General features: G+C 38.3%; 1 protein-coding gene across 1 annotated transcript; it reads left to right on the top strand.

Annotated features, from left to right (window-relative positions):
• Positions 1-105,441: 105,441 nt before the first annotated feature.
• On the top strand, positions 105,442-277,563 carry zgc:110045 (uncharacterized protein LOC664755 homolog). The gene is given in 15 exon segments (XM_039736269.1): positions 105,442-105,600; positions 157,504-157,639; positions 203,443-203,600; positions 206,925-206,948; positions 207,761-207,793; positions 214,982-215,098; positions 217,524-217,655; positions 229,560-229,688; positions 235,553-235,696; positions 248,265-248,306; positions 248,815-248,890; positions 259,910-259,962; positions 271,379-271,548; positions 277,072-277,204; positions 277,207-277,563. Coding segments are annotated over 13 exon segments (1,371 nt in total). The 5' UTR covers positions 105,442-105,600; positions 157,504-157,639; positions 203,443-203,495; the 3' UTR covers positions 277,420-277,563.
• The last annotated feature ends 10,795 nt before the right edge of the window (positions 277,564-288,358 follow it).

The raw sequence follows: 288,358 nt of genomic DNA, 5'->3' as shown, positions 1-288,358 counted from the left end.
TGGAGAGAAACACAAAATCTGCAGGGGCACTAAGGCTAAAAGGTGGTCCATCCTGCACTGGACATTTTACCAAACATAACTCTCCTTAAGTCATTCCGCTGAATGAAACTTGTCAAGAAAAGATTGTTCAAGTAATCATTTAACTGCTTAAAATCATCTTTCTTTAGAATTTCACTTAAGAAAGGCAGGTTAGAAATTGGTCAAAAGTTGTCAAGGAAGATCATTCTAGATTATTCTTTGTGAGCAGGGGTTTAACAGCTGCACTCTGTTAACAATCTGGGAAGACCCCAGTATCTCATGGCGAGTTAACCATGTCAAGTACACTATCAATAAGAACATTGGACACTTTTTTTGAAAAAGCCTGTTGTGACTGGGTCAAGGACACAAGTGGAAGGTTTTAATTCAGATATTATGCTACAAAGTTCCAGTAGATCTATTTGAGTGAAGGAATTTAATTTGTTAAAAAGAGCGTGGTGAGGTTCAACAGCATTACCTTTGGAATTATGAAGTATATTACATCTAATATTGTGTAGTTTGTGTATAAAAATTCTGCAAAAGCCTCGCAAGCTTCACTAGAAGTTTTCAGAAGGGATTCTGTTGAATGAGTTGATAAGAAGCTTGTTTAGAATAAAACTAAAAAAAATTTCTGGCATTTGTATTTAGAATTTTAGAGAGACAGCACTGCCTCTCAAGTCAAACTGAACTGTCATATTTTGTTATTTACAGTACGCCTTCAATTGTTTATAGTGGACTGTTTTCTCCATTAACGCTCAGCACACTAACATTTTATCGTTAGATCAGACACTCTATTGAGTCTTCAATGGTATTTTAGTCCTGCAGGATTTCTTAATTTTTTAAGGGCCACTATGTCAGCTGCAGTTCTCACCTTTCACCATTTAAATTTTCCACCTTACTGGTTATACATTACTGGCTGTATATAGGCAAGCACTACATTCGGACTGATTGTTTAGAATATTAGCAAACCTTGAGGAAGTAGATGAATCAAAATAATATTTTTTAACAACACACTTCTCTTTAGTTGTAGTTGCTAGTATTTCTACATCAAATAACATTCAAAAATGATCAGATATACTTATATCCACAACATGCATCTAATTTAATTTTAGTCCTTGTGAAATGACTAAATACAGTGTGTGTCCTCCCTTATGGATAGGCTGGCTGACATGTTGACTAAGATCAAATGGAGTATAGTAAGTTCATAAATACTTTTGCTTTAGAGTCACCCTGGTTATCCATATACAAATAGAAACCTGTCATAGTTTGTTATTATTATAAGATACTAAGTTTCATTATATTTTGAGGTCCATCAAAGATCAATATGAGATACTTGAATAACACGTAAGTTTCAAAACTGGCGCCTTTAAAGTTCAATCATCTCAGTGATAAATCCCTGCTAATACTCTATATTTTTTATCCTACTGAACCAAATGAACAAAATTGTAATTTGGATGCACTGCTTCAGTTAACACTACCACACCATCAGAACAGAGCCACATTTCACTTGTGGAACGAGTCCAGGGCACAGACAGACAGATGTATTTAAATGCACCACCACATGTTTATTTACACTACTATTTACAATTATGAGTGCAACACAAACCCCCAAAACTCCCCCAAAGTCCAGGCCTCACACTCAATGCCTTTAGTCTTCAGGCCGCCTCCACTCCTCTCCACCAAGCTCAGTCCTCCTCCTCACCCGACTCCAGGCTTGAGTGAAGGGAGGCGGCCCCTTATATAGTCATCTGGATGTGCTCCAGGTGCTTCCCGGCAATCTTCCACTGGCACTCCCCAGTGTGGCGGAAGTGCTGGCTGCGTACCTGGAAGCACTCCAGGTGTCCCCAATCCTCTCCCCCCCAGCAATTCCAGGTGTGGCGGAAGTGCTGAGGTCCAGGGCTCTCCAGGCATTGGGGCGCCCCCTGGCGGTGACCACGGCCCCTACAGGGTTGAGCTTCAAAGCCCTGCACCCCCAACACAACTAGGGCGGTCGCCTCCTTGTGGTAGTCCTCTTAGGCGTCCTGGCTGGGTACCACCCCCAGCCGCGTGCCACACCCTTAATGTAAAAAAGTCTGTTTCCTATCACTTACAAGATTATTAATGTAAAATCTCTTACTGGTTAATACTTTAATATTTAGTAAAGCCACATTGGAAGTCTCAGAATTGCAGAACTGAACCAGAGTTTTATGGCATCTTGAAATGGTAATTAAATTATTTATGTTTATGTCACTTTGTCCTGGTGATTTACTTAAACTATGGTCTGTTATTATAGTGCTAATACATTGCACCTTTATAGGTGAATCCACTACAGGATTATCATATCCTAACATGGAGTTATAGTGAGCATTAGGACTAAAGCTACATGGTCAAAGACAGATTACCTTTGAGATGTTGTTTGAGAGGACCCAAGTACTGAACCTTATTGGATGCAGTCCATCATGTCTGTAGAAAAGTGATTTCTTTGAGAAGAGGCCTTGGCTGTCAATGAAGCAGACGTTTTGTCTTACACATAATGTTCTGAATCCATGTATTTAGGGTCAGGAGTCGACTGTAGGTTTCATCTGATTTATGCAGCATAGAAAGTGGAGTTGACACAACAAAACTAGCAGATACATGAGCATATTGTATAATTTAAGAAAGTACAAAGGACACAAACAGAAAACATGTTGCCTGATGGCGCCAGTGCTGCACATTCAGACACAATCTGGGACCTTTTTCTCCACTCAGTCGTGTTAAAAATATGAGACATCAGTAAGACAAGCCTGTCTTCTGTTTACAGGGTCCAAAACACCCAGGTACCCTATTCCTCGTACCTAAATCAGATGCATTGCATTTTCAGTTCTCGCATACACAGAACCTGTCCCTGTAACTTAAGCCTAAAGTTTTCAGGCAAATCACAGACCAGTGTGACTGAGTCTGCGGAATTGCAAATCCACGTAACATGCTAAGATTAGGTAAATGAGTGAACCTGTTCAGGATACAGCGGGTTTAGAAGACGGACAGATGGATCTTTTTCTTTCTTTATGGCACAAATCATTCACAGAGTGCTACACCACTACAATCAAAAATGATCATTTCATAAGAATCTGTCTTTAGGTGGCCTCGCTGAACCAAATGTATAATATATACAGTACACTGCCTTCATGAGGCATTGGATTGGTTTAGAAATGTGACACTCAGTGAGCCTTCTAATTGTCCTCTCTCACTGTTAAGCAAAACTCACTCATGGTGTTCTCCAGGCGTAAGAAGGGTGAACCAAAAATCCCTGGTATCAGTCAACTGTAGGTTCCATCTGATTTATGTAGCATAGGAAGTGGACTTGACACAACAATTCTCACATGGGGTCCTCTCCTTCTAGCCTGAATGAGAGATACAAAGTCTATTTCCAGGAGTTTTAACTATTGATGTCAAATGCCATTGACGCTTATCAAGGGCTGCACCAGGAAAACAAGATGCAAACGTTTTATGGTCAAGTAACTGAAAGTTCAGGTGGTGCATGACTCAGTCTCCTATAACAACCACATCACTGCTGTTTATATGTAAGATTATTTAATGTGTTTCAAAATATCATGTCAAGTAAAGTCTCCTTACCCCATTGACAGATTTTTTTCAGCTAAATAAAAGGGTTGTTTTGCTTTTATTTAGCCAAAAAAAAAAAGAAATCTGATAAAAGCAATCTGGTTTTGTTTGAAACATGGCATGTCTTGATCCATCTTTCCCATAGAAGCTGCAATGCAGTACCTGTCAGTTTCAAACTCTCCAAAGGAAAATTATCCAGGAGTTGCAAGCAAGATAATTACCTGCCTCTCAATCACAAAGTCACTGTACTTCTTATGATGGCCTTTAATTTAAAAAAAAAATTTGAACCCAACCATCTGTGTATTTTTCCAAACACATTTTTCATTAAATTGTTTTATAGAGACAGACCCTATTCTAGAAGCAATGGGCATAAGAAGAGATGGTTCTGTGCAGGACACACTCACACAAACACCTATGGTTTCTCTTCGTTAGCCAATGTTGAGTAACGTAATGTGCATTCTTCTAGACACTGCAGGATTTCCACCACTTTTCCACTCAAGTAGTTTTCCAGCATGGTTTATTAGGTGAAGCCTTATATAGGGGTGACCGAGCACTTGATCCCAAAGCCCTTAAGTTTCCATTTCTAAAATATCAAGCAGGTGGAATGTTTCCAGCTGTCTTTCTTGGACATTAAACTTTAAGAGGTGATGGTTAGACCAAGGTCTGAGGCATTTGAAGGAATAAACCAGTACTCTTAAGTTTTTCTCATTTCTCTCTCTTGCAGCAGGGAGCAAGCGCAAAGTGATGGAAGTAATAGGCTGAATGGCATGCAGGAATTAGACAAAGTAAATGCAACCATAATCTTCTTAATGTACTGGCACAGGAATGCTATATGAATCTATCAGAATGAGGTGTTCTAGTGCCCTCAGCTATTATGTGTTTGACTGGCCGCATGCTACTTTGTCCTATGGCTCTCTCCCTTATGAATTGAGAACATTGTCTGACAAAGAAGTGATAAAGAGTAATAAAAATGATAGCGGCTATTATGTCTAGAAGCTCAGAAGTATGTAAGCCTTCATTACAGACTGAAACCTACCAAGAAAAATTGCTCCCTGCTATTTATCCTGAAAATCACTGTTTGCTATGAGTGGGTTATCTCCAGATAGCAAAACATAAACGTTTTTTTTTTCCTTTTTCCAAAATGGAGATAAAGATGCTAAAAAGAACTCACTTTATCAGTGATTGTGATAAGCAAATGATAGGGTAGGACAGCTTTGCTTCAACACAGAGTGAATGCCGTTTAAAGCAGTATCATGCTTGGGTGGCCTAATATTTATTCAGGCGTGCCAGCTATTCTCATTTTTCAACAAAAGCCATCTGTCACAATATTGCATGGATGGCTGATAGAATTGCCTGAATATAAGTCATCTGCTTGTTTGGAATTTATATAGTTGAGAGACACATGAATGCTGAACTGGGCCAGTGCATGTACATTGGCCGTGGTATAAATGTGCTTTTTGGGTATCCATATAACACCCCCCTCCCACGACAACTTACATGTGATGGGTAAATGGAGTCTTCATCTTCTTCTTTTCTCATTTTACATTTATAAAAACAACTACAAATTTTATTTTCAGATTTGTTCTGCACCAACTATTTGCTAGCAAAACAGGAATGGTTTTGTGCAGAGCTGATGATGGAAACTCATGTTGACCCTTCCCTTTCAATTCATGGTAAAATGGCCATAATCTTGGTTTATGATTCATTAACCTGATGCAGGTTACTGATGCTTCTGAGCCAAGTTGCAGTTGAAACCAGTAGTGCCTGCCATAACGTGGAAGAAATGAGAGAGAGTGAATCAGGATGGAGATATCTGGATGATGAAGGAGAATCAAACAGCAAAACTAGCAGATACAATGGCATATATAATTTAAGAAAGTACAAAGGACACAAATAGAAAACATGTTGCCTGATGGCACCAGTGCTGCACATTCAGATACAATCTGGGGCCTTTTTTCCCACTCAGTCGTGGTAAAAACATGAGGCATCAGAAAGACAAGTTTGTCTTCTGTTTATGGGATCCAAAACACCCAGGTGAATCACAGGTGAATCACAGACCAGTCTGACTGAGTCTACGGAATTGCAAATCCATGTAACTGGTAGTAACAGGTGTACACAGCGACTGCCCTGACCTGCTAACATTATGTAAATGTGTGAACCTGTTCAGGATACAGCGGGTTTAGAAGACGGATGGATGGATGGATCCTTTCCTTTCTTTATGGCATGAATCATTCACAGAGCATTACACCAGTACAATAAAAAAGGATCATTTCATAAGAATCAGTCCTTAGGTGGTCTCGCTGTGCAGACATATAATATATAAAGCACGTTGCCTTCACGAGGCATTGGATTGGTTTAGAAATGTGACACTCAGTGAGCCTTCTAATTGTCCTCTCTCACTTTTAAGCCAAACTCATGGTTGTCTCCAGGCATACGAGGGGTGAACCAAAAATCCCCAGGATCACCAAAAAAACAAATTATTAAACAGCTTACACCATCATAATTGCAAAATTAAGTTTTATGTGCACTGCTGCTCCAGATGTTTTTTTTTCTGATTCTTTCCCCCAGACGCTTCAGCAGTTTAGTGTAATGTTGCTGATTAAGAGTTTGTTCACTCTGAAACTTTTTATTCACAAGTCCATTCATTAAGTGTTCATCTGACATGACCTGAAATGCTTTTTGTTGGCTACTTGAAAAAAAAATCATTGACGCCACATGCATGAATGTAGAGTAAATGTCAAAAACACGCATCTCAATCGATTTACCACTATGCCACTTAGCAGACTGTTTAACATGACTTTAGGCATATGATACCAAGCAGCATAGTTGATAACTTCACCTGACTGTCATGCTATAGACAGATTCTGGGAATTTCTGGATTCCCCCTTAGTATACATGATACGTCAGGCTCAGCGAGACTTGTCTTTGGGGAATCCTGTGGCATTCAGATACTCCCCTGTTTGTCTCAAGTCTCACAATGTATGCTTTGGCCATCCTATCAGTGTGAATCAGCAACAGCCCCATTCATCAGATAAGGGAGGTGTTTTTGCAGTTCTTTACTGTCCTGAATTTTGGATTGGTTCTTGTCTTTCACTGACTGGTCTGTTATTATAGTTCTAATACATTGCACATCTATAAGTGAAGTGATAATTAAGTTATTCACATTTCTACCGCCTTGTGTAGGTTGTTTAGTTGGACTATGGTCCATTTTTATAGTGCTAATACAGCATTCACCTGTAGGTGAATCCAGTAAAGAATTACCATATATACTCGCGGATAAGTTCTCCCTCAAATACAAAGTAAGTTGGGACTTGATTTTACCGTATAATTTCTGATATTTTAAAATGTCGGTCATATAAGTCAAAAGTCAAAAACTCACGCTATTGGTTCAAGTGGTTATGATATGCTACCGCCCACCTGAGAGAGTAACCACGGAGCATACTGCCTTTTTTATCTATTTGAATGCGCAATGCACTGCATCAGTGCATGCTCCTAACCCCTCTCTCTCTCTCTCTATTATGCCTACGTGACCACACGGTGATCGGTAATACTCAAACTATTCCGAAGCAATGATTGCACAGATTTGTGTTTGTTGTATCTCACACCCTCATACACCTTTGTCATAAGAGCATCCCTTATCTATGATGGAGCATTCAATCAGAAGAAAATATAAAGCTAGTTTTAAATTAAACGTCATTGAAGTAGGGAAAGAAATTGGTAACTGCGCTGCTGCAACAAAATTCGATGCGTATGAGAAACTGATGCGAGATTGGAGGAGGCAAGAAGATGTAAAAAATGTAATTGTCGCATTTTTAACAGGTGTATAAGTCGGGGTCTGATTTTATGATTGATTTTTTGGGTTTCAAGACCCAACTTATACGTGAGTATATATGGTATCACATCTTAACACGGAATTGTAGTGAGCAATAAGACTAAAGCTACATAGTCAAAGACAGATTACCTTTCAGATATTGTCGAAGAGGACCCAAGTGCTGAACCTGGTTAAGCTGCCACTAGCACTAACTGAAACAAGGTACAATGAGTTACACATTGTGATTTGCATCTTTCAGTACCACTTTTGTACTGAGGTACACTGACTGTATCTCATCTGCTACTCTGCGCAAGTCACTTTAGCCTCCTTCAGGGCCTTTCATCAGTGGTCTGTAGATTTGAAATTTTTTGGATGGTGACCCGTTTCTGATACAACGTTGCCAATAAATCTGAGGACTACTATCAAACCAGATTTAAATTTTAAGTCTAGACCATCTCTCCTCTGAATGGAACGTCCATGTGATCCATTGATAATTGTGTATCTAAAATGTCTGCATGTGATGTTGTCACTAACTATAAACAATTAAAACAGAGGCATAGACTTATTTAGTAAAGTAGCTAAAACTAGAGAAGTATAGATATAACTATTCAGTCTTTTCTAATGATAAAATGATATTGGATTTTTTAGGACTGCACAAAATAACTTGTTTATGATTTTTTTCTCATCCAGTTAGTTTTATGTTCTTATGGTATATTCTGGTTAAAAAAGATAAAAAAGTTATAAAAATGTTATGTAGTACAGTTGACAAAGCAGAGCAGGGGAATGTGTAGATAAATGTGACATGTCTGCATTTCACCGATAGATTATAATTATTTCTTACAGATTATAATATATATTTTTACATTTTAATGATATGTTACTGTGGGGTATATTTTTGCTATTGGCGTGCTGTTATTACTGTGCTTAACGTTGGCTTGGTCTTTGCCTCATTTGTGGAGACAGGTGACTAAGGTAAGAAACAACAGTATTTTACGATTTACATTTTTGGTTGATCCCTTCATCTGGATGGGAGCATCTATATTGCTATTCTGAAAGAGCTCTTTTAATATTTTACCCCTATTACTTGATCAAGTATAATATCTAAAATACAGGAAAGAACCACCTTGTCTTTGATTAAATTCCATTGCCTAATTGTCAAAAGATTAAATCACAAGACGAAACACAGTGTTAATTTATGTCAATATTTTCAAGACAGATGCCGACTTTTTAATGGAAACCCATCTGTTCTTGACAAGCCACACCAGACCGAGGAAAAGATGGGGAGGACAGATGTTGTGTTTTAATTTCAAAGCCAAAAATCAGGGCTGCCTGAGTAATGCAATATGAGAGTCCCGTGTGGTTGTTTATCCCATACGTTGCAACAGGAGATGGAAAACTGCATGAAAACTCAATTCATCCTTACCAAACTATGAGCGCCTGATTAGGAAGGCAATGTCAGTCATCAGTCATTATCCAACCCGCTATATCCTAATACAGGGTCACGGGGGTCAGCTGGAGCCAGTCCCAGCCAGCACAGGGCACAAGGCAAGAACAAATCCTGGGCAGGACGCAGGGCCATTCTTAGGATGTTGGGGTTCCTGGGCATAATTAGACAGTGGGGGCCCTAATGCATGTAGTATTAGTTACAGTTAAGCCAGATTTGACCTGTTTCCATTGGGCACCGTGTGGAGGTAAGTTGCTAAGCCTAGCGTGTGCAAAATGTGCAGTGCAGTATTGCATATTTTTACAAATTTTAGAGCATTTTATTTATTTTTTTGTCACAATTATAATGTGTGTTTTTTATACCGTTTTCCATTTTTTTCTACCAAATTAAAATTTGGGCTAAAGAATATTCCAGAATAAAGCTCAAGAAACAAAATCAACTTTTCGTGCTTTAACACTTGCGAAATCTTTAATTAATGTCGAGTAATAAATCGATTGGACAATGTCTCACTCAATGGACATTAATGCTAAAGCATTCAATTGTTCTTGTAACATGGTTGTCTTGATTATCTTTAGCTTAGAAAATCTACGTTCCCCAGCAGCAACAGTAACTGGTATGTTGCTCATTGCTTACTGCTGGTCAGTTTTGAAAGGAATCAGTAGTAGCATTTCGTATTAATATGGTAAACTGCTAACGTGAATAAGATGCAGTTACAAGTGGAGTACGATAAGGCCAATGCCAAGGTGAAAAAAGGAAGAAAGCGTTATACGCGACAGAAAAACACGGGAAGAAGTCCGCGCCCACGCTGACAATGCAACCGTGGTCTGAAACGGAATGGTCTCATCCGACGAGAGCACTCTATTTATTGACTTTTTGTGGGGGCGTGTCATAACAGGGCTGCACCTGCACCTGCGCAGGGCCCTGGGCATAGCAAACACGCCAAGCCCCAGTTCTCTGTTTCAGCGTCCCTGCCCCAGGAAAGGGCAGTAAGCTTAGCATTAAACGTCGTAGTACAGATACATAGCTTGCGTCGATCTTAAAAAAAAACAAAAAAAAAACTCGAATGATGGGGCCCCGGGCGACTGCCCTGCTTGCCCATGACTAAGAACGGCCCTGCAGGGCATCAGCCCACCGCAGGGAAGGCAATGTGTTCATTTTTATTTTCTTATTGTATGGTATGCTAAGGGCGGCACAGTGGTGCAGTGGGTAGCGATGCTGCCTCGCAGTTAGGAGACCCAGGTTCGCTTCCCGGGTCCTCCCTGCGTGGAGTTTGCATGTTCTCCCTGTGTCTGCGTTGGTTTCCTCTGGGTGATCCGGTTTCCTCCCACAGTCCAAAGACATGCAGGTTAGGTGCATTGGCAATTCTAAATTGTCCCTAGTGTGTGTTGGTAATGGTTTGTTTCTTGCCTTGTGCCCTGTGTTGGCTGGGATTAGCTCCAGCAGACTCTCGTGACTCTGTAGTTAGGATATAGAAGGATGGATGGTATGCTAAATTCTTATTGGCAGGTCATTTTAATTGTATCTTCTTTTCACCCAAATACTTCTTCTTAGCATCAACCTCCCTTTCTTCTTCTTTTGTTCGGTGCACCACTGTTACTCAAAACTATTATTTCTTCCTTGATAATATGAATTGGAGCCCAAAATTCCCATAATTGGTTAAAAAATTATGTTTTCTATTAAACTTAAATCGATTCCCCTTTAGTCACCTTCAATATGTTCTCATTGAGATCCAATACATTTGTCCCAGCTCTTCTCCCAATCTTAGAAACATTTCCTATACTCATCGGTTGTTACCATGTCTAGAGCCTCCTTTGTTTTTACCTTGGTTTCTCTCATGGTAGAAAATCTTCTTCCCTATTGTCTCAATTTTAATTTCGGGAACAAAGAAAAGTCACAGGGAGTGAGATACAGTGAATACAAGTGGTGCAAAACAACCACCATATTGTCTCTGGCCAAAAACTCTCTGGCTGACAATGCGGTGTGTGCAGGTGCACTTTCATGGTGCAAAATCCAGTTCTGAGTGTCAACGTGTTTTCCTGATGCTTTTTCAGAGGTGCTTTAACAGTGCAATTTAATGTTGCTGATTTAACAATCTGTCCACAAGGAACAAAATCTTGTCAATGTTGAAAAATACAATCATCATTGTCTCTTGACAATCTATTGTGGCTTGAGGAAATAAATCACCCAAGTCATGTGTACAATTGTAGAATAAATGCCAGGATCATCCCAGCACAATGCCATTCAGTGGACTGATTAACCAGACTGCAGGCATACAATACTTAGCAGCATATTTGAAGACAATACTCCTGTGATATTGACCAATTTCAGGAATTTGTGGGTTCATTTCACATTTACTTTTCTTTGATCAATCATCTATATAAATATATAAAATCCAACGTCTGTCTGCTTTTCACGATGGAACTACTTAACGGATTTAGATCGGGTTTTTTCCTATAATTTTCTTGAACATTCTGGTTGATTTTGCAACTTCTCTCATCGTGCTAAGTATCATAGTTTTCATGCGGTAGCAAATTTATGTAAATCTGAGGGAGAGGCTATGGGCTGGCGGGGGGACCCTCCTAACTCACTCACGTTCCAGCCTCCATTCAAGTTGGTCTACCTCTCGCCACATGTTGGAGTCTACCTTGCCTCTGTTTAGCTAGCGATACCTGTTTGTTCAACAGACATTATCATCTACAGATTGTTAAGGAGTAACATTTGACGTTTTTGAGAGAGAACTCACAGCTATATGTGTTTTAGAGGGTAGCTTCTGATTGCCAGAGATATCACGGCCACGTGCTTTCTTTTCACACGTGGGACACTCTCCCGTCAGAGCTGAACATGATCAGGTACAGTGCCAGTGTTTGACGTTGGAGCGTACCTACCTTCCTCTTGGTCAGAATTATATTTCTTTTTATTTTTTTTATTTATTTTTAAAGTTTGTCCTGTTTCACTACTGTGTGGGTGGAGCCATGGAGGACAGTTAGTTTAATTATAAAGTCATTGTGATCTCCCCCATGATCCACCTGTTGTGTATATGGAAGTAGTAGTGCTCAAGTTTTTATTTTTATTTTAAACTAATGAAGACATCAATAAATGGGTGTGATCATAGACAGATATTTTCATTGATAACTCTGCTCTGCAGATTCCACCTGCATATCTGTGGGGAGACATACCTGGCAACATATACAATGAATACAGTAAACAATAGATGATGTCTGCCAACCATCTCCTTAATGTTTATAAGAATTTTTTAAAGATCCAAATAGATTTTGAGTGTTTGCTCACAAGAAAATCTTAACACTTTCTATTTATATTAAGTGTTCACATTCTATGAGCATAAACAAGAAGCCTGTAATCTATTTAAAAAAAAAATGGCACATCTGGCTCAACAACTGTTAATCAAAAAGAAAATGCAATGAAGTACATTTCTAAATGTAATGGCAGTGAAGTTAAATTGATAATTTCCATAGCAGATTTAACATTTTATTGTGCAATGCTCAACTTTTATAACTTTTTCATGTAGAAAACTAGGGGGTTTTGCCACCTCACTTCGCTCACCAACCCCTGGGGCTGCGCTATGCGCTAGCCTTCTTGCGGTTCTGCCGCTCGCATATGGGGTGTGGATGTACAATTTAAACCGATTGTCTTTGCAAAAGCTATTCTAATGGGATACTGTTAACATTTTAATAAGAATGACATATCAAGATCTCCTTTGTTGTCTAATGTTATCCGTGGAAGATGTACAACATTACCTTTCTTGGATACATCCTTCTTTCAACAGTAATTCAGGTGGTGGAAGACCCAACGGTGTTAATAGTTGTAGTTATTCTTTGGGATATTGTAAGTTGATGTTTTCATCTTCCATATAATCACCACCAACTGTTTCAGCATAGTCTATTAACACACATATTAACCAATTTACTGTGTAACCAATCAACAATTTTGACATTAATTTGAATTCATCGTTTCTCGGCACTAGGATTACTCATTTTTTCTGTTGATAACCCTTCATGATAAAATTCTTCAATAAAATTTTGACATAATACATCTTCTTTAATTGGGAACTTAAAGTGAGGAAATGTTAAAATTTATAAGACCTGAGAAAGCAAGAACAGTGTCTGTCAAAAGTATTTATACGAATGAGAGATGAGAGTACCGTGTGTGTGGTTGAATATGGTTAAGAGGAGGGCATGACTCGAAAAAATCTCATGGCCAAAGTCTCAACTCACGGGACTTTGAAAAAATCTCTTGAAAAAAGTCTTGTCTCGTCTCAGGATTTCTTTTATATAATAGAGAGATCTCTTGTCCAGATGGTTACTCAATGCAACTTTAGTAGTTATTTTGAGAAAGATTTCAAATATCTTAAACTGCAAGTCATACAGTCCCTTTCCCCTTTAAATACATGTGCCAAAGGAATTGCTAATTATTAAGACTTTAATCCCTCTCTCATTTCACAGGATGAGCTTAACAATTTCTGGCATTTTTTAAATTTAATTTCAGCCATCTGTTTAATGTGATATATACCTTGACAGCATCTGAGAAACTTCTCTGCTTTGGATATATCAAAAATGTTGAACAGAACAATTATTTGTCAAATTCAGCAAATTTGCTTGTCGTTCTCAGTTTTATTGTGTCTTTGTTGGTTTTCCTCAAGGGTCTTCAGGTTTTACAACCAAATTCCAAAGAACAACATGTGAGTGAGTAGGGATGTGAACATTAGTTTGCCCAATAAAAGGGGTGTTCTTACATTGTACCTAATACTGATATGCATAAGTCATAGAGTATGTAGTTAGAACTGGCATGTTTTATTTATGTACTTTGGCAAAGAGTATGTGTATATTGCCTTTTTTGGAGAATGATATTCAATAGAAGTTGGCAATTAAAAATTGGCATCTTTACTGCTATAAATGGAACTCAGAATGTGTCAGGTTTGAATTACACCTTGGATTGCTGTGTGACTTGTTGTGTCACTTTGCCTAAAAAGCTTGCAATTATGCATTTAAATTCCACACTTCTGTGCTTCAAAATCTTTTATCACATATTAGCTAACAATAAAGTGGCATTTCTTGTTTCTATCATTGTTAGATTATGAATTTGGCAGAGTCACACAGTAAAAGTTGAGGCCAGTAAATGGTGCACGCTTCCTGGTGGGTGCATTCAGTTGTGAATTATACCCCTTATCAAATGTCCTGATGCAAAGCATGTAACTTCCAACTGTCTGCCCACCATGATCCCTGTCTCTGCAGTATCTACCTGAATACACGCAGAGGTGTAAGAAGTACTAAACAAATCTATTCAAGCAGATTATGTATAGAAAAAAATAAGTTAAAATATCCCATATGAAAAGTACCCAGTAAAATGTAAAAAGGTAGGCTGGGAAAAATTACTCTTGGAAAAGTACAATTTAGTTTAGAAAAATAATAACCTAAATTTGTAAATATTCTCAGATATCCATGTTGTGCATCAAAATGCATAAGCAGAATGTACATAGCAATAAAATGTTTAATTTATCCAAAGGTTTATTAACAACATAACATTGTCACACATGTGCGTCAGAGGGTCACCCACTGAGTTCCTCCCAGGTATGTATTCCACCCCAGGCCAAGAGGGGACACTGCTTCTAACTATGTATTCTTACTTTTCCCCCACAGTACTGAGAAACCTCAGGTCTCCCGTTGAAGGCATTTGACTCCATCTCTCTCGGTCCCTCAGCCATAAATGCATGACTGCCCAGAAGGGAGTGTCATATTTTGCCCCAGTCTTTAAGGAGTCTATCATTTGTTGTTGTGTTCACACCACTGGGCATTTGTTTTCTTTGTATTATTTGAAGTAAATGGGGGAAACCAGGTTGGTGCACCAACATTTATTTTGTCATAAGATATATATATATATATATACTGTATATATATATTATACACACAAACTATGCACTTTGATGCATCTTGTCGTTAAATTTCATCATGATTATTGAAAATGACTATTTTTGAGCTGGGTTCAAGGAAATGACATAGGGCAGAGATGGTTAGTGATCACATTTGCTCGTGCGCTGTGGTTGATTGTCCTACCTTGACTGAGCCGCTTAGATACCTCCAGGCATTCATGTAACAATATACTGTACATAATCTACTCAAGTACATTAATAGCGCTGTCTACCACTTGATACACGATAACAGTTATGACTGTCATAATGGCGCTTCATCCAGAGTTTGGTCATGTCTTTCATCAAAAACTGTTGTGAATTGGTTCTGGTTGCCAACAACCCATAATTAGGTAAAGATGATTTGAATGAATTGAATACTTTGCCATTGCTACTGTCTCCCATGTTAGCTCATGATAGACCAGAACCTCTATCATTTACAAAGGTTGATGGAAGTCAAAGAAGATGTGTTCATAGGTAAAACAATTGCATGTTTTGTAATTGTCCAGGATGTAGAGATGCAGATGTGATAAGTTAGAGTGCTTATGTGGATCTGTGTGCATCTATGTCTTTGGATTGTGGAGAATCACACATTTCCTACAAAAATAAACCAATTTATTGCAAAACATTATTATCTTCCTTCTTTATAATTTATTATATACAGAGATCCTCCTTGACTGCTTTGAGCTTCAGCACATGGCTCAATAGCATTCATACATTTAGAGCTGCAAAGCATGGCAGATCACTTGATGTGTAATAGAAGCCAGGCAGCATTTTGACAGCTCTGATTAGTCATTTCCTTGTTTACTGTATGTCTAGAATGAATACAGTAAGCAGTTTCTTCAAAATATAATATGGATGTGTTTTTTGAGAACTAAAGCTGCACATTAATCTTAGTTATAATTTTATTAACTCAGGAGCAGAAACAGGATGTGAAATATTTTCCAGTGACCACAGTGGAAGATTAAAGGCAATCTATGCTCAGCATATACAGTAGCTTATGAGTCTATAAAGAATGTCATCACCTTTACCATTAAGCAGGCAGTGTGGTGTAGCAGTTAAGATTTCAACTTTAGACCCCTAATATTGGGGGTTCACATCCCACTACTGACACTGTGTGCTTCAAGCAAGTCACTTCACCTGCCACTGCTAGAATTGGAGGAACAAAAAGAAAGTTACCAATTGAATCTCAAATGTTGAAAGCTGCCTTGGATAAGGGCGTCAGGTAAATGATAATAATAACATTGTGCCCCAGCCATTCTCAGTAAAGTTAAGCCAGTGGTGCAGAATCTCTTTCAGTGTATTTTGTCACTTGCTTTTGTTTTTGTTTAAAAAAATGTGCTTTTAATAACCTTCTTACTATGGAGATGTGTAGAATTTGTCTTCTGGGAAAATATATGCATTGATGTCTTCTGCAAGTGGTTGTTTTCTGCTGTATGACAAGAGCTGTGCTTCTTCAGTTGTCATGTTGACTGAAGTTGTGACTTAGTGATTGCATTTGGTGTTTCTTATCTGAAATAATGTACTTATATAAAGTGTTGGTGTTTGATATATGGTATAGATTGTTTTCTTTGTAGTGCTTGAAGTAGAATATGTATATAAAAAATGTATATATATATATATATATATTGTCACACACATGCGAGTAGGAGGCAGCTAAAGGGTCTGAGTAATTGTAATAAAACATTCCACCAGGGGGCAGCGGAGTTCTCTGACAGTCTTTCTCAGTTCCCTACAGACCTTTCCCGAGAAATCCTGCAAGGTTCTGGCGCCTTAGAAGACATCACTTCCGGAGCCAGCCCCTTTGCTGACGTCACTTCTGCTCCAAACGACATCACTTCTGGTTCCAGCCCTTTTGATGACGGCACTTCCTCTACGGGCTTTTAAAGCCTCCATCTTTGTCTGTTGTAATCAGTTCTGTTGTGGACTCTGTTCTATGCACATCGTGCTTAAAAAAACAATATACAGGTGGCTGCTCCAAATGTTTATGATGTCTGTATTGTATTATTATCACTATATATACAGTATATATATATATATATATATATATATATATATATATATGTGTCAGAAACTTCACACAGAGCCATAGCAAGGTTTGGGGCAGCCACCCGTATAATTGGTATCCTGGCTGCAAAGTCGTGATTATGTTACACCGCACTGATGTGCACAAAACCGAGTCCAAAACAGAACTGAGGGAATAGGGAAAAGGTGGAGGCTTTTAAAGGGGAAGGCAGGAAGTGAGGTTAAAGGAGTTGGGCTCATAAGGGTCTTCAACCATAGGCTCGAGCCTGGACATGACATCACAGGGGCTGGAGCCAGCAAGGTCTTCTTTCACAGGCTCATATATATATATATATATATATATATATATATATATATATATATATATATATATATATATAGTGAGCTGTTCGTTTAAAAAAATAATATATATTTTTGATTTAATATACTTTATTAATCTCCAAGAGGAAATTGTCTTTACACATGACCTTTGTCAGCCTGCGTCCCTGGAGTGATTTTTTTTCAGGTTAAGGGCCTTGCTCAAGGGCCTAATGGAGTAGGATTGCAATCAATTGTGCGATTTTTATTTGAAATGAAATGCATCCATCCATCCATCATCCAACCCGCTATATTGTAACTACAGGGTCACGGGGGTCTGCTGGAGCCAATCCCAGCCAACACAGAGCGCAAGGCAGGGAACAAACCCCGGGCAGGGTGCCAGCCCACCACAGGGCACGCACACACACACACACTTTGGACTGTGGGAGGAAACCAGAGTACCTGAAGGAAACCCATGCAGACATGGGGAGAACATGCAAACTCCACGCAGGGAGGACCCGGGAAGCTAACCTGGGTCTCCTAACTGCGAGGCGGCAACACTACCCACTGCACCACCGTGCCACCCAAATTAAACGCATATCAATGAAAATTTGACATATTTCCTTCATACGTTATATAATACTTCTCTATAAAGATGAAATAACTCAGTGGTTACTTTCTAATGCAAAACAGTTTTGATAACCACTTGCCTAGTCATATTAAAATTTTCCAGTGAGTTAAATGCAATGTTTTGTGAAACAGAAACAATTGAATAAGTGAAACACTAATAAGTCAATAGCTTGTAGTACGTGTTCTTTATTTTGATCCACATCAAAATGCAAATTAGTCTAGCATTTTGATTGGTTCTGTCAAAAATGTTATCTTTAAAATGATACATAAAGTTGAAAAATAAAACATTATCAATATTTTGACCATAAGATTCAGCCAGTTGCTTAAGTAAACCAGTTTTTTTTTTTTTTACACAGGGATGAGGTGCTGCCTCAAGTTGTGGAGTTTATGTATTTTGTGGTCTTGTTCACAAAAGAGGGAAGAAGGGAGCAGAAAAATGACAGGTGGATCAGAGCGACACCAGCAGCTATGCAATTGTTGTACCAGTCAGTCGTTGTGAAGAGAGATAGCTGAGCCGAAAGGCAAAACTATTGATTCACCAGTTGATGTAAGTCTCTGTCCTCACCTATAGGTGACAGAAAGAGTTAGATTGCAGATGCAAGTGTCAGAAATGAGTTTTTTGCTGGGTGTGTGAGCTCAGACTTTGAGACAGGATAAGGAGTGTACCCATTAAGGAGGAACTCAAAGTAGAGACGCTGCTCCTCAGCATTGAAGGGAGCCATTTGAGGTGGTTTGGGCTTTGATTTCAATCCTTCCTGGATGCATCCATGGGGAGGTCTTTCGGGCATGTCCAACCAGGGGCAGACCCAAGTCCCATGAGAGATTATATGTGTCAGCCGGTCTGTGAAATGTGATAATATATAATGAAAAAAAGTGTGAAATATGAGCACAAATAAATAAATGTGTTGGCCCAGCAGGAGCTGAAAGAAGTGACAGAGAAAAGGGATGTCTGGTCATCTTTTCTTAGACTGCCACCCATGTGACCCGGACCCAGATAAGCAGCAGAAAATGGTGGGATGGTTCAAGGAATGCTTTTTTTGAGTCACTCCTTTTGTTTTTTCCATTCAAAAGGATGCCATCTTGCCACATGAGTTGAACAGCTCACAATGCGTTTTTAGCTTCTCTTTTATTATTTTGCGGCCTGATCTCCAATTGGCTACCAATTGGAACAGTTCCTGACAGCAACCTGGAAACCCCACTGCGAAAAGGGCAATTTTGTCAGTCACCATCTTCACACTCTTAATCCTAGAATTAAGAAACTCCCAAACATTAAATGTGTGGAAGCCCAGGCAGTGACGAGCAGCACACATAAAACAGAAGCTTGTACAGTATATTTATGTAGAAGTGTTACAGTGCTACTACTAGTAATTGACTTGGATTCACTTGGCACTGCTTCATTAACAACATGCGAAGTGTGGTCAGATTAACCAGATTTAATTAATATATTTCGTTGTAGCATTAAATCACAATAGCAATTAATCATCAACTGTACCATATACACTATTACACTACTATATATATATAGTATATGTATATCCAGTGGTGCTTGAAAGTTTGTGAACCCTTTAGAGTTTTCTGTATTTCTGCATAAATATGACCTAAAACATCATCAGATTTTCACTCAAGTCCTGAAAGTAGATAAAGAGAAACCAGTTAAACAAATGAGACAAAAATATTATACTTGGTCATTTATTTATTGAGGGAAATGATTGAATATTACATATTTGTGAGTGGCAAAAGTATGTGAACCTCTAGGATTAGTTAGTCTGACGGTGAAATTCGAGTCCGGTGTTTTCAATCAATGGGATGCCAATCAGGTGTGAGTGGGCACCCTGTGTTATTTAAAGAACATGATCTATCAAAGTCTGCTCTTCACAACACGTTTGTGGAAGTGTATCATGGCATGAACAAAGGAGATTTCTGAGGACCTCAGAAAAAGAGTTGTTGATGCTCATCAGGCTGGAAAAGGTTACAAAACCATCTCTAAAGAGTTTGGACTCCACCAATCCACAGTCAGACAGATTGTGTACAAATGGAGGAAATTCAAGACCATTGTTACCCTCCCCAGGAGTGGTCGACCAACAAAGATCACTCCAAGAGCAAGGTGTGTAATAGTCAGCGAGGTCACAAAGGACCCCAGGGTAACTTCTAAGCAACTGAAGGCCTCTCTCACATTGGCTAATGTTCATGTTCATGAGTCCACCATCAGGAGAACACTGAACAACAATGGTGTGCATGGCAGGGTTGCAAGAAGAAAGCCACTGCTCTCCAAAAAAAAATTGCTGCTTGTATGTAGTTTGCTAAAGATCATGTGGACAAACCAGAAGGCTGTTGGAAGAATGTTTTGTGGAACTTTTTGGTTTAAATGAAAAGCATTATGTTTGGCAAAAGGAGAACACTGCATTCCAGCATAAGAACCTTATCCCATCTGTGTAACATGGGGGTGGTAGCATCATGGTTTGGGCCTGTTTTGCTGCATCTGGGCCAAGATGGCTTGTCTTCATTGATGGAACAATGAATTCTGAATTATATCAGAGAATTCTAAAGGAAAATGTCAGGACATCTGTCCATGAACTGAATCTCAGGAGAAGGTGGGTCATGCAGCAAGACAACGACCCTAAGCACACAAGTTGTTCTATCAAAGAATGGTTAAAGAAGAATAAAGTTAATGTTTTGGAATGGCCAAGTCAAAGTCCTGACCTTAATCCAATCAAAATGTTTTGGAAGGACCTGAAGCGAGCAGTTAATGTGAGGAAACCCACCAACATCCCAGAGTTGAAGCTGTACGGAGGAAGGGGCTAAAATTCCTCCAATCCGGTGTGCAGGAATGATCAAAAGTTACCGAAAACATTTAGTTGCAGTTATTGCTGCAAAGGGGGGTCACACCAGATACTGAAAGTAAAGGTTCACATACTTTTGCCACTCACAAATATGTAATATTCGATCATTTTCCTTAATAAATAAATGACCAAGTATAATATTTTTGTCTCATTTGTTTAACTGGTTTCTCTTTATCTACTTTTAGGGCTTGAGTGAAAATCTGATGATGTTTTAGGTCATATTTATGCAGAAATATAGAAAATTCTAAAGGGTTCACAAACTTTAATTATGTATATTATGTATATATATATATATATATATATATATATATATATATATATATATATATATATATATATATATATATACTAGTATTGGGCAGCCGGGACACCTCCGTAACAGAAGAACCAGGGGAAGGAGCTTGAACGGGGCAATACCTCCCCCGGGACGACAGAAGAAGTCAGCGCCCCTGGCTTGCTACAGTGCCATGGAGTAGGGAATGTCAACCCTGCTGAGGCCTGTGGCCACCTCCAGAGGGTGTATGGAGAATGGCTGAGCTCTCATCTGTAGGGCTGCCGTCACACCCAGAAGTGCAGCCGGAAGGAGATCATGAAACACCTGGAGCACTTCCGGGTGGTCTTTAAAAATGGCCAGCTACCACAACTCTGGGGGCCAGAGTCGGGAGTTGGAGGACAAAGTTTGAAAGGGGAGTGGAGACAGAAGAGAGTTTATTGACTGAGCTGGAAACTTCAAATAAAGCCTATGTAGTGCTGGGACTTATGCCTTTGTGTTTGGTATGTGGAGGTTTGAATTCACAATGTATATATCTGATATATAAACGTCTACGTGTGGAAGTGTGTGCGTCTGTCTGTCTGGCCCGAAAGTGAGAGGTGCATCGGGGTAAGGACTCCACCTCCGAGGATACACAAGCGAGGCCAGCACATTGGCAAAATGAAACCTCCCGAAGAAAGAGTCACTCGCTTAGCCGCTAATACAGAGGCAAGGCGAGCACATCGGCAAAATGGTATCCCCTTTACTTTTCCACCCGCCACTAATACACAGGCTAGGTGAGTACGTCGACAACAAGAAACCTCCTAGGAGAGAGATACTCTGAGTAGTTCCTTTCAGTTACCTGACATCTCAATATTTCACTTTTCTTTCTGACAATTTCAATAGTTTCTACGACACCGGACTTTTTACAGCACAGGCTCACACAGTTAGTGTATATATATATATATATATATATATATATATATATATATATATATAAAGTTAATAAATTGGATGACATTGTTTTATTGTTGAGGCATTGCTTTCTTCCATCTCTTGGGACCAGGGTTCAGTTGTCAACCTACAGTAGTCTCTCTGTTATAGTTTGCCAGACATATTTGTCTAAAATTACTCTTGTCTCAAACACTTCTTTAACAATTTCAGATTTAGTATTAAAAGTATGGAAACCTTATTCTGGATATTGTGAAGTTAGCCCATGTCATATTCATTACATCTTTGGGAAAATATCTCAAAATCTGAAGTACTGTTTGTGCAGCAGGTTGTTTTGCACTGTTCATGTTCCAGGATCTGCAGGGGTCCGGGGTTTGTTTCCTGCCGTGCGCCCTGTGTTGGCTGGGATTGGCTCCAGCAGACCCCGGTGACCCTGTAGTATATAACGGGTTGGATAATGGATGGCTGTTCCAGGATTTCACAAATACACAATTCACAACTGATATTTTGTTTTTGCAGACTAAGAAAGTTTTTAGTTTGATTAACAATCATTGTTTAATTTTTCATTCACTTCCTTTTTAGCCTTTTACTGTGTACCGGTGGCACACATTATTGCTTCTACATTAAAAGTTTTATGCATGGTGCTTGAGTGCAGATCCTGACCACAGGCTGTCAAGACATACTATATATCCCATTCTCAAACAAGCCAAAAATTCACTCCCATTCAGGCAAATATAATTTATTTGAATATTGGCAGAAGATGTGTCATAATCAGAATGTTTAAATTAGGCATTAGGTCACTCAAGAACTATAGTAATCCTGTGATGTTTTGTTTGTTACATTAAAGCAATCTAGCTTCATATTGTTTGAACTTAAAAAGAATTCCTTCTGCATTAATAGCCATTTAAACTTACATGTGCCCTCTAGTGTTTCCTAATAGATCTGCAACATTATTAAAAGACAAAGACAAGAATAATTATAATACTTTGTATTAAATTGTGCCTTTAAGGATGCCCTTTGGATACATTACAACATAAAAAGAAAAATATATAAATCATGCTTCATTCAATAAATAATAATTAGTTCAAAAAGAAAAAGTAATTCAAACAAAATACTGTAGATAGGGGAATGAAGAGATTAAGGTGTATGAATTATCTTTTTAAAAAATGAAATAAAATTGAAATACCTACAGTACTTTAAACAGAGTAAATTTCAAAGATGAGGTGCAATGGAATTGAAGGCCTCATTTATGTTTTATAGGTAAATAAATGAATAACATGATGGGGTATAATTTATAAAGAATAATGGGTGGGTAGCTTCAGGAAGTGATTATACTCATTTTACCAAATGATATTTAATGCTGAGATTGTCTACACCTTTTCTGATTTTTTTTCCAATGAGGTAAAACATTTTTAAACCTTGGAGATATTCTTTGATCTTATACTATTATCTTATAACCTGCTTAAACCAGACCAGGGACACGGGAGTCTATCCCAGCTAGCATAAGGTGTATGAACAAACACTGGAAAGGATGCCAGTCCATCACAGAACAAACACACACACACTCCAAACACACAGTAGGGCCAATTTATTGTCTCCAATTCAGTTAATCTTCATGTCTTTGTACAGCGGGAGGAAACGAGAGTACCCCTGAGCAAACTTATGGTGACACAGGGAGAACATGCAAACTCCATACAAGGAAGACTCGGGATGTGTATCCTGGTCTCCTTACTACGAGGCAGCGGTGCTACCATTGAGCCACCATGCTATCCATATTATATTATATTATATCTACTCTCTATATATAAAATCCTAAGCCTAAAAGTGCAACGATTTTATGTCACGCTTTAAATCAGACTTATTTTAAAACCTACATATATATGTTTGGTATCATTCATTACTGAATTTAATGAATTTTAATGTGATGTTGTTAGATTTTCAGATTCTTAATCTGTTTTTAAAGTCCATCCATCCATCCATCCATTCTCTTCCGCTTATCTGAGGTCGGGTCGCGGGGGCAGCAGCTTAAGCAGAGAGGCCCAGAATTCCCTCTCCCCGGCCATTTCTTCCAGCTCTTCCGGGAGAATCCCAAGGCGTTCCCAGGCCAGCCGGGAGACATACTCCCTCCAGCGTGTTCTGGGTCTTCCCCGGGGCCTCCTCCCGGTTGGACGTGCCCAGAACACCTCACCAGGGAGGCGTCCAGGAGGCATCCTGATCAGATGCCCGAGCCACCTCATCTGACTCCTCTCGATGCGGAGGAGTAGCGGCTCTACTCCTCCTGGTCTCGGATTTGGAGGTGCTGATTCTCATCCCAGCCGCTTCACACTCAGCTGCGAACCGATCCAGAGAGAGCTGAAGATCACGGCCTGATGAAGCAAACAGGACAACATCATCTGCAAAAAGCAGTGACCCAATCCTGAGTCCACCAAACCGGACCCCTTCAACACCCTGGCTGCGCCTAGAAATTCTGTCCATAAAAGTTATGAACAGAATCGGTGACAAAGGGCAGCCCTGGCGGAGTCCAACTCTCACTGGAAACGGGCTCGACTTACTGCCGGCAATGCGGACCAAGCTCTGACACCGGTTGTACATAGACCGAACAGCTCTTATCAGGGGGTCCGGTACCCCATACTCCCGGAGCACCCCCAACAGAATTCCCTGAGGGACACAGTCGAATGCCTTTTCCAAGTCCACAAAACACATGTAGACCGGTCGGGCAAACTCCCATGCACCCTCCAGGACGCTGCTAAGGGTGTAGAGCTGGTCCACTGTTCCACGACCAGGACAGAAACCACACTGTTCCTCCTGAATCTGAGGTTCGACTATCCGACGGACCCTCCTCTCCAGAACCCCTGAATAGACTTTTCCAGGGAGGCTGATTAGTGTGATCCCTCTATAGTTGGAACACACCCTCCGGTCCCCCTTTTTAAAGAGGGGGACCACCACCCCGGTCTGCCAATCCAGAGGCACTGTCCCCGATGTCCATGCGATGTTGCAGAGACGTGTCAACCAAGACAGTCCTACAACATCCAGAGCCTTAAGGACCTCCGGGCGTATCTCATCCACCCCCGGGGCCCTGCCACCAAGGAGTTTTTTGACCACCTCGGTGACTTCAGTCCCAGAGATGAGAGAGCCCACCTCAGAGTCCCCAGGCTCTGCTTCCTCATTGGAAGGCATGTTAGTGGGATTGAGGAGGTCTTCGAAGTACTCCTCCCACCAACCCACAACGTCCCGAGTCGAGGTCAGCAGCGCACCATCCCCACCATATACGGTGTTGACACTGCACTGCTTCCCCCTCCTGAGACGCCAGATGGTGGCCGTCCGAAAGTCGTTCTCCATGGCCTCTCCAAACTCCTCCCATGCCCGAGTTTTTGCCTCAGCAACAACCGAAGCCGCGTTCCGCTTGGCCTGCCGGTACCTATCAGCTGCCTCCAGAGACCCACAGGACAGCTTGACGGCATCCCTCACCGCCGGTGTCCACCAACGGGTTCGGGGATTGCCGCCACGACAGGCACCGACCACCTTGCGGCCACAGCTCCGGTCAGCCGCCTCAACAATAGAGGCACGGAACATGGCCCATTCGGACTCAATGTCCCCACCTCCCTCGGGACGTGGTTGAAGTTCTGCCGGAGGTGGGAGTTGAAGCTACTTCTGACAGGGGACTCTGCCAGCCATTCCCAGCAGACCCTCACAACACGTTTGGGCCTACCAGGTCTGACCGGCATCTTCCCCCACCATCGAAGCCAACTCACCACCAGGTGGTGATCAGTTGACAGCTCCGCCCCTCTCTTCACCCGAGTGTCCAAGACATATGGCCGCAAGTCCGACGACACGACCACAAATCTACATATCTAGCCGGAACCTCTCGACCTCGCGCACTAGCTCAGGCTCCTTCCCCTTCAGAGAGGTGACATTCCACGTCCCAAGAGCCAGTTTCTGTAGCCGAGGATCAGACCGCCAAGGTCCCCGCCTTCGGCCACCACCCAACTCACACTGCACCCAACCTCCTTGGCCCCTCCCATAGGTGGTGAGCCCATGGGGAGGGTTTTTAAAGTCTAAACTAAAAAAATATCAAGAACTCAGGTCCCGCGACACAAGAATTTGTGCGAAAAGATTTAACCACGCCCTGGGTCGAAAACAAAAGACAAAGAGTAGATGACAAAAACAGCTGCTGTACAGGCTTTTAAATTAAAAGAGGAGGTAAAAAAGGAAAACTGTATTTGTTTCCCATTGTATCACCGTTTAAGAGGGGGTTAAAGAGGAGTGACCGCATCTCCTTGGGTTGCGTTCAGCCCCCCTCTTCACACTCACGAGTGGCAGAGATTCAAAGTGGCTGATGCGTAGTGCAGAGAAGGGGTTGGCAAGCGAAGTGAGCAGGGGGTAACCCCCCTAATTATATTATATTATATTATATTATATTATATTATATTATATTATATTATAGGATGCAAATACAATAGCATTCTAATATATAGTAACTTTTTTTTTTTTATGCACAGATTAAATATCCACTGAACCATGCAAGCTTTGTCTTTTTTTGCTGGGACATGTACATTTATTTAAGTCATGTCTGATTTCCTTCTTTATATCAAAGTGCATTTGTGTAACTCGATTACAGACAAAGGCTAATTGAATTCTCATACAATGAAGACAAATGTGTGCAGCATAAGGGAATGCAATGTGTAGCATTTTGCGATGCCTACATTTTGAAAAACCTTTGGAACTGCAGAATGTCATTCAGAACATTTTGTTTATGATATGATATTAAACTTTCTAAACAGTCTCTGAAAATGCTGCAGATAGCCAAGTCAAAAAGATCAAATGTAAATGCAGTGAGTTAATGGACACCGAGACGCAATGAGAGCCAAAACTGCAACAGACATGACGTTCGTAAATATTTTTAGCTAAACATCTCTGCACTTTGTGGAGATGCTAAATTGCTCTAATGTACTGGCAGTGCAGCCTGATCAGTTCAAAGACAGGACAGTCAGTCTTGAACAATGATGAAATTTAACTGATCTGGCATATGGCAAATTCATTTCTAAACATAGTGCAGGCTATGTGCAACTTTACCATCAACAGATATAATTTTCTCTTTACCTGATGCATATAAAATGTTTAAATTCACTGTTAAACCAACAATTTAAGCTATGCTACTGCTCTTTTAGTTTATAGAATATACAATGTCCTAGGAGACAGCCATGCCTGTGGTGGTCCGAACACATAAACTGAAGTCGAGGGTCTCACTTTAACCTTGACCTCATATAACTTGTATGGCGTTAGATTTTGAAGGTCTGTTTGTTACATTGAATCATAACAGAATGTAATTTATCCAACCATACACCAGTCCGTTTTTCTACATGGAAACAGAGTCACAGGGAACCTTATTTCATGTTATTCTTTTTTGTTTTATTTCCTCAACATAATAAAGAATATACTAGTATTCCTAAATCCACCAGTTATCGGACCCTTTAAGTGAGCATAGTCCACTCATGTCTGTTACAAAACAGAAGTCCAATATCTAAGTACACTGATACAATTCCCACAACCACATTCATGTGAGGGATAATTAGGAGTTACCACTGAAACTCATCTGCAAGTTCCCAAGATGGGAGTTGAAATTCAGGGTACCTGTAGAAGAATCTACGCAGACGTGGTGAGAGCTTACAAACTTCACATTATCAACATGCAGTTTGGAATGTTTAAACCAGATCTCTGAAGTTTTAACATAGCAGTGCTAATCACTAGGATTTCGTGCTGCTCTGTTTAGGTTGGCTGTATATTTATAGCATCATGTGAAAAACTTGAGTTGGAATGCCAAACATGTTTTGAATGAAGTAAGTTTGAGAAAACTGAAGTATTCAAAGAAGAAGCAACAGTGGGAGAAAATACAAACTCCATGTGAACATCAACCAGGTACAGGGAAAAATAGATTCACTGACAGCAGACTTTTATATTATACTGATTGATTTTTCACACCAATGTGCTGTTTCTGTGTGCAATAAAATTAATTTAGTGTTATAGAGTAATTTTCATTATGAAGAATGTTTTATATATAAATGAATGGTTTCTTGATGACTGAAGCAAAGGTAATCTTTAAAGTTTCATCTTGCTGTGAACAAATCATTTTTCCTCAGTTAATTTTCTTACGACTATGGGAGGTTCAGCTCCATTCAAGCTATTTAAAACTAGAGACGGAGCAGTGAAATGGCAGAGATAAAGCCTTGCTATAGCTTATATAATAGGTCCAGGTTCATTGTAAGGATGTAAAAAGTGTTTCAATTGTAAGCTGCATTGACACACTTAGAATCCCAATGCAGAACCATCTCCTAACCTTCCAGTCCTCACTTTAAATAGATCTGAAGACAGTTATTCATTGCAAGTGGCTGTGTCAGGTTACTAAGGCTAATTTGTATCTGTGCTTTACATATCCTGAACTTGCAAATAATGCATTGAAGAGTACCGAAGATTCATTTTCATTATTCTGATTTATTTGTTCAGTTCTCCTGTGATGGCAGGCAGGAGCTGTTGTATTATTTCTGACAACACAACATACCCCAAATAAAAGCTGAGTGATTCCAAACATGTTGGCTGGGACCCTGGAATGATGGATGGGTACAGGTGGTCATTAGCAACAAAGCAAACATTCATTTCTGGGTAATTTGTTTTTTTATTTTCTCATTAACAATATATTGATAAGTCTGACAGCAGTTTGGACCAAGAAGGGCTTTGACTGTAGTGGCACAACTCGGATGGGAGAAATTAGCCTAGAAATAATTTTATTAGTACTGCATACATATATTTATGAAAATAGTCCAGAAGTTGAAACTTTGGTTTATGTGTGTTTAGAATCTTTGGGTAAAGGGAAGTGCTGCTGACATTTCTTTAAAAGTAATGGTGAAACATCTGTTTTCCTGTTTGAAAAGCACCTGCTGTCTAATAATTAGGCTCTTTATTCCTTATTTCCTTTCTAACCCACTTATTTAGTTTCAGGTTCATCATTTAGAATGTTTTTAAATATATTTGCTTCTTTATTTTTAGTTATTACTTTTCAGACATTGCCAATACTTGAACATTTTTTCTGTTTTTGAATTTATTTTGCATGATGATTAATCAAGGATATGTAGTAACATGAGAATCTTCATATAAAATGTATTTCAAAAATGAATATTTTTAAAAATATGTATTGTATATTTTTATATTGTATATAAAATACATTTTAAATGTAATCAACCTGCATAAAGCAGAAGCAGTAAAAATATATAGAGAGTTGATTTTGATGACCACCGTGAGATTTGCTACAATGTACGGTGGCTCTTAGCAATGGATTCCATCAGGCAGACACCAGTCTTGACCCAAAAGTGTAACAGAACTGAGTGTGAAGCCGATTGCAAGTGACCTAGTGACACCACATCCTCAGAGTTACAAGTGCTTGGATCCTTTATGCGCCCTGGGAATGTCCTATTAATTTAGTGGGATCAGTCTTACATTTCATGCAGGGCAGAGACAGTGATGAGTCAATAGTTCAAACCCCAGTTGGGAGTAAACCACAGCAGAACACTGGGCTAAGTCTGTTACATTTATTGCTGTAACTAAAACCAGAAGATCAAAACCAGGCACAACTAAAAGATCCCTAGCATCACCTGAAATGTAAAAGCTGTTCATATCCATATTGGGTTTTTCCTGTTCCTGGTATTAAAACCACGACATCTTCACTTTTTCATCCATCCTACTAAATCAAGGGTTCCCAGCTCCGTTCCTGGTGTCCCAGTGGCTGCAGGTTTTCATCCTAGCCCTTTTCTTAATTAGTGCACTGTTTTTGCTGCTAATGCGAATTAGCTGCAATTGACTTGTTTTTTAAGCTTTAATTCCCTGAATTTCTTTACTGTTCCTCTGACTTGCTTAATTTCTTTCCTTAAACGGCACCCAAACAGAAATGAAATGTGAAGTGAGTGAGCCAACAGAAGGCCAACTAAGTCAGGGCCTCAAACTCCAACCAATTTCACTCCAAGCAGTTGCTTAATTAGGCACTGAGTCTTGTTGTTAATTAAACCTGTTCTTAAATTCTATGGCTTGTTGCTGCTTCTCACTGTGCAATGGCATACATTTCTGAAATTTTCTCTTTTCTAAGAGCACCATTCAAATGTTTTGTGTTCCAGAGCAGATCCACATTCCTAAGACCTTCACCTTTCTTTATTTTCAGATATTGTATGATGGTCACAGTTTGCTGGTCATGTTTTGGCTCATTTTGTATCTCATTATTGTTTGGCTGCTAATTAAGGAAAAAGAAACAAGGTTCTGAGTCTTAAAGAGCAAGTCAATTAAAATTAATTTAAAAGAAGTTAATTAGGAGCAAAAACAGGTTACTAATTTAGAAAAGTGTTAGAATGAAAACTAGCAGCCACTGCGGCCCTCCAGGACTGGAATTGGGGACCCCTGCACTAAATGGTAACACAAGTGACATTCCAGGAACCCGAAGCAATATTTTCATAGCTTAAAATGCAGGTAATGATCCTCAATGCAGACCTCACTTCTTTACAAACATCTAAACAAGCAAACCAAAGGGCTGTGAGTTAGTTTCATCACAAGAAAATGTAGTTTTCAACAAATCTAACAAAATATAATTATATGCTTTATATTCTGCTGTATGTCTAAACCTACATGTCCTAGGGCACCTGGTTTGACTCTTGGCTATGCTGTACTCTTTTTGAAATTTGCATCTTTTACTTCTAATTATTGTAATTTATATAGATCTAACTATAGGGGACTTTCTAAAATCAATGTTTAGTATATTTTGAGCACTGTTATGATCTGGGTACTTCTAATAATTTTTCCTGGATGTGATAAATTTTTCTTTATGATTATTTGTAGGTAAATTCCTTTTTTGTCATTCTAGAGAATCTCGTGGTAGTCATACATTTCTACTGGAAGCTTTATTCTAAATGTAGTAATTTCTGTCATCTTTATTTTTAACAGAACACCATTTTGTTTTGCATGGACGTCATTTAGTTGCTAGCACACAACAACAGGTTGCTAGGGGCGTATCCAAGGAAGTCACTCCAGATTGTGTTGTTCCACTGGCTCCTCCACTGTCCAGGCTGCTGAATATCAAAAGCTCCCTTGCAGTAAACTTAGTAGCTTTTATTTTTTTGGTTATGATTTTCTGTTTCTTTCTTTCCTTTTTTTTTGCTTTGAGCTGGCCTTCTTCTTTGTTTTGACAAAAGTTTTATTTTTCCTACTTTCAAACTTAGCCTGTATGCCTGACATTCATTTCCCAGTCCTTCTACATTTCAGTCTTCTTGCTTTTTCACTGGGAGAACATAGTGTGTAATAAAGTACAAGTCATAAGTTAATAACTAAAAAAAAAAAAAAACATAAGTTCTGTTCAGACCAAATTAGCTTTACTCCAGGAAGTGTTTGTGACGATGCAGGTTCTGCTCCATGCTCCCATCCGCTGTTCAGGAGCCCTTGAACCCAACACCGTCGATAGATATAACCGAGGTGAGCTAGACAGTGAGACAACAATAGCAAGGGGATGGTACAAAGGTGCAAAAGTGCTTTTATTTCAACAACACAAAAACAAAGTGTTCAATTAAATAGTGCAGTGATTCCCAAAGTCTTCTTCAAATAAGTAATCCATAAAAGACAAACATGGAGGTTTAAAAATACAAAAACAAACAATCCTTTAAAAACCAGAGGTTAAAACATTGCTGGAAGCAGTCCTTAAAATCACTAAGCCCGGTGCTTCTACACTAGCGTCTAACCTGCTTCTCCCAGTTGGGCTTTTCAGCAGGCGAGATGCTCTTTCTCAGCAGCTCTCCTTTTGTTCATCTCACACAGGTCTGGAGTCCTCCCGATCCCGGCTTCGGTCTGGCACTCATCCCAGGCCCGATACTCACCCAACAGCCAGGACGCACACGCTGGGGAATCCACTACCAAATCTCCCAACCCCCGCTGCCTTCCCGGTCTTACGCAGCCAGTCGCCCTTCATTGGTCACTCCCACTACATGCTCACTCAGCGGGAGCGACCACTACTACTACACCCGGGTATCGGCCTAACACCCAGGCTTCCTAACGGCTGCCTACGAGCGTTCGTTCACTCACTCGCCCACTTGCACCATCTCTCTCTCGCTCTCTTTCCTGCTCTCTCCAGCCACCTCCGTCTTTCTCTCTCTTCCTTGTTCTTTTCTTTTCTTTTTTCCTTTAACTGACTCGCGCTTCTATATATTGAGGGGGGCCATAGCAGCTGCAGCACATTGGCAATCCCAGGAACAATAACCGATGTGGGCAGTCCCTCACCTGTGCACTAGGTGAGAATCGCCCACATCGCAGATCGCCCTGAGATCCTCTACAGCTACCACGCCCCCCCACTAGCCACAAGCGTGGTGATTATTTAATTAAACTAAAACGGTCTTTGCTAAGAGAGCTGTGGACCCATAACACCACAGTGGGGTAAACTAAATATTACTAGAGAACCTCTGTAATTTTAGTCCAGTCCAGTCCAAATTGCTCTAGTCAAATTGCTTTTTACAGATTGCACGTTCATGTCTCAGTTAAGATTATGGAACCTTTTACCTTCTATAAAAAGTTAAATTAGTTTTATGGAAACTGGTATGTTAGTAAAATCCCATCATTTGAGCGATTTGGATTGAACTAAAACTGTAGAGGTCCTCCATTAATAATTACTTTACCCAAGTGCCTGAAGTCCTCCTTGTTGTACGTACTGAATAATGGGAGTGGGGATATCCCCTCGGAGGTCTGATGACATATTTGATATACACAATTGAAAAGTGGGTGGGGTCTTTGGTGGTGCAAATGAACATTTTGTTGTTATAAGTAGGAACTGCTAATGTGGTCCAAACTGACGACTGACAGTACATACCGCTATGCATACATTAACTACTATTACTCATAATTCAGATACAAGGAAATGCTGATATGAAGTGCTGATTCAGTCATGCTCCTTATAGTGTAAAACTAATCCCATTTGAATAAGGCTTACAAATTACAGAGGTCCTCCAAATAAGAATTACTGTACGCTACCTCCTGGTATAAAACTAAATCTATCTAAATAGGGCTATACTGTGTCCAGAATGTTAAATGTATCTTTGGAGTTCTTGAGGGGACATTTTTCAAACACATCGATGTGTAGTTTTGTTTCATAAATTACACACTTATGAGGCCTCGTCAAGAGAAGGGATTTTCAACCTGTTGGGCGTGCCCCCTGAGAGGGGTCTGGACACATGTGAACGGGGCAAAAAATTTGATAAGAAAATTCAGTGTGAAATCTTATTTATCTTTCAAAGTCACTAATTCATTATTCAGCCTCTAGGGGGTAATCTCACAAGAATAACTGTATCTGTTTTGCGATTACTGGTGACCATTTGTTTGTGTGTAATATTTCTAGCAAAAGACAAATCTGTAGCAGGCTAAAAAGGTCATGGTTAAAAATTAAACAGTGGCTGGCCACAATAAAAAAAAAAGTAGGCAATGGAAATACTATTAATGTAACTAATAACAGCAAAGATCTCGGGGTAGTGGCAACCGAATCCACCACTGAACCCGACGATGATGAGCCATCAACATCACATGCAGCACTAGCATCAGAACAGAGAAACTACAGTGTCAAAAGTGCAAGCAAATAAACTATGATAAGTGGTACATAAAATATGGGTTTACTTGTGTTTTATCTTGGTAGAGTAATATATGTATTGCTCTACTTTCCCCTATTGTATTATTAATATGCAGCCTTAGAATGCCTAATCTCACAGACTTACCACTGTTTATAAGGTATTGTTGTATATAACTCATCCCCACCTTCCCTTCTATATCTATAACCTCAGGCAATTAGATGTAGTAAAAAGACAAGCAGGAGTTAAGTTACACATAAAATAATGTATTACTGATAATATTCATAAATAATAACAAAATGCAAAGTACATTTGAATATTGGCAACCATACAACCTGATAAAATGGTGATGTGTAATTCAGGTGGCACACAGACTTGCAGTTACTTAAAATGTCTCTTGTTAAGGCATCGTTGGTGCTCAGCTTTCAGCCACATGTCTGTTCAATATGGCTGCTGAGCTGTGCTCTTCATTGTGTTGTCTTCATCATCACAGGTTAGCAAGAGTGATGCTTCTTTCATCATATGTTGGTTAGTAAGAGAAATGCTTCTTCATAATATGTGGGTCAGAGAGAGAGAATGTGGTTGAGCAAGCAAATTTATAGGTTTTCTGTCCAACTCCCTACAGCGAATAGGATATCATGGTACTTGAAGGCCTCTGAGACAAGCCAATTCCAAACAGCCATACCTCAGACCAATGGGTGAAATAGAACATCTTATCTCCTGCCCCCCCAAGACCATCCCCCTCCCAACCGAGGCCATATATTACACTAACCTGGCTTTGTGTGGGGAAAGGGGGAAAAGACTTTAGCAAAGAAATGCTCATCAAACTGGTTTAAGACACATCCCCCAAATCCTGTCGTAAAATTACAAAGAAAAGTCGTAAACATGGGGGGGATAAACAAGAATGCCTCTCCCCAAGGTACCACTAAAATACATTGCTTTGCCTAAATTATAAATAAAGACATACAAAACATTTATCAAGTTATATGTAAAATCTCACATCACAACAACTTGTATCATAGTAAATGGCAAACGACGTCCACGATGTCTTATATGTTCTGAGGTACTTGCAAATGTCAGTCTGAAACCTATTAAATTAATAGGACACTTAATCACGAAGCACCGAAACCTCAAAAATAAACCTGCTGACTTTTTTCACCGTAAAGAGTCAGGGTTGGCAAGCCAAAAACAAACTATGCTCAGCCAAACCACCTCACAAGTTAAAGCACTGACAGCTTCATTTGAAGTGGTATATTTGATCGCTAAAGTGAAAAAGCCATATACGATTGCAGAGACTCTAATTCGTCCAGCCGCAATGGACATTTCTAGAATTTTGCATGGAGATCAGTTTGCCAGTGATACTGAGAAAATTCCACTATCCGATAACCCAGTTAGACATTTTCCATCCTATCGTACATCAAAAGCAAGTACTGATCACATTTACTAACAGTGGAGGACAATTTTAGACTAGCTGTGTCCAGCATTGAACCCCGAATTCATAAGATGGTGTGTCAGAAACAAGCTCAACCATCCGACTGAAGTTCTTGGCTTAAATCATAAGATTAATGTAAAAAACCTGCATTATGACATGTATGTATCATGGGTAGCGTATATTATTATGATGTGTGTATCCTGATGTATTTTTTGTGTGGTTGAGGAGAAGGGAGGCTCGAGTCCAAAGTACACACGAAGGGGGGTGCATTTTCAAAAACGTTGAAAACCCATGGTCCAGAGTATTGTGTGCAGTTTTGGTCTCAATACTATAAAATTAGTATAGTATAAAAGGAGTAGAGAAAGTCTAGAGGAGAACTGCTACATTTATTCTAGCAGTGTAGGGTGTGAATTATGATGTAAAATTAAAGAGTTTAATGTTCTCATTTTGAGCAATCTAATTATACTGTTTGACACAGCAGTCAAAGTGAATTAGGAGAGGAGCTGCTGGGTATTACTTTAAAATTACTTATTCATATGGAAAATGGAGGACAGTAGATTAAGCACAGTTTTCTAATTTACTAGGATTGGATTAGCTAAAGGTAAAATTACCAAATATGTTACCCCCAAAACCTACCCCAAGTTTTTATATCTAGCAGACAGAATACAGCTTTGTTATATCCCAGATTTGGGCCAATATTACAACAATCTAAACTAGTATAGGCAGTTCAATCTAACAAAGCTTGCCAGGCTGTATATTATAAATCTGCAAGAAGTGTTCACCACAGCAAACACAAGTGATTTACATTTACAATATATCCTCAAAAGAATAACACAATCAGTGATATGATATTTGTAATCAAAAGCTTATATTTCAGCCATTTACCTTCAAAAATTTCCAAGAAATTCCCTAAATGCATCCAGATAATGAATTTGGCTTGAGATCTGATAAATTGTGACCACAACAGTAAAACAACTGGACTTCTTTCTACTGCTGATGTCAAAATAATTATTGGAGGGGCCTAAATGCAGGAAAAGCATTCAGCTTAGTTAAAGCAAGGTAGCTATACATAATTTTAATTCCAAACTCAAGAATTTCAACAGAAACGTAATAAGAGATCGAGAGCGAGCGACAAAAACAGCCTAAATGTGTAGCCCAAACATGATGGCATCACAATATTCTGTATGGCTTCCTGTGAATGCATAATTAGATTAAATAAATGTGAAACTGTAAGGAAAAAGAAATAGATTCTTAGTTTAATTGCTTTATTATAGGCCACTTGCTCTTAATAAAGTAGACAAACATGCAATGCATAAAATAATTTCCACAATATACACTTTACATTAAAACAGAAAATGTATGTTCTCCAGCATTCCATTAACAGTAAATACATTTTTTCTGTAAAGCAGGGTCCTTGCGCACAGTACAAGCTCATTTATGGCAGTTTGGTTCTCCAGGATTGTCTAACCACACAGTCCAAAAGTAACCAACTACCCCCACCAATGATGGTCATAAGGATCCAAGAGAGATTTTGCTTTAAAAGTCAATAACTCAAAATGTTTACTCTCAAGAAGGATGTGACCTCATGGCTAAGATTTTCAGCTGTAAAACCAAAGGACTGCCAGGTTAGCCCCCACTTCCAATACTCCAAATGCCAAAATATGGATGTGCTTTGAGGTGAGACTGTCAACATAATATAAATATGACATTTTCTAACCTGCCTCATCCAATTCAGTGTTGCAGAGGGCAACAAAAAAGCAGAAGGCAGCCCAGAAAAGGGTACCAGTCCAATGATGGACACCGTCATGCATAGCCCCACATCTGCACTTACACTAACTTAGTCTAATTTGGAATTGTCGATTAACCTGCACATAGGGATGTGAGATAAATAGTGCAATTGTTAGGTGTTCTTTAGCTGGCGTCTGGGGGAGCGGGATGTCCTCTCAACCAATACTCTGCAGGATTCCACACTTCACTCGTGATACTCTTCCATTTTTGACGATCAGTGGTGATGTTTCGGGCCACGTCAACGGTCAGTCGTAGGTCCTTTAGGTCTTCTTCGATATGTATGAACCACATTTTCTTTGGTGCAGTTCATTGAATTTTCCAGGAGGCAGGTCGCACTCACCATAAAAGGTTGTACGGCAGCCTAATGATGTTCATCCTGCAGACATGGCCAAACTATTGCAGTCTGTGCTTTATGATCAGTTTTTCAATTGGAGGTTGGTTATCGTCTTTTGAAAAAGTGGAATACACAGCAGAAAACCTGAATGCCGGGGAAAAAATTCAAACTCCATATGGACAGTCTGCACTAACTATTGCACCACCATGCCTTACATTTGGAAATAGCCATGATGAAACAGATGCATAGCAGAGACATGCATAGTGCACTGCAAATTCTAATGCTGAGGTCTGGTGATTACTTAAATTTCAACCCATCTTAGATGGGTAGTACAACTGGTTATAGCTGTAACCTATTTGGTTCCAAGCAGTTCTAAGCATACTATTTTACTACTTTCATAATAACAAATTATTAAAATAAATGATTAATAGTTAGTCAGGGCACACACACACACACCAAGCACACACCAGGGACAATTTAGAATCGCCAATGCACCTAACCTGCATGTCTTTGGACTATGGGAGGAAACCGCAGTGAAGACCCGGAAAGCGAACCCAGGTCTCCTTACTTTGAGGCAGCAGCGCTACCATTGCGCCACCCTATAATTAGTCAATAATAATAAAATAATGATAATAATCTTTTACTATTTTTATCACATTTTCCTATGTATACCTAACTTTTTCTTCCTCAATGGAAAAAGATGGCATTTATTTATATTAAATGTCCCATTAATGGCATCTGCTGAATGTCCTCTCTACCTCCCACAATGTCTGATGCCTTTCCTCCTTGAATTTTGCTGTCTTCTTTGAAAATTGTCATTCTTTTCCTGAAGGACATAAAGTGTGCCATGGCTTCTGAGGATCAGCAACAAAGACTGATGTATGCGGTGTTTGCTGCCGATGAGTAATACATAAAGTCATGAATACAATATTCACCGATAATTCAGCAGAGACAGGCCCTTCTTAAAAAGAAATTGCAGCAAAGAGTTAAAAATTTGAATAAGCTACTGCACATTGCCTTTGTCATATCATTCCTAATATGTGAAATTCAGAAATAAAACAAATAATCTGCCATCTGAGTATCTTAAAAAATCAGTAGTTTTTTTTTTTTAAATATGGTAAATCTTTTACTTTTTTTGAAGGTTGCAGTCCTAATGTGGCAGAAATCGCTAATATTGGCACGTACTTGTAACTACACAGTAAATATGAGAATGTATCACCATATCACGAACAGCCATTTTATTCTGTCCATCAAGCGATTCCTAAATAAATAGATTTTTTGTAATGTTATACTAAGCATAATGAGAAATGCTGGCAGGTGAGCTTTACTCTGGTCTTTTATTGCTAAGCTAGTTCAGACTTAGAGCTTTTTTTGCTGAACATCCATACATACATATTACAGTTAACAGTATACAGTTATGTACCCAACATAAAATAGATCCATTAACTCAATATAAAATAAAAGCTTTCTTATAAACTAGAGGATTTTCTCAGCCACATCATAATACAAGGTGATGCAATAACAGGGTCCACGTTGGGTGCTAAGCAGTTGCGGAGAGTCTCACTCACTAGTCCTTTACTCTAGCCTGGCAATGTCCAATAAAGTTCACTGCATCTTTACTTCCAGTTATGTTTTTTTTAATGGACTAACCTGAAGTGTTGCATTATTGAAACTGTAAATTTGAAAACTATTGAATAAAAAGGTTTTATGTTATTTGGGAGCTTGTGCTTTCAGTTACCTAACTGGATTTCTAGAAGCTTGCACAGTCCAGGCAAAAGCAACCTAGTGGTTAAGGTGATGGCACAAACCCACACATCTGTGTGTGTATCCCTGCGATACATTAACCTGACTCTGTGGCACACTGAAAAGTTCGTATCTCTACAGATATGTTGCATTGTGTGTACTGTCCTGCATATAAAATAAAAGTGAATCCAAAGGATGAGATTAGCAGACCTGAACATTTCTCCACACAGAGAAAGGACACACAGCATATTTATTTAAAAAAAAAAACAACATTTTTCCTTGGTTCAGCCACCCCATCTTGTGGTGTAATATGAAAGTCTATATTTTATTTATTTATTTCTTTTTACAAAGCTGGGTCTGTTGCAACACTGATGTTTAAAATATCTTGTTTTATTTTGCATCTATTCTAGGACTCTGTCAAGATATTGTTATCATTAGTACAAATCTGAAGAGAGGAAATCGAAGTTCTTGGATCCTGCAGAGCATTTTAAACGTGGTAAGCAGATACTGTTTTCTAACTTAACTCCAAATCCCTGCTAAATCCTAGAGGTGAAAATTAAAGCAATTCCCTTCATTTTGTGAGAAGGGTTACACATTGTGCTCACAATTTTTAAAATTCAGAAAGTGTCATCAAAAGAGAGGTTGGGAGCATGCGCTGATAGCGCACTGCCACACCAGTACATGATGAACTACATGGTTTGGAACCTGAGTACAGGGAGAGACACATCAGCACCACACTGGAACAGTGTGAGCTTTTTACGAAGGCTGGAGTGCCAATCCTGCCATCAACCCCCAAATGTCACTGTAAGTTAGAGGATCTGCTTTCAAGGCTGGATGCAGATTAAGGTCATACCTAGGATGAAGCAACTGCAGGTTAAGGGCCTTGCTCAAGGACTCAACGAAGCAGAGTCTCTTCTGACGTTTACAGGATTCAAACCAAGAACCTTCCGATGGCCGGCATGGTTCCCTTGTCTCAGAGCCACAACTCTGCCTGCAAAAGCTAAAGAATAAAAGTGTGACTCAGTTTTATTATTTTTGTGTGTTTCATATTGACACATTGCACCACCTGTGCTCAAAAATAGTTTAGTCATACCTCAATATTAGTTTCTGTTTTTTCATTTTTTTTTCAGTTATCAATGGTAATATTGCTGGCCAATCAAAAATCAGTTCTGCATAAAGCACTCACCAGATATTGTCTGCTGAGCCTGGAGATCTAGTTGTGAGGTGTAATAGATTCCAAACCACACAGAAGGAGGTTTGGGGGTATCTGCCCATATACTTGAATTTGGCTGCCAAAAATAGAGAAGGTTGTGGTTCAATGTTACAGATTTCAGTCCAGAACAAGAACAAACAAAAAAAGGGCAAACATGGTGGTTTTATAGGAGGAACAGGAAATTATGTCTTCAGACAGAGACCGGAAGTGATGTGGCCGGAACCGAAAAGTGACGTTCTCGGGGCCAAGTGGAATTTCCTATGATCAGTCTGTCAATGGAAAAGAGCAAGGATTAGTGCACTCTACCATCCCCTGGTTTGGTGAGGAATTACCATGAGTTGAGTCTCTTAGCTGCCCCCCATGCGCACGTGTGTGACAGAGGCTTGACTTTTGCTTCCAGGCGGATCTTTTTTTGTTTTTACTTACCTTTTGTTACATTCCTCTTTGTCACTATGTTGTGCTGCTTCTGTCACTTTTTGGGACTCGTGCACCAGAAACTTTGATGTTCTTCATTCTGTCACTGTAGAAGTTGTCATTTACCTTAACATAGATACAGATTGGAAAGTAGGGTGTCACCTTCTCTGTTCCTGTTTCTAAATTTACCTGACTTTGTCTTCGTTTTTTTTCTTAGTGCTTATTGAGTTGCTGTTGATGGATTCTGTTGTATCAATCTGCTTTTTTAAACTTTGCCTGTTAAGTTGTCATTACTTTACTTAACTTTTCTAGTTTTATTCAAGCATTTTCTTCACATCAGTTTGTTGGCTGATGTTATTAGCATCTGCGATAGCTTAAGAGTACTAGAAGGGAGAAGACAGTTTTTCAGGGTTTATTATATGGCACCCTTTAATTTTTACCTTTCAGACACGCTATAAGGGAACACTACCCAGGGTGTTGTCCTCCTTGCTACTTTATAATTGAAAAGGTTCAGCTGATTCATTATTCACTGAACCATTTGTCTCTAAACAGGCTCAAAACACATGTGGAAAGTTGTGATTGGCAATTGTGACATAAAAACTGGGGATCTAACTGAGCAGGAAAAGCCTGTGTCTCATTTAGCAATTTGCCCATACTAATACACAAAGGAAAGCAAAGTTCAGACTATCAAATCATGTAGCATGCAAAGTTCAGAAAGATAGATAGATAGATACTTTATTAATCCCAAGGGGAAATTCACATACTCCAGCAGCATCATTCTGATAAAAAACAATATTAAAGAGTGATAAAAATGCAGGTATAACAGACAGTAACTTGTATAATGTTAATGTTTACCCCCGGGTGGAATTGAAGAGTCACATAGTGTGGTGGAGGAACGATCTCCTCAGTCTATCAGTGGAGCAGGATAGTGACAGCAGTCTGTCGCTGAAACTGCTCCTCTGTCTGGAGATGATACTGTTTAGTGGATGCAGTGGATTCTCTATGACTGACAGGAGCCTGCTCAGCGCCCGTCGCTCTACCACAGATGTCAAACTGTCCAGCTCCGTGCCTACAATAGAGCCTGCCTTCCTCACCAGTTTGTCCAGGCGTGAGGCGTCCCTCTTCTTTATGTTGCCTCCCCAGTGCTCCACCGCGTAGAAGAGGGCGCTCGCCACAACTGTCTGATAGAACATCTGCAGCATCTTATTGCAGATGTTGAAGGACACCAACCTTCTAAAGAATTATATTCGGCTCTGTCCTTTCTTGCACAGAGTATCAGTATTGGCAGTCCAGTCCAATTTGTCATCCAGCTGCACTCCCAGGTATTTATAGATCTGCACCCTCTGCACACAGTCACCTCTGATGATCACGGTGTTCATGAAGGGCCTGGTCCTCCTAAAATCCACCACCATCTCCTTGGTTTTGCTGGTGTTCAGGTGTAAGTGGTTTAATTTGCACCATTTAACAAAGTCCTTGATTAGGTTCCTATACAACAACAACAACAACAACAACATTTATTTATATAGCACATTTTCATACAAAAGTAGCTCAAAGTGCTTTACATAATGAAGAATAGAAAAATAAAAGACACAGTAAAAAAATAAAATAAGTCAACATTAATTAACATAGAATAAGAGTAAGGTCCAATGGCCAGGGTGGACAGAAAAAACAAAAAAAACTCCAGACGGCTGGAGAAAAAAAATAAAATCTGTAGGGATTCCAGACCATTAGACTGCCCAGTCCCCTCTATACTCCTCCTCCTGCCCACTCCTGATGTAGCCCACGATAACAGTGTCATCAGAGAACTTCTGCACATGGCAGAACTCTGAGTTGTATTGGAAGTCCGATGTATATAGGCTGAAAAGGACCGGAGAAAGCACAGTCCCCTGTGGTGCTCCTGTGCTGCTGACCACAATGTCAGACCTGCAGTTCCCGAGACGCACATACTGAGGTCTGTCTGTAAGATAGTCCACGATCAACGCCACCAGGTATGAATCTACTCCCATCTCTGTCAGCTTGTCCCTAAGGAGCAGAGGTTGGATGGTGTTGAGCGCGCTAGAGAAGTCCAGAAACATAATTCTTCCAGCACCACTGCCTCTGTCCAAGTGGGAGAGGGAGCATATAGATGATGGCATCCTCCGCTCCCACCTTCTCCTGGTATGCGAACTGCAGAGGGTCGAGGGTGTGGCGGACCTGTGGCCTCAGGTGGTGAAGCAGCAGCTGCTCCATGGTCTTCATCACATGTGGCGTCAGAGCGACAGGCCGGAAGTCACTAGGACGTGATACCTTTGGGACTGGGGTGATGCAAGATGTTTTCCAAAGCCTCGGGACTCTCCCCTGTTCCAGGCTCAGGTTGAAGATGCGTTGTAGAGGACTCCCCAGCTCCAGCGCACAGACCTTCAGCAGTCGTGGCGATACTCAATCTGGACACTCTGCTTTAATGGCACAAAGTCTCCTCAGCTCTCTGCTTACCTGGGCTGCTGTAATTTTGGGTGGGGGGAAACTTTCTCCTATGCTGGTATCAGAAGAAGGATAGGTGGAGGGTGCAGTACTCTGAGGTGAGAGATATATATGAGAAAACAGAAGAGAGACCATTGATGCCAAAAATCTGTTTCAAATAAAGCCATAATAAGTGAACAGGAACTGGTTGGGGAATTGTTTCCATAGGAAATGAAAAAGGCTTTTGGTAAACATGCAAAGAAATGGCACTTCAGATTATTACAAAAAAAAAAGAAAAAAAAGATGCCTACCTAAACTGAATAGTTTCTAACTACTAAGCGGAGCTCCTAGTCTGCTTACCTAACCAACCTCACAAATGATCTTCTGTAGACTGGACGTAAATCTTCAGCCATCAAGGGCCACATTTACAGCAGATATTTCATACACAGACTCCTGATGATGATGCAGAGCTTCTTGAACTAAAGTAACCAATTAACACAGTAATTCTGGAGTTGTGCGCACAGCACAACTTTGAGCATCGACAATTGACCCATCATAAAACAGTAGTAGTTAGAGTCCATCCTCTTAACTGGTGGTTTAAAATGACTTTTTTCATTTCATTACATATTTCGTGTTGTGGGTGGTGTCACTGAAATAAATAAATAATTATATAAATACATAAAGAAATAAGCCACAAAAAGCATACTTCATGAAACAATTATTAACTTCACATATCATTGCGTTTATATGTTTGTTGTCATATTTTACATTTATTTATTTATTACATTTTGTCTGAATTATATTCCTCCATATGCAGTTGCACTCTGTTGAAATCACTTTAATTAGGTGATCTTTTAAGTTACATTTTAAGCGCTAGATCAATAGTCCAATTTATCATGGACTGGGCCAGCTGTATACAGTATATGCTAGCTGTGCTACTTGGCAAATTAAGGTATATGCTGTAAATCGCAAGTATAAGAAGTACTATGTAACTATATAACTAACTGAATACTTTTTTGTATACATTGTTATTTTATTTTCCCCAGGGGTTAATATGATTCATTTCCTGAAGCTCCTTTCTCTTAAAAATGTTGGATGCAGTTGCCAATTGAGTAAAACATTCCTGACGTAGGTCAATTCTTGCTTTTCCTAGTAGCTGACCTAGGCTGCTGTAGACAGTCATTAGAAGTGTAAAACTGTATTCTTTTGAATTCAAACAGGTGATTAGTAGAAATAATGGGATTTTTTGGTATAAATATAATTTCAATCTGTAACACATCCTATTAAAATGGTAGGTTCAATCAGATTTGAATGTAACGCTTTGATCTGTAATATTGTACCATTGCAAAGTTTTTGGAGGGTTTAGATCAAAAGTAATATACAGTAATTCCTCGCTATATCGCGCTTCGACTTTTGCGGCGTCACTCTATTGCGGATTTTAAATGTAAGCACATCTAAATATATATCACAGAGTTTTCGCTGGTTCGCTGATTTCTGCGGACAATGGGTCTTTTAATTTATGCTACACGCTTCCTCAGTTTGTTTGCCCTGTTGATTTCATACAAGGGACGCTATTGGCGGATGGCTTAGAAGCTACCCAATCAGAGCATGTATTACATATTAACTAAAACTCCTCAATGCTATAAAATATGCATCCCGCGAGGAGCTTGATTGTTTGCTTGTCTCTGCCTCTATCTCATTCTCTCTGACATTCTCTGCGCCTGACGGAGGGGCTGTGAGCAGAGGTGCTGTTTGCACAGAAGCTGTTTGCCTAGTGGATACGAACGCACCTCTAAGAAATGCTGCTTTATCGTGGTGCTTCAAGAAGCACACTTACTGATTTTTTGATGGTTTGCTTTAATCTCGCTCTCTCTCTCTGACGTTCTCTGCGCCTGATGGAGGAGATGTGAGCAGAGGGGCTGTTTTCACAGAGGCTGTTTGCTTAGAAAATACTGACGCTCCTCTAAAAAATGCCGCGGCAAACTTAAAAGCACACATATTGATTTTTTGTTTTTCTTTGCGAGCGCTCTCTCTCTCTCTCTCTCTGAAATTCTCTGCTCCTGAAGAGAAGAAGATCAATTTGCATTCTTTTAATTGTGAGAAAGAACTGTCATCTCTGTCTTGTCATGGAGCACAGTTTAAACTTTTGACTAAAGGGTGTTATTTCATGTCTAGAGGGCTCTAATAATGTTAACAGTGTGGGAGAGTTTATAAGGGCTTAAAATATATAAAAATAACTACACAAACATATGGTTTCTACTTCGCAGATTTTCATCTATCGCGGGGGGTTCTGGAACGCAACCCCCGCGATCGAGGAGGGATTACTGTACACCAAATCATGGTTTACTTTGACCTATTATATGCAATACATCATTTACATTTACATGGCCCATGCAGTGAACTGAATGTTTTAAGCATTGTACAGAAAAGAACAGATTAAAAGAAATAAGTTTGTGAACTATGTACAATGTCGACCTTCTCAATATTGTGTCCATGGGGGGCCCCTTTTGCTGAGCTGTGCAAGCACTTAAATTTACTAAGTCATGGCATCACTCCTGGCCTTTCTTGTACCTAAGTGTTGAAGTAGGCCGGTAAGCCGTTTCTGCTTTGTGAATCAGAGTGTAGCTGCTCATCACCATCTGACTTCCAAGGGGATACCTCAGTTCACCAAGGGGCCACATCCTCCACCCCGTTAATAGATGTACATGTATGGAAGTGTGCTCAACCTGTCCAGTGGGGACAACCTCCTCTCCTGTTGAATTTGTTTGTATCTTATACTGCATCACAGGCAGTATGAAACAGCAAATAGAAAAGGGAGCATTGTAGGTACCCTGGACGCAACTTGCTAAGCACATCTTTTTAGAGCTTCACTGAACTTTCATCCTTCCCCCTTCACTCATGCTATTGGCCTTCATTTACATAAACTGGTAGAAGAGCAGTTCATTTGTATGAAGTGCAAGCCCTATTTCTTTGTGCGAACACATTTCAGACTGAGCCAAAAAAAAAAAAGTACACAGTGGCTAAGAATGTCATACTTGCCAAAGCAATATTAGTAAAAAAAATATTGACAAAAAAACAAATTTTCTTTTTTCTATAACATCAGCAAATTTCAGTCAAATCAATCAAAACGTTGTTGAGATTTTGGGGAATTGTGTTTTTCTATTGTGGATGGGGGTTACCCCTAAATATTGATCTATCTATCTCACAGTAAAAATCATGTAATAAATGTAGGCAAGGGGTTGGTGGTTCCAGCTTGCCATTGTGGTGAAAAGATCAAAGTGATTTGCAAACCACAGTGCTCTATCAAACATCAATGTCTCCTGTACAGTCTTCTTCGCTTTGCCTAATATGATGTTAGGTTTCATTACCCAATGTGTGGAGAACAAGTCAAGGGAGGTTATGCTTAAGCTACGGTGGTGCATCCGATAAGTATTCACAGCGCATCACTTTTTCCACATTTTATTATGTTACAGCCTTATTCCAAAATGGATTAAATTCATTTTTTTTCCTCTGGATTCTACACACAACACCCCCTAATGACAACATGAAAAAGTTTACTTGAGGTTTTTGCAAATTTATTAAAAATAAAAAAACTGAGAAATCACATGTACATAAGTATTCACAGCCTTTGCTCAATACTTTGTCGATGCACCTTTGGCAGCAATTACAGCCTCAAGTCTTTTTAATATGATGCCACAAGCTTGGCACACCTATCCTTGGCCAGTTTCGCCCATTCCTCTTTGCAGCACCTCTCAAGCCCCATCAGGTTGGATGGGAAGCGTCAGTGCACAGCCATTTTAAGATCTCTCCAGAGATGTTCAATCGGATTCAAGTCTGGGCTCTGGCTGGGCCACTCAAGGACATTCACAGAGTTGTCCTGAAGCCACTCCTTTGATATCTTGGCTGTGTGCTTAGGGTCGTTGTCCTGCTGAAAGATGAACCGTCGCTCCAGTCTGAGGTCAAGAGCGCTCTGGAGCAGGTTTTCATCCAGGACGTCTCTGTACATTGCTGTAGTCATCTTTTCCTTTATCCTGACTAGTCTCCCAGTTCCTGCTGCTAAAAAACATCCCCACAGCATGATGCTGCCACCACCATGCTTCACTATAGGGATGGTATTGGCCTGGTGATGAGCGGTGCCTGGTTTCCTCCAAACGTGACGACTGGCATTCACACCAAAGAGTTCAATCTTTGTCTCATCAGATCAGAGAATTTTATTTCTCATGGTCTGAGAGTCCTTCAGGTGCCTTTTGGCAAACTCCAGGCAGGCTGCCATGTGCCTTTTACTAAGGAGTGGCTTCCGTCTGGCCACTCTACCATACAGGCCTGATTGGTGGATTGCTGCAGAGATGGTTGTCCTTCTGGAAGGTTCTCCTCTCTCCACAGAGGACCTCTGGAGCTCTGACAGAGTGACCATCGGGTTCTTGGTCACCTCCCTGACTAAGGCCCTTCTTCCCCGATCGCTCAGTTTAGATGGCCGGCCACCTCTAGGAAGAGTCCTGGTGGTTTCGAACTTCTTCCACTTACGGATGATGGAGGCCACTGTGCTCATTGGGACCTTCAAAGCAGCAGAAATTTTTCTGTAACCTTCCCCAGATTTGTGCCTCGAGACAATCCTGTCTCGGAGGTCTACAGACAATTCCTTTGACTTCATGCTTGGTTTGTGCTCTGACATGAATGGTCAGCTGTGGGACCTTATATAGACAGGTGTGTGCCTTTCCAAATCATGTCCAATCAACTAGAATTTACCACAGGTGGACTCCAATTAAGCTGCAGAAACATCTCAAGGATGATCAGGGGAAACAGGATGCACCTGAGCTCAATTTTGAGCTTCATGGCAAAGGCCGTGAATACTTCTGTACATGTGCTTTCTCAATTTTTTTATTTTTAATAAATTTGCAAAAATCTCAAGCAAACTTTTTTTACGTTGTCATTATGGGGTGTTGTGTGTAGAATTCTGAGGAAAAAAATGAATTTAATCCATTTTGGAGTAAGGCTGTAACATAACAAATTGTGGAAAAAGTGATGCGCTGTGAATGCTTTCCAGATGCACTGTATATAGCACGCTACTGAAGTTTTATTTATTGCATTGTTTGCGGTTTTGGCTCCACAAAATAGCTGATTCAAGCTAGTATATTGAGCTCTGATGGAAAATTGAAAGAGCTGAACTTTTTCAGTTTGTACAAAGAGATTAGGAGATGACCTGATTGATCACAATCTTTATTTAAGTGCATTTCTTATAGTAGAAGGGAGGTCATTACAGAACTGATATAGCTTAAGGCTATACCCTCTGTGGTATATTGAAACTTTGTTTTATTGCAAATGAATATAATTTATATTGTAATATTCTGCAGTTGCTGGCTGGCTCCTGAATTTTTACTGTATGTTGGCAATGAAGATTAAAAGATATCAAAGTTCTGGGTTATTCTTTATTGTTCAGGAATGCAATAAAGTACTTTATATAGTCCATTTAGGCTCTCTGGTAGATTGCAGAATGAGGGTAAATGTGGAAATCTAGGCAGCAATCAGAAAACAATACTACTACAGAAGAGACAATGTTCAGCTGGTCAAATTAAGTTAATAAGATCAGCAGATTTTTGCATTTTATAGAAGAGGAGGATATTGTAAAGGGAATATGTGATCACTCAGCCTGCTTTGAGACTCTGCCCTCCATTTTAGTTTGTGCAGGAAAAAAATCTTACTATTTACTCAATTATTAAAGTCCAAGCAGAAAAACTTAAATTGAGTACTTCTTGGCAATGGGATTTCCTTCAAAGTCAGCACTGGTTGATGATGATGCTTTAAGAAATCAGTACAGAGTATCACAAGTCACTATCACTGTGGAAATATGATCCACAACTGAGCTTAGCCTGCTGAACTCACAGCAATAAGAGAAGCCCAGTGCTACTGCAAAGGGCCAAATTTATAGTGTTGATGGTGACATGGGAGCCTTTTCAAAAGATGCTACCAGATTAAATGATAACCCTGAAAAGTAACAGGAGAAATAAAAGGTGTTTAAATTCATAAAGGCTTGACTGTTGTTCTTATTTATCATTTGTTCTTAATGTATCTCATATCTAGGGGTTCTGGATGAAAAGTTTTGAATACTTATACAGAGTAGACGAAGAAATGTTAAAAAAAGAATGACTCTTTTATGAAATAAAATTAGCTACGAGACAAATGAACCAGCTTGCTAAATGGTACAGCTGAAACAGTGCATGTGTCCTGTCACCAAACAGCAGCAAAGTGACAAGAATCTCAGAGAAGGAGTAAGCAGCTGAGGCAAAGTAAGTAAGCCCTGGGCATAGTCAATGGCATACAGGCGCTGGTAAAGATGAGACCAGCACAGTAATGCGTAAAAGGCAGTTTGCAGTGGTTAGAAATACAAGGTATTGATCACAGTTTCAGTACACTTTGCATTTTTGATAAAGGAAACAGCATCAAAAGTCTAAACTGAACAAACAGACAGACTTTTAAATGAACATCATTCTCATTTAAGCAGTGTAAGGTACAGAGACTCACTTTAAAACTTCAGATAGTTGTTTTGATAAGCCTACACATCATAGAATAAGATAGCATGTCAATTGGAGCTTCAAACACTGCAGGGCATGCATTACATGAATTGTTCTTAAGGGGTAATTGCTTCTTTTGATTAGAGTATTCATTCTGGGTCATATCATTAATATACTATATAAGATAAAGAGGTCAAAGCCACTCGATTTTCTGTCTGAAAAGAAGGACTTTAAATTATAATGTTAAGTTACACCAAAATGTCTCATAGACATTTTCAGATAAAAGTTGTGAATATTGTCTTACTATTCGAAAAATTCCCAATTACTGAAAAAGCATTTATTCTTCTGAGTTTAAGGGCAAGTGATTTTCACTCATCCATTGTTTCATGGTTAATTAATGTCATTAGAAGGGAAGTAAAATTTAGTTTTATAGATAAATGCAAATGAGTACCATCTGCTAATCCTGAACTGACAGCACACTGCAACTGACCTGTCATGTCAGTTTGAAAGAGACGCTGTGCCCTACACATATTAAGGATGGATTCAGTGAAAAGGTCTGCACTGCTCTGGCTTCCCTAAAGGTACTGATCCAATCGCTTAGTGATGAAGACCTAGCCTTTTGTTTGAAAGGTTCTGTAGTTCAAATGAAAATATGTAAAAGGAACCACAGACTTGTTAGTTGATGCTTGCAGTTTCACATTCTAACCCTAACATTTTATACCTTACCTCTAATGAACTGAATATTCTAGTGCATATGTGTATCTCAGACCTATGCTCTTTTATGAGCATAATTTATTAAAATGGCACTTGCTGGATAGCTTTAAATCAGTACTAAATGAACAAAATGTAAGTTTAAAAGTCCTTCACAAGAGTTAAATAATGGGCAAAATTTAATCAGATTTTTTACAATTCATGTCTTGCTTGTTTTCCATCATAAAGCTTCGGGTTTATTCCATTTTTCCCTCTCTGTTTCTAAGCCAGCCGGCTAGTCTGTGACGTATTTGACCACTTACAGGTCACTTATTATTTTAGGCAGCAGCTTCCCTCATACATGGGGCTGGCATTCGCAATATTTCAAATGCACATGGCAGATTCCTCAGACAAAAGAAAATGTCAAAGCCACTGATAACACAGCAGCTGGGCTTGGATTGCGCACTATTTATATCCTGTGAAACTGTTGTGCTAACAATTGATTTGATAATCTTGTTCTGAATAGTAGCTTGTTTTTGTATTTAGCAAATGCTTTATTCTTCCATTGCTTCCTTTCAGGGAGCCATCTAATTTAACTCACTTTCATGACCCTTTCTTGAGTGCAGACAATAGTTTGAGTGAGCTATATTGTACTTCCTCTTTGGTGATTTTTTTTTTTAATCAGTTATTCATTTTTTTATTGATTTTACTAGCTTTGACACCTAAATATACCAGTCAATAGTTCTGCCTAATGTAACCTTTCCTATATTAATGGGCACACACACACATATATATATATATATATATGGCAGCACAGTGGCGCAGTGGGTAGCGCTGCTGCCCTCGCAGTTAGGTGACCCGGATTCGCTTCGTGGGTCCACCCTGCGTGGAGTTTGCATGTTCTCCCCGTGTCTGCGTGGGTTTCCTCCCACAGTTCAAAGACATGCAGGTTAGGTGCATTGGCGATCCTAAATTGTCCCTAGTGTGTGCTTGGTGTGTGTGTGTTTGTGCCCTGCTCTGGGCTGGCGCCCTGCCCGGGGTTTGTTTCCTGCCTTGCGCCCTGTATTGGCTGGGTTTGTCTCCAGCAAACCCCTGTGACCCTGTAGTTAGGATATAGCGGGTTGGATAATAGATGGATGGATGGATTATATATATATATATATATATTCCCTAGTGTGTGCTTGGTGTGTGGGCGAGGGTGTGCGTGTGGCCCTGCGGTGGGCTGGCGCCCTGCCCAGGGTTTGTTTCCTGCCTTGCGCCCTGTGTTGGCTGGGATTGGCTCCAGCAGACCCCCGTGAACATGTAGTTAGGATATAGCGGGTTGGATAATGGATGGATGGATGGATAGATATATATTTTTATTTATATATATATACATATATATACACACACACTACTGTTTTTCCCGCTTTTCTTCAGATTGCCAGAAGTTTAAATTTATACTTTAGGTTAGCAGAGACTGAAAAAAAAAGGAATTTCAAAATATTACAAAGGGGCCTTTGCCGTGGAACAACTACCGTATATACTCACGTATAAGTCGGGTCTTGAAACACGAAAAATCGATCATAAAATCAGACCCCGATTTATGCGCTCGTTCAAAAATGCGACACTTAATTATTTTTTTTATTTTAACATCTTGCCTCCTCCAATCTCTCATCAGTTTCTCAGGCGCATCAAATTTTGTTGATGCAGCGCAGTTACCAATTTCTTTCACCACTTCAATGACATTTAATTTAAAACCAGCTTCATATTTTCTTCTGATCAAATGCTCCATCGTAGATAAGGGACACTCTTACGATAAAGGTGTATGAGGGTGTGAGATACAAAAAACATAAAACAGTGCAAATGTCGCTTCAGAATAGTTTGGGTATTACAGTGTGGTCACGTAGGCACAAGAGAGAGAGAGGTTAGGAGCATGCACTGATATAGTGCATTGCTGAACCCACATAGATAAAAAAGGCAGTGTGCTCTGTGGTTACTCTCTCAGGTGGGTGTTAGCATATTATGGTCTTTTGGACCAATAGTGTGAGTTTTCCTCATTCGACTTATACAACCGACATTATAAAATACCAGAAATTATACGTTAAAATCAACTCCTGACTTATCCATGAGAGAACTTATCCGTGAGTATATACGATAATAGGTTACATCCTACAGATTTTCTGCAGCAATTAAAGTAAATTAAGCCTTGAAAGTTGAATCAAACAATTTGCACAGGTGTCTCTACTTCTGTTGATTACTTAAAAGCCCTCTGTCTGTCTTAAAGCAGAGTTGGAACAGACTGTGTTATTACACCCTCTGAAGTGCTACCTGGCCGATATTCCAGTGATAATAACAAGAAAATGGCAATTAACAAATGAAATGAGACAGAGCATTTTTACCTTAGAAGTCGTGGGTCTGTCATTTAGAGAAATTGCAAAATAAATAAATAAATCAAAGAGTTAGTGAGTACAGTCTCCTACACAATCCAAAGACAATTGGAAAATGGAAGAAACTCTGACAAGAAGAGATCTAGCAGATCCAAAGTCACCATCCAATCAGAAAACAAGTTTGTGAGGGTCACCAGCTTTCATAATAGGCGCCTCACAGCACAAGAGCTTCAAGAAGAGCTTAAATGTGGTGACAAAAAGCAAGTCTCGGTTTCTACTGTGAAGAGGAGACTATGTGTGGTAGATTTGACTGGGCAAGTGGCAGTTAGGAAGCCATTCCTTAACGGACAAAATAAGGTCTTTAAATACCATCTGTGGATTACTGCAGACTGATCAAAGTCACAACAGAAGCTGAGACTTGCTTTTTTTGACCACTGTTAAGCTGTTATTGACCTGGAAGATGAAAGCAGTGCCGGACCTTCTTCTGAGAAAAAGAAAAAGAAAGAAACATGGAGAAAAATCATAAGACCTTGATGTAATGCTACAACCATTGTTTAACCCTTGCCTCGAGTTTCTTATCTTGTTATTTAGGCTGTGATAAATGTGCTTGTCTATTTATTATTTAGTCAACATTATTGATTATGTTTTTGCTTTCTCTTTTTATGATGTTTTAACATGAGAAAGTGTTAACAAAACGTTCTTTAACCCCTAAGGTTCTTTTTATCTTGGTCATCAAGTTAACACAGGATTGGCCTAAATTTTTAGCTTTGATTCACATGTACATCCTGCAACACTTACCTATTTATTACAAAGCCAGAATAGCATAACAATGGCTGAGGCTAGCTACCTCAACTTCATATACTTTATTTGGGATTAAAAACTGTTCCTGTCATGAAGTGTGCTCCTGTTAAGATTCACAAACGTTTCGATCTGTCTTTGGATTGCTTCCCCTGAAAAGGCTACATCTTAGAATACTTTAAGCAAAGGCCAGAAGCTGCCTCAAGGGCTGTGCTTCTTCTGGAACTCAGGATGTGATGCTCCATACCCACATACTGTAGCTTCATTTGAAAGGGTTGTACAATTCTAACAAAAGTAGACGGCTTGCTTGGAAAGCCTTTCTCTGCCGAGTTTCATGTATGGCCCCATACTGAAGTCACTACCCCTGAAAGAATGTAACCTAAATTAACACTGTTTGTTATATTAACACTCATCAGACATTGATAAACAGTGCCAGCTATGCCATACTGGAGCCCTAAGTGAAATATTCTAGTCCCTTCCTGAATCCACTATATCAGATGTCATTTGAACAATAAATATATAAAGAAATAATAAATAAATAAATAAAAAAGCACACCTCACAAACTTAATTATATCAAATATAAGTACTGTTTTTTTTTTAAAATAATCAAAACATGAAATTGAATGTTTAGGGGTTTCCTAAGTCTCTTTGTTGCATATCACAACAGCACACGTCTACATTTTCTGAAGGCAAAGTCATCGATTCGGAAATCACACGACAGCTTCTGTGGAAGGCCTAAATTGATGCTCATGATAGCCAAACTGCTTAAACATTCTTGTGCCACAATGACCTCCAGTATATCTTGATCAGCTTAAGGTTTGAAAAACTGGTAACTGGAAGGGTTGCCGTAATGTGGAATGGATAGCAACCCATAGATTTGGATTTCAGTGGTCTTTAAAGGCAGTGATATACCAAATGATTTATTTCCTTTATTGGTGAAGGCCTAATTAGACCTTTCTGTGTATTTTATTGAGTTTTAATAATATATTATAAACACTATAAACAACTTGGCAAAAGATGGTGATGATGTCTGGGCCACAGTGTGATCTCTCCATGAGTTGTCTCAGAGGTTGTTAGTTTTTACATGAACAGCCATAGAATGTTGCTGTCAAATGATACACTTTAAGTTTTTGCTGAGAGGAAAACTATGTGGTGATCCAATAGAGCACAAGCTGATGGTAAAACATATTATGTCCACCTATTCGAAAATGAGCCTTCAGAGTCATTAGATTAGCTTATAGTTCATCATCTTTGATGACCTTTCACTCTGAGGGCATTACATTTGCTACATCAAGAAAAATGTGGGTACTGATGAATGAGTACTTCATGGATATCCTGATTTTTTCAGTGACCACACTCTACAAAAATTCAAGAATTATCCATAGTAGTAATTGATTACCACATGATAGTGCTTTATGAAGAGCCATATGCTGTAGGGAGGTTTCACTGTGTTCTGCTGCCAATCTGAGGTTCTATAACCATTTCATTTCTGGAGATGTGTAGTGCGTCTTTCATTAGGTAGGAGACTTACACCATATATTCATTAATAGGCAAAAGACTTATAGTTGATGATGCCTGTATCTATTTGACTTTTAAAAAGCCACCAGATTGTGACCTTTAGTTGGATATCATCTGCTTTCATTTTCATAGGCAGACTTTTAGTACCAAGTCTCAACTCATTCAGCCCCGCTTTCTGCTGGCTCTGTTTTATGTCACTGGCCAACTGTACACTTCTAAAGGAACACATGAGGAGCTTGGATGCAGTCCACATGCCCTGCCAATGACAGCTGTTCAACATCAAGTGATTCAAATTTGTGACAAAGCATAAATTCCCATCAAGGTCAAATCTCAGATTGCTAATACTATTGTCACATACTTGTCATTGTACTTGGACACTGTACAATGTCACACACTTGGACATTCAAACATACAAATGCTAAGTTGCATTATGCCAATATGTAATGGACATGGAAAAGAAAGCCTGGCCTACCACGGTTGATCTAACTAAAACAGATGTGCGATGTCATGACCAACACATCTGTAAAGAATGGAATCTGGCACAATGTGGTATTCGGAGAGGCTGATCTCAAAAGACCTTTACTGTGTATATGGACTGACTGACCGCTTTTTTGGCAGCACTTGTTGGTACTTTATCTCCTTGAAAGAAACAATTTTGTCTGGTTTTTAACATCAAACCAAACAGTTGATTGTATCCTGCTTACATTCTTCTATAATCTATATATATACTGTATATATATATATATATATATATATATATATATAATAGTCAATGTATGTGTGTGTGTGTGTGTATGTTCCAGTATCATGTCCAAACGGCTGGAGAGAATGAAACTTGGTACACATTTCTCATTGTTTGACTAAAAATACTGTAGGGTGAAATCAACTCTAACCCATCCCCTTCTGGGTAGGGTGGGGGTGATCTTGCAGTCTTGTATGCATGTTATCATCCAGTTGATACTCACAACGACCACCAGAGGGCGAACTGGAGGTGACTGCCAGCATTCTTTGTGTTTGAGCACCACCGCGCCCCTGTTGCTTTTGAAATTAAATAGAGTTGGCTGGTTACAAGCGTCAACTGGATGATGACATACATACAAGACCGCAAGAGAAGCACATTAGTGAGTCTTCATTGTTTGTTAATTTATTTTTATTTTTGAAGTTGTGTTTTTTTAATTCTGCGGTGGGCTATCGCCCTGACCGGGGTTTGTTCTGGCCTTTCACCCTGTGCTGGCTTGGATTGGCTCTGGCAGACCCCCGTGACCCTGTAGTTAGGATATAGCAGGTTGGATAATGGATGGATGTTTTTTAATGATGTTTTTCTTAAACAATTTAAAAAAAAAACACTTTATTTTCTTCCCTAGCAATGCTGGGTATATCATTTCAGCTAGTATAATATAAAATACACTATTTGTTAAGTTTTTAAGTGAAGATGTGATTTTCAACACATATTGTCTCAACATTTCATCCATAAAATTTTTAAATGCCGTCAGAGTACTTCAGTACTCCAGTTTCCCATGAAGAACTGCTTGCAGGTTTCTGCTATGGAGGAATATTTTGGACAAAATTAAATAAATAAATAAATAAATGTGTAAATAAAAGTTCTGTGAAATGTGAGCATAAATATGTAAATGTGTCACGAAATATGTTTTTTGTTGCTTATTTATTTATTTAATTTTGTCCGTAAAATTACTCCAAACCATCCTGAAATACGGCTTGAAATAAAACTGTCACTTTCACTTGTCAAAGTTGCGAGGGTGGGCTCTAACACACCCTCTAGTTATTGATTGGTGAATCGATAGCACAAGAATTAATTAGAAAAATGCTTACTACTGCCGATGAAATGGATTCTGCCAAAGATATTACGTACTTCAGAGAGAGAATTGAAGATTTATCGGAAGAAATTACAATGTTGGTGGCCCTTTTAGACTCCAATATAGATGAAACTATTATTGAAAATATCAAATTAATTTTGTCCGAAATATCCCCCCATACTCTGTTTGCAGGTTTCTGCTTTAAATGTGCAGCTCTATAATTTCTGCAATTTACACTAGAGTGAAGGTTGCCCTTTTAAACTGGGAAATAAACTTCATAATAAAGCTCATTCTAAGCAGAAAGTAGTTGTTTCAATATTCGAACATTGTAAAGGTGGCAGGTGAAGTGACTTGCTTAGTGCTATATAGTAAATTAATAGAGCAGATTGAGCCTAAGGGTTTACAGTTCATACCGTATTTGGTCTTCTCTGCTTTCCTCTTACATCCCAGCTATGCCGGTAGAGACCTTTCAGGGACTGAAGTCGTTTTGGCTGTCTTCTGAAGTTGTCCTGCCATTCATATTCATGCTGTATACCTTCTGCCTGATAGAACCTGCAGAGGTTGAATCTTACTATAAATGCACAAACTACTTGACCTGACAAAATGGCATTTGTGGTGCATCCATCCCTTAGGTTCCCCCATCAGGTCTGTCACTTCCTATAAGGGCACAACTCAACATCCAAGAAGCCATTCCAGGAGGGAGGTCATGGCTTAAAACATCTTGAAAGAGAATGACATTGTGGTCTGCAAAAGAAACAGGAGATCATGACATGTTTGCTCTGTTTTACAATCTTGAAGCTGAGGAAAAGGCCAATTTGTGAATGCAGTGACGTACTGGACAAACATAAGGTGTAGATCACCAAGTCAGGCACGCCACATTTCTTGCAGCATTCAGGAAGTTGCATCATGGTTTACAGATATATTATAGCTGCCTCCACTATCACCCGAAAAAAACTGTTGTCCATGTGTCTGTAAGCTGGAACAACCAAGTCTGGAAAAACTAATAAATGTTCATGCTTTTCTGATAAGCATGCACATTAATATACAGTTCCATGCCCTGTCATTAATCTGACAATTTTTAAGATTTGAAATGGACCACCACATAATCGCTATCAACTCTGTTCAAGTATTTTTTCTGGTTTAATTCTTGAACAGATGATTCATACCCTTAACCAGTGCATTCACTCTGATTTCTAAGGTCTTATTGAAATAAATGATGATCACAATGTGTCCAAGAATGTGAAAAAATGAATTTAAAATAAAGAATATACTTTCAGTTTAGTGATCACAGAATAAAATAAAAGACAAAACTGCATTCATGTTTTAAAAGTCCTCTCTGCTAAGGTTTAGTGATTTTCTTGAAATTGCTTGGAAATCAATAGCATTTTTCTTTTCAAGAAACTCTCTTATACAGAGAGCTCTTCAGTGAATCATTTTAAAAAATGGCATTGATTATTATTAAATGGATAACAAGGCTGTTAACTTGATAAGAAAAACACATGAATGAAGCCCAGTGCAGAACCTTTTAATAGTCTGTGAGCTCGATCTTTGTGTCTGTGCTACAATTCACTTTGACAAGACAGTTAATGAAAAGGCAGGCCTGGTACTGTGTTATTTTCATGTTCCCATTCATGAAGTATTATTCCCCTGCAATGTTTTTTAGCATGTCTGTCATTTTTAAAAATACAAGTATATCTGAACACAATGACAGGATGTCCAGATTGTTTGCTGCTGGTACAGTATCTCCTAGTGCAGGTGCCATATTGGGCAGTGATTAGCACCATTATAGGCATCGTTGAATGATCCAAGGCAAAGCTTTAAGATCTCTTCTGTATTTTGTGGTCACATTCTTTTGCACCCTCATTATATTTACTTTCTTTCTGCAGTGGTTTGAAATGCAATAAACAGTAAACATAGACTAAGAATTAGTGTCTATGATATACAGATGTAATATGAAAAATTAAATAATTACAATTTGAAAACTGTAGAAACATAATAAGCAGTGGTGTATAACATAATAAGCTGTAGTGTATACTGTGTGGTTTTTAAAGCTAGACCGTTTCCAAATTAAAACTAGAATCTTAGTGCTAGACTATGCGCCACTATCAATTACTTAACAGTGACTGGTCCTACCGTTACTCCCACAATCCTTCATTTAAAATATTGTTGTAAGTTCAGAGTAAAGAGTTGGGGGCACTGAATAGTGATCCCTGTACATTGTGAAGCTAAGTGTCATGATTTTGGGTTCTCAAAGGCCGCCAGCGTTTATTTTTATCATTATGTCCTCCTCCTCCATTGCTAGGGACATAGCTTCTGAGGTCAGGACCCATGCATAATCAAAGCATATAATTTTTGGTTTAGACCCCCTTGTTCTCTTGACCATGATTATTGTTTCTTGCTGGGCTTCGGTTTCATTTTTTACACATATCTCCCAGTTTTTGTTCAAGCATTTATTTATCAGTTCACTGACAGAACAGTTGACAAAGTAAACTTTAGTTAAAAGGACATCATCACAGATGGAAGTCTCGAACCAGACTGGGGTGAGACGGAGGTAGTACCAGTTATGAAGTCGATGAGGTGGAAGGGGAGGATTCAGGTGCCCCAAACCCAGAAGTGACATCAAGTGTTGTCTGCCTGTGATTCTCTGGATCTCCAGAGGGAAGGAGAGGAGAGGCGTTAGGAAGCAGCATCAAATCACAATTCAAGCGGGAATTTTAAGTTGACAAGCCCTGAAATTGTCTCCCAGTCTTGCATGTGCACCAATATATATCTTTGACAAGTTATGTTTAATATTTTTAAATATAAGAAATTATAAACTCTGTTCCTTATGAAGTAACAAATCTTACAATGTAATGGAGGCAGCTGCATATAGCTAGGGCCTAAAAACAAATTGGTTCCTGTCATGGTGAGATCCCTAAGGCCATTTTAGCAAACACCAATAGTAAGAAAAGCTGGCAATGTGAAAAACAAGACCATCAATGCAGAGTTAACAGCAAGGTCTCTGAACTTAACTGGATGGCCAAGAAAGTGGGATGTTCACCAAGAAAAAGGAAGGCAAAGTGTTATAATAATAGAGAAGAAACGTGAAAGATCCAGAAAAAACAGCGACACCAAAAATCAGTCCTATCTTTCATCAAATCTAATCTCTAAACTATAAATCAAAGTCAAAGGCAGATAAAGAGATTATACTACTAATATACACAGAGATTTCCTTTGATTTATCTGCAAACTTAATTATAATCTAATCTAATTAACTTGAATGACCAGGAAGTGCACGATGTTGACCTTTTTATCTCATCACAGTGATAATGTCAACAGTTTTAAGTTCAATACATTAATAATTAATACTCAAAATGAATCCATCAGGAAAAACAGAGATGACACTGGAAAAAGACACAAAAAATATTATACAATTAGAAAATGATGTCAGATCCAAAATATAATGGCAAAATGTAGCTCGCGACTCAATAAACATGTATCTATAGTATAATATAAAGTACAAACCAGGGCTCCAGGAGATGAGTAATTTATTTAAAAGAAACTTAAATCATAATGGAAGGCAACTATAACAGCTGCAGCAATTGTGAAAGCCCATGACTATCAGGAGTTTGGTCAGGCCATGGAGAATGACTTTCAGAGAGGTTGTGGTTAACCTTTACGTTACTCAGTAAATGTAAATGAGAGATTGCCCAACTTTGCCAATGAATCGTGGAAAAAAAAAAGTTGTCTTTGACTGAGAAATCATTAAGACGCAAAAGCTGAACTTTAAGGAACTGTGAAACCTGGTTAATATCCCTTCCGCTGATCAGGCATTGCCAAAAAGAATTGGCTAGGTTTGGAATCATTTTAGTCGGTGAGGCCACTGCTATGGTTAAATATGTCCATGATGAAAAGGCCACACTGTAGATGAGATACAGTCAGAAGCAGTAAAAGCACTGGACATTTTATGAGTGCCTTATTTAACAGAAATTACCTGTATTCTGTACAAATCGGGTACAGTGCCTCAGGACTGGCAAACTGAACTAGTGGTTTGCAGCTTTAGAAGGTCTGTTCAAATTACTAGGAGGTTACACACTTCTCAGCCTCCCCCGGAAAGTCCATGTAGAGTTATCAGAAAAAAATAGGGATTATGATGTTGGAAATTGTGATTCAATAATGCACCCTCTGTTCTGGTAGTGGCACAGTGAACTACTCATTGAACAAAGCTTACCAGTCCTGTTTACCTCCAAATACAACTACAGTCATATGAAAAGGTTTGGGAACCCCTCTTAATTCTTTGATTTTTTTTGTTTATCATTAGCTGAGCTTTTAAAGTAGCAACTTCCTTTTAAAATATAACATGACTTATGGAAACAGTAGTATTTCAGCAGTGACATTAAGTTTATTTATTTAACAGAAAATATGCAATATGCATCATAACAAAATTAGACAGGTGCATAAATTTGGGCACCCCAACAGAGATATTACATCAATACTTAGTTGAGCCTCCTTTTGCAAATATACCAGCCTCTAGACGCCTCCTATAGCCTTTGATGAGTGTCTGGATTCTTCCATACAAAATCTCTCCATTTCAGTTAAATTTGATGTCTGCTAAGCATGGACAGCCTGCTTCAAGCCATCCCATAGATTTTTGATGATATTCAAGTCAGGGGAGTGTGACGGCCATTCCAGAACATTGTACTTCTCCATCTGCATGAATGCCTTTGAAGATTTCGAACAGTGTTTTGGGTTATTGTCTTATTGGAATATCCAACCCCTGCGTAACTTCAACTTTGTGACTGATGCTTGAACATTATCGTGAAGAATTTGTTGATATTGGGTTGAATTCATCTGACCCTCGATTTTAACAAGGGCCCCAGTCTCTGAACTAGCCACACAGCCCCACAGCATGATGGAACCTCAACCAAATTCAACAGTAGGTAGCAGGTGTTTTTCTTGGAATGCGGTGTTCTTCTTCTGTCATGCAACGCGCTTTTTGTTATGGCCAGATAACTCAATTTTTGTCTCATCAGTCCAAAGCACTTTGTTCCAAAATGAATCTGGCTTGTCTAAATGAGCATTTGCATACAACAAGCGACTCTGTTTGTGGCGTGAGTGCAGAAAGGACTTCTTTCTCATCACCCTGCCATACAGATGTTCTTTGTGCAAATTGTGCTGAATTGTAGAACGATGTATGGATACACCATCTGCAGAAAGATGTTCTTTCAGGGCTTTGGAGGTGATCTGTGGGTTGTCTGTAACCATTCTCACAATCCTGCGCATATGCCGCTCCTGTATTTTTCTTGGCCTGCCAGATATGGGTTTAACAGAAACTGTGCCTGTGGTCTTCCATTTCCTGATTACATTCCTTACTGTTAAAACTGACAGTTTAAACCTCTGAGACAGCTTTTTGTAGCCTTTTCCTAACCCATGATACTGAACAATCTTTGTTTTCAGATCTTTTTAGAGTTGCTTTGAGGATCCTGATCCCATGCGGTCACTCTTCAGAGGAGAGTCAAAGGGAAGCACAACTTGCAGTTGATCACCTTAAATATCTTTTCTCATGATTGCACACATCTGTCTATGAAGTTCAAGACTTAACACACTATTCCAACCAATTTGGTGTTTCAAGTAATTAGTATTAAGCAATTACATGCATTCAAATCATCACATTTAATTTAATTTCATACAACTAAATACTGTTTCACTAAAAATCTTTGTTCGGAAAACACCCCAGTACTCAGATGTTTCTAGGAAATGAAAGACATACCAGTTATCTTTTTTGTTGAAAGTAGAGTAAATTATTATGCAGACTGAGAGGGGTTCCCAAAATTTTTCATATGACTGTACCTCTTCTCAAATACAAGGACTTGTATACTTGGAAAAAAGATGATCACCATTAAAGTGGTAAAATGTACTGAAAGGGTTTTAGGTTCTGGGGTCACTAGTACTTATTCTGTCCCAATTTCAGTTGCAAGTCCATGTAAAGTGGACGTTTCACTCTACTAATGGTGCATCCCATGTCCTCTGCTGTTCGTCTATTTCATGGTCATCAAATTAGGATGCATTTGATCACTGAACAGTGCAGAGCCTGGGTGAATATTACACTAATTGTGACTTTTATTATCTTTAATAAGAAATTCAGTAATGTGTGAAAGATGAATTAGATAAATATCAAATAAAAACAGAGAATATACAGTAAGAAGGAAACTCACTTAAATACAATATGCTTTCTTCACAGTACTGGTTATACTTCACTGCATCATTAAACTAGTGAAGGTCAAATAATCTTGTCTGTCCCGTTTTTTTTTATTTATTATTTTGCCACTAGGCATTCTATCACTTGTCACACTGCTAAAACAGGATTTATAGTATAGAGGATGAGCAGGATCTTTAAGAATTTGATTAAAATGTTTAAGACATATAACTTTTACATAGCCATTTGACAAACACTGATGCTCCTTCTTCAATCAGGCATTTCAGTTTGACTTTATCGTGAACATACCGTACATTTCTTTACCATGTCAACCGCAGTAGAATACATCACTTGACATGAAAGTTCTGCTCATTTCACTGTTGGCCAATAGGGCTAGGTAATAGTGAAGAAAATACTAAAATCAATGTCGTAAACTTGCTCCAGAGGCTCAATGATTTTATTTAGCATTAATAATGGCATCCTCAACAACCTTTTAATGCTTGTTTGAGACAAAAGGATTCTACCTACAGACATTATGTTTGGATACAATACGCTCAAAAAAGGCTTTCGATATTAATGTTAAGGATGGATGTGCTGTATATCGTTCGTTTTCTCTGGTCTATCGATAATTATTTATCATTTATATACTCTAGATTAGGGACTACCTTAATTTTCTATTGAACAGTTTCTGAAAAGGTTATGCTAACTGGTCTGCACATTTTCATAACATTTTATACTTTATACCAAGTGGGCCACGACCTATTCTTGTAAGCTGTTATTATGAATGTACACACGTCCACTCGTTAATCTGATTAATCCAGTTCAAGGAACCAGTGCATTGTGATTTAAGCACATATAGACAAGTGGATGGATGGCTGGATGGATAAATGGATGTCTAACATAACAGTTATGATACTCTCTGCAGTGTATAGAAAACCCCTTGTTCTTTTGATAGCCTTTGCCTATTCAAAATAAAGTCACTGGTATCAAACCAGCAGTGGATATTATTCAGATCTTTTTCAAAGGTCACACAGTTTTATTTTATCATCTATCAAGTAATTGTATGTAATTCCTGCCAGGTCTTGCACCATTATTAGACCATCTTTTTAGTTTGTCTTTATATTGTAAAACAAGCTGTGTAAGCCCGTGCTGTAAAAAGCCCGGGGTCCTAGACACTATTGAAATCGTCAGAAAAAAAACTAAAACGTAGAGATGTCAGGTAATTGAAAGGAACTACTCTGGGCATCTCTCTCATAGAAGGATTCATTTTTGCCGAACCACTTGTGCATTAGCGGCGGGAGGAAAAGTAAAAGGGACTCCATTTTGCTGATGTTAGCGGCTAAGCAAATCTGTCTTTCTTCTGATGTTTCGTTTTGCTGATGCGCTGGCCTCGCTTGTGTTCTTAGCGGCTAAGCGAGTTTTCTGTTTCCTCAGAGGCGGAGCCCTTACCAAGACTCCACCTCTCACTTCCGGGCCGGACAGACACACACACTTCCACACATAGAAGTTTATATATATATATTGTGGACGCTGGCCCGGACACACACAAACGGACATCTTCAGTTCACCACACACTGTTTATTTACACTATTTACACAGTTCTTTACGTGCACCACAAACTCCAGTGCCTCTTGTACTGATTCCCCAAAGTCCAGGCCTCACAGTTCCAATGCCTTTCTCCTGGCCGCTTCCAGTCCTCTCTCCAGCGCTGTCCACTTCCACCCGACATCCACCATCGACTGAAGAGAGGTGGCCCCTTAAATAGGAACCCAGATGGGCTGGGCTGCTTCCCGGCACTCCTCCGCAGACACGCCCCAGTGTGGCGGAAGTGCCGGCTGTGCACCCGGAAGCCGTCCAGGTGTTCCCAGAGAGGGTCCTACTATGTCCCCAGGGTCCAACATGGCACCCTGGGACATCTTATTTCGGCACCCCCTCCGACGCCAATGCGCCCCTTTGGTCTGCACCATTCTCGCCCCTGCCGTCCCCGCCAGCCGGGACACCATCGGCCTCCCAGCGGGGAGCCCTCCCGCAGAGCGGCCCGCTCCAGGAGGGCAGGTTCCACACGGCGTCGGTCCCAGCGCTCGTCGGGGCTTCGGTCCTGTGGAAAGACAAAAGGGAGGGCCAGAAGCACTGCCGGGACACTTGCTCTTCCCCCCCCACCGACAGCCCACGTCCTCTTGGTGTTAGTGGAACCGCTCTCACAGGTGGCTCGTCCAGCTGCCCAGGGGTTTCCCTCTGCCTCTGCAGAGGACGGCCCTTCACCGGACGTGCGCACCCAGCATCGCGTCCTCTCCAGTCGGAGGAACCGGCATTCACCCCTCGGTTCCTCCTTCTCCTCTTGGACGCCCTGACGGTCTGGGTCTGAGCATGATGACAGCTCAAATCCAGCCCCGTCTGCGTCTCTGCAGAGCGACAGGAGACTGCCGCCGCCTTGGAGCGCAGGGCGCTAGGACCCAGGGCACTCAACAGCCCCTGTCCTGCCAGCCCCTGCGTACTCGCTCTCCTCGCTCCGCCGGCCGTCTGCACCGCCGCGTCCGCTGTCGGGGGATCGCCTACTCGATGCCGGTCCTCCTTAACAAAGTCACGGCCGTGTTCGGCAAATCCCCCCTTATACTTTACGGGGATGGGATAACCTACCTTCCCCGCGGTGTCCTGTCAGCCAAAGGCTCCAGTGTCGCGCCGATCCTCCGTCTCACACGGCGTCTCTCCCGTCGCGACCGCCTTCCCTTTCAGCTGCTCCAACCGGACGACAAGAGCACCCAGCAACTGCAATAAAGGCGACTCTGTGGGCCGAAGAAACTCCTCCGGCTCACGCCGAGCCGCTGGCGAAAACAGAGACACAGAAGTCAGTGGGCTTACCTGTCGATCAGCCTCACTCGTCGTCTGCCTCCTGTGGGCCACTCCCTCTGGCCCAATCGGGTCTCTCCTCGGCCCGAGACTGGCGTTCCTTGGTCCCACCTCTGTACCGTCATTGGCGGGGACCCCAGACACACCAGCCAATCCCGTGCCTGTCAGCGGGCGGGACATCCGGCTCGCGGCCATCTTGTCTCCCTTGCTCTGGGTGTGGTGACGTGCCTCCTGGCAGCTTCGCAGCTGCGGCAATTCCCCGAGCCGCAGCGGCTCCGACTCCGCAGCCTCCTCCGCTGCCGCCCTCACGCTGTCGACAGCCCTTGGCTCGGCATGCTCCTGCCACGGACGTGGATCTGGATCGTCCCTCTCTGTGGAAAATGAGGTAAGTATGACCACGAAGGGCCGATTACGGTAGGGCAGGGCACTCACCTCCCGAATTCCGTGACTCCGAGGCCCCTGCCTCGGTGTGGCCTTCTGTGTCGCCGTGACGGCGCGTCTCTCGGAGCCCGCTGCACTCGGGCGACGCCTGTTCTCCTTTCTCCGCACCCGGGGATGGCCATTCTGCGGTCTGGCGGCGGTCTCTGGGGTAAACCGCTCCCGCGGCGAGTGTGTGGGGTCTGCTGCTGCGCCGGGTCGTCCACAGAAATATTTTTTAATGCAGGTCCCCACCTTAACCCAGGTGGAGCATCCTGCTGGCTACGCCACTGTGGATGCTGGCCTGGACAAACACAGACGGACATCTTCAGTTCACCACACACTGTTTATTTACACTATTTAAACCGTTCTATACGTGCACCACAAACCCCAGTGCCTCTTGCACCGATTCCCCAAAGTCCAGGCCTCACAGTTCCAATGCCTTTCTCCTAGCCGCCTCCAGTCCTCTCTCCAGCTCTGTCCACTTCCACCCGACATCCACCATCGACTGAAGGGAGGCGGCCCCTTAAATAGGAACCCGGATGGGCTCCAGCTGCTTCCCGGCACTCCTCCGCAGACACGCCCCAGTGTGGCGGAAGTGCCGACTGCGCACCCGGAAGCCGTCCGGGTGTCCCCTGTCGTCTTCCTCCAGCACTTCCTGGTGTGGCGGAAGTGCTGGGCTCCAGGGATATTCAGGCACCGGGGGCGCCGCTTGGTGGTGGCCACGGGTCCCTACAGGGCTGGGCTTCCAAGCCCTTTACCCGAGGCCCCCAACATAACCAGGGCGGACGCCCCCTCGGTCTGGAGGAAGCACAAGCCCTCCTCCGGTCCTCCTGGGCGTCCCGGCCGGGCTCCAGACCCGGCCAGATGCCACAATATATATATATATATATATATATATATATATATATATATATATTTATGTATAATATATTTATGCATATAATATAATAATATATATAAATAAAAATATTTATTTTATTATATTTATAATATATTTATAAATATATAATAATAAATATATAATATATATTCTATATTTATATATATATAATATATATATATATAAAATGTTATCAAAAAATACGGTGAATGTTTTAAAAAAGAAAAGTTTATTGCAGTAAAAGATTTACAACTACTACTCGCCTTCAAAACACTCTCCTCCACTTTGAATGCACTTATCCCAATGCTCGTGCCACTTTGCAAAGCAGTTCTGGAAGTTTTCTTTCGAGAGTGTCTTTAGTTGGGCTGTCGTGGCTGCCTCGATGTCCTCAATGGATTGAAATCATTTGCCTTTCATGGTCATTTTATAGGGAACAGCCAGAAGTCACACGGTGCCAGATCCGGCGAATAAGGAGGATGTAGACACAGTGTAATGTTTTTACTTGACAGAAATTATCGTACTAGAAGGGGTGTGTGACAAGGAGCATTGTCATGATGAAGAATGAATCCATTTCAACATTTTTCTCGGTTGTTGATGTTAAAGGACATTCTGATCTTTTCTCGCTTTCAATCGAGTCAGATCCATTACGAAATCGATCAAACCACTTGTAAACAGTCTTAATTGTCGGTGCAGTGTTACCATAAACCGATTTTAACATCTGATGGGCTTCCTGAGCTTTTTGCAATTTGAAACAAAATTTCATGTTAATGGGTTGCTTGATCTCCATTATTAACAACAAACTTGAAAAACACACTTGAACTCACTAGTGGCTCACCAACGACTGATGGTATCAGACAAGTTGAAACTTGTCACAAACTCGGCTCAAGGATGGATAAGTCAGAACCTGCGTTGAATTGTTTAGCATTGCTCTTGGATGGTGCTCTGCATCAATTCACTGTACTTTTTGATCACACCTTATAAGATAAGGGATAAGAAAACACTTCAAAAAAGTTTGGGGTACAAGGATTTTTCCCTGTATAATTTGCCATTGGTAAAGATGAAATAAAAAGAGTTTAATCTTCCTAAATAGTCATTGGATGCCATCCTGAGGGGCCAGTGAACATTTTCTAGTGGGGATCAGGAGAGACTGGGTCAGAGGTGTAGACCAAAGCAAGGTCTTTGGCCTTTTTTCTTGTCCTGGTCTTCCTGGCTAAGGATGTACAAGGTAAGTGACAGAGGTACATTACATTCAAACCTTTCTCCAGTATTGGTTATGATGCCTTGTATTCCTTAGTTTTATTCTTATTCATTTTTGGAATAACTGTTTCCTTCTATGTGTTTTCTTCAATAGGTTTGTAGTTTCTGATTTTAAGGTTTCTTTTTCTTCAGGGGATACCCATGATAAAATGCTGATTTTCTTTCCTGAAATGACAACATTAATCATTAGAATTGTATACCTGGGTTTAACTCTCTAAATGTTCTTTATATTAATGTTAAATTTTCCTAGCACATAGAATATGCACCTTAAATTTCCTGTACCAACACTCTCCCCACTTTTTGCCCCATGGCCGTGCACCAGTTACCTTTTGTTTGCAGCATTTTAATTATAATGGAAAAATGAATGGCAGACATGCAGACCAATGGATTTGATACCAAGCAATTCTTCCTGCGCGTGTATCAACCATGAATGCACTTCTCTGTCAATTAAATTAATTAGCCTGGCCGTATATTAGGTGCACTTAATTCCAAGAAGAGTACAAATTAAAAAAGGGAAAAATGGTGAAGACCTTATTTACCTTCAGATTATGTGAATGAATAGTTTAATAAACTAGTCAGTAAATAACAACTATGGATCAACATCTGAGACCAGCATGTGTGCTGTTTTAAGAAGATGTTGTCCTTTTGATCTCTGTTTCAAAATTGAGAAGTTCATTGCTGAATATGATGGAGTAGCACCCAAACCTCTGATTTCCTTATCTCCTACTGGAAAAAAGTGGCTTGCTTTTTGCAGATTTGGTGGAGAATGTCACCCCAAAGTGGAAGACTTTAGATGCCCCAGAGTCACATTTATGAGTAAAGGCAAAGCTGATTGTGAAGTTGTACTGGTTAAACAGGGGCAGTTATAACATTGCACATGCTGTACTGATCTGTCTAAGGAAAGCATGAGTTAAGTGCATGGAAGAAACTTTGGATTTAATATCAGCCTTCATCTGTATGATCTCAAGCTTTTGGTAGTGACTGAAAAAATTAGATTGTGAAAACAAGCATCAAAATTGAGGTTCTTGTACAGTTTTTCTCAACTCATTCTCCCTGATAAGCATTTGAAGAGGTCTGGGTATTGATTTGAGGATAACCTTTTGGAATTAGCCCAATGAATAATTTGGTCGACTGTCCCAGGATGGGATAGGAACTCCGAGGGTGGGGTTTTGAAACAATTGTCTCGCCCATTCATCTTGATGTATTTCCATCTAGACGTTCATCAGTAGAATCAGATTAAAGTGATGTAATGTAATATGAACTCTTTGATTGAGGAGACATCATTACGGTATCATTTTTATAGCCTTCTATTTTCTCAACTAGTCTTATCTGGTACAGAAGCATTTTGGCAATACAGAATAGATGTTGAATATTTTGCATTGCTGTAGCTCCCTGGATTGAGATTAACTTTAATGAAATTAACTCCATTGAAACAAAAACATTATCGAATTCATAAAACTGTTCTGATTGTATGGGAGAGCAGCCAAATTTAGTTAGAAAGGGAAATGGGAGATGAATTATAACCAAAGCAACAAGTGGTGTTTTATGAATGGGAAATCAAAAAACAAATAATAATGGCTCAATATGAGTAAGCAAAATTGTAGTCAAATAGAGAAGACAAGAATTCAAAAACAACTAAACAAACACAAAGCCAGAGCCAAAACATGAATTTTAAATTGTTGTCAAAAAGTGCAGTTGAAATTCATTAACCAGAAACATTTCAGAATAACAAAAAAGTTTTAATGTTTGAATTGAATCCAATCAAATACAAAAAACAAATTGCTACACTGACTTTATATGTAGCCAGTTGTACATTCATTAGTACCCCACATCTTAGTACAACTTGGATTGTCAAATATATAAAAAGAATAATATTACATGAAAGGTTTCTCTGTATCCATATTAATAAAAGCCTAGATAATTAATTAAACGCACCTATGATAGCATTAATGAAGCTAATGAATGTCAACAAATGGAGTCGCCACCAATCATAAGAAAAAGAAACACTTGGGACCCTCCTTTTTTTCTTATAATTGGTGATGACACATTTTTTGACAGCTTGATTAATGCTATCATTGGGTGTTTAATTTATTATTTACTCTTTTATTATTATGGAATACGGAGAAATCTTTTATGTAATATACTTTTTTGATTGACTACTTTGTACTGAGACATGGGAAGGGTTATCACAGGAGAATGCTATTAAATTTCAACACAATTAAAAACATCACACACTAATTTAGATGCAACTAGGCGATCCCTTGACCTCTAAAACCATCCATCCATCCATTGTCCACCGTTTATCCAAGGTCAGGTCGCGGGGGCAGCAGCCTAAGCAGGGAAGCCCAGACCTCCCTCTGCCCCGGCACCTCCTCCAGCTCCTTTGGGGGGACTCCCGAGGCATTCCCAGGCCAGCCGGGAGATATAATCCCTCCAGCATGTCCTGGGTCTGCCCTGTGGCCTTCTCCAAGTAGGACATGCTCAGAACACCCCCCCCAGGGAGGCATCCTGACCAGATGCCTGAACCATCTCAACTGACTCCTCTCAATGCAGAGGAGCAGCGACTCTGCTCCGAGTCTCTCCTGGATAACTGAACTCCTCACTCTATCTCTAAGGGAAAGTCCAGCCACCCTGTGGTGGAAACTCATTTCGGCTGCTTGTATCTGCAATTTTGCTCTTTTGGTCACTACCCAAAGTGCGTGGCCATAGGTGAGGGTAGGAACGTAGATCGACTGGTAAATCAACAGCCTCGCCTTTTGGTTCAGCTCTCTCTTCACCACGACGGACCGTTGAAGAGCCTGCATTACTGCGGAAGCCACACTGATCTGTCTGTCAACCTCCTGCTCCATTCTTCCCTCACTTGTGAACAAGACCCCGAGATACTTGAACTCCTCCACCTGAGGCAGTAATGTGTTCCCAACCTGGAGAGAGCATTCCACCCTTTCCTGGCAGAGAACCATGGCCTTGGATTTAGAGGTGCTGACTCTCATCTCTGCCGCTTCACTCTCGGCTGCGAACCGCTCCAGTGAGAGCTGAAGGTCATTGTCCGTTGAAGCCAACAGAACCACATCATCCATGAATAGCAGAAACGAGATTCTGAGGTCACCGAACCAGGTCCCCTCCGCTCCTTGGCTGCACCTAGAAATTCTGTCCATAAAACTTATGAACAGAATCAGTGACAAAGGGCAGCCCTGGCGGAGTCCAACCTCAACAGGAAACGAGTTTGACTTATTACTGGCAATGCGGACCAAGCTCCTGCTCCTCCTGTACAGGGACTGAATGGCTCGTAACAATGAGCCTTGTACCACATACTCTTGGAGCACACCCCACAGGATGCTTCGAGGGGCATGGTTGAATGCCTTCTCCAAATCTACAAAACACATGTGGACTGTTTGGGAAAACTCCCATGTCACTCCAGGATCCTGGCCAGAGTGTAGAGCTGGTCCAGTGGTCCACGGCCGGGACGGAATCTGCATTGTTCCTCTTGAATCCAAGATTCAACCATCGACTGAACTCTCTTCTCCAGCACCTCTGAATAGACCTTACCGGGGAAGCTGAGGAGTGTGATCCCCCTATAGTTGGAGCACGTCCTCCGGTCACCCTTCTTAAAAAGAGGAACCACCACCCCAGTCTGCCAATCCAGAGGCACTGCCCCCAATGTCCATGCGATGTTGCAGAGATGTGTCAACCAGGACAGCCCCACAACATCCAGAGCCTTGAGGAACCCAGGGTGAACCTCGTCCACCCCAGGGGCCCCGCCACCTCTGAGCTTTTTAACTACCTTGGTGACCTCGGCCCCTGATATGCACGGGCCCAGGGAGTCCTCTAGCTCTGCTTCTTCTAAGGAAGACATGCTGGTGGGATTGAGAAGATCCTCGAAGTATTCCTTCTACCGGTAAATAATGTCTGCAGTTGAAGTCAGCAGGGCGCTATTTCCACTGTACACAGTGTTGGTGGAGCACTGCTCTTCCCTCCTGAGGCACTTGACGGGTTGCCAGAACCTTCTCGGTGCCGACTGAAAGTCGTTTTTCATGGCTTCCCCAAACTCCTCCCATGCCCAAGTTTTTGCCTCTGCAACAGTCAATGCTGCCACACGCTTGGCCCGCCAGTACCCCTCAGCTGCCTCTGGAGTCCCACTGGTCAACCAGACCCGATAGGACTCTTTCTTCAACTTGACGCCCTCTCGAACCTTAGGTGTCCACCACCAGGTTCGTGGATTGCCACCACGAGAGGCACCGACAACCTTGCGGCCACAGTTCCATTCTGCTGCTTCGACAATGGAGGCTTGGAACATGGCCCATTCAGACTCAATGTCCTTTGCCTCCCTCGGAATGAGGTTAAAGTTCTGCCGGAGGTGGCAGTTAAAGATTTTTCTGACCAGTTCTTCCATCAGACGTTCCCAGCAGACCCTCATTATATGTTTGGGTCTGCCTGGTCTGTCCAGCAGCCTCTCCCGCCATCTGATCCAACTTACCACCAGGTGGTAATCAGTTGACAGCTCAGCCCCTCTCTTCACCTGAGTGTCCAAGACATGAGGTCGCAGATCCGATGACACGATTACAAAGTCGATCATCGAGCTGCGACCTCGTTCATCCTGGCACCAAGTACACTTATGGACTACCTTATGCTTGAACATGGTGTTCATTATGGACAATCTATAGCCAGCACAGAAGTCCAACAACTGAACACCACTCGAGTTTAGATCGGGTAGGCCATTCCTCCCAATCACGCCTCTTCAGAATTCACTGTTGTTGCCAATATGAGCGTTTAAGTCTCCCAGCAGGACGATAGAGTCCCCAGAAGCTGCGCCTCACAGCGCTTCTTCCAGGGACTCCAAGAAGGCTGGGTACTCTGAACTGCCGTTCGGCGCATAAGTGCAAATAACAGTCAAAGTCCTTCCCCCAACTTGAAGGTGCAGGGAAGAAACTCTCTCTTCCAATGGGGAAAACCCCAACATGCAGGCCTCGAGCCGGTGGGCAATAAGCAAGCCCACCCCTGCCCAATGCCTTTCACCCACAGCAACTCCAGAGTGGAACAAAGTCCAGCCTCTCTCAAGAGGAATGGTTTCCAGAATGGTTCCTCTAAAACCAGGCCTAAATAATTTTTAGAGGGCAAGGAGAATTTATAAAAAAAGTTAAAAGTTAAATCAGCAGGTTATTCATGCACTTTATAAAAGAGAATATGTAAATATATTTAGATGGTTTCCTCTTCTGTTCATGTTACACTTTTTTTCCTTTTTACTAGTCGAATAAGAATTTTCTAGGGTTAAAAAGTTTCAGTTAATCAATAGATTGATGGGAATTCCAATGGAGTTGCATATCCCGTTAAGTTTTCAGTAATCTAAGTCTGATCAGCATCTTTTGTAAATGAAAGAATGCCATACGAGGCAGCATTTTTCCCCTTGTTTAACAGGTGGAATGAGTTTCTTGTGCCAGAATGACCCTCATCCCTTCTGAAGAATTCCAAATGCTGCAAGAGTTAATGCCACAGCAAAAACAAATCTCCTTGGATGGCATCTTGCAGCCTGATGGTGTTAAGTGACCTCACATTAAGGGCTCCACATTTATTACCACAACCAGTAAATATACAATGTTTTCAGACCTGGTAATGTTTTATCCATAAAGACGTTATACTGTATATACAAATAAACAAATAGAAATATACCTAAAAAATAGTATTCCCTGTGAATATCACCATACTTTATTCTATCTAAGAAAAAAAATATTGATCAACAGCATTACATGTTGCTGAAGCTGTTGGAGACCCTGTAGGATTGCTATTAGTCACACTTGTTATAAATCTGACTGTGAACATCTTTTAACAACATTTTATCTCTAGTGTGCTAAAATTATTCTGTGATTCTGGAAAACTATGGCAATATTACATTACAAAAAAATCTGACTGCCGAATGTGTATTTTAAAAGTGTAAAACTGTAGTAAGCGTGATCACATGACTATGTTCTGTTACTTGATATTAGTTCTGTGTACAATTCACCTTAATTTCTATAAAATAACACAGAATGTTTTGCACATGTCCAGCTATCAGATATATTTTTATTATCTAAAACATTTATACCTAGTCAGAGTGAATTACAGGATAGAGACTAGAGGCATTTTTTCTGAACTGCTAGCTGTTCTTTATTTCTTCAGAGGAAATGATAACTAAGCAGACAAAAATTTAAAAAGTAAATAAAATGGGGAACAGAAGAAAAGTGAATTCTGTCATATTACTTTCCTCACATTCTTCTTTCAAAAACTTACAGGACATCTCTTACCCTCAATTTTCACCTCAAGGGACAGGGTCATTGAGAAATGTTTTAGCACACTGGGTCTTTAAAGAGGCTGAGTGGACAGGTGGTGTCATTGCTCCAGGACCAACTGAAGAACTTTATTTGTGATGAAGAGCACTCTTTGCCATTATCATGTGGTTCTTTGTTTATGGTATTGTGTTGTCTTTCATAGCTAACTTGTGGTGTTTGGCTTCTTACATTGTCCTCACCAAGTTATTTAAGTTGGAGTTTGACTCCGTCTGAACATCCCACTGTGATAAACTGTTTCCCCCAAGAGGTGCTGGGACCCTCTTCTTGGACTAATGCTTCTTTTTTCAAAATGGCTCAATCACTGGCACAGTATCAAAGATAAAGAGATGACCTTAGAAATAGTGGTTCCCCCAGCATGAATCATGGAGTGTCCGGCTTCAACAGCTCATGGAGAATATGCTTTCAGACTCCAATGGAGTGTGTTAGCATCCTCGCCGCAAGGAAAGCATTTTCAAGCCCCAAAAAAGGAGTGGCTGTCAGTCCTTGAAGATGGTGAAGAAATCCATTTGCCTACATTTTAGAAAATGGTGTCACTTTTGCTTATTAAATCAGTCTGCATCTAGGCAAATAGCTACTTATAGGTACATGAGTACGTCCATTAGGTTAAGCACACATTTAAATTGTGTGTCTACAAGGCAAATTCTGCAGAGGTGTCAGTTCATCTTTGATTCATGTTACACCTAAAAGGGATAAAACACAAAACACAGAGACATTGATGTGAGCTGAGACAAAGTGAAAAGAGAGGACTGTTAAAAGAAGTGTCAAAGCCCAAAATATCACCTTAAAAAGAGAACTTAATCTTTTAGCCAAGGTGACATTCCTTTGAATAGAGAAGCCCCAGAGGCTGTCCTTTATACCCTATAACCCACGACATCAGGCAACACACAACGCCATTTGTCATTCCTTAAATCTGTAAATAATGGTGATGCCTGTAGCAATACAAAATGAAGAAAAACACAAAATGATTTCTACTAAATTAAAGCAAGATTATCTGGAAAATTTTAAAAAATCTTAAAAAAAAGTGAACTTGCATTCAGCAACCCAAAAAATACAATGAAAGGTGTACCATGAGAAATAAAAATATAGTTCTCACAGTGCAATAAATACCAACTATAGCAGTAACACTGGGAATGAGAGTAAATGTTGGCTAATGGCAGAGTCGCACAACAATTCAGTGCCATTGTCTGTCTGGAGTATCTCTGTGAAGTCTTCAGTGTATTATTATAAATCAGCTTGTGATGGTGACTTCTGTGAAATGTCCTGAATTCTATAAATATGAAGTAAACTTTTCAATGTGCTTGTAAGTGAACCTCTCTGTCTCTCTTTATATGCAGAGTGTGTGTGTGTATATACATATACAGTATGTATATATACAGTAAATCTTATATATATGTACTGTATATATATGTATATGTGTATATATATATATATATATATATATATATATATATATATATAAATATATGAACACCAGTGCTTTGCTAAACCACAGAATATGTAATGTTAAACCTTTAACTGAAAACTTTATTTTATGAAATTTTTAAAGATTATTTTTGAACATTTTGAAACAATAATACTAAAAAGTGTACCTAAACAATTACATACACATCCAGTACCACATTTATGTAATGGTACTGGATGTGTATGTAATTGTTTAGGTACACTTTTTAGTATTATTGTTTCAAAATGTTCAAAAAAAAAATTACATGAAAATGCCACTCTTTACCTGACGAGATCGCCTTGTTGGCAGCCCGGGATGCAACAATAATTTTTAATGCATTAAACTGGTTGCATTAATCGCAAAAATTAACACATTCATTTTCCCATATAATATAATATAGTATAACATAATAAGTATAATAGAAATATATTACAGTAGATAGATAAACACTTCTATCTATGTATTGTGGACTTGAACCCGGACACAGACAGACGAACATCGTTGTTTCACCCAACACACACGTTTATTTATAATATTTAAAGTTAGTGCACTTCCCAGTGCCTCCAGCACCGTTCCCCCAATGTCCAGGGCACACAGTCTTTTAGCCTTTCTGGCCGCCTCCAGTCCTCTCTCCAGCTCCGTCTTCTTCCACCCGACTTCCGCTCGACTGGAGGGAGGCGGCCCCTTAAATAGGAACCCGGATGGGCTCCAGCTGTTCCCCAAACCTCCTCCGCAGACACGCCCCAGTGTGGCAGAAGTGCCAGCTGCGCACCCGGAAGCCGTCCGGGTGTCCCCTTGTCCCCTGCCGTCTTCCCCCCAGCACTTCCTGGTGTGGCGGAAGTGCTGGGCTCCAGGGTTGTTCAGGCACCGGGGCGCCGCCTGGCGGTGGCCACGGGTCCCTACAGGGCTGGGCTTCCAAGTCCTTTACCCATGGCCCCCAACATAACCAGGGCAGACGCCCCCTCACGGTCTGGAGGAGGTACAAGCCCTCCTCCGGTCCTCCTGGGCGTCACGCCCGGGCTCCAGCCCTGGCCGGATGCCACAGTATGTAGGTAGTGAAGGAGAGAGAGAAAGAAAGATATAAACATTTACACTACATTTTAGTTTTCACATTTAATAGTTAAAGAATTGCACAACCTCTTCAGTGTGCAATGTTTTAGAAATAAAAATAGATAATAGATTTATCACTTTTTCATTTTCTCATCTGCATAAACTCTAAGTAAAAAGTCTTAAATATGTTAGTGATGATGGAATATACAGTTTATTATTTGTTCAGAATTAATGAAAATCATACTCAAGTGTAGTATCATGCATTGAATTGACTATAACAGACATTTCAGCTATTCTCTTGATCACACTGCAATTTCCATCTAGTAATAGAACACTAAAGCCTAGACAGATATAGATAGGTAGCTATTGTCTATTATATCATTAGAACATTAGAACAATCTAGACGAGAACAGGCCATTCAGTCCAGCATAGCTCACCAACCCTATCCACTTATTTGTTCCAAACAAACATCAAGTCGAGTTTTAAAAGTCCCTAAAGTCCTACTGTCTGCCACACTACTTGGTATCTTATTCATATATCGTGGCTAACAATTTATTCATTACTGTACAAATTAGATTTTATTTTTAGCTTTACATCCTTTCATATTCTACCTCCCTTATTGGGTTTATTAAATGATCCCTAGAGTAATGAAAGTAAGTGGAAACCAGTGCTGGTAATGGGACGCCAGTCCATTGCAGGGCACACATATGCACACCCCCATCCTCACTGAGAGGAGCCTAGAAAAGAATTTCAAACACTTGCTGCAAAAGATGTTATCTCAACAAAACACACAGTGAATTAGCTGAAGAAGACAATGATATTTCAGATTATTTTAAATTAGATCATCATTGAATATTTTATTTATTAAAAACAATAAACAATATTCCAGGAGGGGACAGTATTTTCAAGGAAGAAAATACATAAAATGTATATAGCATATTCTTAACATTTTGCTGTCAGTTTCCACTGTTAATATATTAGTATTTAACACACTGGCATCCAACAATTTAATGCCTAAATCCAGTGTGCTTGATGAGATTCTGAGTACACAGTTTCTTTTCATTCAACACAGGGAATAAAACTCTTCTTCACCACTAGAGGGCACCCACACTCTCCCTCACTGTCTAGCAGACTCTCATTGATTCTTTTTCTTTATCTCTTTTTCTCAAGAGAACAAACTCATTACACTAAATGCAGGGCAAATATAAGCACACAAACAAAACCCGAAGGCCACAGAGTTCACTTCCCACTACTGACCGCAGTGTGACACTGAGTTATTTGACCTGTTTTAGCTCACATTCTTTAAAAATATGGCGATTGCCATAAAGGACCTTGAAGTGATTTTCTGTCTGGAATGGCACAATATACAGTAAAGTGTTTTTGTTCAGGGTCTCTGCATGACCCTGAATAAGCCACTTAACCACTCTGTCTCCTATTGTAAAAATGTACATTGTCATTTATTTTAAGTTAGTAGCACGTGCACTTTTAACAAATGTTTTTATTTTTTTCAGCAATTTATCATAAGTTCTCACTTAACACACTACATATGGTTTATTCTTTGTGCACCGCCTTAAAATGTTTTATATCATTTGTGATGTGTACGTTGCTTTAAGTACAACAAGATGTGAAAAAGATAAAAACAATGTATAACATTCTTTAAAAAGCCTTCAGCTAGTAAATACTGTAAAAAGGTAATATATGAAAGGGCATGTCTTTGATATTTCAAATTGTTCTCAGTCCTGACTAATAGCATTAAACAAACGTCCACATTTTTAGCTTTAGGATTTATTGCTTCTTTGATTTTTAAAGATTTACTGTATTAACTTCAATAATGCCACAGCACGGCACATCCTTACAATTTTTTTTTTATAGTTGAAAAGCTTAAAGCACTTACCGCACATGCAATTTCCACAGAGGAAGACAAAGTAACAAGTTGAACTAAAACACAACAACATCCATTCATCGATTATCTAAACCAAGCACCCAGTTTAAACTTGGAACAGACCAACTGTAGACTGTGTGGCAATATTTCGAGGTTCTTTCTGAAAGCCAACAGTCCAAGGTCACTTGGGTTTCGGTATATAACATACAATAACTCCTCACCCTTTGTTGACTTCTATAGATTACCAATTAATGACTTGATGCTTCATATCATTATGCCGTCTTCTCCACTTCCATCCATTGGTTTCTTGAACTTCTCTGTCTCTCCACACACCTAAAACTTGCACTTTCATGGAAGTGCTTCATCTTTCTTCCCTGGACATCATCAAGCCATCTCAGACACACTTCCCCTGGAATCTCTTCAATTAACTGTACTGTGCTTTGATTCTGCTTCTTACTTCCTTAAACTCTGTCATATCTTAACACGTAATCCCACATATCCAGCACAGCATGCACATCCAGTGGACATTCTCCTTCTTTATGGCAAAACATTCTACTTTGTACATCAGAGCGAGCCAAAATACAACCTGTAAACAACAGACTTCACTTTAGCTGCTATGCTCACTCCACTCATTCCCTTTCATTTTCTCCATGCTTTAGTTTGCTCACTTTATTGCTTATTTCTCAGTTTTGTTGCATGCTGTATTCCAAATAAGTGAATATCGATCAAAGGTTGTAGGTTGATGTTCACCTCTCTTACCTAGAGACTCTTCCCTCCACCTTCCAGCTGAAATTGAAGCACAAAGGCACCGTCTTTATTGTGCTCACTTTAATGCCTTTCTTGTTGAAGGTCTTATTCCAAGAGTTCACACACTCTTCAGTCTTCTCGTTACTTTCTTTCTTAACCGCAACATCATCGTCCTATTTCAGGAAGTACAGTACCTCCTCTTTAACCTTTTCTGTGATTGTGTCACATCTGTTCCCCCATGTGCGTTTCTCACTGTCTTTTCATATATCATGGGTACTTTTTTTACTTTTTAAGATATTACCAAATCAGCTCACTTGCCACTCTATTGTATGCTCTTTCCAAATCGATGAATATCATCTATAGGTTTCTTTTTTTCTCTTTATACTTTTCTGGCAGTTGTCTTACTAATAAAAAAAAAAATCCATTGTGTATTTTTATGGAATAAATTCTGTATCTGTGATTATAGCTTCTAAACTTCACTTTAACCCCTTCATGGTATGACAAAGGAGTTTTTTTCCAGTGATGTTTCCACAGTCCTGAAAGCCCCATTTTTCTTGTATATTGAAATGAATCCAGTTCCTCTTTTTCTGTTATTGGTATTATTCAGAATTTACCATGTAATTTTCATGTCTTCAGGTTATAATAGGAATTTCCAAACTGTAGACATTAATTGCATTGCAGTTCGGTTACCTCTAGAGGTCAAGACAGGGGTAATTACCACTGGATTTTTTGAGATCCCCCAAAAGAGTGATAAGAATATAGTTGAGAACTCAAGGGTTGATATACAAATTCACAGCAGTGTTATGGCACGCAAGGAGGTAAAGGAGAATTGTAAGCATTAGGATTGGGAGATGATGAGAAAGTCAAGTACCATAGTCAAAAATACCATGAAGCAAAATGAAACTGAGCAACCAAACCCAGAGGAGCAAGACAAAGAGAACAGAAACCTAACACTATGACCTACATGTTAGTATCATAACTACCCTTATAACAAGAAGGTTTTGTATCAACTGAGGGATAACCTGAAAGTAAAAACATTGGCATATTTATACGGGCTGTTGTGTGACTTCACACACGATGAAACAATTATGTAATCCATACTAAGATGTTGTATAAATAATGAATATCAAGGCATTAAAAATAATTACTTTGTTTTACATTTTGAATAGAAATTAATAAATGTAAGAGATTCTAGTTATTTAAATAATGAATATCAAGCAATTAAAAATAATCACTTTGTTTTACATTTCTGAATGGAAATTAAGAAACGTAAGAAAATCTATGCAAAAACACTTGTATAAAATTGTGTGCATATAACAGACAGCAACAGGGAGTATGCCAGGTTAGCATTATCTACTTGGTGCACAGGTAGCAGACCTCACAGTATAAATGGACTAGCTCCCGAACAGAGCTGTGTTAGAGGATGCTCTCCTTGTTTCAGTCCGAGAAGTGATATGGCAAAAGTCAAGCAAACATTTCTGCAAGACAAATTTAAACAACAGTATCTATAAAGCTTTAGAACAGAATCGACAAAAGAACTTCTCAGACATTCTGTCTGAATGGTGTACTAGTCCAGTTAAAATGATGAGAAAAGAATGATAAACGTGTCATTCAGACCTTTCAACTAGACAGAGGAGCGCATGTTTATTGGGTGATGGAACACTTTTTGGATGCAATGTTTTAGAAAGTCTGATTCCCTGCTAACGTCATAGGCTCCAGCCATCGTGACCTTAACAAGATGATCTGGTAAGAAAATGGATAGGTGGCTGGATACATGCAGGTTAAACTCAAGACTGGGAGACACAGAGTTAATAAAATGAAACTTGATCAGGTGAATAATACACACATGCTGTATGTACAAAACTTGCAGCTTGATAAAGAAGTAACTTATTTTTAGTGTCAGAAGTGTTAGTTACATAATATATATAATTATAACTGTTCATAAATATGACATTGTAACAGTAACAGAAAAATGAATACATTGAAAAGGTGGAGGTAAGAATAATGGAAACAGATGCACCTTACTTTGTAAAGACTGGCAAGAATGGAAGTTGGAGTTGAATTTTAAAAATGATGCCCATTTGAATGGCAAATGAGCAACGTCTTAGTGAGGATATCTGGATCAGAATAAAGAGCTGCAACAATAAAGATGTGACATTGGGTGACTTTCATTAACATTCCCTTCACAAATTTTATATAGTGCTTAACAAATTATTAGTTTATGTACATTCAAAATGTTATAAATGCCTTTACATACAGTAATTCATATTCTGGTAATGCTCAAAATAATAAGTTATTAAAAACATTATATAATGCTTTACATTTTAACAAATCATTTATTTATTAAGTGTATATCTTTCTGAAGTATCTATGCTAAATCCATTTTATTCAATAGTAAGGGTTTATATAAAGGTCTAATGATGAAATTAATTATAAAATTATTATAAAAGAGAGTTTAAAACAGATGGGCTTAACTAAATATACCCTAGGGAACCCTAACAAAGAGGAATTCATAGAAATAATTAAAAGTCTAACAGAAAGAGAGGAAAATTACCTTAACTTGACCTGAAATTTGTAATAATGAAAAATGAATTCAGGATAGATAGATAGATAGATACTTTATTAATCCCAAGGGGAAATTCACATAATCCAGCAGCAGTATACTGATACAAAAAAAAAATTAAACTAAATAGTAATAAAAATGCATGTAAAAGCAGACAATAACTTTAAATAAAGTTAGCATTTAAAACGAATAGACTCAACATTATGGAATTGAACACAAAATTGTAACAAGTTTCAAAAACTGTTTGCAGAGGAAATCAGTTAACTGTAACTGTGAACATCTAATAAGCTGTAATTGCTGATATGTAAAAGAAAAACAAAGACAATATTATAAAGAGGAGAGAAACAACGTCAAAGTGTTGGGCCATCACCCTGAAGATGTTTGAAGCCCCACACATCCAAATAAACCCATGGGCCTTAATGTGTGATTCCAGCTGTAAAGAAGTTTAATAGTTTCTTAATATCCTGTAATGCATCTATTCTGATAGCAACCACTCTGTTATAAGACTCGGTCAAAAGGTGTTACTACTGGATTATGTGATGTTAAGTGATGTTTACCCTGTGCCACATCATTTCTGCCTGTCTGCTGGTATGGGTGACTTCCAGAATTACTTTCGACCGCCTGTATGGAAGAACATGGCTGTGAATGTATGCACACCATAATTTTCTTTTAATCACTAATACATCTAATTCCAGGGAAACATTTCACAGAAGTTCTTGTACAGTGTTTTTCACCTCCATCAGTAATACATCTTAGCAAACAACAGATTCAATATGGTGATACCAAATTCAAGAATTCCTAGTGCTGCATTGTGATGAAAAGCCTTAAGTGGTTTCACATTAGTGTTTCTGTCTAAATCTAATGGCATAATTACACTGCTTTCAAGATTCTCAGCAAATTAAATTTATTATGCATCATTCTCAATATTTTTTGCTAATTTTGTTCCCTAGTAATATATTTTTGTTTTTTTATTTGCATTCATTGTTTTAGCTCTGACAATGGTCTATGGATTGTCATGATTTGTTTAGTGAACATTCTGAAATGTTTTATGCATTTTTTGGAAGTTTTACTGTGGTTATATTTGTTATAAATACTTACTGTTATTTTTCATTGCTCCCACCATGCGGATGACAGCAACTGCACCCATTATTAGCTACAAGACACAGCAGCTGTGTAAGTCATGGTGTCAATGCACTGCTGCTATCAATAATGTCTGTGAGCATAAATTCATGTTCATAGTTTGGATCAGTCACAAGAAAAAGACTCACAGCACTTTATAGCTAAAATGAAACAACAAGTTTGCAAGAAACAAACATCACCTTAAGAACAATCTTTTGTTTTTGGATAAAGAAGTAGTATGAGATAATAGAAAGTTTTTTGGTAACAAGTGTTCTAGCCTTTACTATGACTTTCGACTGACGTTTTTATTGTGGTGCACAGTTTCTAAAGACTTAACATGCTTCTGATGTCTCCCTGTCTGAAAACTGTTCTTTTGGAGACCCTGGTTACAAAAATGTCTCCATTCTGATGCTGCACAAGGTGTCAGCAGAAAAATATAATATTCAAATTGGAAGATAGAGCCAAAATCAGAAATCCGCTAGGGTCGATACTGAGGAGTCTTTCAAACTAGCCACAAATGTTAAACCAAAGTTGTGGAAAATAAACAAAGTGAGAAAGGTCAGAAGCCAGTAAAATTTATGAGTACACTATATCTGAAGTTGAGACAAAATTGTAGTTAAAAGTGCAAGAGAATTTGTACCTATTATAGTTTATAGTGAAAAGTGACATAGAGTAAAAGAAGCAGTGACATCAAAATGCCAAGAAGTGCTAGGCCTCCAAACCCATTACCACAAGGAGTGGATGTCAACAGAGAGAGTGAAGGAAACAGAAGAGAGGAAAATAAAGAAGGCAGCAGTAAATAAGAACAGAACGAGAGCTACAAGAGCCAAAGTGCAAGAGGAATACACAGAGACAAACAGAAAGGTCAAATACAGCATCAGGTTGGACAAATGAAACTACTTAGAGTTGCTGGCAACAGAGGCTGAAGAAGCAGCTCACCATGGCAATACATGGGACCTGTACAACTCTATCAAGAATCTCTCAGGAAAATACGCAGACCGGCATCTTGAGATCTTAATGTGCGCTCAGGTTTGTAAGTCATGATAAGTTCAGACAAGTAAGCCAGACCTTGGCCATTTAATGCTTTATATGTTAAAAGGAGGATTTTGAAATCTGCCCTAAACTTAACTGGGAGCCAGTGTAAGATTTAAGAACTAGAGTTATGTGTTCATATTTTCTTGTTCTTGTAATAATTCTTGCAGCCGCATTTTGGATTAACTGGAGGCTGTATAAAGAACAGTTTGAGCAGCCAGTGAACACCGCATTGCAGTTGTCAATCCTACTAGAGATAAATGCATGAATTAATTTCTCACAATCCTGTTTATTTAGAAAGCGCCTTAATTTCCTAACATTTTTAAGATGGAAAAACATGTTTTGGACAACTTTGTAATATGCGCTTTAAATGACATGCTAGAGTCAAAGATAACTCCTAGATTGCGGGCTGATTCAGTAAAATTAATTGGGATTCCAACTGAGTTAAATGATGACAAAATATTGCTGTGATCAGCATCATTCCCTCCAACAATTAACATCTCTGTTTTTTTTGTATTTAAAGACAAGTAGTTCTCATTCATCCACTCCTTTAATTCACTAACACAACTAATTAAAGACAACATCAGAGAAACTTCATTTGATTTAAATGAAAGGTATAACTGGGTGTCATCTGCATACGAGTGAAAATTAACATTATGTTTCCTAATGAGAGATCCCAGTGGAAGCATGTAAAGTGAAAACAGTAAAGGTCCCAGTACTGAGCCCTGCGGACACCATATTGAACTTCTGTGTATAATGATGGAGTACTGTCAGCACATTTCTGTACATATTGGAATCGATTTGATAAATAAGAACTAAACCAAGCGAGCACGGGCCTGTAAGCCCAACATCGTTTTCTAGCCTGTGCAGTAAACTAGAATGGTCAATGGTGTCAAATGCTGCACTTAAGTCCAACAACATAATTACAGTGGAGTTTCCTTCATCAGAGGATATCAGAATGTCATTTACAACCCGTGTTAGTGCCGTTTCTGTACTATGACCAGTGCAAAAACCAGACTGGAATTTCTCAAATAAATTGTAATGCGTAAGGTGTGACTGAAGCTGACTGGCGACTACTTTTTCTAGTATTTTAGAGAGAAATGGTAAATTTGAAATAGGCCTATAATTATTTAGTATGTGTGGGTCTAGGTCTGACTTTTTAAGTAAAGGTTTAATGACTGACACTTTTAGTGCATCAGGTATGTGCCATGCAGTAATGAACTATTGATAATGGTTAGAATAGGCTGCAAGAACATCCATTGCACTTTTTACTAGTTTTGTTGGCACTGGATCTAGGGAACAAGTAGTGGGCTTCATTTTAGTAATTAAAGTTAAGACTTCCTGCTCAGTTACAGGATTAAAATTACTAAAGTGCTGAATGCAATGTGCGACAGGGTCTGCTAAGCTAGTATTTGGTTTGTACTGTGATGCTGAGATCTGGGATCTTATATTTTTAATTTTCTCATTGAAGAAGTTCATAAAGTCTGTACTGCTAATATCTGTTGGTATTTTGCACTGTTGATCTGAATTCCCATTTGTTAATTTAGCCACTGTTCTAAAAGTACCCTAGGATTTTTATTATTGCTATCTATTAATGTAGAATAGTATTCTGAGCGAGCTTTAAAGAGGGCTTTTTATATTTATTAACACTCTCTGTCCATGCAATTTGAAAGACATGTAGCTTTGTTGTTCTCCAGTTTTCGACACTCTAATTTAAGAGCTGAGTGTTTTCATTAAACCAGGGAGAGTTTCTATGTGCTTTGATCACTTTTGTTTTTAGGGGAGCCACTGTGTCCAGAGCATCTCTCAAGGTCACATTATAATGTGATGTTAGCTGATCTAAATTGTTTTCCACGTTTACATTTGATGTTAACTGATCTAAATGGTTTTCCACAATTACACTCGACTTACTCAAGGTATCTATAAATTTTGAAGCAGAATTACAATCTAGATGTCGCACTGTCTTTGTTTTAATCTGTGAGTGCGTTGGCATGGGCAGAACTAAATCAAATGTAATTAAGAAGTGATCGGAAATAACTACATTTAATGGAGTAATATTTAAATTTTGAATTTCAACTTTGTAAGTTATAATTAAATCTAATGTGTGGTTATGATTATGAGTTGGACCTTTGACAATCTGACAAAATCCTACTGAATTTAACAAATAAGTAAAACATTTGCTAAAAGTGTCAGTTTCCACATCAATGTGTACATTAAAATCCCCCATCAGAACTATGTGATCATAATTTATAGCCAAATCAGACAGAAGGTTGCTAAATTCAGTCATGAACAATGAATATGGCCCTGGTGGTCTGTAGACTAGCACTATAATTGTGTTGGAATCTGTTTTAATATTTAAAATGAATACCTCAAAGGATGTAAAGTTGCCTAAATTTTTAGAAGTGATTTGCATTTTGTTACAATGAATTATTCCAAGGCCTCCTTTTCGACCAGAATCTCTAGACTGATGAAGGAACGAGTATCCATCTGGTGACGCCTCAGCTAGGGGCACAGTGTCACATTTACTAAGCCAGGTTTCAGTAAGAAGACACAGATCAGATTTTGTACTTAATATGATATCATTTACCAAAACAGCTTTAGTGCCAAGAGAGTGAATGTTCAATAAACAGCATTTAAAACTGCATGGTTCTTTCTGAACTGCTGATATATTTTTTGTTTTAATTTGAAGTAAATTTCTATTACAGATGCCCCTGGTGGAGGATCTGGTTTTATCCCTTGGTCTAATTATACACCTTATTTTTTGGTTATCAATTAATTTAAGGTTTGTATTAAGACTAAATTTACTGGATGCCCCACAACAGGGATTATAGGTAATCTTGGTAAGGGACCAGATACAATTAAATTCCGACATTTTCTTTTAGCTTTGGTGCATAGAGAGATGAAGATCTGCTTTAATACCTCAGATTGCTGTAAATAAATATCATTAGTGCCGACATGCAGCAATAAGGTAGATACTTCATCGTCGGCAACACGGTCCAATGCGGCCTCTATGCCAGAAATCTTGACACCTGCGATGCACTTAACATTAACTGCTGGTTTAACATAGTTTGGAATTCTAACATTCCGCACTATGGAATCGCCATTTATGAGCACTTTATTATTCTCAGTTTCCACAGGCGCACTGCGGAGAGCTGAGAATCTGTTCTGGGTCCGAATTGGTGACCTGGGTGCCGGGGGACTATATTTTGGATTCTTAGACCCCCATCTTACTGTTACCCACTCGCCCTGTGGCTGAATTGGTGCTGCTGATTTTGGCCGCGCACTGACTACAGTGTGACCTGGAGAGACTGAAGCCGAATCAGAAGTAGCCGAATTGTCTAAACAAACTGAGTCGATCCAATTTCCGGTTTGCCTAATCACTATCAGATTCCTAACGCGGTCCTCCAATTCGCGTATTTTCCCGGCCAACTCTAAATTAACTAAACACTTTTGGCAGGTGAAGCTATCTACACTGTCGGCCGGAAATCCTGAACTATACATACTGCAGGACACACAACATATAAACGCGCCCTCGACGAGCAGAGAGCAGATAGAACTTACGTTAAGTGTTGAAGTCATCTTTGCCGTTTTTATAGGTGCTTCGGCGCTTTCGTGTTCAGCTGAATCGCTACAAGACCGTCGGCTTTAAGTTTCCACCACCCGCTGAGCGATCGACTTTAATTTCTCACTGCCGGTTATTTCTACTGGTCAGCTGCTGGCTTTACCTCTGGTGAACTTGCTCGGGTGCTTGCGAAGGGCTGAGTGCCTGAGGGAGACGCCACCGCTCTCTGCCATGACGTGGAAGCAGACATGAGGTGGTTTGGCTACACAAGGGAACAGCTAGAGAGACAGGCCCAGGACCGAAAAGTCTGGAGAGAGCTGAATGGCAGCCTATACTGCAGACAGGACCACAGCTGGAGTTAAGATGTGTGGAATAGCGGGTCCGCGACTTCAAAAAAAAGGGCCAGGTTTTAAATCCATAAAGCCGTGTCACTCTCCGTGGGTGCGATTACACAACGACGGGCAGTTAATGAGGTAGTTGGGGCGAGTCGCACCTGCATGTGCGGGTGTGATCGTTCTCAATTGCTTCATTGGCTTCCTGCAGCATGTGATTAAGGCACTGTGCCCATGGAGACGTGGGTGTATATATAAGGGTCGGCACAAGAAAAGGGGAAGAATCAAACACGGAAGGAATCAAAGAGAAGAAAAGAAAAGGAGAAAAGAAGGAAAGAAAGGTTAAAAGACATGAAAGGCAGTCTTAGAAGGGCAATCTGGCCACCTGAAAGGAGGAAGCAGTAAGAGCTGGGGCCCCGCGAAGGAGCGTTGACTGTGGCACCCTAGGGGCTAATTTGCCCCACTGAATATTTGGGTGGAGTGTGGCGAGCAAGGCAGGTGACCTCCCTAGGCTTCTGAGGTGTGACCAAGTGAGCGGAAGAAAGGAGGGAGGAGAGCCGTAATGCCTGGAGACAGCCAAGATAGAGGTCGGCCGAAAGGAGCTTGTGGCTGCTGAGTCTCCGTCGGCTATGCGAAAAATGGGGAGAATGAGAAGGAGGTGGTCTGAGATCAGGAGGAGTTAGTCTGCTTTTTAACCTCGGATTTTTAATGGATTTATTTATTGATTTTTTTTATCCCCACTTTTCACAATGATTTTTATGGATTTATTTATGTACTATTTTTAGAACACTGCACTATGGACACTTTATTGGTTTTACTTTTGTGTTGACTGTTTTTTTAATAAAAGCACTTTTTCCACCATCCTCTGACATCATCAGAGAATTGTCCTCATTTGCCAGCTCATCTCGGTCATAACTATCGACGGTGTTGGTTCAGCAGACTCCCATGTAGGAAGAGGGAGTCTGCAGGGGACAGGCATCATCACAAGATGATAAGATAGTTTCCAGATTTTATTCCATTCTGGTGGCTATCTTATGTGTTTCCTGTTGCCTCTGAGTAATTTAAAAAGTCACCCATTTCTGTGTGTCTTTACCTGAGCTGTGTAAAACAAACTTTGATTAACATTCCTTAAGAGAGAATTACTTGATTTTGATTTGACCTTGTAGGTTCCTGACTTTCACTTCGTTCTTCTGCCCTCAATTTATGTCCAGTGCTTTGGCTTCGTTGTTATGGTTCTTTTGAATCTCCCGGTTTCAATCTTTTTCTATTTCATGTCTCTCTCCCAGTTTAACCTTTACATCTTTTGTTGGTTCGCTGGCATTACAGTAGTTGGATATCAGGACAGACAAATCAGTGAACATTGCAGTAACCAGAAATGTGGACAATAAGAAAGTTTATGACGGTCACTTTTGTACCTTTGATCTGGTGCAACTCTACCAGTAACAGTTTGGCAACGAGACCAAACAAAAGCACAAAATGGTGGCCAATTTTTAAATTTTTAGCATTGTTAAAAGTGTCACAAAATAAAATGTAAGTGTAACTACTGAATTCCTCGGCCTGTCAAACCCTCAAGTGGTGCCTTGGTGATTTTTAAAGGACATGAAATGACCATCCATCCATCCATTATCCAACCCGCTATATCCCAACTACAGGGTCACGGGGGTCTGCCGGAGCCAATTCCAGCCAACACAGAGCGCAAGGCAGGAAACAAATCCCGGGCAGGCGCCAGCCCACCGCAGGGCACACACACACACCAAGCACACACTAGGGACAATTTAGGATCGCCAATGCACCTAACCTGCAATGACCATTAAAAAAAAAAAAAAAATTAAATAAATGTCAAATCATGACCAATGCTCAAACAATACCAGAAAGGATTGTTGACCTCAAAACACCATTGACAAATATTGTTATGCGAGTTATACCTTACATCTTAAGAGGTTTCTTGAGTTCCATGGTGCCTTTGCAAATTTGTCAGTTGTTCACATGTTGACGCCAACTTTTTTAACAATGATTGATGGTGGTAATACTATCAAAATCAAAAAGTATTAAAATTAATTATTGCATTAGCTCTTCTGGTAGTAAATTAAGGCTTCTTCTACTTTGAATTCTGGTTTTGCCTATTATAAACTTTATTCAGTTAATTATTGTATGTCTCCAAGTATCAAATTAATTATTACCCCTACCACCCATAAAATTAAATTGTTTCATATTTGTCATGTACAGTAAGGTGTTCTCATTGGCCACAACTCCAGTCAAGTATATCCACAGTCAAGAATTGACATTGGGGTCAGAAGGAATAGACAGCTAGAAAAAGCGCTACTGCTTGTTTGCTGAAATCATCATCACACCTAGCTTGGTGGATCCAGATAAAGTGCTGCTACCAATGCTTCATATCAAACTTGGTTCAGTGAAGCAATTTGTCAAAGCCCTATCAGAATATGCAACTTGTTTTATGTATTTGTGCTGAATGTTTCCAGATTTGTCTGAGGCTAAATTGAAAGAGAGCATTTTTGCCCAGCCGGATATTAGAAAACTGGTTTGATGGTGCGATGAACAACCTGCAGTGAGAGGCTTGGGTATCATTCAGAAAAGTCATTTAAGTTTTTAGTTAACAATAACGATCCAAATAATAATAATAAAGAAATCAGGCAAAAAAAAACTATTAGTTAAGTTTAAGGCAGTTTTAAGTTTAAGGATTTTTTTCCTGAAAAAATAAAAATCTTGGGTGTGAAGAGCAGGGTAAAAAGATTCCATCAGAATATCAAGGACATGGAAAGAAAGTACCTAGGAAGTCGCGATGTCGGCATGATGGTGGACTACAGCTGGATGATTTATAGGAGTACACCAGAAAAAATTGGGAGTGTGCTCCCCTCAACTTTACTGAGATTGAGGAAAAGGTCATCAGAACCACTTCCAGTTGTGCAATATTTCTCAAATATTATATTTCTTTGTTTCTCATCATAACTGATTGATAATATTAATACACAATCATTTATCTCTATTTATAATCAAATTTTATATTAAAATGATATTTTCGCACTTAGGGAGGTTGAAAACGATGGTGGAATTTTTTTTTCATGATTACATATGCATTACCTAGATTACATGCAAAATAAAAAAAGGTATAGTCAACATAGAAAAAGTTTTAGTATAATATAATGTTTGCTGCAATAAATTCATATAGGTAAAACAGCATTTAGCTACATTTAATTATGATAATCATGGCGGAAATAAAAAAAAAATTATAAAATTAAATGTATTACCTGGAACACGACGGGGACGTAAGCAGCTTATTGTTCCCATTATATCTTTATATTTAAATAGCATATTCAATGTTTACATGTCATTGTTAAACTGATTATGTATAAATTAAAATAAGATTAATAATAGTTATTGAAGGAATATGTGTTATATTGAATACAGTTTTTAATATCCTGTACACATTTATATTTCCATGATACAAAAAATTTGAATGGTTGTTTAAATAAAATATTAATTCTGACTGAGTAATTTTTCTCAAATTTCATATCTGTTTGCTTATGATTATTAATATCTATACAAAACTTGAATCATCTATCTGTAATTATAACCATTCGCGAAAGTATTCAGTTGAAGTGCCACTTCCGCTTGCTGGCCCAAAAGTTGATGGGATTCCTTATTTTTGATATAAAGTTGGTGTACAAAATCTCATTAACCAAGGTCAAAGTGCTTTTGAGTTATCGTGTTTACACACAGACAGCAATAATTTCAAAAATGGTATTTTTGGACTCAGGAAGGTTTAAAACATCAAGATTAATCAAAATCTTCAGGTCGAAGTTTTTCTCAAATTTTTTATCTATTCACAATTAAATAACTTTTATGAGTTTAATTCTGAAGATCTGTGATATGGATATGTATGTACTGTATATGGATATATATATATATATATATATATATATATATATATATATATATATATATATATATATATATATATATATATATATATATATATATATAATATATGTAGATTTAGAGTGCTGTGGTTTATTCCCACAGAGTAAAGACATGCAGGTTAGGTGGATCAGTGATGCTCAATTTACCCTGTGTGTGTGTTTTTACCCTTCATGGGCCCAACTGTTCTTGTCTGTCTTGTACCCGATGCTTACTGGGATAGACCCTACTGTGCATAAGTGGGTTTGAATGAAATGTAGATGGACGAGTGTATATACAAATACACTACAATAAAGAGCACAAGATGCAAATGCAAGCTCATTTGGCTTCCTTTTTCATTTTCTACTATAGAGAGGGTACAAACAGAAGATTTTTTTCCCCCACCTGGTTAGTTCTTGTCCAAAGAATTGTTCAGGGAAACATTCGTTCAGGATTGGCTTTTTCAGGATATCCAACCTGTCAGTTGTTTAAATAGGTAAATCTTTGTCTGGTTTACAAGTCTGTTGATGCGTGTATGCTTGGATGCAGCTGATGATAGTTTTTATTTTTTTTTCCCCCAGAAGTCAATCTCTAACTGTGTACATGCTTACGCTCTTAGGACTTTATCTTTTCCATTATCTTTAGGCAGAGAAACCTAAAAACTAAAGCTTTACCCAACACACAAAGTATTACTTTAATCTTAATAACTTCTGTACATTGCTTAGACAATGAGAACATTGTGTCAACGTAACTCTCTAGATCCTTTTCAGAGGTTACTTCCTGTAGGACAGTGTGTCTCATCTTGTATTTGTAACTGATGCTCCTGTATTTCAGTTGTAGCATTTTCCACATTAAACTGCATTTTCCAGATGTTTGCCCAGTCCTGAAGCTTGTCTATTGCTACCTTAATAGTGTTTGCCATCTCTCCAATTTTAGTGTCATCTGTGAATTTCACAAGTTTACTAACTATACCAGAATCAATGCCATTAATATAAATCAGAAAAATTAACGGACCATGTACAGACCCCCGAAGGGCTCTACCGATGAGCTCACTCTGTGTGGAAGATTCTCCTCTTATCTGTACACTTTGTCTGCTGCCTGTTAACCAAGTTGAGATCCAGTTTTATAAGCTACTTCTGATTTCTACACTGCGGTGGGCTGGCACCCTGCCCAGGGTTTGTTTCCTGCCTTGCGCCCTGTGTTGGCTGGATTGGCTCCAGCAGACCCCCTTGACCCTGTACTTAGGATATAATGGGTTTATAATGGATGGATGATTTCTACAATTTCTGGTTTTAGAATTAATCTTTAGTGTGAGGCTTCATCAAAGGCTTTGAATGCCTAAGCGTCAGACATTTTGTTTTTGTCAACTCTTTTAATAACCTGCTCAAAAAAAATCCAACAGATTGGTTTGGCAGGGATGTTCTCTCATAAATCCATGCTGGCTGTTAGTTAGTATATTATTTGCAAAGTATATATGTACATACTTTTCTAATTTATTTCTTATTGTAATTTCCATAATTTTGTATTAAAAAGAAGTAAAAGTTATTGGTCTGTCATTTTCAGGATCCATTTTGCCTCCCTTCTTGAAGATCGGTGTCACATTATCAACTTTCCATTGTCTAGATGCGAGCCAGGAGGGATACCCACATTATTCTGCTCTTTTTCCCAGACTAAAGGGTGAGAGATACGAAGCATATATGGCAACTTTAGGGACCTTTAATGTTCACCCAGCAGTTCCAGATCTCTGTTCCTAAAACTTAGTGTTGACACTTGAACAAGTTTGGTTACCTGTTGCAGGCCATCATCTCAATGCCCTTCATTGAAACCCCTAAGGTGACACAGAGTCGGTTCTTCCTGTCTGTCTTCAAGGTGATTCTGCTTTATCACAAATCATATTCTTTTTATATAAGAAATGTTTTGTGCTCAGATCCTTCCATATATTTTTGTCTCACCCTAGACTCTCCCTTCTGTGATGGCATACCACTACTCTTCAGTTAGTCACTCCAAAAATGACTAATGGTAATGGTTCTAAAGATCAGCTTCCTATTATACCTTTGCCAGAGTCCTAAAGATAAAAACGAATGTTCCAAAGGTCAGTTCCCCCGTACCTCAGTTCACAAGGAGTTCTGCTCTTTATCAGACATTGAAACCCACATGTTTAGGGAATGACTCAATTTTTAAAGTTCCCAAATTGTCAGTTATATTATCACAAGCCAATTTTTGGATTCTGTTATCCGAGTCTCTTCAGTCCATCACTGGCCCCATCTGGTTTTTAGGCTGAGCTTTCGCTAGGGGACCAGTTTCATGACACCAGTCCTCTGGTACATCTCCCATCTCAGGTGACTGTTTAAATATGCATAATAAGGGTTTATAGACAACGTCTTTTATTTCTTTCCATACAATTTGTAAAATGTCATCAGGTCTGGGTTATTTTTTTAGTATTCTTTAACACATCAAGGGCTTGAAGCACATCTGACTCTTCTGTTTTAACATTTAGAACCTCAGAGTGTGTTTTTATTCTTCATGGGGCTTAATATTTACATTTACTTCTTTGACTGACACTTTTATCCAAGGAAATAGAACATTTGTAATACAATTGGTTATTTTTCTTTTATTTTTACCATTTAGAACACAGACAGGTGAAATGACTTGCTCATGGTCACACAATGGCATCAGCGTGATTTAAACCTACAACCCCAGGGTTTTCAATCTAAAACCTTAAGGTCTAATCCATGCGGAATGGATTTTGATTTATCCTTGCACAAAAAGAAGACTCAAGCCTTTTCCTTTACCACACTTGGTATTTTCAAACGTACATTTAAATGATCACATTTTATTAACTTGTCTAATTAGTGAATCTGATGTTGGGTGACGTTGTTCATTCACAGGTCTGTTATGTGTGAATATCTATGAACATTGCTAACTGAGCACCTAAGTGAATTGATAAACCAGATGTAACTACTTCACACTACCATTGGATATCTCACAGACGTATTTATTGATTTTAACATCTTTATAAATTTTTTGGCACCATCTTTAAGCCCTGAATGCATCTGTATATTCCCAAAATAAAGTGGGGGTGGTTAGGTAAGGCGCCCTGTAGCCTCTGTTAAGGCTGCTGGCGCAGTTGCTAACAGTGGCACTGTGGGCATTATTTGGAGTACAATAAAACACAGAAAGCGTACATGCAAATTAAAGGTTAAATAATGTCTTCCTTTAAATGCACCCAGGGTGTTAACTTGTAACCTTGTAAAAATCCATTTAAGGGCCAAATGCCCCCACCTCCCCGTTCTTTTTTAATGCTATTTTCAATTGAGGAGCTCTTTATCTGGCTTTGCTCATTTGCTTGTTTCAACCTCCCCCCAACCAAATCCCCAATCCAGACACTCACAATAAGTGCAGATCGAGAAGAATCAAAGCACATGCTTTTGGGTAGAATGACATGTGGTTCATAGACCCCATAATTAGTTCCCCTTCCTAGCTCTGAGCAGTAATTAAATCTGCCACTTCTGCTCTGCTGATTCATTTATTTAGTCATTTAATTGCTCGACTGAATGCGTCGTTATCTCCGGGACGGTAACATTTTATTCATACAAATAAAGCATAATATGGAGGGCTTTGTGTGTGCCATGAGCAGGGGTGTGTGAAAAGAGAGGATATAGCTGTTTGATTTAGGATTGGTATTTTCTTGGCTGCAAACAGACAAATATGTTTTCTTACACTGCCCAGAACTTTGCCATCCCCTCCAGAACAAGCCTTAGGTAATGTTCAGGTCAGGTTTAATTTTGATATAGTGTGATTATTCCAAATTGCCATAAGCTCTTAACCACAATAAATAAGGAAACCCTTTCACAACATTCATTTTAATGCCTATAGCTCTTGGCTGGTAGTTTGTTTGTTTATTTTTGGTATACTGTATTAATCCTCAAAGAGAAATTCTCTTTTTTTGCATACCCCAACTTATTTAGAGTTTTAGGTGCAGAGTGCAGCACCCCTGGAGTAATTTCAGGTTAAGGGCTCAATGGAGTAGCAATCCTTCTGTCACTGCCAGGATTTGAACCTGCAACCTTTGAGTTACCAGCCCCGATCCTTTAGCCGCAGAGCCATCACTCCATTTTGCAGTTTTTAATATTTTTTGTGCTTTAGCAATAAGTTGAATCTATTTTGTGATAAATCTATTGCTCAATATCTAAACTAATGTGAACAAAATAAATGTAACTTTCCCACAGATGATCATGGCTAGCAGAACAAGGGTTTCAAATTAGATTTTAGGTTTCAGGCTCATGGCATGGTGGCACAGGGGTTAGGGGTTGCCATGTCAAAGCTCCACACACTTCACATGTTCTACTTGGGTAGTAATCTGCCTTCTTTCCATTTCCTAAAAAAGTTCATATTGTATCAGATAAACTGGTGACTCTAAATTGGCGCTGTGTGTTTACATGTGTTTGAATGTGCCATGTGATAGACTGGCACTGCCTTGCCGCAGTTCTGCAGGGATAGATGCTGAGCCGTGCAATCCTAAAATGAGTTATACATTTTAAAATGGAAAGATGGAAGAGTGAAAGATCATGATGCCACCCTTACTCTGTAGGTATGCAGTACTGTAATGGTGGATATACACCATGTTCTGGATTAGAATGCTTGCCCATTTACTTATTTTTTTGGAAGCTACTATGACCTTTTTTGTTTCCAATACTAAAAGGAAGAATTTAAGAATCATAGTTTACATGCACCATTGTATACTGTATGTTCATATTCTGCCTCATAACATCAAAGATGGACATTGGTGGATGTTAAAAGAAGATGAAAAATAATGAAGAATATAGTAAGGCTTTTAAATGCCAATGGCTATGAAGCATTAAATCATTGTCCAGGGCCTTTTCCTGACTTGCACCAAGTGCTTCCATGATATTAGGCAGGTTTGAAAATGTCATGTTAAGTAAAATTATAATCTGATTAAACCACCACTACTTATTGTATGTAGTGTCCTACAGTGAAATTTATGACAAAATTCTTTCCTTCTACATCTGCGAGCTACAATAAGTGACCTAAACAGGTTCATTCTATGAGTCAGTGCTGAAAACCGGTATAAAATAGATTGTTCTTTAGATTAATTGGCTACTGCATGCAGGATCAGTAGTAGAATTTCAATTCCTGGTATCTTTTAAACCAAATAACTTTGCTGTTTATTGCAGTGGCAGGTTATATCATCCATCCTTCTGTTTTCTGACCAAAAAGAATCATGTAGGACTACAGCCTATCCTAGCAACACAAGGCAGGAATGACCTTTTCATGACAGCCTAGCCTACTGCAGGGCACATTCACTGGCTGACTAACTCATACTAGTCAAGTTCAGAGTTACCAGTCAACCTCATTAGGATGTAGTTGCAGGAAGGCCTCATAGGACCAGGAATAATGCGTAAAATCTGTACAGCCTTTGATAAGCATGAGTTAAGTATCTGTGTGTGACCATTTTTTCAATAGAACCACTGTTTGCATTGGACCTCTTCCTTATAAATATTGGGGCAGCTGCCTGCTAAGTGTTCCTCATTGCTCAGGTTTTTAAACTGCATGTGCCAAATTATACTGTATGAACTGTGAATGTGTATCAGCAGATTTACTGTTTTGAATAAGAACATCTAAACCAACATACAGACATAAAGAACAAGAATAACAAGAAGGAAAAATTCCATAGTAATCACATTTCACACAGCAAAGTCAGTTCTTACTTCTTGAAAATAAAAGAAGACTCTGGTGTATGTGGCAATCAGCAACCTGCAGTTTGGCAGGGAAAAACTTGTGTGTGGAAGATAGAAGAGTTATCAAAGTTGTGCATACAAAGAAAACACTAAAACAACTGCTGAGCAAAAGCTCTAATGACCTCCACAGTTCTTGTGTGAAGGTACTGCAAATTATAATACAAAAAAAAATGTTGATTGAACAAATAAAATGGCCATTCCTCGAGAATAAATTCAAAAATTGTGGTTCAAAGTAGGGACCTTCCTCTATGAAAAAATGGAGGAGGTACCATTATTTGTAATATAATGCCCTACAAAGGGGATTCTGTTGAGAGCATGAGCAGCTGTAAACTTCTTAGAGTGGCCCTAACTAATTAGTTGAAGTGGGCACAACATATTTCGACTGTTGACAAGAAAGTCCACTAACTCCATTAGATTTTGAGATGTCTAAGGCAAAGCTCAGATTTCTACACTTATTCTCACTAACTTCTACAGGTGTATGGCTGAGTCCACTTTCACTGGCTACATGCTATCCTGGTATGGCACCTACTCAGCTTAAGGAGGTTAAAAAAAACAAACAAAAAAAAACTTGCATATGGTGGTGAAGGTGCCACAGAATATTACTGGAGCACAGGACAGCTCATTGAATTAGAAAGGTAGCATTTGCAGTAATCCTGCCAAACAGTACAAGGCGATTGGCACTCACATCAGTAGATTCAGAGATATGTTCTCAGGTTACTAAACAGCCACTCATACAAATCTTATATGTCTTCTTGCATGAATTTTCATTTCACCTCCTGCTTATGCAGATTAGTGTCGCGGCGGGGTGGGGTCAGGGGCTGGAGCATATCCCAGTTAACACAGGGCACAAGTCAGAATTACGGACAGGGTGCTATTGTATTTCAGGGCGAACACACCCATATACAACAAACACAAACTAAACCCAATTTAGCATCACCAGCTCACCTAGCATGTCTTTGGACAGTGGGAGGAAACTAGAGTAGATATCAAGAGAACAATCAAACTCATCATAGGGAGGACTAACATATACACTCACCTAAAGGATTATTAGGAACACCATACTAATATGGTGTTTGACCCCCTTTCGCCTTCAGAACTGCCTTAATTCTACGTGGCATTGATTCAACAAGGCACTGAAAGCATTCTTTAGAAATGTTGGCCCATATTGATAGGATATCATCTTGCAGTTGATGGAGATTTGTGGGATGCACATCCAAGGCTCGAAGCTCCCGTTCCACCACATCCCAAAGATGCTCTATTGGGTTGAGATCTGGTGACTGTGGGGGCCATTTTAGTACAGTGAACTCATTGTCATGTTCAAGAAACCAATTTGAAATGATTCGAGCTTTGTGACATGGTGCATTATCCTGCTGGAAGTAGCTATCAGAGGATGGGTACATGGTGGTCATAAAGGGATGGACATGGTCAGAAACAATGCTTAGGTAGCCCGTGGCATTTAAACGATGCCCAATTGGCACTAAGGGGCCTAAAGTGTGCCAAGAAAACATCCCCCACACCATTACACCACCACCACCAGCCTGCACAGTGGTAACAAGGCATGATGGATCCATGTTCTCATTCTGTTTATGCCAAATTCTGACTCTACCATTTGAATGTCTCAACAGAAATCGAGATTCATCAGACCAGGCAACATTTTTCCAGTCTTCAACTGTCCAATTTTGGTGAGCTCGTGCAAATTGTAGCCTCTTTTTCCTATTTGTAGTGGAAATGAGTGGTACCCGGTGGGGTCTTCTGCTGTTGTAGCCCATCCGCCTCAAGGTTGTGCGTGTTGTGGCTTCACAAATGCTTTGCTGCATACCTCGGTTGTAACGAGTGGTTATTTCAGTCAAAGTTGCTCTTCTATCAGCTTGAATCAGTCGGCCCATTCTCCTCTGACCTCTAGCATCAACAAGGCATTTTCACCCACAGGACTGCCGCATACTGGATGTTTTTCCCTTTTCACACCATTCTTTGTAAACCCTAGAAATGGTTGTGCGTGAAAATCCCAGTAACTGAGCAGATTGTGAAATACTCAGACCGCCCGTCTGGCACCAACAACCATGCCACGCTCAAAATTGCTTAAATCACCTTTCTTTCCCATTCTGACATTCAGTTTGGAGTTCAGGAGATTGTCTTGACCAGGACCACACCCTAAATGCATTGAAGCAACTGCCATGTGATTGGTTGATTAGATAATTGCATTAATGAGAAATTGAACAGGTGTTCCTAATAATCCTTTAGGTAAGTGTGTGTATGTATATATATATATATATATATATATATATATATATATATATATATATATATATATATATATATATATATATATATATATATATTGTGAACGATGGCCCGGACACACACAGACGGACATCGTTGTTACACCCAACACACTGTTTATTTTCAATATATTTACAATAATTACGTGCAGTCTCAAACCCCAGTTCCTCCAGCACCGATTCCCCCAATGTCCAGGCCTCACTCTTCAATTGCCTTTCTCCTGGCCGCCTCTAGTCCTCCCTCCAGCTCCATCCTCTTCCACCCGACTTCTGCCGATGACTGGAGGGAGGCGGCCCCTTAAATGGGAACTCGGATGGGTTCCAGCTACTTCCCGGCATTCCTCCGAAGCCACGCCCCAGTGTGGCGGAAGTGCCGGCTGCGCACCCGGAAGCCGTCCGGGTGTCCCCCGTCGTCTTCCCCCCAGCACTTCCTGGTGTGGCGGAAGTGCTGGGCTCCTGGGACATTCAGGCACTGGGGCGCCGCCTGGCGGTGGCCACGGGTACCTACAGGGCTGGGCTTTCAAGCCCTTCACCCGAGGCCCCCAACATAACCAGGGCGGACGCCCCCTCGCCCCCCTGTGTGATCTGCATCTCGCCCGGTGCTTCGAACATTTAAAAGTCTGTAGAGCAGCTGTCCTATTCTGTCTTTTATTTCCAGCCCTGGGTGAGGTTAAATCTTTTGGCACAAAGTCTTGTCTTGCAGGACGCGAGTTCTTGATATTCTTTAGTTAAGAATTTAAAAATGGATTAAGAATGTGAAAATCTAACAAACACACATTAAAGTTCAATAAATTCTAAAAAGAATGATACCAAACTTATATATGTAGGTTTGAAAATAAGCCGATTTAAAGCGTGACAAAAAACGTGACATAAAATCGCCACATAAAATCGTTGCACTTTTAGGCTTAGGATTATATATAGAGAGAGTAGATATAAAATAAAAAATCAAAAAATAAGTCAAAACAAAGTGTTGGGGTACCAGATAATTAAAAATCAGTTCAGTCACTTCGGACTCAGAGCTCTGTCATCCTCAATTGTGTGTTCTTAATGAATGCCCACTTCCAGTTGCAATCAGGTCTTTATAACCCACATTTGGAAGGGACAAGGCTTCTATGTCAAGGTGGAAGTGATTTTAGTCATCCTCCAGTCAATGTCCCTCTGAACTGTGGGCAGCGATGGTGACCCCTCTTGATTCAGGGTGGTTTTGTTTTACCTCGCTAGAGCCCAGAAGATGCGGCCTGAGTGCTCATGTCGTATAATATATATACTGTACATTGCACTAAGCATGCATGACAATAACTTAAACATATCTGTCAGATCAGTTACCACCAGTACATTTAAATTTCCTTTTTATTTGGTCTATCTGGTAAAAATTCAGTACATTTCAGATTCAAAAGAGCATTACTAGCTGACTAATTCAATGTAGTAGATTTTTGTAATGGCTCTTTGTGAAAGTGGTTTAATTGACAAAAACCTCCCCTTTATTGCATATAGCTCACATGCCCAGTGTTGCTCACAGTGGAATAAAATGCTGGTGCAGTCACTAAATAAATTCACAAGTGAGGAAAAGTCTGCCCACAAGCCAACATTTCACTCCCTAACCCCACAGTGTGGAGCAACTTTGTATACCTGTACCAAGTTCCAAACATTTTTTCTAGGAACATTTCCCTAATAAAGAACACATATAGCCACTAAAGAAAATTCGTAAGTGGAAGAAATTTGTCGGGAAATATGACCTATTTTCTTTCCCTGTACAAATGGAAAATCAATGCAGAGAAAACTTCAACGATATGGATTTACACACCAAACAAAAACACACAAGCACATATTTGGCCTTATATATTGAATAGTACCTGCATCTATTTTTCTCTGGCTATGTAAGAAATCTCAGAGGCTCTGACAGTTTCAGTACCTGTAAGTTGCCGCTTGTTCTCAAAATCTGCATATGACAATGAGTATACAGTATATAAGCAAATCAATCAAATGTATAAAGACTCATTGGTTTATTGTAGTAGCTTAAATATTGTAAAAATTAGATGCCAACGGCAATGGAAGAGTCTGTTTTTCAAAAGAAGAATCAGAACACGGTTTCAGAGTTCATTGCTACAAAATCTGAGTTAACTAGGAAGTCTCCAGACTAGAGATGGAGAAGAGCCAAGCTCTGGATTGCCCCAAATAGTTTAAGGCCCTGTGATTTTTATTTACTTTATCTTCGGTAGAAATTCAGACACTGGATGGTGATTTCTTGCTTTGTTTCATGAAGTCAATAACAGCTCTCATTATGACTAAAAGTGTTATTTGTGGATTAAAACAACTGAATATATTTTAAATTTTAGGTTTTATATTGTATGACATTTGTAATGTATTATACGTGCCAATCAGAAATGCTTTGTGTGCATAACATACTGCATTCTATTAGACTGCTGTACAAACATATACAGTATGTGTACTGGCAGGCTAATATGCGTATCAAATAAAAATCCAAAAAAAAGAAGGACCTCCTTTGCATCCCATGTTGTCAGCTGTTGTATTAAACATACTGTAGATTTTGTGACAGTAGCAATTTTTTCTTGAAGTTACAGTACACAGGGCATACATCAATTTACTTATTTCTCTCTACTTGGTCACAACCCAAGATATGTTTTTGAGTTACTGCTGTTGGGTCGCAAATTACTGTTGTATTTAATAGTAATGGGTCACAGATGCTTTGTGAGGTGGGTTACAGTGAGTCACAGAGGTGATTAAGCAATCAACATTGCTCCTCAATTCTTCTGCAGTGATCGTCCACAATTCCACAGTATGATCAGCCACAACTCTCCATTGGGGATCGCACACCCACACCCCTCATTTGGCATCTCTCAACACATTCAACAAGGAATGGGTATCAATGACACTAAAAAGGCCAAAACCGAGTCGCGACCAAGCAAAGTTTAAGAAACCCTGCGCTATGCACTTGTTGCTGAAGAGTATAGTTATTATAGCTTTCTAAAGGACAGCAATATTTAGGAAAGATACTCTAAAAACTGACATCACTATACTGGGTCTCGTTTTATGAATGCTGAAGTATTTAAAAGCTCAGCAGAAAATTGCTGCTATCTGTCTGTATTGATCATTCCTTCTTATGCAACATGTAATTAATTAAATAGTGCATTTGTAAAGTTAGCTTGTTCTTACAAGGCAGGAAACAAATCCCAGGCAGGACACCAACCCACCACACACACACACACACACACACACACACACACACACACACACACACACACACACCAACCTGCATGTCTTTGGACTGTGGGAGGAAACCGGAGCACCTGGAGGAAACCCATGCAGACATGAGGGAGAACATGCAAACTCCATGCAGGGAGGACCCAAAAAGTGAACCCAGGTCTCCTTACTGAAAGGCAGAAGCACTACCACTGCGCCACCGTGCCAAATTCTAGAAAAAAACCTGATCTAAATCCATTAAGTAGTTCGTTTGTTAGCTAAGCAGATGTAAGATACGCCCCAAGGCTTGTGCATAAGTGAGAAGGCCCCGCCCCCACCCCTTGGCCTGCTGCGTCTCTCTCGGATTTGCATTAATAAATCGGTACCGCAAGCGAACTATGTTACTTGGTGCAATGAATAGGTCGCAAAATCAACCAGAATGTTCAAGCAAATTATAGAAAAAAAATCCAATCTAAATCCATGAAGTAGTTCTCTCGTGAAAAGCAGATAGACATACAGACAGACGTTGGATTTTATCTCTCTCTCTCTCTCTCTAGATATATCTATATCTATATCTATCTCTATATATATCTATATCTATCTCTATATATATCTATATCTATCTCTATATATATCTATATCTATCTCTATATATATCTATATCTATCTATATATAAATATATATATTTATATATATATATATATATATATATATATATATATATATATATATATATATATATAGTGGCTGCAGGTTTTTGTACCAATTCAGTTGCTTAATTAGAAGCCAATCCTCATCAATAGCAGATCTTATTTAATTTCACTACTTGTTTGTGTTTTAACTCTACCATGTCTTTTCATTCTTAAATCATAGATCTTTCTCCCTTTCTAATGATTCATGTATCATCCAAGTGATTTGAAGCCTAAAACGGATGAGTAATTTTCAGTTCTTCACTTTCTCTTCAGTTTCCGTCTGAGTACTTAATTAAACCAAATAGCAAATGAATAAACACGGGTGGAAATGAAGACAAGCTAGATGTAGAACTGCTGGTTCCATTGTCATCTGGATCTTATTGCTAATAATGAGCAGATAAAACAATAAATACAGCCGTTTAAGACCAAAATAAGAAATTAAGGATTCAAGATCTTAACAAGTGAGACAACTAAAATGAAGAAGAAAAATGTCACTTGAGCAATAAGTGCTTCAGTTAGCAAAGAATGATTTCTCATTAAGCAATTGGTTTGGAACAAAAACCTGCAGCCACTGCAGCCCTCCAGGACCGATGTTGTTCAGCCCTGATTTAAAGTATCAGAGGGTTAAATAACAGATAAATTAAATGTAGTTAATTAGTAGCAAAAGCTAGTCACTAGTTAAGAAAATAGAATGAAAACCTATAGCCACTGTGGCTCTCCAGGATCGGAGCTGGACACCCCTGACATATATATCGTGTGTGCACTGGGGTGTATTCTTTGTAGCTTTAACCTAATAGCTCAACTTTGTCTGAAACTGAGTCTGGTCACTGTCCATATGTTTTTTGCATGTTCTCCCCACGTCTCTGTGATTTTTTTCCCCCCATTCCTGTGGGTACTCAGATTTTCCTTCCACATTCCAATGATGTGCGTGTTAGGCTAATTGGTAACTAGTTAGGAAGTCGCAGTGGAGGTCTATTCTTTGTGCTGCAGCAGTCTGTCTCTTGCATCGGTGTAGGCGTAACTTGCTTTACATTAGTAAGAAATATTACAAAGAGACGTGTTTGACTAAATTAACCTTTCAAAACAAAGGAAATCCTGTCATCCCGCTTCCAAAAATGTCTGCAATGTTAAAACTCTTTTATTAAATTAATCTGTACTCTGTTTTCTTTAACTTTCTTGTCGTTCTTTTCTTTATTTTTATTTCTTTTTCTTTTTTTAAATACCATTGAAAGGAATATTTTTGGGCAGGCTCTGATTTTTATTGTGTGGCTTCTGATGGTCAGTATCTGGCCCAGGAAGCTGACTCTGCTTCATCCTCTGGCCTTTTTCTCAATCTGATTTTTTTTTTCTTCTTTTTTGGGTGGGGGGAGAAGCTCCTCTCATGTGTCACTAATTGAAGTGATTGGTGGAGGGGGCTGTGAGCTCACTTTGCCTGATTCAGGCTGATCTGCCAGGGGCTAAGCTAGGAACAAGGAGAGAGAGAGAGAGAGAGAGAGAGAGAGAGAGAGAGAGAGAGAGAGAAAGCTTTGCTCATTCCAGCAGGGCTTAGGGCTTCTGGCCATCTGTCCACACTTTGGAATCAACTGACAAATAGGGGGACCACACTAAAGCTGGCAGGAACAGGAGAAGGACTATTTACTGGGGAAAGTAAAGTATCCAAAGAGCTCAGCAGGTCAGTATTGTTACACTTGTCTGCTGCCACTTATCATGGTTGAATATATACAAGAAAGAAAGGGAGGTAGAAAATGGGCCACAAGTTTGGGTGTGTGGCATTGGGGTATCGCTGCTGTACTGCCTGTCACAGGCATTAGTCTCTGAGGATGCAAAGAGTCCTTAGACGAGCTTGGGTGGAAGAAGAAACCAAACTTGAAATAATTCCTGTAAGCGGTGGCTCTTCAATGTAGGGAGCAGGACTCAAATAATGATCTGTGTTTGCTTTCAATATTCTCTCTCTCTATCATATAGTGCCTTTCCTGTGTCTATCTATCATTGATTACAGCCTATTCATCTCCTTGTTATTTCTATTAGTTTACTTTTTTAATACTTCCTTAATTGTAATTTCTTTAACCGTTTGTTTCATAGCCTGTTTCTTTTCTATATACTGCCAATCTTGTTAGAGACACGAAAGCAGGAATCTGTGTATAAATATATTGCTAATTAATTTCAACATAAATTTTGAATAATAATTTCAAACTTCAACAAGTTTTAGGTTTATTGGTTGATATAGTTGGATATGTATTTACATATATATAGAATTTTGTATCTGCTGCTTGATTTTATGTGTTCATTGCACTTATGCAATGCTGTATTTAATTGCTTTATTGATTCCTTTTTTGTCTGGTTTCTAATAACATTTTATTTACTTAATCCCATTATATGGCTCTGTCAATATATGTCAAGTCAGGTGTATTGTCATGGGGGTATTTATCTTGTCTGAGGGAGGGTGCCTGTGCCCTTCAGGCCGTGGAGCACCTCTCATTGACCTAAAGTTATGACAGCAGTACGGAGCAAGATGCTGACAGGGTTTATTTTCTGTACGTGTATTTTGTGTTGGCTAATTATTTGACATATGTAGAGTATATATTTCTGTCTAACTTTACCTATTTTGCATCTGTTCATTACGTGGGAGCTGAGTTTGGCCTTTCTTACCTGGCAACTACCACCTTCAACTTGTTATCCCATTGATTTATTTCAAATAAAATGTTAGGGAAGAGAGTTAGGTACTTTTTTTTTTTTTAAACACAGCCAGTTTCCCTAATTTAGTTTCGTATGATTTAAAGAATGGAGTTACAGCATGAAATGTTAATGGCTTCTTTAATTTTTTTTGGTCGAAAATTACAGGGCTTACTGTTACTTTCTTCTATGATATTTTCCGTTAATTTCCAGCTGCAGAGTGAGACCAGCATTTCATTGCATTGTTGAGTTTACACTGAACAGTGAGTGGTGTGTGAATGCAACAGCAAACACGAACATATAATTAAGTCATTTATAGCAAACAATCCTGAAAGAATAGTTGCTTTGTATAACAAGTTCTGGATTATATGAGAGTAACCCTGTTGCATTGTATTTAACAAGTCAGTAGTCAGTCGTCTCCTTCAAATGTTGTTATGCTGGGACTGTGCACTTCTTTGAAACTTCAGCGTACATAATCTATTAGCAGCCGACTAGCTCAGTTTGACTTTAATTAATTATGATTACTGTTAAAGGCGAGACCCCGGCCTAATGTAACCTTGAGTGACCTTTCTATTCGCAAAGACAAAAAAATTCAAGATTTTACATAAAACCATTGTGACTTGCTTCGAGTTTCAGCAGATGCCTTTTCTGCTGCAAACATGGTGCCTGTTAATCAAGCAAATGGAGAAGTTTCTAATTTGACTATATTTGCATCCTTCCAAATATTTTTTAAATCAGTTTTGCATTTACACCAATTTTGTTTGGCATTAATCTTTACATTAACTATCTACATTTACATTTTTATTTTGCTACATCCCCATATATCTATCTATCTATCTATCTATCTATCTATCTATCTATCTATCTATCTATCATATAGTGCCTTTCATATCTATCTATCTATCTATCTATCTATCTATCTATCTATCTATCTATCTATCTATCTATCTATCTATCTATCAGCACCTTCCTTATCTATCTATCTATCTATGGTGACTGCCCATGTACTTCCACTAATGTTTCTGTTACATTTTTAATAATTTATTATAAAAGTATGGGCTTCTTTATTGTTTTAATTTATTGTTTATTATCCACCTTTGTTTTTTGTATAGTAGAATATTTTCTATACTCAAAGTTTTTAATTAAATAAAAAAAGTGTGTTATGATCTACCGCTACATTTGCTTTCGACTGTTTTTTTCATTGCTGTTGCATAGGCCGTGGTGTCTTAATTCACTTGGTGCAGATTGTAGAACACACAGACAAGACTAATTATGTTTACATATTGTACTTAAAGCAACTTCCTTCAGTATTGATTTGAGCACTTGATAAAATAAAAGCTCATTAAGTTCAAGTAGGGAAAACTGTAAACTCTTTAGAACATATTTCAGTTTTAGGCAGTAGGTGCCGTATAAACGATGTCAACATCATTCAAAAAGAAATGGAAATTAAAAAACAGAATTTTTAATTTGTAATCTGTGGTGTATATTAATTATACAAATGATTAATATAAACTAATATACAAATTCACAGACACACAACTGTATAAATATTCATGTATCTATAATTTTTGCCACCTTGTAGTTCTTGGATCGTGGTTCGTTTTTAGGCTGGTATGCTTTCTGTGAATAATTTGCATGTCTTCTTTTATCTACAAGGATTTTCTTTCATGGTGCATAAACAAATCGTGACATCCCTAACTTTATTCCCTACGATGTGCCGTTGCTCTGCATCTGTCGTTAGGACAGGCTTTGGCTCTTCATAACCCGGGAAATACTTAGATAGACAAATAGATAATAGGATATTGTATTCTTGTGCATACAACATAACTCATAGAGATTTTTTATATTTTAAATATTAAATGTTAGAATTGTCTATAGAGTTAGAAAAGTTAGCCTACATAGATGTATTTGGTGGTAAAGTACATTCATTTACTTTAATACACGTCTAACAAAATGTCCTCTGTCATTTGTCCTAACTCAATTATTTTAGATTCATGTGGCATTACATAAAATTCAGACTTAGTTTTAGAAAATTATCATTTATAAATAATAAAATGTACCAGGATGTCAGCATGACGATTTATTTTTAGTAAAATGACTTGTTGGCCATCAAATGCTATTACTGCATTTTTTGTTAAAAAATTTGAAAGAGGTTTTGGTGTCTATTTATTTGTTGCCCATGGCATGAAAAGCATTGGTCTCACCCCAAAGGTTACCCAGGACTGCAGAGAGTGAAAGAAAAAGATTTGGGGGCAACTGGCTAACCTGGGTGAACCAAAAATATTGTTAAACTGATGATGCATCTGTCAATCTGCTGTGTTTTCTGTGGTGATATTCATAACATCTGTCTGTTTGTCTGTCTATCTAATGCAGTGTAATAAGAGATTAAAAAAAGTTAGTGTTATTATTTTTTTCTTAACAATTTTCAGCAAATCCCTGCCTACAAGTTTTGAAGAAATGTTGAGGTTTACTTATTTCATTTACTTAATGAGCCAAACCAGGAAGAATGGCTCTGTTCCACAACAAATGCCCCAATATAATTCTTCTTGATTGATTTTTTTTTTTACTGTTCTGAACCAAATTAGCTGAGCCCTGAAGATTTCATTTAAATATGCCTACAGAAAAGGAAAAGCACAGAACTGGCAACCACTTATTCTTTACATTTATTTCATGCAAAACAAGCTTTGCCAAGAATTATTAAATGTATACTTAAGAGGATGTTTTGACAAAAACAAACCATTAAGCCCGAAATAGCATGTCAGTTCCTATTAAACTAATGTTTCCAGGTCGAAATCGTATACAGCTTGATTGTGTGGCCCTGTGTCCACAATGAAGATATTTTACATCCACCATATTTATTCTTTTATCCATTTCTAACCTATTTATAAAGTTCATTGTCATAGGCCCTCAGCCTACCCTGGGAACTTTCAGCACAAGATGTCAACCAGCCTTAAACCTTATTTCATCCATTCATAATTTTAAATACTTCTTTTGACAGAAGTATGCTTTTTCACTGTGGTCCCAGAAACAGATTTTTTTGGTCATTATTGCACAAACCAGATCTTTTCAGATTCCCCTGCTAAATCACAGCCTGGGTTTCACTCCAATGATTTCTGTCCTCCTGTTATACAAATATTTTCCTCATTCCCCTTGTGAACTCCTAAAGTCTAGCGGCGGATGCAAGATGACCCCTTAACGTCTAGCTTATAGGTCTCTGTGGGGATGAACCCATATGGCTTGTCTTTGTCATTGTGCGTGTGTAGCCACGTTTCATGACTCAAACAGATGTAGTCCAGGCCTATCACATGCATTTGCCAGCTCTTCAGGAGCCATGGGTGTTGTGGGCTATCAGCCCTCTGTCATTAGTTTTAGATGTTTCTAGTGTCAACTTATATCTTTTCAGTTATAAGATGATTAAAAATGTCTTAAGGTAAGGGACTAAAGAGGAGAAACTGAAGATTTCTATCAAAGATAAGAGCTGAGCAGGAGGAACAGTCATGTTTAGATGAAAATACAGTGCTTAGAGTTTCCATTTATTTCACAAAGACTTGTACTGAAAAATATTATTGAATTATACTCAATTATATCACTCCCCAGCAAAAGAGAATAGTTCAGTTCATGGACCCCTTGGTCAGACAAGACATTGGGTGCCCCCATCCAAAAATCCCCTGCAGCCAACCAAAAAAAAAAAACATCACAGACATGTATAATTTTTCAACCAAAACGCCAATGATTATTTGTATTTATAGGATATTAAACAGCTTAATGTAATAGCTTCATTATACTAACTGGGAAGACACATCTCTATATATAAAAAAAATCCAATATCTGTCTGTCTGCCTGTCTGTCCCCTTTTCACGAGAGAACTACTTAACGTATTTAGATTTTTTATTTTTTTTTTTCTATACTTTGCTTGAACATTCTGGTTGATTTTGCAACTTCTCTCATCACGCTAACAATCATAGTTCACTTGCAGGGGCGATATATTTGCACTAATCTGATACTGAGGCTGCGGGCCGAGGGAAGGGAGAAACGTGACATCTGGAGTAGTTAGCCAGGCAGGGCCGTACTCACTCACCCGCCAGCCTCCATTCAAGTCGCTCTACCTCTGGCAACGTTTTGGAGTGGACCTTGCCTCCAGTTAGCTAGCAATACCTGTTTGTTTATGGATTTTTAAATTTTGTCCTGTTTCACTACTATGCAGGCAGAGTCGCGGGGGGCAGCTAGTACTCAATAATTTACACAGCGGTTGTTATGTTTTTGAATATATTTTATTTTTTTCCTCATTATTCTGAACTTTTATCAGTCTTTTTATTTTTCACTAGATGTTTTTCAGGATGCCCATTCCACTAAAGACGTGTGTGTGTGTGTTTCTTTGCTTAACATTTCAGATACTTCTGTTGCTTCCTTTACTACATTGTGGGCTTAGCTGTTTTGCTAGAGGTGGAGAGCTAGCAGTTTAGGAAGGTGTTGGATCACAAGATTAAATGTAGTCATAAAACTAAGCAAAGACTTTACCAGAACGATAAAGATCATGTTGTCATAACTAAAATAACAGTCACATTCTAACAAACAGACTCCCAAAATGGCCATGTCCTGGATTAAACAAAATGGCTTCAATAATGGTGCAAAATAATTTTTAGCTTTTTGAATATTTGATGAATTCAAAGTTCTCCACTGAAGTAAAATTCCTTCTGCTAAAAAATACAAAAGAGCCATGTAAAACATGACAAAATCCCTTTATGACATTAGCATTTTGGTTTCATTATTTGATTTAATTAACTTCCTGGTTTCAGCTTTGGCTTGTTTTTGACTACATTATCTTCTTGTCTAAAATCAAATTCAAACTGCCTACTGATATAACTAATAGGGAAAAACAATAATTTGCAGTGGAATTAATGTTCTTTAAATAAAAAGTTGGAAATATAGAGAAAAAAAAAACATATACAAGTTGCAATCAAAAGTAGAACATAAATGCAATGTAACCCAGTTATAATACACCACACATTAACACAATTTGGGAAATATGGTGATAATCGTTTATACAATACAATACAGTTTATTTTTGTATAACCCAAAATCACACAAGAAGTGCCACAATGGGCTTTAACAGGCCCTGCCTCTTGACAGCCCCCCAGCCTTGACTCTCTGAGAAGACAAGGAAAAACTCCCAAAAAAACCTTGTAGGGAAAAATGGAAGAAACCTTGGGAAAGGCAGTTCAAAGAGAGACCCCTTTCCAGGTAGATTGGGCGTGCAGTGGGTGTCAAAATTAGGGGGTCAATACAACACAATACACAGAACAGAACAATTCCTTAATACAGCATAATAATAAAAATTTTAGAAGTACGGAGCAGAATTTAACAGTAGATGATATCACATAATAAGATTTGGATATTTTTAGAGTTCTGGAGACCTCATCCATCAAGCTGCCTCCCCATTTGGCCATTCCACGGCTGAAATGTTGCTCCGATGAAAGGACCCCTCTTCCCATGATTCCTGTGATCCTCCATCAGGGATGACTTTACCATAGGCAGGCAAACAACTTGGCAGGTGGGCCGTGGCACCAATTGCCACATTTGGGTACCGAGAACAGAAACAGAATAGGTGAGGGTTAGTATTCAATTCTAACTATCATGTTACTTGTGTTTTAGTGCTAATAACTAACAACAGAGATGCAGTCTGTACAGTTAATCAACAGCTCTAGTCAGGATATGCTAAACTGAAGTAGTGAGTCTTCAGCCGGGATTTAAAGGCTGAGACTGAAGGGGCATCTCTTATAGAAGCAGGAAGACCATTCCACAGTTTAGGGCCCTGTAACTAAAAGCTCGACTTCCCACTGTTATTTTATTAATCCTTGGAATCCTAAGTAGACCGGCATCTTGAGATCTTAATGTGCGCTCAGGTTTGTAAGTCATGATAAGTTCAGACAAGTAAGCCGGACCTTGGCCATTTAATGCTTTATATGTTAAAAGGAGGATTTTGAAATCTGCCCTAAACTTAACCGGGAGCCAGTGTAAGGATTTAAGAACTGGAGTTATGTGTTCATATTTTCTTGTTCTTGTAATAATTCTTGCAGCCGCATTCTGGATTAACTGGAGGCTGTATAGAGAACAGTTTGAACAGCCAGTGAACACCGCATTGCAGTAGTCAATCCTACTAGAGATAAATGCATGAATTAATTTCTCACAATCCTGTTTATTTAGAAAGCGCCTTAATTTCCTAACATTTTTAAGATGGAAGAAACATGTTTTGGACAACTTTGTAATATGTGCTTTAAATGACATGCTACAGTCAAAGATAACTCCTAGATTGCGGGCTGATTCAGTAAAATTAATTGGGATTCCAACTGAGTTAAATGACAACAAAATATTGCTGTGATCAGCGTCATTCCCTCCAACAATTAACATCTCTGTTTTATCTGTATTTAAAGACAAGTAGTTCTCATTCATCCATTCCTTTAATTCACTAACACAACTAATTAAAGACAACATCGGAGAAACTTCATTTGATTTAAAAGAAAGGTATAACTGGGTGTCATCTGCATACGAGTGAAAATTAACATTATGTTTCCTAATGAGAGATCCCAGTGGAAGCATGTAAAGTGAAAACAGTAAAGGTCCCAGTACTGAGCCCTGCGGGACACCATATTGAACTTTTGTGTATAATGATGGAGTACTGTCAGCACATTTCTGTACATATTGGAATCGATTTGATAAATAAGAACTGAACCAAGCGAGCACGGGGCCTGTAAGCCCAACATCGTTTTCTAGCCTGTGCAGTAAAATAAAATGGTCAATGGTGTCAAATGCTGCATTTAAGTCCAACAACATAATTACAGTTGACTGCCATCATTTCCCACAAGCAATGACAAAAATCCCAGTCAATAGTTCTCTGAAACTGAGCCTGTCATTGCTAAGGCCAAGTGAATGGTGCAGCTCTGGATACTGTAGATGCACAATGTACATCAATGCAGTCGCTGACACTCACAATCTGCTCTCTAAACATCTAGCGTTGTAGACCAGTAGTGAAGTGCCTGACTAAATAGGGTTGAGCAGCAAACAATAACGATATAGCCATCAACATTTTATCTGTTTAATATTCTACCAACAAATACAGGCCAGCATCTGACATCAGGACTAGATACAGTAGAATAAACAAGTAGAGAATATTGAATAATTATTAGTAAATCAGTTGTCCTAACTTAGAGAAGCTTCTGTCTTACTTTTCTCCTGGCAAATTAATTTAAGATATCATCAAAGTCCAAGTTATTAGTCAGTTTACTCTTTCTGGAAAATAGAAAGAGTGACTTCAAATGTCTAGTTGGTTTTTCATGAGGACTAAACCGTCTTTTGAGGACCTGCGACTGGGTCCTGACGGGTATGTCTGATGAACCATGTATGCTCCCCAAACCGAAAGGTTAGATTTTAAAAAGACTACGTTTATTTTTTAGTCATTCACTACTCTTTTCCTATTGTGTTCACTTGCGTATTTATTTTGATATGGTGGCCTTAACTTTAAAGTGTTATGCTTAAAATCACTAGAATGTAAATTCATATCTGATAACCAACTCAGATTTAAATGTAGAGACATCACGTCTTTCAGCTTGCCTTTTATTTTATTAATCAGGATGTTTTATGAAAAAGGCATCAGAGAATGCTCATGTAACATTTACATTAATTGCAGTTGCTGCTCGTGTTCCTGGACCATGTCAGTTTATATGTAAGAAAATTGCTGGGCATGTCCACTTTACCAGCTGAGTGCCGATCTTCTAGCAAAGTCTATCTCACCCATTTTTGTGACAGTCATTATCGTGCTGCATGATGGAGCCAGTGCTATATAAAGGGTTTACACATACAGCAAGTTTAGCTGCAATCTCCTGGGTTTTTTTTCCCCACTCCTAATCAGTACATAAAACAAACACAAGACATCAGCCAGATGAGTGTCTTTTCTGTTTGTGAGGTCCTGTGTTTCTTATTCCTTGTCACTTCATTATATACATTGTACTTCTGGACAAGCTTTCTTTGGTTGTCATGCAAACAGAGCCCTGCCCTACAACTAAAGAAAAAATTAAACTTGTTTGACTTGATCGGAACAAATCACAGACTAGTTGGAGTGAGTCGCTGGCTATGTCACATTACACAACTAGCTTCATGGGAGTATGCAGATGACTGTCTCTGACTCGCTGAAATTATGTAAATAAATTCTGCGACTGAAATTCACTGAAAAAGTCGCATAATGTGACCTTTAAGAGTTCAGGAGGATCCGACTTTGAAACTCACTACAATACAAATCAAACTGTGATCAGAAAACCTTCCTTGCTTGCAGCAGAAGGGATCCTGGGAATACTAACATGGCCTTCCCAAGATGGATTCTATTAAGTATGGTACAATAATGGCACCAGATGGAGGAATCTCTGAAAGAAATTCTTAGACTATACAGGTGACCTTCACCCGTGATGTGTACCATTCACATACTACTAGAATTTTCAGGGATACCTTTTATGATATCCCACATTCTCATTTTGTTGTGTCCAAGAGAACATCCTGTCTGTGCTTGGAGAGATATTCAAAGTGGTTCATGATCTACTGCTCATTCTGCACAAAAGCAGTTAAGGAAAAAATGGTCTTGGATAAGCTACAGCTATAAACTTAACGAAAAGTTATGAAACCTGTTTGACTGGAACAGACCAAGGGGATGTCCATGTAACACCTGGCTGTGGTAGATAGATGGTCATTTCCGGAGGGTGGGACTGGACCGTGTGTCTGCCTGGGGGGTTGCCAACCAGGATCCCAAGCTGATTAGTCATGTGGTGGGTGCAGTAAAGTGCTGTACCAGTGTATGTTCCCCAACCTAACCAGAAGTCTGTCTTGGTAATATCAGTCTCAAGGCTTCAGTCTATCATAAAGTCTACTCATGCAAATATCCACAATTACAAATTACCAATTTAAAATTGCCAGTTAACCTAACTTGCATATTTTTGGTGTTGTGGTAGGAAATTGGAGTTCTCAGAAGGAAACTTCCGTAGACAAAGGAGGAACTCAATAACAAATAGATAAAATATCAGGCATGGGGTTTGAACCCAGAATTCTTGATCCTTGAGGCAGCGGTTCTAATCATTGCACCACCAACTATAAATTATACCTTTAAATAATAAAATGCTGAATGCCTACTCTCAGGAGTCAAAGACTCCCTCTTTAAGGATATTTTACATTTCTCTGCTCTTCCTCATTATGTCTGCAATGAATAATGTTGTCAGGGACAGGCTGTACTGTAGGTTTGCAACAAAAGGAAGTTGGAAAAATAATAAAAAATCCATAAATATAGCGCACAACTCCAACATGTAGGTAAAAATCACAGACGTTTACTTTAAGTTAAGATCATAAGAAATTTTACAATAGGTGACTACTTAGTCCACTCTTTTTTTGTCTGTAGTTTGTTAAAAGCTTAGCTAATGGTATCTGCATGTTTGCCTTTTTTGTTAAATAAATAAAAAATAACAGTCATGAGTGTCTGAGCCTACTGCAGTTTCTTCAAGTGCAGGGCAGGAATTTGGAGGTACGAGTTGTGATCAGTAGGAGGTGCCACTGGGCCAAGGAACAGTACTGATTTAAACACACAATGCTTTTATTTTACAGTACCTTCACAGACCACCAAGTCCTCTTCCACAATAGTATAATACAAAATATGTTTTCTTCTCTCCTTCCACACCTCTCATATAGTCTCATCCACTTTCCTCCCAACTCAGACGTTTGAGGCAGGAAAACCAACATTTTTTTGTGCTGGACTTGGGAGTACTTCCAGTGCCACCGCATTGCACGTTGGACGCACTTCCAGGTCAGACAGAAGCCCTTCAAAGAAGGCTTAGTGCTCCCCTGCAGTCCCCCATGGTGGCACCCAAGAATCCCTTAGGGGCTATCTCAATGGACTATAATTCTCACTCTGCCCTGCAGGTATCCATATGTGATATCCACCAGTAGGATACTACCATTGTGTGTCCTGGGGGGACTATGAGCCCAGGAAGTATCCACCATCTTCCGATCAGGCCTCCCATCCTGGTAAAGAACCAGCTTTCACTCCAGTTGGGATGTCTGTCCATCTCTGTCCATTCATTTCAGGCTCCCTTCCTCATAAGGAACCAGAGTCTATCCCGGTCAGGATGCTGGAGCATTGAACATGGCACTCACATAGTCTATCTCAGGGTCATATACACAGTTCCGACTTTGGACATGTTTGAGATATGGGGAAAAAAATGGAGCACCAGGAGAAAAGTCCACACAAACATGGAGGAAATGTATAACCTACCCACAGCATTCAAACTCAGAATACTAGATTTGTAAGGCAGCAGTGTCCATCAGTGCCACCAAGATGACAAAGCAAAATCTGTAATGTGCTGTTTGTCATTCTAGCTTGTATTTATTTAGTTTTCAGATATGGTGAGGATTAGATGATTGTTCAGTATGTCCATGTATTTAAAAATGGTAAAACTGACAGGCTCTGTACTTTCTTTTTCTCGACACTGTTGATGTCCCTCAGTATATGCACTCTACTTTGTGAATTTACTGCAGGTCCTCTATAAACAACTTCTTCATTACGTCCTGCCTGCCATTCATTATTAGATGGAAAGCACACTAGAAATAACTCATGAATGTCGTGAGGCAGCCTGCAGAAGGATTTGGCTCAGCTCTGATTCTCTATTACCTGATTTGATTGTGACTTAAATGAACTCATCTTAATTTCTATTTAAAAACCCATATTGTGGTACAGATCCTCTGTGGATTAAAATTTTGAGAGAGAGAGATGAGTTAGAGCCATGGATTAGCCACTACAATCCAGGAGCTGCGCTTGTGGATAATAGTCTGGTACAGATATGGGCCTTCTCATCCCTTTGACCTCATCTCTATGACCTTATGGTGCTAGCACAACAAAACAAGTGCTGCATCCCCTCTCTCCCACAGTAGAAATATTGTATGGAAAATTGAAATGCCCCTTTAGTAAAGCAAGCACTTTATTTAGGGTACAGATGGAGGAGCTCATAATCGGCTTAAACCTCAGCAGCGTACTGTATTTAAAGCTGAAAAGCTGCCATATGTGATCCAAAGACAGAAACCCTCTGCCAATGCACATTCAGCTCTCTTTTTCCCCTTTTTTATTATGTTTTGTACCACATGTTTAGTTGGAGAGTCTTCATTCTGTTGAAGTTGCTACCATTAAAATGTCTTCTCAGAGTGGCACTGGGCTGTATTGGTCTAAAAATAAGCATTTTTAAATAGTATCAGTGACAAATGCACAATATCTCTGTAATTTGTTTCATGTGAGATGACATGCCGGGTGTACGGCTGAATTTAACCTGTGATTGCTGGGTTAGACGGCAGCTTTGAAGGGCACGCTAGTTGTTTATAATGGATAACTCATATCAGAAACAAACTTTTCCCATTAACCAAATGAGGCAAATGAAATACAAAAGACATTGCATTTCACTAAGACTGCAGGGAACAATCCTTTTGTAACGTACACAACTGATATTTTTCTAATTTAAGAATCTTTAGTTTTTGTAGAAGTGGCATGTCCCCTCGCATTATGGGAATTTTAATCCGACTAGGTGAATATGATTAAATAAATTAATTTTCTTATTTGAATTTTCATTTTATTTATATTGTGTCACCTGTTGTGATTTCTTTGCACAGACTGTCCTTTTGATCTCATTTGGGGTTCATTTGTATGGTTCAAAGATTGTTCATGAATTTTTGGAATCACTATACATAAGTGTTTCGATGCACTCAAAGGTTCAAAACCTTTTGACTTCTTCCTAAAATTTCCATACGTGTCTGTTATGAAGAGTTGGCTTATCAGTCCAACTTTATTTTACACTAGCTGTCCCCCTGACTCTGCCTGTGTAATAGTGAAACAGGGCGAACTTTAAAAATCAATTAAAAAAAATTCAATAATGTGTATTGAAAACAATTACAGTGGAACCTTGGATTGCAAGCATAATTCGTTCCAGTAACGTGCTTGTAATCCAAAGCACTCATATATCAAAGTAAATTTCCCCATATGAAATATTAGAAACTCAAATGATTCATTCCACAACTCAAAATTATTCATATAAAAATGATTAATACAAAATATAAAGTAAAAATACATAAAACAAATTAACCTTCACTTTACATTTGAAAAGAATCATGGCTGTTGTGAGGGAGACGAGAGAGAGGAGGGTTATTGTGTAGGACGACTTTCACTCTAACTAACTGAATCCCTGCTATCTGTTGGCTCACTGGAATCATCTTCTTTTTTTGCGACTTTAACAAGGAACCTATCCAATGACAGTTGCTTTTGCCCGAAGAGTCACTACACTTGGACACAAAATAAAAAAATGCTTTACATACTGTCAGGTTTCTAAAGTCTTTTGGAATAAAATTAAAAAAAAAAAAATCTTTATGCACTGTGAGGTTTCTAAACTCTTTTGGACTTCCACCCAATGGGACAACACGTGGAAGAGTGTCGCAAATCCGAAAAGTTCACAGACGTGCTATAAGCACCTGCCTTTGATGGGTGATACAAGGAACATTATAAATGTGCAGGGCACAGTATTACTTGGCCACTAACTTGGCCATGACCCTGCCTGACTGCTGTGTCTGTGTATAGGAGAGTGGTAGATCCCGCTACAATAAATGACCACAGTGTTCCTGTTTCAAGCTGAATAAAGCTGGTGTCACTAAAGTACTGAGACTCAGCTTTGTGTTTTGGGGTGCAAGACAGGGACTCACACATTTTAACACACACATGGTCACAATGCTATAGTAAACAGTATACGCTTGTACGGATGTTGACTATATGAGTGAGGCACGCCGACTGAGACCAAGAATGGGAGACGATTACCCACAATCCCACTGCGAGAGAGAGGGAGAACCACCATCAGCTCAGTTGTGATCACGTGATGCTCAGCAGACAAAGCAAGACCTTACTCATTTATCAAGTTAAAATTTATAAAAAATTTTAGCTTGTGTTGCAAAACACTCACAGACCAAGTTACTCACAATCCAAGGTTTTACTGTATATTGATAGCTTTCGTTTCCGAGGGCCTCTTGATATACAATATTTTGGTTTTGCTATCAGGGGCGAGAATGTAGCTGTGATCTGTTTGTCAAAAATGTAAAAAGTTGGCACGGTAGCTCTGACCAAGCGGAAAGTAGGTGTGCTCCAACGTCAAACATTGCCACTGTATCTAATCGTGTTCAGCTCTGATGGGAGAGCGTCCCTCTGCCAATGAGCAGGTACCCTGTAAAACACATGTAGCTGTGATCTCCCTCTCAAAAACGTCAAACGTTACTCTTTAACAATCTCTAGATGATAATGTCTGCTGAACAAACAGGTATTGCTAGCTAAGCGGAGGCAAGGTATGCTCCAACACGTGGCGAGAGGTAGAGCAACTCAAATGGGGGCTGGCCGTGAGTGAGGAGAGCCATGCCCGGCTCTCCACTCCTGAGGTCCCACTTACCTCTCCCTTCAGGCAGTAGCCTGTCTCTTGGATTTTTGCGAATAAATCTGTGCTGCAACCGAAGTATAATACTTGTGATGAGAGAAGTCGCAAAATCAACAGGAATGTTCAAGCAAAAATATAGAAACAAAAGATCTAAATCCGTTAAGTAGTTCTCTCGTGAAAAGCGGACAGACAGACAGACTTTGTGTTTTATATATATATATATATATATATATATATATATATATTGTGAATGCTGGCCCGGACACAGACAGACGGACATCATAATTTCACCACACACCGTTTATTTATACTAATATTTACAAGTTTACCGTGCAATCACACCCCAGTGCCTCCAGCACCGATCCCCCAAAGTCCAGGCCACATAGTCCCTTTGCCTTTCTTTCCTGGCCGCCTCAAGTCCTCACTCCAGCTCTGTCTTGTTGTCTCGCCCATGACTGGAGGGAGGCGGCCCCTTTTATGGGAACCCGGATGGGCAGACACGCAGACACGCCCTTGTGTGACGGAAGTGCCGGCTGCGCACCCGGAAGCCGTCCGGGTGTCCCCTGTCGTCTTCCCCCCAGCACTTCCTGAGAGACTGACTAGGCAAGATGCCCACTGTTGTCTTAGTATATTTGTATAATTGGTTACATAATGAAAGCAAATATTGTATTTAAAGTATGTGTTTTTTAAATGTTGACCCTTTTGTTATTGCTGACTGAAATATACGTGTCCCATCCATCACCTACAGTGCTTGTCTGTTCTCATGAGTCAAAAATTTGGTATAACTAGATTACATAATTTTCATGCTGAGTTGAAACCATGAACACCACTTCTTATATTTCCGCAGTGTATTGTGGTCTTACAAATAAAGTGAATCCCACTTTAATATACTGGATGGCTTGTTAAATAATTAAATCATTGATATCACATGTAAGATGGGCAAAACTAGTGTTTTTCATGTTATTCCCACTATTAACCCCATATTCATAATTAAACTTTTGAAACTCCAAAAGCTCTCAATGTTAGGTTGGGTTAACTGTAATATACACGTAAAATTTCATGAACATCCACTCAGCTGTTTTGAAGTCACGTTTGCTTTTTGTGGTGCTGGAGCTCTCACTACAAATCCCATTGAAATTCTTTAATTACACTCCATGAGGCTATATTTTAAATAGTTTTAAAAATAATGTAGATACAAAACTTTCATGAAAGAAGAAATGACCATTTTTGAGTGATGCATGAGTTTGGTTTCGGTTCCACATCCCACCTTTGAATCACTGATTCAGAATGCAGCAGTCACTGAAAGTAGGGTCAAACCAAAATGATATGCCAGGTTCATTACCATCAGCTAAACCTTTTTAGCATGATAAAAAAAAAAATTGTGTTTTAGCCATTACAATCCCATTTCTTGAAATATTTTTAAAGGCCTTAAGGTAAAGATTTAAGTTTTATCAACAGTTACATACATTCAGAATTTCATAAACGTCTACTTTTTTGCCCCCCACCACATACATACTTCCATATTGCCTGCATTTTAAGTTGAATGAGATTTATTATACACCAGTAACGGTGCACTACATGATAACGTGCGCTGAATACACTTATAGTTTTTATTCTCTTTCACTGTACGTTTAGTATTCGTTTGCTGAGAGGTTCATGCGCTTGCTGCTTCGTGAGCAGCTCTTGTTTTCTCCACTCTAATGGCCCGCTTCTTCTCTTCTTTTGTTGGCATCTTTTTGCATTAAAAGTGATTAAATCAGTTTTTGTATCGCAATTACTTAGTATGTTTTTCTTAATTCTTCACTTATGCTGGCACTTAAGTGTTCAATCTGCCTCAAGAAAGATTTAAGATATGAAGAGGTAGGGGAAGTGACGGTAAAGGTGGTAGGGATGAGAATGGTGGCTGCCTTGCTGCCTGCTGCCGAGAGTTGATTCTACAATAAAACAAAAATTAAAAAAAGTAATAAAAATTATCACCCCGAAAGCGGACAGTAGAGGTCATGTAGTATATGTGTTCCAAAATTGAGGCCAATAGTTCAAACGGTTTCGAGCTACAGGTGATTTAAAATCCTGTACAGACAAATGGACAGCCATGGTAGAGTATTACAGTTTTTGGGTTACAACCCCTGTAAATTCTGTAAAAAGAAAAGCAACATTTAAACAATTATCTTGCAATGAAGCAATATATAAACTCCTCTTGAAGTCACATTGTATGAACTTGAAGTTACTTCAACTACTGGAAGAGATGTGCAGTTAATTAAAAATGGCTTGTTCCTTTAGTGAACTCCCATCATTTAGAGCAAATTTTGTACTTTTTCTCGTACAGCATTCCATCATTTTTTATGGTATTGCTTCTTAAAGATGGACACACACCATGTCCATCTTTAAGAAGCAATACCATAAAAATAATATAATGTTCTACCAGAAAAAGTATTTTTTTTCTTGGTAGCCCACTTTATGTGAAAAGCTGGACAGCCTTCACTGTGGATCTTCTGACTTTTCTCCTCTCATAACTTATGTTACACATTCAGAGTTGACTTCCAGTTGTCTTCCATTGATATAATGTGTGTGGCACCAGGATTTTGACCTGAAATTTGTATTTATTTGGAAAATGGTATTTATATTGGTAAGTCATTGCCTACCATAACCTAAAAAGATACATTAATTTACTTTTGTATTAGGGATAATTTCCACAGGAATTAAATTTAATAAATCAAATGTTCATTTTTCTTATAAAATGTACCAATGACAAAATGGAAGTAGGGATCCCTCATTATTATTTCTTATTGAATAAAGGTATTGCAAGTGTAGAGAAGGAATCATTTAAAACGCACTAATTACCTGACAGAGGATTCCATTTTAATTTTGGCATGTGAAGTATAAACTACCACTTGATTGTCAATTGAAGTAAAATTCTGACTTACCCAAAATGTGTCTAGGAGCGTGGATTTCTAGGCCCTCACTCCTTGCCTCACCTTTTTTCCCCTGTGTTAAACTCCTCCAGCAAATTTTTACCATTTTTTGAAATGCATCAGAGATTTTCATCCAGTTTTTAGTAGACATGGTCTTTGTACTGAAGAAATGGCGCTTCATTACTCCAGTGGGTAGTGCGCTGCTCCTCACCACGAATGAAGTGGCCATTAGGTTTCTTGCTTGTACTAATGGGTGAGTTGTGAAAGAAGAATGATTTTGATCTTAAGGGCAGATTGCATTCACCTGAGGGGCATCCATTCCAGAAGGTAGAATAGCCCTCTTCATGCTTTCTGAAAGACCCTACATTCATAAACTTTGGCCCTGGTGAAACAGCAGTAGGCTTGTTTTTATAATTTTGGAACAATGATTCAGGTCTGGGGTTGGAGCTGCCTGTGATATATTTGAGGTCCAAAGGAGTCTTCTGGCTTGCGAATAACACAGAAAATGTTTTTGCTGTAATTTTCATTTTTAGGTGGAATACCTTAATATGTGTAGTTGCTCAACTTGGATAATTTAAGCAGATGTTTGTCCCAGCCACCTAAATTGGGCTGCTTGGACACTCAGGGGTCAGTCTGTTAGATGTAGCTGCCACTTAGGCAACAGCCGCTTTGGCCACCATGCCCTAAACAGAGGTCATGCTCCAGTCATCAAGCCCCTTATAGACTTTTGTGATGGTGCAGGATTACAAAAGCAGAAGAACACAACTGGACAGTGACATCATGTAAAGGGATATTAAGAGTACAGTTGACATCCCTTGTTCATTGTGGCAAGGAGGAAATCCAAGATCTGCACAGTCTCACAGGTGCAAGTGGGCTCTGGCACTCCACTTTCTTGGAGGATGACCTAACTTGGGCTGCATTCTCCTGTAGTGTATACGTATCTTCCCTTTTCTAGACAGTGGTTGGCTGATCCTAGGATGTGGGCATCCTATTAGGACCAACTACCTATCAGCCTAAGAGTGTGACTTGTTCGTTGCCATGAGGAAGACCATCAGTAAAGTTTGTGATAAGATGGTCATATCTTTGCCTAGATTTACATTTTATTTTGCCCTTAAATCTATATTTTTGTTTGTGCATGCCTTGACTCAATGGCTGAAAGACCAATCCCCACTGGTGCTTACTTTTTTTGCTAATAAAATTTTGCTGTGCAACAGCAGAAAAGAAGTAGAGAGGAAGTTGGAAGAATGAAGAAGGGCTTTGGCAAATAGAGGAGTAAAGATTATTAGGAAGAAGAAAGAATATGTACGGTTTAAATCAGCATTTCTCAACCTTTAAGTATTTGCGACCTGAGTTTTAATGACAGTTTTAATCCTGAACCCCTAACGTTTTTTTGAAACCCTAATAAAATGTATTCCTATATTTTTTGCTACCGATAAACCACTACAAGTTTTATTATACCTACTTAACTTTAATCGATATTTATCTAACTCTATATTTATTTTTCTAGCATCAGAATGTAGTTTAAGTTAATTTGTTTTGGTTTCTATAGATGTATTTTTCATATTTTCGATTCTTGTTTTCTTTTTTTCACATCTTCGCGCCCCATTTTTTGTTACAGGTTGAGAAGCTGGAGCTATTGAAAAGAGTGGATAAGTTAAAATATCAAGGATTAGTGGTAGCCCATGATGGACAATTAGATGCAGAGATAAACCACAATGTGCAGTGTGCATGGAACAATTGGAAGAAGGTGTAAGGAGTATTGTGTGATTGAAGAATTAAGGTAAAGGTTAAAGGCAGGGTTTTTTAAGACAGTGGTACGACCAGCAATGATGAGTGAGATATGGACAGTAAAGGTAGTGAAGGAGAAGAAGATGGATGTGGCAGAAAGGAGAATGTTGAGGTGGATGTGTGGAGTTACAAAAAATGGATACAATAAGAAATGAGAGAATCAGAGTTATAACAAAAATATGAGAGATATCAATGGTATCAAGGGGTATTGATATGCAAGAGACAATTAATATTTGGACAAAAGAGTGATGAAAATGGAAGTACAGGGAACGTGAAGGCAAGGGAGGCCAAAGCAGAGGTGGATGGATAAAGTAAAAGAAGATTTGAAGGAAAAGGTGCAGTACCGGGCTGCATGGAAAAGGTTAATCAGGCACATCAACACCCCACATAGAAGTGGGAAAAGAGGAGAAGGAAGCAGAAGAAGAAGGTCATCATATCTTGGCATAGGGAAACTTCTGCACAAGGTTACATCACTGTTCTCCAGTAGCATGAGGCTGACTACTGTACTAGATCCCCCAAGCATATAGAAAGTAAGTGGAATCAGGCCCGTTAGGGTGTAGGTTGTAGCACTTCAATTGTGTTAGGACTCTACCACTACAATTTTTTATAACGTTTAAACTCTTATTTTGGAAACATGAGTTTAAAAATCCATACTCTAGGTTTATGTGGTTAATCTCATCCAAGTTATAGACCACTATAGTAAATAAATAATAATTTTGCTCAGCCCACTGAAGATGGAAGTAAGTACCATTCTTCTGTAAATTAAAGGGATTGATTTTCCTACAGCGAAATCTATTCCTTCTGAGTTTTGAATGTTGTATCAAAGTAATTTCCACTATTTTAGTAGTTTACACTGGTAAACATGCAGTGGTCCAGGGCTATGTTTCATTTTAATTTTTATAATACTTTTAAATGGCTTTAGAATGGGAGTGATTCACCCGGACAACCTAGAAGCTGAGTAAAGTAAGCCAGTAATCAGCAAACACATTGTTACACCAAGAGTAAGTGTTGTCTACAGGAGTATACCAGGCATCACCTACTGGGAGAACACTTGGGGCAGGCCAGGACTCATTGGTGGGATTATTTCTTTTGACCTTACCTGGGAGCTTTTCTTGTGGGCCCAAGAAAAGCTGCAGACTGCTGCTTGGAATGCATTGGCCTGGTCTGATCAACTTGGCATGACCAGGATGAGTAAATCTACCATGAGACAGTGAGAAAGTTGTAACCTTAAAAATGGCTTTTGGATTAACTGTTTTGATTAAACTGTTTTAATATTATGGTCCTGCTGATTGCATTGTCCACTCTTGTCTTTTGGATCTCAATTCAGTTCTTATTTGAGCCACTTTCTGGGCAAATTCTCCATGGTGTCCTTATGCGTGCATGGGTTTTCAAGAAGTCAGGCCTTTTCCTTCACTCCCAAGGTGTTTAGTGTCAGAGTGGTGACTCTGTGTGAATGAGCATTGTGACAAACAGCTGCTTTTTATTTATTTTTTGGATTGGTTGCCAAGTTCTTCCCATAACTGCTGGGGTCGACTCTAGCTTCCTTACAGTAAAGTATACCATGTAGGTGGAGTTTGAGGGTAAGTATAATGAAAATTAAACATTAATTTAGCATCCCTGCAAAATATAATATATGAAATAAGTTAATAAATTGAATTGTCATTTGGAAAATAGTTAAGATTGCCAATGAAGAATGGAAGAGAATATTTCATGTAGGTTACTCAACTCAGAGAAATGAATACTGTTCCTTAATCTAAATAAACCATTTCCTAGAGCTGACTCACATTCTCCTCTTAAACTGGCTCATATATCCATCTCATCATGAACAACTGATCACTTACCATTGCATCCTTGGTCAAGAAGAGGTCTGAATCTCCTATGCAGCAAGTTGGGACTAAATCAGTGTTCTCTGAAAAAGAAACACATCCTTAGCTCCAGCATATTTTATCTGGACCCCATGCCGGGTCTGTTCTCTTGTAGCACCACAACAGAGGCTCATTTCAGCCCAGTGTCAGTATGGAATTGCTCTGTGTCAGCCCTACAAGTTCACCAAACATATGAGCTGTTTAGATTCACTTATAAGGAAAGAGATGCAGTGGTTAATTGTTTTATTATTTTGGATTTTTAAACTACCCATCACTAAAGTTTGGCTGTCGTGTTAAATCCAAAAATCGAGTAAGTTCCTGATTTTGGTGTCTAACCGCCTGGTTTAACCCATGCTGGTGGATATCATTTTTTTCTGCATTCTGTTCCTCATCCCATCTTCTTTTATCACTCATTCTACTAATAAAAAGCAAAATCCCCTCATATCGATGCCTTGCATAATAATTTTTCTGTTTTTTGTTTGTTTATTGTTCAGAGATGGTTTTCAGTTTTTTACTTTTTTTCTATTACATAATCATGAGTCTGCAAATGGCTAATGCTATGCCATTTTTATAAAGTCAGTATCATGCAAACCTGGAGTAAGCATCCACATGCTTTTACCAAGTTAACTTCTGTCTCTTACCATTGTGAAACACGTAAACCAATTCAGAGTTATGGGGTGCTAGAGTCAATGCTTATCAACAAAGAAGAAAACACTTGCTGGTCGGGCAGCAACCCATTACAGGGCACACTCCCTGACTAGTCGCCAATAAATCCAATGTACTGCATGTCTTCAGAATATGGGAAGAAAACAGGAGACAATTTAAAAAAAAAAGAAGTATAGAATGTTTAGGCCACTTACTAACAGTAACTGGGTCTGAAGAGACTGTGAGGTGGAAGCTCTAACCATTACTAAAACTAGTTTAATGAATTAAATAGTTGAAACTAAATGTTTGTTGATACAGTGGTTACAGCTGCTGCCTCATAGATCCAAAGCTTTGTGCCCAGATTTGAGTGTGTACACATTGTGGCAGTAGGGGGCAGTAGTGCACCCTTGAACCCTCAGGTACTACTCCAGACACCAGGTAAAAGTCCACAACCTTTTTATTTTGTTCTTCAGTGCACCAAGCACCCTCCACACTACTCATACACCAACACAATAATAACAATAATCAAACCCTCCTCCTCCTCGCCCAGACACTTGCTCCTCTACCTCCCAGCTCAGCTCAGTGTCTGGGCTGAGGCACCGTCCTTTTATAGCCCCTGACCCGGAGGTGTTCCTGACCCAACAGTCCACAGTTCCTTATTCCTTCCGGGTCAGGGCAAACAGTCCTTTTCTTCAACCCGGGAGCACGTCGGTCCTTCCTATCACTTGACCATGACGTACTCCCGGTCATAGGGTACAAAAGAGCCCATAAGCCCCCCCACAGCGACTCTTGGTGGCCCCCAAGGTATCCAGCAGGGCTGGGTATAAACACTACAAGGTCCATAAGGCCCTGCTGGACCTCGGGGCACGATCCTGCTGTCGGGAGAGCTCCTCCTGGCGGCCTGGGGGTGCGGACCGGCATGGAAAGCCGTCAATCCTCCACAACATAAAATGCAAAAATCACTTGCTGCCATTATCATATGTCCATTTATGTGTCTGCATGGAGCAACTTGGCTCCCAGTGGATCAGTTTTGTTTTCATTTGGACCACTTATTCTTCAAGAAGATTGAAATATCTTGAATGGAGTGCATCATACACATTGTTTGACATTTGAAAAATCAAATTGGAGGATGACCCATCCATCCATTTTGAAAACCTGCTCAATCCTGTGCAGGATCACAGGGAAGATGGAGCATTATATAAAACTTCAATTACTGTTTAATTTTCACTTGGCAGAGTTCATTTTGCTCATAAACTTGTATAAAAAATGCCCCACCATCCAAAATAATTATGTTAATTCCTGAAAACAGCTGAATGTTACTCAATGTGTGTTTGTCACGCATGTGAAATGTGCACACTTTCCTTGTGTCAAGAGGGTTTACGTCTCACGTCTACAAAGACATACGTGTTTGGTCAATTGACTGTTCCACATTGGTCCGGTGTGAGTGCAGGCGATTGGACCCTGCGGTAGATTGGTGACTGTCTTGTGGTTAGTGGTACCAGAATAGGCTCCAACCCTTGAAACGATAAAAATGGTTTAGGGGCGTCTGACAGTATTATGTTATGCTATGTAAATTAAGCAAGTGCGAAAATGTAATCAAGTAAATAATTCTTTTCTGATCTTTTGAAAAGTTTCTGAATAAGTATTTCACTATTTAAAATTAAGTTAAACTGAAGAAGTAAATTTTACGCAAATGAGGCATTTGTAGTTCAAGATCAGTACTAATATATATGCCAATTTCTGTCTGTCTGGCATTACAGTCTTTAGGGAGTATTCAATGTTAACATTTGTAATACATCATCTTCTGGAATGTATTTTGTAATGTGTTTAGTATTAAAATGCTTTGCATTTTTTGTTCAAACAGATGGTGCATCACAAACATTGACACTGCTCTTGAAAATCCTATACGAAATGCTGTATAACTGAGGCAACAGATAAACTGACACTATCCTTTAATAAAGGAAAATTTAAATCAAAAAAACAACTTTGTAGTATAAGTTGATTTCTGTCTGTCGAGTTAAAATTAAAGAAAACTTTCTTCCAGGTAAAACCAGTTTGCTGAAATTCATAGTACTAGGGTGTTGTACTGTGTTAGCCATTATGGACGTAGTGAGAAGTTAAGCAAAATGACACCTTTAATTGGCTAACTAGAAAGATTACAATATGCAAGCTTTCGAGGCAACTGAGTGTCCTAAAGAAGAGAAGAGAAGAGGAATGAAGGTCAGTAGGAACAAGACAGAATACATGTGTGTGGATGACAGGAAGGTCGAGGAATGGTGAGGATGCAAGGAGTAGAGCTGGCGAAGGTGGATGAGTTTAAATACTTGGGATCAACAGTACAGAGTAATGGGGATTGTGGAAGAGAGGTGAAAAAGAGAGTGCAGGCAGGGTGGAATGGATGGAGAAGAGTGTCAAGAGTGATTTGTGACAGACGGATATCAGCAAGAGTGAAAGGAATGGTCTACAGGATGGTAGCGAGACCAGCTATGTTATATGGATTGGAGACGGTGGCATTGATCAGAAAGAAGGAGACAGATCTGGAGGTGGCAGAGTTAAAGATGTTAAGATTTTCATTGGGTTTGACGAGGATAGATAGGATTAGAAATGAGTACATTAGAGGGTCATCTCAAGTTGAGAGACAAAGTCAGAGAGTCGAGATTGCGTTGGCTTGGACATGTGTAGAGGAGAGATGCTAAGTATATTGGGAGAAGGATGTTAAGGATAGAGGTGGCAAGCAAGAAGAAAAGAGGAAGGCCTAAGAGAAGGTTTATGAATATGGTGAGAGAGGACATGCAGGTGATGAGTGTGACAGAGCAAGATATACAGGACAGGAAGAGATGAAACAAGATGATCCGCTGTGGTAACCCCTAATGGGAGCAGCCAAAAGAAGAAGATGAAGAGGTCAATCAATCACTCTTTGTTTGTATACCACCCTTCACACTATCACAAGATGCCAAGCATGATTTAAAGTTCAGCACTGAATCATTCAAGACGTATTGCAAAAGTTAGAAGAGTGGGTGGGTGGAGATAGACAGGAGTCACCTAGTGAGTCTGAGCTAACATTTGAGCCAGCTGCTTTCTGAGGTTCATATCAGTTCCTACATGACTATTCAAAACTGTGCTTCAAAAATAATAAATAATCAAATTAATTTTTAGAAGAGTTCCTTCTTATTGTTCATTTCTCTCAACCAGTATTAAAAAAAGTCTGCCTATGACCTTTTCCAGTGGCTGTCTCATGCAAAAGTTTGTCAAGCTGGCTCTGGTGTCTTTTTTATTTTTAGTATTCATGTAGATAGACAGTCTCAAAAAACCGTAAAGACAATACGTCTGCTTCCCACTGCTCACCAGGACAGACCTGTTTGCTCTCTTAGGAGTATCTGCCCAGATTAAGCTCCGTTACCTCAGGCACAGTGACAAGGTGCATCGAGAAAGCTCAGCCACTGCTGCCGCACATACTAGAAAAGGTCAGCCAGGTTCTACAGGAGACCTTTTGTCAGTACATTTTACTTTTCTTAACATCTAAAGAAGTTGCAGACTTTGAAAGAAAAATAAAGTAGCAAATAAACTGAAAGATGTTTAAATCCTAAACGAGCAAATCTAACCGCAGCTCTCAGATCTTTAAACGTTATGATGAAAAGAAGCTTTCGTGCTCAGGGTGTCTATTTGACTATCTGATAAAAAAAAAAGCTCATTTTCATTTTTAAAGGTCTGGATGACGTTAGTAGGAGATTAATTAAAGCTTTTGAAAATATGGCAAGCAGAGGCAAAGATACATTTACTACCATATTTCTATATGAATATCTTGAATGTAGATATGCAAGTAACCTTTATATAGTAGGTATTTCTTCAAAAGTAGCCTGCTTGGTGGATTGACTGGTATGGTAAAAGTGTTTCTTTGTCTGAGATGGATAAAGTCCTTCCATATCCATAAGAGATATAGAAGTCAGCAGTGTAGTGAGTATTGATTAAGGCACCAGATTTTGCACCAAAAGATTTTAACTTCAGTTGCCACCTTTGGCTCACCGTGTGAACAAGAGCATGTCACATAACTTGCTTTGCTCCACCTGTAGGAAATGTTTCTGTTATGAACTACGTGCCCCAAAGCACATAAGTCATAAAAAACACTTCCAAAATGGCCACTACACAGAATTACTGTCAAACCCTATTAGATATAAGGCAAACACCAAATCTTCATAAAATACAAAGTTTAATTTTCACAAAATGCTCTGTTACACTATGAATCTGCAAAGAACACAAAGACATTTAGAAGTTGCCAGTCCCAGGTGAACAAAGTCCCAACAAAGTTTCCAAAGTGAAGTCAAAACACCAAAGCACAGGTCTCAAATATTCAAATAATAATAATAATAAAACAAAATCACAGTAAGTCACCAAAATGTTCCATCAGGAACTGTGGGAGACCCTGTAGATTTATAGGTGGTGATTGGTAGGTGACCCTACCTCTTGGGATCCACCCACAAAGCACATGAAATATAACACAGGCACAGGCGCTGCCAGGATCCTGATGAGGGTTAGAAAGCATGACCATATCACCCCAATCCTGAAAACCCTTCACCGGCTCCCTGTTCCACTCAGAATTGAGTTCAAGGTCGTTCTCCTCACCCATCAGTGCATCTATGGACATGCCCCCCTTTACTTACAGGATCTCCTTACCCCTCATACCTCCTCACGCACTCGCCACTCTGTACACACTAACATTCTCCAAGTCCCTAGAACCAAGCTTCACAGTATGGGTGATAGGGCTTTTTCATCTGCGGTGCCAAGACTGTGGAACACCCTCCCTGACTACCTGAGAGCCCCACAGTCGACTGATGTTTTTAAACGGAATCTAAAAACTCATCTTTTTAGAAAGATATTTTGTTAATAAAACAAGAAAATCTATGTTTACTTTATTTTTGTTTTTACTCTGTAGCACTTTGAGATTTCTAAAATATGAAGTGCAATATAAATAAAATTTATTATTATTATTAAATATAGCAGATATTTAATACAAGTAACATTAACATAAATAAATAGCACAACAGAGAACAAGAAGGACATGAAACAAGGATTTGAACCCTAGCCAGGAGGACAACCATTGCTAAGATCTTAAAGGTTATGTTGGTTAATTTCATCAGCTAAATAAATAAGAAGAAGAAGAAGAAGGCTGATGAAGACAGAACCTTAAAAAGGATAACTACAGCAATGTGCTGATCTTGATGTTTAAAGACACCTAGCTAAAGGAAGATCATTAAATTGTGTCACGAGACTGATTTTTATATGCTTTATTAATCTCCAAGGGGAAATTGTCTTTTCGCATAACCTTTGGGGGTCAGAGCCTATGGTCAGCCTTTGTACAGCGCCCCAGAGCAATTTTAAGGTTATATATTTAAGGGCCTTGCTGAAGGCCTTGAACCGGCAACCTTCCATATACCAGAGCAGATCCTTAGCCTCAGAGCCACCACTCTGCCCTGGTGCTATTTATTATCTGTCCAGAACTGAAACTTACCTGCAGTATCCACCAAGAAGGCCATTCTATGCCTCCTCAAGTATAAAGCTGTTTACTAATAGTATTCTTTTGGTAGATGTCTACTACAAGGCAGAATGCAGGTAGTCCTTTAATTAGAACTCGATGGGTGAAGAGGCAACAGAGGCAGCTGATCTCTCTATGACATGTTCATCCTGTTGTTTAGGAGTGCCTCACCTAACCTCCAATGTTTTTGTATGATGGATGTCCAAATAATTGTTGTACTCTACTAAAGCTAAAACTGTTTAGTCCAGAGGACAACAACTCACAGCTGGCAACGAGAAGACATGTAGAGGTATTGAAAGAAAGAGAGAAATTAATATTACAATGTGATCATCAGGTGAGAGTGAGATGAGTAGTGATAAGCAAAACAATTTGTAAAAAATTTAATTTGCAGTTAAACTCCATTTCATATAGCAAACAAAAACCAAAAAAACAAAATACATGAGTTTTACTTCTTTTAAAACCAATGCCATTTATTATTTAATTAAAGATCTCTAGTGGAAGAAAAAAAGTCACCGGAGCCTTTTCCTGTCATGTGTATACATTTTGTTGAGTCACCACAGGGGCTCTGGTAATATGATCCTCACTTTTTATGATGACAATCTTGGCGATCACAATCCTATAGATCTTTTGGGAACAGAAAAGAAGCATGAATCCCCATGATGCTTGGAGAGTCGTATCCTCAACTTCTTCAGCATGAATCAAGAAATAGATAAAGGCAGTTGCTAGGTAACCGGAGGGATGGTTGTGTGTGGGAGTAGGGGGAGTGGCTTTCCATATAAAGAGTTTCCCTGTAGGGAAAATACAGTAAAATGTGTACAATGGGCATCTGGTGTGGCATCATGTAGAAAATATGCAGCATGTCACTTTTTTTTTTTTTTGTAAAAAATAAATAAATAAAACACTGTGCTCCTCTAATGTGAACAGTGTGAAAAAGAGCCATACGTAGAATTGATTCTACTGATATCCAACAGATTACGTGCACTGTGCATCGGCAGAACAGGACACAAGTAAACATGAATATTTGAATGAAGATTTGGCGAGCTTCCCTGTTTTCCACCCCAAAAAACTTTAAAACCACCCAAAAACACATTTTAGTGAGTTTCATGTGTCACACACACGTGCGCATGGGAACCAGCTGAAGGGCCTAAACACTAGTAATTCTACGCCAGGCCAGGGGGTGGCGGAGTGTACTGACTTTCTCTCTCAGTCCCTTGCAGATCTTTCCCGGGAAATCCCGCCTGTTGCCGGCCCCAAGGATGATGTCACTTCCGGGCACAAGGACACCACTCTCAGTTCCGGCATAAATGACGTCACTTCCCTGCCATCTTGCCTCAGTACAGGCAGCTCTGTTCTGGACTCTGAACTAAGCACATCGTGCCATTTACAACTACTTTCGCAGCCGATTCAATTATACGGGTGGCTGCCCGAAATCTTTATGATGTCTCCTAATTCATTCTTATCACACATGTTACGCAGTCGTATATCACCTGCAAAACAAATTTTACAGTGAGATTCTCAAAAGTGTATGATGCCAATCGAAACTTGCCTATTTTAGTCACTACAGGTGAGACAGAGGCCACTCGCACCCTTATTCAGATAGGATACCTAACATTTGTATAAAAGAGTCCTGTGTAAGACTTTCATGTGCTGCATTTATTTATTACTCTCTACAAGTCTTTGTTTAAATACTTTTCCTATTATTACTTAAGTTAATTATAAATACCTCCATCCTTTTTGTGTATGGCTTTTTCTCTTGGTACACATGTGCTCTCCTACATCCCAATGATGCCCAAGTTAGGTGAACTAACAGTTCCAAAATGTCCCCGGTATGTGTGAGTGACTCTGTGATGAGTTACATTCCCTTCCAAGTTTGGTTACTTTTTTGCTGCAGATACATTTAACCTTTAACTGCATCACTATAATTCCTGTTTGCTTTTAATTTCTCTCAGGCTATCCTGAAGGTATAAAAATAATTCATATATGTTTTCCAAGTTTCTTTTTACCCAGCAGTTTATTTTCTTATTCTTTATTTTGTGGTTTACAATTTTTTTCCATCTTTTACAATGACATTTTGTTTTTCTTCTTGGTGTCACTATATTGAGGTTCACATATCTCCCATTGTGATGGGAACTCTTCCCCAAAATGTGCTACTGTTGCATGATGATGATGTAGTCATAAACTGTGTAAAGGCCACCTCACATTGTCTATGACTGGATTCATTATTTGCAAACTATGTGCTTTATTTTGACCATTTTTTGGGATTTGCTTTGCTCAGAATTTAGAATTTGATGGCTGGGTTAGCTTTATTGGTATTGTTGTTTCAATTGTTGATCTCCTGTTTTGACCATTTGCTTCATTTTCTGACCCTGTTGTTCCTCGTTAAAGTTTTCTGGCTGCTCTCTGAAATCAGTACATGTATTAAGAGGGTTTATGAATGTCATGGTGGGCTATGTTTCCTCTAGTAATGAACAATACATGCATAAAGGTCACACTCTCAGGGAGCTAAAGCCTATCGATCAATCAATATCTTCAATTAATCAACTTATCCTATTAGTCTATCAAGCTTTGATTTATAACTTGCCTTTTACAGCATATTCATCATAAGGGTTTTAAGAGAGTATATTAAAATTTAATACAGTTATTAAACTTGTAACTAAAGTAACTTAAAACTGAGGCACAACCAGAAGCAAAAAAGAATGGAACATTGTGACAGAATTAGAAAAACACCTCAAAGCTCTGACATCAAGATTAGAGATTGATGTAGTGTTAAAATAGAAATTACTTAAACAATCATGGAAACCTTGACATAATCATACCACTGAATTATCAAAGGAGCTATAGTAAGGACATTAACAAACAAAATTCACATAGTGTTCCAAAACTCTAATTGATTGTACTGGCCAAATTAAGGAGAGTTGCTAAATCAGATACTTTAAGACGGAGTCCACAAGCCTGTGCCCCACTCACCTAGTTTATATTGCCAGCTTTGAGTGTTTTCTATCTGTCTAACTCCTAACTTTGGTGCTGTAAACAAATTCCAAACAGAAAAATAACCAAAGCACAAAAATAAGGCACATTTTTTCAAACCTTGTAAAAAAAAGTGCACAATAAAATAAAAAAGTGTACAAGTGCACAATAAACATTAATAATGATGGCTGAGAACCAAGAAATACATTTCACTTGGATGACATGTAGCTTGCTGGATGATCATAAAAACTAGAAGTATCTTGTTATGATTTGGTTTAAAGGAAAGCAGTGCAATGTAACTGAAAATAGAGAGAAATGATAAGGAGATGAACTCTGAAAGAAATGGAGAGATCAAAATGGTAGTCTTTCAGTAATTTAGCAGTAAATGAATGGTCAAGGTGCAGGTATATAAGGAACATCCATCCATCCATTTTCTAACCCGCTGAATCCGAATACAGGGTCACGGGGGTCTGCTGGAGCCAATCCCAGCCAACACAGGGCACAAGGCAGGAACCAATCCTGGGCAGGGTGCCAACCCACCGCAGGACACACACAAACACACCCACACACCAAGCACACACTAGGGCCAATTTAGAATCGCCAATCCACCTAACCTGCATGTCTTTGGATTGTGGGAGGAAACCAGAGCGCCCGGAGGAAACCCACGCAGACACGGGGAGAACATGCAAACTCCACGCAGGGAGGACCCGGGAAGCGAACCCGGGTCTCCTAACTGCGAGGCAGCAGCGCTACCACTGCGCCACCGTGCCACCCTATAAGGAACACTAAGGACAAATTAAAATACAATGTAAAGACACTGAGCTAGTCAATGTTCTAAACTTGAATTTTTCTTAAGTTTTCTCCAGCAAAAAAGTTCATAGCCTCCCACCAGTAAAAGAGACTACTAAGGAGGTATAAGCGATTTAGAAATTGTAGTGGAAGAAGTGCTGTTGGGATTAAAAAGGTTAAAATCAAGCAAATTGCTGGGACCGGATGACATTCATACTTGAGTATAGGAGGTTAGTTGAACATTAGAACAATTTTGATGATGACAGGACATTAAAGCCCAACAAAACTTATCAGTCCTATCCACCTAATTTCATCAAAGTAATATCAAGTCAAGGTTTGAAGGTTCCTGAGGTCCAGAGTACAAATGTACTCCCTTAAGGCACTAAGGATCTCCTAGGGACTGTAAACCTATCAAACACTGTGTCATTGTATATAAAGGGGGGATTGGCCGAATCCAAGTAACTCCTGGACATTAAGTTTAACAAGTGTCACAGAAAAATTAATGAAACGAATTATTAAGAAAAAGATTTACAATTACATGGAAAGAACATGAATTTAAGGAACAGTCAGCATGGGTTTGGACAAGGGAGGCTGAGTTTTACTAATATGCTGTAAGGAAGCAACAAGGATATGTTCAGAGAGAGGCATAGGAGATTAGATTAGATTAGATCTAGTATTTGATAAGGGCCTACATGAGAGGCTAGGCGCTAAATTTAAAGAAGAGGGAATTGAGGGCATAGAGAGTAGATGGGTAAAGAATTAGCTACAACATGGCAAACAAAATGTAATGGTGCAAGGAACTATATTAGAATTAAATATAAATGATCTGGACAGAAATATAAATGCCTAGCATGTTAAGTCTGTAGATGGCTTAGTTTGCTGGAACGGAAGATAATCTTGAAATTGTTAAATTATTACAGAGGTACTTGGACAGATTTATGGCAGATGTTTATGTAAGATATTACATGGAGAAATACAAATGTTAAATTTGAATACACCGTGGAAGGTCTGAAATATGAAAGTACACCTAATAAGAAGAACAGAACAGTGACTAGGCAAATTCCAGCACTACAAGGTATGAGTTATGAGGAAGGAATTAATGCTTTCAGTTAAAGCAATGAAGACTTAGCAGTGATAAGACTGATTCCTGGGTTTTGCTTGATTATATATTATGAGTCGTATATTGCATACTGCAAAAGAACAATTTTCCAACAGCATTACAGTAATTGTAATATTTCTACCTGAAAGCAGTATGTAAAGGTGATTTCCCATAAACTCCATCATTGTTATGCCTGAGAAGTCCATTAAAATTTGACATTTTACAATGCTAAACTTAGAATCATTCCAGTAGTCTTGCCTTACTCTGCCATTTCTTTATTCTGTGTGGTATCCATCGCAGATTTCTTTGTGTGTGATGCTGCCCATAGTCAGTGCCCACTTCCATTGGTCCCCTAGTGATATGAATCCATAAACATCTATGAAGCCTAATCCATTAACAGTGTTCTGCTGCTATTATTGGTGGTTAAGACAGGAACTCTAATTCTTAAGTCTGGACTCATGGTGAATCAAATGTATCTATTTTTACATTAAGTGATGTTTATTTAGCATAAAGTGGCAATGCTATTTCAATACTCATCCTGTCTGGGGGGGAGTTTTCTGTTTTTCATTGCTCCATTTCTACGATAGCTTTTTTAAATTTATAGATCCATTGTCTGATTTGCTTGTTCATCTACTGTACAAAGCAGAAGGCTGATTCACCAATGATGGGCCAATAGTGTTAAAATAATCTAAAAGTATTTGTTTGGACTGTGAGAGGGGACAGAAGTCCATTAAGGAGACTGACACTAATGCGGTAGAACATACAGAATTCACAGAGAACTCATTGGTAACTGGGAAGGAAATAAGACTTAATGCCTTATGCCGGTCAACTGGCTACCATCATAAAGTCAAACTCAAAATGACTAAAATGCCAGTAGCAAACTTGGTGTTGGACAATAAATGAATGACTAATGCAATTAGTATTTGCTTTGGAAAAAAGCCATGTTAGATGCATAGGGAGTGAGGCTTACTTGGGATGGTCTGAAGATGCAGTGTCTACTTTCGAGTTATTTACAGGTTTTTCTTTACACCATTATCAAAGGACTGAAAAGGTGCCTGTGACACTTTTAGGCACATTATCAAAAACAGGGATATGTTTCTGAACCTCTTATCTGAACGGCTCAAAGAGATTAATGTCAGCTGGTCAGTGCAGACAATCCGTCCACATGCCTTAGCTGCTTGTAGGATTTAGGACTTTCAGAATCAACAAACATGCAATTTGCAAACAGTTGCTGGCTCAACCATCCCTGGGCTGGCTCTTCTCCTGGCCTGATGCCGCTCAGATGGAATGCATGTGAAGCGAAGGCAGGCATGGCAGGGGGTGGGGATGCTGACACGGTTAAAGAGGTGTTTTTGAAATTCTCCAGGGCGAAGCACTTGATGTCACTTTGCTCTTCTCCATCAGCAGCCCAGCACCACTCCTTTCAGCCTGTGATGACCTATGTGCCTCATTTGGCCATGCTGCAATATGCTTATTTTAAAATAACCTGTCAAGCAGCTGTCACGGCCCTGTGACACTGACAAGAATACTCATCAACAACCGATGATGGCAAAATAATAAAGAGTTTTTCCATTCTGTTGGTCCCTGTTTTAAAGCCAAGTTAGCTTCAGCACAAAAGGTGGATCAATCACCTTTTTAAAGCCTTGATGTTGTTTTACCTTAAAATGAGGAACAGTAAGAAGGACATGTCATACCAATATCAGGAAACATCTGTCAAGTAGATTCTGGTTGCTTGTCTGGCCATCACACATGAATTTTAGATCCAAGCATGGCTGTGATCCAGTGACCAAGTGATACGGATAGGCATTTGAGGCATAGCTCCATAGGTGGCATTGAAGTTTTCCATTACATCAGTGTCGCCAAGAACCAACAAGTGAAGCCATGAACACCTGTAGGTGAAACACCATGCCATACCTTGGCACACTCACATATACAAAGCTCACTTAGAGTCTTGAGTCCTCTTTAATAACATGATTTTCTAAATGTTGACTGAACTGTAGACCTTGAGATAGCTCAGCAGGGTGGACAAACCTCAGTTCAATAAGCTTATTTACCCTGATTTGACATTGTGGCACAAATGAAGATTATCTCAGCTGATGTAAGACAGATTCATATCCTCCTAGGGATACACACACTCAAACACCAGGATTAGTTGGGAGTCTTTAAAGTGCTGGAAGAAAACAGAATCCACAGACTGTCCCAGTTATTTAATAAGTGAGTTTGGAAATGAAGATACCAGTGTGTGAGAAAGCTTCAAAAGCCTCCAAAATTTTTTTTCTGGTAAATAAATTTGTTCACTGAGACTTTGAATTGTAATCACTAGTATCATGGCACCAATGGTGGCAAGTAATTTCCACCACAGAAACAGGTGTAGCATATCGGGATTTGTTAATTTGCTAAAGAATGTGCTGAAGCCGACAATTTGGACATTAAAAATGGAGAGGAAAGCTTTTAAAGGATATTCTTTTGTAGCACAACAAAAGAATTAAACAATCAATGAATGAATGGTTGTAGTTATAGTAACAGGGCTGCTGTTTGATTAAAAAGTGTAATTGTGATTAATCGAACAATTAAACGTTTTTATTAGTTGCAGTTACAGAAAAGAACATTAAACCAGAGATATAAAATCTTTGTTCAGCTTTTGTGCACAATCAGCACTGCTATAGCTCAGGTTGTGCTTAAGTGCGTGATCCTCACGTGTGAACTCCACAGCTGCTACTTGGAGAGGAGAAGCCATTTATTAGAATGAAAATGTGTATTGATTTTTAAATAGCAAAGAATAAACTGAAAAAATCTTTTAAATATTTCTTTGATATGGTTATTTATTTAGATGTTTTAAATCGCACATTGTCATAGAATGTATCAGTCTAACTATCTTAACCTTCAGCCCATGGATGTAAATATTAGCATGATCAATTTGTGCTGATTATCGCCTAGCTTTATGTGCTAAGGTAGGCTATAATGCTGACTACAGTAAGTAACATACAATTAATTAAACAACAACATACCGCACCTGCTTTGGGGGAAGCATTAGTAAGGCATAAGGAATTGAGTGATTCCTCTTTTTGACATGGGTAGCACAGTGCTATTTCAGGTCCTCCACAAGTGACCATAAAAGTTCCAAGGCAAATGTACATGTCGTCAGGGACAGGGCTGACCCACTGACATTTTGCATGCACTTATACTCGACAGTCTCTTACATTTCAAGAGTGAACTGGCATTGGCAGACTTCACTATGTGTAATTTTGTTCTGGACATTCCGCTACTCTGTGTAATGTATAAATGGTTTGATTTTAATTCTCATGTTATTCTCTGAACTTTGAAGAGGTATTGTGTATATAAAACCATGTGTATAAAAATACGGGCAAAATCATGTCCCTTATTAATTCAATATGGTACGATGTATTTTATGCTCCAATACGGGATGATCCCATATTACAAGGGATAAGTGGTGACTCTTCTCCTGTTTGTGGATGGAAACCATTATCAAGAAACAACGCAGAAAATGATCAAGCACTCTTAATGGACTTGGATTCATATAGTGCTGTTTTATTACGTGTGTGAAGCACAGTTCAATTGACCAGATTAAATTAGAGTATTTAGGGATTACATTACAAATTTAATAGCAGAAATTAATGCATTGATTGTACACGTTAATAGCAGTTACTCAGCAGCTGTAAATGGTAATGATAATGATAGGTAGATAGATACTCATAACAGTAAATACTAGAAACAATAAAGGCTACTTTCCCTATTAGTCTCTTTTAACTGAAAATATTGATGCATAAAGTAATTACATCTGCAGCCCTATAAATTAATACATACAGTATTTTCATGTCAGCTTTCCCTCAAAATACCTTTGACATGTTACAAAGAAGAATACACAAAGTAACGTTTACATTTGATTTTATGTAGTGCCTTGCACAATAATGGCAGGAATTCAATATAAACCTATAATAAACACAGCCTACAGGCTGGAGATCATCAGGACGATGGTGATGATGATTATTATTATTATTATTATTATGTGATTTTAGAATCATCTTGAAACTCTGCTTTATCTTTCAAAGATTATTATTACCAACACAATAAAGATTTGTGAGCAATGTTTGATTCATCCAAAATCTGTCCTGAAACCTCACTTAATATTTTCTAGTGAATGTTTAGCTTCAAATTTCCTTCCTAACTGCTCTTATTAATTTTACCATTTAAATTTTTAATTTATTTGCAATAATCAACTATTCTGCTTAATGAGAATATACATTTTGCATTAATTTGGTTTTATTATGGAACTCATTAAAGGATTTAAAATCACCAAAATTAAATCAAATTTATTGTGAGTGTTCTGAATGTATTGGCTGTGTTTGTGCCTTGTGTCCCTCTGTATTAAAACTCAGTGGTTTAAATTTCCATGCTGACAGTAACATTCAGTCTAATAATATTCCTACAGAATCCATAAACACACGTTATTAATTTATGGATTTTAGCAGAATTTATTTAACTGACCAGACATTCATGACTATTTGGTGAATTGCTTCAATTTACTAAATCCTTGGGGAATCAGAACCTATGCTTTCTGGAGAAAATTTACAAGGAATTATTAAAAGCAATTCGATTTTTTTTAAAAGTTAGCTCTCATGAGTATAGGAATGTGATCAGAAACAGTTCTTTAAATGTATTATTTGTTTCATGTGAAATTTTAAAGATCATTTTAATCTGTACATTCTGCAAATAAGTCAAGTTATTTGTAAGCTTCTACATCCCTTGCTACTTTTAAATATGTCTGTTATATTGAATGTCAATTTTCTTAGCCTTTCTTATAGCCCTACAGTCTTGGAAATACCAAATATGCCTACCTTGTGTGTACTCTAAACAGCATGCTATTTAACTCCAAATCCTAATAGCCTTTTTAATTGCTACTTCATACTGTAGACTTACCCTTGTGGACAAGAATAAGTCCTCTAAGGCTTCCTGATTCTCTTCTTAGTAAATAGTTTATAGTTCCAAACTCCGCATTTTTATTTCCTGTATCTTAAAATTTACTTGCATTATACTCCATTCCCCCATACCCTCCCAAAAAAGTCAAAATTTTAATTTTGTCCTCTCGGTCACTTTTCTAGTCATCCACCTAAATTAGTCACAGCCACAGCTATAATCTTTGGAGGAACAAATCTCACAATACACAGTAACCTGTTGTTCTCTTTGTTTAAGCCTACTCTGCACTGCACTCTGAATCCTTCTTGGTTTTACTTGAATATTTAGTCTTTTCAGGGTCAACACAGAAAACATGTTCTAATGTATAATGATGAATTATGTTTATATTTTCATATCCTGTCATTAGCTCAGCATTAAATCCCACCATATCAGTAAAAACCCTCTATGGAAATCTGTTAACACCCCAGTTATGGACAGCACTTTCCTCTAGCTCGTCTTTTATTGTTGCTTTATATCTTAATGTACTCATTATACAAATTAAGTTGCAATTGGACCCTGTTAACAGTTCTTCAGCTCTTTTTGAATTTCTCATTTGAGAATTACTTTCTAAAATAATTGTTAAAGGCTTGTACAAGATGCATACATGAATAATTAGACATGGATTATTGTAGCAAATTTGGCATCTGTGAGTATGTACTGTAAATGGCTGTGGGTTGTTGGCATACCTGAAGAAAAACAAACTTGGAGCTTGGTAATAATTATCTAGCACCAACAGTCCTTTTCTTAATAGCTAGAGACTGTAATGGCGTTATTAGATTTTCACTATAGAACAATTCTGGGTAGGGTGCAAGTCCAGGAAACTCTTACCTTTCAGAGTTTTACTTAGAATTTCCAAACTAACCCTTACAAAATTGGGTTTAGTGTTACCACCTTGTGACTCCACAGTCCTGGGTTCAGATTCCAGGCCAGAAACGACACTCTTAAAAAAAATAACAGTTCTTTAATGGCACTATATGGCTCTTTATACACTCTTAATAATAAAGGTGCCAGAGTGGTTCTTCAGGTTCCCTAAAGAACTATCCACATGAAGATTCCAGAAAGACCTTTTATTTATTTAGATCTGTAACAGACTCCATACAGTAAATAACAATGAACAGATTTGGGAAATACTATTGGGCTCCTGATTTTAAAAGGACTCTTGCTGCATACGATCACAAAGGCCGAGTTCAGATTTTCTTAATCTGTTGGTGTCCTGCTATGTAGTCTGCTGCACATTAAATATTTTCAGGTTTTTCTTCTACATTGTATGAGGTTTTTCAAGGCACAACTTCACCCTTCTGAGAATGAAATGGTGCTTCATCAAGCAATAGTTTTATATGGAACCACACAACCCAATTAAGTAGCCATAAAGTGCCATTAAAGAACCAGCATTTGTATTGTAGGTTGCAGGACACTAACAGATTAAGAAAGCCTGGACTTAGCCTGTATTACTGTACCTTTGCTGCAAGAGCAATTTTAAAATCATGAGCTATTGGTATTTCACAAATCTGTTGCCATGTTTATTCACAGTAGAGAGCCTGTTACAAATCTAAATAAATAAATGGTTCTTTCTGGAACCTTCATGTGGCTGAGTCTTTTGGGAACCAAACATGGTTGCACTATCGAATCCCTCTGAAGAACCACTCTGGTGCCTTCATTTTTAGGGTGCAGTTGTGCAGAATTTATACATTCTCCCAGTTTTGTTTTTTTTTTTTCCCTGGATGTTCTGGTCTTAAGGCAGCACGGTGATGCAGTGGTAACGCTACTGCCTCGCAGTAAGTAGACCCGGGTTCACTTCCCGGGTCCTCCCTACATGAAGTTTGCATGTTTTCCCAATGTCTGCATGGGTTTCCGCCCACAGTCCAAAGACATGCAGGTTAGGTGCATTGGCGATTCTAAATTGGCCCTAGTGTGTGCTTGGTGTGTGTGTGTGCGCCCTGCGGTGGGCTGGCACCCTGCCTGGGGTTTGTTTCCTGCCTTGCGCTCTGTGTTGGCTGGGATTGGCTCCAGCAGACCCCTGTGACCCTGTGTTAGGATATAGCAGGGTGGATAATGGATGGATGTTCTGGTCTTCTTTAGTTAAATGGGTGCATTCATTTTATTTTGAATGTCTGAGTGTGATTGTGCGCTTATTCCTGCGTTTCACCTGAGGCTACTGGAGTTGACTTTAGACCTTTCCAGTCCGGAGTTGTTTTAGAAATGCTTTATGCTCAATGGAAATTTGCAGTAACCTAAGAGGATTGTGGTGGAGAACAGTGCTACACAGTGAACTGCTAAGCAGCCAGAGATTAAATATCTAATTCTTACTTGTTCTAAACCAGGTAATTTTCAGTCTATTAAAAACAGACTGCCTACAACTCAAAATGTATTAAAACCAGAATTGCCACATTGCATTTTGGTAGATATTATTTTAATGCTGGTGTAATTACCGTAGAGCACAGTTTGCCAAGACAAGCAGAAATTCTAAATGAGATACATTACTGTTCATGAAAATGGTTAGAATGCAAAGAAGGGGATTAAAAAAATAAACCCCTGGATGATATGAATTTGTAGAAAATAAATTTCTTCAGAGTAAATAACCTCTTGGAGTCAAAGGGGCCGCCTGGTTTTCCAGACAGTCATTAGATATTCAAATGTTAAATAATGAAATAAAGGTTTAGGATAATGAACTGTAGTATAAAGATATCTGGATGGAATGTAGACTTTAGTTTAGTGAAATGTTAGGGAGAGGTCACTTTAATGAAAATGGGTGTGCTGTGGACCTTTCTGGCATAAATAGGGGGGTGGTCTGAAAGATGGACAATACCATAGCCACCACCTCCATTTGGCCCTCCCTCACCTGGACAAGAAGTACACACACGCAGATTTCATAGAGTTTAGTTCAGCATTCAACACACTCATTCATCAGCACCTGATTGGAAAGCTAAGCCTACTGGGCCTGAACACCACCCTCTGTAAACTAATCAGACTTCTGGACAGAAAGACCTCAGTCAGCCAGGATTAGAAACAGCCTCTTCAGCACCACAACACTAAACACTATTGCTCCACAGGCCTGCGTGCTTAGTCCACTGCTGTTCACTTTACTGACTCACAACTGCGCGGTAATAAATAGCTTGAACCACATCATCAAGTTTGCTGACGACACGACTATGATGGGCATCTTCAGCAAGAATGAAGAGTCAGCATACCGAGAGCAGGTGCACAGGTTAACAGACCGGTGCAAAGCCAACAACCTGTCTCTAAATGTAGATAAAATGAAAAGGGATTTTTGTTGAATTCAGAAGATCTAGAGGTGACCACTCTCTGCTGAACATCGATGTCTCAAGCATGGAGTCTGTCAAGAGCATTAAATTCCTTGGTATTTACCTGGCAGAGAACCTCACCTGGTCCTTCAACAGCAGCTCCATAGCCAAGAAAGCCCATCAGCATCTTTACTTCCAGTGAAGGCCGAGAAAAGCCCATCCCCTACCATCCATGCTCACAACCTTCTACAGAGGGACTTTTGAGAACATCCATACATCCTGTGCAGCTGCATCACTGTCTGGTTTGGGAATATCACTGTCATGGATTGCAAGAGCCTGCAGAGGATAGTGATGACAGCTGAGAAGATCATTGAATCTCTCTTCCCTGTATCACAGACATGTACACAATATGCTACATCTGCGAAGCCACCAATATTATGGAGGATCCAACGCACCCTTCACATAAACTAATCACTCTTCTGCATCTGGAAAAAAGTTATTGAAGCATTCAGGCCTGCATTTCCAGAATGTGTAATAGTTTAATTCCTAAAGTCATAATTCTCCTAAACACAGGGACTAGACTGATAAGACATAGTACACACCTTCCCAATCAACTAAGTCATTTCTTTATATTTATTATCATACTATTACTTTCTTCCTACTTCCAGTGTCATGTTTATATCTGTTCCTTTTGTTAAGATATTGTCACAGTTTGGCACAACCTGCTAATCTTTTGTATCTGTGGATATCATAAATATGTACTGGTCAGCACTTCACTGTCTTTGTTTGTTACCACTGTTTGTCTTTGCACTGCCCTACAATGTCTGCACATGCCTGCACACATACACTTTGTGTTAAAATGTGTAGCTTTTTTTCTGTAGTACTGTGTTTTATATAGCACTGTGTTCCCTGGGGAATATTGTTTCATTTCACTGAGTATCATACTAACTGTATATGTTTGAAATGACAATAAAAAGCTGCTACTACTACTGCTACAAGGAGAATGGTGAAGGTTGAAACTGACATGAATAGATTTCAGACATATTTTCAAACTGGGAGAACCCTTGCTTGTATAATGTAGTGGTATTCCTAGTGGTTTGGACCAAGGACTATTTTACTAAAGTCAAATCTAACAGCAGGCCACTTCAGCCAGACAGTCATCTGTGGGCACAATTCTGTGTTGCCTTTCATAAAAAAAATGGTAAATGCATTTATTTGTTTGTGTTTCACAGTTCCAAGTTTGAGCCATTGATCCATACTGTTGCCTTACCCATGAAGATTGATTAACAGCAGGCAGCCTTTAAGCACTGATGTGCACGTCACATGTGATATGGAGTTGAAGGACTGCCTTGTCCAGATTTGGACTGTCTAGGCTGACATCAAAGTGAGTTTAGAAGAAAGTCCTGTGCACTTGCTGAGATCAACTAAGCTGGAGATGAACTGAGGTTGAAGTGTTGAATGTAAGAAAGAGTAAGAGAGATAGAGCGGCTACCACGACAAGCAAGCTGGAGTGGATCAGGAAGGTGTGGAATTGAAGAAAAAGTTGTTGATGTCTGAAAGAAAGTTAGACTGTGTGGTTTTAGGTCCGTTTCTCATGTATCTATTTAGTTATAACGGTTTTGGCTAGTAGCCTGAATTGTATTAAATAATGGCTTAGTTAATCACATAACAGATTAACGTATCTGATCGACTTGAAAGTACCTTTTTCCTGGTGACTACCAGCTTGTGGGACATTGCACTTACACCTGGGGATCACTGGTGGTCTGTGGACCACACTTTGAGAACCACTGCTTGACTAATGAAGCATGTTAGCTCACATAGAGTGAGTACCATCCACAACAGGAGAAAAACTCAGAAAGTCTCAAGTAGCATTGTCATGATTATTTACTAACAGCAAATATCATATGAAAGAATAGGGGGCTGTGCCCCCTACTTGCTTCATTCGCCAACCCCCAGGCTTGCGCTAGCGGTTTACGCTTGCGGTTCTGCTGCTCGCATATGGGGATGTGGATGTACAATTTAAACAGATTTTTATTTTCATGGGAATTGTTACATATGCATCCACATGACATACTGTATAACTGACTGTGGTTGAAGTTTGTTTCTTTCTCTCTATTAAATAAAACGACTTTTTTGAATGTTTGGCTCTGAGATTTGTTAATTGTCTTTGCCACAGCTATTCTAATGGCAAACTGTTAATGTTTAATATGAATGGCATATCAAGATCTCCTTTGTTGTCTAATGTTATCCGTGGAAGATGTACTACATTACCTTTCTTGGATACATCCTTTCTACAGTAATTCGTGCGGTGGAAGACCAAACGGTGTTAACGGTTGTAGATATTCTTCGTAATCATAAGTTGTTGTTTTCACCTTCCGCACAATCACCACCAACTGTTTCAGCATAGTCTTTTGATGCGCATTTAGCCAATTTGCTGTGTAACCTATCAACATTTTTGACATTAATTCGTTTGACTTCCTCGTTTCTCGGTGCTAGGATTGCCTGTGTGCTCATTTCTTCTGCTAATAACCCTTCGTCATGAAATTCTTCAATAAGATTTGGACATAATACGTCTTCTTTAATTGGGAACTTAAACTGAGGAAAACGTTAAAATTTGTAAGAGCTGAGAGCGCAGGAAGTGTGTCTGAAAAAGCATTCCCACGAATGAGAGGTGAGAGGACCATGGTCTTGTCTGAAAATGTTTGAGAGGAGGGTGTGATTTGAAAAAATCTGAAGGCAAAAGTCTCGTCTCACAGGACTTGAAAAAAATCTCTCTTCTTCTTCTTTTCTCTAAGGATTTTTTATATAATGAAGAGATATCAAATACCATGATTTCCATAAGTATGAGAAAATAAGAAGCTTGACAAAACAGGAGACTTTACAGTTTGCTAAGATCGCTTGGTTTGGTAGCAGCTCAGTTGTCCCAATATCCCATTTAGACAATTGTTAAAATCTCTGATGTTTAAAACGTCCAATTTTTTAAAGTAATATTTACAGCCAAATTACATTTTGAAGCTTTACTAATACTGTGACACTTACTTGCCATATAAGATTTGAATGAAATGTACTGTATATTGAATAAGGTCCCTTTATCTAATAACAGTTTTCAAAATTAGATAACATTCAGTCTAAGAAATATGCAAATAGTAGCAAACTCCAAAATAATTATTAAGAAAAAATGATGCCGCTCCTTTACATTTATTTTATAATTCCTAATATGTTGGTGTCAAGAGTTTTCTTAAAGAATAAAACAAATATTATTAAAGACTACTAAAGTCAGTGATATTAATAACAGAGTTTATCTAAGTTCGATCTTAAGACTGCTGCAGTTCCCAGATGTCATAATTTAAGTTTTTTTTTTTTTCAACTAATCCTTGGCCTGTGTAGTTTTGTGGGTTTCTGAGTTCCATGACTCATTGGTTGTATTCATTTTTTTCACTGTGTTTTTATCATTAACAATTCACGTTCTCCTGTGGCACCATCTAGTTTTCCTTATGAGTGCCACAATGTTGCAAACTTTTTACTAGGACACGACACTCTGTTAGCCTGCTACACTAGAATCCAGCTAACTGTTAACATGGCGTAAAGTACATGAAACCTGCAAAAAAGGTTTCCTTTTTGGAAAGAAAACCAGTGGTTAGGGTGACACTGATGTGTTTTTCTTCCTCAACTGTTTTTTTTTTTTTTTTTTGGGTTTTGTGTGTGGTTATACTGGAAGAAGCAGTTGAGGAGATGAGGCTTGAGGAGACTTTATGTGTTTTCTGGGTACTCGAGGTCTTCCTGGCTGAGAGTGGAAGAGGACACGGTGTAATCTGCTCTGCGACCTCACAATTCTTCTCCTCTGTACTATTCAAATTGGTCCCTGTAGAGACATACAATTCCCACTTATGTGACAACAGTTAAAATTAAAATTACGTGCCATATTAAATCTGAATAAATACATTTTCCTGGAAAAAAAAATCCCATAAGCCAAAAAATAAAGCTTCTAATTTAAGATGTAATTATGGAAAAATATTTTCCTTTTCACTGTGCTTACTTTCAATTTATAGAACACAAACTTTGATCCATTGTATCTTACATCCTTTTTTAATCACTAAGCAGTGCAGATTAATGGCATAGATTTGCAAAAGCATGTCATGACCTAGATTTATATTAAACAGTTATTACTTGTGTGCTCAGTTCTAAAGAAAACTGAAATTCCAGACATAAAAAAATGTAAACATTTGTCATATGTATTACTGAATTTATTACCTAATGTATCATAAAAAATAATTCAGTCAATATTCATGGCAAATTCTAAAGCCCTTTACAAAACAGTTGCACTTACATATGAAGATAATGGACACAGTGTTTTCTCTTTCTATCCATGTTTCAAATGTCTGTCTATTTGTATTAGGTTAACATGCAGGGAACCAGATTTTCCTGGGGCGTCCACTGAAATGGACAGTAATTACCATCCAGGCCTGGTTCCTGCATTGCATCCAATGCACAAAACATAAGCCTAAACCACAGTGACAATTAAGCACTGTAATGACTTTTAGATGAAAACAGAGTTATTATAATTATTATATGGTACATGTATGAAGTAACTGACTATTAATATGTTGAAGATTTGACAGTAAAGAATGTCACGTGTACAGTGCCAAATATGCATAAATGTTTTTTTTTTCCCTTTAGGTATTCTACTTAAGTAGCCACTAGGCACTCGTGCTGTCCTGCTTCATTGTTCTGAATCCAATACCGATCGAGTGGCAGCAGTTGTCATCTTTTCTATGAGAATGTCGCTTTTGAATTACAAATCTGGGTCAAATTCTCTGACCCCTTTCTGTCATTAATAATCAGTATGCATTAGGATGCAATGCAATCAAACCGTTTGAAAATACAATGTCTGGATTACATTATAACAATAAACTGCAACTATTGCATGCCGTGTGAGCTACTTAAAAGATGCCAAGCTTTAAAAGAAAAATTCATAGAATATATATATATATATATATATATATATATATATATATATATATATATATATATATATATATATATATATATATATATATATATATAAAGATGTCCTCGGTTCAAGTAAGAAAGCAAGCTAAACAAAGAGCAGAATGAGAAAGGAAGAATGTGATTCTCTCTGTCAAATCACATTACAAAGACTGGCCATGACTCACTGCTTTGTAAGGGAGTACAGATTTAAGGCATTCTCTTATGTTATAAATTAATATGGAGCCTTTCATTTGAACATCTAAAGCTCTTGTTGTATTTATTTATTTTTTACATAAAACTTCTTCTTCTTCTTTTGGCTGCTCCTGTTAGGGGTTGCCACAGCGGATCATCTTTTTCTGTATCTTTCTGTCCTCTGTTATCTTGTTCCGTTACACCCATCACCTGCATGTCCTCTCTAACCAAATCCATAAACCTCCGCTTAGGCCTTCCTCTTTTTCTCTTGCCTGGCAGCTCTATTCTTAGCATCCTTCTCCCAATATACTCAGCATCTCTCCTCTGCACATGTCCAAACCAGCACAATCTCGCCTTTCTGACTTTGTCTCCCAACCTTACAACTTGAGCTGACCCTCTAATGTCCTCATTTCTAATCCTATCCATCCTTGTAACACCCAGTTCAAATCTTAGAATCTTCAGCTCTGCTACCCGCAGCTCTGTCTCCTGCTTTCTGGTCAGTGCCACCATCTCCAACCAATATAACATAGCTGGCCTCACTACCGTCCTGTAGACCTTCATTTTCACTCTTGCTGATACCTGTCTGTCACAGATTACTCCTGGCACTCTTCTCCACCCATTCCACCCTACCTGCACTCTCTTTTTCACCTCTCTTCCACAATCCCCATTACTCAGTACTGTTGATCCCAAGCATTTAAACTCATCCACCTTCACCAACTCTACTCCTTGCATCCTCACCATTCCACTGACCTCCCTCTCATTTACACACATGTATTCTGTCTTGTTCCTACTGACCTTCATTCCTCTCCTCTCTAGAGCATATCTCCACCTCTCCAGGGTCTCCTCAACCTGCTCCCTACTATCACTACAGATCACAATTTTATCAGCAAACATCATAGTTCAAGGGGACTCCTGTATAATCTCGTCTGTCAACCTGTCCATCACCATTGCAAATAAGAAAGGGCTCAGAGCCGATCCCTGATATAATCCCACCTCCAACATGAATGCATCCGTCACTCCTACCGCAGACCTCACCACTATCACACTTCCCTCGTACATATACTGTACAACTCTTACATACTTCTCTGCCACTCCTGACTTCCTCATACAATACCATAACTCCTCCCGAGGCACCCTGTCATATGCTTTCTCCAGGTCCACAAAGACACAATGCAACTCATTCTGGCCTTCTCTATACTTCTCCATCAAAATCCTCAGAGCAAACATCGCATCTGTGGTGCTCTTTCTTGGCATGAAACCATACTGCTGTTCACTAATCATCACATAATCATCATCTCAGTGATCAATAAGACAACATAAAATGTACAATATATGCACCTGCAGGTGTGTAATGTATATGTTTGTGTGTGTTGTGTGCAATGTATAAAACTGATCTTTAAATAATCTTTAACAAGTTGGTATCCCAGTTTACTACTGCCCTCATATCCATTTACTGCACAATACTCTAGCAGGAACATAAAAGACGATTTGTCCAACTTTGATCCTGGAGGGCTCCAGTGGCTGCAGGTTTTCCTTCCTGCGACAGCAGACCCCCGTGGCCCTGTAGTTAGGATATAGCGGGTTGGATAATGAATGGATGGATGGACTTTGTTAATCAGTGACCAGTTTCCTCTGTTAATGTCTTTTCCCTTCATTTTAACTGCCTTGTTATTCAAGACGCAATCCTTTGAATGTGTTTCTTATTTTTCCTTAAATGGCATCCAAAAAAATGAAATGTGAAGTGAGCCAACAGATGACTAGATAAGTCGGGGTGTCAAATTTTGACCAATTCCACTTCAACTTAGGTTTCTTAATAAGAAATCTATTTTTGTGTTATTTAAACCTGTTAATTAATCCCATGGCTTTTTGGTGCTCGCATTCCGCCTCAGCAGACATTACCAAAACTGTTGATTTTCTTTTTTTTCTTAAGAGCACCGTCAAAATGTACTGTGGCCTTGAGCAGGTCATCATTACTAAGACCTTCACCTTTCTTTACTTTCAAATATTGTATAATGGACACTGCTTAGCTTTTAATTTTTTGGCTCATTTTGCATCCCATTGTTGTTTGACTGCTAATCAGGGGAACAAAATAATTAAGGGGTCTCATTATGAAAAAAAACAAGAAAAATTAAAATGAATGCAACAGAAGTTAATTTGCAGCAACAAAAACTGATCTTTAATTAAGAACAGAGTTAAAATGAAAACCTGCAGCAATTGTAGCCCTCCAGTAGTTGGACACCTCTAAAACTATGTCAAAGTTCACTTGTAAACTCATGCAATCAATTTTCAATGATATGACTTACTATTTTTCATTAAATCACATCAACTATCAACCTTTTCTATTCCAAGTCAATGGTTTTCAAACTGAACGTTATGGCTTAGCTGACACTATTAAAGTCAATTCCACTTTTAAAGAGGGTCTTAAAATTGTTTTTAAATAAACAGGTAACTGAAAAGGTTGTTCAGTTGTTAGATAAAAGTAGTCAAATATCAATGTAGCTATTCATGAGAGCAACATGGTGTGCAAACAGCAGGTAGTTTGCAAGGAAACAAAAAATAGGTTAAAACTGGGACTCAAAAGGACACGCATCAGCTGAAAAATTAATCTCCACGCTCAGCTGTGCTTTGATTCCACAACTCCGTCTTTGATATTCCACTCCTGTTTTTTCAAATCAAAGTCTTCCAAAACTGGCTCTGGGAGAGTAGCACCCTGTCGCTTCCACAACTTACACCAAAGAAATGTGAGTGTAGTAGATGAGTGCTGTCTTTGTTTTGATTAATCAGTCTGCTATTATACAAAATCATTCAATGTTACTATTGTTAGCAGTACTCAAGATGCAAGATAATGCTCCACTTCCATACTCAGTAGAGCTGTGGCACCTATTACCACATCCAGATACTGAGAAGTGAAGCAGAATAGAGGAGGATTTGTAGTGGTTTATAAATATTCTATTACTTATATTTCTGTACAAATGACTAACGGAGATGCAGTATGTACTGATGATCAGCAGCTCTAGTCAGGGCATGCTAGATGAAAGTAGTGAGGTTTCAGCCTGGATTTAAAAGATACGACTAAATGGTCATCTCAGGCAGATCATTGCACAGCTTCGGAGCCCTGTAACAAAAATCTCAAGCTCCCACTGTTACTCATTTAATCCTTGGAATCATAACTAGGGTGCCATCATGAGATCTCAATGTGTGCTCTGGTTTGTAAGTAATGATAAGTTCAGATAAGTAGGCAGGGTCTTGCCCATTTAAGGTTTTATATGTTAAAATGAGGATTATGAAATCTGCTGTAAACTTAACTGGGAGCCATTGTAAGGACTTATGAACACAACTCCAGTTCTCATTTTCAAGTTTGTATAATAATTAATTCAGCATCATTTTGAATTAACAAAATGATGCATAAAGAACAATTTGAACAGCCAGTGCATTACACATTGTAGTAGTCAAATCTTCTGAAAGTGCAAAAATGTATACTGTATATTGTTTGTGTTTATTCTACAGTTATGTAGTATTTTCACGAGCAAATAAAAACTTATTTCCAAATTAACAATATATATGTACTTACTTACACTTATAGTTGTGCAAGCCCGTGCTGTAAAAAGCCTGTGGTCCTAGAAACTATTGAAATCAACAGAAAAAAAATTGAAATAGAGATGTAGAGATAGAGTAGAAATGTCAGGTAATTGAAAGGAATTACTCTGGGGGTCACTCGCCTAGGTTTTGTTGTGCTGATGTGCTCACATCTCTTGTGTATTAGTGGTGGGAGGAAAAGTAAAACGGATACCGTTTTGCCAATGTGCTCGTCTCGCTTGCATAAGAGTTTCTCTCTTTTCTCAGCGGTTTTACTTTGGCAACAGAGTCGCTTTCTTCTTCCGACTCGTTAACTTAGGGCCACTTTTCTGGTTCTCTGATCTTCATGCTGTAATAGCCTCACAGTTCTGGTCCGAACAAACAGACACACACACTTCTACGTGTAGACGTTTAGTTTTCTATTTCCTCGGTGGTGGAGCTCTACCCCGACTCCACCTCTCACTTCCAGGCCAGACAGACAAACATACTTCCACGTGTATATATAAAGTGTACCATGAGATGCATTGGTCCTGGCCTTGAGCCAGATATTACACAAATAGGCTATATATATATATATATATATGCCACCGTGTTTTTATGTATTCACTATCTTTCTTAAATATGTGAAAATAAATGTTATCTGATCCTAGGTATTTATTAGATTTCAGCCTGTTTAATCTAAGCAGTACTTCTCCCTCTACAATTTCCAAACGCTAAGTACCTCCTTAGTAGTCCCTGCTACTGCTTAGAGCTTGTTTACTTCTTTTCTTGCACAAAAACTTTAACAAAATTCAAAGCATTTGCTATTTCACTTTCAGCATCTTCTCTCACATATTCACCATTTCTAATACTTTTTACTTGCTCCCTGAGTTTTCTTTTACTTGTAAAATATTGAAAGAATTTCTTTGAGGGGTGGAGGTCCATTTGCCTATTCTGTTATATTTTTCAACATGATAGATATATATTAAAGGATAGAGGCAGTAGATAGATATTCCAACATAAGAAACAAAGGTAAGTTATTATTCCTTTGAGCAACTTACATAATACATTTATAATACATTAAAACAATACTGTGAGTTTTTCAATAACATGTTTAATTAGTCGATTGTGTTTCCTTTTGACCAGCTAAGTGCAGTTTTACATATTTCCATAAATACACCTTTAATAATGCTCAGTGCGCTAGGTTATTATTTACAATTGAGAGCAGATAAGCTCATTTACAGGCAGATTTCAGTCCTGTGCTCTGGAGAGATAAGTGCTCAGCAGACTTATCCATTAGTGCCACTTTATCTGATTAGCACTTCCAGAATGACTCGCTCAGCCTTTTCCCCCATGTACCAGATCTACTTTAGGTCATTAGTTCTTGTCAGTGCAGCCATTGCGCCAATCACATTGCAAATAGACGAACCATTAACCTAGCAGGCAGAGCTGAGCAGTAAAATGTGCTGACTAATTAATGATATTGAGCTCAGCTTCATTTATTTTCCCGTGGATGCTGACAGTGTCAGCAACTGAATTCCTTATTCACTTTAGTTACAGAACTTCCTGTTGCAATAAAGACCTATAGGCACATTGGAAACATCAGATCTATGGAATCCCATGGTGTTTTTGAAAATGTTATGACAGTATTGAGAAGGATTAGATAGACAGATAGATAATTTGGCATACATTAAATGGCTTGTTAGATTTTAGCTGCCTTTCTTGCTTCTAACAGGCTACACCTACTTTATACTGCAGACAGTAAACATTGTTGGTGCATTGAATGTTAGTAAGAAAGCAGAATGGTCAAAGGTATAATTGAAATTATGAAAACAGAACTTGATTTTTTTTAAAACTAATGGTATCTGTCTATCACCATTAATCAAGAGGAATGCTAGAGTCCAAAGGAAATGTTGGAGTGCCAACCAGGCCACCAAGTTTACTTGAAATAATAAAGCAAATAAAATAATGGGAGCACAATGGAACAGAAAATGCAACTGGCTATTGGCTGCAGTAAATGTACTATGGGGAACAGTCAGGCTTCATGGTTCAAGCTCTGTCTAACGGGTTGCTAATCTCCTAAGTGAGCACCCTGCTCTTATAGTTAGTGAACCAAAAGAAGAGGGGTCATTTACCCTAATTGGGCGTCTTCTCAGAGCTTTGAGTGGAAAAAGAGACAAAACAATCAGTAATCATGCCTCCTATTGTCCTGGAGTGATGGTGCTTACCTCTGACACACATGTGTGACAATATCTCTCTGTCATGTCTTGTGTAGTGCGGTGAACTGGTGCCCTGCCCAGGGTTTGTTTCCTGCCGTGCACCCTGTGCTGGCTGGGATTGGCTCCAGCAGACCCCCGTGACCCTGTATTTAGGATACTGTATAGCGGGTTGGATAATGGATGGATGTTTCATGTATACAGCTGTATTCACACCAGTGTATATTTGTCTGCCAGTGCATGCCCCTAGTTCCCAGTTCTGCCTCATTTGTCAGAACATCTTATGAATGTCACCTTCTGAAACAGTATTCATCTTCAAAGTTTAAACAAAGTTTCAATATTAAATGGATTTCTCATTATTTGGGAAAATGTTGTCATTTTGCTTTTTATATTATTCATTTGAAAGTTTTATTTTGCCACCTGTTGGTAACCCAAAGTTTCACAATTAATCCTCTTTCTTTGCCAGACCCAGCTGAAGTATGGGCTCAAAAATAACAGGTTACCAACTTCAAGGAACAGAAAGCTTAATCAGTTGGAATGAGGGCTTGTATAAATAAGAATAAAAAATAATTTGAAATAAGAACGACATTTTAAATTATATTTCAAACACAGGGTAAGGATTTTACAACTATACTTTTTTTTTTTTTTTTCCCTGAAGGTTTCCTTATACAATTTGTGTTGGAGCTTAGAAGAGAAATTTTAGAAAAGCTTCTTCCTCCCTTGGCTGAGAAGTGGGATTACGCCATTGGTGTCCAAGGATTTTTCCTTCTCAGAAGTACAGTAGGGCTGGATCTGTAAGTACTACAATATTATTCCACTGTAATGTACTGTTGACCTAGGTCATGAGAGCTATAAAAGAACCCTCCTTTGACCCAAACTGCTCCCAGGTGCCATGTTAGAAGCAGTTCATCCTGATAATCTCCACATGACAGCACCAATGAGAGATGATTTAGCTAGTTTCTAATTTGAATTGGTCCACTGCTGCTGCTGTCCCACTAATTAGCAAAGGAATTCAAGAGACTGTTAATTGATTTGCAACAAAGAGACAGCTGTGCTCCGCAGATGTGTGCGCTTCACACGTGCGTCTGCCGGCTGCAGTGGGGAGTCCCCTCCAGTCCTCGTCAGCACTGATGCCACTGCACACAGTATTGAAGCCCCAGAGGGGGCCACATGCAGTCTGTCACTGCCGATGAGTTACTCTCTGCAAAGCCTTTTCTACTCTCCACGTGCTTCAGCTGTAGCATCAAATTAAAAAAATGCCTACATCCAAACCTTTCATTTTTATGTTTTGTCAATTGTAGTTCAGTCAAATATCCATACATCCAACCTTTCATCTTTTATGCTTTGTCAAGTTTAGTTTAACCCAGAACACCAAAAGTGGAAATCCAATTGTTGTCCTTCCATGACTGTTGTAAAAACAATACCGTACTGTGCAAAATTTTTAGGTCAACCAAGAAATTTTTTAAAGATATGTATTTGTTTATTCATTTGTAAAAGCATTATAGGATAGTAGAATTAATAAAAAATAGATGCTTATACAATATAAGAATTTCTTCCATTTTTCTAATTTCTATTAATGTTTTGTTAGAGTGCTGGAACAACACAGATTTGGTTTTCATACGTCTCCTTGAGACATCCCACCCATTTCCATGAGTTTGTTCTATTTTATAATAGCACACATAATTCAAATTAATGAGGTAGTAAAGAGATAATCAGGAGTAATAGTAGTAGTAGTAATAGTGCAGTTTAACAAATCAATGGTGCCACAGGATGGTTACCAGAAATACAGGGGTACCTGGAGGAGAAAAATTGAGGTTTCTAAGCTAATAAACTTTGACAGACAGAAAATCATAATTGGTATCAACAAGGTTGAAGGTAGTGGACAGTAAAACCCCAGTCTGGACATTGAAGATGTGGTGTTCAAGCAGTGCAGCAAAACACAGTGCACAAAGATCACCAATGCTTGTACAGTATGTGACAGAGTCATCTGGGACCAAAATACATGCTGTGGGCACGTGTTATAATAATAACTGCTTACAATTTTTTAGCACTTTTCTCACTATTTCTGGAGTGACCGGCACAGTCCAGATCAACAATCCAACTGAGACTTTTTGTCTGGACTTAACAAAGGCTATTCAGTCATGATCCTCATGCAACCTTGCAGAGCCCTAGCAGTTTTGCAAAGAATGAAGAAAAGCTGCAGTGTCCAGATGTGCAAAGCTGATAGGGACAGACTTGTGCAAACAGACTCAAGGCTGTTATGGCTGCCAAAGGTGCATCTACTTAATATTGAATTGAGCGGGTTGAATACTTATGTGATCGATTATTTTGTGTTTTATATTTGTGATTAATTTTAGACCACTTTGCAGAGACCTGTTTTCACTTTGACATTAAGAATTTGTTTTCTGCTGATCAGTATAAATAAATAAATATATAAAACAATAAAATGTAAAACATTCAAATAGTTGAATACTTTTTATAGGTTGTGTGGAATCGCAAGGATAGGGAAAGAACACAAAACGGCCAGTCAATGGAAGAGCTATGAAAAATGGGACCTTACCACAGAATGTAACCCCTTCAGAAGTATATATAGATGGGCAGTAGTTTCATTTTTGTGTTTAACAAGGCAGAAACTCTATAAGAATAAAAGATAAAAAAGTGTGCATTTCTTCTACATGTGCACAATGGACATCTATAAGCTTTAAAGAAAGCCAGGAATTAAGGGTGCTGTGAACCCGGAATTTAGCTCCATAATTCAGTATGAATGTTAAGAGTAGACAAATTTAGTAAGGAAGTGTTCAGTGGATAAATTGTTCAAGGTAAGAGTGCACGTTTTTCTTGCTTATATCTAAACGGAGTGCTGGCTATACTCATCTGGCATGCAGGTAGTGTTTTATTATATATTGTACATATTGATTTGGCCTGTTTTTAATGTTTCATACCTTGAGTGTTGCAGTGTCTATCACACATGATATTAAAACAAAAATGTACAGTTCATACTTATCACTGCCTTTAGGTGGTGCTATGACATGATTTATGCATGCAGTCTCAAACCTGTTTAATTCAGGGTGGCATTTTCTGTTGAAAATTCTGAAACTTTCATTGTAAAATATATTTATCACATCCTCTGCATTGTATATTCTGGCTGGAAAAGAATTTGGCGAGTTATAGATAGTCCAGACCAGATTTCCATGGCAACTACTGACGCAAAACAATGCACTCCAAATGTGAAACGTACTATTAAAGTCTTTAGAATCACGGAAGTGTGTTGTTACCAGTGTATGTTATTAACTTTCTGGCTGGTGATTGAAAATCCATCCTTCCAACATCCTTATCCATGTACTTTCTTAATATTCCTCATCTATCAGTGGTGTCTTACATCACTTTTGGCAAAAAAAAAAAAAAAATCTGAAATGAAAAATTAGAGGACATTATGCTAAAAAGAAAAAAAGCCTCAGATTTCCCAGAATTCCACTCACTGCCAGAGTCCATCCTATCATTAGCATCAGCTATTTCTATTGTAGCTTTTTTAGGTGATTTAATATTAAAAATGTCCTGTTTGGGCCATGACCTGTAGCATGCAATATGTTGTTAAAAGAATTTTAAAATTATGTAATTTTCTATCAATTAAAAACTGCTTTAAGGTATCAATCAATCTTTATTCAATGTACCATCAAAAAGATGCAAGAATGCAATACATACTGTACATACAATACAAAATAACACAAACATGCATAATTACATACCTTTTAAAATCCAATTAAAACCAGTCTGTGTTCTATGGGGCTTGTATCTTGAGAAGTCAAGCTACTCTTACCTCCAAATGTTAGAATGATTTTATGGCCATTACTTTAATGCTTATTGAGAAATAAGAGGCTTAAGAGAAAAACAGTACTTTTCCTTAAGCTAAATTAACTGTTCTGTTTCAATTTCTGTTTGTCAAGTTTATGATTCGTCCCCCAGTGCTCTGCATTGTCTTTGTACCAGACAATTGGTGACTTAAGGAACAGAGTATCTTCTTTAATCCTGGCAAATAGTATGACAAACTAGCCAAACTGTGTGCCATTGCCCTTGTAGCATGAGTTAATGTAAGAAAGAAAATATTTGTGTTTTTTAAATGTTGACGCTTTTATCAATGCTTGTTTCTCAACGCAATCTTTGTGGGTCCAGGTGGTTTACCACAAGAGGTTCCAGGACCAACCTCTCAAAGATCTTCATGATGTCAAACATAAGTGCCACTGGTTGATAGTCATTTGTCGAAGCGGTGTCTGCCTTCTTTAGACCAAGAACAATGTAGGATGCTTTTCAAAACAGTGGCACTTCCTGGAGCCTTAGGGACAGACTGAACAGGTGACAGAGGTCACCACAAAGTTGGTCAGCACAAGCCTTAAGAACTCAAGGACTGCCTCCATCTGGTCCTGCAGCTTATCCTGTGTGTGTAGCTTCCTCAGTTGTCCCCTTACTTGGTCTTCAGTTATGAACAGTTCACACTGATGGTTAGAGGTGGACTAGTCACTGGCCATTCCAGATGATGTGGTAGGAATGGTGTGGGGAGACTGGCCAGTGGAAGAAGGGGGCAGTGGGAGAGAAAATCTATTAAAAAACTGGCTCAGGGTGTTGGCTTTGTCCACATCCCCTTCCAGCACCTGAGCCCTGAATTGCACGAGTCCCATAGTTATATTCAGTCCATTCCAGGCATCCTTCATGTTATTCTGAGTGACTTTGTTTTCCATTTTAGCTTTGTAAGCATACAATACACAAAACAGAACACAAGTAACCCTCTTCACAGAACTAGATGGACAACTAAAAGAACAAACTACTTGAAGTCCATGGCAACTCTCGAGGAATACATTATACCATCAGCTAATTATAGGACTACCACATATAAGGATACAAATTTGTTAAAATACATCAAAAACAAAGTAGAAACTGCTTAGAGTACCAGAGGAGAAAGCTCTGTCCTCTGCCTCTGGCTCCCAAAATACTGGCTGCTGGCTCCTCTTATGTGTTACCTGGAAGTACTCCAGGTGCCTGATGACCTACTTCAAGGCTGCACTTCTGGGTGTGGTGAAAAGATCACCCTTACGGATTCAAGAGCAGTTGCAGCAGCCCCTGGTAGCGCCCCCAGATCCCAACTGGGCTGTAAATAACTCCATCTCCCATGAAGCCCTGCGGAAGTCTGAGGCACCGCTGCGACCCATGGAGGCTGCCATCTAGTGTCCCCAGCTAATCCATCAGCTAATTATAGAATCACAGCGAGATTTTAGAAAAGGTGTCAGACAACCTAGACTTGGTCAGAGTCCTTGAGCCTCGGCCAACAAGTTGCCTTTTTTCCATTGGCCATTCTACAGCTGAATCAGTGCTGAGCCAGCCAATCTGATGGAAGAACCCTTATACCCAGTGATTCCTCCAGTGCTCCTTTATCTGAGATGACTTTTCCAACATGTTAGAAATATCCTTTATCCTGATTTTAAGATGATCCAGCTTTATTATACATGCAAGATTTCATTCAGATTGACTCAGTTGTTTAGGAATAATACAATATATTTGGGTTTCCTCCAAATAAAAAGCTTGAAACACCATATAGCCTACATTTTAAGCTGAACTAACAGTAAATTATAAGCAAAATTTAATTGAACATAAGTTTGCCAGTTTTTGCGTGATTGGCAAAAAGACAAACAAATGCAAGATGCGATCTGAGGCTTGAAATGAGGTTCTTAGTATGCAAAGTGGATAAATAATATCAAATAAAGCTAAAAATTTCAAAAGAGAAACAAATGGTATTATAATTTTATTTACATTTAGATTTCAATAACAAAAATGACCTCTCAGGGTGCTTAAAACCATTAATTGGCGTGTCCATCCTGTGGAACAACGGACATAAACCTTTGTGTTTTTTGTGTTCTATCCATTAAATTGGGGGTCTACATGCCTGAATACTAATCAACCACTCAGTCAAACTATCAATCATTCGTTTACCTTATGTAATGCCGGAAACTGTTAATTCATTACAAGACCTTCCGTACACTCGCAGACCTTCATTATACTTCAAAATCTGGGCTTATTATCTGAGAGGAAGTGACAAAAACTCACAGATACTGTGTGAAAAGCAGAACAGATTTTGTAATTATATGGGTATTAAGTAGACAATATCAGATTCTGACAGAGTAAGACAAAGCCCACCTATATTGTGATTTATGTTGCTTGTAGCTGCTTATTTTTTCTCTTCCTTCAGCTGGGATCTATTGTACTGTGTCTAAGGTGACTAGAATACACTCTGTTTATTAAGCTAGCTGGCATGCTGACATGTAGCTGTGTGTTTTTAAAACACTGCCAGCCAAGAGCATCTGGAAGCTGCAGGGAGCATAAGAAGACCCTTAATTCAGATGAGCCTACATGAGCAATGTTGTAATATGAGGTTTCACCAAATGCATCATAAGGACATCAAGTTGTTGTTTAGTGATTAGGCTGCTAGCCTTTCCTAGTGACTGACAGTCCTCATGTCTTCAAAATAATACAAAAGAAGTGTTGCTAGCACAGGAGAATGACAAATCTAGAAATATTAAAAATAGAAGTTAAGGAGTAAAATAGTGACATGAGTGTGTTAGATTATAAAAAGGTTAGGCTTTGTTTATAGGGCTCATGAACATCATTAAAAAATTCCACACGGCGTGGAGTTCACATATCCTCCCCGTAATAATCTGATTATTCCATGTTTCCACATTTCAAAGTGAAGCGGCTCGATTGATTGATTGATAGCTTTAATATGTGTCAGTGTGCATGTTATGCCACGGTTTGACTTTATCTACGAACTAGCTGAGCTACCCATCCAAGATAGGTAGAGCTAAAAGATACTCTAACACTAAGCTATAAATAACATTATCTATTAAAATAATATTCTTCTTCTAAATAACGTTGTGCACTAAACTTTGTTTTTGTTATAGTAGATTTTACACCACTTCACTTTTGTTTAAACATTAAATATGATACAAATCAATTAATCTTATTCCATATTTTATGACAGCATCCTTTGCTCCACGTCGACATTTCTGTCGTGTGGCCCTTTCCTCTTCCTTTTGCATTCATGCACCTCTGTTATTGCTCTGGTATTACTTCTACGTCATATAGTCGTTTGCTCAGCTGTTTCATTATCCCGTGCCACAAATGTATCTCTGATATTCATTTTTTATCTTGTGATCCATTTCTTGGCTGTTTCATTATCCCATGCCACAACTGCAGCTCTGGTATTTTTTTCTCAGCTGTCTGGCTATTTTCTCAATTAGCTTTTTTTTTTTTTTTAAAATAGCCTCCATGGTGCATATTCTTCTTTATACTCATTACTCCTCACTCAACAAATGGATTGAGCATTCATGCACGCCAAGTATTCAGACGTTTCATGCTGTCGATAGTCATCTCCACTCCTGGTCGCTTGTTCTATTTGTCTCCCTTTCCAGTTCAGCCAGCTCGGGCTTACTTCACCTCATCCTCATCGCCCTCCAACGTACATCTGTTGACTAACCCTGAATTATGGTTTATGAGCACACGCAGAAAGACAGGAAAACAGACACTTTAATATATATTTACATGGTTCCTTCAGCCATGCTTATCTGGATGTTTGCATAGCAGTCCAAAATGACTAAATTAGTAACTCAAGTGGCAGAACATTTTGAAATGGTTCTGCCTTCAAAAACATGAATATGTATAGTGTTGTGTCACTTCTGTACCTTTTTTGAACAGTTTTGCTTTTACTTTTAAAATTAGTAATGCTATTTGAGTTACATCATCACAGTGCCATTTTGATTTGTTATTACGTACCTTATTTTCTGCAGTTGATTAATGCCATCTAGTTTATGGTTGCTGACGCATGAATATTATCTTTGTTGTATGTGTCATCTTGACACTAAAAGTATAATTCTAAAGGGCAGATTACAGCATGAAAGAGTACTATGGATCAAAAGATGAAAAATACAGCATAAAAACAAAGAGGGAGCTATTATCAGAACTATCAAACTAACATGCATCTAAGCCAAATTAATAAAATTTAAAAAAAAAAATGTTAAAAGTTTATAAATTTGCAGTCCTTGACCATGTTTCAAAGTGTTATCCCAGTATAAATACTCCAGCTGCATCACACAGTAAGACCTCTGAGAGTGTGCCCCTTAACAGGTTGTCATGCTGTAGCAAGGGCCCTAGAAAGTGATATTTACCATACATAAAAATGACCATCTCAGTATTTTGAAAACATGACCTGATATTACAATTAGTAGTCTAAATGCAATGCATGTTATTAATAAAAAAAAAATAAACTAAAACTGTTTTTCTTACAATTCAAAACCAAACGAAATTAGTATAGACTAAAGAAAAATGTATCCTAGAATAAATTAAGAAATCATGATTTAACTTAGCAGATGGTATTTAAAGTTGGTGACATATGTCATACAGCATATTAGTTTTTCATTAAAATAAAAACAATTCTTCATTAGTTAAGGAAAAAGGCATGTCTCAGTTCTGGTCAGCACTTTTGCTTTCAGCTTGTTTTTGACTACATTGTTAGCCTCGTATGTCGATTTGGTTATTATAGAATGCTAGCCTTATGTATATCAATCCTCCGTCTGTTTAACCGTTTCTTTTGCCCTTTGAGCCCTCTTATCCCCTGGTCTTGTTTTTTCAAATTGTTCTGCAGAGAAGCTACGTACTCCCAGTTTGACAAAAAAAATGAGAGATCAAGTTTTTTGCGTTTGCCTGTGTTGCCATCTTAAATGACACTTGGTCACATGTCTAGCAACCATGTAGCATTATAACTGTCACCATGCAAAAAAGCAGTACACATGAAAACTAGAAACAAATTGTAGCACTCATAGATGGATAAACACAAAATACTCACAGCATGACAGATAAGAGCAAAAACTGAAGATTTTCACAGCCTCCAGTCTTAAGCTGACCTCAAGGTCATGTGGCCAGATGGGGTTGTTCCCTCATCAGTAACGATTAATAATGGTTAGAGCAATCTCCTTCAGCTTTCTTCTGTGGTGTGACTGTTTAATTATGCTTCTTCTCTTCTGGAAAGAGAGTAGAGCATTACAATATTTCTTCCGTGTTTGTGTCTCGTTTGGGGCCTTTTTAGAGATTTCATTTCTTACCTTAGGTTTCACTTTAGTTTATGTTAAAGGTGTTGATTTTAGTTACGATCTTTAATTTTATTATTTAGATGATACTAGTTTGGTTGAATGTCATTACATTCCTGGTGTCGTTAGATTATTTGACACCACATGCATTTCTGTTATAAATATGGTGTCACACAGCATGACCAGTGTCTCTTCTTTCATCAACTCTCTTGGTATTAATTGGCTTATTTACCAAGTAGCCCCTAACGTAAGATTTCCTTAGATTTGACTTCTACACGGTTCTCTTATACTGTGTTTTTGTTCCTTTTGTTTTGTTCGCTTTTACCCACTAACTTCCCAGGTTTGTCCTTGGCTTATTCACTCAGTTTATTGACCTTCTCCTGGTGATACTTTCTTGTTCATAATAATCCTAAGGCACATTTAAGTAGCATCTTTAACAAGCATGATTTGAGAAATCAGGTTATTCCAGCCTTATCCCCAGACTTGTTTCAGTACAATATGTCAAAGTTGTTGCGAGGACCGAGTGTTTCAGAAAATGAAGGGGAAGTTTTATTAGCAAATGACAAAGGAAGAATAACTACAGTGAGAATCACAAAAGATTACATAAACAAACACAAAATAAACTTTCCTTTGCAAAGCAACATTTGGATTAGTGGGCTTAGAAAATTAATTGGTGACACATTGGTTTTCACTGCTGCCTCACTATGATAAGTCATTTTAACATTTAATTAATATTAATACTTAGATATCATCAAAATGATGACGTTTGGCTTAATTGTAATCTCTGTCAGTTTTACATTCAAAAAGGTCAAGATATTAACGGTGGCTCTACAGAGATCTAAACCTGAAGGTGGCATGGCACTATCTAGTTTTCAATAACTATTCCACATATATAGTAGATACGATGACTAGTCAAAATTATATTTCAGATATCTAAAGCATAATTCATCACATTTTTAAAAAGCTATTGTAATTTCACAGTTTAGTAGTGCATTACTAGTGTGACGTGTTCATATTCTACTCTTAAGTAGCTTTTGATTTTACTAGTCAGTCCATATCCTCATCCTCCCCTTTGGTGACTGAAAACTGAGGTTCCTGCCAAGATTTGTTGAGTTTACCCCATGTGGCAGATTGATGAGTAGAACCTTTGTGTTTCCTGAATGAGAGTAGCTGGTTGTGGTGAATTTGGCAATGTATTTGGGGTAATCCTTAGGGATTTCCCACAGGAAAGTCATAAACAATTAATAGACTATTTGAGATACTCTGGAATTCAACTGGCTGAAGCAGCTGGGAACTCTCTAGATGAAGTCATAGGAAGTTTCTAGGCCTGGTCAGCCCACCCTTGCATTTCATCTGAGAAAAATTACATTAATTATCTAATGGTTACATTTAAAATTTGAGTGTTGTCTACGGACATCTTGCCTGAAGAAGAGGACTGAGTTGCATCAAAAGCTTGCATATTGTAATCTTTCTAGTTAGCCAATAAAAGATGTCATTTGCTTAACTTCTCACTACATCTATAATGGCTAACATGGTACAACACCCTAGTACTTTGTTTGATACTGATAAGTTTTTCTTAGCAATATGGCTTGAGTTCACCTTTTTTGTCAAGCCAGAGTCATGATTCAAGACTTAATACTGGAGAGGGTATTTCAAGCTCACCTCAAAGATCACACATGGCACAATGAGGGTATAGGGAGATGGAGCCTGGATTCTTTTGAGACCACATAACACATAACTTTGATTCCTTGACTATAAAAAGATTAAATGAGATTTTGTTCATATCCAATCACTTTAGCGATGATTTTACTTGCATGTACATTATTATATGTACATTCATTATATTCATTAGAAGAAGCATGAACCCGCCATTCCTTCGTCATCACAAGACTCATACTTAAGTTGATACTTAGATGTTTTGTTATTCAGTCTTAAGGCACAGATCTCAATATAGTCCTCCAGGGCGCCGGGTCCCTAGCAGAGGTCATACAGTGTGGATGGTTCAACATATTGCAATGCTAGCAGTGGGCATTGGGTGGAGAGGTTTTGAGGTTTTCCCAGAAGTTGCCCAAGGACTCAAAGAGCATTAAACCCCAATGTGTCTGGTCTCTTGATGTCACTGTAGCACATATCAAGGCCATCTCATCAGTGTTTGGAATTCTATACATAAACAATAGGATTTCTAACAGAGATCATCACTGGTAAGATCTTCTGTGTGCTGCCTTCTGATGGTGTATCCCATCAGATGGTGTTCAAGTACATGGTGTATGGTGCAGAGCCTCTTATAGTGTGCCTTGGTTCCTGCTCAGGTGTTACTCATGTAGCACAGTGTGAGTAGTGCATCAGGGTAAAAGATGTTTGTCAGTAATGCGAGTTCTTCATCTTCTTCACAGCATCCCTAAAATTTGGCGAAGGATGCCCAAATAACCTGTGCATTTCTGCTGATTTCTTTGTCAAAATTGTTGAGCATCATGAGGAGCTGTCCGAGATACAGTAGATATCTTTGGTGCCCACAATGTTGTCATTGTCCAGTGTCACTGAATTGGTATCACTAAAGCAGTTCCTTGTCAGTTATTTGTGGAGCGATTGATGTGCAGTCAAAGGGATTTTGCCAGGCTGGCAAAACATACAGGGGGTACCAACTTAATATGGGATGGCAGTACATTACAGAGCACACTCATACAAACAGTCACATTCACTGACACCAAGCTAATGTGGGGCCTCACAAAACCACTCAGTTGTCACTGGTACAAGAGTACCATTGGCATAAAAACTTGCAGAACATGCAAAACCCATAAAGCTATTACCCATCACCTCACTGTACCATCCCATGTATGACATGCTAACAACAAAGCAAAAAACAAAGGATTGATGAGTTTCCTTTGCTGTTGTCCAATCAGTTCATTGTGGCTCACTACACATGAGTTACCCCAATCAGAGACTCAGCAGAATTCATTTCTGATAATTGATTTTTCTTTCTAATTCTGTTTCCATAGCCTGTATGTGCAGGGATTAATTAATTGGCCAACTATACGAACTGCAAACAGTCACATTTTTTGCTGCCTCATCTCTCAAACCTTATCATGCTTGTGTAGTCCTTCTCCTTCTCTTTCTCTCCTTTCTGTCTTTTACACCAGTTCTTTGCATTTAAACAAGGTCTGGAGCTATGACAAGTCCATGTTTTATAAAAAATGTCCCTAGACATTTACAATATGTGTAAGCTGCTTTTTATATATTTTGCCAAACTGTCAGTCTTTCCAATGCAGGAGCCAAACGTTGGGCATACATGCATAAAGTACAGGACTCCTGTTGGCATCGTAACAGATTTTCCTTTTTATCTTGTTTTCTTTTGCTATCTGAAGCATTACCTCTGCCAATATAGTTTAAGTCATTGCTCTTAAATTCAAATTAAATTGGTCAGCATATGTGGTTTCTATTTAGACTGTAAAGCATATATATTATTTCCAGTATTCCTTTTTGTTTCCTATAGCCATTAAAGAGTTACTGCTTCTTGATTTATCCTTGCCCATTAGTAAACGCTCATCATTTCCAGCGTACTTTACAGTACAGTGTTGTAGATGGCAGTGTGTAGAACCCTGATGCACAGATATGGTTTTGTTTGTGTAAAATCATTCTTGTCTGCATGGGGAATACTTATGATAGATGTCTTTTATTAATTTCTTAAAGGGTTTTCCAAATTATTTGCTAGAAACCTTTTTTCTAAGATTTTGATTTTTTACATTATTTCACAAAGCCATTTTGTTTGTACTATTTTAGAGCTACAGTGTGCTGACTGGTATAGCAATATTTCCCCTGAAACATTGGGAGTGCTTTAAGGCTGATGACATCAGTGTGACCATGTGACTCATGCAACCCTGGATCATCTAAGATACAGACTCTGAAGAGTCTTTTTGCACAATCCTTTTGTTGCAATTTTGTTATTAGAAAAGATTACCTTTTCTTTAAGATCTTGATTTACAATTTGGTTAAAGATAATTTGACTTGCTGATTACAAACTTGCCACAAAATTTCCTGTCTCTTCTCCCAGTCCTTTCTCATTTTAAAGACACTTTGTTTCATTGCAAGGCAGAACAGAAAAGCACACACACAAAGAATGGTGGAATGTATATTTGCAAGGAACTGATGGAAGACAAGATCCTCAAAAAAACACCTCCTGTGAAATTTGGATCAAACTGATTGTGATTTAGCATGTGGCACCAAAGACTGCAACTGCTTGGTAATTAAAAAGCCTCCTCAATGTATAAAGTCAGGATAAAACAAAAAAGAAAAATCCTGAAAAGAAACTGCTAAAGAAATTAACTTTATTTTTCTAGTCTTCCTTTTATTTGAAAACAAACTACTCAACCTTCCTAGGGACATTGCTCCACCTTTGAAAGATGGCTGACATGGCGTCACATGCATGCACAAATTATGTCACAGAAGTGCCTTACAAAATGATGTAGCAGGATGATTCCACTTCTAGAAAATGAACATAAAGTAAAGCTCATCTTCTCTTTGTGGGACTGTTTATTAGTTGAAAGATTACATGCAACCCTGGGGGTTTGTAAAGGAACAATGCGTTTTTCAGAAGTAGCAGCTTCATTATCCAAAACCTGTTAATTATCTCAAAAATAGACATTACTGTACCTTTTGAAGAGGTAAAAAAAATCATTTGTTATAGTTCTGTGTACTTTAAAATTTCCAGAGCACCTATTTCAGCTTCTATTACTGTTTTTATCTATACTAATAGGTTGTTGTACCGTGTTAGCCATTATGAATGTAGAGAAAAGCCAAGCAAAATGACACCTTTTATTGGCTAACTAAGAAGATTACAATATGCAAGCTTTCGAGGCAACTCAGGCCCCTTCTTCAGGCAAGATGTAATACAGAAACTGAAGTTCCCTGAGTTTATATCCACACACTAGGACAAGAAACAACAATGGTAAATTTTTGAATGAAAACTCTTAAATGTAAAAAATTAATAGGTTCATTCAGGCTAAGATTAATTTAACAGGAGATAGAAGAACAATGTATGGTCAAGATCTTTAGATAAGATAACTGTCCAATAAAGTCCTTTGAAGTTTGTGAAGTTGTTCAAAACAATGCAGATCTGTAGTCAGGTTGTCTGTGTCAGTCTGAGAGATGCAAACAGTCTTCATATCTGGCTATAAAACTCTTGTCTCTGTTCAAGCCATGCTGTAATGTATTAAATTTTAACATGAGCTTAACTTCCCATTCTTTTCTCTCTTGCTGCGTTTTGAAGTTGCCCATAAGCACTGTGACTTTAAAGTCCCTCTCACAGTGTCCATGGCTGTTAAAGTGGGCCGCTACAGGAACATCTGTGTTGCCATGTTTAATGTGGAATCTGTGTAAATTCATTCTCTGGCGGAGTGTTTGTCCAGTTTCAACTTCAAAACGCAGCAAGAGAGAAAAGAATGGGAAGTTAAGCTCATGTTAAAATTTAATACATTACAGCATGGCTTGAACAGAGACAAGAGTTTTATAGCCAGATATGAAGACTGTTTGCATCTCTCAGACTGACACAGACAACCTGACTACAGATCTGCATTGTTTTGAAAAACTTCACAAACTTCAAAGGACTTTATTGGACAGTTATCTTATCTAAAGATCTTGACCATACATTGTTCTTCTATCTCCTGTTAAATTAATCTTAGCCTGAATGAACCTATTAATTTTTTACATTTAAGAGTTTTCATTCAAAAATTTACCATTGTTGTTTCTTGTCCTAGTGTGTGGATATAAACTCAGGGAACTTCAGTTTCTGTATTACATCTTGCCTGAAGAAGGGGCCTGAGTTGCCTCGAAAGCTTGCATATTGTAATCTTCTTAGTTAGCCAATAAAAGGTGTCATTTTGCTTGGCTTTTCTCTATATCTATACTAATAAAAGGCAAAGCCCTCACTGACTGACTGACTGACTCATCACTAATTCTCCAACTTCCCATGTAGGTGGAAGGCTGAAATATGCAGGTTTCATTAAGAAATTCTACGCGTAATGGTCATAACAGGAACCTACTTTTGTCCATATATACGGCTATAGCCTGCAGCTCGGTCACCGTGTGAGGCGGAGTTGCGTCCCGCATCATCACGCCTCCCACGTAATTGAGTGCCTGCCCATATAAGGTAAATATTCACGGGTGAAGGACTGTGCTTAGCATATTCATAAGTGCAGCCACTGCGGAAACCCTCTGACGCTGAACAACCCTTTGTACACATATCAATAGGAAAGCAAGGTGTAAAGCTTAAGTTTAAATTACGTTCATAGACACGCTGCCGCTAAATATTCGCAGGCAAATCCACAACTTAATACCGGTACCTTAATACCTTAATCACGAGTACCGATTTGGGTAGTGATCACTTCGATGAATGAAACCTGTTCAAAAAACGCATTACACAATTGAGAAGGCAGCAAAAGAATATGAAGCGAGTGACGCATACAAGCATATTTATAAGTGCAGCTACTGCGGAAACAAAGCACGGTGTAAACCTTAAGTTTAAATTAAGTTTATAGACAGGCTGCCACTGGCATTTGTCATGCCTACGATGAATACGATATTCGTGAGATACAAGTTTAATGAGAAGACGCAGGGTGTAAACGAGACTTTTGATCACTTTGTAAGGAAGTTAAAATTGCTGGTGAATGACTGTGCTTATACAAACAAATAGGACAGCAAGGTGTAAAGCTTACGTTTAAATTAAGTTCATAGACACGCTGCCGCTGGCGTTTGTCATGCCTAAGACAAATAGGATATTTGCGAGATACAAGTTTACTGAGAGGATGCAGGGTAACTACGTTACAGATCTGAGAGTGTTAGCAGGCACGTGCAATTTTGGGGAGATTAAAAGTTCCCTTATATGTGACCGAATTGTGTGCGGAACCAGTGATGTAAGTTTGCAAGAAAGAGTACTGACAGAAGACAAACTGACTTTAGAGAGGTGCATACAAATATGCAGAGCCACAGAACTGTCGAAGGAGAACAGCAGAATAGTCACACGGGCTTCCCCATTCTATACTTCTCCCAGTGCGTCTCTCTAAACCCTCCGTGCAGGAACATTATCATAAGGCTTAATCTTATTGTTACACCTTCTACGTGCACCCAACTGTCCTTATTATGGAGTCTTCCTTGCTTTACTGCTGGCTGCTTCTTTCCATTCACTTTCCTAGCTCTTTATTTAAAGTTTTTCTTCTCACTTTTCCGCTTCTTCGCTGTCTTCTCCCTTTTCGTTAAAAATACGTGCCTCCTTGCCTTTTTACAGTCAGTTCTCCTTATGTCACACCATAGTACGTTTAGCACAAGTTAATACCGGGAATGCCTGTTAAACATCTTACATTCATGAGTAGCGATTTGGGTAGTGAACACTTCAATGAATGAAACCTGTTATCTTTACAATAGTTGACAAACATGGAATGTAACTTCAAAACAACACGTCCTCCAAATACAAACCTGATTGAAAGAAATAATGATAATCAAATCCTTGATGACAGCAACACTCATAACAGTGACAAAACAATTACATTGACAATCAGGTTATGTTATTTTTAAAATGTTTTCTTTTCTTTTTCATAACTTCTTTAACACACTACTTCTCCACTGCGAAGCACGGGTATTTTGCTAGTTTATTAATAAAAGTAATTTTGCTGTTTCCGTCAAGAGTGTTTTTATTTTTTATGGGCGCTGTCATGATTTGGAATTTAAAGTTTTTGAAGTTTAATGTCTATTTATATATGTATGTTCCTTTGCAATGCCATTTTTTTCTGACATGTGTTGCCTTGCTACAGCTTTGTTTGATGGTTGCCATGCTGTTGCTATGGACAATGTCAGAAGTCATAATTGGAGCGGCTTCTGGGGTCATGGGGTTTACAGATCAGTCCTCAGGATCACTTCCTTATCCAAATTTGCAGTTACCTACTGAGAGGCTTTTGATTTTTCTGACTTTGACTTCACATTAGATTTCATTTTGGGCTTAGACACTAGGTACTACATTGATTTTCTGGATAAATACTATTGCTTTGTTTATTACTAACATTATTTTCTCTGACCTTCTCAGTCATATGTGGCTGATCAGAGCATGCGCCACTGTGTTGAGTTGTCATTGATTCAACGCGATATGGGTGGCTATAGAGGACTTTTCTGGAAATACCAAAACTTAATTTAAATGATGCGACAATATAAAAAGCACTTAATCAAACATGTGATTATCCAATTTTGTGGATAACATCAGAAACATTCTTATGTGCATGCGTGCTTAGTTTTAATGATTCCCTGTTTTCTGATTCTTCTTTAATTTCTCCCCTTACTACAATTCTAACATTAGTGTTTTTGGTAGAATTGGACGATAAGACAGAGCTCTGGTTTCAACTTTAGCTTCTGTTTACATTTCTGCCAAGTCTTCTCCATTTCTCAATCTGCTTTTCTTAGGGCAAGGCCTATCATTATTCAGACTACTATTCTTGGTTATACTTTTGATTTATTTTAACTAATTCGGAAACAAAAAAAAACTATACATATCAGGACTGTGAATCAATTTAAACAATCACACAAATGTATGTAATTACGTAATTAAATGTAATGTAATGAAAGCATGTAATTGTAAAATTAATGCATAAATCATGAAGTAAATACATACTGAATCACAAATATGATGTAGAATCAATACAAAAGAATTAAAAAAATGAATGGCATAGATTAAACTTAAATGACCTTAAAACTGAACTTCTAACAAAATACTACATGAGCAAGTACTAACCTGAATTTGAATGCCATCCTAAAATGAAAAGAAGGCAATAAGAAAACGAGGCCAACGTATTTAATTGGCATAGAATAAGAGACATAGACATGTCAAAAGTAAAAATTAAATGATCAAAATGACTGTTGACTTTGAACACACTGCTAAAGACTGATTTCATTTCAAGAATATGCATCTTTGAAATAGGCATACATTAAAACTTGTGTTAAAACTCAGCATATAATATCCTCAATTGTTCACTATCTTCAACGATTGAAAATTATACATATATATATATATATATATTATAATTATACTGTGAATGGCAGACTCCAAGCTGCTTTTTTGCCACCCTGATCTGCCCCTCAGACAATTTAACATGTCTAAGAGATTTAAGCTTTTGTGGTTGGTAGAATCGCAGTGTGCCTTGGGATTTTTTGGGTTACAAAAACGTGTCACCACAGAATAACGGTTGGAAAACACTGCTGTACCTACACCTTTGCTTCTGTCATGCTAAAACAAATCCTGGTAGCAGCTATCTCGCTTAAAAACTAAAACCCTGCATTACTTGGATGGTTATGTTGTGTTATTTACATAAATTGACAATGATACTACAAACCAGAATAATGGGTAGTGATAATTTTTACACTTCTATTTCATATACTTTTGTCACTCTATTAGGGCAGTCAGCACTGTAAGCTGGCTGGCAGACCGGTGGGCTAAATACAGAGGTACTAAAGATTTATTTTGGTTTTAGTGCCACTCAAGGATATCTTATTTAGCAATTATGTGATACGACACTGAACCGATCTTCTTACAGAAACTTGAAATGAAAAAAAAGCATCATTTTTACCTTCACAACATTTCTCTAGCATTGAACCAGGACTAAATTACATTCTCTTTGTGACACTCAAGTTCAGATTATTAGGTCTTTTTAGCCAGATAATAACTGCTTACAGTATACAACATATACAATATTTGTCCAAAATGAGTCATTATCCCACACCATTACAAGTAAATAAGAACATGTTATGCATTTGTTTTTTTTTTGCTTAACTATATTTGACAGATAATGGCAAGCATTCAAACAGCCGGATTTCAATTTTCATTAAAGGCCCATGATATGAAGAATGTATCTGATTATGGTATAAGGCAAGACCTAATTTACCATAATAGATAACATTTATCCATTTCATTTTACTAATCAACTTCATAGTCCTCTTCATCTATCAGATTAGTTATGAGCCAGAAGCCAAGCATGGATTTTCTGTTAACATTGTTTATAATGAAATGAATCAATTAAAAATGCACGTTTAATGCCATCCACGTAATTTTAGGACTTTTGAATTGATCTTTATAAGGTGAAGCAAAGGATGGATGAGGGGAAAAAAAGATCTGCAGTGTGAATAATCAAGAATGGAATATGCATATTGGGCTTTTTTTTGGCAAGTCATATATTACAGAGAACATGTCAATGGTTAGTAGCAGGGAGATGGGAATCACTGATTAGATTTATAAGCAGTATGTAGGGGCAAGAGAGGGGAAAAAAAAAAACCCAGGTAGGATTTACTTCTAAGTCGTGGCTGTAGGTGCTCAACATCACAGTATTTGACAACTCTACTATAGGATTGAATCATTTGATAAAATTTTGAAATAGACATTTAAAATGTTTGTTAAATTGAACAGCAAATTCTTAATACACAAGGGGTGACTCAGTGGTGCAGTGGGTAAGTTCAGGTTCATGGGTCCTTGGACCTGAGAAGATATTGAGTTAAAGTTTGTTATTTAACCAAATCCCAATTTTATTTGTATTTATTGGACATCAAACACTTCATTTTTATTAGAAGGCAGTGTGGCCTTGTGGTTATGGCTTGCAGTTCAAACCCTGAGGTTGTGAGTTTGTATCCCATTACTGACACTATGCGACAATGAGCAAGTCACTTTACTGCCTGTGCTCCAATTGGAAGAACAAAAAGAAATGTTACCAATTGTATCTTAAATCTTTTAAGTCACCTTAGATAAAGGTGTCATCCAACAAAGAAGAAATAGTAGTTATTGCAATCAAACCGGTCATAGAAAGCATTTAGTTCATCAGGGAGACAAAATGTGCAGGCATTAGGATGAGATGTTAGTCTGTAAACCACAAGTAACTATTTCTTCTTGATTGCTGCTATTTCCAGTTTGTCCTGGTACTGACATTTAATAAAATTAATAAATTATTTTCTTCAGCTTCTACCTGCATTTCTTTTATGTTTCCTAGCCTAAGATACAATAGTGCAGGCCTGTAGTGTAAGGTTGTTTTATGTGTAAGAAAGCCTCATAAGTACATACTTTGATTTGAATTTTCTTGTAGTGAACCTTGTTACTTTGTTTACATTATAAATCACCTTGTGATTATTTTTAATGCAAAAGAAGACATCAAGAATAAATATTAATGGATAGATTGTGGGGTGCCATGGAAGTGCAGTGGTTAGTACTTCTGTTTCATGTTATCATATATGCTGCAGGTCCTCACATATAGCGGTCTTCAGTAATGATAAGAGGATCCCATTATGGTTTTCAAATATTTTAAATTGCTAGAAATCAATATGCTGTAGTAACATCAAACAAATGAGACCTGCCTCATCATAAAATGAGTTGGAATGAATTTCTACCAACAACAAATGATAAAAATGAACAATTACTTTTACTCACTCAAATAGTGTCCTTAGTTGTTTTCCTTCTACCATCTTCTGAACAAAAGCGACTTGGTTTTGTATTATGGAAAAAAAAAATGTACTTCATTGCGTTTCAGCGTGGTTTGGCTATATTTCAATACAACACCCCCACCCCCAAATTTCCTCATTAATTTTCTTATAACCCGTGCAAACAACAAGCTCCAAAAAACACAAAATGCAGAGTGTTGATTGGTATTGCTAACTTGCAATACAGGTGTATAATAACTTCCAGCTTTTTTAAAATGTATGGCATGGATTTGATAAAAAAAAATAACGGCACAATAACATTCATATTTTCCTGCAAGACCAACAAATAAGCCACTGTCCTTGCAAACGATCAAATCTCACTCGATTATGTACACAAAATATAATATGGAGTGATGAACAAAAGATCGAAGTTTCCCTTCAAATAAAGTTTTGCTAAGTGTATACTAAATTTGTCTTACATTTAATTTGGCAATTGCAAAACTCACTAGAAAGAAAGAAAGAAAGAAAGAAAGAAAGAAAGAAAGAAAGAAAGAAAGAAAGAAAGAAAGAAAGAAAGAAAGAAAGAAAGAAAGAAAGAAAGAAAGAAAATTATAGGATTAGCAGTGCCGTACACCTCTATTAGATTCAGTGTGACACTTCAGCCTGGCTGCTGAGGTGAGTTTCCAACAGCTACAATGCAGTCAGCTTCCTAAACGGAAGTCTAGCATGTATACTGTATACACATACATAGATAGATAAACATATACACACACACACACATACATAAATTTTATATACATACACACACTCATCTACATATATACTCATCAAAAAAAGAAACATCCTCTGACTTTCAACTGTTTTTACTTTCAGTAAACTTAATGTGTAAATATTTGTATGAACAGTAAAAGAGTCAACACCATAAGACATAAACTAAAAATGTTTCACAATGTGTCCCTGAATGAAGGGAGGCTCAAAATCAAAAGTACCAGTCAGTATCTGGTGTGGCCACTAGCTGCTTGAAGTACTGCAGTGCATCTCCTCCTCATGGACTGGACCAGAAGTGTGAGATGTTACCCCACTCTTCCACCAAGGCACCTGCAAGTTCCTGGACATTTCTGGGGGGAATGGCCCTAGCCCTCACCCTGCAATCCAACAGGTCCCAGACGTGCTCAATGGGATTGAGATCCGGGCTCTTCCACTGCGAGGATGATCAGCTGTCCTTCCTGTCTCCCTGTAGCGCTGTCTTAGGCGTCTCACAGTGCGGACATGGCAATTTATTGCCCTAGCCACATCAGTAGTCCTCATGCCTCCCTGCAGCATGCCTAATGCACGTTCACGCAGATGAGCAGGGACCCTGGGCATCTTTCTTTGGGTGTTTTTCACAGTCGGTAGACAAGTCTCTTTAGTGTCCTGCGTTTTTAGAACTGTGACCTTAAATGCCTACTTTCTGTAAGCTGTTAAGGTCTTAACGACCATTCCACAGGTGCATGTTAATTAATTGATTAAGGTTAATTGAACATGCAAGGAAAACATTGTTTAAACCCTTTACAATGAAGATCTATAAAGTTATTTGGATTTTTAATACATTATTGTTGAAATACACAGTCCTGAAAAAGGGACGTTTCTTTTTTTGCTGAGTATAGGTGTAGACACCATCCTTCCTGGCTTGGCACAGATTTAACAGGCTGCTTAGCAGCATAGTTTTGTAATTCTTTTTGCAAAGTGAAAAAATTTCAGTTTCATTTGAATTGCTGGTGCATCACTAAAATTAGGGTTAAAGCAGCCCGGGCCTGGGCAGCCCCTACACTTCAGCAATCTGTGAGTATGGACATGGACATGAGTTGTTCTAGTGATGAGGTAGTGTCCTGTCCAGAGTTGGTTCATGCTTTGCACCAAATGTTGCTGAGATAATCATTAATCTTCCATGACCTTGAAGTAGATTAACATAGCATTCTCAATCTAACTTAATTTATTGAAGAGAAAAAAAAAAAAAAAACTTCCACATTCTAGATCTCACATGCACCTACAGTAATCCCCCATTTGTATTCACTATGCAGACTCCCTATCAGTACTAGATTTCCTTTCAGGACCCTGCTACTAAAGCAGGGGAGGGCCGCAGTGGCTGCGGGTTTTTGTTCCAACCCAGTTGCTTAATTAGAAAACAATCCTTGCCAATAATTACATTTCATGGCCTGTTAGTGCTTTAACTCTGCTATGTCAAGTCATTCTCATATCCTAGATTTTTTTTCCATTCTAAGGATATCATCCAAATACTTTGAAGTGTAAAACGGATGGGTAATTCTCAACCCTTCACTTTTTTCTATTCTCTTTCCATCCAATTATTTAATTAAACCAAATAGAGCACGATAAATACACACAGGTGTAAAGGGGAACAAGCAAAATGGATAACTGCTGGTTTCTTTTGTCATTTGCATCTTATTGCTAATAAGGAGCAATTAAAAACCAAGAATGCAGCTGTTTAAGACTTAAATAAGCAATAAGGGTTCAAAATCTTAATGAGGTAGATAACTAAAATGAAGCAGAAGTGTTTCTAGAGCAATAAGTGATTCTTATTAAACAATTGGGTTGGAAGAAAAACCTGCAGCCACTGTGGCCCTCCAGGAATGACTTTGCCCACCCCTGTACTAAAGTCTGCATTGAACTACTCAGATTTCCTCAATTTCTATAGCCGCAAATACTGCATACCCAATATCCTGTAAACAAGTGCAATAAATAAGATCTACTGCTTTACAATGTTCTCCTTGCATTTTTGCCTCCTCCTTTTTGTCAGGAAAGCTTCTCCTCCTCACTTGATAAAAGACTCTTTATGGCACAGATTTTTTTAGCTTCAGGCTGATCAGCTGCCTCAAGTCTGGTACATTCTGCAGATAACAAGTCACTACTTTATAAGGGACACTGTTTCTTTTTCTTGTTTGTCTGCTTGATATGCAATATTGTGGCCGCTAAATGGCCAGTGTTTGTAAATGTAAAACACAAATTGGTTGAATCACTTTACACTATTAACTCTTAATGTGATCCTCAGAGTAAAATTATCAATGTTAAATTAACACTTATAAGCGTAATTTATATATAAAAAATCATCGTTTTACTTTAAAACTGCAGGTGTTTGCTGTGCTGAGCAAGTCACTTATCCTACGATGCTATCCTCCACTCATTGTAATACAGAAATCTTACCAGTGTGATCTGTCCATTGCTTACGCTAGTTTGGTTATACTGGATATTTGTGAAGATGTTGAATGTGTAAGATGTTGGAATTGGACGACCAGTTTTGTCCGAACCACTAAATACCCGTGCTATCCTAAACATTTCTGTCAGGTCTCCAGTGCAAAAACCGAGGAACACCACTGTGGAAAAGTAACAATTGTTAAATATTCTGACTGCTAACATATGTTATATAAATCAGTTTATCGTATTACTTTATATGCAGTTAAACAAATTACTCTGTGACAGAACATTGATTCTTCACCAAATATTGACTGCTTGTAATGTGCATTTCTACAAAAATCACCACAAATTAATTTTGTAACAAATTGAAGCATAGCTTAAAGTGTTTTGTTTACTGCTTGCCTTGTAACTTATTATATAAAATACTCAATTGAATGCACATCTCTACTATGGAGACATTCTCCATATCCAATTCTGCACATGACAATGACTCTGCTGCCCTTCATATTCATTTCTGTATATGTAGAACTCTCAAAATAAGACATCCTGATATTTTTAGTATCTTTATCTGACTGACTTTATGCTACAGTAAATACTGTATGCTTGGAACATCCATGTTCATAAAGAGCAATTTTATTACAGCATGGAGGAACCTGCTATTTTCAACAGTTTTCCAGTGTATGACACTGCTGGGTCAAAATAGAGTTGCTTGTGTGGAACAAAGGGTGAAAAGAAAACCTGAATAATCGTCTCTCTTCTGCACAAAGGGCCTTTGTTAAGACTTGTCTTAACCATTATTTATGCATATCCATGAAGGAATATTTGAGTAATATAGGAACAGCTCTGCTTTGTCCTCGTCCTGTTTGATATTAATGGGATCTTGTTAGCAATGGTCACACAGACATCACTTGATCTGCAGCCGTGCAGAACACAAATACTTTCTCTTTGTGTCTTATTTAATTATCTTCTGTTATATACGAGCTCCATTTAGCCAAAATTAGGGGCACAGAAAGACAGCAACAGTGAGGGCAGTGTGCTCTCCAGTAAACACCATGAATGTGGAGTCTTCTTTTTTTTTTTTTTAAAGGATGATAATGTGCCCATGAAAAATAAGAACATTTCCAAAGTCCCCAATAAGGATGAATTAAAAGTTAGCTTTCTTGCTCCTCCCAGACAGCTGTATATTACAGAGAGGCAGACATCCATTAAACTACTTTCCATGTATTGGATATATACTCAGCAAAAAAAGAAACGTCCCTTTTTCAGGACTGTGTATGTCAACAATAATGTTTTAAAAATCCAAATAACTTTATAGATCTTCATTGTAAAGGGTTTAAACAATGTTTTCCATGCATGTTCAATTAACCATAATCAATTAATTAACATGCATCTGTGGAATGGTCGTTAAGACCTTAACAGCTTACAGAAAGTAGGCATTTAAGGTCACAGTTCTAAAAACGCAGGACACTAAAGAGACTTGTCTACCAACTGTGAAAAACACCCAAAGAAAGATGCCCAGGGTCCCTGCTCATCTGCGTGAACGTGCATTAGGCATGCTGCAGGGAGGCGTGAGGACTGCTGATGTGGCTAGGGCAATAAATTGCCATGTCCGCACTGTGAGATGCCTAAGACAGCGCTACAGGGAGACAGGAAGGACAGCTGATCATCCTCACAGTGGAAGACCATGTGTAACAACACCTGCACAGGATCGGTACATCCGAATATCACACCTGCGTGACAGGTACAGGATGGCCACAACAACTGCCCGAGTCACACCAGGAACACACAATCCCTCCATCAGTGCTCAGACTGTCCGCAATAGGCTGAGAGAGGCTGGACTGAGGGCTTGTAGGCCTGTTGTAAGGCAGGTCCTTACCAGACATCACCAGCAACAACGCCGCCTATGGGCACAAACCCACCTTCGCTGGACCAGACAGGAGTGGCAAAAAGTGCTCTTCTCTGATGAGTCACGGTTTTGTCTCACCAGGGGTGATGGACGGATTTGTGTTTATCGTCGAAGGAATTGAGCACGTCTGGGACCTGTTGGATCGCAGGGTGAGGGCTAGGGCCATTCCCCCCAGAAATGTCCAGGAACTTGCAGGTGCCTTGGTGGAAGAGTGGGGTAACATCTCACAGCAAGAACTGACAAATCTGGTCCAGTCCTTGAGGAGGATATGCACTGCAGTACTTCAAGCAGCTGGTGGCCACACCAGATACTGACTGGTACTTTTGATTTTGAGCCTCCCTTCATTCAGGGACACATTGTGAAACATTTTTAGTTTATGTCTTATGGTGTTGACTCTTTTACTGTTCATACAAATATTTACACATTAAGTTTACTGAAAGTAAAAACAGTTGAAAGTCAGAGGACGTTTCTTTTTTTGCTGAGTATATATTGCAAATTGTTAGAAATCCCGTTTTGAATGCAAATTCACTTTGCAAAGGCAACAGTTATGAAATCAATTCATAAAAACATTGAGTTGTGCATAAATTTTTGAAAATTTCATAACTAACGAAAGTTCAATTCAATGCCATAATGCCTTATGGTACAATACATCGTAATTTATTGGCAATCCTGCTGCTGCACACAATCACAAACACCAATTGTCACAAACATCATCAAGCCATGAAATGGAGGGACCACGTAGAAAAAGAGCTCTCGTTTCTGCATGATGTGACCAAATTGTATACTAAAAGCCCTAAATGAAAGTCTGGAACGTGCACTTTAATCACAATGTCCGAATTGTTTGATTTGTAATTTTAAACTGTACTGCAGAGGAGTAAATCAGGGAAAAACATGTCTTTGTCCCAAACATTATGGAGGGCACTTTAAATTGTTGTAATAGGAATGAATATCAATAAAGAGCAAAAATATCTATACTAATAAAAGGCAAAGCCCTCACTGACTGACTGACTGACTCATCACTAATTCTCCAACTTCCCATGAAGGTGGAAGGCTGAAATTTGGCAGGCTCATTCCTTACGGCTTACTTCCAAAGGTTAGGCAGGTTTCATTTCAAAATTCTATGTGTAATGGTCATAACTGGAACCTACTTTCATCCATATATACGGGCATGGCCATAGCCTGCAGCTCGGTCGCCGTGTGAGGCGGACTTGCGTCCCGCATCATCACACCTCCCACGTAATTGAGTGCCTGCCCATATAAGGTAAATATTCGCGGGTGAAGGACTGTGCTTAGAATATTCATAAGTGCAGCTACTGCGGAAACCCTCTGAAGCTGAACAAGCCTTTGTACAGATATCAATAGGAAAGCAAGGTGTAAAGCTTAAGTTTAAATTATATTCATAGACACGCTGCCACTAAATATTTGCAGGCATATCCACAACTTAATACCGGGAATGCCTGTTAAACATCTTAGATTCAAGAGTACCGATTTGGGTAGTGATCACTTCGATAAATGAAACCTGTTCAAAAAACACATTACACAATTGAGAAGGCAGCAAAAGAATATGAAGCGAGTGACGCATACAAGCATATTCATAAATGCAGCTACTTCGGAAACAAAGCACAGTGTAAACCTAAAGTTTAAATTAAGTTCATAGACAGGCTGCCGCTGGTGCTTGTCATGCCCACGACGAATATGATATTCGCAAGATACAAGTTTAATGAGAAGACGCAGGGTTTAAATGAGACTTTTGATCACTTTGTAGCAGAGTTAAAATTGCTGTAATGGAGTTTAAATTGCTGGTATGCCAGGTCTGAGCTAACATTAAATAAACCCATGTACAACGTGAGATCGCATGAGATAGCACAAGCACAGCTGAGAAGCTTCGATGCATGTACTCCGAGCGGCTCACGTGAACTGACTTTGCAGGACTGGGAAAGGTTAAATTAAGTTCATAGACACGCTACCACTAAATATTCGCAGGCAAATCCACAACTTAATACCGGGAATGCCTGTTAAACATCTTAGATTCACGAGTACCGATTTGGGTAGTGAACACTTCGATGAATGAAACCTGTTATCTTTACAACGGTTGACAAACACGGAATATAACTTGAACACAACACATCCTCCAAATATGAACCTGATTGAAAGAAATAATGATCATCAAATCCTTGATGACAGCAACACTCATAACAGTGACAAAACTATTACAGTGACAATCATGTTACGTTATTTTTAAAATGTTTCCTTTTCTTTTTCATAACTTCTTTAACACACTACTTCTCCGCTGCGAAGCGCGGGTATTTTGCTAGTCACAAATAAAATATCAAATTGAATTTTAAATATTTGGGGGTTTGTGAGGTTTTGTGACCCTGTGAAGGACCAGCATTCTGTCAAGGACTGGGTTAGAAAATGCATCAGGGCTCCCTGACCTTCACACCCTGAAACTATCCATTGTTATATGCAGTATGTTTTAACAGTTAAATGGCAGCTTGGTTAGCTAGGAGAAAAAAACAACTGAAGATAGCTTTAAAGGCAAGAACGTAAAGGAAACAAATCTGAATAAACAATCTGGAAAACTGTACCTTTAAACATGAGAAGGGGACAAAAGCTGGAAGATTCAATCCACATACATAAATCAAAAAATAGATATCTAAATAAAATGACAATCCTACACCTCTCTCAGTCTTGACTGATACACTACTGGGGCTAGTAACTCAGCTGCCCTTTTAGGTGGCTCCACATACATGAAGCAGGGCAGACAACAATGAACGATAAGAAATTAAAACTTTCCAGTGAATTCTCAAGCACACAATATTAGATTGGGCATCTTCCCTTTTATTGTCTCAGATCAGTTTAAATACATAGGGGTAAACATCACAAGTAAGCATAAATCTCTTTAACAAAATTTTGCCGTCTGTATGAAAAAAAATGAAGCAAGACGTGTATAGATGGTCGACCCTTCATCTCACTTTACCTGGAAGAATTAACACTGTTAAGATGAATATACTTCCCAAGCTTCCTTTATATTTCAAAACATTCCAATATACATCAATAAATCATTTTTTAAGAAATTAGATTCAACCGTAACCTCATTTATTTGGAATTGAAAACATCCACATATCCAAAGAGCAACCCTGCAAAGATCTAAGGCAGAAGGTGGCATGGTTCTACCTAACTTTCAATTTTGTTACTGGGCAGCAAATATACAAGCTGAAAAACATGGACATGGACACAAAAGAGATGAACATACACAGGCTTCGTCCACAATAGAAATAAAATTCTGTGGTACTTTATATTCCTTGCTTTGCACCCCAATAAATACAAGTTATCGCCAATATACTAACAACCCAATTGTGCTTTACTTACTCAGAATATGAAACCAATGTAGGAAGTATTATAAGATAGAAAAGCTTTTATCTGTGGCACCTCTGCACGAGAACCACCTTTTTCCACCCTCTGAAATGTACACAGTTTTTAACACTAGAATTACCAGAGCCTACGAAAAAACTTGTAATTCCGTCCCACCTTAAATTGCTTCTTAAATTCACACCTCTCCGCCAGCGTCCTTTGTCTTCTAAATGTGCTGATAAAGAGAAGCTAGGAGCAGCCGGCTATTCCATCCCCCCACCAATTTAGAACGTGCACGAACTTCTCTCAGCTCATGCCTAGATTGAGTATCTGGTAGTGAAGTGGAGTTTTACAGTGGAAATAATAGATCGTTATTTGGAACACACGCATTTCATGTCTGTTCCTTTTCTACAGTAATCTGTGCCAACACATTGTTAAAACAGAAACGTTTTTTATATTCTAGTAGTAGATGACAAAATGTAGGCATAAACTATATAATGTATGAAGCCTGAAGTCCAAATAGCAAAGAAACATTTTCACAAGAATAACACAATTGCGCTTTTATTCAAAAATATAACTGCAGAAAAAAAAGCCGCCTTAACATGCGACATTGACAGTAGTTTATTGTAACTGCCTCCGTGGTTCAATGAAATCAGCCCCTGCTTGGGAATCAAGAGGTCACGAGTTCGATCCTGTGCCCCTCCGCTTTGAGAAGTACACTGCTGTTAGTCTTACTGTTTTAGAATAAAAGCATACATTTGATTTCAGTCTGTAACAGCCGGTGCAATTTATGATCCTTGTAAAGGTTAGCTTTTTTTTTTTATTCACTTTTCATTCTCTCAGTCGCGTTCAGAATCAATCCATACAACCCCATCTGACACGGCTGTTTTCACTAAAGACGCGCTATAGCTCTGCAGTTTACCACGATGCATACTAACAGAAGCTTGTGATTAATTAAAGCAAAAAGATATGGATTGACATTTTGTATATTTTGATTTAACTCCCACATTGCAAAAAGGTGCCTGTTAGGTTAATTGGTGAATTTAACCTTTGATGGGCTGCCAGCCTGTCCAGGATTAGTTACCCCCTTGTGCTCAGTGCTGCTGGTATAGACACTAGCTCTACGAGGTTATGAATTGTAAAACCAATAAATGGTGATTTCTGAATTAATTTTTGAATTGACCACATGTTCTATATGTTCACCACAACAGAGAAACACAACCTGAAAGTCGTTGATTTGCCCGGTTATTATACTAAAAACATGGGCTCAGAAATGTAAGCGGACCCAGGGATGCCACTGGGTACCCTAATTGGATGGCTCCAAAACATTTACTCAGAAAGAAGTTCTGTGTGCTCTTTTGTGCTCCCTGTCAGTGACCCACTGAGCTTGAATTTGGGAGGTGAGGTTAAGCAAATGGCATGTAGGTATCAAGATCAGTAGTATAAAAGCAGCTGAAAGAGAGAGAAAGAAATCACGAGGTGAGAAGGAGAACGTTTTGGTGCTTTATACTATTTTGAATACTTGTATAGACCTAGCACAATTAGGTTTGATTTCATTTTGGTTGCTATTTTTTGTTTTCCCTTTAATCATTCCTGCCTTCTCACTGTTTTTCACATTTTAATAAATTACAGTTTGTGATTCCTTTAAGGTTTGTTGCATTTCTTATTCAGATGTGCAATCTTTCACATCTTGGAAAGTGTCTTAGAATGGTGTTTTCTAAAGAAATGGATGAGATAAATGGTGTTTGCTTGTTTTATTATTTTCAGTGATTCTGCTATATGACCCTTTATTGCTTGTGAGAAAACGTGCATGATTTTTTTTTTTTTACACTTTTACATTATTCTCCACTGAATTTCATTTTGGTCATAAAAAGGAAAACAAACATTTCTGTTTTACCGACAAATCAGATATAGTTACTTTATGGGTGAAATAAATAGTTTACTTCCGCCTCTTTTCATTGGGATCCTGATTGTTTTTGTTTGAGATGACCTTTGAATAATAAATAAGTGAGATAAGCAAAGAAATAAAATTATTATGTATTGTGAAAGCAGAGACGTAACCTTGTGAAATGTCAGTACACCTTCAGACTTAATATGGAGATTTACACTGTGTGTGTACCCCTAGCAGTAAACATATGTTTAAAAAAAAAATAAGGATCCCATATGGGAAGAGAGTGTACTGGAAACTTCATTTTTCTGAATTGAAATAATATATTTGTATCAATAAGTAAGGATGAAAGGTTAGCATAATATTGACCTTGAGGGATAGAAGACATGGAGCACCTGGGGCCATGACACTAGACTTCTTGCCATCTATGGCTTTATAAATACTCCATTATCACTTGCAGTTACTGCTGTGGCTGGATTAAACAGTTTGTTCTCTCCGTCGCCTGAATAAAAGCCTCAGATAAGCTTCTGTGTCACAGAGGTCCACTGTAATAATCCCTCATTAACTGTGAGGCTCATGAGCCAAGAATAGCTTCCAGAGCAATGAAGCAAAACTGAATCTGTCACTGTAAAATCTGTTAGACCCCAGTTTAAAATGTGTGACCTCACTTATACATTACAGCCACCAGTGACAACTGACATCAAGCGCTTTAAGGCACATGATATACTAAACATACTTTACTACACCTTCCTGTAGGTGACTCCAATTAGATAAGGTGACATTCACAAATGTAATGTCGAGTAGTAATGGTGGCAAATGAATGAACAGCCTTTTGCTCATAAATCAAGTCTGAGGTACTACATAACACTATCCACAGACTCTTTACCATTTCAGATGCATTATTTCAGTGTGGGATTGAACCCAGAAACTGGATGTACCATATACTTATGATGTATAAATTAAAAAACTGCAATATACTAAATATTCTATACATAGAGCGCTTACATGACTGCCATTAAATTGCCAGTCTCTGCATTTTATTGTCAATGTATCTTGCATGAAGCTGTAGCATTCCAATATTTATTTCTTTACAATGTCATAATTGGTTATCAATGATACAATAGGCACACTGTTTCTGTTCTGTCAGAAACAGCCTAAGGAATCCATCCATTCAGCTTGCCCCAACTATATCAGACAGCCATTCTCTCAAAAAAATCTGCCAATATCTCATTTGTTTTCCAAAGGGGCATAAGTACCAGCAATGGTCCAAGAGTGCACTCTCTTTAAATGTTTACTACAGCATTCCTCCACGATGCCACTCCACAATGTCAGTCTATTGATTAGCGACCTATATATGGAGTTGGATGACCTATTCTCCAGGAAGTGAATGACGGCAGCCCAGTCCAGACAATTTCAATCATGCAACCCCAAGGAACAAGCCTGCTCAGTTCTTGGTTGGTGTGAAAGTCTAGATTAGGATGCATCCCCTCTCCAAAGCTTCAGACAAATTTATGGCTAAACTGGCTACTAAATGGTTAAGCCCCTCCACTCTGTTATAGCAAACAAAAAGTCCTGCAACCTATTCGGTAGATTGCCAGGAACTAAGAAAGTGGACACTGTTAATATCTCCAGCCTGAAGCCTTGGTTCAGCTATACACAGAGGCCCTGGGGGCGGGAATGTAGTGGCACTACTTAAATTGCCTACAACTCCCAGCAGCCCCAGCAGTATTATGCCATTGGGCACATTCAGAGAGCACAGGGGTTGCTGAAAAGAAGGATAATTAAGTGGTCCCTTTAAAAGGGATTCACGGTCATCTGTGTAAATTTGTTTCTGAGTTTCACTCACTATTAGATTACAACTACAATCACCATTGGATTACACCTTCGTTCTGTTTTTATATGTGTGTACTTTGCCTGCTTGTTTGTGCGATTTTGTCCGAGTTGGAAAGCATCTTTGTCCGGAGAGCGCTCCCTACTTCTACAGATCATTACACAACAACAGGAACACGGTAGAACAAAAACTTTCATAACATTCAGAAAACTGTTCTCTTGACATCTCAATTTATTCTTTCTATCACCCGCTGCTGTTTTAAGTTAGAAGCGTTTATCTAGTGCTTAGTGTTTGACAATTATCACCGTCAGAGCTTTTGAGGGCTTTTGCGTATGTGTTGTTTAATATTTTCTTTCCTTCATTATTTGCTTTATACACTTTATTATCCTTATCTTTATTATTGATCGATTCATTGAGCCTCTATCAGTGTCTGTGTGTGTTTTTGCATGCCAGGTCAAGGCTGTGTGTGTTCCTGTGGAGCTTGTAGTAAAATAAATGAATCACCATCTTCGATCAGTGTGAATCTTAGCATCCTTGCAACCACTACAGTAATCTGCTGACACCTACTGTAAAAAACAACATTACGCTGCAAAAAATTATCAGTACTTCTATGTCTTTTGCAACAGTTTGGTAACTTAGATATTTATGAGTGGGTTAACCAAAATGGTGTGTAAACAAGAAAATGTAAAGCCAGTTTTAGAACAAACTGAAACTGAACTGTTTTGTTAAATCAAGGGATAGTGATGACAATGTGAACTGGTGATTAGATACTGACAAAGATAGTGAAACTGATGCATAAGGTGCAGGCTATGTGATATGTCTGGTGGATTCGGCTACATGAAACTGGCATTGTTAGTGTCAGTGAAAATGTGGAATCATTAAGCCTTGCACTGTGTCCGCCTACAATAACCCAATGGCCAATTTCAAGTCTGAAAGTTAGGCACTGACATTCTACCCTCTCATGCGTAAGCAACAGGAAAAAATTTGCAAGTGTTCAAAGAAGCACACTTCTAATATCCCAATTGCAACATTGGACTGTGCATTGGTGACTGTCTCCAAACATGTCTCACACAGGACGTGTACTAAATCTGCATCAGTACAGCAGTGGACATTAGACATACCATTTACTTTATTAAAGTTACCATTTTGATATTCACATCATTTCTGTTGCACATAACATTTTGTCTTGTTGAAAAAAATTCAATACTTTTGACTTGTTTTTCTGGTGGTAAACATAATGCTAAGGAGGTTAATACACTTTAATGATGCTGTGGTCACAACAATTGTAGAGTGCCCTTATTAGATCTAGGTATTCATTCCTCTCTCAGTTTTGCCTTCCACATGCTGGCTATGGGGGACGTGGGTGAAATCTAATGTTTTATCCCTCCATCCTCATACTTACCTTGATATGTTGTCCCAAGGGAAACATACTTCCCCTTAATGCCACCTTATCAACCAACATTGGACACATTGGGTGGGATCTTATTCTATGAGCGTTGATCTCCTTTATATACTGCACTTCTCAGTCTTCATCCCCCCACCCTGATGCCTACTGTCACCACATTCAGCTTGTAAATCAGCAATGCTTTTCTTTGATTTGCTTACTTCAGCCTGCTTGAAGTGATCTTGACTGTTCAGCTTTATTACCATGGCTCACTATCATACAAAAATCCCCTGCTTATCACATGTCAAGTGCATTTGTAATTTAAAAAAACAAAGGTTACCGACAATAGTAATTAGTCTTTGAGGGGCACAACAGCCTTAACTGTGCTGTAGGCGGGCTTAAATCTGCTTAGAAAGTGGGCCCAGCATGCAAATTGAAGAGTTTGTTGGCAAAAACTGTCTATTGCAGCCGTGGAAGAATTGTTTAAAACCTTTAATCACTTTGGCAAGGAGTAAACCTCCTCAACATTTCTTGTAAGGTTCTATTCACATCAGCTCCACACGACTATGACCTTTACACAAAAGAGAAGGGTTGAAGCTGTATAAAATTGAAAAGGACCTGCATGTTATCTTATTATTTCAATGCCCTGACTTACTATGTTAAGGATCTGCATTTTATAAAATAAGTTTACAAATGTAAAATTAAGAGAAGGTTCATCGACTATTGTTGAGGACTAATGGTGCGATATGCGCTCAAGGCAGACAGACCGAAACAAAGAAATGCATAAACTAAACATAGCCAGGAATCAATCTGAACATAAATTGTTTTTTCCACTCCTAATTTATTTGGCAAGCATGTTTTATTTTTCAAGTATAGTACATTTGCTCTTAACAGTAATTAATAAAAGCAAGAGCAGTAAAGCAATATACAAAAAAAAATTATTTCAACATTCAATCTATTAAATAGTATACAGTTAAACATAATAATGTGTGGCTGCATGCTGTTATCTGTTCTGTGGCTTTGGGGTTAACTTGTAATGTTCTAATGTAAACTTTGGTTTCAAAATTAGGAGACTGAGCCGTGATGCTCCCAGGACACAATATGTCAAAATAAAAGATCAAACAGGTGAAGAAAATATTCACACCACCACTTGAGTTTTTAGAATAATACTTTTTAGGACATACAGAATTTTCATATTTTTAATATTTAGTGTTATAATCATTAGTGATTCCTGAAAGATAGTTCCAAGGATTTTAGAGAGAGCATGAAATAAGATTTCCATTCATTTTCTAAAATTGTAACGTTTTTAGATCTTTATAGACTGAGGCACTTTAGGAAACCTTTATTTAAGCTGCTTTTAGAAAATGCACAGGATGGGCTGCTTAATTCATGTCATTCATTTACTCTCTAATATCAGTCATTAGTTGTAGCAGCTGGCATAGAGGAATGGCAGGAAGAGGCAGAGAGAAAAGAGACAGAAAGAGCAAAACTACTGCTGCAGACTGAGTAGACGAGGACAAGCATTATCAGACATTACCATAATTGCCTAAGAGAAGGATGTACAGTATTTCTATAATTTTTAGTTTTTATTCTTTCTTGTAAGATGCTTAATTTTTAAAATGAATAATTACAGATTTATCAACAGCTGTTTTGTGAATTTATAAAAAAACAATAAATAAATAAGGAGAAGGAAATTATTATATTCTTGGTGAACATTCTAAGGTTGCATTCAATCACCTCTGGTTTTTGCTCTGCAGTTTGATTAATTTTAGTAGCAACAACAACCTCATTTATTTATATGCCTTCCCATAAAAACTATAATTCAAGGCTCTTTACAAATGGTAGTAAATGAAAACAAAGAAAAGCAACAATCAAATAAACTTATTATATGAAGGTGAGATGATTGGTGGGGAGAGACAATAAACTCTAATAGTAACAAATATGGAAGTTGCTTCAAAGTTTAGTTCATCAGTGCCAAAATATTCTCCCCCGTTGTTTCAACTAAGAACGAAAGGAAATGGCATACATTTTGGTAAATATCATTTTCCAAGGGGATGATGTATGTTCTTAGTAAACTTGTTTTATCTTTCTCTATCACTTTAAGATACTCCTGCACAAGTCACATATGGTGCAGTGACTTTAGCACCCCACATGAAGAGCACTAGGGTTCCTTTGGACTAAATGGAGATTCCTTCAGGTTAACAATCTGATCTGCTTGATTTTTCCACTCTTTAGAAAGGCAAGGTCATAAATTTGGCCTCCAACGGAGGATGACCTGTAACAGAAACACAGCTTGAACCCATTACAGTGCTAATACTGTATCTAGGGACCGTATTTCATTACCAGCTTAAATTTGTTGGCAACTTCCAGCATTTGTTAGAGATGTCCAGCAGAGATAATGCAATTCGGATGTACTATTATTTCCTATACTGTACAAACACATTTTTTCATTTCTAATATTCAATTAAATGTACATATTTATTGTACATTATTGTACAGTTATTTCTTTTTCTTTTGTATAGAAAGCACATGAATAAATTCACGTCTAGAAAGCATTAACAAGACAGTGCTGAACCATAAGACATTTACACACAAACCTCATCTCATCCCTGGATTTTTACCTTTTTTTTTCCTGTCCTCTTTGACCATAAGACTTAGAGACTTGGAAAAAAGTAGAGTCCTTATTTATAGATTTGTTTTTATTACTTGTATATCTGTGTTAAGTAAGTGTGGGGACTGGGCGGTCTCATGGTCTGGAATCCCTACAGATTTTATTTTTTTCTCCAGCCGTCTGGAGTTTTTTTGTTTTTTCTGTCCCCCCTGGCCATTGGACCTTACTTATTCTATGTTAATTAATGTTGACTTATTTTGTTTTCTTATTGTGTATTTTATTTTTCTATTCTTTATTATGTAAAGCACTTTGAGCTACTGTGCGTATGAAAATGTGCTATATAAATAAATGTTGTTGTTGTGTATTGATTTATTTTGTTTACTATTTTTGGAATCTCATTTATTTATTCTTATTCTTATCTATTGCTAATATGTTTACCTTTTCTTCCAACTTTTTCTTTGACATCTTGTAAAGCACTTGGAGTTACATTTTTTTTGTATTTAATGTGCTATAGAAATAAATGCTATTTTCATAGTTGTACCATAGAGAGCATGGCAGGACAACGACCAATGATTTTATAATTGAGATTCTGTATCACTAGTTGACAGGAGAGGACAGCAAAAATTCCAGCCAGCATCTTCAATGAAGAAAAATAAATCTTGAGGGATCAGTCAGTTATAACACAAAAAAAAAAATTAACACTGTATTTTTAAGGCAGATTTTAAAAATCATCATCCTTCAGGAGCGTATTATCAGCAACAAGATAAAAGACTGTTAAAGAGAATCAACCTTTAATTCTCATCCCTCTTTCATCTTGCCTGCAATGGAAAGGAGAATGAGATATAATCTTGGTAGTAGGAAAAATTCAAATCCTCAGTATTCATTTTCATTGTCCCCCCTCCTAAGTTTGATTTTAACACTTTCCCATTCTATTATCTTCTCCTTTTTTGTTAATTTTAGGACTTGAATATTGCCTTCACATATAACTATTTTAGTTGTACCTGCGGTGGGTGATGGCTGCTGCCTTGAAGTCCTAGCAGGCTGGGGTTCAATTCTTGACTCACTCACGGTCAGTCATGAGTCTGTATGTTCTCCACGCGTCTGTCTGGGCTAATTGGGGACCCACATATAGGCGGGTGTGTATGGGCTGTATGGTCATCCACTTTGAACTGGATAAATTGTGCGCATAAAAAGTTTGAATGCATCTTTGTTTCTTGCTTTTCAGTAGCATTGAGGAATCATTTATTCATTTTAAATAATCCAAATAAATATGCTAAACAACGTGTCAATGAGTAATAATGAGCATAAATATGTACATTTGTCATCAAAAATACAGTTAGTTATATTGACATATATTTGTTTGATCATTTCAATGACTGCACATGCAACATGAAAAAAGCCTTAAAATTCAACTGTCCCTTTCCCCCATCAAGATATGAGGACTCAGTGATTGGTTGAGTAAATCTGAGAGACCCGCCTCTAGTGTCTGCAGTAGACCAATGGAGTGATCAGCCATAGGAATTGGAGAGCAAAGAGCATCTGTTTGTGTCTACTGTTACGATTTCCTTTACTAACTTCTGCTCCAGAAAGATGACAGACCAACCGAAAAACTGCAGTCAGCAGAGCCAAACATTTCAAACCTGATTGATGAAAGTGACAGATTAAATTTCAAGGCTTATTTCATGCTCCATGTACCGTCTTTGGTTAATAGTAATGTAACCACAGGAGTGTAAGGTGAGTTCAAGCACAGGTAAAACGCATGCCGAAATAAATCTCTCAGTCCAAAGGTTCATTTTAAAATATTTAGTGAAAATTTAAAGCAAACAGTCCACACAGGAATAAAGAAAAAAGTTGTTACACACGTAGAATGAAAGGCAAAAAAAAAGAAAAAATGTATCTTGTCTAAACTTAGCTTTTCTTGTAAAACTTTAGTTGTTTCTATACTTAAAGATTAACTTCTTCTGTACGCTTTAAACATATGGCGCAGCACTTTCAATTATGTGCTTTGTCTTACATTTTACTTAGCACACAAAACACGCACACAAGATACGAAAGGCACGGTTTAAAACCATGTGCCCTCTACACCTTACACATGGCAAGGCTGATCACTAACTGAGAATAATGTTTAGTCAGAGCTGCTAGAAATAGCTAGAATATACCAATTCAACTCAACTTATGGGGGAACCTCCCATAGATTATGCACTAACATTTAGTAAAACATTTATGCATCTTATGTAACTAGGGAATGGCTCTTACAAGTAATATCCATATGCATTTTGGGTTAATTATATATACTCAATAGTTCTCTAAAATGGATATTAAGTGAGCAGTTCTGATCACCATGCTGTACTAAAGATAACAGCTCTGAATGTTATACAGATAAGCATTATATCTTGTATTACAGCTACTGCATAATAAAGACATAATTGGTGGGGACAAATAGTACAAACTGTTATACATATTATTGTTTAAATTGGGTTATGAATTAAAAATTCAGGTAAGGAGGACAGTAATTTCAAGTTAAGGTTGATAAACCCATCGATCAAGGTGTCAAAGAAGAGGAGACATGTTTTGTAAGAATTTCAGTTGTTTGTAATTGTGACAGCAATGACCCAATAAATCTGAAGACCCAAAAAATGTTTAGTTAAATCAGATTTAAAGATTTTGTGACACATGTAGTTATTTATGCACTCAGGTAATTTATTGATATTTTTACATTGCACTGTAAATTGTATAGATATTTAAAGTAGTTTAAAATCTTTCTCCATATCAGTTTACCATCCTATTTGTAATTACTCTTTGAAGATAAAGTTTTTCTTTTTTTTTAATCTCAGTCTATCGTAGGTGTATCTCTGGGAAAATCTAGTATAACAAAAATGGCAAATAACTGCATTCCATCCAGGTTCATAGGCAGAGTACCAGGAGCAGGACTATTTATAATTGCGTGTTGTACCAGAAAAAAAGAATTACTAATTACATAAGACAATATATTGTAATGGCTACAGTTAAAGTTTATGGGTAAGTGAGATACGAGGTGTGTGATGAAGTTAATGAGAACAATTGCAGTGAATGAGACCGACTGATAACATCCAAAGACCAGTAACCGATGTACTGCACTAACAGGCTTTAGAAGAGATCATTTGTAAAAGTGCTTCCAGGGATAGAGAGATCAACATGTAACACTGTTTTCAATAAAGGTTTTGTTAATATTAGTCTTCTTGGACATTCTTCATGTTAGGGTCACCCTGTGGAGGGTGTTGGTTTGCTATGGTGCTTTCAGCTAGATAAAGGATTGTGATTGTTTGGAATTATAAGGGTACACAAATACTTGCACCATTTCTGCTTCTGGTTTAAATTGAAATAATAAATATATTAAGTAAAACATTTGCATTCAACATATTAAATGTCAGCCAGTTTAATTGACTCTGAATGTATGGGAATCGAGATCCATTAAATCCAACCATGTCTAATTCCAAAACTTTTAGATCCTTTTGCTCAGTCAATTCATCTCATGTATGTGACTATTAAACAATTTCACAGTTGTAATTATGTGCTATTGCATAGGTTTGTGCAACGGATCCCACTTTTGTCTTTTGGGTCTTGTGAGCTGGGTTTGAGCCTGCATGTTCTTCTCCTTGTCTACATGAGTTTGCTCCATGGACTCCATTTGTCCTTCCACACTCCAGAAGAATGAGAGTTTGGTTAATTAACAATTTAGAGCTGACCCCACATGTGAGGGGGGCCTATGATGGACTAGAGTTCTGTCCGGGTTTAATTTCTGCCTTGTGCTTAGTGCTACTGAGATAGGCTTCATGATCTGGATTTGGATTAAGCAGATTTTAGAATGTTACAAATTTTGTGTTGTATCAAAAATATGCAAGAATGAACATGCAAAGAAAGAAGGGTGTACTGGACTGCAGATTTACTTTAGTAAAATTTACAAAATTAAATTTCTGAAGCACAGCTTTGTCAAAAACAATTCTGAAGCAATAAAACTAGATGCTTATTTTGAAAGTGTAAAAACAGTGGCAGACTGAAGTTTTACATAAATAAAGCTGCATGTCATGTAACCACTGCAAGACGCAAATATGTACATACAAACAAAATTGTATATAAATAAGTATTCTAATTTGAAAGTCTGAGGAACACAACATAAAATACCTACAAGTAAAACTGTTCTTTAGATAAGATTTACCAAATTAAAGTTTACAGGAGTAAAAATGTTCAACAGGCAATTTATTTTTTTGCACAAATCATATACCATACTGAAACGTTCCAGAGATTTAAACTGTACAGAAAGAAAATTCCAGAAAAATTAGAAAAGTATATTATACTGAAGTTTCACCAGGAAAAAAATCATAGGAATAAAGTTGTAAAGGAAAAATCTGCAAATACATTTTCAGCCCATCATTACTTTATATTCTGGGTTTGTTGCACTAAATAAGATGCAAAATATTGTGAGAAACATGAGACAGAATGATCTCTGTGCAAATAAATCACATGAGTGAGGCTGGATGCCAAGGCAAAGTGCATAGCTCTTTAGTAAACTAACTTTTTACAAAATTTAAATAAATGTGTGTATATTTATGGTAGTAAATGACAAAAATAATTAATATTATGGATACAAAAGAATGCAATATACTGTGTATAAAAGAAATCCAACACATACAAAGTACAAAATGATAAACATTCATGACAGAGTCCAGTTTTGTAGATGCAGATGGTGGTGTAGTTATGAAATGAAATTCCCTCTGAAAATTATATAAAGTTCTGTCCTATATGATGCCGTTGTAAGATTTAAGTTGGGCGCGCTGAGCAGATGAAGATATTTTCTAACCCAGATGAAATCATACAGGTAAAGGACAAGAACATAAATCCAAGGAAAGCTGTGTAATTGTAATCCAGTTGTGCGTTGAAATAGACACCATAGAATGTGATCCTGCCAGCTACTGCTAACTCACTTTTATATCCAACTCAATTTTAAATCTATTAAGGGTAAAATTTCACACAAATGTTCGAACGTTTTCTTCTTCCAGAGAACCAACTAATGTGGTAGAATGGTATCTGAGGAACTTTCAAGACACAATTTGTTATTTTTGAAAAATTAAGCCAAATATTTTGTTGGGCTAAATGTCCTGTTCTCATTAAATTTGTTGTAATATTCATCCACTTCTGTAATGGTGTGCCTCCAGGACCCATGTGTGCACAGTTAACTATTTTTGCATAACAGTCAGCTATTCCAATATTACTCCAGATATCTCTTTGTATTTGATTTTTTCTACAGTAGTTGAATTTAAGTGACGACTTAATAGAAATACACAAGCTAAACCCATGGACCTTGTCTTCTTCTTTCAGCTGCTCCCGTTAGGGGTTGCCACAGTGGATCATCTTCTTCCATATCTTTCTGTCCTCTGCATCTTGTTCTGTTACACCCATCACCTGCATGTCCTCTCTCATCACATCCATAAACCTTCTCTTAGACCTTCCTTTTGTCCTCTTCCCTGGCAGCTCTATCCTTGGCATCCTTTTCTCAATATACCCAGCACCTCTCCTCTGCACATGTCCAAACCAATGTAATCTCGCCCCTCTGACTTTGTTTCCCAACCGTCCAACTTGACCTGGCCCTCTAATGTCCTCATTTCTAATCCTGTCCATCCTTGTCACGCCCAATGCAAATCTTAGCATTTAACACTCTGCCACCTCCAGCTCTGTCTCCTGCTTTCTGGTCAGTGCCACCGTCTCCAACCCATATAACATAGCTGGTCTCACTACTGTCCTGTAGACCTTCCCTTTCACTCTTGCTGATATCCATCTGTCACAAATTACCCCTGTCACTCTTCTCCACCCATTCCACCCTGCCTGCACTCTCTTTTTCACCTCTCTTCCACAATCCCCATTACTCAGTACTGTTGATCCCAAGCATTTAAACTCATCCACCTTCGCCAACTCTGCTCCTTGCATCCTCACCATTCCGCTGACCTCCCTGTGATTCATACACATGTATTCTGTTTTGTTCGTACTGACTTTCATTCCTCTCCTCTCTAGAGCATATCTCCACTTCTCCTCAACCTGCTCCCTACTATCGCTACAGATCACAATATCATCAGCAAACATTGTAATGTTTCATAATGACATACTCTATGTCTGTGCCATTTCATTTTTGAAACCAGAGCAATGTTCAAAATTCTAATTACTAAACTGAAATTAGAGTAAGAAAACAAATTTGGGTCTGAGCCACTTAAATCCTTTTTTCCCCGGTTGTATTTCTCCATTTTGATTAGGTTAAAAGCCATCTGATCAATGCAATAAGAATTGGAGAATACAGCAAATGTTAAAAAAAACACACACACAGAGACGCAATTAACTATTGTAAATATAAAAGGCAGCTGATGGCTATAAATTAAACATCTGATTAATTTGTTTAATTCATATTCAACACAGCCTTGACATAGTGAAGAATGAGTACTTGAATGGCTAAAGAAATTAATAGAAGGATGAATAATTTGCAACTCAGTTAAGGAATTGCACTGAATTTATAAAGTCACAGGTTAATATGTCAAGACCCCCACCCCCACTATCTCATTATATGTGTTTTTTCATATGTGATGTCCCTGAAAGCTTTTACACTGTGTTCACTATGAAACACACAATATAAATTGGTTGAATGACTATGTATAGTGAATTACATGTGCTAATAACTTCTTTTCTTGAAGAGAAAAGTGGAATGAGCTTATAATATTAACATTCTAAACATCTACAAATCTGCAAATCATATGAAAATGTAAGTACACCCCATGAAATGACATTCCCTTTAATATACAGTATGTGGACATATCAAGATGTGATCTTCATTAAAATAGTATATTTAGATAAAGGTGACAAAAATGAAAATTTGACTTTGGAATAATTTTTTCAATGAAAAATGAACAGATATGCCATTTCCGCCTGTTAAAAAAGTAAACACACCCTTGGTTCTAAGAGCTGGTTTTGTACCTTTTGGCAGAAGCAACCTCAATTAGAAGTTTCCTAAAACTATCTAGCAGTCTCTAACATTGACTGGGAGAAAGTGTTTCCCCATTCCTCCGTGTGCTGTTTGGCGTGTGTCTTGTTTGTGTAGCCTGCTTTAAATTCCCTTCATAACATCTCAATGGGATTCAGATTTGGATTTTGGCTTGGCCATTCCAGAAGCCCCCATTCCTTTTTCAGCCATTGTTTGGTGGGTTTAATAGTATGTTTATGGTCATTATCATGTTGCAACATCCATTTTCATTTGAGCTTCAATCTTCTGACAGTTGGTCACACATTATCCTCTGGTTCAATGAAGTATTCAGAATGGATTCTATGATGGTGCTTTACAGTTGGTACCAGGTTCTCCTTAATTTTCAGCAAATAGGTCTTCTGTTACTGTGGCCAAACAGCTCTATCTTTGTCTCTTCTATCCAGAAGTCCTAGTCTTTGCCCAGGTATTTATGGGCAGACTTTATTTTACCCTGATGTTCTTTCTGGACAGCAAATGTTTCCTTCTGGCATGCTTCCCATATACATCTAAATTATATAGCCTCTTCCTAATGGTGGACTCATGCCTTTTGACTTTAACGGTGTTAACAGCTGTAGGTCCCATGATGAAATTCTGGGGTTCTTAGAGACTTTTTTTTGCATCTTAGACTCAACTTCCTCAGGGGAGAAAACTGGTCTGCACCTTGTTTGAAATTGAAGTTGTTTGAAATTGTCTCCACTTGTAGATTGTCTTCCAGACAGAGGAATGGCTGAATTCCAGTTATTTATTTATTTATTTATTTCCCCCAGACTCATTGGTATCTATAACCCTTCTTTCTGGAGGTCTCAGAGAGCTTGTTCAGTTTAGGTAAGGTGAAAACTCACACTTTAGCAAGAATGAGCAAACCAAAGTAAATGTATGAGGTTTAAATAAGACCGATTTAGATAAGATCTTCTCTAATGATGTTCTTATCGGTTGTATTGGATTCTGATTTTAGGCATTTCAGGTGCATTTACTTTCTCCATATGTCAATTTTTTATTTATGTTTATTTAAATCATACAATAGACTACAAAGTGTAAGTGTGTCTCGGTGTTCCGTTATGTCACTTTTATCTGAAGTCACTGTTTAAATGAAGGTCAAATCTTGATAAATCCACATAAAAAAGAAAAACACATTTTGTTGGTTGTACTCAGAGATGGGTAGAGTAGCCAAAAATTGTACTCAAGTACGAGTAGCGTTACTTCAAAATAATATTACTCAAGTAGAAGTAAAAAGTAGTCCACCAAAAGCATGTGTTGAAAAGACTACTCAAGAACTGTTTGAACATAACAAATGATTTATTTTTTAGAAATGTTGTAATAAGACAGATAAAAATATAAAATAATGTGCAAATTCTGCTATTTCCAAATAATAAAATAATAAAATTAAAAAAAATGAGTAAAAATAAATCACATCTTTACAAAATAAAGATGGACGAATAACAGTTTTTCAGAACAAAGCTTTTGAAGCAGATACCTACAGTAGGTAACATGTATGTCTGAACAGTGCAGACTATTTACTGTGACGAGATATCCTGTAGACTGACAGCATAACACTGCATATGCACTTTGTGGTGTAGCGGGTTGGCGGCTTAAAAAAAAAAAAAAAAAAAAAGGCCAGTTTCAAATCCATAAAGCCATGTCACTCTCCGAGGAGTTAATGAGGCAGTTGGAACAAGTCGCACCTGTGAGTCCGATCATTCTCAATTGATTTATTGGCTTCCTGCGGCGTGTGATTAAGGCCCACAGAGATGGGAGTGTATATATATGGATCAGTACAAAAAAGAAGGGGGAATCAAAGAAAAGGAGAAAAGACATGAGGTTAAAAGACATGAAAGACAGGCTTGGGAACGATGATCTGGTTCTTGCAGTGAAGCTGTGACCGTTTAGCAGTGAACAGGAGCCTCACATGACTAAAAAGTCTCACAGGCTGCAAGACGCAGGAAGATTGTGTGTGGTCATGTGACTGCATGGCTACGTCTGATTGGTGAAAGAGTCATGCAGTAGATCCACTGGTAACTACTCTCTTGCAAAAATATACTTTAATGTATAAATGGAAAAAAGTAACGAGTCGAGTGTTGCCCAATGTAGCGGAGTAAAAGTAGCGTTTCTTCTTCACAAATGAACTCAAGTAAATGTAAAAAGTATGGTGCAGTAAAATTACTCTTAGAACTACTTTTTTTTAAAAAAAGTTACTCTCGTAAATATAACGGAGTAAATGTAACTTGTTACTACCCACCTCTGGTTGTACTTACTTTTTCACATGGTTCTGGCAGCCTTGGTTAGAGTGCCAGTACATCACAAGACATACTCATGCACACATCCACACACACACCATTTAACTTGAAACGTTAAGTTTACCTAATCTGCACCTATTTCACATATAGAATTTAAGCAGAGTGACGGGCACTAAGCAAACTCCTGTCAATCATGAATAATCCACTGCATCCACTGAACAGTGTCATCTCCAGGCAGAGGAGTAGCTTCAGTGACAGACTGAGGAGATCGTTCCTCCCCCACACTATGCGACTTTTCAATTCCACCCGGGGGAGTAAATGCGAACATTAATTTTATTTTAATTCTTTTCATTTTTATTACTATTTAATTTAATATTGTTTCTTTGTATCAGTATACTGCTGTTGGATTATGTGAATTTCCCCTTGGGATTAATAAAGTATCTATCTATCTATCTATCTAAACCATTGACGTACAGAGTTTCTGGAGCAGCTTAGAAAATTAATGGATGGTCTGTTTTGCACATTATATATATCATTGTTTATTAGAGTGTAAGACAGATATTTCTGAAATTTAAAATGAAAATTTTCATTTCCTCTTTTTATTAGGTCATTTTTATCAAAATAACAGAGCCTACCAACCCTGAACCAACACTTTCAAAATGAATATAAATATGATCACAATGAATATAACTGGGAAGGATGGGAAAGTCTCAGAAGGAGGCCTCAACGTCACATTGACAATACGGCTCTTAATGCACGGAAAGGTACGTCTTTGTGTTTCTTTTATAACCTGTTGTATTCAAGTAGACTATTCCAACAAACAATGCACCACTTTATTTAAAAAAAATAATTGATAGTCCATTGCTTTTTGGATGAATCAGTCAGTCAGTCAACCAATCAATCAGACCATATTCATTATTGTGACAGCTTTCATAAGAAGCACCATCACAGTGTACTTTACAAAGTACCTTGAGGTCCCCTCGGTCTCCCATATTTTGAATTTTATACAGCATATGATCATCGGAAAAGAAGTGACACAGCAGCAGTGAGTGAAAGGCAGGGACCAGCCCTAGATGGAGGCCAGTCCGTAAGTTGCACCCATACATATTGACATATCCAGTTACACTATTAATATTGCTATTAACAATAATAATAATAACAATAATAATAATTTATTTATATACTAGCTGTTGTAAGCCTGTACTATAAAAAGCCAGGGGTCCTAAAAACTATTGAAATCGTCAGAAAAAAAATTGAAATGTAGAGATGTCAGGTAATTGAAAGGAATTACACTGGGCATCTCTCTCCTAGGAGGATTTGTTTTGCCAATGTGCTCACATCGTTTCTGTATTAGTGGCTAAGCGACTTTGTCTTTCTTCAGAGGTTTCATTTTGCTGACATGCTCCTCTTGGTTCTGTATTAGCGGTGGGAGGAAAAGTAAAAGTGATACCGTTTTGCCGATGTGCACGCCTCGCTTCTGTATTAGCGGCTAAGCGAGCGACTTTCTTAGGAGGTTTTGTTTTGCTGACGTGATGGCCTCGCTTGTGTATCCCCTTACCCCAACTTCACCTCTCACTTCCGGGCCGGACAGACACACATACTTCCATGTGTAGACATTTATGTACAAGATATAGCCCCTTTTCCATGCTCAAGGCACTTAAGAATAATCAGAGAACACCCATTAGAACAGGAGTAGGGCATGCAAACCAAAACTAGGCAGGAAATCAGCAGTGCAAAACAGTAGATCGCTGACTGTTTCTTGCACTGAAGTCCCATGTAAACTGTATTTAAGTGTAAACAGTAGTAAGGCTGCTCCCACGTGTGAGCCAATAAAAAGCTTCCAGAGCAGTTTGGCAATGAAAATGTTTTATTAGTGAGACTAGTAAGTCATATATAGAAGAAGAAGAAGAAGAAGAACCTATAATGAATTAGACCTTCAATCAAACTCTGTATTTTACAATGATGACTATTACCCTGGACACTGTTACAAAGCTCCCTAACAGCAGTGCAGCTTCTGCCTCAGTGACACTGATGTTTATATCTGTGTATGTTTGCATAATTATCCAAAGTGACTTCGGGCTTTTCACTGTTCAAGTCACCACCAGGCAGGTTCACTCAGGAGTCCCAGCTGAGTTAGAAAAACAAAATTCTATTCTTATTATGGCAGTTTTTTGGTTGTCTTATAAAGCTTCTCCCCAGAGTGCTAAAAGAAACTACTCATTTGTGACAGTATATGCTATATATTGCATATCTTGTATCATTTTGGCGCTTTAGCATCTGCCGTCTGTCTGAAAATGTCAGCTTAAATCTGTCTATGAAGCTTGTTAAGACATTAAAATTAAGCTTGAACACCTGCCATATCCCTGTTTTCTGCTTTCCTACATTTAATACAAAGCTCTGTATATTTACTGTTCACCATTTACTTTTTGAAGTACTTTGCTGCCAAGTCTCTGTGGTTTTCTTTGTCTTATTCTACTGTATTGTAGCTGCCATAAAGGAATTTTTTAACTGCATTATACAGTGACTAGCTGTGCTATCTATTTAAGATGAGTTGAAATCTAAGTAATCAAAGTAACTCTCAGCATTAATGTTTGCAGTGCACCATCGCTTGGAATGTATTTTGTAATTTGAGTGGTAATAAAATGCATTGCATTCAACATTCCAACAGATGGTGTATCCAATAGTTGTAGTAATAAAATGCATTAGTATAAATGTTTGTGATGCGACGTCTTTTGAAATGATAAATGAATTTCATATGTCTCTATTATATGCCATTTGATATGAGATTTGTGAAAGCAGTTTTGATGTTGGAATGACAAATGCAAATCATTTTATGTGTACAAATGTTTGATGCTAGCGCTGCTGCCTCGCAGTTAGGAGACCCGGGTTCGCTTCCCGGGTCCTCCCTGCGTGGAGTTTGCATGTTCTCCCCATGTCTGCGTGGGTTTCCTCCGGGCGCTCCGGTTTCCTCCCACAATCCAAAGACATGCAGGTTAGGTGGATTTGTGATTCTAAATTGGCCCTAGTGTGTGCTTGGTGTGTGGGTGTGTTTGTGTGTGTCCTGCGGTGGGTTGGCACCCTGCCCAGGATTGGTTCCTGCCTTGTGCCCTGTGTTGGCTGGGATTGGCTCCAGCAGACCCCCGTGACCCTATTCGGATTCAGCGGGTTAGACTATGGATGGATGGATGGATGTTTGATGCACCATCTGTTGGAATGGCAGACATATAGCAACTGGACAGACACTAATCTTTTATTAAGGTGGATAATGCTGTTCCCTATATAAAAAGTGCTGTCCAAAACTAAGCTTGACTGATTGACTGATTTACTGAGAAAGGGAAGTTAAAAAGCTATCAGTGTATGGTGAAGATCTGATTATTTTTCTGCTGCTATAAATGTCAAAGCCATCAGAAACAGAGCAACCCTAAAGAAATGACAGTTCATCACATACACTTAAATATCATTTTTAAAGTTGCTTTCATATTGGTTAAATATTTTCTGTTGTGTGCTCTCCTGGGACTTTCATTAAAGTCAACCTGCCATTTAGTTTGGTCGGTTTAGCACAAGTGATCATAACAGTTTATCTGCTGCTTTTCGGTCTCATAATTTGTGCAGCATCCCTCTCAGTAGACCAAAAATCAGCACCACATTAACATCTTTTCCACACTGCTAATGGTTGACATTAATCCTTAACCACATATGCATTTTTGATGAAGAGCAATCTGCTATTATGTATTTATTTGTATGTAGTGGCAATATCAATAGGGCTACAAGTGACAAAAGAATATGTGCCTTTATGATTAATAACCATTGAAACCTGTGCAGCTTTTGGTTCCTGTCAGAATGCACAACAAGATTAATTAAATACCACACAACTTATCAATACGAGTATCTACTGTTACCAGCTCCACAACTAGTCAGTATTTAAAAACATTTCATTTCTATCCATTTTTATTGGTTCTGTACAGTCTGATTCGTAAACATGTAAAATTAATATATAAACGTTCAGACATTTTTTATATTTACAAGTCAGTGTTAAAATACAATTCCTTTTTCATTGTTAAAAACAAAAATTCTCTCTTTTTTTTTAGGAAGTTGGAAGCATTATTGGAAAGGTGGGTAACTGAGAAGAAAGCATGGCTGTCACTGAATAGAAGTTCAAGAGGGTGGACATCTTCTGGCATCATGCTGTCCAGAGTGATGACCGCTGTGCTGGAGCTTTGGAATTACAGCCCCTTAGGTTAACTAGTAACTTGAAACTGGCTGTGTTTTGGGGTCCTGTATGTGCATATGACTGCCCTACAATGGATCAGTGAACTGCCCAGGGTTGGTTACTGCTTTGAACACATTGCTGAGTTAATAGGCACAGATGTTTTAATGAACCTGAACTTGACAAGAGAAATGGATTAGGGTAACATATTGACAGCCATAACTGTCGGTCTTTATAATATATGATCTTTAATAACAGAAAATATCACTATCTGCTTTATAAGGAAATAGATTTCAGAGCAAGAGATATAGTATGTTTTTTATTCAAGAGGCAGTATAGTTAAAACACTACTTTACGGAGCTCTCCAGTACTCTTCCCTCCCTTTAATTTATGTAAGAATTCAGATTAGTGCACTGACCGTTTTAAGATTATTAAGGATTAGGTTTAGGGTTTTAAAGGGTTTACCTTACTGAACAATATAAAAATGTTTTTTTTATTGTTTTTCAAGAGGCAGTATAGTTAAAACGCTACTTTACGGAGCTCTCCAGTGCTCTTACCTCCCTTTAATTTAAGTAAGAATTCAGATTAGTGCACTGCCCGTCTTAAGATCATTAAGGGTTAGGTTTAGGGTTTTAAAGGGTTTACCTTACTAAACAATGTAAAAATGTTTTTTTATTGTTTTTCTATTTCTAATAATGTCTTATTTTTAACTTATAGAAAGGTGAAACAGTTAAAAAGATGAGAGAAGAGGTAAGTATCTTCAATTAAAAAAAAATACCAGAAAATATTGGTTGTCATTTGATGCACAGTGTTGTGCTCTTGACATATTTCCAAATTCTCTTCATCTTTCCATACTGTAGCCGATTTCTATTTCTGTTCTCGCTGGCCGTGTTCCTTCCTTGCATTCACAGACAGTTTAATATGCACTTACTTGTGTCAGCTGCACCAAGTTGACCAAGGCTGCCCTGTTAGATTGTGTTTGTTTTTTTAAATTTCAGAGTATTAATAAACACAAGTGCTGGATTTCAGAACTACTGACCCACTGAATGACCCTGAGCAGAGTGCGATCCTCTCCCACAGACCTCAATTTTAATCTATGGTTGGCGGAAAACAACCAACTCCTCATGTAAAAATCAGTGAAAATACTCCGAGCCGTTTCCACATTTGTTCTTCTCCGACTGTATAGGTTTCATTTTAAAAAGTATAGAAAACCATCTCAAGCCTTTGTTAATACTATGGATGATGACACCCTGTCATTTACACCGAAAAAGGTTACATTTTGATCACTTCATATTAAGAACTTAAATGCCTTAAATAAGCTGTTCCTGTTACAGTATCTTACATCACCAAATGAAACTATGGTAAATCCTAGTCAGAAGAGCTCAATAAAAGAATAATAAATAAGATGTATTTTACTAAAAAAAATACAGTAAGTAAACCAAAAGCATCTCACTATGAAAACAATCATTTTTAAAGACCTTGTTTATTACCTGCATTCAGCCAAATTTTAAAATAGTTTCTCAACAAGTAAATGTTGACACAGTATATTTCTGCACATACAGACACACACAAATACAGTGCACAAAAAAACAGAGGAAAGACGACATTATTAAAAAAATACAAGCAAGCAGATGGAACCATTGTTGGCACTGCTACTTCACACAACTTGGATCTTAGGTTAGTTTTTGGCTGCTTTAGCTTCTGTGTAGTATGCTGGGTTTGGCTCGGGTTCATTCAGGGAATACCCATTTCTGTCACAGCCCAGTGATATGCTGCCATGTTGACTGGTGTCTCAGTACAACTGGGTGTGAAGATGAGCCATTTATGCAGAATGCATTATTTGTTTGAATGTTCTTATATTTCAAGGAGGTGTTAGGTTAATTAAAAGGGAAACTGGCTTGAATGTGACCAAAAGTGCTTTGAGATTGACTGCTCTTGCACCCTTTGTTATCTGATGAGCTCCAGAGCTATGATAGGCCGTATAAAATTGTTTGTTTTGAAAATAACTAACTATAGTTTTTTCCATTGTAATTACTTCTAAGATAGCATGGTAGGGTCACAGGAAACTCCAGGAGAGAGAAGCAGCTGTGGCAGCAGCATGGTGAATTGCTGTGAAAGGAACAATCATTGGTGGTTTGGTTTGGGTGTGAAGAGGCCTGTTATGCCTGTTTGGACCTTCAAAAAGTGCATGTACACCAGTTGTGCTGTAAGAGAGTTACTGTCTTGGAAAAAGTTTAGGAAGCTGCCTGAAATTTGGAGTCAGGTATCTTAACAGCCCGAAGCCCCCACCCTGAATCTCCAAGTTGGTGGAGCTAACCTAGTTGACAGTACTTGCCATTACTGGAATCACATAACCCTCCCACAACCCTAATCATAACCATAATGTAACCAAACAGAGCTCTGCAGGTCTGCAGCCAGACATTTAGCATCCATTACAGTCAACTCCACTTTCTTGGAGCTCCAGGGTGGTTGCTCCAGGCTGGCTGCAGAGCTGCATATATACCAGCAGAACTATTCTTTTGACCATGTGGTAGATCAACAAATTGAGTAGTGACCCTTAAAAAGCTTTCTTGTAAACACTTATAGTGGGGAAAGAAAACCCCTTTGAAAATATTCACATTTTGTTGCTTTACTGCCCGAAATGAACACAAACAACAATACTTTCTTTTCAGCTTTATTTACTCAATGCAACCTATAACATCCAAGTCAAATATATAATAGCAAAAGTTTGGAAAAATAATAAAAAAACCTGATAAAGTTTGAATTGATAAAGGATCACCCCTCCTATGTCAGTACTTTGTGGAACACCCTTTTGCTTTGATTATTGGGATACTTCTTTACCAACTTTGCATAACTAGACTGTGCAACGTTTACCCACTCTTCTTTATAGAACTGTTCAAGCTCACTCAGATTGGATGGTGACTGTTGGTGGGCTGCAATCTTCAAGTTATTCCACAAATTTTCAGTAGAATTTAAGTCTAGGCTCTGACTAGGATATGCAAGGACATTCATTTTTGTCTCCTTCATCCACTATGTGGTCATTTTTGCTGTGTCCTTTGGGTCATTGTCATGTTGAAAGGTGAACCTTCTTCCCATCTTCAACTTTCTGACCGAGAAAATTTGATGGTATTTTGCCCCATCCATCTTTCCTTGTACCCTGACAAGTGCCCCAGTCCCTGCTACAGATAATCACTTCCTCAACAGGATGCTACCACCTTCATGCTTTAGTGAAGGGATGGTGTGTTTTGAATGGTCACTTGTATTGCATTTCCTCCAGGTGTACCGTTTGGTGTTGAGGTCAAATAACCTGGCCATATCACCTTTTTCCACTTTGCCTCAGAATATTTAAGGTGCGTTTTGGCAAAGCTCAAACAAGACTTCATGTGACTTTTCTTGAGAAGTGGCATTTTTCTTGAAACCCACCTGTACAGGCCATGTTTGTGGAGTGCTTGTGATATTGTTGTTACATGCACACAATGACCACTCTTTGCCATAAAGTCCTCCAACTCTTTTAAAGTTGTCCTTGGCCTCTTGGTAGTTCTCTCTGAGATAGTTTCCTCATTGCTCTTTGATCCAATCTGGAGGGATGTCCTGATCCATGGAGGGCCCTAGTAGTACCAAACACTATCAACTTCTTGATTATGAACTTTACTGAGCTCCTAGGGATTAATAACACTTTTGAAATCTTTTTGTATCCATCTCCTGACTTGTACCTGTCCAGCTTTGTCCCTGAGATCTTACCACTGTTGGAGATGGCTGGGGTGACGACCCGGCCGGGACACCCAGGACGACCGGAGGAGGGCTAACGCCTTCCCCAGACCATGTGGGGGCGACCGCCCTGGTTCCTTTGGGGGTCAAGGGTACAGAGCTTTGAAGCTCTACCCTGTAGGGGCCCATGGTCACCGCCAGGGGGCACCCCTGTGCCTTTGGAGCCCTGGACCTCAGCACTTCTGCCACACCCGGAAGTGCTGGGGGGGAAGAGGAGCAAGGACACCCGGAGTGCTTCCGGGACTGCAGCCAGCACTTCCACCACACTGGGGCGTGTTGGTAGGAGATTGCCGGAACACACCTGGAGCACATCCAGGTGCATATAAAAGGGGCCACCTCCCTTCACGTGATGGCTCGAGTCTTAGGAAGAGGCAAAGAAGTGGCCTGAAGAAAGAAAGGCAGTGTGTTGTGGCCAGGACTTTGGGGGACTTTTGCTGCACTGTAAATAATGGACTTAAATAAACGTGTGTTGGGTGACACTAGCGAGTCCGCCTGTCTGTGTCCGGGTCGAGCGCCACACCACCCATAGTCAACAGCTTGTCTTCAGTTGCACTACCAAGCATTGCAGTGCACCAGGAATAGCCATTTTTATGCTAAACTAATCACAATGATTATGATTGATCACAAGAGGAAGCCAATTACCTTGGTGTGCGATGAAGATGATGATTTACCTGATTGAGTATTCCTTTGGGGACTGGGTGATCTATTATCAATCTCAGTGATTCTCATTTTTTATTTATTATTACTTTTCCAAACTGTTGCTATTATATCTTTCACTTGGATGCTATATGTTCCATTGAGCAAATTTGAAAGCTGAATTTTTGTGTATGTTTGCATTTTAGGCTGTAAATCAACAAGATGTGAATATTTTCAAAGGAGGTGATTCTTTTCTATACCCACTGTATATATCTAGAGATTTCCACTGGGTTTTTCCCTATATTTTTGTACCTATGCCATTTTTACTTTTTCTTTGGATGAGTTTTTTTTTTCATTTTGATTATCATCTTGTGGAAGGATAAGGAAGAATTGTTTATTGTCACTTTCTTCATCGCCTTTATTTTTAGATACACTATACTGCACAGTTTCATCAACACTTACTTTTCTTGACTATTGTGTATTTTATGGACTGCACTCTCACAGAGACATGCAATATACTCAATTGCTTTTGTTGGCACTATAAATAAAGAGTATTTATTTTTGGAATGTATGCTTTGTTCTGTGCATCCATTTTTTACTACCACTGGTCCTAACGGGTAGAGTATGGATGCCCAGATTTTAAACATGTGCAGAGGTGCCAGTACAGAGGACTCACAAGCCCCCGAATGTCTGAACGGGATCGAATGGGTTTGATCACAGTGTGCATGTTGATAATAAAACATGTGTCAAGTGCATGATCTACAATACAATTTACAGTCCTTTTAAAAGTATACTTACTTTTTGATCAAACGACCTTAACTCAAGATTTTTTTACACATTGTAACTTCCGATTGTCTAAGGAAATTGAGTGTTTCTCAGCAAAATTGAGTGCAATGCAGGCGCCAGTGCCTCACTCACACTGGACCGTCCGTCTTCAAGTTGACAATTACAAAGTACTCTAAGGCAGACTATGACTTACAAAGATGTAAGCTAGCGATCAAGCCATGATTTGAACCAAGCTGCAACACACCGGTTTTGATGCTGATCAAAACAGCAATATTTGTCATAATGATAATGTCAAAATGGAAACAGATCTTTGCAAAGTGTTCCAAGTTACTTACAAATATAAAATAACCGATTGCATAAGTACTGCAATTACTGATTCATAAGTATTGTATACGCTACACAGCCATCGCTGGTGTGGCCAGTTGAAGTCACAGTTTAATGGAGATCACCTGTCTGTAGTTAGAGAGTAGCATAAATGCTCTTTTACTTGGAAGATCCAACTTGTGGTGAGCCAGCATGGCAGACGGTGCTAGTGGAAGGATTTGCAAGCTACAGTGTATAAGATTAGAGAGAATATGAAGAAAGCGACTGTTGCTCGTGTGCTTCAGCAGTCCCAACTTTATAGGAGAGTGATAAAAAACACATGTGACACCTGAAGTAGAGGGATGTTGAAGTTGGCTGGAACATTTTATGGTCTAATGAGATTCAGCTTCAGACTAAATACCATGTTTTGCATAAACCAAACACTGCACATTGTCAAAAACACACCATCCCCACCATGAGGCTTAGTGGTGGCATCATACGGTTTCTCTGTAGCAGGCCCTTGAGGGCTTGGGAGGGTAAAATGAATACAGAAAAATACTGAAAACTCCTGAAGGAAACCCTGAGGCAGTCTGACAGTCACCTCAAGCATAAAGTCAATGCTACACAAGAATAACTTAAAAAACAACAATGTCAATGCCCTGGAGCAGCCAAGTCAGAGTCCAGATCTCAAACCAGTTGAGAATGTGTGGCTGCTTACTTATGATCCCCATGCAACCTAACAGAGCGTGAGCAGTTTTGCAAAGAAGAATGGAAGAATATTGCCAGGTCCAGATGCACAAAGCTGATAGAGATCCATCTCATTGACTCAAGGCTGGAATTGCTGCCAAAAGATTCATCTACTAAATAGTGACTTGAATGGTGTGAATACTGCTTTTTTGATCGGTATATATAAAAAGTCAAATTCAATCCATTGTGATTAAATGCTGTACTGTATAGCAATAAAATGTTGTAAGACGCTAAGGGTCACTATCACCCCTTTAGCCCCAACAGATACACTGGACACAGGTTAAAATCACCAAGATTATTTTGAATGCCTTTCTTCTTAATAAACAGTGCCCTCCAAGCACCACAAACACAAGAACAGGCAATAAATTCAATAATATTCACAATACACAATTCTCTCCTCCACACCTCCCAGCAAGCTCTGTCACACTCCACCCAACTCCAGCTTGCTTGCTGGGTCTCCAGCAGTCCTTTAAATAGACCTTGACCCAGAAGTGCTTCTGTTCAACCGCCCACGTGACCTACCGGCACTTCTGGGTCAAATAGAGAATCCCAATTCATTTATCAGCCCAGAAGTACTTCGGGGCTTCCACCTCCCCATCATGACTTTCTAGTACTTCTGGGCTGCAAGGCAAGAATGACTCCCCAGGTCCTTTCACAGCTCCCCCTGGTGGCACCCAAGGTACCCAACAAGGCTGAGAAACCAAACTCCAAGTCTCTGGATGCCCTGTGGAATTTGGGGCACCGCTACACTCCAGGGGAGCTGCCATCTAGCGTTTTGGGGGAGGCAGTGTCCACAAATAGCTGTCTTCCCCCAACCTTCCATCTCAGGGGCGTCCCAGCTGGGTTGAACTGCTGGTCTTCTACCACAATGTGTAAACTTCCAAGTTACTTGGAGTGTTCTTTTGTCTTCATTGAAGGTTAGACCATTCTACTACCTCGCCACCAGTTGGAAATTCAGGATAAGGTGCATTTATATTGCAGTCAATTAAAACTCAGACAGATAAACTAGATGGCGGCACCGGTAATAACTTCGGTGTTTCTGTATGTGATCGATTATTTTACAGTTGTAATTAATGTAGATCACTTTACAGAGATCCATTTTCACTGGAACAATAAAGAGTCTTCTGTTGATCAGTGTCAAAAAAGCCAAATTAAATCAACTGTGATTCAATGCTGTTTAACAATAAAGTGTGAAATCTTCCAAGGCTGTGTACTCTTAGAGGCACAGTACATTCTACCCTGCTCAGGTCATGGTCGTTCACCTTTAGCCTTTTCCAAATGACTTTATTTCTAAGCCCAACTGCCCTTGGAAGCCTCCCACCATAGCAGATTATAATTTTTTTGCATGTAAAGTTCTACAATGCTCTCAATATAATATTCCACATGCACACAGTGACACTGTTGTAGCCTTAGATCTGTATTAGCCATTTCCTGAAATATTTTCTTTAGTAATAACTGGAGATTATCTTAATTTGGGTGTCTGCTTGACTCCAGACTAGCTGGGTAATGGATTGGTGGAGGGATACATCCTCCCTTGTTATGACACTCCCTGATTGTTGAGCACTAAGCTATATTTGCAGTAATTTTATAACTTATTTAAAGAAAGGCTCTTTTATAGTTGCTTGTTGAAAGCAATGATTTTATTCCAATTCAAATGTAAATTGCAACCCAACTTGACTGATCCTCTCAATTTACCAGAGTGGTGCTCGAATCAACATTTCCGAGGGATCATGCCCTGAGAGGATTGTCACAATTACAGGCCCCACAGATGCCATATTCAAAGCTTTTTCCATGATTGCACTTAAATTTGAAGAGGTAAGTAAATCAACTGTTTTGAGTGGAATTTGCCTGACAGTTCTCTTGTAGTGGAATGCTGCGCTGCAAGCAGTGATCATGTTGTTCAGACCCCCAACTGTTCTACCACGGGGTCTACCACCGCTACATTTAGTCTTGTTTGTTCTTAAATAATACACCTAATGCTGTGTCAGGAACACCAGATGAGGAGATGTTAGAAAACAGAGAGAGTGGTTTGGAGCAGAAAACTCACACCCACAGTAATTAGAGTCACATATCAAAACCACATGAGGCAGCCGTGTGTCACACTGCCCAGTCTCCATTCAAGCATAACAAAATAAAGAACACATTTATTAAGCCACTTCAGCAGCACAAAAGTACTCTTAAAATTCAACATAGGGTTTTATAAAATCATTAAAATCAAAATAGTCCATATATGACAATCATGTTGAATTTTTAAAGCAAAACATTCAGAGATTTTTTTTTTTGTCATGTAATTAAGTTTAGAGTTATGCCTGCATCCATTATCAAACCTGAGTTAGAGATATAATTACAAATAATTATAATTATTTCTTCAACCTTTTACATCAACGTATTTAATTGCCTAACATTTTGCAAAAATCACAAAATGATAAACATGGATTTAAATTTTTTTCAAGTGTTCTGTGATACCTATAATCGTGTAAAAAATTGCAGCTGCCAATTTCTGTTTATGGCTAATGTGTGAATAAGTGATATTAATCCTTTTATAAAGTTTCATTTCTTTGTCAAAGTCAGTTTTTTCAAATGAAATGTATAATTAAATAATGAAACATTGTTCAAATCCTTATTTTTACTTCAATATTTAATTCTATTTAAATGTATAAAGTGGGTGTAATTGGCAACTCTAAATTGACTCCGTGTCAGCGTGTGCCCTTTGGTGGTCTGGCCACCCGTCCAGGGTTTGTCATGACTTGTGACATTGGCATTGGCATTGGCATTGAAGTCGATTGAAGATGGTGGCAAAAGAAAGTCTGGATAGATTCCTCTCTTGAGGATCACCACCACATCTGAAGTGGTAATGATTAGTATGGAACATATTTTAAACTTCAGCTTTCTTGTCCTTCTTAAATATTTTAAACTGTATTCATTTAATGAGTTTAAATGCCATTTTTGGTTGAATTTTCAGTTAAAAGACAGTTATAGTTGTTAATAAAGGTGCTGCAGACAGAACAATCCAATGTTAATTCAAGTACCATAATTGCATTTTTGCAACACTATTGTATTATGCTGTAGTTTAGGATAGAAATTGATAATCAGTAATAAAAATCTGAAAACATTTTTACTCCAAACCCTGTAATTGTTAACAGATTGCTGCTGTTTTGTCTTGCCTGTACTTCCCATATTTGGTTAACAAAATTTTACTTTTACTTCATCAATGCTGCCATTAATGTTAATCACATACTTAGTGCAATACAAAATGATTGTAATTGTAATGATTGTAATTTTGAATTTCAAATATGATTAAATTTGATTTAACAGTAACAGTAGTACATAAGAATAACTGTGATGAGAACAGGCCATTCAGCCCAACCAGCTTGTCCATCCTTTTCACTTAGATTTTCCAAAATAACATCAAGTCGAGGTCCGACGGTCCCTAAAGTCCTGCTCTCTGCCACACTTCTTGCTAATTAATTCCATGTATTTAGAGTTGTTTACATGAAGGTATCTGCCAAAAGCTCTGACTTCTCTCTGTTGCCCCTCTATTTCTTTCTGCTAGTGCATACGGTTCAAGAAATGGAGCAGACTTATTAATAAGACCTACTGCCATAGTAGTAGACCAAGTTGGTCTCTCTCTCTCTCTCTCTCTCCCTCCCTTGCCTTGAGTGGTACATGCCAGCCAGTTAGTTTTATTAAGTGAAAATCGGCTCCCCTCAGCTGAAGGTGGATTGAGAGTGACAAATTTGTGGTGACACTTTTCAGTTAGACCTTTACTCCATGGTCTGGGAGGTCTTATTCAGTTTCATTAGGATCAAATGGGCAGCTGATATATATGATGCACCATGTTAGGATGGTAATGGCAAGAAAAAATCAGAAACATCTTACAGCTTCAATCTTATACAGCTTCTATTACATAGACCACAGATCGGGTTCCTTAAATATTCAAGCTAGAAATGTCTAAAATAAATTAAGAAACTACTCCAGCATTTCCTAAGTTTGGAATATTTGTTGAATTATCTGGTTGGCAATATAAAAGCTTTATTGGTTCTGCAGTAATCTTTCAGGTTTGCACTAATCAGGAGTTCAAGTGTCCACAGTAAGAGCACTGTGATTGGTCCAACTGAGCTACTGGGGGCTTAGTCTCAGCTCAGATATTTTCTTTGATCCTTTGCTGCTGTGCTGAGGATTAGGGTGTTAAATGGAGTGTCAAATCCCATGTTAACTCTTATTGACTTTGTTATTACAGGACATAAATGCTTCAATGACAAACAGCACAGTGACAAGCAAACCACCTGTGACGCTCAGGCTTGTGGTTCCAGCCAGCCAGTGTGGGTCATTGATAGGAAAAGGGGGATCCAAGATAAAAGAGATCCGAGAGGTAAGCCTTGTGCATGTGGCCTTTCCCTTACAACTCAGCTGGCTAACTCTTTCATCAAGGGCATTCAGGAACTTCTGACGTGGCCCTCTTGTCAAAATTCAGTTGCTTAAAACAAACATTTTGACTACTCAAATGTGCCCTACACTATATACACATGAATCATCTGTAAACAGATAAACAGGTAGTATTCTTTAAATGGCACCCATTTCAGGGTTGGTTTCCGACTTGCATGCAGTGCTGCTGGGATAGACTTCGGCTCCTGTGACCTGAACCAAACTAAGCAGGTTGATAATAGGTGGGTACATTTGGTTTGTCTAAACAGACACAGCAGTCTGTGCTTGGTAGGAGTCTGAAGTCATTTCCGATAGTATTGGTAAGCATGCAATGCTTATTTTATTTAGTGCTCTGTCTAGGAAATACTTTAATGGAGTTCTATGCCAAAATCATTAATGCCTTTATATAGTGTCTTTCATAAAGAACACTATCCTAGCTTATTTTACATCAGCACAATTTATTTAATTTTGTAAAGTGCCTTTCAGAGTTGAAGTCTCACGATTTGCTTTGTAAAACAAGTGGTTCTTTAATAATATAGTTCATCTCATGGATACCATACACATACTTGTTTGGGTCTTAAATACATTTCTACCATATCTGGTTTGAATAATAATTTAATATGACATTTGTGCCATGCCAGTTTACTGTCCACATGATTTGTGCTGAGCCTAAGCAGAGGTCAGCATATAAATCAAATTGTATTTAACTGAAGAAATAATTTGTAGGGGGAAAAATTCTGCCACATGGCCTCGAATCTTAATAAAGTATTGCTTAGTTGACAAGTAATTGAAGGCATGTGCTGCACTCGAGTTCAAGTTTATTGTCACATGTATAGAGCACAATAAAAACCTCGAACTAAGGAGGTGAGAACAAGCAAAAGATGACATTTTTGCACTCATTTCAACAGACATTCTATCTTTCCCAAGGGCTGAAGCTTCATAGGGAATATAAGATTTTGGATGCAAAATCCTGTTAACATTTCTTTTTAGGTCATTATATAGAAAAACACCTCACATGTATAACTAAAATCTGCACATTGCACAAAACTACAAAAAAAAATATATAAGTATATTCGATAAAAAGAGAGATTTGCCACAAGAAGGAAATTTAGCCTTTTACAAAAGCTCAAATATACAGTATGAGGGGTTACCCAAAATATATACAGTATATATAAAAAATACTTTTTAAAAACCATGATTATATTAAGTTAAAAAGTGTACTAAAAAGTAAAAAATAAGTCTCTCGTACATCACTCTCCAAATAAAAGGTGGGCGCTTTTGCTTAAATTTTAAGAAGTGTTTTTTGAATGTTAATTGATGAAAAGCTCCTACACTTTTATTTGGAGAGTGATGTACGAGAGACTTATTTTTTACTTTTTAGTACACTTTTTAACTTAATATAAGCGTGGTTTTTAAAAAGTATTTTATTTATATATTATTTTCAACTTTTTAGTCTTGGGTTTGTTTTAGTTCTATCCGTTACTAGCACCATCTATTGGTGAAATCTTGAACTATTCTTCATATGAAAATTTCATTTCTTAAGAAACATGGATTCATTGATCAATTAGTGAAACTGATTATTGATTCATATATTGTCATCGGAAGTGAGAAAGTGTGCAAAAGTCATTTGGACAATAGGAAGTGGGTTAAATATCGATTACAAGATTTGTACAAGACAACAAGCAGTTAATATCAAGTGTGGTAAGTAATAATAAAAATAACCGGAATCTGTACCTGGTGTGCAATCTAGACTTAGTTGCCAATTTTGCCGCTAGATGTAGCATACTTGCAGTACTCTGTGCCAGTCAGCCAAGTGCTGTTGCTCTGTATTGTTCGTACAGCATTCCGTGTCATTTTTTCTTGGTGCTTATTAAACGTGTTCTGCGATTTTTGTGATGGGTGATCATAAAGAACAGCGAGTCTGTGTTAAATTTTGCTTTCTCTTAGGGAAAACAGCTGTTGAAACTGTAGTGAAGCTTGAAACTGCTTTTAAAGAGGAAGCTTTAAGTAAAACACAGGTCTGAGTGGTTTTCGTGTTTCAAACGAGTGGAAAAGTCACTTGAAGACCAACCAAGATCTGGCCGACTTGCCACAATTAGGAATGACAAAAATCTTGAAAATGTTCGCAATGCAGTTTACGGACTATTAAAGAGATTTCTGTATTGACTTGTGTGTCTTGCAGTTCTTGCCACTTTGTCTGCTTGCCTGATTTTGCTCCGTGCGACTTTTTCTTATTCCCAGATGAACAAAAAAGAACTCAAAGGAAAGCACTTTTGTACCATGGTGGAAGTCAAAGAAAAATCGCTGCAGGCCTTGGACAACATTCCTCTTCAGTAATTCCAAAAATGTTTCCACTTGTGGGAAAATCATTGGGATAAGTAAATTCATTCACATGGAGAATATTTTGAAGGAGACTAAAGTTTCAATAGATAAAAATTATTAAACTATTTTTTTTTCAATTCCTGTTATTTTTGGGTACCCCCTCATATACCAGTCACCACCGCTATCCATTATACACAATAATTACAAATTACAATAAAATATCTGACTTGACTAAAGATATAAGAGTAATAACAAAGAGGCATTAAAAAGGTTTGTTGCTGGAGGTATGGAGGAGCCTAAGAGTTAGTGTGTCAGAGAGAGAGAGAGAGATGATATGAAGCATTGCTCATAACGACGCTAAGTTTTGTCTTCATTCTCTCACTTGCTACTGTAGTGCTTCTAGAGTGCATCCCATAATTGAGCCTGCCGCAAGACTCAGCAAGCCTGTCTAGCACCAACAATAATGCCACAGTACAAAATGTGGAGACTCCTTTTTTGTCTCCATTCCGGTGGTTGATGTGAACATTAACTGAAGTTCCAGATTGTTTTATGCCACATGATTGGCTAATCAGATAATTGCATAGATAAGCAGGTGTTCCTAATTATTTCACAGTGCCTTTATATATGGGATGAATATTACACAGAATATCCCTTATATCCACAAAAACCTGTAGATGTTCATTATTAGCCAAAATATTTTTTTTATAATATAAAAAACTTCACACTTGAAATCTACAACGCACACCAGCTTCCTAAGACCTACCTGGCCTTGGGCTAAAGCAGCTTCTGTTTCCTAAATTCACTTCTGCCTTTTAGCTGTATATTCTCATGAAGTACTACTCCATTCTGGTCAGTTTCTTATCACATCAGATACATTCCAGTAGTTGCAAAAAATGTATTCCTTCCTGGTTTGAAAAGTGCTAGTTATCTTGTCGCTTTTCCAGTTCTTATCCCTTACAAAAGCCTCATTTATAAGTCGGTGTTGCACTCAATAGTAGCTATTAAAAAATGGATTTTTTTATTTAGTCTTCCTTATTCCTTAGCTCAGTCTTACTGTAAAGTGTTTTTTTTATATTTTAGTGATGAATGTAGTCCAGACCAAACACACAGCATAGGCTCAGTAAACACTTGGGCCTCTTTGTTCATCTACAATGAGTTAAGCTCCCTTGAATGTCAGGGTGTCAACAAGCTTTATTTACTCACCATTAACCCCTAACCCATTATTTTTTTCAAGGGTTTTGTGGTTTAATCACTATGCCTGAACCACTGAGCCAGAATGATAGTAAGGCACCCACACACAGAAAGAAAGCCTGTAGTAACTCATTAAATACTGAAATTAGGAACCAAGTACATTACTACAAGGGTATGGATGTAATTTTACAAGTTACTTGTTAAATAGATATAAATGTGTGCTACAGTTTTATATATTAATAGAAATTATGTAAAGACAGTATTCCTGAAAAAAAAAATCCCTCCTTCTGTTAAACCTGAATAAGGCTGGCTGGGGCCTACCATCACAGCTTTTAACATAAGGTAGTAGTCTGTCCTGGAGAGCAGGGGGCAGACAAAAAGAGGGATGGGATTCAGGCTTGAAATATCCTGGTTAATGACAGAGTGTTCAGTAACAGGTTTTAAGGCATGATTAGTGTAGTAGTTTGCTCTCAGTAGCCTTATGTTACTTGTCCGAGCACTGTGGTCAAAGCGACTCTGACCTCCTGTTCAGAAATCCTTTTATGGAAAAGGAGGTCAAAAGATGGGTTTTGGTTTCCCCAGAAGTGATATCAGAGTTCTTTGTCCAGAGATCTTTATCCTCGTCTGGTCTGAGGACAAAATCAAAGTCCATAAGCACTTAACACTTGAAATCTACAACACACACCAGCTTCCTAAGACCAACCTAGCCTTGGGCTAAAGCAGCTTCTGTTTCCTAAATTCACCCCCATTCACCCATTGCTGTGCCTTTGAATTGACCTGTTAGGGACTCCCTATGCTGACACACATGAAACAGGATACTTTCTTTTTTGTCTATTGCATCAGCTCTGTTTACATTTTTATTTCATTTCAAATATTTATTGAGAACAGCTTAATGTCTAACTTTTTTCTTTGACCTTGCTGCATCCAAGCTGCTTTATATAGCAGGGCCCCTGCTTCAAATGCTGCACTCAAATCGGTTTATCTACAGTACATACTCAACCTTTCTTCCAACAGTTAACATATACAGGTTAGATTAACTTATAGTGACTCCAAACTGGCACTGTATGAGTGTGAGTATTTATGTGAGTGAGTCCTGCAATGTAGTGGCATTCTATTCCTAATGGTTCCTGCCTTGTGCCCAGAGTTGCTGGGATAGACTCTGGTAACCCATGACCCTGTACAGGATTAATTGCATAGAAAAGTGTTATGTTGTGCTATGTAATGCATGTTTAGACACAATGAGAGAGAGAAGGTGGTGTCATAGAAGTAAGATGTTTTTGCCATATCTTTCTGTACAGCTGATACAGCTTTCTGTATCCCATACTTGATGCTCTGCAGATGGTGCTGCTTTCCTTCCTATGAGCAGCCTTAGTAATGTGCCTAACACTCAGCAGATGTGGCTGCTGATCTTTTACTTTCTGTTATGTCACCCTCTCGAAAGATGTATAACCCAGCAAGTTTGCACAGGATGATGCTACCCATTTTTCTTGCTTTACGTGTGTGTCACATCAAAAGCTTTTAATTAAATTCTGGGTTCAAGCCCCACTGTTTTGCAAGTAATTTTGTGACAGAATGACACAACCCTTATTTTATAGGTAAACAGACAAAACAATAAAATATACTGTCACTTGAGGCCTACTTATGCAGACTTTTGATCCCTGTCTGTCATATAGGGTGGCCCATCCACTAGCCCAGTTGGCATCTCTTCCAACCACCAGGCGAGTGCTTATCCCAGATCTTCCAACTCTAGATTTAAGTTGTCCGTGGATGTAAGACAGCTTTAAATCCTATCCTGGGGTAACCTCTCGCTGTGTCACAGAAGTATTCCCTGGGTGAATAAAAGCCTTATTTATTTATTTAAACAAAGGAAACCAGGTTTTCCTTAGTATCTGCTCCCCAAGCCTTTCTTTGACTTTGAAAAGGCTAATTCTCCAAGGTAGCAAATGTTAATCTTTTGCTCTCAGGTGGGGGCCCATGTGCCACCATGATATCCTTATTCCAGCCCTGTCTAACCCCACTCTCCTTTTTTCCCCCCTCAAGTACTACTCGCAAATGTTGCATCATATGCCCAGTAGTGTCTTGGCAGGACCACTACATGTTTGCCCCTGCCATTTATCACCCTTTCCTACCTATATAGTCCCTTTGTCTACCACCCCAACCATTAAAATATATATCTTCTTTCAAACAAAATAAGTTTGCTGTCGGATTGTTGGCAAAAAAAAAACCAATGTCAGAACAAGGAGACAGACGCACCACAGGGAACACAAACTGCCACATATTTAAGGGGAAGCTTACTAACAGTGGCACTGACACCAGAGAAAGGGCCGATTTCTGTATGCCAAATTCTTTTTTTCTAGATAATGTGACTTTGTTAATTTTTGCACATTTCTCTCCTTTTCAAGTAGTCTGATGGCTTAATTACTTTATACTAAAGCCTTACTAACATTGTCAAGTGGTCATATTATTTCATTTGAAGACTTCTTCTTGAAAAGGTCATTCCCGTTGCCTATGAAGAAGCAGGAGAGTGATCTTTTGGATGCTCAGAGGTCCTCTCCTTCAAACAGCCGAGTCCCTTATTAGCAGACACGGTAGCCCTGTATATGCCAGCGCCCCAGAGGCCTCTATTCAGGCCTGAAACAGGAAATGTGAAGTGACAGCTGCTCACAAAGCTGGAACACGACAGGCTTAGAGGCCGCTGCCCTGGAGATTCACAGCAAATACCGTAACATGTTTGTACAAATGATTACAAGTATAAAATTTGCTTAGGAGCATATGGCACTGGCAGTCCTTTTTAAAAATCTCAAACTACCTGGAAGCAGCAGCTAAGGGCCCACCTTATGACGTTATATCCCAGAAGAGGGATCATAAGATGCTGTTTGTATTTATTTTATTTGTGTTTGATATTCTTAAATCCTCCAATTGGTGAGGTTAAGAGTATGCAAAAGCATAAATCTCAATAGCAGTGAGAAAACCATGTAAGGAACCAGTGCATCTTCCATCAATGTTATAGTCTGAGGCCCGATGATGCAAAACATTTTTGCTTTATTAAAGATATTAAACAATACCTGAGTGATGTCATTGTCATTTTGAGCATATAACAGGAAGACGGAACAGGTCCTCTTAGCTTCTAATTCATTGCCTTGTACATCTGCCCAAATATGCTGTGTACCCTGCTTTATATTGTGATATCCAATGCATTATTTAATTCATTTTTAAATGTTATAGTGCATTTGTTTTAGCTGACCTCTTTTGATTTTAAAGGTACTACTGTATATATAACATACATTGACTACAAAGCTATAAAGAGCTAGTCTCTATAAAAATGATTTAGGGATTCTTAAAATATACTATATTAGGCGTCTGACCAGTGTGTTGCAATGAACTAGAATAATGGGTAATTAACAGTTTTTTCAAAATATTCTTTTTTTAACCTCATAATTTCTTCTGTCTGCTGTAAAAATGATAATTTTAACCATTTCTTAAAAAATTAAAGACATGGGGCTTCATGTATAACGATTTACGTAGAATTCACACTAAATGTTGCATACGGACAAATCTAGAAATGTGCGTATGCACAAAAAAATTCAGATGCATAAAACTGTGCATAAGCAAAGTTCTACACATTTCCCTTTATAAAACCAATCAGCAGGAATTTTAATGCACATGTATGTTTCTACAGCCCCACCCAGACTCCTCCCAGAATTACACTTATTTGAGTATGCAAATCAATACAAATAGCCCCTTCTGTTCTGTGTTTTATTAAAAGACAATGGCAAAAGCATGTGCGAAAAATGAAGAATTTTAGCAAATGTAAAATGGAGGTCCTGTTCAATGAAGTGGAAGCAATAAAAAACGTATTGTTTGATGGTACTCAAAAGTTTAAATTCAGAAAGTCGTGCAAGGGGGTCATATGGAGGAGGTTTTGAAATTCCGGGGCTCACATCATTGGAGCAGCTTATATATCTCGCCATAACATTAATGATACGCATTTTCAGATTACATTTGGAAATGCAGATGTTGCTGTGAATTGGAAATCTTATATATCTAGATGACAAGAGCATAATACCATCCAATAAAGATGGCAGGGTCGCAACTCAGTGATTACTAAGAAATACCCAAATGGTCAGCCAGCTCATGTTGAAAAGCTTCTGTGGCTATAAACCAGAGGGTGGACAGAACTTGCAAAGGGAGCAGGTAGAGTAAAATTCACCAAAGTCTGCCTTTGTAAAGTCAGCCCCAGTTCTGCACACAGCTTCAAGAAGATAGCTTTCAGAAATCGAAATCGATTTAGAAGCCAGTCATCATCATGTGACAAGAATTCAGTATGATTTCTAAATATGCGCTCTCTTGAAATTCTTCCATTTGCAACGTCTTCTAACAACGCTAAATCAGCCATGGTAGTTGGAATAGTTTGGCCATTCCATGCACCATTATATTGTTGCAGAATGATTATAATCAAGTGCTTTAAATGTGTGAACGATATGCCGTTAGTTTCAGTGTATGTCATGGATGTGAATATATAAAGAAAGAAAAATAAAAAAAAACAGTAGAACTGCTTTGATACGGAGTGCCGCCCGTTTACAAAACTGAGCAGAAATATGCGCATGCATGGTCTGAGGCTGCCGTGAAAATGTGCGTAGCTCTACGCCAAGTTTAGTTTTTATACATCTTGATGTGAGTGTGGAAACGGGCAAACAACATTTCTGTGCGTGTGCATTGTTTATTCATGAAGCCCCTGGGCATTTGTATACAGGTGACTGGTTATATTGTATGTATAGTACATGAACATTACAGCAGATACTGTACAATAAACATCCTAGTCATGTTTTGGCTCCTGCAACTTGCGTACAATACAAACCGACCTGATGCTATTAAATAATCTTTCTGCTGGTTTAACAGACATTTTTGGGTTCATCCCAAATTTTGATAGTATTAGAGCAGACATTTTTACAGCCAGATGACCTTCCTGATGTCAACAACCTCTAGTTACCTTTAAAAACACACAAAAGAGATGGTGATCTTATTCTATGTGCAGGCCACAGGGCAAAGCTAGTGAAGAATGAAGGGTCTGAAATGATTTGGAGTGTAATGACCTCAGTGGGTAGTGATGTCACCTCACAGGTTCAGAGTCCTAGATGTGAATTCTGTACTTTGTCGCTGTACACTTAGCACATTCACCCTGTGTCAGCTTCAGTTTTCTGTAATGTTTGTGAAGATATGCATGTTAGGTTTATCGGAGACTGCAATGGATTGCAAATCTATTGGCATCCTGCCTTATGTGCAGTGCTGCTGTCCTGAATTTAATTATGCAATCCTTGGAGTATTATATTACAAAAAAAATACATGTTAATTTAATTGTGTTTCTTAATTGGCCCTATCTCAGTGAGAGTACCCTAGGATGGTTTTCCCTTTGTATGGTGATTATAGATTCTTCCTTTCGCAGGGGATTCTTGTTTCCCCTCACATCTATAAGACACTCAAAATGGGTTGATTAGGTACTTTGAACTGAATATTAGTGAATAAGTGCATGAGCGTGGCCACTGAGGCCTGCTCGGGGTTAGTATTTACTCATGCCCAACACTGCTGGACTAGGCTGTGGCTCTGAACAAGTTTGTATTAAAACATGTCAAATAAGCTGTAAACTACAGAAATTTATATTATATACACAGGGGATTCTGAAAGTATTGAGACATCTTCACTTTCTGCATCCTTTGTTTGCAACACAGTTTGCAAATTTATTAAAAATCAATTTCAATTTCTTCTGTCCTTCCCAACCATCTGACTTTAGAGCCATCTTTAGAGATTTATGAACCAATTCTATACAGTATATAAGAACTCTACTTCTCTGTTAATTATATACGTATGATATTTAAGTGTGCATTATTTGCTGTATGTTCTTTATTCTTTATTTTTATCTACTGCAATTTTAATTTGCTTTCTTTGTTTATAACTATTACTTGCCATCTTGTAAAGCATTTTGAGCTACATTTTTGTATGTAAATAAGGCACAGACATAAATATAGAAATCTCAAATCTGTACAAGTATTCAGACCATTAAGTCAGTACTTTGTAGAAGCCCCCTTGCTGGCAATTACAGCTTCTTCTTTACAGCTTTAAACACCTGGATTTGGGCAGTTTATCCCCTTCTTCCTGGCAGATCCTCTCCAGCTCAGTTAGATTGGATAGGAAGTTTCTGTAAGCAGCCATCTTCAGGTCTCTCCACAGACGTTCTATCTGGGAGACTCAAGGAGACTCAGAGACTTGTCTTGAAGCCACTCCAGTATTGAATTTGCAGTATGCTTTGAGTCATTGTCTAGCTGAAAAGTGAACCGTTGCACTTGTCTGATGTCATGTAAACTCCATTGCAGGTTTTATCTGAGGACCATTCTGGTAATAATTCAGCAAAGGATGAATGCAGCCAAATACAGTTTCCCCGTCTCTCCTGCTGAGGAGCACTCCCATACCACGATGTTGCCATCATTATGCTTCACCGTAGGGATAGTATTGGGCATAGAGCTTGGGGTTCTACACAAAGAGTTACATTTTTGTCTAATCAGACCAGAGAATATTTTACCTCATGCACTCAGAATCCTTAAATGTTTTTGTATGCTTTTTACTCAAGAGTGGCTTCTGTTTAGCCAGTGTACCATAAACACCTGATTGATGATGTGCTGCTGAGATGGTTGTTTCCTGACAGGTTCTTGTATCTCAACAGGTGACTTCTAAATCTGTTACAGTGACCTTTGGGTTTTTGGTCACCTTCCTGACCCAAATGTTTTACTGTTGCTCAGTTTGGCCAGATGGCCAATTCAAGTCAGAACCCTGATGTTTCTGAACTCTTCAATTTTACAATTATTGGGGTCACTGTGCCCCAGAGGACACTCAAAACTTTAGAAATGTTTTTATACCCTTGCTAAAGATCTACACCTTATCACAATTTTGACACAGATGTCTACAGAGTTCCTTGGACTTCCTAACTAGGTGTTTCATTCTAAACAATGTCTAATGTCAAATTCCATTGTTTCCCAGTTTATGTGGTGTCACAAGCCCAGTTCTTCACATGCCAGTGTGTTTCTGGCCCACCAGAAGGCAGAGCACACCTTGAATTTAGCAAGATCATCTGAGTGAGGTTAGTGGGGTGGTCCCACTCAGTGAATTGATCGAAAGTCTTGGAGGTCCACGTGCAGAGCACAATTGAGTACAATTGTCAGATCAGGGGGTTGTGAGGGTCATTCAGGTTTGTCACAACCTACCTGCGCTGCTTTAGTTGTGACTTGAATGTCATTGTAGGATCAGGTATGGGAGGGGTTTTCATCCAGGATTTGGCAAATGCTCTTCTAGATGCATTTCAAGGATAATTAAAGCAAACAGGATTCACCAGATCACAAATAGGAAAGTCACAACTATGGGTCTGAATACTTACTGCATATAAATGAGAGAGTTCTGTTTTGATTTGCAAACCTTTTTGAAAACCTATTTTTACTTTATTATGAGTTATTGAGTACAGTTGGATGGGAAAACTAGCACATTTATCTATTTAAAATTAAATGAAATAAATTGTGCAGAAAGTGAAGGGATCTGAATACTTTCAGGATTCAGTGTATTGTATCAATGTTACTGTATATACATGTTACAATTTCTGTATCTTACAAGTAGTAAATGCATGTTACTTAATCTCGATCTTATGAAGTGACTATCACTCTACTGTACTACCAATTATGGCCGTATTATGTTGGTAGCTACATGCATGTTTTCTATTACATTGTGATACTCTGCATTGTCAACTTGTTTGCTTTGCAAAGCATCTTAGAATGGAGATCATAGTGAATCATTATAATGTGACTGGTGTGTGTGTGTGTGTTGTAAAAATAAGTTAAAAAATATAAGTTAATTCAGCTGAATTCTCAAGTCCAGGGAGGGGAAACTGAGCTCAAGAAAATGCCACATGAGCTGCTTCACTGAAAAATGCTAAAATATATGCATAAATGTATTCTTGGCAATAGTGTCCCATTCTAGTGAATGGGCTGCTGTCCACTATGACACTACTCCAGAGTATAAAGTGAGGCCTTTAGCTTCAAGAATCAACGTGGGAACATAAAAGTGGAAGAAAAAAAGTGCTAGTTTAAAGATGGGAGAAAGGTCACACAAGACAAAGCTTTTGTTTTGTTTGAATCTGGTGGTAGCTTACAAAGTTAGAAAAAAAATGTCATATTTTATATCTTATTTGCATGCCAATGTTTTTAAATTATTTTTTAAAAATCCAATGTCCTTTAGAACATGCTTCTTTTTCCTTTCTCCTTCTTCTGAGTAACACCACGTTTATGTGTTTAATTTCTAGACTACAGGAGCTCAGGTTCAAGTAGCAGGGGACATGCTGCCAAACTCCACAGAGAGAGCTGTAACAATCTCAGGCACTCCAGACGCCATCATTCAGTGTGTGAAACAGATCTGCGTGGTCATGCTTGAGGTGGGTAGACAAGACACAGGTCCACGTCTTAAAGCTTGGACTTGATTGGTTAAGTCATTGTATTTAGAAGCAAAGAAGTAAAACAGGGAGATAAGATCTACAGTTAAATCAATAGATACATTAAGCGCTAACTTTGCTCAAATCAGGCAATAGAAGTGTAACCCTATCTTCTTAAATCATGTGCCTCTTCTAAAGAGGCACTGAAAACCCAATAAAAGTACTTATAGAACTGGAGAAAAAAATAAATTGCAGCCTGCAATCTTATGCTGCTGAGCTAATTTGGTGTTTTAAACTGGGTTGGATATTTACGTTTTGACAGCTACATTGTTTCCTTCAATTTAAAATGTGCAGTACATTCATTTACCCTAATGAATCATTTTTTTGCTCAATTTCAAAAGCTAACATTCATTTTTTTCCCCTGTTTAACTTCTAACTGAATGTCAATGCCGAAAACTTCTAATATGTACCTTAAGTTTTGGCAGTACCAGCATTGGCAGCTAATTCTGGACTGCGGCATGAACACTAACTTTTCTGCTGATTCGTTTTGTCAGTTTTTTGAACAATCATTTATGGACACCAGGCGGCGTACAGCTCCCCAAGCCTCTGCCACAACAGACGCAGAGTACCCAAGTTAAGCACAGAAAACGTTTAAGCGCTTTTTCCTCACTCCTTACAGCACAGCCCAGTACAAGATACCAAGCATAATAAATACACAGTCCTTATTTTTCTTCGCTCTTCTCTTCTACTGTCCACCTTCAAGGTTTGTCTACTTCCTCCGGACTCTGGCTCCTGGAATGGAGTGAGGTGGCCCCCTTTATAGAGCACTCAGAAGTGCTCCAGGTGTTCCACAATCTCCTTCTGGCTGCACTTCTGGGTTTGGGGGCATCCCTGCAGAGGAGTGCTCAGTTATACTCTTTGCACCCCCTGGCAGTGTTGAGCTTCCATGCTTCAACCCCATGATACTATACCAAGCCATTGGGGCTGCCCCTGGGACCACCCTCTGTCGTCCCTGGGAAGGAATTGCCCCATGCAAGCTCCTTTCCCTGGTCCTTTTCTTAAGGTGCCGGGGAAGAGGTCTGGCTGTCCATCACACTTTATAATTTCTCAATAATACAGAAACACAATTTTAACTTTAAATATTTTTGCATGTTTTTTAAATGTTATGGGAACAGAGAAAGCCTCATTTTCTGAAACCTAATAGCATTTTATTATTCTTTTTCCTAAAGACTCAATAAAAACAAATCATTTGTATAACCAAGCATGACTTTTTTTTAAGCTTCTACTTAGCTTTGTAACCTGCGTTCTCACACTCAGCTAGAATGAGATGGTTTAAGAGCCTTCATCCAAAGACTTTTGTAGCTGCGTTCATCTATCCATACAATTCTCTACCATACATTACTAATTTATATCTTCTCTGAAATACACTAGATTTCTTACCAGACGCCACACTGCCAGCCACATCGAGACAAACTTAGACTTGTCAAGTTTGTGGCAGCCAGAGAATCCCCTCAATCCAGAATAATGTCAAGGGTGCCAGAATTTAACAATTATTTTATTGAATTACTAGCTGAAATACCCAGTGTTGGCTGGGAGGAAAATAGTGATTTTTTTTTTAATTATTTGAAAAAAAATATAATAAAAAAATACAAAAATAAATGAACAATATGCTTGTCTTGCAGTCTTGTTTTGTATGTTATCATCCAGTTGAAGCTCGGAACCGGCCAACTCAATTTAATTTCAAAAGCAACAGGGGCACGGCGGGGCTCAAACAAAGAATGCTGGCACTCACCTCCAGTTTGCCCTCTGGTGGTCATTCCGAGTGTCAACTAGCTGATAACTTACATACAAGACCGCATGATCAAAGAAGAAGGGGGTGGGTTTGGGTTAGTTTCACCCTACAGTATTTTTAGTTGACCAATAAGAAAAGTGTACCAAGTTTCATAAAAATCGTTCCAGCCATTCGGAAGTAATGCTGGACCATACATATACACATGCATTATACTGTATATATATAGATTAACAGTAAGTGTTTAATAAAAGACATGCTTAAGGTAAACATTAACAGAGATAAACTAATAAACTCCAATGATCTCCCTGGCCCATTCTATATCAGTCTCAGACTTTAGATTTAGATTGACCACTTACCCCATTCCCAGCACCACACTTTAACATCCCTTACCTTCTCACTGTCCTTCATTCTGGCCTTACTTCCTTTTACCAGTAAAGTGCTTGCTACCAGCTCTCCTCTCAACTCTACATACGTCAGGATGTCAATATAATGATTGTGTTCCATTTGTTTTTCTTTATTTTTACTGATCTCATCTGTAACATCATGGATGTTACAATTTTGTGTGCTGTTTGTTATGATATTAAGACTTTTTTATGCCCGGCACAAGGAAAGTCAAATAGAATAATTGTAAATGACCAGGAGAGGAAACATTAAAACAAACCAGAAACTTGTAAACAAGAACCAGTCCTACTTTTCATCTAATCAAAAATCGTAAGCCAAGAATCATAAGGAGAGAGAAAGGGGGGTTGAGAGCATGCACTGATACAGCGCACTGCCGCACCCACTGCATGACAAACCAAATTAGGGTTTGAATGCAGCCATGCAGCAATTAACACTGCAGCACTTCACTGGTTCAAATGGAACAATATGAGGAGTTTTTTTTTTTTTTTTATATACAGTGGCTGGAGTGCCAATCCTGCCACAGCCACAAACCCCTACATTTTCCCTTGCATGTTGGGAGACCTGCTTGTATTGCTAATCATAAAAAACAGATGTTAAAGTCAGGATCCGTGAAAACTAAATGGCACTACTACACAGAATATATGTTTAGAATATCTGCAATCTCAGATGCTGAATAATTTAATGTGCCGATCTTTATAGCGGCACTCCAATGTCACATGTATAGTTTCTTGGATCACGATCTTTAGTAATTATAATTGAATCTTGATGACAGAAAAATAAAATGGTAACACCCCAGAAAAATGGTGAGAAACTTTCCAAAAAGTTTTAATAAATGAATATGACATTCAGATTCCAAATACATAATCAGAATATGAATCTGTGTCATAAAAAAATCAAACATGCAGAAGACAGTGTTCTGCTAGACACATGAATATCATTGTACCTGACTAATTAAGGTTGAAGCACATATTAAACATCTTCAAGCTTTGTTTAAAAATAAAGGAAACTGCTTAAGCATTCACTTTTGGAATGAACTGAAATTCTTTGGAAATTGTTAACACTCAAATACCGAGTTGCATTTTTGGTTTCAACTTTAGTTTGCTCCACGTACAAGTTTTCTGATCTCTTTTCCATGCCCTTAAATCCTTCACCCCTTGATTCTCTTGGCGATGTTGGTCTGTTATTAAGTAAGACTTAGATGATCACAATAGTACTCACCTAGTTTTAACCTGTTTAAAGGAATACTCCAACCAAAAATATTTTTAATATGTTATTTACCTCATAGGTTTTGTAGTGAAGGCTGAGAAAAATGTTTAATCTCATGTTTTCCTTAGAGAATGAGATTGAGTTTTTAAATTGAAGACAGGACTCTTGACCAATGAATGAGGGGAAAAATGGAGCTTAAAGTTAAAAGGTTAAATTGTGTTTCCTGTTTATGATGTGCATTGATTTTTCTGGAGGTATCTATTTAATAATATTTTAGTAAAGAATACTAGCATTTTGCAGGACTGGATAAATGAAGTGGATTATGTGACACAAGTCATGGATGTTTTTACGTATCTTTTGCCGTTATACATCACTGGCATGTATTATATCATAATTTTATCTTCATTCTCCATGAAAACATGAGCTTAAATTTTTCTTGGTCATCACTACAAAACACATGGAAGTAACATAAAAAATAAGTTATTTACGATACAGTAATCCTTTAAACTCACACTACTCCTATCTAAATTTTGTCCATTTCAGTTTCTAAATTTGCTTTGCTCAATTTGAGGGCTTTAAGATATTTCCCTTAAGGGGATGTCAGTCCATTTCTTGGAACACTGAACAATACAAAGACACAAACTTGCATGAGTCAGTGTAGCCCTGTGCAATATTGATATAATCACAGCCGAACACTGTGACTCAGAAAAATGTCAGTGTGTCTGCAAGGTCACCTTGCATTGAAATCAACAGAACAGAATGAAAAATAGATAAATTAGCTTTTGATTTTTATGATTTTCTTTTTGTTTGAAAATGCTGCCTATACAGGTAGGCCATACCCTTATAAGGTCTGAACTTTTGAGACATATCACTTTCGGTTCAAGATTGATCTGCTCTCACACTTTAAGATTGACACTCACATACAGATCCCATTCACATTATTATAACTCAGTGATGCCTACAATGCTTGTACTTCATATAGGGACTCACTATCTTTGGCATTAAAAATGTATGGGTGCCCAAGACACATGAAGGCTCATACAACCTTTGCTTATATACCAGCAATAACTCACTTGTACTGCACTTGTTTCTCCTACTGAGATGTGACCCCTCTGCCTTAAAAAAACACCTGCAGGGAAGAGGAAATGACCATCTCCTCCTGCGGCAGATAGCCTAATATTTATTTAATTACTTTAATCAGTCCAGACAAAGACAAAATGTAGAAATGTAAAAGCAATGTGGTCTTTATTAAAATATAATAATTACAATAGAACATAATATAAAATAAAATAGATGGCAAACTCTAGATATACATAGTCTTAGAAATCTTACTGAAAATCAGCAGTGTCTAAGGTGGATGTTGTCCTGGGTGGCTTTTTGAATCGACAATCAACATGATCCTACAATGTCCAGATAAAATTTTCTCTTTCTTTCTGACATGTCTCAGTCTCTGGCATCCTTTCCAACAGTATGCCATTGTTTTAGTCCCTTGGAAGAGGAATATTTATGTTAAAATCACACATTGGGTTCAGGGACATGTTACATTGCACACGCATGACTGGCAAACTGTCCTGGTGATGGATGGCTCTGCCCCAAATGTTTGATCCTGTACATATCTGTACAATCTTACTGTTTCCACTCTTTACCATTAAGTTATAAAATGTCTCTGACCATTTTAAACTAAATGCACCATAAACTCCTTAGATAAAAGAGATGTGTTCAAGTTATAAATTATTGGTACAATACAGAAAGATTTACAAAAGTCTTTGGGTTAAAAATTATTAGTCCACAACAGAAGATGTTCTCAATGTAAATTGCCTTTATATATTAGTTAAATTGCCTTAAGAGTCCCATAAATCCCTTTGTAAATTACTTCCTTTATAGTTCATCAAAGTTTGTTTGAGCAAAATAAATAACCTGTCTACAGTTTCAAAAGAATCATGATTTTATTCTCCAGGATAAGCCTTGACAACATTAAGAGCCATTTTGATACCTCACTGCTGACTTAATTCTTACAGTATACTGAGATATTAAGATTATTCACCACTTTACATGGATATACTTTATTAAGCAGCTTGGCAATGAGTGTGCTGCATTGAGATTTGGGTTAAGCATTTATTTATAATGGGCTTATCTGGCACTGTGTAATAAGGTGAAGGTGACATTAGCCTACAGCCTTCCATTTAGCATGGGCTGAAAATTGTCACTCCTAACTTCATATAACAAGTAATATAGTTAGGCCAAGGTATTTTTAAGTGATGGCCATAAACAACTGTACTCCAGCTGTAAAGAATAGTTATTCATGAAATAAAAAAAGATCTCCTCTCAACATGGCATAGTTTTGTCAGCAGCTGACCCACATGTCTTTTCATCCCTAAGTACTACATGTTAAATGCAAGTAAGAAATTGAGAAGTATAATGTAAATAACACTGACATTTTGTCTCACTCTTTTCTTCTTCTTCACAGTCTCCACCAAAAGGTGCTACCATTCCCTACCGCCCCAAACCAGCCTCAGCACCCATCATATTTGCAGGAGGCCAGGTCAGAGCAGACACCATCTTGGCATCAGCAGGAAACCATACAGTCTTGGCACAGCCACAGCCAGCACCTGTTAGTGAACTCTTTCTTCTTTCCAGTAAACTTCCTTTACTTGTTTTCTACCAAAAAAAAACCTTGGACAGGTACAGTATAGTATGATAAAATGTATTCTGTATTCGGAGAAACTGGTAAATTATTGGATTCAGTTGGAAACCATCTAAGGAAAATGTTCTCTTTCATCTCATTAACTTTAGGGTATAGAGCTCTTTATCATTGGAAACTGAGAGCAATTTTCTTTGCACAGCCAGTTGGTTAAGGAAAGCGTTTTCAGTTGTCTTATTCTCGGATAATCTCGGCCCAATATACATGAATCATAAGTGATGCGCTTTGGAATTATCTGTCTCCTAGGCCCTGGACTGCATTGATTGAAAATAGAAAACAAAGTGGAATGATCATTGTGCAGCAGTACAGACAGGCCTGTAATCAAGCAAGTTACACTGTAACGGAGATGGCAGCGCCCTTTCTGTCACAGCCCATCATCAGAGTGGAGTGAAACAGACATGCTTGTAGTATGGTGTATTTAACGCATCAAAAAGCTGCCAAATTAAAGTCAACCTTTGACAAGCATTTGGTTAAAGGAAAAAAGCATGGTTTGAAAAGATGTCCTCAGATTAGATACATTGGCATGGATTTATTTAACCTAACCTTATATAGGCTAAAAAGCAATTTAAAAATCTCAAATTGCCATGTGCCAGTTAAAATAACTCACTGAGGATTACACATTGTAGTCACTGGCGTGTGGATTGAAAAACCAGAATTCTTGAAATCTTACAGTGTGCCATCTAAGAACCTGTTCACCATGAATGGTGCTATACTAAGTTTTGTTTTTTGTTATCCACCACCAATTAAGTGTATTGTTACTACCAAACTAAATCAAATTGAATATGTCAATATGGGTCAGCATAGAAGTACAGTGGCTGGCACTACTGCATCACAGCTCTACAAGACTGGGTTCTAATAACATTTGTATGCTATCTGTATAGATGTGGCCCATTCTCCCCTTATCTGTGTGGGCTTCCTACCAGATTTCAAAAATTCATTTGCTAAGATAATTTGAGTCTATAATATGAATCCATATGTCTGTGTGCATGAATGTGATGTGATGGAGTAGCGCCCAGTTCAGAGGTTGGATCCTACCTGTATCTCTGTGCTTCTGCGCTTGCTGGATAGATGGTCAGGTCTGTACTTAACTGATTCTTACAACCAAAAACTTACCAATCACAATAAATGAGTATGAATGCTTCTACATTTGTTGGAAATGTTGTAATAACAGCACATTAAGACCATTTCTAAGGATCACACAGAGGGAGCATTAGTGCCTGAACTCCCACCCTGATTGCTTTACAATTCGTCTGAGCTAGCAGGGGGCCACATGAATGAACAAAAAACTGTTCTAGCTTTGTTGTCTTATGGAACAAATTTGTGCTTAATGTCTTTTTTTGTCATAGTACTGACGTCAGCCTATGTTTAGCCTTGTAATGAAAATGTGCTCCTATATTTGTACTCCGCTTCTTTGTGCAGTACTAGGTATGGACAAGTGCTTCTTATTCAATAACCTTTTAGTTGTTCTGTTTACAGTCTCATACGAGATTCATTTTCAGTAACGGCAAAAGGTAGAAGATGGACTACAAGCTTTGGAGTGGTTGCATTTTTAAAAGACCATTAAGAATATATTCAGCTTTTCATATTGCTCAGGAATGGACATAGTTACCATAACTGCTGGCAAACTTGATTTTGATTTTTGTGCAAGATTCAGAGAGAGTTCAGTTCTGGATTAAAATTTACATTTAACACTGGCTCACAACATTTATGATGCCAATGTGCCTCACTGTCTTTCCTTAACCTAATAAGTCTTGGAAAACAGCACACCTCAGGCCATTTTGTAAAAAAAAAATAACCTTAAAGATGAAGCATGACAACAGATACACAGTGAACAAAAGGTCTTACCATGGTTATACAATATCAATAACGATTCCCCTTGTAACTAAAGAGCATTCTCGTACCAACTTACCGTAATTGAAAGTCAGAGCCTGTCGCTATCAGAGGCTTGGGCAGAAGCAGTGCTGGACAAGGCCCAATTACACAAACTCCACAATGAGACAATAGAGATTGGGCAGCTGACCCAACAAGCACATCTTTGAGTAGAAGACTGGAGTACTTGAATAATAAGCGCTTTGAGCATGGGAGAGGTTCTACAGTATATTAACAAAATTTCATTATTATTATAGTCATTGGTCACACGTGGAAAATATGCAGTCCTGACTATGCAGCAATGCGGGAAACAGTGCAGTGTGTCTAAAATGGCAAATTTCAAGGAGAGGCTGGTGGAAGATGTGATCCTCCCCGTCTTAAGCAGATGTGAGAATAATGAACAAAGCGATGAATATGACAACTCAGGTCATCACAGCGCAAGAAAGACATGCAAATCATTTTGAAATGCATCCCTTCATCAAGTACACCATCCGCTGATGAAAATATCTAAATTGCCCCTCACTTTACCACTTTTGGTTAATGGGTCTTTCACTCCACCTTCTGTTTTTCATAAAACCAATAACAGCAAGCATTGACATTACCCGATCTGTGTTAGTTTCCTGCTACCATGAACATCTTTCACCGAATAATCCAATTCTACTCTGAATTCTTTAGGTACACTGACTAAACATTATCATCTACTGACTATGAGAATACCAATGTGCCAGTCAAACAGACCACCATAAGTATAAATGCATTTTGCCGGTTGACAGTATGTGAACTTTGAGTTGCGGTCTGCACACAAGCTTCACACAGTAAGTGTAAACAAGGCAGAGATGTTAATTGATATATGACCTTTCTTAATGTAGTCCATATATGTACACTTCAACACAACTTGCTGTGGGATGCAGAGATGATTCAGTACTGGATGCAGATGCAACAAAATCCCAAGAACAGGATATAACTACATAAACAAGCCAAAATTAGATCCTACTTCAATTATAGCTTAATGCCAGCTAAGGTTTTTAAAGATGTTTGACACGATAACTCTACGCTTCTACTATCAAAAAGTTTCAGATATTGCCTACATATATTTATTACTTTGCACTAAATATAGCATTATTTGTTGCTTTGTACCCTATATAATTCAAGCAGTGAAAGAATTTTTTACCTGCTGAACGGATGCCACCTTCAGGTCTCCTCCATCAGTGAGTCCCAGTATCCCTTGCTTGGTCTCAAAAAGTACTAACACTACTCCTTATACATCTCTATGTGGCTTTTTCTGGCACTCTGATTTTACATCCCAAAGTCATTTTAGAGTACTTTTTTGTTCCTAACTGGCTCAGTATGAATCAATACAGGTGTGCCCCATTCACCCCAATATCTCCCATCTTTCATTTGTAAAATGTATGCACCTGCATTGTGTCTTCAAATTTCCTTTAGAACAGCTTGAACTTGAAGATATCAAAAGTACAGAGAGGTTAACCCACATGTAGTGCCTGTCAAAAGTATTGACCCCTGTTGGATCACAGTGGATTTAATATGACTTTTTGACATTGATCAACAGAAAACAATCATTTTAAGGTAAAACTGAAAACAGATCTCTGAAAAGTGAACTAAATTACCAATATAAACACAAAATAATTGATTGTGTAAATCTTCATCCTTTTCAAGTCAGCATTTAGTAGATGGCACCTTTGGCAAGTCTGTGAGGACAGGTTTCTATCAGCGTACCACATCAGAACACTGCAGTTTCTCCCAATTCTTCTTCGCAAAATTCACGCTCAATTCTATGGGATTGTGAGTTTACAACCTTTAACTCTCAATTGGATTGAGATCTGGAATCTGACTCAGCTACTTATGGACGTTAACATTATTTTTAAGCCACTCCTGTGTACTGTAGCTTTGGACTTTGTCATGCTGGAAAGCAAACAGTTTCCCAAGGGACAAGCTTTTGCCTAGGATTTTGCTGAATTCATTTTACTCTCCACCCACATAAGTCTCTTTTATTTTAATTTTATCGAATTTATTAGAATCAAATAACATTCCATACAAGTAAATCGAGTTTTACAAAACTAGGTTTGAATCAAATCAAACTCTATCCCCGAGAAAGAGAGCTAGCCCAACAGAATAAAACTTTAATAGTAAATAAATAAATAGAATAAAAAAGGGAAGAAATTCTGCTTCCTCAATTTAAATGCTCATTCTAAAATGTTATTGATTAGATATATAACATTAGTTATTCACTGGCTTAAAATCGGTGAGTTAGGATTCTTCCAGTTGAGCAAGATAAGTCTATGTGCCAATAGTGAAGTAAAGGCAATCACAGTTTGTTTGTCTTTCCCCACTTTAATCCCATCTGGAAATCCACCAAACACAGCTGTTAGTGGATTAGGAGGGATTGTGAGACCGTAAGTCTTTCAACAGCCTGCTGTAGAGAAGCATCTCCATGCATCAATGCTGCCACCACCATGCCTCACGGTGGGGACGATTTGTTTATGATAACATGCAGTGTTTGGTGAAATTGAATCAGATGGCCAAACGGCTCAATGTTGATTTCAGACCACAGAACCTTCTTCAAGCTGACTTCAAAGTCTCCCATGTTCCTTCTGGCAAACTAGTCGAGATGTCATGTGCATTTTTTCTTTTTGCCACTCTCCCATAAAACTGCAACTGGCAAAGCACCTGGGCAACAGTTGTTGTCTGCACTGTCTCTCCAATCTGATCCACTATGGCTAAAACCTTCTTCAGGGTTGCCATAAGTCTCTTGGTGGCCTCAGTCACTATTCTTCCTGCATGATCACACGTTTTTTGCCTGTTTTAGGACTGGTTTCACTGGACTCCAAGGAGCATTCAGTGACTTGGGTGTTTTCTTGTCACCATCCATTCACTTGTGCTATTCAATCACCTTTTCACTGAGTTGCTTGGAGAGTTCTTTTGTCTTCATTGTATTGATTAGATACATACTGACTCACCACAAGTTGGACCTCCCAGATAAGGTGGATATATACTACATTTAAAAACCCAGACAAACAAAAAATTATGGGACCTCTAAAACCAGTTGGCTACACTAGTGTTGCTTTTGGTGTGCCATATTAAAACAGGTTGATACTTATTGCAATTTAACTTAGAAATATTTGGAATTTGACATTAGTTTTCTTTTGTTGATCAGAATCAAAAAAGCAAATTAAATCCACTATAATTCAATGTTGTACAACAATAAAATGTGAAAACTTCTAAACAGGCGAGTACTTTTTATAGGCACTGTATACTCATTGTGTCTTGTCGATTTTGCAATGTGTTGAATCTACTTCTTATTCCAACCCATCCAGACTTGTGACTTCATGGAGATCTTGTGACCATGAAAGTCATTATATGTAGCTAAATGTCTTGTTCGGGGCTTTCTTAGCAACTGTCATGGCACATTATCCTGCTGATGTGATGCAAGTGACTCATCTGCAATGTTTTTCATTCAGTGTTAGCCAAGAAACCCCAACCTCAAACACTATTGCACCTTCATGACCAGCGTGTGGTGTTGTAACCCAGCAAGATGGCTGCAAGGACTTGTGGCACTTTTACTTTGGGTCTTCTCATTAGCTCTCTGTCTGGGTTACGTATTATGTTATTATGTGTCTGATGCTCCAGTCATCTGCAATCTTGTAATAGAATACATGTGTAAAGATTTATGTTACTAGAACATCAAAACATGTATAAGTCCTTTCCCTTATTAATTAATTAACCAATCGTTTGTCTAATAAGTCAGTTTCAATACAAAAGATTCCTGTACTATAGTAATCTTGATTTTGAACCATTACAGTTCTCCATTTCTGACAGTTACCCTCCACACTGGTATATTTTGCATATTAGCATTTAAAATGTGAATGTGCAAGTGAGGGGAGATGACCAAGAAAAACAAGATGAGAAATAAGCTGACAGTGCAGGGCACACTCTCAATTCAAGCTGGCAGTGCCTCTTCAGCAAACTCCAGATAACATTTTCTTTGAGATAAGTGATCACATCTAGATATTTATTTATTACAAACTTTTACTGTACGTTATGGCAATACACTTCTCTCTGCATATGAATTACCAGTGACTCACTCTGAAATATTGCAGGGTGCTGATATTTTGACTGATTGCTGGGCTGGGTGACATGCGGAGGACCGCCTGCTGTAAAGATACACAGTACTGTACTTGCCCTTGCTCTCCAGAGATGTTCCTTGGCTGCCCTCTACTGAAGAAATTGGAAATCACGTGTACTGAAGCTCTGTTAATAATGCAAGGCACATACAGCATTGACAAGTGGAAAATATGTAATTCCCTTTGTGATAAAAGCACCTATAAACAGATTTCTATTTGTTCTGCTACTACTTAAGAGTCAATTTACTATTTTTTTATGATCTTGGCCATGTAGCTGGGTTTAAATTCACAAACTTTGACATGCAGAATGTTGCCGATTTTTTAGGGCGATTGCTATTTTTCTATTGCTTCAATGCTGAATTGAGAAGCTTGCTATAAACAGCAAATTCTAAGCAATTACACTCATCAACTTTGCTTGGTGGGTTATTTTAAACGTATTCTGCACTTGCTCATTGAGCAGTCTATGCATTGACAAATTATTGCATCTTTTGTAGGAACTGGTGAGATGGATTAGTTACAATAACTAATGTCTAATACAGGGGTGATGAACTCCAGGCATTGAGTGCTGCAGTGGCTGCAGGTTTTCATTCTTACCATCTTCTTAATTAGTGACCAGTTTTTGCTGCGGATTACTTTTATTTAACTTGACTCAGGCCCCATAGTTGTTTTGTTTCTTTTTCTTTAATTATCAGCCAAACAATAATGAGACACAAAACAAGCCACCACATGACCAGCTCCCCTGTGCCCATTACACAATATCTGAAATTAAAGAGAGGTGATGGTCTCGGTAAGGTTGATCTCTCAGGTCACCAAAACATTTTGACAGTGCTCTTAGAAAAAACAGAAAAACAACAGTTTTGGAAATGTGTGCTGTGGCAGAGTGAGAGCAGCAACAAGCCATGGAATTAAATAATGGGTTTAATTAACTGCAAGAATTGACTTCTCATTAAGAAAGTTATTGGAGTGAAATTGGCTGGAGCTTGAAGCCCAAGTTTAGCTGGTCATCTGTTGGCTCGTTTCACATCTCATTTCTGCTTGGCTGTCATTTAATGAAGAAAGGAATCAATTCAGAGGGCTGAACTCTTCTAACAGGGATATTAAAGTGATGGGGAGAAAGTTAGCTAGAAGTGAAAACTGGTCACTGATTTGGAAAAGGGTTAGAATGAAAACCTGTAGCCACTGCAGCACTCCAGGCCTGGAGTTCGATACCCCTGGTCTAGTAGGTTGTCTCAGTGTGCCAGCCATTATACACTGAATACCCAAGTGGGTAGTTTTTTGGAGACTCCAAATTCTGTCTTTAAGGACGGCCTCTTTGTTCCTATCTTAATTCAGTTTGCCTATCTCACCCATAACTTCAGAGAGACGCAGAATATAGCTTAACTGATACTCTTGAGATTCTGGGCGCTCTCTCTCACTGTTGAAAGCTCAGGACATTAATTTGTCTTGATTTGTCATTTTAGACCATGTACTTTAATTTCAATGAGATGCAAGTCTGCTGTTTGTGTATATTTTGTCTGCATATTTTTGTAGATGAGTCACCAGAATTGTATCATGTAGGCAATAAGTGGAATTCTTTGTGCTTAATAGACTTAGACAGAATGCTCCTTGAGTAAGTACTTTACAATTTCGCTGATATAAACTAATGCTGCATGTGTCTTTTTAGTGATGGTGCACTGTTATGCCAACATACACCTCAATCTTCTTTAAAAACGTTTTACATCATCTAACACCATGGAACTTCAGTTTCCTCCCAAACCCCCAAATGCATACTTGTCAGATCATTTGCTGGCCCAGTAAGCTACTAATAGGAAATGGATCATCCATTTGCACTTGGAACAGAATGAATCAAGGTGTAAACTCTAAACGTTTTCTGCAATACCAAATTGAGAGGCTGGCACTTTACAATTGCGAACTTTACTATGTAATTGGTGGAGGTCCTCTACACATCATTTCATGTCAACTGTTGGTTCATTCCTTGTACTCAAAGCTGTCAGGATAGACACCTGCTTCCCACATCTTTGAACTGGATTACACAGATTTGAGAATGTCTCAGGCCGCAGTAACATAAGTTCTTGCAGGACTGAGAATTTTTGTATCTGCGCTCACTGTTTACTGTTTAATGTCATGTCAAACATTCTTGCCGGAGGGGCATCTTCAGAACTTCTATATTGTTTTTTTTGGAAGGCATGGAACAAGTGGCTGAGAAGGGTCATAGACTTGTTTTTCATGCTGGGCTTTGTGTGCATCTGTTGTTTGATGTTTCCACCACAGCAAAATGCACTTTTTAGGTCTAGTATGGTTTATTCAAAGCTTCCATGATTGTTTCAAGGTTTACCATTTCTGTTATCTGGCTATCCTGCCTGCTACGCCACTGTAAAAGAACCAAATACATGTAAGAAGGGTTGGAACCCACTTTTATTGGCAGCTGACTTTCCACAATGAAACAAAAAGTAGTGGACCTGTCAGGGAGCAAACATCTTGCGCAGACATTTGTCAGGTTATGACTGACTACTTCTGGTGAGTCTTTGCTTTAAGTAGTCACCAAGAGGAAGAGGTGGGACTTCCAGAGAAGGGGCAGAAGTGACTTCAGCAGTCCTCCAGCCTGCAGTCATCAGATCTGGGAACATAAGAAAAAGGTGTGTGTATGACTGCGCCAACCCAGGGTTCTGGGTGGGATTACAGGTAGCATCAGATCCCTGAAGATGGTCCCTTAAACATGTGGGTATGAAAAATGATAACCAGAATGAAATTCATTGTGCATGCTAATATTTATTAAATTTTATTTCTGTGTAGACTTGTATCAAAGGCCTAATTTCAGAGGGGTTTTAGCAAAAACTGTACCACTTTTGTTCACAACCCTGTTATCTGTTAGAAAAGCAAAAAATGTTTTGGTATATAGACACACGAAAGAAATTTTGACATGATCTGCCTTTTCTAAATATATTGTAGTCATCAGCAAGAAAAATAATTAATAATAATTTGCCAAGTCATTTATTTTGGGCTATGCTTTTTACAGTGACACGGTGGCCAATGTTATGGCTCAGAAAGTTCAAACTATTTTCTTTATGTTTTCATTCTACCATCATTATATTTTGTTTTTGTCATGGGTGCTGCTGTGTTAGGTTTTCACTGCCATGATGCATTTATATTGTTGCAGGAATCTGAGTTCTGGAAGTCCCACTGAGTGACATCACTGACAACAGTTTGTAAGACAGCAAAAGATGTATATATGGGATATATTATATACATTTATATATTTTTTTAATTATATATTATAGGATGAAAGCCACTGCCTAAATCAAGTGGACAGTATGGTAAACTGATTATCATTACTGTGAATGTCAACACCACCAAAGAAATGATATTTGACTTTATGAGACAGAAATCTGTATGTTTACCCATTGTTGTTTTGAGGGAAGAAGTAGAAATAGTGACTGAGTATAAATACTTAGGAACTAACCTAGATAACAACCTTAACTGGAAAACAAATAAAAAAAGAAAAATATTCTCTAAATGCAATCAGCTCTGATTTCTTCTCCATAAACTATTTAAAATACACAAGGACCTCATGTTGTCTTTATCGCAGTATGATCCAACGTGTTATCACTTTCAGTTTCATTGCCTGGTTTAGTGGTCTGACAAAGCAAAATCTAAAAAAGCAGCACCACATTACTAATGGCGCTTTTCCACTGCATAGTACAGCACGACACGGTTCAGTTCAGCTCACTTTTGGGGGGTTTTCCACTGGGAACAGTACCTGGTACCTGGTGCTTTTTTTAGTACCACCTCAGCCGAGGTTCCAAGCGCACCGAACCGTTACCAAAACATGACGTGTAGACTCTGCTGGTCACTGATTGGCCGGAGAAAATCGTCATTACTGCGTCACTGAACTTGCGACACGAGACACAACAGACCCAGCGAAGGTTCGGATGCACCATTTTGTTTTAACCAAAAATGGCTGTTTCGTGGTCTATTGAGGAAGTACAGACGTTCCTCTCGTTGGTAGCCGAGGAGCGGATCCAGCGAGAGATGGATGGGGCGACGCGGAATGAAAACGTTTTTCAGGAGGTCTCTAAGCTCTTGGGCGCACACGGCTACCATATCCGTCGATATGCTCCATTGTTGTGTGTTTGTGGCGCGTTTACGATAATGTCACGGCGGTAGAGGCGGCGCAACTATAACGACATGTGAATAATCCCGCCCACTCTAAAGCGGTACTAAACTGCAGTTGAAACGCAAACCGAGCCAAACTGAGCTGAACCAAGGTGAGCTGTACTGAACCGTGCTGTGCCGTACTATGCAGTGGAAAAGCGCCATAAGCATGCAGCTAAAGTTACTGGGGCTGATGATGATTTGGCAAGTGTGCGTCAGAGGACAATGCTGAAGAAAATGGAAATTATCTCAACTGATGACAGACATCCATTACATGTAGAACTTCAGTAAATCGGGAAGGATAGTCGCTTTGAAAACCCACACAAATCGCTCCAGAAATTCCTTTCTTTCTAGTGCCATATGACTTTTTAATAAGGAAGAAAATGATAGAGGTTATGATATCATCCCTGCAACCATTTTCAGGTAAATATGTAAATATCAAAACTCCCTTAACATAACCTGTCTCATCTATGTTTGTTGTATTACTTTCTGTCTATTATTAGATACAACTAAGAAGGCAAATTCCATTTTTTTTGTGTAAATATAAATATAGAAATAAAAAAACCTTGAACATACACATATACACTATACATATATACATATGAAGACATGCGAACAGCACATTTAAATTAAGAAATTAGGTAATAGATAACATTTAACTTTATATTTTGTTCTGTGATAACTGTTTACATATAAGAAGTCTTATATTGAACCAGATATCTAGTCAAGACTTTTGATGATTAACTAGTTTGGGACCATTGAATGGCACTTAACAGCAGAGGGGTGCTACTGGAGTCAACCATTGTACTTTGCTTATTGGTGTAACTGAAATGTTATTATATGTAAATTAACCTACATATTGTAAGAGGAGCTGTCCTCCTAAGACTAACCAGTTATGCTATAGAGAACCGTGCTGTTCACATGGCATGGCTTCACTAGCCACCTCTAATAAAGGATTTGTAATGATGGTTCAAAACTCCTCTTTATTTTCTGTGTATTTTCCATAACACTGGCTTAGGGCTCAACCCTAATATGATATATCTAGGTGATGTCCCCATATTAATTTGTTATGATTTGTTCACTTTAACATTTTTCTCTTGAAATACATTTTTTGGAACAGAAATGTACATGGGAATATGACTAGCTTTTTCTCTTTAACCTCGGTGTCATTTCCTTGCATTATAATGTTTCCTGAATATGATTAATTTATCCATTCACAGTGCTGCAATGTTACTTTGGGTGCCGTCACGTTGTAATCCCCACTGCCGGGTCACTGCTTCCAGATGCCATGGAACACTGTTTCAGATATTGAGGTGCCTTGCAAAAGTGCAACTTTTTAAATTCGGTGCAAAGATTCATTATGTATCTATGATTTTGATAAGAAAATACTATCTAATGTAGCGCATATTCCCTTCTCAAATTTCTGATCTTACTTGATTTCTGATGAGTAATTAGGCTTTGGTGCAAAAAAGTTTAGTTTTTAAGGTTTTGAGTCGTTTCTGGTTTTTGAATACATTTCAAAATCTCCAGGTGCTCTTCCTGCCCTTGGGCAGAATAGTTTTATTGTTGTGTTTTTTGTTTTTTTTTCTTGTTCCCATTTATTTTTTCCATGATCACTGCCATATTGTCTTCCCTATATAAGATGGTGGCACACAGTGTTCAAGTGTTTGCATTGTAAAACTAATAACAGATTGAAATTTAAAGACTTGTTTAGGGAATCGTTTCATGCATTGGTTTTCATTTTTAGCACTTTTGAATGAAACTTTTTGCCATGTAATGATAGTTTTGTTTGCTTATTGTTTTGGCATCAGAAAATGAACTAAGCCTGGTAAACCATTATCCATTGCCTGGTCATTTTAGCAGTTTTTCATTCTCCTGGTAGTTTTCTTATTTCTTGATTTTTTTTATTTTTTTTTTTATGTTTTGGAACTTGGCTAGAATATCAGAATCCTGACCTGAGTTGGACAGGTTATAAAAATAGATAATACTTACTTTTCAAGAGATTGTAGTGGCTTAAAAACACTTGAGTAAATATTTTCTTTCCTAAGTACAAAATGATAAAACAGGTTTAAAAAATACAGTGGAATCAAAAGGTTACACAAGAGAAGAGTTCCTTGAGACTATCGTGAAAATGGTGTAAGGAGCACTGATTTATTTTGTCACAGATCTGCACAATGATCGTTCCTGGCCTAGTAGACAGTGTGTCCAGGTATTTGGTGCTGCCAAGCTCACCGGTTTGTTGGCAGACCATTCTAGTGTTCAAAGATGAAGAGGTGCACTAACCTTCTCTTGCATTTCTACCCTTTTGTGTTTTTCAGACCTTTACAATTCAGGGGCAGTACGCTATTCCTCATCCCGATGTGAGTCCTGTGCATGCAAATCACTTTTTCCCATGTGCCTAATTTTATTCATTTTTTTTTATTGTTTATCACTACCTTTTGCTCTTTAGATAACCTATACCTTACTTTATTTTAGTATTTAAATAGATGTTAACCTTTAGTTTTCTGACACTATCAGAATAATCTTAATTTTTTTTTTTTTTTTTTACAAATCCAGCAACCATCTTACATTCTGCTAGTACAATAAACAGCTGCTGCATGTTATGTGACATGAGATTTCTACTGTAATAATGTGATGTTTGTAGTTGTAACTAAAGGACAAGAATGAATGTAGATGTTTGTAGTCCTAACCTTTTTATTTTATTAGTTTCAACTTTAGATTAGACTGGATGTGTTTTAAAACAAAGAAAATACTAATTCATTGTGTTTTTATACTCTTGGAAAAAAAAGAAAAATGTAATGTGCTTTTCTGTATTCTGAAATAATTCCATTTGATTGGTTAGTTCTAATTTCCCATCCTGCCCTGCAGTTGACCAAGCTTCACCAGTTGGCTATGCAGCATAACCCTTTTACTCCCCTTGGGCAGACCAACCCTGGTTTCCCTGGTACGTACCCATGATCCCCTGGGGATATCCTTCTTCTAAACACCTTCTATCTCCCACGGTCATTCTCATTTTTCTAAATGTGCTCAATGACCAGCATTTTTTTTTTTCTGCTTGCTTGTTTTTTATTAGATTTATAATACTTAACATAACTGTTTGTCCTCTTATTTTTTACCTTTGTCTCTGTGTGTAGATGTTCTTTATTTCTCTGTTTAAAGTATACATTACTGTGGCTTGAACCCTGCTCAATCAATCCTGGGGGTTTAAAATTATAAGCATTGAAAATGTATAAAAAATAAATTGTACATTTTTCGCCTTACCATGCACAAATGTGCCGAAAATTAATGTTCCTCTAAACTGAGAGAGAGCAAAAAATGTATCTCAATACTGTTTGCCATAGATAGTGAAACTTTACAACTGTTAGATAAGAGTATGTCAAAGAGAGAAAAAGGTTTATATTCATAAACTGGCTTATATGTGTTACATTTTCACAAAGTTTTAAAAAGGCACTCAAACTTGCCTTAGAGTGACATCTTCAACCTGCCCTTAGAGATCATAGATATCCTTCATGTTGTGGCTTTTAGAGATAGCATCTCATAAATGATGTTATTATTCTAGGTCTTCCGGTTTTCGCAATCTAAAGTTATCTATTTATGGAAACTATTCTAAATCACACACAGTAAATAAGATAGGCATTTCATCTCTTTTATGATTTTAGATAGCACCTTTCTTGGTGGCTAGAATTTTAAAGATAGGTGGTATTGTCATATGTCATAGTAAACTAGATTCAGTAGTATTAGCTGAAATGTATCCAGCATAGTGTTATTGTATTAATTAGCTAGAAAAAAAAAACAAACACTACAAAATACTCTAAAGGGAAGCATAGTGGTTAGCACTACGGCCTTACACTTGCAGAGTCTCAGTACAAGCTCAGCCTCACATGAGTGAATGTGCCCTGCGCTGCCAGGTTTGATATGGCCAACACAACCCAGAACTGGATTGAGTTGGTCTGATAAATGAATACATGCATGGGAAAAATTTTAAATAAAAAGCAAAATCTTCTTAACAAAATGCAAAAGAAAATACTTTGGCACATGGCTAATTTAGAAACTTGTAGGATGCACCTGTTTTCTTTCTGCAAAGTAGTCTGTTCAATTTAAGAAACATCATGGCAGTTGTTTCCACTTCTGACTTAAGAAACAGTTCCCAGAACTTCTAACGTAATTCAAGGTTTCAATGTAAAGGTAAACAATATACAGGTAATGGCCAAAAAGATGACAATAAGGACATCTAGTGTGCACCATGATTTCAAATGTGTCTTTGAAGGACTTTGTGTGATCTTTTTTCCAAAGGAGATTTAATCGACTCAGGCCTCATTAATGCTGGAGGAACACAACGCTTGTGGGTCATCCATAAATGTTAAACTGGGTTAAACTTTTCCGACTGGTGAGACAATGGCATATTGAGCCTTTGTGTTTTTTCCCTCTGGATGTCTAATTTCTTCAGCATGAGATGATGCTTATTATGTATGTTAATAAACAGATTTACCAAGTTCATTCTCTTGGGGAATGCCTGCACCCTGAGCATGTAAAAAAAAAAAAATGACAGTCAGTACATAACCACCGGTGCTCTTCACTGTTGAACCCAAATACTCAAGCCTATAATCTTGTAATCTATAATAATGTCTGGGGGGAAATTTACCTTTAACAAATTTCCATATTTGTCCCTGGGGTCTTATTGAAGAACTTGTTTTAGAGCATCAACCATAATAAACTGTACTAATTCCTTCCATAATTGTAAAAACTTTAATAATCACCTCTTAAGTTCTGTTTGCCTAAACTGAAAAATTGAACTCCTTCAATCTTTCCACAGAGCTCATATCTTGCAGTCCTCAATTCAACCTTGTTGCTCGTCTTTGGACTTTTTCTAGTGCTACAGTCTCTTTTTTTGCACATGGATACCAAAGCTTCTAACAGTATCTAGATGAGATCTTACCCCTAAGTTACTTAAGTTAAGCATGCCTTCTCCCGACTTGTGCTCCGCACATTGTGATATACAACCTAACAACCATTAGCCCTTCTTGACCACTTCTGCACACTTCTTGTATGTAGATACTGAGGAGTCCACTATGACTCCTAGGCCCTTTTCATTAGGTGCATTTTCAAGTTTCTAGCCACCCCTTGTGTTCAAATCTACATTTATATTGCCCACATCTAATACTTACATTAACTTGCATTTAAATTCCATCTAAAAAGAAATCTACCTAAATGTGTATTCTGTCCAGGTCCATCTGTAAGCATTCACCTGGTTCTAGATAATCTGCTATTCTACCTAGTTTGGTATCATCGGCAAACTTGACCAGCTTATTGATTACATTCTTGTTCAGATGGTTTATGAATATTAAAAATAGCAGCGGTCCCAGCACGGACTCCTGAGGGATATCACTTTTAACATCACCTAATTCTGATAAAGTTCTTTACACCACCACCTTCGTTCTGTGTTTAAACCAATTTTGCATTCACTACACACAACACCTTGACATGCAACTTCTTTTAGTTTGATTGGTAGCCTCTCATGAGGTAATTTGTCAAAATCTTTCCCCAAAATCCATAAACATATCATATCCATGTCTTTGATCAAATAGTTTTGTTGCTTCTTCATAGAATTCCATCATATTAGTGAAAGACAATCTAACTGCTGACAAGTACACTTGGTTCTTGTCACATTAAGCTCCGTCTTTCCATTAATAATGGCTACCAGTGATGGATGTTAAGCTTACCGGCTTATTGTTATTTGGATGTGGCTGATCATCCTTCTTATACAACAGGACAATATTTGCTAGTCTCCACTGTAAGAATTTCTTCAATGAGTAGTGATTCTTTTTTCATATTGGTTGCAAACAGCACTGGCTGTGCAGAGTTCTGTACAGGCTAGTTTTGCTTACAGTGCCTGCTTACACCCCTAATATTAAAAAGTGGTTTGATCTTCAGTGGCTCACCTGCTTTAGTGTACCAAATCGACATAACGGAGGAGATCACAGTCTGAAAATAGGAGCTTGGAGCTCATTGTCTGCCTTTGCTTGATCATGCTCTATCCCTTGAGGCCTATGCCACATTTTAATCTGATACCATTCCTGATGAATGACCATCACATTATGTGGACTTCACAATAACAAGAACGATATTAGCGTGGATTTATCTTCTGCTCATGTTTTCTAGATACATTAGCTATAAGGTCTGTTGATAACTTGAGTGCCTGCCACAGGGTATACATTACAATGAATTGCTTCATTTAATCAGTATGCATATTAATATTGAAACATTTATTTTTCTATCATTTTGGCCATTACCTGTGTTTGAAATAAAAAAAAATGTTTTAAAACTCAACATGTGAAACTCAACTGCCAAACTGAAAAGGCAAATTTTAATTTACTTTAGAAAGTTTTGAAGAGTAATAAGGCATAGCTTCTTGTTTGAGTGCCATGCTGACAAAATGGCTCAGCTTGTGTCATTCTGTAAAAAGCAGGTGTATTGAGAGGGAGATGTTCCTTTCAGGCTTAAACTATGAAATGAGGAAAAACTAAATCTTACACTAATAGCATTTGACCAACAACGGGTAGCCTCTGCTTAAATTAAAATGAGGATCTTAAATAAACAGGAGCTTTAACACCCTAAAGCCTCATGACTCTATCTGATCTAGTGGCTCTGATCATCATCTTTGCTCTGGTTCTTCCAGCCACTCCTCCAGCTACCTTTCATCAAGGCATTTGCTACAGCAACACTAGGGGATCTGGTACAGTGGTCAGTTTCAGCACTTTTTTCTTCCCCACAAAATGCTCCCACCTTCCTCACCTTTGTGATCAACCTATAAATCCACAAGCTCACCCCTACCTCTTGTTCCTCGTGAATTAACTCTCTGTACCATAACACTTCCCTGCTTCGCCATTGTCATGGGTAGTCACTTTCAGTGCCAGTTATTAGAGCACTTGAGCTGTAGGACCAACCAAACACTGTCTCACAACTCTTTATTGTTTCATTATTAAGGCAGGGCAGTGTTGTAGCTAGAGGACTGGGCCATAAGTTGTGACCTAGAGAAAATCACATTGATTGTAATATGTGTAGGTATAGGTTTTGTGATTATGTAGTTCATTTTTATTCAATAATAATTACATGTTCCAGCTTAAGAATGTTTTCTAAAATAGTCAATCCTTCTCATCAACCAAGCTGTTTTTTGCTTGCTGTTTAGGCTGTGCTGATATCACACTGTCATTTCTTTAAATGTTTAAATGTTATGTTGTCCAGATATACACAATCTATAATGTGAAGAAATGCTTTGTGCCTTACATCTAGAATGCACATTCCCTAAATCTGTAATAGGGTCTTTTAAGTATTAGTTATGGTAATTTCTTGGCATTCGTTGTTAACGTTTACTCATGTACCACCCATGCATTACTCTTTTAGAAATTTTCGTTAAACAGTTAGACCTTATATTGGCAATACAAGCCAAATACATCATACAATGACTACCAAACAAATGACAAGCATAACTGATTTAATAAAAATAACATTGAAGCAAAACTTAAACAATTCCAGGCTGAGGTTCCTGAAAACGTCCATATTCTAAAATAGTACTGATCCACTCTTTAATTACTAAGTATTTCTTAAACTGGCTCTCTTTTAAGCCAACCTCAATAACAGAAAATGGTTGACAAATGTTATGTCAGTCCCACTATGCAGAGGTGTTCTGCTGGCCCAAATCCCTTCAAAAAAGTTAAACTTAAGCCAGTGAAAGGTTTATCAAGCCATACAATTTTGTTTTCCTTGTTGTATCAAGAAATGTGTATTTAAGATTTAGCTTATTTTAAGAAATCTTGTTAAATTTACACATACACCATTGGCAGATTCTTTGCTAAACAAAATAGTTGTTTTGCTTTTATTTAGCAAATAAAATCTGCCAATTAGGCAAGCTAAATTCACTTGACAAAATTGCTTAAAATAAGGTGAATAATCTTAAATACAAATTTCTTTCTAAGTGCTTCACATCTTCTATAATCCTAATGGCCAGTGCAATTTTCTACACTGTGGTGTGTTGGGCCCATAACATCACTTTAAGAGAGGCCTGCCGAATAAACAAGCTACTTAAAAGTGCAATGTCAGTTCTGGGACACACGGCGGACCCCCAGAGATCATAGTAAAGGAGAGAATTAACACAAAACTGAGTGTCAATATGAATAATGCTGCACTTCCTCTCCATGACACACTAACACTGAGGACTTTCAGCCAATGAATTATTCAGTAGAAGTGTATCAAGAAACGTTATGGGGGCTCCTTTATAACAACAGCGCTACATGTGCATAACACCTCACTGGAACTGTGACAGCCAAGTCAGAAGTTCTCTTTTTAATCATTCTGGTGTGTGTTCAGACCAAAGTGTGTGTGTGTATATTTACCTACTTATCTACCTAGTTACATCTACATTTATTTGCTTAGCAGAGTCTTTTATCCAAAGCGACTTATCTTATAGTAAGGAAAACCAAATTTTATAGTCCGATACAAAAACATTTTACTTGCTTAGATTTTAAGATTTCATTTTTGTAGTGGTGTGGACATGGCCCAGCCACCTGCAGTTTTTAGTTCCAGCATGTCATGATTTGGAATTGAATTCATAGCAAAAAGGGTGTGAGGCCACCAAAAGCCTTCAAAAAGCCAGGCCAGGCCTCCTATGCCTCATCCTAAATGGGTTAAACTCCTAATCACCCACAAAACTGCCTTTCAAGAAAAATAGAAATTGTAAAACCATTGGTTTGAAAGAAGAGTTACTAAAAGAATCTTTATAAAATAGATATTTATGTTGCCAAAGAGAAAAAGAGCAAAAGTTCAAAAAGAACAAAGATGATTTGCCAAATAAGGCAATCCACAGCTAACAAGTCCCAATACGTAATCCTGATAAACATCAAAGACACATCAGAAAAAAAATATCAAAAAAGCTAGTAAATCCAGAAACAAATACAGGATGGTCCAGATCTAATTATGCAGATCCAGATCGTCTGAATGACTGATTTATGTGGGGACGATTCCAGTTCGGCACGAAGACGATTCTTCATGTCGTCAGTTCGCACACTTCTCTCTTTAGTATGAGAGTTGTTTTGTTTTTGAAATTCTTAATAAATAGAGTTTTAAAAAAAAAGTGTGGAAACTTTTTGAACGTCCCTCATATTATATGTGTTACATACATAGTAACGTTTTATTTTGGGAACTTCTCCCTACCACAGTGAAAATGCATTTTTTTTTTTACAAAAGTATTATACTAATCTTTAGTTTCATTGTCTTTAAATATCACAGTGAAATAAAATTCTCCATAGGATTTGTTATTAAGTAAAACTAGACAATTGGTCAAGCGACCGAATAAGTTTCCCAGGTCACATATATTATGAATATTACATTTTTCAACACATTTAAGATAACCTACATAATATAAAAACTGTTAGAGGCTTCATTACGATTTGGCCTTGGTCTCTCTTCAGCTAGCATCTGTTCTCTGTCAATCTTCACATAATCCAAATGAACATTGTTAAAGATCTATATCCCTAATAGATTAGAAATAATGGATTTTGCTGAATTTAGCCTTTCATTTGTGATTTACCATTTTATTGCATTGTTTACATTTTTAAACTAAAGCATTTACAACAAATAATAGCATTTGTGAGTAAGGCAAATTAAACACAAAATAATTTATAATAATGATTTTCATGATCCTCTCAGTTGCTGATCATGTAAGCAACACCTAAAATTCCATTGTGGCTTTTTGAAGTGCCTTAGTACCTTTCTGTGTTGATGGTAGCCTATATTCCCATTGACCAGAAAAACCTTTAAATATTGCTTGGTAACTTCTGACATACTATTAGTTTTGCTTTATAAAATTAACTTTTTCCACGATCGAGCCGAGTAATAGACATAGCAACAGTGACAAATTAATTTTAGGTACACTGCGGTTTAACATTAGGCTATGCAGTAACCAAGAACAATCTATAATACCAATAATACAATGCTAGTGGCAAAACTACAGTTTGATTCAATTATAATAATCATCTTGAGAAGCTTAACAAGAACTCACAATTGAGTCTTGTTCACTTCTACAACTATATTAAAGAATATATATGTTTGTATTTGCGTATTATACTAATACCTGCAATTTGGTTGAAGGATACTGAGAAGATCCACTGACCATGACAGAACAGTACTTTTTTCACCCTACTTGGGTGCTTTTTGTAGTTTAGAATAGTCCTTTAGGATTTTGTAGGGGCTCCTGCAACATTTCATAATTGTATAGCTTAGTCTCCACAACCCCATTGACCTTACTCTCTGGATTATTTAGATATGATTACATATGGAAGAATAACTTGGGAAGCATGTCCTATAAAAGAGTCAAGTGAAATGTTTGCTGAGAGAGTTAGTACTGATACCTAACAAAAAAGGCATATTTGAGGTTAAGTGAGACCACAATTGGCAAAGAGTTTAAGCAAACTAATATGGAAAGACAGGAGTATTATTTAGAGTTCCAGATTATTGTAGCCACTTATTATAAAGTCACAGTATTCCCAGATCTTAAATGCAATATATATTGTGAAAATATCACAGACACTCATCTTTGATTTAATGCTGGAAACTTTGAATTTAAGGGAGATGACATCTTCTCATTGGAGATCAGCCAAGAGGGATGGTAGTTAACAGAGAAGTGTTGGAAATCACACTATGATATATACTCTACACCAGTGTGTGTTCTTATACTTTTGGCTTTTCAGTCTTATGCAGTTCTGGGGCAGATTTCAAATCCCAGCAAAATACAGAAAACACTAGAAAATTAGAAACATACAATTAAGAATTAGGCAGACCCAACTAAGCAAAAATGTCTCCTACTTTGTGGTTCTAATGCAATCAGAGGCAGTGTTTTCTTTGTAGAATGTTAAACATTTGTGAGTTTTTGTAGAAACAGTCATTGTTGGCACAGCCATAGAGAGTAAATAAAATAAACAGAACTGTTACAGAACAGTGTATTGTCTGTTAAGATGTGGGTGTGTGTATATGGTTGGTGTAATTTGAATATTTCATATACATGTATGTAAATTATAAAGCCCTAATTTTAGTCATTCAAGATCATTTATTGATATTCCATTAACGTTTAATTAAACATCTTTTCATGTAATTTAAGTAGTACTAGTACCATTCTTTTATTTTCTCAGCTGACTTTATGCAGGACAGGATCAAGTTCAAGAAAATCAGGAGCCCACTCTGAATGAGATATCACTTTGTAACAGGGCACCCTCACTCATATTTCCCCCTTTTGACCAACTTAGGGCTGCCAATTCACCCTACGTTCATGTCTGAGAGATGAACAAACAAAGAATTGATCCCATCCAGCTCAACTTGAGGACCTAACATTAACCATTATGCCACACTTCTGTTTTACAAATGATTATCACAGATTATAATGCATATGCATTGTTTTTCCACAGTTAACAATCACATATTTGTTCATTTACTAATAACCAGATATTACATTGGAAGGAAAATAGCAGCAGAGAAACTGAGATTTTGCGTTATGCCTGATAAATGTTACAGTTCTCATACTTAGTATACAAATACAAAATGCCTCAGATCATAAAATGGATGCATAACTGGTGCTATTAAAGTTGTGGCACTGCTTTCAAATAAGGGAACTGTTCATAGTGAACACAACCCAACATTGGATAGGTTTGTCAGGTATATTGATCCTTTTGAATCACACGTAGGTTTGGCAACTCTCTGAAGGTTACAAAGTGATACAAGGGTAGTGGCTATTGCAGTGCTTGAGATGACACTGTTGCCTCACAAATCTAGCTTATTCAGTTTAAATTCTCTACCCTATTGCATAATCTTCCTGTTTGTGCATGGGTTTTCAGGATTTTCTGTATTTTCTCCCATATCCTCAAAGATGTCTGTTAGATTATTTGTCAATTCTAAATTTCAAAGACTGGGTCCTACAGTGGAGTCACTATAGGTTTGTATTGACAGTAGAAAGTATAACAATATTAGAGACCTATTACAGGGAAGGTTAAACACAAGACAGAATGCAAAATGCAACTCAAACACTGAAACAACCAGCTTGTGCTACCAGAGAACCTATGCAATTACAACGGGACAAATAACATACTGGTAAAAAAAACTCTTACCATTAAGTGGGCCGGTTGGTCAAATAATTATCTGTTCCAACAAAGCAATCACCTTAACATCCATATCATTGATAAAGTTTAAAGGAGAGCAGTCATGTTGTCTGCCCCAGTGACTCTTGGGAGTTCAAAATTTCTTACAGTATAATTCAGCTACCCGTAGCATATTAAATCTCTAGCACACTAACAGCAGTTCCCTCCACATCCATTTAGTTAAATAGTAAATAAGCATGAGAAACTTCCCTTTTATTATACAGTAGCTGGAGATGGAAAGGAGTCAAAAACAAGTGCAGTGGGGTCTGTCAGGTTAGTAAAGATAGTCACAGGTGAATTCTGGATATTTTCTATAAGAATTCTGAAGGAGCCTAGTCAGGTTATAGTATTTCTTTTGGGTCAGGAACCTGTGAACTGTGGAGGAGAACAGATGAGCAAATGGACAACAATTTCATATTCCTTGTACCATCTACAATCTCTTCCCTTTTTCCCTTAACTGTAGTCCCAGAAATGTGCATGAGTGGTGAAATACTTGACAATAGATAATACATTTGCATACTGTATATACATATAGACAGATAGATGTACAGACAGATGGAATTTTATTTGTCCCAAGGAGGAAATTTAGCTTCTTATACACTCAGAGTTACAACTAGATAGGATGTGAAACGCACTGTAAACAGACACACAGAAATACTCATCCATGAACATAAACTATATATATCATCTTTTTTTTTTGCTTAATTACTGCATTAGTTTATGACTGCAGAGTATAAAATAAAAACTAAAATGCAGAATGACAAAGGGGCACTCTCAGCATATTGTAGAGATTGTGGTGACCATGTTGGTCACATCATAAAAACATAGTGTGTGTTATATTCATGTTATTTGCAGAAGTAGGAAACATTTAGGTTGAACGGAAAGAAAATGAGACACAATTCCTGAAAATGAACCTAACAGTAGATCATTAAGGACCGTAAGCTATATTTCCTTATAATATCAGATCATGTAGGCACAAATTAAGTTCATTAAAATCATAAACATACACTTGAGCAATTAGTCTGCATTAAGAAGATTAATGACAAAAAAAGAATCAGGTTCTTTATTGTAGCAAATTTATTTTGGTATCTATGCATCTATATAGAAATAAAAATATTCATTAATCACTAAACAATGCTTAAACACTGGAAATATTTTACATCAGTATATAGTTTTAGTAAAAACAATATTCATTTATTTTAAGTGAAAAACCGGAAGCCTTAACCATATTAAAACAGCATCATTTATCTGCTCCTGCTTTTTCACACACGTGTTGTTTCCATGCTAGTGTAGCCTCCATAAGTGCATTCTCTAGATCAGATCTGTTGACTGCATTGTTCTTCCTTGAGTTTAGCAGCTGTCCTCTAATGCACTAACTGAAGCCTTTCCTTAGTCCTTGTACTCCCAAATCCATGTTGTGGTTTTCAATATTTGTGGATTGACTTTTGTTTTGCTTATTTGTCATTTCTTTAACTTGCATTTCCAGAAGCCCGTCTCTTTACCTCTCTGAATGTCATCATTTTCTAAACTCTATCCTCCGTCTCTCCCTGTCCATTTCCATTACCTTTCCAACCCCAGTTTGTTTTTCCATCATGATGTTCTGTATGTGATGCTACCTCCCCGCCCTGCCACTCTTTTTCTTTAACAAATACCCCCCCCCCAATCCAGTTTCACCTTCTCCTTTTTCTCACCTCTTTGAGTGTTTGATGTAATGTCTTTCATCTAACAATGGCAGACTAAACAAGTCAGTCCTAACAATTCACCCTTCCATTTCCCTAATACAGGACTGGATGCCACAGCTCCAACTAGTTCCCACGAGCTCACAATTCCAAATGATGTAAGTCTTCCTGAATGATATATATATTTTTATTATTTTCTTTTCCTGGCTCATATAGCACGACAGCCCAGCTACCGATGCATGAATGTACCATTGTGCTTTCCCTTTTACCGACTCTGACCAGGGGGTATAAACACTAAATCAGTTCATCTCTGCAATTGGCAGATTCAGTTTGTTCTGCTGTAGAGGGCACTGGATAGGTTGACCACATAGGTCTCTAAAAGTGGAATGCTTCATTCTAAAGAAGGATTTTCAAAGTTCGGTCTTAAATTTGTCAAAACTAACTGGGAATCTAATGCTTTGAAAGTCAATCTAATGTAACAAGCAGCAATGAAAGGAAAGAGGGGTCCACTACTGTGCAAGTTAGCAAAAGATAAAAGATCATGTCAAATATTTGTGTTAATAAAATTCATAGCTGTTTAATATCAGTGTTGGCCTGGCTGAGTGAGCACTGTGGCTAGAATTTAGCTACCTGAGTGGTATTTATATGAAGAACAGACGTTTACTTCCATGGCGACAGGCTTCAGGACAACTATTCATTTATGCATTTTTTTTTTGTTCTATATTTCGCCTTATACAATTTCTTGTATTAGAAAATTTTTAGTATTCGCATACCCCTTGGGGTCAGACATTGTACAGCGCCCCTGGAGCAATTGCAGGTTAAGGGCCTTGCTCAAGGGCCCAGCAGAGTAGGATCTCTTTTGGCAGTGACAGGGATTGGAACTGGCAACCTTCGGGATCCCAGAGCAGATCCTTAGCCTCAGAGCCACCACTCTAACCTTATTTATACTGGAATTTAATTGTTTGGATTGAATCCAAAGTAAAATATCATGATAAGCACTTTGAATTGCAGTCTTTGTATGAACATATATATGTTATTGATGGTATATTGCTTATTTCTACTGTGGACTCATAGCTCCAGAAATCTATGTTCCATTTCTAATCCTGTCACGGCCTGGGCAAATTTCCTCCCTTATGCACAAGTTTACCACAAGTGAGTGCTACACTATAACTCGCATCCCAAAGGCATGTAGAATGACTGGCAGATCAAATCAATTTTAATGTGTCACATACAATTAAACACGCAGTGCAAATTGTAGTGAAACACTTAGCTACAGAGCTCAAAAAGAATATAATTATGTGTGCTTGTGTTTTTTAATAATAAGAACTACTTGCTTGAATAGGTGCTACCATCAGTAAGAGGCATGTAGGTGGCAGTAAGATGGTCAGAGCTGCCCAGATGTGTCACAGGTTTACATTTAAAAGACATTAACATTGAATAGAAATGTGTCCACAAATGGAACATGCTAATACAGTAGGACTTTCTTTCTCATCATTAGAGTGTTGGTAACAGACTGAAAAATTTCTTTAAACAAGTTAATAATTATTAATCAGGATACTGTAATGTAAATTATCTTCCTAGGTAGTAATGTGGATGAATTCAAAATTGGTTTGGAGTGAGTTGGTGTACAACTGGCATGCGTTAGTTGCTGGCTTCATATAGCCCTGCAATGGAAACAGTGGATTGGTTCCTGGCTTCCCATAACCGTATTATAGAAACAGCAGGTTAAGAAAAGATATAGGAATCAAACTATCGTCACACTAATGCCTATAGTAATGAAGAGCTTGAAGAGGATAGTTAAGTCATATATGCTCTTCTCTGCCAAAAGAAGAGGAGCCATTACAGTTTGCATATTGCTCCAAAAAATCCACAGAGGATGCCATCACCTTGGCCCTTCATACAGTACTGACCAACTTGAACAACAAGAGAGGGAATTATGTATAGTATGAACACTCTTTATAGGCTATATTTCTGCATTTAACACAATAATCCCTCTAAGCTCATCACCAAGCTCGGGAAGTGACTTCTGAGCATTTCATTGTACAGCTGGATTTTTAATTTGCTGACAAGCAGAGCCCAGGTTGTTTGAGTAGGTAGCCACACTTCATTATCCCTCACTCTCAACACAGATGCTGCACAGGGATGTGTTCTGGGTCCACTGCTATACTCTCTCTACACATATGACTGTATGGCTGCACATAACCCTAACAACATTATCAAGTTTGCTGATGACACAGCTGTGGAAGACTTGATAACCAACAATAATCAGGCTTACCCGGGTGAAGTATAGTGTGTCACACTGATGTCAGGATAACAATCCATTGCAGAATGTCGGCCCAACAAAGGAGCTGATTGTGGACTTTGAAAGAAAACTGCAGAGACACTACCACCCCCTTAGTATTAATAACACTCGGGTGGAGAGGGTGGACAGTTTCAGATATCTCAGTGTCCACATAACAGGACCTAACCTGGTCCAAAATCACCAACACCTTGGGAAAGAAGGGACAACAAGGTCTTTAAAACCTCAGACATTTCAGTGATTTCAGACATCCCTTCCAATTACTAAAGAACTTTTACACATCCACCACTGAAGGTATCCTGACACAAAGTATCACCACCTGGTTGGGGAACAGCACGTAGCAGGACTGCAAAGCTCTGTAGTGAGTGGTGCGGTCAGCTGAACTCATCACTGGGTGTGCACCTCCTTCTTTTGAGGACATCTGTACCAGGCATTGCCAGACCAGGTCAAAGATAATTATCATTGATACCAGGCATCCCAATAACACTCTATGTTCTGTACTGCATCAGGTAAAAGCTACTTCTGCCTAAAGTCCAGATCAGAGAGACTGAGGAGGAACTTTTGTCCAGAATCCATATACATCTTGAGTATGTGAATGATGCCCTATTGTTAACTTTCCTACATGAAGTTATTTATTTAGTTTTTATTTATTATCACATATTTAAAATTCCATCAATGACTTGATATTTATAAATTCAGGTATTATTGTTATTCTTTTTAATTTCTTGTTACATAGTATAGAGAAAGTATAGGAATCATGAAACAATTGAGCCTCAGAATTTTTCTGAATCTTGACGTTTTAGACCTTCCTGAGTCCAAAAATGCCATTTTTGAAATTGTTTCTGTGTAAACACAATAACTTGAAAAGGCTTTAACCTAGTTCAATGAGATTGTGTACACCTGCTTTATATCAAAAATAAGGAATCCTGTCAACCTTTGGGTCACTTCTGGCAACCAGAAGTGGTACTTTAACTGAATACTTTCGCGACTTCCCTAAGTGCGAAAATATCATTTTAATACAAAGTTTTATTAGAAATAGAGACAAACAATTGTGTATCAATATCATCAATTAGTTATAATGAGAAATGTTGCGCAACTGGAAGTGGTTCTGATGACCTTTCCTCTATCTCAGTATACAAGAAAGTCGAGGGGAGCTCACTCCCGATTTTTATATTTCTTCTTAAAAGATACAGTAATTGGGGTTGAGCAACTAAGAATTTCACTACACATTGTGCTGTATCTATAACTTGTATGTGACAAATAAAATTTGATTTGACTTTGATTTCATCCTTCGATTGTGCAACTTTGAAAACCTTCTTTTACAGAAACATCCCACTTTTATAGTGTCATCTAGTCCTACAAAAGATGGAGGCATATGTCAACTTTAAATGCAATTGTATATAAAATGGCATAACTGAATGTTGTGAATGTCTAACCTACAATCTATAACAGTAATTTTTTCAGAGGTTTACTTCTTTGTAAATTATTGTAAATTGGAGCTGATAAACTAATGGCCAATATTTGCTAAGTGGGAACCCTCACAGGATAAAGGTAAGTAAGAACTGAGAGGCTGCCACATGTAGGTGATTTTGGGTAACAAAAGGTCTGGTTCTGGTGTTGTACAGATATTGGATACTGTCTGGTGCCGTTATCTGCTCTACTTTGGAGTTGTTGGATTCAGTGTCAAGATGTCAATGAGATATTGCTTGATGATAAACCCCATAGTTAACATGGAGAAAATAATTCACTCTTACTATGATATACTTTCCTATGGTACCCTGGACTGTTTTTAGATCATTTAAAGTGATCTTGATCTTTGGGCTTTTGGATATATGTTTGATTACTAAATCACTCAAGGCCTGCTTCTACTTTCAGTTCATTATGTCACTTCCAGTTTCTAAATGGGTCCATCAATCCAAAGTGCTTCAACTTGGAGCCAATGATACCTCCAGAATCAAATTTACACCATTGGATTTCACACTCCTCTATATAGTATAATGTAGTCATTCCTTCACTGGTTTTAAAATGGTTTTGAGTGGCAACTTCACTGACTATTGGACCACTGACATTTCTGCATTCCTCTTCTCCAGCTACCCTAACTGAAGTTGCCAGGCACCCAGGACTACTCCCATCTAACCTCCCCCTGTTATTAGTCTGTGCCTAACAGGAAGATGACTTTAGTATAATACCTTGTGGTCATTTCTGACACACATTTCTGAACTTGAATGCTCTGTGCTCATCATTAGAGGGGCATTACTCTACTAAGACCTGTGCATACTTACTCAGAAAAGGACAGTATTTTAATGAGACCAGATCAGGAAATGAGATGCAGTAGAATTAAGTTTGATAGCCAGGAAGTCAGAATGATCTTTAACCAAAACCAAACCCAAAGTCGAAGTCAAAGTATGTGGTTTGGAGGCTGTGCCAAAGAGAACTACATGAGAAATACATGCCTAATAATTGGAAAGATTTATCCGCAATCTCCCAACCCCTCCCTCTGATAGAAATGAGACGTCAGTGTCGACCTTTTATGTTGTAGCAGAACGGGCTTCACACACACTGCTCATCTTAAATCACCATGAAAACAGCGACAAAGCTAAAGGCTCTCAAATGGTGGCACCCATTGAGCAATCATATAGTTAGAAACAATATAAAATATTTGTAATAACATTAAGTAAACTTCCAAAACCTGACCTAACCTGTTGACTGAATTAGATTTGGCATAACCAAAAAACCCAATTGGACAGAAAAGGTGTTTGTACAAGTAAAGAAAAATTTAAAATTAAGGAAGGATCATAAGAACAATGTGTTAGGGCCTAGTGAAGTTTTCAGTTTAACACCTTTATTAGAGGAAGGACTACTTTTCATCTTGCAAAGAGCCAACTGCCTGTATTTTGTCCATAAGGGGCACCATGGTTAGAGTTAAATCACAAGCTAATCAATGAACCCCCTGTGTGGAGTTAACACACTGTTCCTGTTTTGGGGCTTTATGTTCCACATTCTCAAAATATGCCTACTAGGTTGATAGGCAGCCATAAATTGGCCTGTTAGGAGTAAGGTTGTGCTCACTGGTGGACTAGTTTGACTAGTCCATGGTTGTTTCTTGACATGCACTTGATGTCAGTGGTAGAATCAATGAAAAATTAAAATAAGTGGTTTGGCAAAAAGATGGATGGGACACAGATTAAAATTCTGTCCAAATATAACAGAGAACATTTATAGTAATATTCTCCAACCTACATAACCCAGTTTAAGGTCACATGAGGCTGGTACCTGGCCTCTCTACACTAGGTGCAAGGTAGAAAAAGGCAGTTCATGGGTCGCCATTCCACAAGTCCCACTCCCACCCATCCTGACAACGGGGCCAATTTGGAACCAACAATTGAGCTAAGCTGCATGTCCTTGGGGATGTGGGAGGAAAATTTGAATTATCATGGAAAACCCACACGGTCATAGGTAAAATCTGGGGGCCAGATTTGAATGCAGGACAGTGGAACTATGAGGCGGCAAAACGTACAACTACATCATTGTGCTGCTCTAGATTTATTATTACTTTTAAATAGAAATATTGCCAAGTCTTAGTGCTGTTTTCTAGAGTTCAAAGAAAGTAATGAAATAAATGAATGCTGTTCTTTTGGCCCTATTGAACATTTCCAGCCTCTTAAAACGTATCACTGCTTGTCAAGAAAAATAATTACTTCACTCAAGCAGGCAGTAAAGCTATTTGGTGGAAATTATCAGTTGGCTTTGAAAATACTATCTTAAATGACATTTTTGAAGAACGCCACTTGAAATTACCTTCTTGTCAGCAAGCTGCCTACATGTCCGACAGGTATTACTGAAAAGTCGGCATACACCGAGACAAAATGTCTAAATTAGATTTCAGAGGAATAGCAAGTGCTCAAGTGTTTTTATTTGTTTTCCTCTACTATAAGGCCAGAGGTGAACACTTGTTCATCAAAAAAAAGGAATTGTGAAGCATTGGATTATCGCTGTAGTGCCAAATTTTCAATTCCTGCTGCTTCACTAATCCAGGGACACTCGTTCACTTTGTAGTCTGGTTACCCATTGAGGTATCTGCATGTTCCGCTCTCAATGTGGGTTTTCACTGGGATCTTTAACTTCCTCCCACACTCCAAATGTATGTTAGAGTGGTGATCGTAACTTGACCCACCAAGTGTATGTGCAAGTATTCTACATAGGACTGGTGTTTACTTTCTGTTTACTTTATTTTTTGTTCAACATTATTCACTAAACACTGGCTCAGAGGGCTTAACTAGTATCACTCAGACCTGCTATTCTTGAAGAAAGGTGATGCACCTTTCACAAAGTAAGGCAGCACAGAGGTTTGCTGTACTGTCCTTTCACTGCTCTCCAGTGTTGCCACAGTTCTTTTCCAGATAGACCTGCCACATGCTTGACACACATTTTCTGGTGCGCTCGGAGTGTAACTTTCAGTCAACCTGTATTATGTGCCTCACTGTCACAGCGACACAGGCTGCTGAGCTGTTCCTGTCAGGAGAAGGACCAGAAGCCACTGTGGTGTTGGTTTGGTCAGTGGCATGCACCGCTGTGCTTCTGATGTCAGCCATGACACACTTCCTTGTCACTGCCTGCCATGAAAAGGACTCACGAGGTCACCAGAATGTCCACTTGATGGGTCATGTTATGCGTGTAATGGCATAAGCTGTCAATTGAGACCAAGATCAAGGCTCATAACCCAGGGATTTGAGAGTTTTTGGGTGACAGACAGACAATCCTTAGCATTTTATTCATATATATGTGATTCTAGTATACTCAATTAAACATATACATATTTATATAAACACACAAATTAAGCATACAGTAAGACAGAATAACCCCAATGATTAACTTAAACGGTTAAAACTAAAAAGGTTAAACCTTAAAAGGTTTTTCTGATAGTTAACTTTGTATGCTAATAAAGCTCTTGGCAATGAATTAATATGCATCTGATCACTCTGCACAATATAAAAAAATGAATTGCCACCACAAAAACTGAAGCTGCAAATTTTGCAAAACAAAACTTGTCACTGTCAAAACATTTGGACACTAGTGTATGTGAAACATGCAAACATTATCTTTAAATATAGTGCTTTGTAAAACTTTTTACAAAAGTAAAATAAAAAAAAAAGCTAAATAATTTGATTTACAGAACATTAATATATCTACATACAAATATAAATATATAAATGTGTTTTATACATAAAAGGGCCCTCCTCACTCACATGTCTGCCTCGGGGCATAACCTTAAGTCCAAATAGTTAGCGAACGAGAGGACTGCTTAATGAATTTTGATCTATCTTTTTCTGTATAATTTGCTTGAACATTCCGGTTGATTTCTCGATTTCTTTCATTGCGCTAAGAATCATAGTTTGCTTGCAGCAGCGATATATTCGCGCTAATCCGAGACAGAGGCTGCGGGTTGAGGGGAGGGGGAAGAGTGATGTCAGGAGTAGAGAGCTGGGCGGGGCCCTCCTCACTTTCCTGTTTCACTATTACGTGGGCAAAGTCGTGGGGGATGGCTAGTAATATAATACATTTAAGTGCAGATGCCCCACTATAACCTATTCTTGTTATGATAAACTACAAAGATATATTTACTGAAGTAATGGGGAGAAAGGTGTAGTTAATAACAAAAAAGGCCAATAACAGCGACATTAACACACTATTATCAAAAGCATTAAAAAACAAGGTCAGAAATGCAAGCACAAGCCAACGATATACTAGAATGGACTGATTAATGAGAATATTTTGAAAAAATAATCAGCACAAAGTTTTTGATTCCACAAAACATCCAATATGGAAGTGATCCGCAGGATTACCTTTTCACCCATCATGTCATTAGCAAAAGGTCATGACCTCTCGAGACCTAACAATGGAAAGACAAAACAGCAGCATAAACGGTACAAAACAATTAACACACACAAAAGTAAGCTTTAAATTAAAAAATTATACAGTCAGAATCAAATTTATGGCACAAGAAACTCCCAAAATGGGAAGTAGATCATGAAAAAATTTGATGCTTGCATTGAGTCTTAATTCTTAGTGGTGAGCGAGTAAACAACAAGATGTATTCCTTAAAAAAAGGACCGAATATGCAAAGCAAATGCAGGTTAGGAGAATTGAAAGGTACCAGATTTTGGTAGGCATATGCCACAAAGATATGAAAAGCCCTAAAGCACGATAAGGGTCTATTTAAAAGTCGGTACCACAAGCAAGAACATGTTTCAAAGACAAATATGTACAGGTTAGAGCACCAGGAATAGAGGTTTTGAAGTGGCCTATGGCAGATGCAAAATGATCCCCAAATTCCACATCTGAACTAAGAGGAATCAAAATACAAAATAAACTGAGTTGCTGTCTCAAAAACATGGACTCATGGGAGAATCAAATAGTCCTCCCTATTCCTAAGGTGAACAGGTCAAAACCCAAACAACAATTCAATTGAGAATGGAGTGGAGTGGAGTACTGTAGCTCACCAAAAGCTCCCATCCAATCTGGTGGATTTTAAGAAGTCATTTAAAGATGAGTGGATTTGCAAACCTGCAAGAAACATATTCTAATAGACGCATAGCTGAAACAGTGCCTCCAGAAAAATCTACTCAAGAGAGTGGATATTTATGGAATCAGCGATTTTCTGTTTCCATTTATTTTTGGTTTTTCAAAACCCATAGCTGTCACATTTACTTGGAAATTATGAGTTTCTTAACATTACTTAACCTCCAAACTCATAGAAAATCATGCTGTTGTGATATCACCACAGTGATCAATGCACTCTTTGCTAGGCACAGGGTTGATTGCAGTTAGCAAGTACTCAGCATCCCTTGCAGTTATTTTATTTTTAAAGGGTCCTTGCAAAGGATGGGCTTGGTATTTTTCAGGTTGAAGTCACTTCTTCACAAACATGTTATAAATGTATTTGCCAGACAAAACTGAATTCTAAAGTTGAGCACTTTATGTAAATTTAAGAAAAAAAATTGCCTGTTCTACTGGCTTAAAACAGAAGGTATGGGGCTTGGAGAAAAAGTTGAAAACTTACCAAATACAGTACATTCATTTTCCAAGCCAAGACAGCTGTGGAGTATTGATCTGTGCCTCCTGTGTTTGCAATGCCTGTTTGTGATAACAAAATGGATCTGGGAGTACTCGGTTTATTCCTATTCTTAAGGATATGTTTTATATTCGCTTATGTGAGTTCTCATGTAAATACAGAAGTAAATCAAAATAAAACCAGCCACGTGGCATGAAAAGTTTCCTGTGATTTGGTCTGTCAGAGGGGTAAACGGTTGTTGCTCAGGGAGATAAAATACTGAGCTATTGCACATGGCTGGTCTTTTAAAATGCCTGAATCTCACAATATTTGTTCAAAAATTGCATTAATAAACTATTTTACAATGATTACGGATCAATAAAGGACAACTGTCTTGTCTTGAAAAATGGGCATATTTAGCAAGTTTAAACTTTTCCTCCGTGCCCCATAGACTGCAATGTAAAGCTCCAGTGTGGGCAAGATATACTTATAGAAAGCAGTTAACTTTAGAACACAATTTCACGTGGCAAATGCATATATAGCATGTCTCTCTATTAAATAAAAAAAATCCTGGGGTGAGATGAGACGCGACATTTTCAGAGAGATATTTTCAAGTCCCGCGAGACGAGACTTTGTGCCAAGATATTTAACCACACCCGGGGCTGGAAATAAAAGCCAAAGATTAGATGACAAAGTAGAACGTCGTAAAGAATTCAAAAATGTTGGCGCAATACACATGCACAGCAGGTTAGAGATAATGAAAGTACTAAAATTTGAAAGTCTCAAAAAAATGATAGTAAAGATCTCATTAGCACAAACAAATGAATATTATTACTCTGAAATAATGGAACAGTGAAAAGAGATAGACTATATATTGTTCGGCTTTAAAGTTTAAGTCGGAGACTTGTAAATTGTCTAATACGTGTTGCCATCAGGGAAAAGTAGTGTTTCTTCCCAATGAAGAGGCGTACCCGTGAGAATTAAAAGATTGGTTGTTTGGTGAAACTGAAATCCACATGCGCGAGCGGCAGAAAGTCGAAGTGGCTGGTGCATAGCACAGGCCCGGCTGTTAGCGAGCAGGGGGTCAAAGCCCCCTAGTTTGTAAATTAATAACTGACTTGAAAAATACCAAACATCCTTTAAGATGAAGTATTGTTCACTTTATCCACAGAGTTAGTAACATCTTATTCTTTGTTTAAAGTGATTGCTTTTGTGTTTTTGTGGCTTACTTTGAACATTGCTTTTAAGCACCAATTATTGTTTAATTTCTTTGATTTTTTTTTTTCTTTTATTAACAATGAGGAATTTTGGTTTGATCATTAAGGACTAATTTACTTCCATATCTGACTTTAAGGTTAGGTAGATGAGGTAAATCAACTGAAGGCTCCCTGTAAGGCCACTGTATTTGCTGTCTTTTTCAATTTAGAGTCACATACTAACAGAGGTACACTAGTTGCTATCTTCTTAAGTTTCATCATCACATTTTAATCAAGAAACCTGAGATTTCTGACAGTGCTAAATAAGTCCTGATACTAGGTGGTCTCCAGGGCAATATTCAAAGAGACTGAATGGATGAGGAAGGATGCATTAAAGGGTCACGTACCATATCACGGTAACATCCTTAAACACAGATACATGCTTATCCGTATCAAATGATCATAGGTTGATAACAATACTGGAATCTTAGAGACCAGTTTAGTTGTTGAAGAAAAAAAAAAAAAATAGTAACGTCAATTTAATTACCATATGCTTGTTGTTTGAAGCCTGAATACACAGGGAGGATGTGAGTGACCACAAATGTGACCAAGCGTCTAGTGCTCCGGAAAAATGGTTGTTAGCATAACAGTCTTTTGGTCCACTCTACTCAAAACCTGCTCTTCTGTTTAATATTAATGTCTAGTTTATTCTTTTAGATAAAGTTTCCAAATGTGTTTTCTCTTCGGCCCATGACACTCATGTTAGAAACGGAGTGACTTTTGTGGGGTTTTTTTTTTCTCTTTCACTCCAGAACCAGAATCCAGCAAAGTTCATGCCAAATGTAATGTTAGATAAATCAAGCACACATTTCCTCTAGATAAAAATCAAATCCTGTCATATTTTTACAAATGTTCAATTATTGTTTTGGATGGCAGCTTACAAAGTTATTTCACAAGTATTGTAACAATATAAGAATCTGATGGTGAAGGCTGCATGATGAGCATTTTCGTTTTCTGTTTTATCCCAGTTAATAGGTTGTATAATCGGCAGACAAGGCAGCAAGATAAATGAAATCAGGCAGATGTCAGGGGCACAGATTAAAATTGCCAATGCCATTGAGGGCTCCGCAGAGCGACAGGTCACAATAACGGGATCACCCGCAAACATCAGCTTAGCACAGTACCTCATTAATGCAAGGTAAGTGAATGTCCTCATTTTGTAACAATATTGTCATACTTTAGCAACTTTACTCACCGTTTTAAGAATGTGCTTAGTTCAGAAATGCATGGGTTAATAATCAACTACAGTGCAATAAATGCTTAACACAAATTCTATATTCCATGGATGAACAACGCATCACATTACTAGAAGAATCTTTTTTTGTTCATCTACGTTTGGTTTTCAGCCTGTCAGAACATTTTGCCAGACACTCCTAAATCCACTATGTGGCTCTGCCCAGGCAATCAAACAATTAGTGGCATCGATGTGTTTTGCTAAACTTTTTTTTTGGGAAAAAAAAGCCATTGTGGAACAGATAAATATTACACTCCACAGCAAGACGTCCATTTTCATAATGCCCTCCAGTTTGGCAAAATTTATTTTTCTTTTATGCAATTTCTGCAAAAATTCCATAGGGGGCAAAAAAACTAGAATAGTATGACTCCTGGTTTCATGAACCTGATTTTTTTAGGGGGCAACAGGGGTACAACATGCACCCCTGGATGCCAAATACTTTTTGCTGCACTTTAAGGAAACGTCACAATTTACCAAGAAAAAGTTAATTAATGGAACACATCTTTCATGCAAAGAGCATCACAATTACTGCAGCAGTGATCATTTCACACACTGCCAGTGAACTGTAAAAACTATAAAAAAACTGCTGCAACAATCTATTATTATATGTACAAGGAGCAACTGACGCCATTGATGAAATTTAGTAAATTGCTGAGCCAACTGTGCTTGAACTGGCTGCACACGAACACACAGAGGCCAACACTTGTGCTTGCATGCTGATCTAGTGCAGCGGCTAAATCCCAGGGACAGTGATGCTTATTCACTAGGGGGCAGCAGTGGTCATGAGCTGGCTGCTCAACAAATTTACAGCACTGACTGATCAGCTCCAGCATGCTGGCAAATTGTAATGGGAACTGACAACAGCCGGTTGCGGCAGTTCAAGGATTAAGCAACGTTAGCCTATTACAAAATGACCACTATTATCTAAAGGAAGACTAGGCTCATAGCTCACCTTGCTAAGAGGTTTGCTTTCTCGGCCGTTAGTTCAATAGTGTGGCACTGGAGTTTGCATCCCAAAGGAGGAACAAACTGTGGCAAGAGTGCCAGCCATGCAAAATGAACTCATGTCATCGTTTCTATGATTTGAATACATTAGTTTTGGCACACAAGAGAACACTTAGTCATGAAGTTCAATGCATGAGGGCTCAGGTATCGTGAACCTAGATAAAAAATTAAGAGAAACACAAGACCACGAGTTGGGGTTAACTCCCTGGTAACCCCGTAAAAATGGAATGATTGCAAACAAAAGAAAACATGTGGATATATCTGCACAGACATGAGTTTATAACAGAACTGACTCAATATGGTAAATCATCCAGCACTGGGTCCTTCCAACAGGAAGAGGTGGGTCTAGATGAACTGGCACCAGAATTGATGTCAGAGGTGTTATAGCCATCAGTCTTCCAGTCTGCAGAGGTAGGAAGAGAAATGGCATTCTCACACAACACCAACCCCTGGAGTGCTGGAGAACCTTCACCACTAGAACCCTAAAGTTGTCCCCTATACGCACACATGTGACACTATAGTCACACCTAAAAATAGTCGACACACAGAGGTACCAGTTGATTTACTTTCGATCAGCAAAACTTGATCACAGCCACCTATGCATCCATTATCAGATTCTCTTTGATGTTACACAAACTGCATTTTCTTCTAATCCAACACTACCAGCACACACATGGGGTCATTCAATACTATAAACTGCACTCCTATCAAAAATGTCAAACTAATGCATCTTGGGCAATTTCATTAGGCCCTTGAATGTAACAGGAAGAAAAAAAACACTGATTTTGACCTTGACTAAAACTTCATCTGTTCTAAAACTCGAGTCCCGTTGGCATTCATAATCATTCTGACAGTTTGCTTACAAAGGGATTACTGAGTTGAAGCAAAACCTTGTAAAAAAGGCCCTGAATGAGATAGGAAGTCAACGTAGTCATTTGCTAACCAAATGAGCTTGATGAACAGAGTGGTCTCCTCTGGTTTGTCAAATGTCTTACTTTCCCATGATACTCTCCTCCAAGCTACACACAACCATTGCTAACATATGAATTCAGAGGAGGAAAGAGTATGCTAATCTAAAGAAGCCATCTCACTCCCAGACAATATTTTTATTAATCTGTGAGGATTTCTGGCATAATTTAGGAACTGCTTTACCAATATTTTTGATCCTTAGACTAATGCCCTTACCAATTGAGCAGATGTTGGCCAGCAGTGGTTTATTTCACATCACAGAGTTCCTTTAGCATCTATTCTTAAAGCTTTGCCTCCTCAAGACTAAGGAGACTAAGATGGGTTGAAATCTAAGTAATCAACATTGACCTCAACGTTAATGTTTGCAGCAGACCATGCAATGCACATGTCCTTGTATGCAATTTGGTATGGGATTTGTAAAAGCAGAGTTAATGTTTGCGAAGCGCCATCTATTGGAATGACAAATACAATGCATTTTATTACTAAAAATATTTATGATGCGCCATCTTTTGGAATGATGGAGACATAGCAACAGGAGAGACATAAAGACAGACACACAAACACTTTTCCTTGTATTAAGGGGGATTATTCTTTAATTGAAAAAAGTGTTCTAGCAGATCTATAGTACTAGGGTGTTAGGGCCATGTTAGCCATTATGAATGTAGTGAGAATGTAGTGAGAAGTCAAGCAAAATGACACCTTTTATTGGCTAAGTAAAAAGATTACAATATGCAAGTTTTCGAGGCAACTCAGGCCCCTTCTTCAGGCAAGATGTAATCTTTTTAGTTAACCAGTAAAAGGGTTCATTTTGCTTGACTTCTCACAAGCAGATTTAAAAAGCTTCTGAGAAAAAATAAAACATTATGTTTGAAGAAAAGGAAATGGGAAAACTGAATGAAAATAGGGATCCTACTCTGTTGTTCCTTGAGCAAGACTCTTAACCTGAAAATTGCTCTGTACAATAGCTGACCCTGCACTCTGACCTCTCAAAAGGTCATGCAAAAAGACAATTTCCCCTCGGATATTATTAAAGTATGTCAAATTAAAAAAAAAAGTGTTACAGAAAAGAATGTATACAATGTATAATTAAAGTGCTACTTTTACCAGATGTCATGGTTTGTTAAAGAATTAAGACATCATTTATGTTAGGGAAAAAACTGCAAATAATTGCAATGGAGTGCTACAATTTATTTTTGTATAGCCCAAAAAAAAAAAAAAAATCACACAAGGAGTAGCCCAACGAGCTTTAACAAGCCCTGTTTTTTGACAGCCCCCTAGCCTTGACTCTAAGGAGATAAGAGAAAATTCCAAAAAAAAAAAAAATCTTGTAGGGGGAAAAAAAAAATGGAAGAAATTTTGGGAAAAGCCAGACATCCTGGATGGATGTCCTTGATTATACCAGACTGGTGGAGCCACCATATGCTCTTGTTTAGTGCAGCATGGCAGACTATTTAATCTTAGCAGTGCCTTTTACAAGTTAGGTTCATTCACATAACATAACTAGAAAGCATATTAATGGTATGCTCTTTAGACATCCTTAAGCTGTACTTTATCAATATAGTTAAACAGATTAAAAGTCATGGGTTGATATCTGGTTCATTGAAGAGGACTTTATATATGTACTAGCTGTGTAAGCCCGCGCTGTAAAAAGCCCGGGGTCCTAGAGACTATTGACATCGTCAGAAAAAAAATTGAAATGTTGAGATGTCAGGTAATTGAAAAGAACTACTCTGGGCATCTTTCTCCTAGGAGGATTCATTTTGACGATGTGCTCGCATCGCTTGTGCATTAGCGGCGGGAGGAAAAGTAAAAGGGGTACCGCTTTGCCGATGTTAGTGGCTAAGAGACTTTTTCTTTTGAGGTTTTGTTCTGCTGATGTGATGGCCTCGCTTGTGTATTAGCAGCGGAGTTTGTTTCTTCAGAGGTGGAGTCGGTATACCGACTCCACCTCTCACTTCCGGGTCGGACAGACAGACACACTTCTCAATTACAGAACACAACAAAAAGTTAAAACATCTCATTATCTCACCTCAGTAGTGACGTGCTGGTACAAAGGATTCTGAAAACTTAGTATAATATACAGGCATAGTCTGAAGATCTTTCCAGTTTTATACGTAAATGTTTCCCTTTTAATGTATTACAGAGAGAGAATATCAGGCCAGAAAGAAAAGAACTGCTGGTATTCTTGGCAGTGAAATTTGAGGCAAACATTTCAGATTAATAAAAAAAACTGGATCCTGAACAAATAAGAGAATAAGGATAACTCATTGCTGTTTCTTCCACAAGAACTGGTTTTATTTAAATGAGTATCTCTGTTCTTTTTCTTACATCGATTTTAAAAACTCCCGCTATTTCCTTATGGTTCACTTTAGCTCATTTACAACACGTAATTTGCTAACCCTTTGTGACACTTCTTAATTGTTTTGCTGTGAGCTGTGCAATTTCAAACACAACTTCTACCTTCTTGTATTCAACAACGCTAACAAAACAATGAGTTATCATATTGAACCTTTTAAAAACTGATATATTTTTTTGAAAGCTGAAACAAAACTTGGAATAGTTTTAACGTACCCCTCTGCTTCACTCCTGAAGCATTTAGAAATGGACGTGAATTGCTTAAGGTGTCCTATTTATTTGTCAAAGTATTTTCATTGTCTAAAGAAACAACCTGTCAGAGCCACTCATACATCCAAAGAAAAACTGCTTCACATATTGTGACATAAGTAACAACACACCTAAAATGATTATAAGGACATGCAGTCCAAAGTGCTAAACACTGAACTCTTCACACGTATCTTAAATTTTCACAAGATGCACATTTAGCAAAGACGGCTAAAGCATGAATACAATGCACTTCAAAAATCTCCAACAGAAAGAATTGGCTGCATTGTTTGTTTTTTTTTTTTTTCCAATTTACACAACTGACACTGAGGAAATCTTCCTGCTAATTACCAGTGCAGTGTGGATGAAAGTGAGGATTTGTGTGCTGGAGCCAGGGGGAATGAAATCTCATTCTTTTTTAAGTTGTTCTTTTAAGTTTGCTTGCTCATCATATTACCATTATCTGCATTCCTTAGATTTATTTTTATTTTTTTTTATTTATTGATTTCATTAATATAAAAGAACAAAATAAATCAACCACTTTTATTTTGTAAACAGCTTGGTAGTATTATATTAATGTTTTCATCATCAATTCATAAAATACCCCTTTGTTATTTCTCTTCTTTAACACATAACATGTTCCCCCTTTGACCCTCATTTTTTTCCTTTTTTTCTCTCTCTTTTTCTCTCTCTCCCTTTCTCCTACCACCTGTGTGTCCTGTTTCCCTTCCCTGTGTTGACCAATCTAATTCCTCCCTTCCCTCGTCTTCCTCCCTATCCCTACCCACTTTTTCCTTGCCCTATACCCAACCCCACCCCAACCTCTTTTGTTGTTCCTCTCTTCGTTTGCAGCTTAGAGATGGCTAAAATCAGCACCCAGACTGCTACCGTCTCGACCCCTGTTGACCTCAACATGAACCTCTCTCAGTCTGCCACCCCTACCTCCACCCCTTCCTCTATGGCTGTCCTGGCAGCGGCGCCGCCTCTGCCGCCGTCAACGTCAATACCCCTCCCCCTTTACCGACCACCCACTATGCCGTTCCTGTCTCCAGTCTGCTTGGCATGAAAACTGTCCCACTCCTGGCGCTAAACGCCGCGGCCGCAACGGGGGCCACAGGGAGTTTATCTGCTTATACTGCTAAAATCCCATCGACGGGTGGGGTTAAGAAATCTGACCGCCAGAAGTTTGCTCCATATTGAGAAGGGATGAAAGAATGCAAGGTTTTACTTCCCTACCATGATCCTGTGGTAGATCTTTATAGTATCCAAGGAAACAGAAGCCCTTACTCTTTATTTATTTTAATTTTATTTTTTACAAATGATTTAATAAAATAGATAAGCTAACCTGCTATTTTGTATATGTTTTCACCTCAAAATGTCTTCCATTCTTCATTGCTTAACTAAATTGAATGGGCTATTTCCAACAGCACGATGCCAGGTGCTTCACATTGATTTGTAAATTTAATATTGAAAATTCTTTGTCTGCTTTTACCGAGCAGATCCTCCAGTTTTTCCATTATACCCTGAATATTTCTTCTGATATACATTACTGTAGTGAGTTGAAAAAAAAAATCTTTCGTTTCATACATCAGCAAAGAGACTTGGTTTATTTCTGATGCAGATACACAAACATTTTTCGGGTATTGGATGTGTAAAAGTCATCTCTGGTCTTGGAAAAACCACAGTATTTTTTTTTCCCTTCACCACCAAATTATACCCATCAACTATGTGATCACTTTTGCAACTTAGACATTATGAAAACTAGGATAGTAAATAGTGATAGTAAATGGTCGAGATTAAACCTTGTTCAAAGAAAGCTCAATGATTTATGTTTTACTTAAATAAAGAATTCAATATTTTTAACTCGAAATTCAAAATTACAAAGTACAAATTCAAAATTTTAAAACACAAAGTATTAAACTAAACTACAATAGAATTACATGTTAAGCCAAGCCCACAATTCCAAAATTCTAAATATTGAATTCCAGAACCTCCAGAAAGCCGAAAAATAAATATTTAAATAAATTAAACTACTCAAACTGGACACATACAGAAAAGTGAAGCAAAACAGTTACAAGAGCTAATACCACAGCAAAAAGGCCCTGGCAGTAGGTATCTTGAATAGAATTGAATCGGGCAACACCAAAGTTAGGTTAAGGGAGTATAGACAAAGAGAAAAGACAAAACATAAACCAAGAGCAGGCAATGAAGAAAGGATATAAATTTGAAAAATAACAAAACAAAACCAGCAGTCCTGACACACTGGTATTTTTATGCTTCTCTTGTCTGAAAAAACAGACTGTCGTCGTGACCATATTACAGACAAAGATACTGCCTTTTGGGTGCAAAGCTCCAAATGGAATCTTAAAACACAAGCACGTAATAGAAGACAGAAGACACACTACAGAGACGGGCACAAGCAGTTTACACAGTAACTGCATTAATGGAAACCAAAGTTGCCAGTGCCACACTCACCATAAAAATGCCTCACTTTGGAGTTTCGTGTGTATTTAGTGAAGTGACCAGCCTATTAAAAATTGGATATTTTGTTATAGTCCAAATATTAAACAGGACTGTTGCAGGAAAAAAAAAAACTGGACATCTGGTCATCCTATATTATGTTATAACCATTTATTTACAGTGTTCACATTTGTAAACTTGCTAGTTGAAGTATTATTCACAGAGCTATCGTAGCTTGGGAGAAATAGTCCACTAAGAATGAAATCTTAAGTTGAAACTCAAAACTTTGGGAAAGCATAAAGAGTAGTTAGAAACGGAGCAAGGGTCCAGTTGCGTTAAGTTGAGAAGCACTATTAAAAAGAATTCCTAACTTTGAGTATCCTTTCCCTTAACTAAACTTAAATGTCTGAGGGTTGCTGTGAAGTTTTGATTTAAATCCCAAAATGTGGATGACAAAAATTGTGTGCTGCCATTATAAATAACTGTAGTGTACACTTATCACCAGGTTGTAATGAAAAAAACACAAAGTGACAACAAACATTAAAAAAAAAAAACAAGATAGCATTAAGATAAATAAATAACTATTAGAATTCCTAAGATGACAATAAGAAAAGAAATATTACAAAATAAAGTTTGCGGAAAACCAGCTTGACAGCGTGAAAGCACAGCAAGGCTGAAGCCATCTTTATACTACATCGGTGCCTTTCATAATGGACATTGTTTCATAGTGTTTTCTAAATCAGCTGCATTTAAATAAAATTATTAAAAATAAGACCCCTATTTCTAGTTTTGCTAAAGTGATGGCATATTTGTGTGTGGTCAAATATGTATCTTTGAAAGCAAAAAAAGACAATGGAAAGCTACGTCACTGAACCTGGCAAAAGGCTGTTGGGAATCGTTTTCAAGCACATATTGTTTTCTGTTTTTCATTCACCTTTTGAATATTTCTTGCCGAGCACCGTCACAGTGATGCTGTATTGTTTAACTCACCCTTTTGGAATGCAAAGTCCTTCATGCGCTCACAATCCCCATTCACTTTGCACTCCTTAGACACAAAGCTTTAAGTCAATGAACTGTATTATTCAGTGCTTTTTTTCTATGGTCAACTGCAGCAAAAAATGCAAATGCAATACTTTATAAGCAAAAACGGACAATATTTTGCAGTGTATTATCTTGTGTAAGACTGAGTACCATTTCAGTATTGTTTGCTGTGTTCAGTACACATTGCTCCACAAAAGAAACCACTGTTAGTGAAATTGCACTATATTTGACATTGTTTAACTTGTTTGTAGAACTGTTATTCTTAATGTTTCAACAAAATGATTTTTGTATATACAGTATGATAGAATGAGAGCAAATTAAAAACAATGGAAATGATATCAGACTTTACCTCAGATTATGTTGGTGGAACTTTAAAATAAGTATCCAGATTTCATAATTAGTAGAGCAGTCCCCAGTAACGCAATCAATACATCAGGACTACTATTTTGTAATCAGTACCTTTGTACCATTATTTAATCTTTTCCCCTTTTTGCTGTGACACACTCATAGACTATGAAAATAAAGGGATGCAAGAAATCACCCTGGAAGACTACTAAAGACAAATAAGCAGCCATTTAACAGCTAGGAAGAGAAATAAGAGTACTTTCTTCTTGAGTTATGTACCAGCTGATTAGTTAATAGACTAATGCCTCTGAGCTTGTCTTCTAGGAAGGAGTTCAGTACTTTGAATGGAATCATTTCTTTGATTTTGTGTGGCAGATACTTATTTTAAAGTGCTACTGAGAAGGTGTTCTGGAACTTGTTAACAATGACTACGGATCACTGTTTTTGGTTGCTTTGATTGTCACAATTTTAGTCTCAAGAAATGATGTAAATTTGCTGGTTGTGATATTTTTAATGATAAGAAGTATTTTGCTTTTTTGTTCTTTTTTTCTTTCCTTCTTTTTCTTTCTTTCTGATTTGTTCTTATATTTAGGCTGTCTTCAGAAGTTACTGGTCTGGGAGCCCTGTAATGCTTCCCATCATGTTCTAATGCATTAGCCACCAGACAGGACATTTCCAAAGCCACATCTGATTCCTGTGGACTCTAAAACAACTGAGGAATTCCAATCATTTATAATTTAAAAAAAAAAATCTTTCTTATAATCATCAGATCAAATAAGCACGTCCTTCTTTTAACTCTGAACAAGTCTGCTTCCTGCCTCCTGTGTTGCTTTCCGTTTCTGTACCAGTTTCCCTGGGTTTGTGGCTCCTACACAGTTCAGCAGCTTTGATTTCTTTGGGTTCTTTTATTGGTATCCATGCTCAGGTTCGTCTGTGTATCGGCATGACTTCTTAGTGCTTCAAGTCCTTGTGTTCACCTCCAGATCTACAAATCTACTCTAAGTACACACGTGCGCACATACACACACACACACGCACACACATACACACACACAAATATCCGATCAAGGTAAATTCAGAAAAATAATCGCTTTTTATAAGTAAAGGATTCCTGATACAAAAAATGTTTACAGTGTCTTCTGTTTTTTGGATTTATTTATTTAAGTTTTCCTAATGTCAGTTTTAATTTATCAAAATGTATATGGCTGGGTTTACACAAGGAACTCTAATGGAATGACTTCTGATTGGACAGTGGGGTGGGGTGGGGCAAGGCAGGGCGGCATGGGGTGGGGAAAGGGGAGGGGCCAAGGAATTCCACCAGCCTCTTTTTTGTACAGTATCTATTATCTAACATTGTATTGTTTTCTGTCATGCTTGCAATGACAAACGGAACAAGCTTCAGGGATCTTTCAGATACTCGTACAGCAGTGCTGTAAAACTTGAAAAAGTCTAATAAATCTCAAACCAGTGTTATGTACCTCAGTTTGTAGAACTTAGTCTTTTTTATGTTTTTTTATTAAAATATTCTTTGTAGTGAAGTCCAAATGGAAATATGGCCTACAAGCGATGTCAATACAATTTGCCGCAGCCTGGGCTTTTCTTTCACCTGCAGGCCAGCCAGCACCTCAGTGGTTCTTCTCCCCATTCTGGTATCTTGTATCTTTCACGGGTTTTTAAAGAGGCCATTTGAAGGGATCTGCTTTGTGTTACAGATGGGTCATAAGGTGACCTGGACAGAGTTTTTTGTTTTTTATTTTTTAAATTATTTATCTTCATCCACACTACTCCCTGGTTTCAACCTGCACTCTTCAGCTTTTAATGATGCTGATTTAGGCTGTGAGGTGATTTCTCAAACTGTTCCCTACATAGGATTCACAATCTGAAGAGCTCACCCCCTTAAACCCAAGAGATTGTTCCTGAAATGTAAATGTTCATTCATTTTTGAAACACAGAATGCACTGACAAGCAAGTGCCAGTGAGAAAAGCACTGGTTAAGCTACACTGGGAAAACCTGGAAATACTTTCATGAACGTAAGTAAATATATATTTTATCCATTGCCATTACTTATTTGATTTATCTATTCAAACCCTTAGAGAGTTGGCATGTCCTTCCAAAGTTCAGGTGGTTTTGCCCAAGTGCGCCCCAAAGAGGTGCAGTTTAGACTGGAAAATGGCCCTGTTACCTCATATTTACAAAGGGGAACTCAAAAACCTCCAGAATTGGTTAAAAGCATTTGTGTGAAGTGATCAAATATGGTGCAAGTTATCGAATGCCTACCAGTGTAGCTAATCAGTCCACAAAGTAGTGTGGTCTGCAGAGGGCGCCCTTGCTGCCCAAACCCGGCACAGACACAGAGGCACAAGTACAAGCACACACGATTTTTATTTTCCCTTGTGGGAAACGCCATCCCCCTTTCCCACAAGTACAGCACAGTTCAAAGCAAGGCACAAAACTCTTCTTCTTTCTCTCGTTCTATTCCTTTCCTCCACTCTTTCTGGAAAGCTTCATCTTCTTCCATCCGACTCTGGCTTCCTGAGTAGTGGCTGCTGGCTCCTTTTATAAAGCACCCGGAAGTATTCCAGGTACTCATGGTTTCACTTCTGGCAGCTCTTCCACAACACCAGGTCACACTCCAGCTCTCATGGAGCCCCGCGGGAGTCTGAGGCATCGCTGCCACCCAGGGGGGCTGCCACCTAGCTTTCCGGGGGATGCACGTGCCGCCCAAACCCGACACAGACAGAGGCAGGACACAAGTTAAGCACACATGATTTTTATATTTTCTTTTTCCCTCGCGGGAAACGGGGAAAGGCGTATAGCATATAGCACAGTTCACAGCATTGCTGCAACCCAGGGGGGCTGCCACCTAGTGCTCTGGGTGAGGTAATGCTTTGGATAGGCTCCCTCCACCGGTCCTTCCAGCATGGAGGGATCCCAGCCGGCCAAGCGCCCCAGCCGTACACCACATTAGTATCATGCCAAGCTGCTGTATTTCTCATGTTTTTACTCTACAGTTGTCCAGACATCTTTGGCGATTTTTTTTCACCAAGCTAGCAGAGCAGATTTTCAAAAGACAATAATAATCAAGTCTTTTGACACTGACAGACTTATTCATAAAGAGTTACTTCCCCGTGTACAGGCTGTTATTCAGCAGCATTAACCTGAAATGCTGAGGCTCCTGAGGGAAGGCATTAGGGAAAAACCAAACGTCCAGAAAAGTGGGCCATGCAAAACTGAATTTTGCACCACAACAACACACCTGCACACACCACATTGTCACTCAGTTTTTTATTATTGAAAACCAATAAAAATACAAGTATGCCATGACAATTTTCCAAACAAAGTAATATTTATAAGGTTATGTAAAAAGAGCAAGAGCTTTTGATCAAAAACAATGCCACACTCATGACATAGTTGCCAGATCTCACTCATTGTGATTTTGTTTTGTTCACGAAATTAAAATTGAAACTGAAGGGAAGACAATTTGGTACCATGGGGGAAAAAAATCAAAAACACACACTGGGAGCTCTTAGACACGGTGACAAAAGAGGAGAACAGGAAATGTTAACCAGAATGGAAGAAATGCCTGGACAAACATATTGCATCTGAGGAAGAGCATTTTCAAGGCAAGTAAAAGTTAATTTGTGAAAGTTTTTACAGGTTTTATTTTTTTTAATCTTTTCACACAATTCTGGGGATTTTTGGGTTCACCCTCATATGTACTAATGAGAACAATTTTGATCTTAAACAGGCCATTCAGTACTACAATGCTTTAACTTTATACAATTGAGTATGGATTTTTTTACTATCCTAATGACATTTTGTTTTAATACAACATACTTACAATGCCAGTCTTAGCTAAAATGCATTATGTCCAGAATGCTGCTGCTAGAAATCTGACTCACAATAAGAGTTGGGAGCACACCACACCGACTCTAAGGGAACTACATCAGCTATCAGTTAAATCTCACATTCACTATAAAATACTCCTGCTGACTTACAAAGCCTGGAAGAACAACACTGCATCCTGCCGACCGTCTACTGTTGCTCCATCCTGCCGACCGTCTATGCAAAGTTAAACAGCTGCAGACTTGAAGGCTTGTGTGGAATTTATTCTCCTTTATTGACATCTATTTAGGTATTTATTTATTTATTGTGGTGCTCCTTCTTTACTGCACCCATGGGTCTTGGAAGTTGAATTATAAATGAAATATTATTAAAACATTTGAAATAGAATGTTGCTAAGTTAGCCAAGTTTTATGCCAAATATAGATAGAAAGTTTGTATTCTTAGTTCACAAAAAGTTCAATGTTGCAGTATGTTAAAAGTAAAAACAAGATGTGAACCGCGACAAACATGGTTACAAATATTAGAATTTAACACCAGAAATGATGTATGTCCTTAAACAAAAGTATATGAAATGCAGATAAACTTTAATAAATAAAAAGTATATGGTATGGTGTCAAACACACACACACACACACGTACAAAAAAGTATTTTCACTCATCACAGTGAACAATCCAGCACCCCAGACACAAGATTTTTGTATTTTGATACATTCTTGTTATTTATGGTCCTGGAGATTTGTGATGTGTTACATGTTGGTCAGTCATACAAGTAATGTCACTGTACTCCTGTTACTAATATACTAAAATTAGCGACTGAAGCTTGGTTTTTCGGGTAAACATTGTTGCTTCTAAAAACAGGAGGTCCAGAAATTAAACCCGTATACTCAATCTTAGTGTTGACCAACCTTTGTAGTGTCACAACCCAGTTTTTCGCAATAAGTTCGCATCTGCCGGGGGTTTTCCCCCCTCTATGAATTTAGTGAGATTATCGGGGGTTTTGGGATTTAGGACCTGTGTGATCACCAGAGTGTTAAATGAATCAAGTTGTGACCATCAATACTTTTCCTCCTCGGTGAGCTGAGCAAGACCAATAGAGTAGGGATTGGGGAGATGGTCCAGGATTGGCCACAGTCCACCTGTGATGCTGCCACTGTCTGAGGTGGAGAGGAGAGGTGGGGTTTTGTCCAGGGGTCAGCTAAAATGAAGCAATAGTGTTCTATGAAAATTGATAAATCATCTTGAGAATTTCAGCAGGTCAAATGTGCAAACTACAAGTGTTTTATCATGGAAAAGCTTTTGGGGACACCACTCTTTACAACATAAACCCCTTCCCAAATGTGCAGATTCTTTTTAATGTGGACATACAACTTAATGTTTATGTTTTCTGTCAATACCTTAGTTGGCCTACATTTACACTTAATCACGTTAAAGACATGCAGCTCACAGCTGCAAATCACTTGAACCCAGTACTACAGCCTTCTAGCATCTCTCAGTACTTCAGGTGTCACCCAAGTATGACTGCCACGGTTGCCTTCCTGCTTGACACACGTCTCCTAAGCCCTGATTGACTGAAAAAAAAAAAAAAAAGAATTTGGCTCGTAGTTCAAGACAACAGAAGAGAGCAAACAGGCAGGCGGGAAAGCAGGCTTAACACATTCAATCTTTCAGCGTCTTTCAAATAGCTAGTGCCACAAACACAAGCAAATAGTGTGTGGCATTTCACCTCATACCCTGGGTTGCCCTGTAAGCAGATGAATTTCAGCAACACATCTGTCCATGTGGCGCTTGTCTTGGTGCTTGCAGTCTCGGCAGCAATTCAAAGCGTTTTCACTTTGACTGCCCCCTTCACTCTCTTTTTGTAAAATCATCCACATTTGGAGCATAAAAAATGAAAAATGTGCTTCTAAAAACAGCTTCTTATACTTATACTGTACACTTCTAACATCATAAATAGCAGCTAACAGCACAACATCTTTGTATAACTTAGAAACCCCTTATGAAACCGGGCATGCATTATGGTAACAGGTCTGCATCTTACATTTGATCTTAACTGCTTCTCACCTGTCCCCAAAAACACAAACAAACGTACAACCAGACACCCCTGAGAAGCATTTCTAAAACTGTAGGCTTATAAAGCTACAGAGCTTTTTACATTTATTACTTAAAATCATTTTCTAACTATTCAGGTAATTCTTAAACATAAAAACTTTAACAACCAAAGTACGGTTCGCTACTAGCAGTCTTTGTTAAAGTACACATTTTAAAGATTTTAAAAATGACAAAAAAAAAAACTCTGCTCCTTACTCCAACATCAATTATAATTTTACACTAGAAACTAAAAACTTTTACATGTGGGTCCATAGTATATATCCATCCATCCATTATCTAACCCACTATATCCTAACTACAGGGTCACGGGGGTCTGATGGAGCCAATCCCAGTCAACACAGGGTGCAAGGCAGGAAACAAACCCCGGGCAGGGCGCACACACACACACACCAAGCACACACTAGGGACAATATAGAATCGCCAATGCACCTAACCTGCATGTCTTTGGACTGTGGGAGGAAACTGGAGCACCGGGTGGAAACCCATGCAGACACGGGGAGAACATGCAAACTCCAAGCAGGGATGACCTGGGAAGCGAACCTGGGTCTCCTAACTGCGAGGCAGCAGCGCTACCCACTGCGCCACCATGCCGCCCTACAGTGTATATCACCTCTTCAAAAAACCATTCTTCCGTTGTTTACCTATCCTGAGAGCATCCAACTTTGGGCAAACAAATCCTGGAATGAGTCGTTCTCCTTCTAAAAATGAAATATGCAGTAGGCAATCCAGAATATATACAGTGTTACGGTAAGAACAGATGGAGTTACCAGATCTCATAGAGTTGGTTTTAAGTGTAGAAGAGCTGAAAAATGCCTTTTTAGCAAAGAGTAGTTAATAAACAAGCAAAGGCCTAGTTCAGCAGAAGTCAATAATGTTTCCACAGACTGAAATGTTAATCAAAATGTGTGGTTGATAAAAATATCATGGCAAAAAGTGTTTTCTTAACAGTATTTTGGCTTAGTTCAGTGGGTTCTTACAAAAAGAATGGTCTTTGTACATTGCCTTCATACCAATGTCATAAAATGCCCAAATGAAAAAAAAAAAAAAACATAGGATGACAAAGCATATAAAAATAATATTCAAAAATGAAAGAAAACAAATCTACAGTTGTCAAACCATTTCACATATATGGCTGTTTTTTCCTTTTACAGTAGCCATTGAGTCTGTCACTGAGCAGCAAGCACCAACTTGATTCGTGAAGATCAACGCAGATGAAGAATCTTCATGTTTTTAAGACTGTAATGTTTAAAAAGTTGCATTCAATGTCATATTCTCATTGTAAGTTTCTGAAACCAATGACTTGTTTGTGAAGGACATTAATTCTGGAATGCCAGGCTTAAATCTACAATAGTTTGCTAAACTTGACTCTTGGACAGTGGCCACAAATATAAAACCTTGAGCATCGACATTTGCGGGTAAAGAACCGCTAAAAACTTTTTTCCAGTGAAATGTACGACAGCCAGCAAGTGCATTCCCAATACTTGACACTTCTGGGATCCGATTCTTTAATTTACTTACTTTTTAATTCAAAATAAGTGTTCTTCATGAGCTTATCAATAAATCCCACTCACCCTTAAACATTATAATGCCTTTAACAAAATCTTCACCATAATAAATGAAAAAATAGCATTCAAAGTAAGTTCAATAATCGAAAGCAAACAGTGTGGCAATTCACACCATACAACCCAAATTGTTGTGTAATTCTATAAGCAGACAGAGATTAGTAGCACATCTAATATATGTAATGGCATCCAGGTGCCACATGCCTTGTTGTCTGAAGTCTCTGAAGTGATTGACTTTCCCCTTCAGGATTTTTAACCAGGTCAGTTAAAATAGAAATAATTAGGTATGAATCTGTCTTTAAGGCAACTTCGCTATTATCCAAAATATACACTGCTCACAAAAATTAAAGGAACACTTTAAAGAAACACATTAGATACATCAGATCTCAATATGAAGTTGGATATCTATACAAATAACGACAGGGCAATGTCTTAGGAACAAAAGGATGCCAAGTCATTTAATGGAAATAAAAGTTTTCTGCCTACAGAGGGCTCAATTGTGTAGACACCCTAAAATCAGAGTGAAATGAAGATGTGGCAGGCTAGTCCATTTTTTCAAAAACTTTCTGCTACTCAAAATGCTTTTCAGTATCTTGTGTGGCCACCACGAGCTTGTATGCATGCTTGACAACGTCGGGGCATGCTCCTAATGAGACGACGGATGGTGTCTTGTGGCATTTCCTCCCAGATCTGTATGAGGGCATCCCTGAGTTGTTGTACAGTCTGAGGAGCAACCTGGCGGCGCCTAATGGACCGAAATATAATGTCCCACAGA

The sequence above is a fragment of the Polypterus senegalus genome, chromosome 15 (assembly GCF_016835505.1).
Source record: "Polypterus senegalus isolate Bchr_013 chromosome 15, ASM1683550v1, whole genome shotgun sequence".
Lineage (NCBI taxonomy): Eukaryota > Metazoa > Chordata > Cladistia > Polypteriformes > Polypteridae > Polypterus > Polypterus senegalus.
Note: the sequence above shows the minus strand (reverse complement) of the source record. Positions and strands in the feature narration are given on the sequence as shown.